We start from the raw sequence: 288358 nt of genomic DNA on the forward strand, positions 1-288358 counted from the left end.
CTGTTCTTATCTCCTTGTACAAAGCTCAAGTCCAAGTGGATCAAAGACCTCCACATAAAACCAGATACACTCAAACTAATAGAAGACAAAGTGGGGAAGAGTCTCAAACACATGGGCACTGGGCACATGTTTTCCTGAACAAAATGCCAATGCTTATGCTGTAAGATCAACAATCAACAAATCAGACCTCATAAAATTGTAAAGATTCTGTAAGGCAAAGGACACTGTCAATAGGACAAAATGGTAACCAACAGATTAGGAAAAGGTCTTTACCAATCCTATATGCAATAGAGGGCTAACATGCAATATATACAAAGAACTTAAGAAGTTGGACTCTACTCCAGATAACCAAATATCTCTATTAAAAATAGGGTATAGAGCTAAACAGAGAATTCTCAACTGAGGCATCTCGAATGGGTAAGAAGCACTTAAAGAAATGTTCAGGGGTTGGGGATTTAGCTCAGTGGTAGAGCGCTTGCCTAGGAAGCGCAAGGCCCTGGGTTCGGTCCCCAGCTCCGAAAAAAAGAACCAAAAAAAAAAAAAAAAAAAAGAAATGTTCAACATCCTTAGTGATCAGGGAAATGCAAATCAAAACAATCCTGAGATGCCACCTACACCAATCAGAATGGCTAAGATCAAAAACACAGGTGACAGCAGATGTTGGAAAGGGTGTGGAGACAAAGGAACACTCCTCCATTGCTGGCAATATGCAAGCCTTGCAAATCAATCTGGAGGTTCCTGAGAAAATTGGAAATATTTCTACCTGAAGACCCAGCTATACCATACCCAATAGATTCTCCAACATTTAACAAGGACACATGCTCCACTATGTTTACAGCAGCCTTATTTATAATAGCCAGAAATTGGAATCAATCAAGATGTCCTTTAACAAAAGAATGGATACAGAAAACGTGGTACATTTACACAATGGAGTACCACTCAGCTATTAAAAAGCAATTACTTCATGAAATTCTTAGCCAAATATCATCCTGAGTGAGGTAACCCAGACCCAAAAGAACACGTGGTGTGTATTCACTTTTAAGTGGCTATTAACTCCAAAGTTCAGAATGCCCGTGATACAATCAATGCGCAGACTATATGGAGCTTAGGAGGAAGGATGCTTCAGTCCTGCATTAAGAAGGTAACAGGATGATCATGGGAGGTGGAGAAAGGGGGACCTGGGAGGGAGAAAGAAGGGGCAAAAATAAGGGGGCATATCAGACACTGGAGGGAACAGAAGAGAGGTACAGAGAATCAGGAAATCGAATAAAAGTATGTAGCTGTGGGGGATGAGGAACTGGGGATGGCCACTGGAGGGTCCCAGATGCCAGGGAATCAAGAGGTTCCCAGGACCCAATGGGGATGATTTTAGCCAAAATGCACATCAAAGGGGAGGTAGAACCTGTAGAGACCACCTGTAGAGATAGGTATGGAGCCTGGTTGAGAGATGGGGCCACTCACCCATCTCAAAGATTTGAACCCAGAAATGTTCCTGCCCAAAGAAAAGACAGGGACCAAAAATGGTGCAGAGCCTCAAGGAAGGGTCATCTGGTGACTGCCCCACATGGAACCATGACACTGTTGCTGTTGCCAAGAGACACTTGCTGACAGGAACCTGATCTGGCTGCTCCTTGGGAGCAATTGACCAATGTAGATATGGATGGTTAGAGCTAACTATCAGTCTAAACTTGGGAACCCTGGTCAGGGGAGCTGGTGGAAGGACTAGAGGGGAATTTCAAACCAATTGGAAGAACAATGTTGCTGGCAAGACTACCCAGTGCTTCAAGGGCTAGTCCACCAGAGTGTACGGGGAGGAACCCATGGCTCTAGATACATATGTAGCAGAGGATAGCCTTGTCTGACATTAATGGGAGTGTGGGGTCCTTGGTTCTGTGAAGGTTTGATGCCCTAGTGTAGGAGGATGCTGGAGCAGTGGGGCAGGAGAGGGTGGGTGAGTAAGGGAGCACCCTCATAGAGGGAAAGGGGAAGGGAGAGATGGCACATGTGGGATGGGGACTTTGTGCAGGGGTAACTAGGAAATGGGATATCATTTGATATGTAAATGAATGTAATAATTAATTGAAAATAAGTAAATCACATGGATACATAGCAAATAATACATTTAAGAGAAATAAAAAAGATTTCAGTAATCTGTAATTCTTTATCAAGTTAACACAGTCCCATCTCCAATTCAATTTAAATATTTTAGTGATATAAATGTATATTATGTGCATGGTATTACTAATGACGTAACACTAAGGTATTATATAAACTAGATAAGATCTAGACAGGAATCAAAGAATCTTCAAAATGAAAGAACAGATTCCAAGCAGCCCTCTGGATCATGTTATCCCGGCCCTTGGCCCATGCCAGTTCTTCGTCTTCTCTCTGCACATTGTTCTTCTTCATTGAAGGTTTCTCCCTCCCTCTTTCCCCAAGCCTACAAACCTCAACCCTACCTATATCTCTTCTTCCCAGCTATTGGCTGCCAGAACCTTTATTCACCAATCAGAATTATCTTGGGAAAAGGTCCCAGGGGCTACATGTGGACTACTGATCTTGGGGGCCACCACTTAGCATTATATTAGACAGTAAAAGATAAAACTTCAACAGAGATTGAAACAGAAATAAAAAGCATTTCTGCAAAAGAGTCTTTCCATTGCTGCTTTTGGGCAACACAGCCAAGATCCTAGCTGGCTCACCAAGTCCTTGTCATTGGGAAAGGGGAGCAAGGGAGAAAAAAACCCATAAAATACAAACAAAAGAACACACTGGCAGACTATAGAATTCTACAATGTAGGAAATCCCAAAAAATATAAAATCCCTAATGCTAGTAAAGGAGTTTGGAAAAGCCACAAAGCAAAAGGTTATAATATGTGTTGCTTTTTCTCTGATTAACAACACATTGAATTAGAAATGAAAGGAAAGTTTTAAAATAAAAGTTTAGATATAAATCTAAGAAAAGAGAGAATATGTTGAAAACTAAAAAAAAAAAAAAAAACCACTATTTTCAGAATTTAAAGATGACTTCAAGATGATGGCAAACCTCAGTGTTAAGATTAAATTCTTCTCAGTTTGGTATATAGACTTAACATAATCCCTACCAAAGTTCTAGAGAATTTTTGTAGGCATCAACCAATTGGTTGCAAATTTTCTTGAGGGTGATAAAGAAACTAATAGAGGTGACCAAGCCAGCTCAGTCAGTCAACAGGGTCTCAAGGGAGGGAGGGAGAATGAAAGAAAAAAGACAATTAGACGACACTATAACATGACTCCAGCAAGACAACACTATAGCATGACTCCAGCAAGCACTGAAGCAAGTTCATTTTTCCCAAGCTGCTTTTATACCATTCTAAGTACATGCAAAGAATAGGGTCCGTTCATGGTCAAGGAATAAACAAGGCATAAAAGTCCAGTGATCCCTGTATCCAGGGACTTATCAAGACGATCAAGACATAAGGAATACATGTCTTTATGTGTATTTTTCTTGAACCTATTTCCTTGTCCCAGCCCATTGTCAAATATTCTTGCCAATTTCCTAGAAGTGACACAAAAAGCTCTCTATATCTCCCCCTTTTTTATTTCATAAACAAGACTATGTTTTCAGTTGTTCTGACAAGCATGCCTTACTTACACGTCATTGAAAATGCATTATCCAAAGCAATGCATTTACATCTTACCATGTACAGAATCTTACCAGTCATTGACTGCCAGCCTGTTAAATTAATGGCTTTCTCTGGGGATCCATTTTAAGTTTCAAGACATGTATTTTGGTTGCCAACACGTTGATATTGTTAAAGGTAAGTTTTATCAAAATGGGCAGGAATAAAGTATTCCCCAGACAAGAAGGGTCAACATGATCAAATGACAAAAGCCATTTTTGAAGCTTGACCAAGATGAAAATACTGACCTTAAGCCATGAATAATTTTATTAGCAGTATCCGCTGGGAAACTAACACAGGCACATAAATTGGAAGAGAACAAAGCTAAGAAGATCATATATTTGGTTTTCTGCATGGTCAATAGAACCATATAATGGGTTCCACACCTGCGGATTTAGAAATATACCTGGAATAAATATTTATAGACCTTGTGTCATTATTTCCTGAATAATATAGCATGATGATTTACATAGCATTTAATTGCATGTGGTATTATAAGTAGTTTAAAGGAGATTTACAATATATGGGAAAGTGTGGACATGTTATCTAAAACAGGTACTTTGAATACTTTATAACAGGTACCTGAACATTGTGTTTTGATATTTGTCAGGGTCTAGATCCAAATCCCTCATGAATACTAGGAACACCCTTATTTCAAAATCAACTTTGCTCCACACAAGCAGTGTAGTTTGGGCAGAGATGGACACAATCAGTGATCCAAAAGAAAGAATAATAAAACAGAGCATGCGGCTGTGTTCAACTGACATTTTAAGGTGCAAAGAAATTCAATAGAGAAGAAACATCTTTCCAGTAATAAAACAATCAAATATCATATGCAAACAACAACCAAAAGACTTCGCAATGACACTGTTTCTTATTCATTCAAAATTATTAGGCAGCTTATGTACATCACCCTTGCACCTTCCTTTTTAATACCTTTATTAATTGCTTTTCTTTGAATTTAGGGAGGGGTTACATACAGAACAGAGTGTGCATGTGGATCAGCAGATAATTTGCTGGAGTCAGTTCTCACCTTCCATTAAGTGGGGCCTTGGGATTGAACTCAAGTCATCAGGCTTAGCAGGAGGCATCTTGACTTGCTGAGCCATTTCATAAAAGCCCTGTTTCTTCCTTTAAATGACTATGTGTCAATCTACTGAGACTAAGGAAGTACTTCAGTCTTAGAAATGTAAACCAGCTGTAGCAATGTTGCTATAACCATAATTTTAATTGTAATAACAAAATGAAAACCTCCCTGACCACAAACTTCACTGGTGGAACTGGGGGACAACGCCCTTGTAAGGACCACTATGTCCTCATGTCCTCATGTCTAACTATACCCAAAGTTGATACTCAACAAAAAAATCAAGATAGCCTGAATGACTGAGGCACCGACAGATGAGTTTGCCATTCTTATTCTTCCACTGTTTCAATTTCTTTGTCCAAAGAATACAACTCAATATGAAGAAAGTGTTGCAGGAAGCTTTGCTGCCGTTTTTGTGACTGCAAAATGATGCCAGATCAGTATCTGTGGAAGAAAGCAGATGGCTTTTCCTGACCTACAAAATAAAAGAATATGTAGTCAAATCATTCTCTTGTGAAATTATTGGTAGTAAAAGCATTTAAAACTCACCAGGCCATCCACTCACTTTCAGGGACATTCCATGACTCCATGTACCAGGCATTGTACTTAGGGTTGGTTAGATGGCTCAGCACCTTGGCTATAAAGCCCAATGATTAGCGTACAATTCTCAGGGCCCATGTGGTTAAGGAAAGGACTGGCTTGTCCTCTGACTTCCCTATGAAAACACCATTTCCCACACACACGGTGACAGGGGGGCAGGAGGATAAACAATTTTTACAAACTTTTAAAAGTAGTAAAATTCCTGTATTCCAACAGCTTGAGTCTACTTAAGGAGACACAAAATACACAGCAACTACAAATGCTTCCTAAGGGAAGGAAATGGTGTCTTAGAAGAGATAAGTTTGCTAGGTTGACGAGACAAAAGGGAGGGGATAAGCTGCCTTCAAGCAGTTTCTGCTCTCTGGCCTGCATTCTGGGAGTAGAGCTAGAGAAGGCTTGTGGGTGAGTTGAAACCATCAGCAGTTTGAGCTTCATCCTGTTCAGTGAAGGAATGTTAGCTGGGTAAGTGGAACTCTTAGGTGGTGTTAAGTGGAGACTGAGGTGACCAGATTTACTCTTTAAAAAGATCTCTAAAGTAACTATAAAAGGATACATCAAAAGAACAGGTAGGAACCAGTTTCAGTCTTGCAGTGAGAGACTGTGGTTGCATAAGAAGACCTATGGTTTCCATGAATAAAATGACCTTGATTTATGAATGAAGTCAATAGTTTAAAAATTAGTTGAAAATTAGGAGGGAGATCAGAAAAATAAAGTGTGTCCAGTCTCTTCAAAGACAAAGTCAGAAGCAGAGTATGGCAGTGCTTATTTGAAGCTATCATTCAGAAGGTTTAAACAGGAGAATTATCTTGAGTTCAAGGCCAATCTAGACTATATTAACAAGACTCTCAAAAAGAAAAAAACCCAACAGACAAAAATACCCACCCCAAACTACAAAATTAGATGTTGAATGTGATGATTTTTTAATTAACGAGAAACTGAGTCTCTGATAAATTTATTTTTAATATTGAATTTTTTAAAATCCATTTCTCTGACTTTGCAATTGTTTCACTTAAACTCTTACTTGCCAGGTGATGAACACAAGAGTGTGAAAGGCACCAAATATATTCAATTTAGCTCTCTGACTACTACCTAATAGGAAAGCTTGAGAACCTGAATTTTCTAATCTCAGCAAAGCCTGAGGGTTTTCTGTGGAGTACATCATCTGTTCCACAGAAAAATCTTGGTGATTGGAAGAGAAATCGCAGTCTTATGAATGTCTTAACAGCTGTGGCTTGATACGCAGGCATTCTCCCCAGTTTTGGAGGCCTCCGTCATCACAAGAATTAGAATAGCGTTTCTGTCCAGACATCTGCTAAGTGAGTGAGAACTCTCAGCCTTGACTAGGTTTATTAGGGATCTGGTGCCCTCAGCCATAAGGAAGAGCTTTAATTGCCTCGTGTGAGGTTCCAACCGTTTGGTCCTGTACCGTGAAACTCAAGTGAAATTGAATACAAGGACATTCTTCCTATAGAAGGTTTTTCATGAAGTGTAAACAACTTTAAGGCAAAACTGAGAAATATGACACCTTTTATTCTCATTCTCCCCTCTCTCCCTCTCCCTTCATTCCTCCCTCTCCTCAGTCTTCATTTACCTGTCAACAAGGTATCATTAATCTATGCTGAAGAGACACAAAACTAGAGAGTAGCTTCTGTGTGGTTTATTCTCTACCTGATCATCATGAAAGAAACCAAGTGGATGAATTCTTTTGACAAGAACAAGCTGATTTTCACATTCTTGTGCTCATTAGCAAAAATTTGTTAGTTTCACATTGTTCAGGTGTTATTTGGACCTCTGGTCCTCTGACAACTGAAAACATCTGATCTTGGATTCGTCTCACTTCCTGGAGGGTGCGCCTAGTAATCAAGACAAAGCGAGCACAAGTGAGTCTCCTCAGCAGCAGCAACTACGTTTCCCAGCGTACTCTGCTGGGAGCATAATGAGCTTGGCGTCATCCGGATCACGTGGTCTCGTGTTTCAGGGAGCGCAGAGGGATTCCGGCCAGGGTCCCTCCCCAAGCGGAGGGCCCTGGTGGGCCGGGAAAACTACACTTCCCGGCATGCCTCACCTCGGGTGCGCCTGCGTACCGGAGCAATCCCGCTGGCGAGCGGGTTAGTTTAAAGAGCTGTTTTAAGTTCCATGGAAACAAACTTGCTGGCCGCAGGACGGAGCTACGGACTGGTGGATGGATTAGGGGTGAGGCTGATGGGCCCAGACTGGAAGCTGAAGTGGGTGGCCTGGGGGAGAGACCACGCCTCAGAATAAGGCTCCTTTTTCTCCCAGCCCAAGTCCAGTCCCCGCCCTTCACACCTCTAGAGCCTAGGTTTACCTTGCTTCAGTATTCTGCCTGGCTGTGAAAACGGCCTCAAGTTAAGTTGGCTTTGGTTAGACCACAGTTGCAGAAGGGTGGGCAGTCGCTGAGACCTCTACTTTAGCTGTCTTTCCCCATTTAGGTACACAGTTAGTGGAAGGTTCCTGGGGAAAGCTTTTCAACATTAAGGCTTGGTTTTCTGCCGCTGATTATCCTCTCTGGCTCGCTTCCTAGACGCGAGGCATTTTCATTTGTACATTGTTTTCTTGCTTGTGCTGGGATAGATCTTTGTTAAATATTGTCATGTTTGTTTGGCACTCACAACAGCCAAGGTATTAGGCTAGGCTCAACAACAACAAAAAAGTTTTGTAACCCTACTTGAAGATGTAGCAATCAAAATGGAACACAGACAGATTCTTGGGTTTTTTTGTTTGTTTGTTTTGGTTTGGTTTTTTGGTTTTTTGTCAACTTACCCGGTGATAGGGAATTATAGGGATAAATAGAGGGCCATTTCAAACCAGCTGCCTCCAGGCACCATTAGGGACATAACACATACTTGTTTCCTTCCTCTGATAGAAATTGCATGCTTTGTGACAGTAAGATCCATTCTGATGCTGACAGCAGTTATCTGGAAACCCTTTAGAGACATGAATACAAGTGTGTCAGTCTATGCTACAACTGCCATGGTATGGTTAATGCCAATAATTCCTTTTGCAAATGACTTGCTCCATGGTTTCACAAAGACAGCAGTAACTTCATCTACATGGGCCAGGTTGAGACAGTGCCTAGGACTAAATTCTGTTTTGCAACCCGAAGAGAAAAAAACTGAAGCCAGAAGGCAGAAAGAAACATGAAGGCCTAAGATGGGAGAAACCTGGGGTATAGCAGTCAGGTGTTTGCCAAGCCCATTTTGTGGCGTGTGTGTGTGTGTGTGTGTGTGTGTGTGTGTGTGTGTGTGTGTGCGCGCGCGCGCCTATAATTCGAGCATTGGGAGGCGGAAACCTGACAGAAGTTCAAAGCCATCCTCACGGCGAGTTTGAGGGAAGCTTAGGCTACATAAGACTCTACCTCAAGCCTAAAATAAGTAAATAAGCCGTGATGAGATGTATTTATGTATTCCTTCATTAGCAGACCCTTCCCGATCAGCTTGTGTGTTTCTGAGGTTTCAGAAAGGCAGCTTTTTTCCTTTGCCGCCTTCCTTCTCCCTTTTTCTGATACTGACACCAGCCAAAAAATCTGCCCTCAACACTGGTTATTCTCATAGTCTCTGAAGAGACCCTACTCCTGTGACCTGTGACCTAATTCCTCGTGCACTCCTAGTGATTAGCTTGCCTTCTGCCTTTATTTACTTTTTGACTCAGAAGCATAGATTTCTCTGTCTCCCTCTTTCTCCCCTGCCCTCCCCACCCTATTTTTCCCTTCCCCTTCCTTTCCCTTTTCTTCCTTCCCCTTTGTGTGTGTGTGTGTGTGTGTGTGTGTGTGTGTGTGTGTGTGTGTGTATTTGCGTGTATTTGCTTGTTTCTACGTTCGAGTCTTTCCCAACCACTCCTTACCTTATTTAGAGATAGGACCTCTCCCTGAGCCTGGAGCTTACCAATTTGGCCTGCATAAGCCAGGGTATAGTGAAACCACCAAACTGAGGGAATGAACGGCCAGATAAAGTTGGCTGCTTCCCTTCTGTCATTGCTCATATCTAACCCACCAGCAAAACAGAAACATGTCTGGATCTGATCGTGTGGTACTGATTGTATTCCAGCTATTACCTGCTTCCAGGCAGCTGCACAGGCTTCTGTATAGCTTATCAAACTGGTCTTTCTACTTTTACCCCGTACTTGTATCATCTGGGATAGGGTGGCCAGCCCGACCAAGTTAAAGTTAAATGCCACAGCAATCTCTGATGCTGTGAGCGGTCACTTGGGAAAACCAGAACTGTTACAGTGGTGGTCACGTGCTGTTCACAGCCTGCAGAATTTGCTCCCATTTTCATTCCATGCTTGCTTTTTTCCCCAAGAACAAACTGACTTTTACTTATGCCTTTGTTCAGCTGACATATCTGTTCCCTGTGTCTCCCTCGTGCTTATAGCAGATCTCATTGGCAGTGAACCTTCAGGAAACACTTGGTAGATATGTGAGGCATTATGTGTTTTTAGCAGAACCACTTTTTGTTGGTTATAACACCAGATGATATTTCATTTAAACTGGTAGGAAATGGGTAGAGCTATTATTCAGTGTGGGAATGGAGTCTCTGTCCACAGAAGTAAGAGTTTCCCTTTCAAAGGCATTTAGCTTCTGCTAATACATTGCTTATGATATGGGCTCTGTGTGTGTGTGTGTGTGTGTGTGTGTGTGTGTGTGTGTGTGTGTCTGTTTTCTGGGAGTTGCCTGCCTAGAATGTCTTTCAAAATATTTCCCCTAAACAGAACTATACTTATTTGATAATTGTGAAGTAATTTTTACTTCCATTCATTTTATTGTCACAATTTTTAAACCTGTTGTCCTAGTTAGGATTACTACCATTGTGTCAAAACACCATGACCAGAAGCAATGTGAGGAAGAAAAAGTTCATTTCTGTTCACACTTTTATGCAACAGTCATATTGAAAGCCGTGAGAGCAGGAACTTAAGCATCATAGGACCTGGAGGCAGGAGCCGATGCAGAGGCCATGGAAGGGTGCTATTTGCTGGCTTGTATCTCATGGCTTGCTCATCTTGGTTATAGAGCCCAGGATGGCTAAGCAAGACATACCACCATGGGCTCGGCCCTTCCACATAAATCATGAATTAAGAAAATGTTGTACAGGCTTGCCTAAGACCTGATTTTACGGAGTCATTTTCTCAATTGAGTTCCCTCCTCTCAGATGACTATAGTGTCAAGTAGACAAAAACAATGAATACAAACACAAAAATGTAGCACACACACACACACACACACACACACACACACACACAATTTAAATGACTACCACAGGTGTAGGCATCTCAAGAAGTAGAATATTGACTGGGTATCAAACAAATGGCTCAGCAGTTAAGTGCACTGGCTGCTCCTCTGGAGAGCCTGTATCTGGTTTCCAACATTGACAGTGATAGGTCCAGGTCTAACTTCATGCTTGCACTGTTTGTTGAAGATGCTTGCTTTTCACCAGCATATGCTTTTAGCATCTTTGTAGAATATTAAGTGCCTGAAACACTGTGTACTCTTGTTTGGTTCTTCTATGTCAGTTTTTATACCAGTACCACATTGTTTTCATTACTACAGCTGTGTAATATCTTAACATCTGGAACTGTAGTCCCTCAAGCAATGTCCTTTTTTGCTTGTGGTTGTTTTGGTTCTCTGGGATCATTTGTAGTTCCATATGAGTTTTAGGATAGTTTTTTTTTTTTTCTAATTCTGTGAAGAATGAGATGGGAAATTTTGGTTGGGATTTCATTGAATCTGTAAATAGCTTTCTGGAAAATGGTCGTTTTCACAATGTGAATGTTACTGACCCATGAACATGGGTTGTCTTACCTTTGTGTGTGTGTGTGTGTGTGTGTGTGTGTGTGTTCATCCCTTTCTTCACAGGCTTGAAGTTTTCATTATATAGCTCCTTCACTTCTGTTTTCGTTAGAGTTTTACTCCTGTGGAGACACCATGACCAGGACAGTGCTTATAAAGGAAAACATTTCATTGGGACTGGCTTACAGTTTCATGATTCCCATTATCACGGTAGGAAGCATGGCAGCATCCAGGCAGACATGGTACTGGGAGATGGAGCTGAGAGTTCTACATCTTGATCTGCAGGCAGCAGGAGGAGACTGCATGCCACACTTGGAATAGCTTGAGCAGAGGAGACCTCAGAGCCTGCCCCCACAGTGACACACTTCCTCCCACAAGACCACACCTACTTCAACAAGGCCACACCTCTCTGTAGTGCCACTTCCTATATCCAAGCATTCAAACACATGAGTCTATGGGGTCATACCTATTCAAGCCACTACAACTTCCTTGGTTAGATTTATTCCTACATTCATTATTTTCTTTGAGTTCATTGTGAATGAGAATGTATCCATGATTTTCTCTGTATGTTAGTGTTATATAAAAAAGTGATTTGTGGAAGTTGATTCTGTATTCTGCCATGTTGCTGAATTTCTTTATGGTTTCTACAGGTTTTCTGGTAGAATTTTTGAGATCCCTAATATATAGTACCATGTCTGCAGACAGGGATAGTTTGAGCACATTGTCCCTGTTTATTTCCCTTTCATTGCCTGTCTTGTCTTGTTGCTCCAGCTAGTCCTTTGACCACAGTGTAGGGATGGTGGACATCCCTGTTTCATTCCTGACTTCAGGGTGATTTCAAGATTTTCTTCATTTAGGATCATATTGGCTATATGTTTCTTGTATGTAGCTTGTGTGTGTGTGTGTGCGCATGTTGAGATATGTTCTCTCCAGCCCTATATTCTTTAGAACTTTTTTCATGATAGCATTTTGGATTTTGTCAAAGTTTTTTTCTTCATCTGTCAAGATCACATGATTTTTGTCTTTAAGACCAGGTATGTGGTTTATTGCATTTATTGACTTGTATATGTTGAAACAACCCACCCCTGAATTTCAGGGATAAAGCCAACTTGGTCATGATATGCAATCTCTTTGATGTATTATGTCTATATTCTGCTTAAAGTATTTTATTGTGTAATTTAGAGTCAATGTTCATCAAGGATATTGACCTTTAGTTTCCTTCTTTATCCTCCTCTTATTCTTTGTCCTCCATTATTCTGTCTTTACCTTTATCTGTTTAGTTATTAGAACAATACTGGCTTTGTGGGAGTTCTTCCTTCCTTTCTTTCCTTTCTTTTTTTTTTTTTTTTTTTTTGAGGAGTTTAAGAAGGACCAGCTGCATATATGCCCTAAGAGTGTCTGCTAGAATTCTGGGAATTCTTCTGGCTTTCGACTTTTTTTAAAACTGCAAGTCTTTATTATTTAAATTTCATTTGTTATAGGTCTGTTTGGGTTCTTGATTTCTTCTTCGATTAATTTTGGTGGTTTCACTGAATCTAGAAACACATCCTCTTCCCCAAGCTCAATGGAGTACAGATTGTTTCCCTATTCGTTTCTGATTCGTTCATTTGGATCCTGTCTTTCTTTTGGTTAGTTGGGCCAAGGGTCTGACGATCTTGTTTACCCTTACAAAAGCACCTGCTCTTAGATCAGTCCAGTCTTTGTATTTTTGTTTTTGTTGCTTCTATTTCCTTGATTTTCGCTATGATTTTTATTTCTTGCCATTGGCTAGATGTGTTTGGATTTGGTTAGATCTTGTTTTTCCAACTTTTTGAATTGCATCATTAGTCATTTACTTGTGTACTTTCTGTTTTTTTTTTTTTCTTAGATGTAGGCACTTAAGGGTATATTTCTCTTTTAGACCTTTTTCCTGGTATCCCAGGGATTTCATTGTCCTGTGTTTTTATTTTCATTTAGTTCCAGGAAGGGTCTCTTTCTTGATTTCTTTGACCATTTAATCGTTCTTTAATGAGTTATTTCATCCCTATGAGTTTGTATATTTACTAGAAATTTATTTTTTGCTTGTTAATTTTAAGTTTTATTGCATTACAGTCAAATAAGATACAGAGTGATTTCTTTTCTTTTTTTCTTTTTTTATTTTTTTAATTTTTTTAAATTTTTTTTATTTTTTATTCATTTTTTTTTTTTTTTTTTTTTTTTGTAAATTGAAAGGAGCAGAGTCCCCACAGGGCATGCCAAGACCAGTTCTCAGCACAAAGGAGATTTATTTGCTTCAGAGTTGGGAAGGGCGAAGGATAAGAGACAAACAAAAGAGACAGAGAAAGGAGAGGGAAGAGAACCAGAGAGAAGGGGTGAGGGAATGTGAGCTTTGGAGGGACCACGGGCTGAATTGGTTTGTTTTGGTTGGACATGTTAATTAGCTAAGTCAGATAGGGGCTTTTGATTGCTGGGGTTCCTCAATCTTGGTAGTCAGCCTCAGGAGGAGTAAGTAGCCAAATAGAGGAATAGACCTTGGTGACTGGCTTTAGGAGTATAATGTAATGTGATGTGATGTAATGTAATGGTTTTTAGCATGGGGAAGAGGGACAGGCAAAAGGCAAAACCTGCAGGTGTGGTGCTGGCCATGCTGGTCGTGCTGGCCATGCTGCCCATGCTCCCTGTGCTTGCTGTGTTCACTGTGCTCCCGGCTGCTGGAGCTCTTCATAAAGATTTATTGATGCATCCCAAGATGTTGTCTATTTTAGAAAAGCTCCTATGTGTTACTGAGTAGAATGTGTATTCTTTGGGGTTTGACTAGAATATACTGTTAGATATTAAGTCCATTCAATATATGATCAATTAATTCTGATGCTTTTCTGTTTATTTTTTTTTGTCAGATGAATTGTCTATTGGAGAAATTGGGGCACTGAAATTACCTACTATTAATCATGTTAATCTGTGTCTTTAAATCCAGAAGTAGATTTTTTTCTTTTTAACAAGTTTAGGAATTTGGTGCATGTATGGTCAGGATAGTAATATCTTCTTGGTTGATTCTTCCCTGGATTAGACTGAAGTGTCTCTTTTTAATCTCTTCTGATTAGTTTCAGTTTGAAGTCTGTTTTGTCAGATGTTAGGACAGCAACGCTTGCTTAAGTTCTTTCCCCTTAATTTCATCGAGCTGTTTGTATTTTACTTAAATTCCTTGAATTACCTGATAAAGTTGAAATTACGATTATTCTTCTAAGTTCTGTGTCCTGGAGTTTATCTAGGTGGTGCTCTTTGGGTTGGTGGGATTTTTAGAGAAGATGCTGGCTTGATCCTTCACTTGGTCCTTGAGTGTCTGTATTCTTGTGAGGCAATGTGGGCATATGTATTACTGAGTTTGTTGTGGACAGGGCAGGTTGGGGAAGCAGTGTAGGTATGGGGAAATATTGGGTCTAGAGGTTGGAAATGACTTGGGGTGGAAGGAAGTCTGGTAGAAAGAGGGGATTGGATGGTATACACACGCAAAAGGGTTGGATATGTGTGAGAAGTCCTATTGTTTGGGGACCCTGGGCCAAGCAGAGAGTTGCTTTGCAATGAAGGCTGGACTATGCTGGTGCTCGGGTTGTGGGACACAGGCTAAATGTGGTGAAAAGGAGGTGGGACCCAGGGTATACCCTGGAGAAGTATGTGGGAGATCCAAAGGAGGTGGAACCCAGGGTATACCCTGGAGAAGTATGTGGGAGATCTAGACACTGAGTCTAGTTCTATCATGGATATATACATAAATGTGACTAAATAGTATAGTTTTAATTTTTCCTAGTTTTCAGGTTTGTAACATAAATTCCTGAGTATATTCTCTCTATATAATATATCTTTTCTACCCCCTTCACTCAATATTCTCGATTTGGATATGATTGTAGTAGATTTTTACTGTTGTATGGTATCCTTTTATATACTCCTGAATGGATACTTGAGTAGTTATAGTTTAGAACTATTATAAACAGTTTCTATCAACATGCTTTTACAAATATATGGTATACATATGAAGAGTGAATGAGTTCTTTGTTTTTTTTTTCTTTTCTTTTCTTTTTTTCGGAGCTGGGGACAGAACCCAGGGCCTTGCACTTGCTAGGCAAGCGCTCTGCCACTGAGCCAAATCCCCAACCCCGTGCCCGTTTTTTATTACTGCTACTGTCAAGCATCAAATTTAAGATTAAATCAGTGTTCATTCTATGCTCCTTTTCACAATGAGGCATAGATATGCCAAAGGTACTTTCTTTTTTTGCTGGAATATTAGTAATTAAGATTCTTTGCCTGTAAGATTCCCTTTCTTTGCCTGAGCTACAGAGCTGTGACTCAGAGGATATGCCACAGGGCATGGACTGTAGGAGTGTGGTAGCATTTTGCTGTTCCTGTTTCAGGCTTATCAGATCTGGGGGACAGGAATGAGTGAGAAATCGACTTTAAAGCTCCACTTCAGCAGACACATTTGCTGCATCCCGAGTCCTCATCTTAGACTTCCTGTCTGTAATAGCCAGTGAGTTACTGAGGACTCTCTGTGGTGACTACGGAGGCTGTCCTTTCACTGCTCCACCATGCCTATACTGTGGTTGCTTCCAAGGGCTCTCCTAAGACATTTTTTGTTTCCCCATGGTGGGATAAGGCACGTGGCACAGGGAAAGGGGAGATGGGGGTCAAGAGAGTTTTCAGATAGCCTTTTGACCTCTTAATAATAAATTCCTAAAAATAGATTGGCTTGTTGAATTTGAGCTTGTACCCTATACATTGGTCATTGTCCACCGTCACTTCTTCTGTTTCACTTTATAATAAACTCTACCTCTCTTCCCTGTGTTCTGTATTTTTTCTCTGAACTGATAGAGATCACAAGGACAAGGATCACAAGAGTTGAGGGTAGGCCTGAGGAGGATTCTGGTCACGCAACTTGTGGGTTTGTTTACCTCTTCTTTCCATAACCACAGTACCAGAATTGGTGTTTCCCATCCCCAGGAATGGCAGTGAGTGGGAGCAGGAATTTAGTATCTGAGCTGTTCTTTACTCAGAGTCAGCAATTCTCCAAGTCGACTTTTTGCTTCTCATCTGCAGCTATAACCCTTTATAGGAATTGAAAAAGAAGAGAGCCAATAGCTCCAAAGTTGAGTCTTTTCTGAGTGGCAAGTGGTGATCCTCGTGTCTAAGATAAGTGCTTATTACTTCCTTACAGTCTCCTTCCCATTTACCTCACTGTTGCCCCTGTGCAACCAACCCGGGTTTACATACATCAAGGCCACCGAGTCTCACCTTCCTGAGGCACTCCTAACCATTGAAAGTACACGAGTTTTCTCTCTACAAATGTTCCCTGATAGAGAATACAAGTATCACTATCCCTCCTTGCTGTCCTTTTTGTTTTTCTACTAGCTATTGCCGGAGACATAGTAACCTGACTGTAAGTGACGTCCAGGAGAGACGCCTGTGTGTGTGAAGGTAGCAGAGCAAGCAGACTGGGGCTACCCAAGCCTTTTGGAACCCAGTTGATTATATTATAAACCCACAACTTGAGGCATAGGAGTGTAAAATTAGGTGTTCCTCTTGGTGGCTTTTGGCTTAGGCCTGAAGTAATTGGTTTTCTTTTTTGCTACACCCTAGTTTTTCCTATTTCAGAATAGGAATATTTATTCTGTGCCATTCGATGGTGGAAGTGTGCAAATTGTTTTGATGTTAAAGGAACTCACAGTTAAGATAGGAGACCTTGGACTTTTAAAGTTAGACCGAATGAATTTTATACTTTAAAATGGTCATGAGCATTATGAGGTCAGAGTTAGAAGGCTATGACTTCAAAGTGATGCTTTGGTGTCAAGTGGAGGAGGATGGAATTATGATGGTTAGGGTTACTAACTTGACAGAATCCAGAAGATGGTCCTGTGTGCCTGCTCATTGGTCATTCTCTAAAGAAAGATTGGGTGGTGGCACCCTTCCATGACAGGAAATTCAGACTCTATAAAATGGAGAAAGTAAACTTAGCAAAATAGTTGGGTTTCTTATTCTCTGTGATAATGGATACAGTATTACCAGCTATTTTAAGCTGCTCCTGTGGTGACTTCCTTGCCGTAGTGAATTGTACCTTGAACTGTGGAAGAAAGGAAATAAATACTTTCCCCACTAAGTTGTCTGTGCCACAGTATTTTCCTCATAGCAACAGGATCAGAAACTAAGATGTTGGTGAGCCACGTCTCTGCTTGTATGTAAGTACTTCATGGTGAGCTACTTCTCTGCTTGTATGTAAGTTCTTCATAGTGAGCCACGTCTCTGCTTGTATGTAAGTTCTTCATGGTGAGCCACGTCTCTGCTTGTATGTAAGTACTGCATGGTGAGCCACGTCTCTGCTTGTATGTAAGTACTGCATGGGTGAGCCACGTCTCTGCTTGTGTGTAAGTTCTTCATGGTGAGCCACGTCTCTGCTTATGTGTAAGTTCTTCATGGTGAGCCACGTCTCTGCTTGTGTGTAAGTTCTTCATGGTGAGCCACGTCTCTGCTTGTGTGTAAGTTCTTCATGGTGAGCCACGTCTCTGCTTGTATGTAAGTACTGCATGGGTGAGCCACGTCTCTGCTTGTGTGTAAGTTCTTCATGGTGAGCCACGTCTCTGCTTGTGTGTAAGTTCTTCATGGTGAGCCACGTCTCTGCTTGTATGTAAGTACTACATGGTGAGCCACGTCTCTGCTTGTATGTAAGTTCTTCATGGTGAGCCACGTCTCTGCTTGTATGTAAGTACAGCATGGTGAGCCACGTCTCTGCTTGTATGTAAGTACAGCATGGTGAGCCACGTCTCTGCTTGTATGTAGGTACAGCATGGTGAGCCACGTCTCTGCTTGTATGTAAGTACTTCATGGTGAGCCATGTCTCTGCTTGTATGTAAGTACTGCATGGTGAGCCATGTCTCTGCTTGTGTGTAAGTTCTTCATGGTGAGCCATGTCTCTGCTTGTATGTAAGTACTGCATGGTGAGCCACGTCTCTGCTTGTATGTAAGTACTTCATGGTGAGCCACGTCTCTACTTGTATGTAAGTACTGCATGGTGAGCCATGTCTCTGCTTGTATGTAAGTACTTCATGGTGAGCCATGTCTCTGCTTGTGTGTAAGTACTTCATGGTGAGCCACGTCTCTGCTTGTGTGTAAGTTCTTCATGGTGAGCCACGTCTCTGCTTGTATGTAAGTACTACATGGTGAGCCACGTCTCTGCTTGTATGTAAGTACTACATGGTGAGCCACGTCTCTGCTTGTATGTAAGTATTGCATGGTGAGCCACGTCTCTGCTTGTATGTAAGTTCTTCATGGTGAGCCACGTCTCTGCTTGTATGTAAGTACAGCATGGTGAGCCACGTCTCTGCTTGTATGTAAGTACAGCATGGTGAGCCACGTCTCTGCTTGTATGTAGGTACTGCATGGTGAGCCACGTCTCTGCTTGTATGTAAGTACTGCATGGTGAGCCATGTCTCTGCTTGTATGTAAGTACTTCATGGTGAGCCATGTCTCTGCTTGTGTGTAAGTTCTTCATGGTGAGCCATGTCTCTGCTTGTATGTAAGTACTACATGGTGAGCCACGTCTCTGCTTGTATGTAAGTACTGCATGGTGAGCCATGTCTCTGCTTGTATGTAAGTACTACATGGTGAGCCACGTCTCTGCTTGTATGTAAGTACTGCATGGTGAGCCATGTCTCTGCTTGTATGTAAGTACTGCATGGAGAGCCACGTCTCTGCTTGTGTGTAAGTTCTTCATGGTGAGCCACGTCTCTGCTTGTATGTAAGTACTGCATGGAGAGCCACGTCTCTGCTTGTATGTAAGTACTGCATGGTGAGCCACATCTCTGCTTGTGTGTAAGTTCTTCATGGTGAGCCATGTCTCTGCTTGTGTGTAAGTACTTCATGGTGAGCCATGTCTCTGCTTGTGTGTAAGTACAGCATGGAGAGCCACGTCTCTGCTTGTATGTAAGTACTGCATGGTGAGCCACGTCTCTGCTTGTATGTAAGTACAGCATGGTGAGCCACGTCTCTGCTTGTATGTAGGTACAGCATGGTGAGCCACGTCTCTGCTTGTATGTAAGTACTGCATGGTGAGCCATGTCTCTGCTTGTATGTAAGTACTTCATGGTGAGCCATGTCTCTGCTTGTGTGTAAGTTCTTCATGGTGAGCCATGTCTCTGCTTGTATGTAAGTACTGCATGGTGAGCCATGTCTCTGCTTGTATGTAAGTACTTCATGGTGAGCCACATCTCTGCTTGTATGTAAGTACAGCATGGTGAGCCATGTCTCTGCTTGTGTGTAAGTACTTCATGGTGAGCCATGTCTCTGCTTGTGTGTAAGTACTTCATGGTGAGCCACGTCTCTGCTTGTGTGTAAGTTCTTCATGGTGAGCCACGTCTCTGCTTGTATGTAAGTACTACATGGTGAGCCACGTCTCTGCTTGTATGTAAGTACAGCATGGTGAGCCACGTCTCTGCTTGTATGTAAGTATTGCATGGTGAGCCACGTCTCTGCTTGTATGTAAGTTCTTCATGGTGAGCCACGTCTCTGCTTGTATGTAAGTACAGCATGGTGAGCCACGTCTCTGCTTGTATGTAAGTACAGCATGGTGAGCCACGTCTCTGCTTGTATGTAGGTACAGCATGGTGAGCCACGTCTCTGCTTGTATGTAAGTACTGCATGGTGAGCCATGTCTCTGCTTGTATGTAAGTACTTCATGGTGAGCCATGTCTCTGCTTGTGTGTAAGTTCTTCATGGTGAGCCATGTCTCTGCTTGTATGTAAGTACTACATGGTGAGCCACGTCTCTGCTTGTATGTAAGTACTGCATGGTGAGCCATGTCTCTGCTTGTATGTAAGTACTACATGGTGAGCCACGTCTCTGCTTGTATGTAAGTACTGCATGGTGAGCCATGTCTCTGCTTGTATGTAAGTACTGCATGGAGAGCCACGTCTCTGCTTGTGTGTAAGTTCTTCATGGTGAGCCACGTCTCTGCTTGTATGTAAGTACTGCATGGAGAGCCACGTCTCTGCTTGTATGTAAGTACTGCATGGTGAGCCACATCTCTGCTTGTGTGTAAGTTCTTCATGGTGAGCCATGTCTCTGCTTGTGTGTAAGTACTTCATGGTGAGCCATGTCTCTGCTTGTGTGTAAGTACAGCATGGAGAGCCACGTCTCTGCTTGTATGTAAGTACTGCATGGTGAGCCACATCTCTGCTTGTGTGTAAGTTCTTCATGGTGAGCCATGTCTCTGCTTGTGTGTAAGTACTTCATGGTGAGCCATGTCTCTGCTTGTGTGTAAGTACAGCATGGAGAGCCACGTCTCTGCTTGTATGTAAGTACTGCATGGTGAGCCACATCTCTGCTTGTGTGTAAGTTCTTCATGGTGAGCCATGTCTCTGCTTGTGTGTAAGTTCTTCATGGTGAGCCACGTCTCTGCTTGTGTGTAAGTACTGCATGGTGAGCCATGTCTCTGCTTGTATGTAAGTACTGCATGGAGAGCCACGTCTCTGCTTGTGTGTAAGTTCTTCATGGTGAGCCACGTCTCTGCTTGTATGTAAGTACTGCATGGAGAGCCACGTCTCTGCTTGTATGTAAGTACTGCATGGTGAGCCACATCTCTGCTTGTGTGTAAGTTCTTCATGTTGAGCCATGTCTCTGCTTGTGTGTAAGTACTTCATGGTGAGCCATGTCTCTGCTTGTGTGTAAGTACAGCATGGAGAGCCACGTCTCTGCTTGTGTGTAAGTACAGCATGGTGAGCCATGTCTCTGCTTGTATGTATGTATGTCCTATGTGTATGACTGTCTTAGTTACTTTACAACTGTGACAAAATACCACCACCAGCAACTTTAGGAAGAAAATTTTGAACCTGGGTATTAGAGATCATGACCCTTATATTGGGGAACATGATAGGCAGGCAAGCACGATGCTGGGGCAGCGTCTCGGAACTCACATCTCCATCCACAAGCAGGAGACAGAATCTATCTTGGAAAGATTTTTGAAACCTCAAAGCCCACCGCAGTGACGTCTAACAAAGCTGTGCCTCCTAACATTTCCTAAATAGTTCCACCAGCTGGAGCCCAAGCTTTCAGACCTATGAGCCTATGGGGCCATTCTCATTTAATACTCTACAATGGCTGACTGCAGGAGAGCCTTGAAAACTTGGCCTTACATGGGAGAAGGATATGATGGTAGCTATTTCTGTTTTTAATCAGAAAACAAAAAGTCTTCCAAGACTCTCCTTTTTTATTTCTGCCTGGTGCCCTGTTGGCTAGTATGCATCTCCTAGATACGCTCACTGCAGAGGATGCTGGACATGTGGTCCTTTCTCTCCATGTCTTTTGGAGAGAAGACAAAAGAATCAGTGGTGTGTGCACAAGCCTCATTAAACACTTTTTCTCTACTTTTTCTTCTCCCCTACCTCCAACCTTGCACACAAGATTAGCAGTCGACACAAATAGAATGGCAGTAACTGTTATTTTTCCACTACACTGTTCCATTTTCTCTCCATGTAGCTTGGTCTGCTCGAGACCTGTATTTTGGCAGCAGGACCAGTTCTGTAGTTTGAGGGCTGTCCTTGCTACACAAGAAATACCATACTGAGTAATATAGTAGCACAGCCAAGAATCTCCTTATTCTGTTTTTGTTGTTGTTGTTGTTGTTTTGGTTTTTTTCCTTTCAGAAATGCATGTTGTGGTGGATGGACTGAGAATGGTTCTCATAGGCCCATATATTTGAATGCTTGCTTCTCAGTTGGTGGAAATGCTTGAGAAGGATTACGAGGTATGGCCTTATTCGAGGAGGTATGTCATGAGGGCAGGCTTTGAGATTTCAAAAGCTTACACCATCCCTAGTTAGCGTGCTCTCTCTGCCTCATGGTTGTTCTCTCATGTAAATTCTTAGCTATTGCTCATATGCTCTGCCTGCCTGCCTGCCTGCCTGATGCCACACTTCCTACAATGACAGTTGTGGATTCTAACCTTCTGAAACTGAGCCCCAGTAAACTCTTCTATACGTTACCATGGTCATGCTGATTTTCATAGCAATAGAAAAGTAAGACATATGCCCAGATATTCCACTAACATCTGCCCATGTCTTTCTTTTCAAATTGAAGGCATGAAAAAGAATTAGTAGATATGAGCTTCTTTACTTTGTACCTATTGTCTGGAGATACTGGACAGTAGACAGTGATTAAGTCTGCTCCTTCTAAGGTCATGGTGTTCTCTGTACTATGCAGTGACTGCCACATCTCCACTCATTGTCTCCCTCAAACATTTCAGTGGGTTTTGGTTGTTATTGCTGTGTGTTTGCTGTAACAGGGTCTCGTGTAAGACAGGCTGGCCTTAGATGTATTCTGTAGCCAAGTATGACCTTGAACTTCTGATCCCCCTGCCTTTACCTTCCAAGTTCTGGCATGGCATGCACTGCCAAGGCAAGTTTACATAGGCCTGGTGACTGACCAGGGCGACATATAAACACTACCAACTAAACTATATCTCTACCCTAAATCATTCTAGTAGTCCACCAGCTCTTTACGTGCATTTTGAGAACTTGGAGTTAGGTCAAGGGAGGAAAATAGAAAGCCTGCTAGTGCAGACGTTCTCTTTCTCCACTGACTGACCACTGTGCTATGAGCTGCTCTGCTCTGCTCTGTATCCCCCTTCTCATGATGCTGGACTGAATGAAGCCTCTTACTTTGTGAGCCAGGGTACCACCTTTTAAGTTTTTCTCAGTTTGTTGTAGCAACAAAAAGTCTAATAGAAGCACTTAGGGTTGACGGATTTATTGAATCTCATGCTTTCATAGTTTTGGGTCTACGGTTATGTGGGCCAGCCACTGTTGTCCCATTGCAAGACAGAGCATCATGGCAGCATATCAGAGTACCACTACTGGCTGGTAAACAGTGGGAGTATGGGAAAGCAGTGCCCTTCACAGACATGCACACAGTCTTCTACTACTACCTCTAATGAGGTTTTACCCCCCAACTAGCTCATTCAGGGTAAATTCATCCAAGATTAGTCCTGTGATGAAGTTAGTGTAGCCAAAATCAACCACTTCTTAACAATTGGACCTACCATGCTGGGTACCAAGATTTCAGCATCAGCCTTTGGAGTATGATATTACTATGATATTGTAATGGGAATAGGTGGTACAAATACTCCCTCAGAAGTCTGAGTTCCTTATAATGTGACTACAAATAGCAAATAGGATAGTCTAAATTATAACGTGATAACAAAGTACTCAGTAATCCTCAACAAGTTACCATTTTACATACTGTTTACCCAACTATATGTCATAGATGTTACACGTCATTGTCATTCTGGGACACCAACCTGTGGAACAAATCTATCTGAAATGTTGCTTATCTCATGGAAGAGGTAAGGGGAAGACAGTGAATGAGAAGTTGGCTTTTAAAGCTTCCACCCATGTTTGAGCAAAACAGGACCTACATCCATTCCCTAGTAAATAAGACAGGATGTGTAATCCTCTCAAAGGAAGGGCCAGTGACTGTTCTGAACAATGAGAAGTCCTATGCTAATATCGTAACCTTCTGATCTTAGGTGCATATGGAAACCACAGTGTGCAGACCAGTCCTGTCTCCAACCCACATCAATGCGACAGCTTCAGAAACGTTCACAGTCCTTCAGCAGAAGATGAGAATAGTTGAGGAACAAACCAGCTCTCTGAGAGATGACCTAATAATGCTAGGATATGGTGACAGACGGTAACAAAGAAAACTTAACTAGAATGTTGCAGTTTGCAGAGTTTTAATTTAATGCTAGTAAAAAGCAGATGAAATAGATACTTTTGGGATATGTTTCCATATGCACTTTGACACAAGTGTATTTTTATAGTTGTGGTTCTGTGATAGAGTATGTGGCTTAATTACTTTTCTGTTGTTTTGATAAACCAAGGCAACTTATAAGGGCTTATTTGGGGTTTACTGTTCTAAGGGATATGATGTTCATGATGGTGGAGTGGACACAGAAGGAAGCAGGCAGCTGAAGCTTCAGTTGGGAGCTCACATCTTGATCAGTAGCCAGGAAACAGAGACAATAATAGGAGTGGCAGGAGTCTCTTGAAATCTCAAAGCCCACCCTCAGTGACACACTTCCTCCAAGTCCACACCTTCTAACCCTCCCCAAACAGGGCTATCAACTGGGGATAATGTACTCAAATGCCTAAGACTTTTGGAGACATCTCATTCAAACCACTTCTGTATGTTAGTCAGATCTTTGTTGCTATTACAAAAATACCCTTGAAGGACATCTTTTTTTTTTTTTTTCTTTTTTTCGGAGCTGGGGACCGAACCCAGGGCCTTGTGCTTACTAGGCAAGCGCTCTTCCACTGAGCCAAATCCCCAACCCTTGAAGGACATCTTAAGGAAGGAAGGATTTACATTTGGTTCTCCATTTTAGAAGTTGGGTTCTTGGTCATTTGGCCTGCCACTGTGGACCTGAGGTGAAGCAGAACATCATGGCAGAGAAGACTTAGTGGAGCACATCTGCTTCCTCATGGCAGCCATAAAGAGCAGGGTTAGGAGAGTTGGGGGAAGCCACTTTCAATATCTGAGCCTTTGAGGAGCATTTTATATACAAACCATAGCATATATCCATGGACACTATTTTAGATCTTATTTGGAAATCAGTTAAAGGAAAAATCGAAATGATTCAGGCCATTAATTTGGTCTTGGTTTTTTTCCTATCATATTTATTATAAATTAAGAGGCAGTTTTGAAATCCTTAACTATGTTACAATTTAGAATCAGAATCTAAAACAGAACTTTTTTCCCACCTGTATCATGAATTTTTTGTTGTTTTAAAGTTTGTTGGCTTGTTAATGGCAAAGGAAATACATGCAACCAATATGGAATTTATTGGTGTGGCTTGTTTTAGAAAGGTTTTCTGAGTGTCTCACATGAAAACATTATAGTAGTATAGTTGTTATTGTAGGACCCATAAATTACATTTAAGCATTTAAAGATTAAATTTGGTATAAATGATGAGTGTTTTGATATAATAATGATTATTTTAATTATTTTGCTAAAAATTTCTTAAAATATGAATATATTGCTTCTATGCTAGCTTTAATTCCTACATTGCTATTTAAAATTAATATTTACCGTATTCTATATATGATGTTTTGTGTTGATAGACATAAAAGGTTTTTCTTTTTTATTCAGATTATAGAAACAACTACAGGGATGGGGAAATGGCTCAGTATAAACTGCTTACCAGCTCTGAGGGCTGAGTTCAGATCCCAAGGAGCAACACCCACATACACACTCTGGAACCCCTACAAAGCTGACAACCTTAGCACTGGGGAGGACTACTGGCCAATTAGTCTAGCCTAATTGATGAGATAAAATTTCAGTGAGAGGCCTTGTCTCAGAAGCTAAGGTAAAGCTTGAAGTCAGCCAGTGTCAACCCCTAGCCTGTGCACACATGCACAGCCAGTGCCTCCCCACCCCACTGGGGTGACAGATGCCTGCTGCTGCGTTCTGTGGGGTGCTGCGATCTGAATCCAGCACCTGAGCCCTTCTGCTTCCATGGCAGCACTTGGCTGCCTGAGCCGCCTCCCTAGGCCTTTCTTTGCTGTCTTCTATACATATGTATCTTTAGCAAAACTGGACAGTTAAATTTCTCTTCTAATGTCAATGCCTTTTATTTTTGGTGTTTCCCAGAGACTAGGAAGGACTTCTACAGCTCTCTGTTCAATGCTCCTTATGAAATTAGACATCTTAGTTTTTATTTCATACCTCAGAGGAAAGTCTTCAGCTTTTTGCAGTTATGATAGTAACTTTGGTCCTGTTGTGTGTGTCCTTTACTGTGTTGAGGAACATTCCTCCTATATGTAGTTTGTTGGAAGCTTTTAATGAAAGGTTGTTGGATTGCCATTTTTTTTTCTGTATTTATTGGAACAGTCATGTGACTTTTCCTTTTCAGTCCTTTGTAGTGGATAAAGGACAGGCCATCTAGATGCATCTGGAAAGGTTGGGATGTTCCTTTTCCAGTTCCTCTGCCCTCAGGGCAAAGCTGAGAGCAGCCTATTGTCTGCACTAACTGGCAAGAGGATCTCTGTCTAACCTGCCTGCTCTCATTTATGCCACACCTCTGACCCTGTAAAATGCGGTTGGAGGTGGGCTCATATGGCTACCTCTTCATTATTGGTTGTTTAGGGGCATTCAGAAATGCAGAGCCCCATCAAGCCCAGAGCTAAGTGGTGAAAGAGGCAGTCCTTTGTGTAGAATTTATAGAAGACAGGGCACTCAGCTTTAGAATCATTTCAGAAAGAATCTGTAGACTTGGAGTTGTCACCACAGTGAGGCTGGGAAACACTCAGAAAGTGCTATGATTCCTCCAGGCGTTGGCGTTCTATTGTGATCTACAAAGTCTCCCAAGCTTCCCTTCCTTTTCACCGAGAGAGCTACGAGGATTTGAATGCAGTCCTTTATCAGTTTAGTTTAGTCATTCGGTACTTGTAGGAGAAGCTGGAGAGAAGGCTTGGGAAGTGAGTGCTGAGCTCCTTTTTATAGCTGCTAGAACCCTGTGTGCTGGTCTGCATAACTTGTCAGCAGCAGTAGGAGACGACACTGGCAAACCCCTTTTAGGGAGAAACTGAGAGCTTTTGGATTTAAGCCTTGTTATCTTCCTTCTTCCTGGGAATCAAGTCTTTGGAAGTGTTCATGTATTTGTACAACTGTCATTTTGTTCTGTGGTCTAGAGGCCTGTATATTCCTACTCCCTTTTGTTCATATGACCATGTGATCAAGAGCCCAAACCTTTGGTTTAAGTTAAGGTGATGTACTTCACCTGCTTCTATCCTTAGGGAAAATTTGGAAGTTGGCGATTTTGTCCTAGTTGTCTAGTGCATGCCCTGGGTGGAGATTGAATCTGACTGTGCCTCAGTTTTGTCTATGAATTGAGCATGGATACTTTTAATTGCACAGCAGACAAGTCTCACCTTGCTCTGCATTTCTGAATGCCCCTAAGCAACCAATAATAAAGAGGTGGCCATATGAGCCCACCTCCAGGCGCACTTTACGGGGTCAGAGGTGTAGTGTAATCTAGAGCAGGCACTTTAGACAGGGATCCTCTCTTAGAAAGAACTGATCTGTGTTCTGGGGCTTATTTGGTGTGTTCCTGTCTAGAAGAGTCAGGAGCCTCATGTCCCACCATGTTGTCGCTGTCACTGTTATTCTAATTAGAAAGGTGACATTGGCTCAAAGGCTGGATTTGCCACAGTAGAAATTCCATTATGTAATATTGGCTTTGGGTGCTTTTCCAGATGTCAATTACAAACTTCAGACTATTTAGAAGACCCTGTCAGCCAGAAAGTCACTAGTCCTATTCCAAATGAAGTAGTTTGTCCAGAAAGCAGAGGTATTTTGTGGAAGAACTATGAATTCCTGGCAAATCGAATGTGCTATTTGGAGAACCTCATCCAGCCCTTGAAGATGAACATCTTTCACCTACAAACTGAAAAGGACCTGAATCCACAGAAAGCAGGTGTGCATGGAGGGGCTCAAGGAGGAACTGCTTCTGTGTGGGTGCTTGGTGGGTCCGTGAACCTGTGCTTCATTCACATTCCCACTGCTGTCCACTGTGCTCTCCACAGCGTTTCTGAAGGATCAGCTGAACACAATACAGGGGGAGCACTTCAAGGACCTGAAGCTGTTGCAACTTGAAGTGATGAATTTGCGCCAGCAACTGAAAGTTGTTAAGGAGGAAGAAGACAGGGCACAAGATGAAGTGCAGAGGTTGACTGCTACTCTGGAAATTGCCACAGAGACAAAGGTTCGTGGCCAGTTTTCTGTAGTACATTGTCCCTGATCTGGAAGAGACAACAGCCCAATAAAACCAAGTCACAGATGTTGATGTTAGATCCTTGACATTTGAAACTTGTCTGCACTGAGAACCTCCACTAGTGTGCATTGTCAGTGGTAGTTCCCAGACCCCTTGCTGTGTATAAAAGATAGTGAGCGTCTAGACTCTGCCCTCTTTAAGAGCTACACAGCAGTCGGGAGGTCAAGGCATAACATAAGTTAAAGAGGAGAAAGCAGAGAACGGTAGTGGGCATTACACAGGAAGAGTGTTCAGGCACCCTGGAGAAGAGAAGACTCCCCAGCCACTACAGACCTGAAGGAGAAGTGCCTGAGGGCATCTCAGGGAGCTCACTCACAGGCAGCAAAGGCGCCATATTGCTTACAAAGGAAACCAGCAGCATTGTTCTGTTGCCATGGACCAGGCAAGGTAAGAGATTATTTTGAAGTCCTTAAGAAGTAGCATAATATTAAAACAGTCTATTTTAATAAGAGTAGTGGAGTTGAGAGGTCTCTGTCCAAGATCATCCCAAGCTTGTCCTGGAACTCAGAATTTTCTGTGAGGTAGCATTGGGGTAAAATGTGTAAAACTCCAGCTTTATTGGAGTGAGAGTTGATTTTGGGGAAATAAGCTGAGTATTAACTAATTTCACATTACAAAGCATCTAAAACTCAAGACTGATCAATACTTCACTCAGTGGGGAATGATAAAGAATTTTAACACAGAATGACAAGAGGGAAAACTATGTTATTGTATATTAACTATGGGGAAGAGGAGATTGGAAACAAAAAAGCCAATTAGGGATCTTTGTGCTGAATTATGGTCGTGCATGGGTCAGAACTAGAATTGTGGCATTTTGAATCTGGTACAGGATATAAACTGAAGGTAGGAGGCACCACAACTTGAGTCTTTATAGCTAGGACTGCAGTGTCATTAACAATAAGTAAAAAGAGTATACAATGAAAGCCACGTTTTTCATTCCGATTTCCTGAGCTTGGATAGTGTTTGAACCTGGCGGTGGTGGTATATGCCTTCTCAGTGCATTCCAGCACTTAAGAAGCAGCCGTATGTCTCAGTGCCGGGTTGACATAGTGGGTTCCAGGCCAGCCAGGGCTACTGGTGCTTTTGCAGAGGACACAGGTTTGATTCCCAGCATCCACATGGCAGCTCACAACTGTCCGTAACTCCAGTTGTCGGGGATCTGACTCCTTCTCCAGGCCTCTGTGGACACCAGACATGTACACAGTACACATACATGCATGCAGGCCAAACACTCATACGCATAAAAATAAATCTTAAAAGTTAAGAGTATGGGCTGTGCAAGTGCGAGGACTAGAGTTTGAATCCCTGAGACCCACGTGAATTCTAAGCAAGCTAGGCCTCCCCAGCCTTCAGGACATAATCCCCAGAGCAAGCTGACTCACTAGGCTCGCAGGTTAAAGGCTGCCTAAGCTCAGGTGAGAGACCCTAATGTATAATGGAGAGAGTGATGCAGGTCTTTCCTCCTTCTCTCTTCAGAAGAACGCGGCTGTCATTGAGGAGGAGCTAAAGACCACAAAGCGTAAAATGAACCTTAAAATTCAAGAGGTAAGAAAAGGTAGGAGATGTCGAAGGAGGTGTTGGAATTGCAGAGGGAAGTCGAGAAAGTAAAGAATGAAAGAATCCTTTGAATAGGAGATCGTGTCATCGTATGAACACTTAAACCATGCCACTTGTAAATAAAGCAAGAGTGCAGCCCGGTTGTCAAAGGTGTTCTTATGTGTCAAAACTGCCACAGCAACAAACCACAGCAAAACAAATCCTGCTGCGCCAGGAACAGTTAACCCATACACGGCCCACCGGCTGTGGCTAAGGGAGCACCTTCTCCTTTGTGTGACGTTTTATTACAGTGTTAAAACGGAAAACTGTAGAAGTTCTTATTTTATCTTGAGACCTTCGTCTCAAGTGTTTGGAGTTCTGGAAGGAAAGGCTACTAAAAGCTGTCAAATTAGTTACAGGCCTCTGTGTTAACCATCATCTACTCCAGAAATAAGCTTCTCTGATGAAGTTTTAGAGATGCACTAGTCTCTATAAGGACAAGTCATCAACACTCAGTTTAATACTCTGTCCCTTTATCTCCAGGTTAGAGTAGTTCGTCATTATGACCTGACTAACCTCAAGTTCTTGGTCCCCGTTATGGTGCCCTCTTGTGTAGTGGCCTTTAACACAATCAGAAAGTGATTGGTTATTCCTGCAACATTCATGCCTCTTTTTCACTGGTGAGTGTGTCTCGCCAAGCAGATCATTATTGTAGCCCACAGGTTTTACAGCTGGCTGAGATTGATCTCCTCCAGTAGACTTTATGGTACCTTCTAGCACTATGACAACTAGCGTGAAGGGAGGAAGCCTCAACGCCAGTCCCAGTTTGATTTCCTCATGTTCTATGACTCAGGCATGGTGTGTCCTCAGCAACAGGGTCTAGAGAGTCACCAAGAGCAATGGTAGGAGCTTATAGTATTTGATGTGGGAGGTGTATCTGTAGGACATCATTGGCCAACAAGTCCAATAGCAGTAACCCATGCCGGGCACTGGACTTTTCGTTAGTTTATGGTGTCTAGTATATCAGTGTTACCCTGTTATAGGATAACTCTATTCAAGTGCCTTTGATCTAAGTGCATGTTTATATTTTAAGAGATTTCTGCAGTAGTAGTTTTTCATATGATTTTTTCAGAAAGTCTTTAGTATGGTAGATGGTATTTAACACAGAGACTTGCAACTAACCAAGGTACAGAGAACAGGAAATACTGTTATCTACTGCCTCTCTCAGGATTGTTCCAGCCCCTTTTCTATGATGAACCCTGAGGTTTTGGAGGCAGGCGTGTGAGGAAGATGTCCCATTTAGGGATGAGTACTTTGCTATGTATTCAACATCCAAGGATCAAACACAATAGCTTCATTGCCCTACAAATACCTTGTACTCTACACTCAGATCATTTCTCCTAGCCCCTTGGTGAGCACTGATCTTCGCGTTGTGTCTGTGGTTTAGGTTATAGTTGAGATAATCCTTTTGGACTGGCTTCCTTCGGTTGACACACATTTAAAGCGTTAGCATGTCTTCCCCGGGCTGACAGTTTGTGTCTTTTAATCGCGGAACAGGGACTGTTTCTTCATGCATTCACCCACCAGAACATCTTGCTGTCATGCATACAGGCTTATGTGGACAAAAGATTTCCACTCATTTGGGCAAATAACCTCAGAGTACGATTGCTGGGTTGTAGTGCAAACCACATTTAGCTTTATTAGCAACTACCAACCCATCTTACGACCGAGTAAGACCAATTGTGCATCTCTACCACTGAAGAGTAAGAATCTTTGTTGTTGCACATTCTCTCCAGCACTCGGTGTTAGCATCTTGAATTTCTGCCTTTCTAATGGCTTTGTACAAAGTTTACCTTGTTCTACTTTGGCTGCCCTAATGATACATAATGTGAGCATCTTTCCTTATACTTATTTTCTCATATATATCTTCTTTGGTTAGGTATAGTTTAGATTATTTTCTAGTAGTTGGGTCTTTTTAGTTTTGAGTTTATTTGTATATTTTGGGTATGATTTGAAGGTATCATATAAAGATTCATGTACTAACAGCTAGATCCCCAGTGGTCTTGGAAGGTGGTCAGAACTTTTAAGAGGTAGGAGGCCGGGCTGGGGATTTAGCTCAGTGGTAGAGCGCTTACCTAGGAAGCGCAAGGCCCTGGGTTCGGTCCCCAGCTCCGAAAAAAAGAACCAAAAAAAAAAAAAAAAGAGGTAGGAGGCCTAATGGAAGATGTTGATTCATTGAGGATAATCAAGAGCAACACTGCAGCTAGGGAGACCAGATCCCTTTGGGAGGGATTGATGTGGCTCACCTGGAACCCCAGTTAGTTCCTGTAAAAATGGAATTGTTACAAAAAGGAGTAAGTCTGACCCATAAATGTGTGGCTTCTCGTTTTACCTATGTGATATTGCCACCATAATGCGTCCATCATGAGACCTTCGTGAGAGCTGAACATGTGTGGTTAGCCAGACTGTTTTTCCTAAAACCATGAGGTAAATAAACCTTCATTCCTTGTACATTTTCCAGCCCCAAATATTCTGTAACAGTGACAGATGACAGACTAAGAGAGTCTAAGACTAAGATCAGTCTTCTATCAGCGTGACTTACTCAAACATTTTCTGCCAGTCTATGGTTTTGCCCTTTCATTTTATTAGCAGTGTCTTTCAGAGAGCACAAACTCTTACATAAATGAGGTCCAATTAAAAATTTTGTTTCAGAGATAGTAACTTTGGTTTTGTATCTAAAAAGTCATCAACAAAACCTGAGTCCCTTCAGAATTTTCATGCTGCTTGCTTGTCCTTGAGACTTGCTGTCCACTAAGTCATCTCTATGCTGTTTGTTTTCTACAAGATGTTTGTAAGTTACTAGAGGGTCTTGACCTCCAGTTTGGAAAACAGATTCCAAAACAAAAAGTGAGGGTAACAAGCTTGACTTCACTTTTAGGGAGGAACAAGCATGTTTGGAAGTGATGAGTGAAGGTGTGCGAGTGGACTGGCATACCTGGTAAACTGCCGTGCTGATTTCACCTTTGTTAAACTGCAATGGCGTCCACTGGTCCCCCTAACTGCAGTGTTGCTCTTTAGCTCAGGCGACAACTGGCTCAGGAGGAGCATGTCAGGGCGTCTCTTGAGAAGTCTGCATCATCCATGCTCCTCAAAGTACATGAGATGGAGTCAGCGGTGGAGGCCGAACGGCAGCAGGTAGATTTGCCGACATTGTGTCTGTGAACTCGCCATTTCGTTCACTTCCTCTAGCTTTGTTAGGGCTCCTTTCCTTAGTAGCCTGTTAGCATCCTCACTACAGTCTTTAAAATATAGTGCAAAACAGAAAAGGCTCTGCTATGCAACCTGACATTCTTAATTTATGAATGTGAGCGCCGAGGCCCCGAGAAGTGAGTCTTTCTCAGGTTTTATAGAGGCAAATTCTGTTGGTACAGGATCCTCCTGTACATGAAGTCTCTTCTGTAAGCATTGATTCTGGAAGTCACTGTCTCAGCTAAGGCTATATGTGTGTCATCTGGATAGAAAATAAATGGAACTAATCCTTGAAACATAAGTAAAATAACCAGGAACATATTTACATTGCTGCCTTCAGTTATCATAGTCATAGTAATATGATATGTTTGCCTTTGTTATACTAATTATTTGAAGTACCTTTATGTGTTTAGGATACTTTAAATTCATATTTTAGTATTTATTACTTGAGTGCATAATCTATCATTTTCTCAATTACTATATGTCATTATAGTCAACTGACTTATAAAAACTGAATTATAAAAAGGAGTGTATTCTACTTAAGGAGTTTATGAAAGACCCTATTTAAGTCAAAGTCCGTTAAGTGTAAATAACACTAAAGGTGCAGTTCTTCATTTGCTCTGACTACCCTCCACGTGCTCAGTGTCCTCTTGTGCTACTGACTATTGTGTTAAAGTGTACATGAAATGCTGTATTGGACAGCACTTCAAGTAAGAAACTGTAGTCCGCTGAGATTTCAGCTGTGACATACAGACATGTCACTTCCCTTTCAGTGACAATAAGATTGAAAATTCTAACTTCTGTGTGTTCTGTCGAGTCATGCATTATCATCCAGAAATTGAGTTTTTCTTACATAATTCCAGGTGCACACTTTGCAGCAGAAGTGCATCGATCTACACAGCTCTATGCAAACAACCCAAGAACTGCTGGCCCAGGAGCAGCAGAAGAGTAACGGCTTGGAGATGACGGCCTCGCAGCTCAAGTCTGATCTAAGTATGCAAACCCCCCTAAGAGCCAGAATTCTTTAGCTGGCAAGGGTTGGTGGGACTTCCTACAACCCAGAGTGAAAACATTGCTGGCCACCTTTCTATGTATGATACTTAAACCAAGATAAATATTGGTAATAAATTTTACCTTCATTTTTTTGTGGTACAGATCTGGTAGGGCCTTACTCATACTAGGCAAATTGAGCTCTCTCTCTTTGGGGTTGATTTGTTTGTGTGTGTTTGTTGAGATAGGTTTCACTAAGTTGGCCAGGTTAAACTTGTGGCCTTCTTGTCTGAGCCTTAAATATGTCTAAGATGCCACTAGGTCTGCCTGAGCCTCTTATTTACAAGTCATTCTCTAAGTTTTTCTCCTTCTTGATCACTTCAGTGTGGACCGGTGGGAAGACTGGTGACGGACTACTAATAAGGAATTGAGGCTGTTCTTTCTAGGTTACTGCAGCTAGGCTCACCATTCTTCCAGTTGCCAATTTGTTTGGATTATCCTATATTCCTAGAGGTGGGTGACTATAACACACCTAGAAGAAGAGTGTAGAGTGACCCTCACTTTACAGATGAGTTCTCAAAGGAAGCCTAGTGAATGGCAGAGTCTTGACCCCAAGTCTAAGTGCATGGTCATGAACCCGTTGGCTCCTGCTGTTGTCAGTGTGCCCTCTAAAGCAGTGTTACACAATCTCCATTGCAGACACCTTGAATGGTCTCTTCACATGCGTAAGGCTCCATGCGTCACATAGAGCTTTTACATAGATTATATCACTGAAATGCTCAAAGCTATCTAAGGCAATTCAGAGTTCTAAAAGTATAAAAGAAAAACTTAATCCTGTGCCTTCTCATTGTAAGCTAAGTGTTTCCTCCTGTGTGCCATATGCAGTGATACAGAAAGTACCAACAAGAAAATAGCATGACAAGAAGTGTAGAAAGAGAGAAAGTCTGTGTTAGACTGGTTTCACAAGGTCCACTGTCCCACCATGAAACTCCTTTGCTTAGATTTGTGAGTCACTCTGTTGAGCTCTCACTGCTAGGGCCCAGAGACAACCTTCTTCTTCTGAGTGCCATTCTTTATGTTTCTTCCTCATGGTCTCATTTTCACTTTGTGACAACTTTGTCAGAAAAGTAGGAAAATATACCCATTACACACAGTCAGAAGATCTGGAGAGACTGTGCTCAAGGACCGACCACACCACACCACAGAAGAGAGTGAGGTGCAGATCCTCCTGCTGGAGCACTTACTTAGACCAATGATTTGTCTTGGGAAGCATGTGTGGAGGATCACTAGATGAAGAGCAAACAGCAGTAATTCATCTTGCATGAGGGGAGAAGCCTGTCTGACACCAACTGAATGCTCGAGCAATGGTGTCCACTCCTTGTACAGTTTTATTGATTTAAAGTACAAATAGTAATCTAGCTAGGTTGAGGAGAAAAAATCCCTTTAAATATTTTCTTCAATGCGTTAAATACCTAAAAGCATATTAACAATAAACAACATGTAACCAAAGTGGTTAAATTTTTCTCTGAGGATAGGCATCTGGTGACACTCTGCGTGTAACTTCAGAACAGATCACAGCATTCTCCATTTTTCACGTTAGACTTTAGTGAGTCTGGACTCACATCTTTTAGAAAACAGTTTTTATAAGATATATCCTATGCAAAATAGAGTTGCTAACATGTTTTTCAATTGTCTTTCTTTAAAGTTTAAGTATACCAGCACTAATAATAGCTCTGAATTTCTCCATAAAGTCAAAACATTAGTTTTAAATATGTCTTTCGGCTACTACTAATATCCAGGGCCAACTCCACAGTAGGCAGGCACATCCAAACATAAGGAGAGTGTCAGTGTCCACTCACTCTTTGTTCTGCTTCCCCAGTCTGCTCCTTGCCTTGTAATTCTTCTGGGGTGGGAGTCCAGCATCCACACTGCTGCCTTGTCTGCACTTAGTGTGCTTACCCGTGTCCCAACAGCCCTCTTTCCTTTTAGTCAGTGTGAAAAACAGATCTTACTGTTTTATGTGCATGCCCCTGAACAAAAATATGTTCATTGTATCCCTCCCAGAGTCATCTGTGCGTCAGGTAAAATGTGACCTTATTTACCATTACAAATGACTGTAGATCAGGTTCTTTTCAGATTTATTTATTGTGTGATTCGTTTTAGCTTTTTAAAGACAAGTTTGCAATGTAGCCCAGACTGGCTGTGAATTCATGATTTCCCTGCCTCAGTCCCTCAAATGCTGAAATTACAGACATGCTGTGTTGATAATTGTGTATCTTAGCATCTAACCTATATTATTATTTCCACAAAATTTTATTTCCTAAAATAACATTTGTAGGAAAAAGTACTGTGTGGAACAGTCTAGTAAGTTATCATCGACATGATATGGACTTTCTGTTTTTAGTTTCCAGAGATAACCTGATTTACAAGTTGGTTGAAGAAAATAAGGTATGTGTTCATATGGCAGGATACAAGGGTGCGCTCTCTCTCTCTCTCTCTCTCTCTCTCTCTCTCTCTCTCTCTCTCTCTCCCTCCCTGTCTCTCTCATATTAAGTCTTGGCCATTCATCATGCTGACACATGACTTCTGATCCTTCTACAATGCTTTAGGACAAACATGTAAATAAGCTGTATATTCAGACTACTGCATATTAGGAACTAAGCGATCTCCTATGCAGGTTATCATGGTTCGTAAAGGTAAACTGGCAAAACTGAGAATTTTGTGGATTTGTCAAGTGTACAATAATTTCTAAACATATATGAGATATATATATATATATATATCATGGTTGGTGGCTTCACAGTAATGTAAGTGCATTGACTACAAACTATGCTCTTAACATGGGGCAGAACTGTGAACTTCATTTACATGGATTTTGAAAACTATTTTTACATCTTGTTACGCAATGGGGAGCACTCATTTGGAATAGTGTCCCTGTTGCTGTCTCAGTCTGTGTTTCATGATGCTTATCTTCCTGCTTCTGGGAAATCTGGGAAGTAGTTTTCTCAGGAGAGGAAGAAGCTACACTCTGTTCTTCTACTGAGGAGCTTTTAAGGACACTTAAACCAAACTTTCTATCTCTCTCCTCTCCCAGTCTCAGAGGGAAGTAGTCTGTCTGTCTGTCAGAGCGCAGGTGCTTGCCTTCACCATTCTGAGGACCTCAGGATGAAACATCTTGTAACTTTTAAAGGTGTTTGAATGTGTTCCTTTGAAGTCACAAACTCATACTGGTAATAAAAATGTGTATGTGATATAAGAATTTATTCTTGGAGAGCACTTACCTGATATAATAGTGTAAGTGAGTACTTATGGAATGGTTTTAGGTCAGTGTTTTTCTAACCAATTCTAATATGAAATTCTATATATCTTTAAATGTTTATTACATTTATTTCTTTATTCACTTTATATCTCATTATCAGCTTCCCTCTCCTCCAAGAACTTCTTCATGCAGATCCTCCCCCGATTCCTCTCTCTTCTTCTCCTTTGAGAAGGGGGATCACTCTCCCACTCCCCCATCCCCAGCACATCAAGTCACTACAGGGCCAGGTGCATCCTCCCCCACTTAGGCCAGACAAGGCAGCCCACTTAGGGGAACAGGATTCACGGGCAGGCAACAGAGTCAGGGACAGCCCCTGCTCCTGTTGTTGAATGACCCACATGAAGACCAAGCTGCTCATCTGCTACACATGTGCAGGGGCCTAGGTCCAGCCCATGCTCACTCTTTGGTTGGTGGTGCAATCTCTGGGAGCCCCTAAGAGTCCAGGTTAGTTAATCTTTTGGTCTTCCTGTAGAGTTTCTATCCTCTTCAGATCCTCAATCCTTCTTCAAACTCTTTGATAAGACTCCCTGGGTTCCATCTAATGTTTGGCTGTGGGTCTCTTCATCTCTTGCCGTTGGCTGCTGGGTGGAACTTCTCTAAGGACAGTTATGCTAGGCTCTTGTCTGTACTCAAAACAGAGTATCATTACTAGGGTGAGGGGATTGGTTCCTGCCCATGGGATGGGTCTCATTTGGGGCAGTCATTGGCTAGCCATCCCCTCTTTCACTCTTCTATCTGGAAACTCTATTTAGTAAAGTCTTGTTAAAAATTGGTTTATTTATTTACATTTCATGCTGCCAGTTCCACCTCCAAGAGTTCTTCACCCCATTCCCCTTCCCCCTTGCCTCGGAGAGGGTACTCCCCCACCCGACCCCCTCACCTACCCACCCCTATCTCACTTACCCACATCCCCCTTCCCTGGAGCATCAAGTCTCTACAAGATTATGTGCATCCTCTCCCACTGAGGCCAGACAAGGCAGTTGCTACATATGTGCTGGGGACCATGGACCATCCTGTGTATGCTCTCTGGTTAGTGGTTAGTCTCTGAGAGTTCCCTGGGGTCCAGGTTAGTTGACACTGTTGGTCTGCCTATGGGGTTGCCACCTCCTTCAACTCCTTCAGCTTTCCATAGGGGTCCCTGACCTCAGTCCAATGCTTGGCTGTAAGTATCTGCATTGGTCTCAGTCAGACGCTAGTAGTGCCTCTCAGAGGACAGCCATGCTAGGCTTCTGTCTGCAAGCACAACATGACATCAGCAATAGTGTCAGGGTTTGGTGCCCACCTATGGGATGGATCCCGAGTTGGGTCTGTCACTGGTCAGCCATTTCTTCAGTCTCTGCTCCATTTTTTTCCTCCACTTTTTGTTTTAAAGGAAATCATAACCTTTAGAGCAGTTTTAGATTTACTGCAACATGAAACATGAAGTCTGGAGACTTTTAGGTAGCTCCAGTCTCTACATGCCCTGCCTCTCTGCACATATGTAGCCTCCCTGCCTGTCAGGATCTCTCATCGGAATAGTAGGATTACTCTAGATGAGTCTGCATTAATGTATCGTTTTAGTCAAGTTGTTAGCATACATTAGGGTTTATTCTTGGATACTTGTTCATTCTTTGGGTTTAGATAAATGTGTGTTCTTATACAGGGAGTTTATATATACATATATATGTATATATAGAGTTCATTTATATACATGGAGTGATATATATATATATATATATATATTCACTTCCCTGTCCCTAAAACTCTTTTCCTATTCATTCCTTTCTTTCCCTTGGTAGCCATTGCTCTATAGATCTACCTTTCCCAGAATGTCATATGGCTAAAAGCATAAATGTAAACTTTTAGATTGGTTTCTTCAGTTTAATAAATATTTAAATTTCCTTTGTATGTTTTTATGGCTTAATAACTTACTTCTAGTGTTAAATAATATTAAATTACCTAAATGTACTATAGTTTCCTAACATAACAGACATTTTTAAAACAAAAGGATATATCTATATAAACATACATATGTATGTAACAATAATTAATAAAAAGAGCATAATTTGAAAAAGAGAAGGAGGTGTATATGGATGGTTTAGGAGGAAAGAAAGTGGAAGGGGAAATGATGTAATTATAATCTCAAAAAAAGAGAAATTGCTCTTAAAGGATTTTTCTCTAATAGAGTAATTTTTCTTCTCATGAGTTTTCCGATGAGTTATGTATTTCATGAGCAGTCCGTGTGAGCAAGTGTACGCCCTCAGACTCTGCTACAGGGACTAGAGAGCAGCAGCCAGTGAGGGCTCATGGAATCGTGCAAATGCCTCAGCCAGGAGACTGCAGGAGGCTGAGCTGAGAGGGCTTCTGGAGGACAGTCTGGGCTGCTTTCCAGTTCAGAAAGTAAGAGTGAGGCTCCGCGCACATGTGAGCCTTCCACTCCCCGACGGAGACCCTGGAAGCGAGGTTGCTCAATTACAGAACAGTTTTAATTTGTAAGAATTTGCCCAGTTATCTGACAAAGTGCTCCACCATTTTTCATCCCCACCAGCAGCGAATGAGAGTGCTCTGCATTCATATAGGCTTAGCAAGCCCTGTGAGAAGTAACAGGGTGTCTGGAAGTCAAAGATAACAAGACACCACACACACACACACACACACACACACACACACACACACACACACACACACACGTACACGTATACCTTAACCTGATAGTGGTTAGAAGACAAACAGACATTTTAATAGACATGCGCACAATACCTAGCACATGTGAAAAAGAAAACAACTCTTTTTTTCTTCCAATAGAGTACACAAATGTCTCTCAAGAAGGAACATGAAGAAAATACTTATTTGAAATCTGAAGTACTGTCCCTTCAAGATATATCAGGAAAAGCACAGGTGAATTTTTGCTCTCTTTGTCTTAAGAAGTTAATATTTGTTTCATTAAAGAATGAAGATTAATAGCCTGATTATATAAATTCATATTTCTTTCATCTAGCTTTTTATCTGCAAGGTGGGTTTCATCTATGAACCACTCCTATGTGGAACATAAGGCATATGGCTAAATGAATCACAAGTACTTTACTCTCTAACTTAGTCATTACATTAGGCCTTTTCTATGATAGAATTCCTGACAGAGGCAATGTAGGGAGGGACTCAGTGCAGCTCACAGTGTAAGGCAAGCAAGTCATGGCCACCGGAGCTCAAGTTCACACCACACTTACAGTGGGGAGGAGGGTGTGAAATGCTGTTCTCAGCTCACTTCTCCCTCTTACCCAGTTTGGGACTTCAGCAATGGGATGCTGTCACCCACATTGAATGTGGGTCTCAGTTAACCTTGTCCTGAAAACTTCTCATGGGTGTGCCTAGAGGCTTGGTTCCACGATAATCCTAAAGCCCATCACGTTGATGACAAGATTACCGTTGGTGGGATTTTCCTTCCCTCTCAGCTCATTTCTGAGGCGCTCCACTGCAAGGGCTATGCTGGGAAGCAGTTGTTGTTGAATGATCTGAATCAGCTATCACAGGAGGAACATAATGTTTGTTACATATGTAAAGAATATTGATCACAACCATTTACCACGACCTCACACCTTTTCCGCTTGTGCCCCACACCATCTCCCTCCCAATGTAATACACTCTTTTTGACAGTTCTTATTACCACACATCCAATTAGTGCTATCCATATGCGTATTAGTGTGTGGCTAGCCACTGGACAGGGAAACCTACCAGCAGCCACGGTTCCCAAAGAAAGTGACTGCTTCTCCTTCAGTAGCCATCAACTTCCAGTAGCTCTTGACTGGCTTTATCCTGTGCAGGTTCTGAGCAGATAAACACAATTCTGGGAGTCGTGCGACAGCCATGCCATCCCGAAGTGAGCATCTCACACCTTTCCTTCACATCTGCCACTGCCACATCTTCCCTCTGCTAAGTTCTGTGAGCTGCGGGTGGTGGGAAGTTGGTACAGATGATCTGTCTACAGCAGAGCACTCGGTTATTTGTATTAGTACTTGGATAAGTTACAGTTCTCTGCGTTACCCACTATTGGACCAAGACTGATGGAAGCACAGGTCTGTGGGTATAAAGGTAAATATTTAGAATGAAATTTGACTGCATGAGCACTTAGCAAAACAACAGCACTAGGTTTCCTCTTAGGCCCACCATTGCCTCAGTCAGGAGCTTTTAACCAGGCCTACCATTCAGGCATGAAACCCATCCTGTAGAGACATAGCCAATCAGAAAGCGGTTGGTTGCTTGAGTAACAATAAGCCCCTGCTGCACCCCTGGGCATAAAGCAGGTCTTAATAGCAGGTCATTATTGTAGCCCCCAGGACCCAGTGCTGGGAAGACCACTGATACCTTTTCTCTCCTAGCTGGCTGGCTGTTCAGCACCGTCTGGACCTGTGAAAGCCAGCTAGCAGTGAGAGAGCTTCCTGTTCAGTTCAGGATTGATTTCGTGGTTTTACATCCAAAGTGAGCGCTGTCCTCAGCAACAGGGTCTTACCATCTGGTTACAGCAGCCAACCAAGAACAGAGGCGATAGTGTACGTTGTTTGGGTTACCTCTGGAACCTTCCTGATCAATAACTCATAGGGAAGTTTAGAAAGTAGTTTAAATTAATGGAATATTAATTGATAGTATGTTAGCTAAATTAGGTTTACATATAATGGGTTACTGTGAAATCATTAAAAATAATATTTAAGTAATTATTAGAAAGACTTGTGACTTGCTAAATATTTTGTCTTAGGTTTTGAATGACCAACTTTCCAAAAAGTGTTCAGAGCTTACCAGCATGCTTAAGGCTGTTAAACTGGAAAATTCCAGAATTATTGCTGAACATCATGCTACTTTGAAGGTATTCTTTTGACACTCAAACTTCATTTATTTACGTCCTTCCTTCCTTCCTTCCTTCCTTTTTTTTTTCATTCAAAATAGTTTCATTTATCCCATGCTGAACTCGGATTCATTATGGAACTAAGAATGACTTAGACTTCTGATTTTACTACCTCCCCCCTCTGCTCCTCCACCTCTGTCTGACTTATGTACCCCAGCAGGCTTGTCTGAAATTCACAATCCTGCCTCAGCCTATAAAATGGTGGGGTTACAGACTGTTATTATAACCCAGCTGTTATTTTTTTCCACCCACACCCCCAGCTATTATTTTTTGATTAGTAGTTTCCTCCTTTTGTGCAAAGGGGTGATTTGGCTTCACAATTCAATGGATTTTAATACTTTCTACACAAATATCACTTTAGGAATAATAATGACCTATTCTAGTTTTATGTAATAATGATATATACTTTAAACTTATTTTACGTATATGAGTGTTTTGCTTGTATGTATGTATGTACGTATGTGTGTATGTATGTATGTATGTATGTGTGTATGATGTATATATGTGTGTATGATGTATATGTGTGCACCACATGCCTTCCTGGTGCCAGAGGCCATCAGAAGGCATTTGAGGCCCTCAGACTGGAGTTATGGATGGCCGTACTCTACAAGTACTGTAGAGGAGCTGGGAACCAATCCCAGGTCCTCTGCATGAGCAGCGAGTGTTCTTGATCACTGAGCCATCTCTGTAGCCCTTAGTAATGGTGCATACTTAGAATTGAGTCACAATACTTAGTTTTCCCCAAAACATCTTCGACTTGCCATTTTCCTTACATTATGCTACAAATACTCCTTACTTTGACTCTAGCTATTTGAAATTTTGCTCCTTTGTTAACGGACTTTCACCACAAAACACAAGTCATCCTAATAAAAACGTAATTTTTCAAATTCTGGTCCTTGGACACTACAAAGAAGTAGCTTGTACGTGAGAGACTGTGTGTGTTGTTGTTGTTTGCTTGCTTTCTTTGCATATACTAATATGATATTAAAGATTTTACATATCTTACAGCCTCTAATTGTTATAGCTGCTACACGTTATACTTATTTTTCCAATAAGAAGTCAAATAAAATATAATTATATAATTATGCGAGGCTTGAAAAACTGTTATGGATTATAGGTAAAAGTGTTGCTAATTAGAAAATGGTGAGCCAGAGAGACGGTGAAAACAATGAATACTCCCCTTTGAGGGCCGTGCAGGAGACCCTCAAAGGCGTCCATACAAACTGCTGGAAATGCTTCTCCCCACACACAGTTTGGAGAGAAAGAGAAAAGAGAGATGAAAGGTCTTCTCATGTGATGTTTGAATGGGTTTCTATTGTTTCATATTTTAAAATAAAATCATATTGAGCTTTTAAGATACTGAAATATTTTAGTGTAAATTTTATTTTTGAAAATATGTTGAGCTGGAGAGATGGTTTAACAGTTAAGAGCACTGACTGCTCTTCCAGAGGTCCTGAGTTCAAATCCCAGCAACCACATGGTGGCTCACAACCATCTATAATGGGATCTGATGCCCTCTTCTGGTGTGTCTGAAGACAGATACAGTGTACTTATATATAATAAATAAATCTTAAAAAAATTAATTGGTCCAAATGCCTTTTTTTAAAAAAATGTTATCTTTTAAAGTTTCACAAAATATGTTCAAGGCTGGTAAATAATACTTCCTCATCTTGTCTAGTAGAAATATAAAATGACAGAACTGTAGCCAAAGAGAAGGCTGGGTACTCAAACTATTTTATAAAGGCTTATGAAAATGAAACAAGTTTTGAGCCTAGTGTCTTTGAATATCAACCAATCAACTTGCAATTCAGCATTTCCTATTATTCTCTCAGGTAGAGCAGAAAATGATAACAGAGACATTTCAAGAGCAAAATTTACTGTTAGACACAGCCCATGCCAGCATCACAGGCGAGCTCCAAACTGTGCAGAATGATAAAGCGCAACTCCAGATGCATCTGTAAGTAAGCGGTGTCCCACGTGTGCACCTGTAACTAAGCAGTGTCCCTCGTGTGCACCTGTAACTAAGCAGTGTCCCACGTGTGCACCTGTAAGTAAGCGGTGTCCCACGTGTGCACCTGTAAGTAAGCTGTGTCCCACGTGTGCACCTGTAAGTAAGCGGTGTCCCACGTGTGCACCTGTAAGTAAGCTGTGTCCCACGTGTGCAACTGTAAGTAAGCTGTGTCCCACGTGTGCACCTGTAAGTAAGCGGTGTCCCACGTGTGCAACTGTAAGTAAGCTGTGTCCCACGTGTGCACCTGTAAGTAAGCTGTGTCCCACGTGTGCACCTGTAAGTAAGCTGTGTCCCACGTGTGCACCTGTAAGTAAGCGGTGTCCCACGTGTGCACCTGTAAGTAAGCTGTGTCCCACGTGTGCACCTGTAAGTAAGCTGTGTCCCACGTGTGCAACTGTAAGTAAGCTGTGTCCCACGTGTGCACCTGTAAGTAAGCGGTGTCCCACGTGTGCACCTGTAAGTAAGCTGTGTCCCACGTGTGCAACTGTAAGTAAGCGGTGTCCCACGTGTGCACCTGTAACTAAGCTGTGTCCCACGTGTGCACCTGTAAGTAAGCTGTGTCCCACGTGTGCACCTGTAAGTAAGCTGTGTCCCACGTGTGCACCTGTAAGTAAGCTGTGTCCCACGTGTGCACCTGTAAGTAAGCTGTGTCCCACGTGTGCACCTGTAAGTAAGCTGTGTCCCACGTGTGCACCTGTAAGTAAGCTGTGTCCCACGTGTGCACCTGTAAGTAAGCTGTGTCCCACGTGTGCACCTGTAAGTAAGCTGTGTCCCACGTGTGCAACTGTAAGTAAGCTGTGCCCCACGTGTGCACCTGTAAGTAAGCTGTGTCCCACGTGTGCACCTGTAAGTAAGCTGTGCCCCACGTGTGCACCTGTAAGTAAGCTGTGTCCCACGTGTGCACCTGTAAGTAAGCTGTGCCCCACGTGTGCACCTGTAAGTAAGCTGTGCCCCACGTGTGCACCTGTAAGTAAGCTGTGCCCCACGTGTGCACCTGTAAGTAAGCTGTGCCCCACGTGTGCACCTGTAAGTAAGCTGTGCCCCACGTGTGCACCTGTAAGTAAGCTGTGTCCCACGTGTGCACCTGTAAGTAAGCTGTGTCCCACGTGTGCACCTGTAAGTAAGCTGTGCCCCACGTGTGCACCTGTAAGTAAGCTGTGTCCCACGTGTGCACCTGTAAGTAAGCTGTGCCCCACGTGTGCACCTGTAAGCTGTGTCCCACGTGTGCACCTGTAAGCTGTGTCCCACGTGTGCACCTGTAAGTAAGCTGTGCCCCACGTGTGCACCTGTAAGTAAGCTGTGCCCCACGTGTGCACCTGTAAGTAAGCTGTGTCCCACGTGTGCACCTGTAAGTAAGCTGTGCCCCACGTGTGCACCTGTAAGTAAGCTGTGTCCCACGTGTGCACCTGTAAGTAAGCTGTGCCCCACGTGTGCACCTGTAAGTAAGCTGTGTCCCACGTGTGCACCTGTAAGTAAGCTGTGCCCCACGTGTGCACCTGTAAGTAAGCTGTGTCCCACGTGTGCACCTGTAAGTAAGCTGTGTCCCACGTGTGCACCTATAAGTAAGCTGTGTTCCACGTGTGCACCTGTAAGTAAGCTGTGTCCCACGTGTGCACCTTTGTTCACTCATGGTAGTTCTCACATTTGTGAGTCTACTGTGGGGATAAAGAAATTTTCTCTTGAGGAACAAGTTTGCTAGAACATTCTGGTAACTGTTGTCAGATGGAGTGTCATGTACTGTAGGACGTGACTAATTTGATGACTCTTTATTCTTGTCCTCCAGAGACCATTTAATTCTTGAGCACAATCAGTGTCTCCAGAAAGCACAGGAGGCTGAGAAGAGGACAATGGCACAAAAAGAACTTCTAGAATCAACTATTGCAAGACTACGAGGTGAACTGGAAGCATCAATGCAGGAGAAGAAGTCTCTGCTGGAGAAGAATGAATGGTTTCAGAGGGAGGTAGGAAACAGCAGGTCTCCCTTCTAGTTGAGATACCGAATGATGTTTCAAGGTTGTGCTGTAGTGCAAAAGATGAGAGCAGAAGCAAAACTGCAGTTTAGAAGTTTGTCAGAGTTACCACTACAGAAGTGTGGATTCTCCAGCGTGTAAAGTCGTCTAGGCCAAATAGGAACAGTATGCTGCTTTCCCCCATCACTGGTGTCAATGGATAATTTACACATCTGCCTGTTAGTTACAGGGTCAGAATTTAAAAACCCATTTGTCCTAAAGGAGCGGGAGAACGAGCGTTATCAGGACATAGCCCTGTCTTGGAAGTTAGAGGGAAGCTGCGGATCTGATTCCCTGTTGACCCCTTTTCTGAGAGGATGTACTGTCTCTGCAGTGTGGGGGTTAACTGGCATGTAGGATGTTGTCACCTGCTGTATCCTCTGAAAGTTGATCCATTTCTTTTTTCTACCTCAGCAGGTTAATAAATCAGAAAAGGGAGTAGCCAAAGAAAAATGCAATTTGGAAAAAGAATTAGCTGAAAGCAAGGTATTCACATGTCCTTTTGTTGTCAATCTGTGTTGCTGCCTACTGTGTCTGCTTATTTTAATGAGTAGGGCATTTACCCATGATCAAGATGGGACACAAAGCTGGTGTCCCTTAGGCATTCTAGGGCTTTTGGGAGAAGTTGCTCATTGAGCCATATGGGGATTGCCTGCATAAGCCATCGCTGCCTCTGGCCCTAGAGTTCCCTGAGTACTTCAGCCACACATCCCCTGAGACGGGACTAATGGGCCTAGAAGAGGCTGACTCTGCCTATTTTAGATCTCGCAGCGAGCTGGGTTTTATGTCATAAGTGCCTGCGAATGCCTGCAACTTCAACTTACAGTTTTTCTTTAGTTAGTCTCATTATTTTTGTCCGTCCTGATGGAGTAGCTTATAAGTAATTTGATGTGTGCATGGAATGCATAACAAACACGGGTAGTGAGCACGTCCACATCCTCATGTTAGTGATTTCTGTAGGTTGTAGATTCCATACTCTAGACAGTTGGAAGAGTCCCACATATTGTACTAAGCAGTGGTTGCCTGACTATGGAGAAAACTAGGATTAGCCCCTCCCTCTCCACACACATTTTGATAACTCTTGTTTACTTCCATGCCATTTCTGTTTCTTATTTCTCTTTAGTCGTTAATGATCACTAGTCCATTCAGCTCTTCTGTAAGAGTGACTCTAGTTTTTATAAATGAGTACAGACTAGTAACCTGTCAATTAACATTAAGATTTGCATTGATCTTCTTGCCTAGCATCCTGATAATGAGTCTTAATAACAAAAGTTTGTTTGGACATTAAGATTCATGAGTCTAATTATTAAATGGTTTTGGTTTTTTGAGTCTGCATTTTCCTATGAGCTTTTAGGATCAACAACATTTCCAGTTTTGTGAGAAAGGACAACTGCAATTTTGATAGACTGTGCATTAACTTGGGCACATTGCAGTTTTAATACAACATTCCTTCCTTTGTCTTGTGTAAGTTGACTAGAACTTGTGCTGCAGTGTTGAGGTGAGGACAGGCAGCTTGTGCTGTGGAGTTCTGGTGAGCTCCCTCATGAAAAGGTGAAAATGCCCTTCTACATTTAGTTTTGGGGAAATTTTTGTTGTGAAACTATTTTGAATTTTATCTGGAAATATTGAGATGATCTTAAGGATCATGTCCTTTATTTATTTATTTATTTATTTATTTATTTATTTATTTATTCATTCATTTATTTATTCATTTATTTTGGCAGTTCTGTAACTTTATTTGACATTCAGCAGTTAGTTCTCATCCACTTTGACCGTCTGTAGATTTTTGAATGTGGTAACAGGCACGTAAGTTACCCGTGTGTAGAGCTTGTTTGGTGAATGCTCATCCTCATTACGCTTTCTGGACAAGCATACTCGGATGCGGTACGGAACATTCCTTATTCCTTTGGCCCAGACGGCTTTATTGAGCCTGGTGTCTATGCGCACATCTGGAGTCCCCATCTCCTTCATGGCAGATTTCCGAATTTCTTTGAGTGCCCGAGGGGCACGCTTCTTGAAGCCCACTCCATGGATGTGCTTGTGAATGTTGATGGTGTATTCTCGGGTCACCACCTCGTTGATGGCAGAATGGCCCTTCTTCTTCTCGCCACCCTTCTTTGCGGGAGCCATTCTGCCGGGCCCAAGTTGGAAAGGAAGGCCATATCCTTTATTTTACATTATGTAGTACATTCTTTGATTTCAAATGCTTTCTTTCAAAAGTTGGCTTATGTCCCTTAGATACGTTTCACTTGATTATGTGATATACCCTCTTTGTATGTTGCAGGTTGGTTCGTTGAGTTTTTAAATATGTACTCATAAGATAATACTGTTCTGTAGTTTTATTTTTTTGCATGTGTTAACTTTGGTTTTGGTGTCAAGATAATATTGGCCTCTGAAAATGATTTGGTAAATCATATTTTTGGCTAGGATTTTTTGAGGGGTTTGTATCAGTTCTTCGTTAAGTGTTCTTAAGTTATTTACTAGAGAAGCCACCTTGGCAGTCTTTGCTTTGTGGGAAGATTTTCTTGTTGTTGTTTTTCTGCTTTGTATTACCACTGATCCAACCTTCTGTTGAAGCGCTCTCTCTCTCTCTCTCTCTCTCTCTCTCTCTCTCTCTCTCTCTCTCTCTCTCTGTTTTCTGTTTGAATTCGTTTCTACAGATCGTTCTTTCTGGGAATGTGCCCATTTCATCTAGAGTGCCTCGCTTGTTGGCATACAGTTGTTCTGAGCTCATATGTGTTTACTTCATAAGATCAGCAAGAATGTTTTCTACTTTATGACTATTTAGGAATTTGTATCTCCTCTATTTTTCCTTAGTTAGCCCAGCTACCTGCTTTTGCTTTGTATTTAATTTGCTCATTGATTTCTAGTTTAACTTTTAGTTTTAATAATTTTAATGTTATATTGTAGTTGAGAAAATGCATGTCCCTTTCTAATTTATTGATAGCTGCTTTATGACCTAACGTATCATAGAGATTGCTCCATGTATACTTGAGAAAAATCTGTAGTCTGCTTTGTGGAGGAATTATTCTCTTCAGTCTCTTAGTTAAAATAGTATTCCTCAAGTCTTCTGTTTGCTTATATCTCTTGTCTAATTGTCCTGTTGAGTATTATGAGTGGGAAATTTGAAATCCCTGTCTACTGTTTATTTCCCTATTTAATTTGTTCTTTTTGGCTTCATATATATTTTTGTTATATGGATATATAATATGGTTAATATTTTTCATAGGTGTGTCCTTTATCTCAACAATGTTTATCTTTTTGTCTAATACTAATGTAGCCAGCTAAGCTCTTTTCAGACTGTTTGTATGGTAGAAATTTTTCCATCCTCTAACTTGCCTTTTTTAATATGAATCTAAAGTCCATCCTTCAATTGTTGAATTTCTAAAAATTTTTCCATTCTGCCTATCTGCTTCTTAAAGAAATATTTATTTTTATGTGTATGTATTTTGCATGCATGTACTACATAGAATGCTGTAGAGGCCAGAAACAGGACATCAGATCTTCTGGAACTGGAGTTACAGATGCTTGTGAACCAGTGCTGGGAATCTAACTAGGGTCCTCTAGAAAAATAGTCAGTGAAGCTCTTAACCATTGACACTTCTCTTCAGCCAAATATTTCTGCTGTGTAAATGAGATGGTTTAATTCACTTATAGTTAAGATAATTACCATTAAGGAATAATTTACATTGGGGGTTTTGGGTTTTTTGTTTGTTTTTACGTTTTACTTTTGTGTTTTGTCACTGTTTCTCAATTGTTGCCTTCTTTTATTTTAAGTAGGCATTTCTGTTGCATCATTTAAACTTCCTTATTCTTCTACTGTACTTTTTGGCTTGTAGGTAAGATTAGGATACAAGAAAGAGAGAGAGAGAGAGAGAGAGAGAGAGAGAGAGAGAGAGAGAGAGAGACACCCACAAAAACCAAAAAAAAAAACCCACAAAAAACAAAACAAAATGTGAGCTTAGAGACATGGCTCAGCCAATAAGAGCTGGAACCAAGTTTAGTTCCTAGCACCCATATGGTGCCTCCAAACCATCTGTAAGTCCAGCTCCAGGGGATCTAAAGCTTTCTTCTGGCCTGTGTGGGCACCAAACATGCATGTGATACACACTGTCCTTAACTTCTTGTGGGAATTTTAGTTCATATCCACTTTCCACTTGTTTCAACCTGAAGAACTCCCTTACTTTTCCTTGTAGAGTGTGTTTTCCAGCCCCCAAATCTGCACACATACCAGGGCTGGGGACCTTGGTAAATTACTTTACATATTTTAATGTGATTTGAATGTACCACAGCTGCACGGTTGTTTTGAAACCAGAAAAGCCCTTTGTATGAATCATTACAACTTTTCATTATCTGGGAATACTTTAATTTCTTTATTATTTTTGAGGGCCAGTTTTGCTGGATTTAGAATTCTTCTTTTTTTTTTTTGATATTGTATTTATTTACATTTCAAAAGTTATTCCTGTTCCTGGTTTCCCCTTTATCCCATCTTCCCTCCTCTTGCTTCTATGAGGGTGCTCCCCCACCCACTCCCGCCTCCCCCCCCTGGCATTCCCCTACACTGGGGCATCCACCCTTGACAGAACCAAGGACATCTCCTCCCACTGATGTCCAACAAGGCCATCCTCTGCTACTTATGTGGCTGGAGCCCTGGGTCCCTCCATGTCAACTCTTTAGTTAGTGGTTTAGTCTGTGGTAGCTCTGGGGCGTCTGGTTGGTTGATATTGTTCTTCCTGTGGGGTTGCAAACTCCTTCAGCTCCTTCAGTCCTTTCTCTAATCCCTTCATTGGGGACCACGTTCTCAGTCCACTGATTGGCTATGAGCATCTGCCTCTGTATTTGTCAGGTTCTGGCAGAGCCTCTCAGGTGACAGCTAAATCAGCAAGAACTTCTTGGCATCCACAATAGTGCTGGGTTTGGTATCTCTATATGGGATGGGTCCATAGGTGGGATGGCCTTTCCCTCAGTCTCTGCTCTAAACTTTGTCCCTGTATTTCCTCCCTTGAGTATTTTGTTCCCCCTTCTAAGAAGGACTGAGGCATCCAGTCTTTAGTCTTCCTTCTTCTTGAGCTTCATGTGGTCTGTGATTTGTATCCTGGGTATTCTGAGTTTTGGGCTATTATCCACTTAACAGTGAGGGCATATCATGTGTGTTCTTTTGTTACTGGGTTACCTCAGACAGGATGATATTTTCTAATTCCATACTTTTGCCTAAACTTTCATGAAATCATTTTTTTAAATAGCTGAGCAGTACTCCATTGTGTAAATGTACCACATTATCTGTATCCATTCCTCTGTTGAGGGACATCTGGGTTGTTTCCAGCTTCTGGCTATTATAAATAAGGCTGCTGTGAATATAGTGGAGTATGTGTCTTTGTTATGTTGGAGCATCTTTTGGGTGTATGCCCAAGAGAGGTATAGCTCGATCCTCAGTTAGTACTATATATCCAATTTTCTGAGAAATAGCCAGACTAATTTCCAGAGTGGTTATACCAGCTTGTAATCCCACCAACAATGGAGGAGTGTTCCTTTTTTCTCCACATCCTTAACAGCATCTACTGTCAACTGATCTTAGCCATTCTGACTGGTGTGAGGTCGAATCTCAGGGTTGTTATGATTTGCATTTCCCTGATGACTAATGATGTTTAACATTTCTTTGGGAGCTTCTTAGTCATTTGAGATGCCTCATTGAGAATTCTTTGTTTACCTCTGTACCCCATTTTTTAATAGCGGTATTTGGTTCTCTGGAGTCTAACTTTTTGAGCTCTTCGTCTATATTAAATATTAGCCCTCTATAGGATGTAGGATTGATAAAGACCTTTTCCCAATCTGTTGGTTGCCATTTTGTCCTATTGACAGTGTCCTTTGCCTTACAGAAGCTTTGCAATTTTATGAGGTCCCATTTGTCAATTGTTGATTGTAGAGCATAAGCGTTGGTCTCCTCAGGAAATTTTCCCCTGTACCCATGTAATTCAAGATCCTTCCCCACTTTGTCTTCTATTAGTTTCAGTGTATGTAGTTTTATCAGAGGTCCTTGATCAACTTGGATTTGAGCTTTATACAAGGAGATAAGAACGGATCGATCTGCATTCCTCTTCATGCTGACATCCAGTTGAAGCAGCACCATTTGTCGAAAGTGCTGTCTTTTTTCCACTGGATGGTTTTCACTCCTTTGTCAAAGATCAAGTGACCATAGGTGTGTGGGTTCATTTCTGGGTCTTCGATTCTATTCCATTGATCTACCTGCCTGCCTCTGTACCAATAAAATGCAGTTTTTATCACTATTGCTCTGTAATACAGCTTGAGGTCAGGGATGGTGATTCCCCAGAAGTTCTTTTATTGTTGAGGATAGTTTTTGCTATCCAGTTATTTTTTTGTTTGTTTGTTTGTTATTCCAAATGAAATGGAGAATTGCTCTTTCTAACTCTGTGAAGAATTGAGTTGGAATTTTGATGGGGATTGTATTGAATCTATAGATTGCTTTCAGCAACATAGCCATTTTTACAATATTAATCTTGCCAATACATGAGCATGGGAGAGTTTCCATCTTCTGAGATCTTCTTCAATTTCTTTCTTCATAGACTTGAAGTTCTTGTCCTAAACTTCTTTTTCACTTGCTTGGTTAGAGTGACACCAAGATATTTTATATTATTTGTGACTATTTTGAAGGGTGTCATTTCCCTAATTTCTTCTCAGCCTGTTTATCCTTTTAGTAGAGGAAGGCTACTGATTTGAGCTAATTTTATACCCAGCCACTTTGTTGGAGTTGTTTATCAGTCATAGGAGTTTTCCTGTGGAATTTTTGGGGTCACTTAAGTATACTATCATATCGTCGGCAAATAGTGATATTGTGACTTCTTTCTTTCCAATTTGTATCCCTTTGACCTCTTTTTGTTGTCTATCAAGAAGGGGTCTTGAATTTGGTAAGTGCTTTCTAAGCCTCTAATGAAACGATCATGCTTTTTTTTTTCATTTTGTTTATATATTGGATTTCGTTGATGGATTTCCATATATTGAACCATCCCTACATCCCTGGGATAAAGCCTACTTGATCATGATGGATGATCGTTTTGATATGTTCTTGAATTCACTTTGTGAGAATTTTATTGAGTATTTTGACAATGATATTCATAAGGGAAATTGGTCTGAAGTTTTCTTTCTTTGTCGTATCTTTGTATGGTTTAGGTATGAGCATAATTGTGGTAATTCACAGAACAAATGGGATTATTTCTATCTTGTATCTGTTGAGGCTTGTTTTGTGACCAATTCTATAATCAATTTTGGAGAAGGTACCATGGGTTGTTGAGAAGAAGGTATATCCTTTTGTTTTAGGATGAAATGTTCTATGGATATCTGTTAAATCCAGTTGGTTCATAACTTCTGCTAATTTCACTGTGTCTCTGTTTAGTTTCTGTTTCCATGATCTGTCCATTGATGAGAGTAGGGTGTTGAAGTCTCCCACGATTATTGTGTGAGGTGCAATGTGTGCTTTGAGCTTTAATAAGGTTTCTTTTATGAATGTAGGCACCCTTGCATTTGGAGCATAGGTAATCAGAATTGAGAGTTCGTCTTGGTAGATTTTTCCTTTGATGAGTATGAAGTGCCTTTCCTTATCTTTTTTGATAACTTTTGGTTGAATTTCGATTTTATTTGATATTAGAATGGCTACTCCAGTTTGTTTCTTGGGACCATTTGCTTAGAAAAGTTTTGTCCAACCTTTTACTCTGAGGTAGTGTCTGTCTTTGTCACTGAGGGTTTTTTCCTGTATGCAGCAAAATGCTGGGTTCTGTTAACTTATCCAGTTGTTTAGTCTATGTCTATTTATTGGGGAATTGAGTCCATTGATGTTGAGGGAGATTAGGTACCAGTGATTGTTGTTTCCTTTTATTTTTGTTGTTAGAGGTGAAATTATGTTGTGTGGCTCTCTTCTTTGGGGTTTGTTACAAAAAGATTACTTCCTTGCTTTTTCTAGGGTGGTTTCCCTCCTTGTGTTAGAGTTTTCCATCTATTATCCTTTGCAGGGCTGAATTTGTGTGAAGATACTGGGTAAATTTGGTTTTGTCTTAGAATATCTTGGTTTCTCCATCTATGTTAATTGTGAATTTTGCTGGACATAGTAGCCTGGGCTGGCATTTGTGTTTTCTTAGGGTCTGTATGACATCTGTCCAGTATCTTCTGGCTTTCATAGTCTCTGGTGAGAAGTATGGTGTAATTCTGATAGGTCTGCCTTTATATGTTACTTGGCCTTTTTCCCTTACTGCTTTTTATATTCTTTCTTTGTTATGTTCATTTAGTGTTTTGACTATTATGTGACAGGAGAAAATTCTTTTCTGGTCCAATCTATTTGGAGTCCTGTGGGCTTCGTGTATGTTTATGGGCATCTCTTTCTTTAGGTAATCTCCTGTAATTTTGTTGAAGATATTTACTTGCCCATTATATTGGGAATCTTCACTCTCTTTTATATCTATTTTTAGATTTGACCTTCTCCTTGTATACTGGATTTCCTGAATGTTACAATCTTTTTGTGTTTTGCATTTTCTTTGATGGTTGTGTCAATGTTTTCTATGGTGTCTTCTGCACCTGAGATTCTCTCTTCTATCTCTTGTATTTCTGTTGGTAATGATTGCATCTATGACTCCTGATCTTTTTCCTAGGTTTTCTATCTCCAGGGTTGTCTTCCTTTGTGATTTCTTTATTGTTTCTAGTTCCATTTTTAGATCTTGGATGGTTTTGTTCAATTCCTTCACCTATTTGGTTGTCTTTTCCTGTAATTCTTTAAGGGTTTTTTGTGTTTCCTCTTTGCGGGCTTCTACCTGTTTACTTGTATTGTCCTGTATTTCTTTAAAGGAGTTATGTCCTTCTTAAAGTCCCCTATCATCATCATGAGATGTAATTTTAAGTCAGAATCTTGCTTTTCTGGTGTGTTGGGGCATCGAGGACTTGCTGTTGTGGGAGAACTAGGTTCTGGTGATGCCAAGAAGCCTTGGTTTCTTAGTCTTCTCTTTTTTTTTTTTTTTTTCTCAGAGCTGGGGACCGAACCCAGGGCCTTGCGCTTCCTAGGCAAGCGCTCTACCACTGAGCTAAATCCCCAACCCCGAAGCCTTGGTTTCTGTTGCTTAGGTTCTTGTGGTTGCCTCTCGTCATCTGGTTTATCTTTGGTGTTAGTTGGTCTTGCGTCTCTGACTGGAGCCTCTCCCTCCTGGGAGCCTGCGAACCTGTGAACCTGTGATCTTAGGTGTTTCAGCACTCCTGGGAGACCAGCTCTCTCCAGGTTGGATTTGGGTACAGAGAGGTATAGTTAAATCTGGGGTGTAGATAGAGACCAGAAGGATGCTGTCCCCAGTTGCTCCAAAGCTCCTGAGCCTTGTGGTCTCCTGGAAGGTCCCCCTTTGGCAAGTTATTGGAACAAAAATGTTCCTGTCATCTTTGGACTTAGGTGTACAGCATTCCTGGTAGACCCGCTCTCCCTGGGCGAGATTTGGGTCTGGAGAGCTGTGCCACAGGGTTAACTCTCGGGCACAGATCAACAGCAGGTACTCTTATCTTTTCCCTTAGCTTGGGGGGAAAATGCTTAATCTTTCAGCATTACAATTCCGATTACCTTTAGGATATTTTAATTATTTTTCCTATTTTTGAAGTTAAAATACAATCAACCAGTTTCTCCCATACTTTCCTTCAACACTTCCATTAAATTTCTCCTGTTCTCTCAAATCCATGGCCTTTTTAATTGTTATATATACGTGTAACAACTACTTATATAACTATATGAATACTACCTGCTCAGTTCATCTAATGTCACTTGTATATATATGTATATAATTTCAAGGCTGAGTACTTGGTATTGGGTAAAACACTGGGGATGTGGGGTTTTTTTCCATGGAAGACTATTTCTCCCAGTCTTGACTTAGTTATTTACAGTAGCTATCATGACAGCAGAAGGGGACATGTAAGCTTCGAAGGGAAGGAAGCAATCATAGTTCTACCTAGCTGTAATACCAATGAACTATAACAGCAATATGTATGTCACAATAACCCTAAGTGTACGACAGAGGCATACATATTCTGGTAGTAACCAACAGCTCTCTTACTGAACTTAAGGCCCACTCAACACAATGGAAATCATATCTCAGTGGAAACTTAGCCAACTCTGGGAGTTTTTGTAGATACGATTGTATCAGGTAAAAGTGATTGTTTTTCATAATTTTTAGTTGAATTTTCCTAAAGTCATAGATCAATGTTGAGTTTTTTAAATGTATATTCTTATTGACATGGTCCTGTGGCTTATCTAATACAGTGTATTGATGTGCTGAATTATATTGGTAATGAATTATATATATCATCAGAATAAACTTCACTTACCTCCTATCTCCACTTTATATATTCCTAGATTAATTTTGACAGTATTTTGTGGAATATTTTTGTATCTATTACACACAAGCTCGAATTGATAAATACTAAATACTAAATAGCGTGACTGCTAGTAAAGATGACTTATTTGCTTCTTCCAATAACCACTAGGAAAGAAATAGAGATCGTAAGAAGCAGTGGTAAAATCTCACAGTGACTGTGGCAGTACATACAGGCCTACACTAGTTCAAGCCAGATGGCCCCAGCACTAGGAAGGGCAAGTGGACTCTGCCCCACACACCGCTAACCAAGAAGCTCTCTGAAATTGGAATCTTCTGGCAAAATCAAAATTAGTTTTCCCCAAAGGAGTTTCATTGAGTATATTAGCCACACTCTGGGAAAGGGTCTCATGCGCAGGAGTAGTTGACCAACAAAAAAGGAATTTGTATTTTTGTAGCCTTTTTGTCTTGTGATGTTTTGTTTTGGCATTTATTGTCTTACTGGTCTTCTGCTTGTATATTTGGGCTTGTGTTTTTGTGGAGGGTTTTTGTGTGCATGTGTGTGTTTATTATTTTTTGTAAAGAGAGAAGGGCATGGAGTTTGGTAGGTAGGGAGGTGGGGAAGATCTGGGAGAAGTTGGGGAAAGGGAAAAGCTTGATCATAATACAATGCATGAGAATTTTTTTCAATAAAGTAAAAGTTGAAAGAAAATAAAAATAATTTGTTTTGAACATTCTAAAGCTATTAAACAAGACTCATCAAAACCCCACTCTTTGAGACGGGAAACATGACCATAGGGTCCCTTCCAGTTTTCAATTCAACTGTTACTTTAAAATAAGAGTTTTTTGTTTAAAATAATTTCTTTCTACTTTTGTTTTCAAAGGAAGACACTAATGTGTTGAATCAAAACCTGCAGATTCTAGTTGAAGAAAATAAGCATCTGACAGATAAGATGGCTTCCCTTGAACATCACAAAGCCACTTCTGATTACCAAGGGGTGGGTATAAAAAGGTCAGTCTAGAGGAGGAAATTCAGATAGCTCTAAGTGATGGTCACCAGGGAACAATAATAATGACAAGCACAGGGGTTGGGGATTTAGCTCAGTGTTAGAGCGCTTGCCTAGGAAGCGCAAGGCCCTGGGTTCGGTCCCCAGCTCCGAAAAAAAAGAACCAAAAAAAAAAAAAAATAATGACAAGCACAAATGGACTTGATATTTTCAAATACTTCCTTTTACATAAATTATGAGGAAAAACCATATTTTTATCTATTTCCCCATCAAACAATTAGTAATAAGTGTAATTTTTAAAAGCTGTTTGATAAGGTTAGCGTGCATTACAAATATATAGTATTCATTCTTACAGCACCTCCAAGTGAAGAGGACTTAGAGGTGATCATTCTAAGAAGCTAATGCTTTCCCCTATGTGTTTGAATTTCTGAAGAATGGTTAATACTGTTTTAGAACATACAAGGGATTTTTTAGACCTCACAGAATACCCTAAGGCCTTTTTAAATCTAAGATTAGTTTTTACTAAACCCTGACATAAACTGCTTATTACTTCAACTCTGAAGAATTACATGGTCTAAATCTTTTTATGTTTTCATGGCTTTTCAGACAGACTTTTTGCCTATGAGAAAGATGACATTTAATCTCTTAGAGCTTGAGTTTGTTAACCTATCAAAATGACGATAATATTATTGCTATAAAAGTGTTTGAGGATTAAGTTAATACATGTAGAGCATATAGCAGATAATTTTAAATTCTTAGTTTCTGGGTTGTCATGGGCAGTGGGAAGTCTAGCAGTGCCTATTAGGATAACAGGACCCATTAATTGGGATTCCTGGTATGCTCTTGCTCAATGATTAAATATTCAGCCATGGCCTTTGCTTATTGTCCAGGCCTCTGCTTCATTGTCTAGCTGTCTGTAAGGCCACATGTGCCTGCCTAATTTCCTGAACTTACTGCCACTGCCAAGTCTACGGTTTCTTTCTCCTAGTGATCTTGATACATTTCATCAGTTATCTAGTTAGTATTAATGCTCTCCTGTTCTTCCTCCTCTGTGCTTTTTATTGTCTCATAGTGATAACTTATACCGCAGTTATGGCTTGAGTTTTGTCTCTACCTAGAAACTTTTCTGTCAGACCATCACAGAGTGTTTCAGAGTCTGAGCTATGAAGCTGGGCTCTCAGGATTTATTTTTAGCAGTTTTTCACTTCCATTAAAATTAATGCTGGCAATGCATTTTTGTTAGTTGGGACTTAAAACTTAAATTTTTTTCTTTAGAGGTAACACTTTTGGAGTATCACAGCACAGACTTGAAATTAGAGCCTGATCTTGCCAGGTTCTTGGGATTGCAGGACTCGGTGTCAAGTGCCCATCACAAAGCTTAGTGTGCAATGTGCATGAATAAATATTACTATTATTTCCCCCCACATTGCCTAGTTTTAGGTTGCTCTGGTTTGCTTTTCTCTTGCTGTGACAAGACAATATAACCAAAAGCAACTTGAGGAAGAAAGGAGTTTATTTCATCTTAACATTTTATGGTTCACCATAAAAGAAGGGCAGGGTAAGAACCTGGCAGTGGGGACTGAAGCAGAGACCAAGGAGTGCTGCCTACTGGCTTGCTCGGTTTGCTTCCTCATGCAGCCCAGGACCATCTCCTCGGGTGGCACTGCCCTTAGGGGCCTGAACCTTCAGTAGTCATCAGTTGTTACAGTTCTTTGTCTAGGGGTGAGACTGTGAGATTTCCCCCTGCTGAGTCAAGACCTCTATTGGGAGTGTCATTGTTCAGATCTCTCTATTAGGCAACCATATTTTTTGAGGTATAATAGGTATTGCTTCCCTGTTTCTCTGAGATATAATCTCACAACAGACTTCCATGTTCTCTGGTTCTACAACCTTTCTACCCCTCCTCTGATGTTTTCTGAGCCTTCAGGTGTAGGAACTGTGTTGGATAGATGTGTCTGGGGAGTGTTCCTTGTATCTGGGATCCTCTAAATCCATTTGTCTCTACTGAGAGCCAATTGTAGGGGGTTTTGTAATAGTCTCCATCTGCTATAAGAAGAAACATCTTTGATGGAGTGAGAATTGCACCTATTTGTGGGTTTGGAGATAAGTTTTAGAATGTGGTTAGAAACTATGCTGATCCAATAAAGTGAGAGGAATGCCTTCAAAATCCAGGACCTCGCTAGATCTGGAAGTTGGCTAGGTTTTGAGCAGCAGGCAAGATTTTCCTCCCATTCATTGGGCCATGAGTCCAATTAAACAGTTGTTGGTCCAGTCTGAGATGGGCACCATGATAGCACTTTTCATGATATCTTGCCGCACTTGCTTTAGTTCGTAGGAATCACAACAGGACATGACTGTTACATTGCTTCTCTTTCTTGGCAGCTTACACAGTACCTTTTGTTACTATGAAAGTTGAACCACAGAAAAAGAGACATTCATGTTCAGATCCAGCTCAGATTTTTTTAGTCATGTGTCTTAAAGTACATGGTGTGTTCAAGATAGATACTTACCTTCAATTTCCAAGAAGTGATTTTTTTTTAAGCTGCGATAACTAAAGGGTCTTCAACCAGAGGTTATTGTCATTGTTCCTAAAAAACTGTATGGTCCTCTTCAAGCAGCTTACAGACACTATTACAACTATACCACATCTAGGGGAACACATCTACAAAAGACTAACAAATGAGAAACAAAGAAAAGAAGAATGCAGGTACAAATGACAGCACACTCTGTCGCCATGGCTTCTTATCTTCATTAACAATCTCTGTACATGTTTCCTGTCAGCAAAATTATTTATTGTTAGAGGAGGGTCTTATAGGCTGCAGTCCATTGCAAGTAAACTTTGCTATTATTTCTGTAGAAATAGCAACATATTAATACCTGTTTTAAAAGGGAGGTGATAATGTATGTAAATGGTAATGATATATGTGTTTATCAGTTTGCTCAGCAGAAAGTGGAGAAGGCCTTGGAAAAAATTACTGAGAGTAAAAATAAGCTTGCCTATGAAAAGGGGAAACTCCAGGTATGAGACTTATCTTCCTATTTTTGTCTGATGTTTAAAATAGTAATTGTTCAATTAAATATATAGACTTTTAGAAAATCTCTGCCATTCAGTAACTCTGTAGCCTCTGATCCTCCTTAACTTCATTTCTTCATTATCAACCAAGTGACATCTCATAGACCAATAGTGTAACAATGAAATTACAACCCATTCTCTGTTTGAAGCTTTGTAACAGTCATCATATATATGGCCATGCTGTAAGAGCATAGGAAAAAACCCTGACATATTTGAGTCTGTAGAACTGAGTACTGTGGGATGTGAGTAATGTGACAGTACTGAGCTCTGGTTGCCTACCAGTTTTCTCCCCTGGTACCCACATTGCAGGAAGCTTGCCACTGATGTGGCTGAGCCTGACTTAGACCAACCCTAATGGAAACACTAATCTCTAATACCTCTAATTTGTGAGTTCTAAGTCTCAGGCACACATTAGAATCAGGTGGGATTTAAAAAAAAAATGTCCCAGTAGTAGAAAATGTTTATTTACCATTTCTTTAAAACACATCCAATTAGGAAAGGAAGACTGGAGGACCCATAGGAAATAATATGTAATAAGTTAAAAAAATGTCAATGGTAGAATGTAGGGTATCGGACATCTCCATATTTATAGACAGGCCTTTCAAGTTTTCTAATGCTTAAAAATGTCCATAATACATAAGAAATGTCAACTTAATGTAATGTCAACAAAAGCAATGAAATCAGAATTTAAGGCCTATACTTATCACTCTGTAAAGCTCCCCTGTTGAAGCCAGACATGATGAAATACACCTATAATCCAAGAACTCAAAGGGAAGTGGTAGGAGAACAATGAGGCCAGCCTGAGCTATATAGTGATGTCATCTCTCAAGAATAGTGAAAGATGCTCCCCAGATGACTCACGTGTAGCCACAGATGAGGACAGCTGGACTAAACAGTAGGAAATGGAGCCCACTTAGGCTCCAGACTGGCCAGATGAGTACTCTCACTATAGACTTACCAAATATGTCAGCATTCATGCCTCCCTCATATTAGAGTTAACAGGCAAACGAGGCTCAGAACTGGAAGGCACACTGAAAGTTAGTTAGTTGATAGGAGTTTGCCAATCTTCATTGACCAAGCAGATCTGACTGTGAGACTTCAAGGGCCTTAGAGAGTGAGGTGAATTACAGTCTAACACTACAAACAACTTACTTCAGTGTATTTTTATACACAAATGTGACAAAGAAAGCAATGATCCAAGGAGGGTTGTTTTGAGTTCAGAACACATGATCAGAAAAACATATAAATAAAGGTAGATAAGCAAATACTAAATATTGACAGAACAGCCCTTTCCCAGAACTGAAGTGGAAATTTCTGGTCATATCTAATGATGTAGACTCACACGATGATTTGCAGAAGCAGACTCACATACTGTTTTGCTGAGGCAAGACACATGAGAGGACCCATGATAATTTGGAGAGAATATAAATGGGACCAGTGACAGGGGGCTTGCATTGCTACCTATGCAGCTCTTCATTGGTCTCACACCTTCGTTGATCTTCATTCCATTGAGAGAGGTACTACAGAAAACTCCTGGCATTCTGGGTGGTCCTGGTTGCGCCCACTGACTGATGCAGAGAGGCCTGGTGGTTTCTGCTGGATCCTGCCAGCTGACACTGTTAAACTGGACTGCTGGTAGCCTGACAGTGAAGATTAAAATCTCCCCAAAATCTACTTCTAAATAAGTCCACATCCCCTTATCCTATTTACCATTTTCTTCCTACCTTTGGATGGTGGGATAAAAGGTGGAGTCAAAGCATTTAAAAACCTTTATTAACATAGGTTTTAAAAAATTTAAGCCTACAGGTGGCACCAAGCATACCTTACAGAACATTCTCAGGACAGACCAATTTTACACACAATTGCCTGACACATACTATAGGTTACATCTGGAAAGGTACAAAAGCAAAGCAGAAGGCCATGTTCAGATCCAGGGAACACTGAAGATAGAACTCAGCACATCCTTTCATTAAATTGGGTCTATAGCTATATTCTCACATCCAACAAGAATAAACATGGCTTCTCTCACAGTTACCCCAAGGCATTGTTCACTATGCATCATTCTTTTTACCATATTCCAACGTTTATGAAACAGTGACAATGTTAATAGCCAAATTAAAAAAATTTTGTTAGTTAATTAGTACAATTTAGTTAATATCTCCTAGAGATTTGTTGCTTGTCTATATGTGTAATTATCTATATCTGTATAATATCAGACATACTGCTTATCTTTATGTCAGTCAAGCCTTGGGCCAGCACATTTTAAAGCACTGATTCCTCTGTCTTGCAGAGTAATATGAAGGATGAGCTATCTACCAAATATGGCCAAGATTCTAGGCTGCTATGTATTCTTAAACTTGGCTGTATTGGGTTAGAAATGTTACATAGGAAGTATGTGTCAAAGTTGAGCATGGTGGCACATTCCTATGGTCTCACTTGAAGAGCTAAGTATTATGCCTTGATTTATTGAGTGCGGTGATGAGTTGTGAGTGTATGTGAATGTACTAAGTTGTTGCCTGTGGCTTTTTTCCCTGTGAGAACAAAATTTGCCACTGATGTAATCAGGATTGACTTATACCAACCTCATGAGGATGCTGGTATCTACTAAATAAGTGGTTCTAAGACATAGCTACATATTAGAACATGGCTTGATGGGTTTTTAAAAAAATGAGATAAAGATAACTATATAATCAGTACTCATACCAGGAAATAGAATATTCACAGCACCAGGACCTCCTTTCAGGGACTTCTGACACCTCTGGTTAGTTGCCTGGACTTTGATTCTGGGTAAGCATACGCTATGTGTTTTCTCCTTATCTCCTTTCTCTTCTCAGTAGTGTAAATGCAAACTTTGCTGTACTGCTTGTGGTGGGTCTGTGGTGTAAACTGATGGGTGGTACATTGTAATCATTAGGCAGGGGCCACAGAAATAAAAATGACCAGGCTGTATTGAACTTGCCATAGCTGCAGGAATGTGTTTCTTATTTGTAGTCAAATGTATTTGGAGTTGAGGCTCAGGTCAGTGGTAGAATACTTGCCTAGCATAGCTAACAGCTAACAGCTGGGCTAAACAATGTGAAATGAAGCCCACTTAGGCTCAGGACCGGACAGATGAAATGTTGAGTACTCTCATAATACGCTTGCCAAACATGTCAACATTCGTTCTTCCCTCACAGTAAAGTGAGCAGACAAACGAGGTTCAGAGCTGGAAGGCAAAATGAAAGGCAGTTGATATGAGTTATGTTTATTGAATGGTCCTGGCTTTACTCTCAGCACCAATACTCAGCACAAACTGGAATTTTAAAAATTGGCTACTTGGGTTATTTCTAACTCTAAATCTCATTTCAGCTTACAAATGGACTACCATTATAGATATGTCCTACTTTATTTCAATTTTGCAATGTATACTAAAAATATCTGGTTAATGTAATGACTCAATATTTATATTACAGTGCAAACAGGTTAAAAGGGGCTCTTTTAATGTTTTGGCTGTCAAATAATTCATGTAGCTATAGGTACCAATACATATTGCTATCTATATGGATATATAATGTATGCTGTGAGTGTGTGTGTGTGTGCATGTGTGTGTGTGCGTGTGTGTGTGTATGCGTGTGTGTGTGCGTGTGTGTGTATGCGTGTGTGTGTGCGCGCGCGTGTGTGCGCGCGTGTGTGTATGTGTGTGTATGCGTGTGTGTGTGTGCATGCGTGTGTGTGCACGTGTGTGCATGCACACATACATATATTCAGACCAGTGGGACAGTTTGAGCATCCTTGGCTTAGGTTAGTCGTGCTCCCAGACTTCCGGATAAGCTGCTCAGAGTGGATTTTAATCCTGACCAAATCACCACAGTCGAGGGAGCAGGGTTCTTTTGCTTCTGATAGTGCCTCTGTGTTCCTTCCCATTTTAAATATCCCAGTAAGAATTCCTACCAAATAATAAAGATAAAGTACCTTAGCTGATGGTGTACTGTACTTCACTGTTCCTCAGTGGCTACAACATGGGTGTCCTAAGGGTGAAGTAAAACATTATTCCATAAAAAAGTAATCGTACTTAAATCTCACAGTAATCCTCCTGCCTCTGCTTCCTAAGGACTAAGCTAACAGGTATGTACCACCATGCCTTTTGGGGATAGTTTTAAAATACTATGCAATATATAAGCGCTCTATCTATTTTACTTTCCTAGTTTTCTTTGAGCAAAACACAAGTCAGTCTGTCTGTCTGTCTGTCTCTCTCTCTCTCTCTCTCTCTCTCTCTCTCTCTCTCTCTCTCTCTCCTTCTAATTACCTACATTCAGAAGATATTCTGAATACTGGTATCATAGTTTACTTGCCATAGTGTCCATTTGGACTTTCCTTAGGCCACAGAAAGCAGATGCGTGGTCTTAGCTCATTTACACAGCTGTAGCCTGCTTGTAGCAACGAGTTAAGACAGAATTGTTTGCAACATTAGAAAAATGTAGGATTTGCTTTTCAAGTTTCAAGTTTCCTCTAATTTTTTAAACAAAACGCATGACGTCTTCCTCCACTCGTTCTCTCTTTTCCTTGTAGATAAAAGTCAAACAGCTAGAAGAACAGCTGCACACTTTTACTGAAACCAGGCTGCACAACGACCACCTACAAAGACAGAATAAGGCTTTAGAGGTCAAGCATGCTCAGGTATGACTACACTGCAGAAAGATTGCTTTGAGGTAAAGTTAGGGTGGTGCGGGGTTAAGGCATGCTCGGTGCCTCTCCCCTCCCCACACAATCCTACAAAGGTGAGTATCTTGACTCAGCTTAGACCTCTGCCATCTGTGGATAAGATTCTGCTGACACAGAGGGAGTTATAAGATGCTCTCACCAGAATATGACTCTGATAAACATGCTTCGTCTTTATAAATGTAGCATTCATGAAAGCTTGTTGAATAAGAAGCTCCGCCCTTCAGAAAAAAAAACAAAAACCATGCTGCTTTCATGACCACTCCCGAGGAGCACTGTTATAAAATATTTGTATGGGTTTCATAAGCTCAAAGTTTCTGAGTTTGAGCCTTAACTTTTTTTGGCAAATGTGAGGAACAAGTGTCTTCTTTTTAACTGTAGGCAACCTCGGAGCGGAGTGCCAGCCAGGCATCTCAGCAGCAGACAGAGGCTCACCTGAGAGAGGAGTTAGTAGAGAAGCGGCTCCCTTAGTGCAGTGGCTGGAGAGGCTGACACTCTTATAGGCCACACAGCAGTGCAGTGAGTGAGTCGTTAAGCAAGCAAAGTACAGAAAGTGCTTAGTAAGGAATTAAACCCATAAATATTTTACTGAAAGAAAGCAATTCAGCCCAGTGATTACAAATTTAGTATATTTGTAACTATGGTGCAAATAAGTAGCATATTTTACAATGATTGTAAAAACTAACTCATTGAGGCTGAAACCTCTGTCTGTGACCTTGTGTTCAGATCCCACCATCACCACGGTACTAGAATAGGTCTTCAAATGGAATGCCCAGGGGCTTCTAACCAACTGACTCGGCTGATGAGTGGTGAGGTCACAAAGCTCTGAGAGGCTGTCATTAGCGATCCTGTCCTGGGGAAGCTCAGGTTGTGGCCTGCTTCTTCACTAGGTCATAGATAGCGGTGTGCTCTTTTCAATTTTGAAGCCAAGGAATATAGTTTCTTGCTTCTTCCCGAACTTTCTGCTATTCTTCCTACTAAAGTGGGTATTCCTTAAAAACCAAGCCTTAGATTACGTGATTCTGCAACTTGTAGCTAGTAATGCCTCCAAGAAGAAGGAAATCTCCAGAGAGGCCCACATCTTCTAAATCCCTCGAAGGCTCTCGGTTTTATGTCAGTAATGTAAAGGAAAGGGCAACAGCCGTCACCCTGCCCAGCGTCGTCCCAAGTATGACACGCCGCGTGAGCTTTGCACCTACCCTGCCTTCTGTGCGCGTGTCTCAGGGGATAGGAGACTCCAGAATCTCCCTAAAGACTCTCTTAAATGCTATTAAAACCATGGAGGGAAGGCTAGAGGGCAAAATAGACACTCTCGCCTCAAGACCCTTGCTAAGTGAGGAATCATCAAATTTTCTTAAACAGGATTCGGTAAGTGAGGATCACACATTAAATCTTTTTTTTTTAAACATTGGTTATTTTATTTATTTACATTTCAAATGTCCCCCTTCTCAGTTTCCCCTCCACAAAACCCCCATCCCATCCCCCTTCCCCTTTGCCTCTATGAGGTGCTCCTTCTCCCACTCACCCACTCCCACCTCACTGCTCTAGCATCCCCCTACCCTGGGTCTTCAAGCCTCCACAGGACCAAGGGCCTCCCCTCCCATTGATGCCAGATAAGGCTGTCATCTGTTGCATATGCAGCTGGAGCCATGGGTCCTTCCATGGGTACTCTTTGGTTGGTGGTTTAGTCCTGGGAGCTCTTGGCAGTCCAGTTAGTTGATATTGTTTTCCCTGTGAGGTTGCAATCCCCTTGAGTCCTTCCCCAGTTCTTCCGTTGGGGTCCCCAGGCTCAGACGGATGGCTGGCTGTGAGTATCTGCATCTGCATTAGTCAGGTGCTGGCAGAACCTCTCGGGGGTCAGCCTACCAGGTTTCATGGCATCAGCAATAGTGCCTGGGTTTGGTGTCTGCATATGGGATGGATCCCTAGGTGGGGCGGTCTCTGGACGGCCTTTCCTTCAGTCTCTGCTCCATTGTTTTGTTCCTGCATTTCCTTTCAATAGAAACAAATCTGGGTTAAAATTTTTGAGATGAAGGGCTGGAAAGATGGCTCAGTGATTAGGAGCACTGATTGTTCTTCCAGAGGTCCTGAGTTCAATTCCCAGCAACCACATGGTGGCTCACAACCATCTGTAATGAGACCCAGTCCCCTCTTCTGGCATGTCTGAAGACAGCTACAATGTACTTATCTAAATAAAATAAATAAATCTTTAAAAAAATCTTTTTGAGATGAGTCCCTCAAATGGGGGTCATGACTATCTACTGGAGGTGGTCTATAGAGCCTCTATAGAGGCTCCCTTTTGTTGGGTATTTCTGCTAATGTCATCCCGTTAGGTCCTGGGAGCCTCTAGCTTCCCTGGCCTGTGGGAATTTCCAGTGGCTACCCCCAGTTCCCCATCCCCCACTGCTACATATTTCTATTCAATTTCCTGACCCTCTGTACTTCAATCCTATTCGTTCCTATACCTGACCCTGCCCCCCTTTTCTTCCCTCCCCCTCCTGTCTCCCTCCCAGGTACTTCCCTCCCTCTACCTCCTGTGATTATAGGGAAATTTCATTCTTATTTATTAATTTAGAATGTAGTAGCAATCTAGAAACATGTTTAACTAGATGAGTAACAAGGATTTCGCCAATAATAAAAACTAATTATATAAATTAAAACAATCAGTTTTGCTGACACATAATTTCATTTGGATCACAGAAAAGTTGGTTTAATAACAACTGACTTTTCCAAAGTAAGCTTTGATATTTTAAAATTCAAAATTTATACATAATCATAATTTGAATTGAAATAATAATTAGCTAAAGATTGCTTGTTAAACCAGAAATATATTGATCTAAGAAGTCCAAATGTATTAAACATTTAGAAATATTTTGGAGTAAGCTTGTTAAAGTATCAACCTTCATATTTATTACTTCAATTTATAAATAGTAACCACCATAGCTTATTTTCCAAAAAGGATGTGTTTATATATTCTCAGTATTTTTGCTGGTGGAAATACATATAAAAATAATTAGGGAAATACAAATAAAACCAGAGGGAAATACTACCAAACATCTATTGGAAATTTTCACTCTTTGTATTGGTTTAAGGGTTTATGCAAATGTCAGAAGCTGCCAGCTTATACACCTTATGTATATGCAGTTTTCTCTATGTCAGTTACACTTCAGTAAAGCACTGTGGAAAGCACTTTATGAATGTATTAAAAAGATTGACCTATTAAGATGGTCACCATTTTTTAAAATTTTTTATTATACATTTCTTTACTTACATTTCAAAGGTTATTCCCCTTCCTGGTTTTCTCTCCCTATTCCCTTCCCTCTCCCTCCCCCATACTGGTATTCCCCCTATACTCCCCCCTTATTGCCCTGCACTGGGGGTTCAACCTTGGTAAGACCAAGGGCTTTCCCTTGCACTGGTGCCCCAACAAGGCTATTCTCTGCTATGCATGCAGTTGGAGCCCTGGGTCAATCCATGTATAGTCTTTCAGAAGTGGTTTAGTCCCTGGAAGCTCTGGTTGGTTGGCATTGTTGTTTTTATGGGGTTGCAAGCTCCTTTAACTCTTTCAATACTTCCTCTAATTCCCCCCAAGGGGGTCCTATTCTCAGTTCGGTGATTTCCTGCTAGCACTGACCTCTGTATTGGACATGCTGTGGATGTGTCTCTCAGGAGAGCTCCATATCCAGTCCCTTTCCGCATGCATTTTTTAGCTTCATCAATCTTATCTAGTTTTGGTGACTGTATATATATGGGCCACATGTATGTCAGGCTCTGAATGGCTATTCCTTGAGTCGCTGCTCTAAACTTTGCTTCCATATCCCCTCCTATGCATATTTTCCCCTTTTAAGAAGGAGTGGGAGCATCTGCATTTTGGTCATCCTTCTTCTTGAGCTTCCTGTGGTCTGTGGATTCCATCTTGGGTAATTAGAACTTTTTGGCTAATATCCATTTATCCATGAGTGCATACCAAGTGTGTTTTTCTGTGATTGAGTTACCTCACTCAGGATGGTATTTTCTAGTTCATTCCATTTGCCTATGAATTTCATGAAGTCATTGTTTTTGATAGTTGAGTAGTACTCCATTGTGTAGATGTACCACATTTTTTTAATCCTTTCCTCTGTTGAAGGGCATCTGGGTTCTTTCTACCTTCTGGCTATTATAAATAAGGCTGCTATGAACATAGTGGAGCATGTGTCTTTGTTGTATGTTGGAGCATCTTTTGGGTATATGCCCAAGAGAAGTATAGCTGGGTCCTCAGGTAGTGTAATGTCCAATTGTCTGAGGAACCTCCAGACTGATTTCCAGAGGGGTTGTACCAGTTTGCAATCCAGCCAACAATGGAGGAGTGTTCCTCTTTCTCCACATCCTCGCCAGCATCTGCTGTCACTTGAGTTTTTTATCTTAGCCATACTGACTGGTGTGAGGTGGAATCTCGGGGTTGTTTTAATTTGCATTTCCCTCATGACTAAGGATGTTGAACATTTCCTTAGGTGCCTCTCGGTCATTCGATAATCCTCAACTGAGAATGTTCTGTTTAGCTCTGTACCCCATTTTTTTTAATATTTATTCATTTATTATATATAAGTACACTGTAGCTGTCTTCAGACACACCAGAAGAGGGCATCGGATCTCTTTACAGATGGTTGTGAGCCACCATGTGGTTGCTGGGATTTGAACTCAGGACCTCTGGAAGAGCAGTCGGTGCTCTTAACCGCTGAGCCATCTCTCCAGCCCTGTACCCCATTTTTTAATAGGGTTATTTGTCTCCCTGCGGTCTAACTTCTTGAGTTCTTTGTATATTTTGGATATTAGCCCTCTATCAGATGTAGGATTGGTAAAGATTTTTAACCAATCTGTTGGTTGCCGTTTTGTCCTAATGACAGTGTCTTTTGCTTTACAAAAGCTTTGCAGTTTTATGACTTCCCATTTGTCAATTCTTGATCTTAGCCATTGGTGTTTTATTCAGGAAATTTTCCCCAATGCCCATGTGTTCGAGACTCTTCCCCACTTTTTCTTCTATTAGTTTGAATGTATCTGGTTTGATGTGGAGGTCCTTGATCCACTTGGACTTAAGCTTTGTACATGGTGATAAGAATGGATCAATTTGCATTCTTCTACATGCTGACCTCCAGTTGAAACAGCACCATGCTTTTAAAAATGCTACCTTTCTTCCATTGGATGATTTTAGCTCCTTTGTCAAAGATCAAGTGACTATAGGTGTGTGGGTTCATTTCTAGGTCTTCAATTCTATTCCACTGATCTACCTGCCTGTCTCTGTACCATTACCATACAATTTTTATTACTATTGTTCTGTAATCCTACTTGAAGTCAGGGATGGTGATTCCCCCAGAAGTTCTTTTATTGTTGAGTATAGTTTTCACTATCCTGGGTTTTTTGTTACTCAAAATGAATTTGCAAATTGCTCTTTCTTACTCTATAAAGAATTGAGTAGGAATTTTGATGGGGATTACATTGAATCTGCAGATTGCTTTTGGCAAAATAGCCATCTTTACTATATTAATCCTGCCAATCCATGAGCATGAAACATCTTTCCATCTTCTGAGATCTTCCTCAATTTCTTTCTTCAGAGATTTGAAGTTCTTCTCATACAGATCTTTCACTTGCTTGGTTAAAGTCACACCAAGGTATTTTATGTTATTTGGGACTATTGTGAAGGGTGTTATTTCCTTAATTTCGTTCTCAGTCTGTTTATGCTTTGAGTAGAGGAGGCTACTTATTTGTTTGAGTTAATTTTATACCCTGACACTTTGCTGAAGTTGTTTATCAGGTTAAGTAGTTCTCTGGTGGAACTTTTGGGGTCACTTAAGTACACTATCATCTGCAAATAGTGATATTTTGATTTCTTCCCTTCCAATTTATATCCCTTTGACCCCCTTTCGCTGTCTGATTGTTCTGGCTAGACTTCGAGTATTATATTGAATAAGTAGGGAGAGAGTGAGCAGCCTTGTCTTTCCCTGATTTTAGTGGGATTGCTTCAAGTTTCTCTCCATTTAGTGTGATGTTAGCTACTGGTTTGCTGTATATTGCTTTTACTATGTTTAGATATGGGCCTTGAATTCCTGATCTTTCCAGGACTTTTATCATGAAGGGGTGTTAAATTTTGTCAAATGCTTTCTCAGTATCTAATGAAATGACCATGTGGTTCTTATCTTTAAGTTTGTTTATATAGTGGATTACATTGATGGATTTTCATATATTAAACCATCCCTGCATCCCTGGGATGAAGCCTACTTGATAATGATGGATGATCATTGTGATATGTTCTTGGATTCAGTTTGCAAGAATTTTATTGGGTGTTTTTGCATCAGTATTCATAAGGGAAATTGGTCTGAAGTTCTCTCTTTGTTGGGTCTTTGTATGGTTTAGGTATAAGAGTAATTGTGGCTTCATAGAAGGAATTCGGTAGTGCTCCATCTGTTTCAATTTTGTGGAATAGTTTGGATAATATTGGTATGAGGTCTTCTATGAAGGTCTGATAGAATTCTGCACTAAACCCGTCTGGACCTGGGCTCTTTTTGGTTGGGAGACCTTTAATGACTGCTTCTATTTCCTTAGGAGTTATGGGGTTGTTTAACTGGTTTATCTGTTCCTGATTTAACTTTGGTATCTGGTATCTGTCTAGAAAATTGTCCATTTCCTGCAGATTTTCCAGTTTTGTTGAATATAGGCTTTTGTAGTAGAATCTGATGATTTTTTTAATTTCTTCAGTTTCTGTTGTTATGTCTCCCTTTTCATTTCTGATTTTATTAATTTGGATACACTCTCTGTGACCTCTGGTTAGTCTGGCTAAGGATTTATCTATCTTGTTGGTTTTTCTTAAAGAACCACCTCCTGCTTTTGTTGATTCTTTGTATAGTCCTTTTCATTTCTACTTGGTTGATTTCAGCTCTGAGTTTGATTATTTCCTGTTCCTCTTGGGTTTATTTATTTCTTTTTGTTCTAGAGCTTTTAGGTGTGCTGTCAAGCTGCTGACATATGCTCTCTCCTGTTTCTTTCTGCAGGCACTCAGAGCTATGAGTTTTCCTCTTAGCACAGTTTTCATTGTGTCCCATAAGTTTGGGTATGTTGTACCATCGCTTTCATTAAATTCTAAGAAGTCTTTAATTTCTTTCTTTATTTCTTCCTTGACAAGGTTATCATTGAGTAGAGCATTGTTCAACTTCCATATATATGTGGACTTTCTGTCATTATTGTTGTTATTGAAGACCAGTCTTAGTGCGTGGTGATCTGATAGCATGCATGGGATTATTTCTATCTTCCTGTATCTGTTGAGGCCTGTTTTGTGACCGATTATATGGTCAATTTTGGAGAAGGTTCCATGAGGTGCTGAGAAGAAGGTATATCCTTTTGTTTTAGGATGGAATGTTCTGTAAATATCTGTTAAATCCACTTGGTTCATAACTTCAGTTAGTTTCTCTACGTCTCTGTTTAACTTCTGTTTCCATGATCTGTCCAGTGATGAGAGTGGGGTGTTGAAATCTCCTACTGTTATCATGTGAGGTGCAATGTATGCTTTGAGCTTTAGTAAGGTTTCTTTTATGAATGTAGGTGCCCTTGTATTTGAAGCATAGATATTTATGATTAAGAGTTCATCTCTGTGGATTTTTCCTTTGATGAATATGAAGTGTCCTTCCTTATCTTTTTTAATGACTTTTGTTTGAAAGTCAATTATTTTGATATTAGAATGGCTACTCCAGCTTGTTTCTTCGGGCCATTTATTTGGAAAATTGTTTTCCAGCCATTTACTCTGAGGTAGTGTCTGTCTTTGTCTCTGAGGTATATATCCTGCATACAGCAAAATGCTGGGTCCTCTTTATGTATTCAGTCTGTTAAAGTCTATTTCTTTTTATTGGGGAATTGAGTCCGTTGATGTTGAAAGATATTAAGGAATAGTGATTGTCGCTTCCTGTTATTTTCATTGTTAGAGGTAGAATTATGTTTATTTGTCTCTCTTTTGGTTTCATTGCAAGGAAATTATATTCTTGCTTTCTGTGTGGTGTAGTTTCTCTCCTTGTATTGGAGTTTCCCATCTATTATCCTTTGTAGGGCTGGATTTGTAGAACGATATTATGTAAATTTGGTTTTGTCATGGAATATCTTGGTTTCTCCATCTATGTTCATTGAGAGTTTTGATGGATACAGTAACCTGGGCTGGCATTTGTGTTCTCTTAGGGTCTGTATGACATCTGTCCAGGATCTTCTGGCTTTCATAGTCTCTGGTGAGAAGTCTGGTGTAATTCTGATAGGTCTGCCTTTATATATGTTACTTGACCTTTTTCCCTTACTGCTTTTAATATTCTTTCTTTGTTTTGTGCATTTTGGTGTTTTAACTATTATGTGACAGGAGGAATTTCTCTTCTTGTCCACTATTTGGAGTTCTGTGGGCTTCTTTTATGTTTATTGGCATCTCTTTCTTTAGGTTAGGGAAGTTTTCTTCTATAATTTTGTTGACTGTATTTACTGGCCCCTTAAGTTGGGAGTCTTCACTTTCTTCTATACCTATTATCCTTAGGTTTGATCTTCTCATTGTGTCCTGGATGTCCTGTATGTTTTGGACCAGTAGCTTTTTCCGTTTTACATTATCTTTGACAGTTGTGTCTATGTTTTCTATGTTATCTTCTGCCCCTGAGATTCCCTCTTCTATCTCTTGTATTTTGTTGGTGATGCTTGTGTCTATGGCTCCTTGTCTCTTCTTTTGGTTTTCTATATCCAGGGTTGTCTCCCTTTGTGCTTTCTTTATTGTTTCTAATTCCATTTTCAATTCCTCCACCTGTTTGGTTGTGTTTTCCTGTAATTCTTTCAGTGACTTTTGTGTTTCCTCTGTAAGGGCTTCTACTTGTTTACTTGTGCTTTCCTGCATTTCTCTAAGGGAGTTCTTTATGTCTTTCTTAAAGTCCTCCATCATTATCAAAAAATGTGATTTCAAATCTAAATTTTGCTTTTCTGGTGTGTTTTGATATCCAATACTTTCTTTGGTGGGAGTACTGGGCTCTGATGATGTCATGTAGTCTTGGTTTCTGTTGATTAGGTTCCTGAGCTTGCCTCTAGCCATTGGCTTGTCTCTGGTGTTTTCTTGTCTTGCTGTTTCTGGGAGTGACTTGGCCCTGCTGTAGGCATCTGTGTCAGCACTCCTGTAGAACTGTTTTTCTGTTTTCTTTCAGCCTTTCCTGAAAACAGGTACTCCGCTCTCAGCTGTGGAGGCACTCCTGGAAGACTGTCTTCCAGCTCTAGGCATGGGCAGGAATCAAAGGTCCTGCCCCTGATTGCTCGTGTAGGTCCTTGCACCCAGCGGGCACAGTTGGCACTATGCAATTCCCTCTTGGGTCTGGACTATGGTCAGAGAGTATTCTCCTCTGACTTCTCAGGAGTATCCATATTTCTGATGGTCCAGCTCTCTCCCCACGGGATTTGGGTGCAGGGAGCTGTTTGCTGGATCAATTCTGTCCTGGGTGCAGACCGTGGGTATCGGCGGCTGTCTGTTCTTATATCCCTCTGTCCAGAGCCAGTGTGCAGTTTCCCCTTGGACCAGGGATGTGGACCAAGGTGTGCAGAGGTGGCAGTCTGTCCTGCAGCCTCGGGATGTCCGCACTTCTGGGTGGTCCTCTTTCTTCCCCACAGGATTTGGGTACAGGGAACTTATGGGATGGTATCAGTTCACTTCCAGATAGAGTCAGGAAGAGAAGTGCCCTGACCCAGAGGACCTCTGCTTCTGTGTATCCTGAATCCACTGAAAGAGCAGATGAATGTATGTCAGGGAATGGCTGCGATTGGAGAGAGCAAATATAAAAAAGTGTAAATCCTGATGGAGAAGCTCTGCAGCCTGCTCATCCAGGGCACTCAGATACTCATGTGGGATCAGACTACGCTGAACTCTGTGTGTGTGCACACAAACACATACTCACACACACTCTCTCACATAAATAGAAGTTGAGAAGAAACCAATTGAGTTCTGTAACCTGGGTGGTAGTAAGATGACAGTTCACTGTGCTCACAACATTCTTTGTAGTGTTTTATAACTTTCTGAGACCCTACAGTTATTCTGAGATAGTTTTAGGAAGAGTAGCATATAAAGTCGTATGCTAATCTGGAATTATTGTACAGATTATGAAAACTGTCTTATACTTAGAAAGTTCTAGGTTCAGGCCGTCTGTATTTTATTATATCAGTTATCCATTTACATTTGATTTTCCTTTTCTACCTTAGCCTCTTTTCTTCCACCTCCCCACCTTTTCAGGCCCCTTCCTTCTGTATACTACTATTTAAACTTTTATATACATTTAAGTTTAAAGTTCACATCTCATAGAAAGTGTAACATTTTCCTTTCTCTGTGGCATATTTCACTTAATATGATATCTGCTCCTATCAATTTACTGCAAGTAGCACAATTTCATTATTCTTTATGGTTGACTAGAATATACTATGAATATATATACCACATTTTCTTTAGCCATTCACCTTTACAGGAATGTGGCCTGGTTCCTTATCTTAACTACTGTGAATAATTCTTCAGTATTATGGATGTGCTGGTATCTCTGGTTTGCTTAGACTCCTTTATGTCTATACTTAGTGGTAAAGCGGATTGCGGTTCCTTCAGACACGCAGTGCCACTTTCCGTAATGGGTGCACAGCTTCATATCCCCATTAGCAGCAAGGAGAAGGGCTTTCCTTTTGTTGTATCCTCACGAGTGCTTGGTGATAGCCATTCCGAGTGGGGTGAGATAGACTCTTCAGGACACTTCCCCTTGCCTTTCTCTGGAACTGAGGGTGTTGAGTAATTTTTCACGTTTATTGCCACATTCATTTCTTCCTTTGAGAAGTGCGTGTTCAATGCATTTGCCCATATATTGATCAAATGACTTGGGGTTTTTTGTTTAACTCTTTGAATCCTTTATAAACATTTGAAGTGTTAACCCCTATCAGCACTGAGGCTGGCATGGCTCTTCTCTCATTTTGTATGCTGATGCTTCCCTCCAGTGGTTGGTTCCTTTGTTGTGCATTTTAATTTCTTTTTTTTTTAATTTTTTATTAGATATAGTTCTTTACTTACATTTCAAATGTTATTCCCCTTCCCAGTTTCCTGTCCATAAGTCCCCACCCTCTCCCCTCCCCCTCCCCCTCCCCCATACAGGTATTTCCCCTAAACATCCCCCTTACTGCCCCCCATATTCCCCTGCTCTGGGGGTCCGACCTTGGCAAGACCAAGGGTTTCCCCTTCCACTGGTGCCCCAACAAGGCTATTCTCTGCTACGCATGCATTGGAACCCTGGGTCAGTCCATGTATAGTCTTTTGGTAGTGGTTCAGTCCCTGGAAACTCTGGTTGGTTGGCGTTGTTGTTCTTATGGTGTTGCATTTTAATTTCTTACAGTCCCATTTGTCAGCTCCTGGGGTTAATCCTGAGCTATCAAAGTGAGTTCTTTTCATATTGTCATAATAGACATGTGACAGTCAGATGACAAATTGCAGGGGTGAGTTCTCTTCTACCATGTAGGCCCGAGGCTCTAACTCAGGTCATAAGGCTTGTCAGCACCACAGATCTTTCGCCGACCCACCTGAAGTGTAAATAATGGAGACTTCTATTATAGTTTAAAGCGTTTGCTAGGGCAGTCGCCCAGCTACTTTTCTTTCTTTCTTTCTTTCTTTCTTTCTTTCTTTCTTTCTTTCTTCCTTCCTTCCTTCCTTCCTTCCTTCCTTCCTTCCTTCCTTTCCTTTCTTTCTTTCTTCCTTCCTTCCTTTCTTCCTTCTTTTTCCTTTTCTTTCTTTCTTTCTGTCTGTCTGTCTGTCTGTCTGTCTGTCTTTCTTTCTTCCTTTCTTTTTAGAGAAAGGAGCTTTATTTTGTTTCAGTTTCACTGGGTTATAGTTCATCAAGGAGGAAGTGAAAGGTAACAGGAGCATGTGGTAGTGGGTCTCATGTGGTGAGGACCAACGAACTAGAACAAAATTAGGAGCTACTGTGAGGCTCACGGCTTAATCTTAGTAGCTAATATATTATAAATATCTGTCAGGTTCTGTGTCTTAAATGTTCACCTCTAAATGAACCTCATCACACACAGATCAAGTGTTTCCATATGAGTGTATAGCAAGCATTTCCCTTTCAAATCTTTAAAGAAAAAAATGAAAATAGATTCTTCTTTCATACAATACATCCTAGCCACAGTTTCCTCTCCCTCCACTCCTTTCAGCTACCTGGACCCTTTCTCTCTATCCAGTCCCCCTCTATTTCCTCTTCAGAAAAGAGCAGGCCTCTAAAAGGCTACAAACAGGACAACGCAAGATGCAACAAAACAAGGCAAACCTCTTATATCGAGGCCAGAGAAGACAACTCAGTGGGAGGAAAGAATATGTGGAACAGTGAAGCAGAGTCAGAGTTGTACCACTCCCACTCTTATAAGTCCCACAGAAAACGTAAAGCTAAGGGGAGATCAAAGAAGGTCACTCTCCTGACGAAGCACGATTGGGGGTACATGATCACAGGTTGGCATACAAAGCAACAAAATATGTAAATAAAGACATTGGGAGGCAGTCGTGTGCATCTCTGAGAGTCTAATGCAGTAGTACAGCAATGACTCCTTCGCACACAGAAATGTTACAGTGAAAATCAGTCATTTGTAAAATTATGCATTGATAATTATAGTTGAAAGTAAAACCACAATTCATCAAATATTAGGAAAAAATTTCCCCTTAACATATTATTCATTTGACTTTACTGAGGGAAGGACTCCAGAGCCTTGCATCAGAACCACTCAACTGGTGATGGAAGCCATAAATACTGTTTAAATAGCTCGGTTATTTTAGCCTACAGTCCACCACATGAGTAGTTCTCTGCTACAGTCCCTGCTGCCCCTTTCATGACTGCTGTCAGTTTTCCATCGGCTTTCTTCTCTCTGCATCCCTCCTCTGCCCACATGTTAGGAAGTAATTTCACCCGCTGAGCCAGCACGACGTCCCTATCCCATGTTTTCAGTGGTTGTGTATGCATGTTGCATGCATGTGTTAAGTCTGTATTTTTTGTTGGTAATTTATACTGAGTATCAGTTACATCATTTCTACTCCTCCCTCTCCTTTTCCACTTCTGTGCCTCCACTACCACTTTCAGAATTCATGACCTCTTCATTACTTAGCATCATGTGTACATAAACAGCCTGCTGAGTCCACCTGGGGTGGCTTGTATGTACCGCATGTTGAGGGCTGACCGCTTGGGATTACATAACTTTTCAGAGGGTTCTTCTCTTGAGAAGACTGAGTCTCCCTTCTTAACAGCCATTAATTCCCTCTAGCTCTTCATCTGAGAGTTGAGTCCCATCAGACTCCCCATCCATGTTGGCATGTCAACTGATATCGTCATTGTGCAGTTCTCTTTTAGGTGACCACATTGTTCAGGTTCAGTGTTACAAGACACTGTCCCCATAGCAGATGCCAAGGCTCTTCGACTCTTTCTGCCTCTTGGGTGATGGTTCCTGAGTCTTGGGCATAGGAGTTATGCTGTAGGTGTGTCGATTGGCACTGGCCACCCCACGGTCAGTTGTTATCTGTGCTTTGACCAGATATGGGTTTCTATAGTGGTCTCTGTCTAATGTAAAGAAAGACTCCTTGATGAGTGCTTAGGTCTGCACTTAGGTGTGGTATAACTCTGGGACAAGTATTAGAATATAATTGGAAACTATCCCGGTCGATGGTAGCAGTGGTAGTTTCTCCTCAAGGGTCCATGACCTCATCAGTCATGGTGTGCTTTCCTCATGCTTTCCTCTAGCAGTTTCAAAGTTTCCATCTTAAACTAAAGCCATTTGATTGGTTGTCAAATGGAGAGATTTGGATCTTCTTTCATTCTTCAACATATGTGTATCCTGCTCTCCTGGAGTCATTGGTTAATTGCCTTGAGTTTTTGTCAGTATATATTTGTCACCTTTGTTGAGAATCCGGTGGTCATCTGTGTCAGTTTCTTGGTCCTTTGTTTTATTTGATTGATCTATACCTCTGTATGTGACAGCAGCATGCTATTTACATCACTGTAGCTGTAGAATAACTCAAAACGGGTATGGTGATATCTCTAGTGGGTTTCTTTTTCCAGGACTGCTTTGCTACTTGGGATCTTATGGGTTTACATATGAATTCTTGTATTTTCTAGTTCTGCAGAAAATACTGCTAGAATTTTTGTGAGAATCTGCATATTGCCTCTGGTTAGATAGCTGCTTTTATAATATTACTGCTCTGTGAACCTAGGCAATTTTTCTATCTTCTAATGTTTACTTCTAATTATTTTTTTAAAGTCAATCTGTTTTTATTTGATTGATTGATTGACTGACTGACTGACTGACTTTTTAACAGGTTTTCAGTGTGTAGAATTATCTATATGTTCCAGACTAGTCTTGAACTCACAAAAATCTGCTTTCCTCTGCTTCAGTGTGCTGGGATTGCAGGCAATATACACCGTTACAGCCAGCTCAGTTTCTTTCCTGAGTTTCTTAAAGTTTTCATTGTAAGAGTTTTTCCCTTCCTTATTAAATTTATTCCTAGGTATTATTTCTAAACTATTCTAAGTAGGAATTCTTTTCCTAATTTTTTTCTCAGGATGCACTTATTACTGACACATAGAAAAGTCACTGGTTTTTATAGGTTGATTCTACATCCAGGTATGTCAGATGTGTTGTTTTGTTTTTGTTGTTTTTTGGGGTTTTTTTTTTTTCAGATCTGAGACTTCTCAGACAGGATTTTTAGGGTCTTTAGGGTAGAGGATCTTATTGCTGTGAAAAGAGCAATGTCTAAATGAAGGTTTGGTTTGGATGCATAGGTTCAGGTTATAGTCGATCCTGGCAGGAAAGGCATGGCAGAGTTCCTCACAACAGGAGGATACGACTAGGGCTCCTAGGAGACCAGGAAGCAGAGAGTAGATGATCCTGGTTCCCATTCTCCTTTTCCATGAATCTTGTCCCCCAGTGCTTAGGATGGTGCTGACCACGTTCAGGGTGGGTCTTCCCTCAGCCAAACTTCTCTCCGAACACCTTCACAGACATGCCCTGGGTTATGTCTAATATGTGTGTGTGCGTGTGTGTGTGTGTGTGTGTGTGTGTGTGTGTGTGTGTGTGTGCATGTACATGTAGAGACCAGAGATTGATATCTAGTATCTTCCTCAATCTTTATCCATCATAGTTTTTGAGACAGAATTTTATAGAACTAGAGCACATGGATAGGCAAGTTAGCCAGCCAAGCCCATAGGCTTCCCTAGTCCCTGCCTACCCAGCCTTAGGATTTACAGGTACATGCCACTGCACCTTGATTTCATGTGGGTGCTTGTGTGGCAGACACTTGCTAACTATATTATCTCCCCAACCCCACGAGTCTAAATTCAGCCAAGTTAAAAGTGAAGGTTAATTATGTCATAGGATTGATCATATTTCTATAAACAGGAATTATTTGACTGCTTCCTTACGTATTTTTTTAAATTTCCTTCTCTCCTATTACTCTAGCTAAAACTTCAACCATTATCTTAAAAAATAATAGAATATGGTCACCTATAAAGGCTTCAAGAAATCCGTTTTAATTTTTCCTCATTTAATGTAATATAAATATATATACTTATTATATTTAGTCTTAATTATGTTAATGTATATTCTTTCTCAGTATATTCTTACCCAGTTCTTCAGTTTTGATCATGAAGGAATAGTGAACTTTGTCCAAAGCCTTTATTCCATCTATCCGACTGATCTTATAATGTTTATCTCTGAGTCTATGTGCTATGTTACATTTATTAATTATGTATATTTAGCCATCCTGTATCTCTGGAGTCAGAAACTATCTTGATTATTTTGTACAGTGTTTTTTATGTGTTACTGAATTTGATTAGCAAATGTTTTATGAAGAACTTCTGTTTTTGTGTTATTACCAAAATTGGTCTCGTTATTGTTGTTGTTGTTATGTTTGGCTTTTTTGTTGATATTTGCTACAATCTGTCGTTATGTAGACTAGGCTGGCCTCAATTCACAGAAATCAGCCTGTCTCTGCCTCCCAAGTGCTGAGATTAAAGGTAGGGACCACCATGCCCAGCTTTTGTGTGTTACCTACTTTTATATTAGGGTAATAACTGGCATGGTAGAGTGATTTTCAATGTTCTTTCCATCTCTGTTCTATGTAATAACTTGAGGAACATTGATATTATTTCTTCTTTAAAGCTGAGGTAGAATTTGGCGGTAATCCTTCCCTTCTGTGTTTCTCTTACTGTGAGTCTTTTTTTAAATAACTTTTTATTGGTTCTTTGTGAATTTCATATCATGCACCGCAAACCCACTCATCTCCCCTTCCTTTCATACATGCCCTTCACCCTTCCTTCTCCACAACTCTCATTGTGGAAGCTAAAGTGGGTCACGGTGTATCCCACTGTATACCCTTTTGTGTACACTTCTTTGCTTGCAAATGTTTGTTGCAATGAGTCACTGGTTTGGTATGAGGCCTGTAGCTTCTGCTATACTATCAATACTGGATCCTCACTGGGACACCTCTTGGATATCCTCTTGTTGCCCTGTGTCATCCAGTAGCTTTGGATCTGAAAGACTGACTCTTTCATGAGACTCCAGGAGTTTATCTATGGGGTAGATGTAGGGGTAAGTCAATTCCAAGCCCTGGAACCAGGCCTGAGAGGTATCTGAGCTAGGCAGCCCACTAACGCTCTCTCACTTCCTTTCATGCTTGATGCTGCCTAGCTGGGGTCACACCATCAGGGCCAGCTTTGCTGTGCTGCTCTCCACCCTTTTCCTGTGCACATGCACACACACACCCCTAGCTAGGGCAGGCACACACACACACACACACACACACACACACACACACACACACACACACACACACACCCCTAGCCAGGGCAAGCTGTCCAAGCAAGGCACAGGGCCCACCTACTCTTCCAAGTATTTCAGATGGTGAGGGACAGACCTGTTCTCCCTTTCTCATGGCCCCAGGGCCATCTCTCCTGCCTGCCTTAGGTAGTGAGGGATGAAAGAAGGGAGGAAGGGCACAAGAGTGAGGATCGGCTCTCCCACACCCAGGCCAGCCTCCCACACCCAGGCCAGCCTCCCACACCCAGGCCAGCTCCACGCAATTCCATGTCCAGGGCCAGCTCTACTGTGCTGCCCAGGCAAGGTGCAGGGTCTGCTCTGGCTGGGAGAGTCTATTACTGCTTCAGTTCCATTGTTCATTAGAGATCTATTTGTTTTGTTTTATCTTGAATTAATTTATACAGTTTTAGACATTTATCCACTTGCTTATCGCTGATTTCTTTATACAGCTTTTTAAAAGGTAAATTTCCCAAATGTTTCCTAACGATCCTTAGGATTGTATTGGTATTTGTTTTAAACTCTCCCTTTTAACTCCTTATTTTATTAATTTGACTATTTTCTCTTTCTTTTGATTAAGAGATTATGCATTTTATCTTTTGCCAAGAACCAACTCTGTTTCATTGATTATTTGCATTGTTCTTTTAGTTTAGTGTCCTATTTCATTAATTTATTATTTCTTTCCATCTGTTGCTTCTGGACTGGACTCAGTTTGTTTTATAAGACTTTGAGTGCATCCCTAGTGAGAGCACCCTGATTTCTTACTGTGAGCGCTCATGATGTAAGTGTGTGTGAAAGCTTCTTTAACTGTATCACAAAGCCGCAGATAGGTTGTCTTTTTATTTCATTTGACTCTAGGGTTTAAAATTTTTTCCTTCCTGATTTTTTTAATGACCCATTGATTATTCAAGAGTAGCTGTTCAATCTCAATATATTTAACGTTTCTGTAGCTTCTCCAGCTATTGATTTCTAGTTTTATTCTAATATGATCTGCTAAGATACAAAAATTATTTTTATAATTTTGTTTCTGTTAAGACTTGCTTTAACACCTAAAATGTTACTGCCTTTTGGAGAGGGCTGTGTGGGACTCTGTTATAGTAAGGTTTTCCTTGGCATATAGCAAGGCATGACTATCCCTTCCCAATTCTGGAACAAAGATACCTTTTCCTGGTAGCCATAGCAATGAGATGAGCAGAAAATACCAATAGCTGACTCTGTGGAAATAATCACAGTGGGGCTATTAGTATTCTCCAGTAAAAGAGGCAGGGAGAATCAAAGACCCGTATCTATAACACAGCCACCACTCCTTTCTACTTCCCAACTGCATGTGACCTTGGAAAGGTCCTACACTAGAGTCCATGAGAGGTAGAAGAGTAACTGAAGACACTCTGGTGGTGCTTCAGTGGGGTCGTTACATGAAGTTTGGACTTACCAAAAACACAGATGTTTCTGAGTCATCCACAAACCTAAAAGTAACCCCTCACCTGTGTTTCTGTAAAGTCCTAAACTCAGTGAATCCAAGAATATAAAAAATAAAATTCTGTCTTTTATCCCCACTAGATCTGGCACCACAGTGCCCCAAGATATCTGCTAGATATCTCAAGTCTCAGTCAGCAAAGCCTCTCACCCGCTTTGCTCCATCCCGTATCACACTGCCGAAGGCTCTCTCTGAGCCTGGCAGCCATCTCTCTCCCTATCTAGTTCTCAAGGCAGGTTTCCATGTCAGAAACACACATCCCAATCACACAGCGGCCCAGTGTCTCTAGCCACCGCACACCTTCTTACACTTAAATTGCTACATGAAAGAACACACAACACAATAACCTCTGATCCAATTGATAAGATATAATTGCCCACCTAAACATACAAAGCCCCATACACATCCATCCCTTAAGAACATTTGTAACAACCTGTAAAGGAACAGTGTGGAATCTAAACATCAGCTTCCATGTTGTCTCCACCACTTCTCTGCCGTCTCCTCCCTCTTCTGTTCCCATCTCCTCCTCTTCCCTCAAACTTTTCTCCCGCCCATCCTTCCTTCTCGTCCAATGACAGGCCTCATTCTATCTTGTGCCTGCCTCACCTGTGACATCATCCCACAGGACCCTATTAGGTAAAATAATCACCTTGGTTTTCTATTGGCTTCGAAAAATAGTTATTTGTACATAACTCCCCAGTAAAAGTCTTGTAACAGCCGCTGAGATGAATGTTTATTATACTTCTGATAAATGGAATATTCTGCATATGTCTGTTTAGTGTGTTAGATGTCTGGTTCACTTTAACGGTTTTTTTCAGGCCACATGATCTATATATTGAAGTCTGGACCTGTCTGTCCCTTCATGTTCAGTAGTGTTTGGTTTATGAAATTGATTGCTTCAATATATATATAATATATATGTAATATAATTTTCATATATATGTATATATAATATATAATTGTTATATCTTCCTGATGAATTAGTTCCTGTATTGATATCTCATGACCTTTCTTCTTCTGTTTTGACTTGCAGTCTACTTTCTATATGAATAGCTATAGATGTTTACTTTGGCTTTGACTTCTTGCTGTGTTGATTTCCATTGTTCTACTTTTGCTCTGTGTGTGTCCCTTGGTAGATATGATTCTTATTTACAAAGAGTACTCATATCACATGTTTATGATTCTTATTAACAAAGAGTACTCATATCACATGTTTATTCAATCAACTGGACCACAAATTTTAGTTGTAGAGTGAACATGACTCACATTAATGTTTTCCTTTGAAAGGCTTACTGACTACTGTGATTTTGTTGGTTGTTTTCCTCGTTGGTTGGTTATTGTGGGCTCTCCCTTTATTCCCTTCTTCTTAGGGTGTTGCTGGCTTATTGACATGACTGATTCTTTCTACTTCATCTTTGTTTCTTGCTCTTATGGAATTTATTCTTCCCTTTGCTATCATGATTGAGATCTTCAGATCCTTTATGTTTAGGATTCCTTCAGATACTGTTGGTGTTGCTGGCTTGGTAGCCATGTTTTATTTTGGTCTTGTCTTGAAATATCTTTATTTCCTCCATCAATTTTAAAATATACTTTTATTGGATATAGTGATCTTGGTTGGCAGTTACATACTTTGAAGGCCTCAAATATATCATTTTCCTGCTTTCCCCGCAGGGTTTGGGATTTCTATTGAGGTCTGATGTTATCTGATGTGCTTACCTTTGTAGATAAGCTGGCGATTTGTGTTACAACTTTTAATATGCTTTGTTTTGTGATTTTGCCATATTAACTGAAATGTGTCAGATGAAGGTTGTTCCCTGGCTATGTCTATTTGTGTTGAATAGTCATTCCTTCCAGGATTTGAAATATTTCAGCTCTCATTACATTTATTTTTAATTTGGAGAAATGTCTCAATACATTTTAATTAAAATTTTATTTCATACAATATATTTTAATAATATTTTTACTCTCCTCCAACTTCTCCCAGAACTACTTCCACAACCTATTCAACTTTATATTCTTTCTCTCTCTCTCTCTCTCTCTTTCTCTCTCTCTCTCTCTCTCTTTCTCTCTAAAACTCATAAAAAATTAAAAATCTGTAAGACAACATCAGAACAAAACTAAATGAAAGAAAAACCAACAAAAAAACCTTAGAGTTAATCTTGTATTGACCAAGTAACTCCTGGACATTGGCCTGCCCTACCATGTAGTTGATATACCCATGACACTGTATTGAGTCAGCTGTAGTTGTTAAATAGGCTTTTCTCTGCCGTTAGTTTTATCCCAGCTCCTTCTTTAACGCATTAGGTTCTCACATTTGATCTGGAAGGCTGCAGGATGCTGATTTGTTGTTCCTGCTGGTGTCTGAGTGCAGTGTTTCAGTCTTCCATCACTAGTAGTCTTTCTTCACTGTTGTTTGTTGTGTTCTACTTTTCATATGTGATCTATGTTTTATATGTATATGTGTACATGTGTGGGGATGTATGCATGCCCTTGTATGCACATGCAGAAGCCAGAGAAGGGCATCAAGCATCTTCCTCTATTATTCTCTTCTTTCTTCCGGTGAGGCAAGCTCTCTGAACCTGAGGCTCTTCCTTTCACCTGTGCTGTTTGGCCAGGATCTGCTTGTTTCTGCCTGCCAGTGCTGGAGTTACAGGCATAACTAGCTAGCTGTGTCTGACTTTTAAGTGGGTAATGGGAATTGAAACTCTCTGGTCCTGATGTTTATGTAACAAGTTTTTCTTACCACTGAGCTATGTCTCCAGCCCACTGATATTCTTTTGACTGCTCGATCAAATCTATTGCTTATGCTTCCTTCTCTGCTTCATTTCTAACATTCTGTTCTCTTTTCTCCTCATCAAATATCAGGTTTCTTGTTCTATTACTCAGCATGTGGCTGGCTTGCTGAACTTTTTATCTATGCTGTAAATGAATTCCCACACTACTTTCATATGCTTATTTTTGATGTCATTATCATTTTTATAAAGTAGACTTTTGGATTTTTGGTTTAGTACTTGAACCATGTCAATCTCTTTGGATGTGGTAGTTGATGAGCCATGGTCTTTGGAGGGATCTTGCTCTTTTCTCATGGATCTTGTATTTCTGTTACAGTTTCTATATCTGAGGATGGAATGTCTGCTTCTGTTTCACTTGTGACTCTTAGGGAGCAGTCTCCTCTCAGTCTCCATACCACTGAGGAACATTGACTGTAACACAACTTCAAACCGAACAGGATGCAGAAATACAATAAAAATTGCTAAGATAGCAGTAACCATGGAAGTGACAAAAGTAATATTCATGGTAAAAGTAGAAATGATAAAGAAGATGGCTCAACAGTAAGGGCACTGGCCGCACAAGCCTGACTGATGATCTGAGTTTGATCCCTGGAACCCTGGGTAAGGTGGAAGGAGCTCATTGTCTCAGCAAAGTTGTCCTCTTAACCTGTACATGTGTTCGTGGCACACAGAGCCATAAATCACACATTGCATATAAGAACACACAACAATAATACTTATGATACAAAGACAATTTTAATTGCACTAGCACCACTTCTTTTGCATAGAGAACACACATAGCAGAAAAAGGGTGATGTACAGGAACAGCTTCTTTCTGAGTCCCATAAAGTTGTCCGCCAAGTAGAAAGAGGCGGTTAGTTAGTCTGTCCTTCCTACCATGTGGACAGTGATGAACCAGGGCAGTCAGATGGAATTTCCTCCCTGCGTACCAGAGGCTATGCTGACCACCATTAGCTTTGAATCTTGGTCCAGCAGATTTCCCTGCACTCCTGAGACTCCTGAGTTTCTTGGGTGTCTAGTGCTGTGCTCAAAGGCCACCCCGGACTGTATTACCAGTTGTAGCAAGCAAGTAAAGCACTGAGCCCTGTATACAAGGTCCACTCTGCGTTCTCAAGCCTTTAACCACTAGCCAGAGGGACAAGGCTGAAATGCAGCATCCCACCTGTCTACAAAGTAACCAGTGCTACCAACAGTGAGCCCTACCTCAGACAAATGCCTTCAGAAGACAAATTCATCTGTTCACCTCAAGCTCAAGGCTGTGAGACTCTTCATCTATCCTCAGGTGATGGGCTAAGGTCCCAGGAACCAAGGGCAGTACTCCCATTCTCTGTACCCTTAACTGCCCAAGGAGCCTTCTGGTACTTCAACTCCTCTCCAGGTTCCTTGACTTCTGACCAGTCATTTTATTAGGCTCTGAGGGTAACAAAGTCTTGAACAATAGCTCCTTCTCTAGATGACACCTAGCCACTGCACTCTGAGGTTTGGGACATTGTTTACAGCTCTAGTTGGTGGTGTTAACCTGGAGCTTAAATGTGAGGTGGACTATAGTCTCGTGAGATAGCCAGCTTTGTTCAGAGTATTCAAGAATGTATACTCTGAGATTAAGAAGAATCACATGAGTAAATCGTTCAATTGCAAGAATAAGCCACACAGGGCAACAAACAAAAACAAACAAACAAAAAACCCATGTTTTACCAGATAGGCCACGGATAACACCAGCTGCAGTAAACTCACTCCCGTCTGCTACACCTAGGAGGAGTATGAAAGTCCATCCCAAGAACAGTTTTGTGCTTTTGGAGAAACTACGGTCACAAGACCTTCTCTTGTTTTCTTGGAGTCTTTTCACAAGCATTCAGAATTCCTCTTGAATGACTGCATTCTTGCAATGTGTTCTGACAGGGAGTAGCAGAGTAGAGACAGTAACTACCTGACCAGATGTCTCAAATAAGCTGCAGGCTTGTCCTGTGGTTAGGGTATCAGTTTGTTTCAACTGACCCTGCTGGCGAGCCTTTTAGACAAAGCGTCTGACTCCCCTACCTTCACCAGGGAGCCAACTAAAGGCCTTGCTGCTTGCTCCTTCCCAGGTGTCAGTGGTCCATTTCCTGCACTTTCCCCCTACCCCCCATGCTTCACTCCCTTCTGATTCCCCTCCTCTTGCCATCTTTATCTCTTTGGACTAGAGCTGTGCTCACTTTTCTCCTTTGCCCAGACTCATTGAGGCAGCTTCTTATTTCTAATTGTTTGTATTTTCAAAGGTTGTAAGCTTTTAGTTCCATATTCCTTCTTCTCTTGTGTCTGTGTTTTCACTGAATTGAGTTACATATTAAGTTTGCCCATATGACAGAAGCCATTTATGAAAGGCTAAAAGCATACCAGTAACCTGGAGATGACACATCGTACTGCATGGTCTGCAATAGATAATTCTGAATTGCAAGGTTTTCAGAAATCTCATCTGAAAATTGCTTCTTGCAGCTGATATGTCTTTCCTGTTATTAAATTAATGATTTTATTATCAATTAATTATTTTATTAATAAATAGATATTAAAGTATTAATTTAATATTAAGTATTAAAAATAATACCACCTGGACATTAGTCTACCTATTGGGCAAATTTTCTGCAGATCAATGAAGATGTACTCTTTGTAGCAATTCTATGTAGACAAATTGATGATTTCATAATTCCTAATGATGATTGTATAGAATTCCTAAATTTATACAAGTAATTTTGAGCCCTCTATAATATAATATAAAATACTGTAATTAGGGTTCTATAAACCTTCATGTGTTATGGGCTAATAGCACTAAGATGGAAAGCAGGTTTGAAACAGATTTATAATCAATGAAAATATTCTTTCTGGGCTGGCTATGAAACCATTATCTGATAACTAAAGGCCATAAAACTGGGTATGGACAATTTACTGTAGGTGCAAGGACAAAAAATAAAATATTATCTGGACTTAGTTTTACAAAACTTCAGTACTAATGAAACACAAGGCAGATAATTTCCCTCTAGATAAAACCATGCTAACTTAGACACAAGAATTATTGTTTTAAATTCTTAATGACCTGTATGTAGAACTAGTGGCAGAAAATGAATGTTTAATTAGATAACTAGTCTTAATGGAAACACATGTAAACATTTCTGTTTTAACTCCTTATTCAATTTATGATTTGAATTTATGTTTGAACTTATTGTGAACTTAAAAAAATTCTTAGAATACCATGTGATCATGTATCCCGAAAAAGTACAAGAACTAGGAGTGATGACAATAGAAGCAGAAGCAGAAGAGAAGCAGGATAGAGGCATAGCAGAAGGAGAGCAGAGAGAGCAGGCAAGCGGCTTCTTACCATGAGATAGGTTTTTGCCTAACAGCAAGTTTCTTCTTACTGACAAGGACAGGGCTTTTCTGTCACTAAAAAGGTAAAAGCTTTTTCTTTCTCTTAGAAATAAAGGTTGGAGCTGCATATGTAGCAGAGGATGGCCTTGTTCAGCACCAATGGGAGGAGAAGCCCTTGGTCCTACCAAGGCTGGGCCCCCCAATGTAGGGGAATGGTAGGGTGGAAAGGCAGGACGAGGTAGATGATTGGGGAGGGGGAATACCCTTAGAGAAGAAGGAGGAGGGGGGATAGGATGGGAGGCTTATAGATAAGAAACCAGGAAAGGGGGTTACATTTGAAATGTAAATAAAAATATCCAATTTAAAAAAAAAGAAAGAAATAAAGGTTGGAGCTTTCTTTTCATCCAGAATGCATGAGTTCTTTCTGCACTGACGCTTGCTCAATGAAACCTGTTCATGGGGGCTTTTGCTCCATCCACCATGTGTATGTGTGTGTGTGTGTATATATATATAATATATATGTATGTATTTATAAGTATAGGTGTGTGTGTGTGTGTGTGTGTGTGTGTGTGTGTGTGTGTGTGTGTGTGTAAGTTGATGAGACAGATGGTTGGACCCAACAAAAAGGTGAATGAATGTGTGTATATGAATGTGTGTATAAATATATGTATGCATATTTGCTTGAGTAAGTTTTTCTTTCTGTGAGAATGACTTTCTTTTCCTGGTTCAGTAAAAGTTAACTGCTCCAAGCCTCCCTCTCACCTGGCCATTGAAAGGTGAGGCTTCAGGCAAGAGAGAAAGGAGCCTTAGCAATAAATCCTCTACTGAATTCCACATGCCATACAGCATATGTTAATTGCCAGAGAATTGTAAAGTAAGTTTATAAAGTGTTGAGTTTTCCAGTGCTTACTGAAGCCCAGAGAATTATAAAGTACATAATAAGAGAGGTAAAGAGTTGGTTCCCCAGCATTTAGGGAAGCACAGAACAGTGTGAAAAGGTAAAGTGTTTAGCACGGAACAGTTAGAGAGTTAAAATGCGAGAGAGAGATCCTCAGTCTTTTGGCATCCAATGCTGTGTCCCACTTCAACCCATTCCAGCCAGGGCAGGCCCCTGGCACCTCTGTTATTCACTGATTTGGATGTTAAAAATCTGTAGTTTTTTGTAAAGGATAAACAGGTAATGGAAGTGGGTTTGTTTATTCAAGCGGATAAGCATATTTAATTATTCATGTTTGTCTTATAAATGTCTGTGTTTTAGTACGGTCACTGGTTTGTTGTGCTTTAGAAAGTTATGCATTCTTTCTTTTTTCCTTCCAAGATAAAATCTCTTCTTGGGAAAAATGAGGAAGAGCTGGCTGAAGCAGTGAAGTGTCGGGATGCTGCCCTGAAAGAAAGCCAGAAGTTGAAAGGGGACCTGGAGGCATTGGAGGACAGGGAGAACAAGAAGGCAAGGCACCGTCTGTGAAAGTCTGTGTCTGGCAGGGGCATATGAAATCTGACAAGCCACATTCCCTAACTTCCTTTCCCATTCATGGAAAGAGGAGATGAGATCAGTGAAAGGTTAAAATAGCTGTATATGTCACACTGTGACTACCAGGAGGGTCGTATTGTTTTCTGTTGAAGCCAGTCAGATGGATGGATAGATGGTGTAACCACCTCTGAGGGTCCTCTACTTACCTGTTTCTTTGAACTTCTCTTGGTTTTTTGGAAACGGTATGACCATGTATCCCAGGCTGGTCTGAGAGTGTCTGTCCTTAGTCCCTGGCCATCCCCTGGTCCTGGGGCTGGGATTATGGTTTTACATCCTGCCCAGCCTCCTCTTTGCATCTAAGTAGTGTCATAGGGCCTTGCTGTGAGGCTTCACCTTAACAATACTCCTGTGTTTAGATTTTTCATTAACACATCGTAATCGTGTACATTATATGACATTTTCATACATCTATAAACACAACAGCCATACCATACTCAGCATAGCTGTCAGCTCAAGCATTCATCCTTTATGTAGAGAACATTTGATATGTATGTGACTAGCTGCTTATACTGTTTATATGTGAAACATTCAACTAATTCTTGGCAGAAATGTGATCTTATTGTCATTGAAAAACCATTAGAGTGGCACCACTGACTGGATAACCATCCCATGGTCCTTCCTCTACCACCTTTCCAAGGCTCTAACAATCACTCTTTTCTACTTTGTTGAGATCAGGTTTTTAGCTTCCACACTTAACTGAGCATATACATTATATATCTTTCTGTGCCTGAGTTATTTCAGTTAATCTAATGTCTGCCACTTCCACCCATGTTGCTACAAATAACAGAATTCTGTTATGTCTGAATAATATCCAATTATGTATGTGTGCCATGTTTTTATCCCTTCCCCTATCCATACCTCAAACTTCTCTGTGTATATATGTGTATATATACATATATGTATATGTACATACATACACACATACATACATATACATACATGTACATATACATACACACATATAATCTGTTGTATATGGATGCATGTGGATGCATTGTGGAGGTCAGAGGAAATTTTGCAGGAGTCAGTTTTCTCCTTCCATCATATGGATCCCAGAGAGGGAACTCAGGTCATCATGCTTAGTGGGCTGTGCTGTACACTCTGAACCCTCTTGCCAGCCCATCTCAAGCTTCTTGACAGCCAGTGGTAAGCATTACTGCGTCTTCCCAGAGGGAGACCTATGGACACGATTCTTTAGCAGCTTCTCTTTCTCTCCCCAGCCTTTTATTCTAGATAATTTCAGACATGCTCTCTTTTTCTGAGCCCATGAGAAGACAGCTGAGCATACTTCTCCATGATCACCTCTGAACCACAGAAGTTGTTGGCCCATTATGTTCACTTAATTGTGTGCTGTGCTGTGGCAGTAGTCAGGAAATTGCCACATTTCCATGGAGAACTTTTCTTCTTCTCAAAACACAATAACTTTTTTTTATCAGATATTTTTTTATTTACATGTCAAATGTTATTCCCTTTCCCGATTTCCTGCCCATAAGCCCCCTATTCCCTTCCTCTCCCCTTCTTCTTTAAGGGTGTTCCTCTCCCCATCCAGCCCCCCTTTCTGCCCTCCCCCCCCCACATTCCCCCACACTGGAAGTACAATCTTGGCAGGACCAAGGGCTTCGCCTTTCATTGGTGCAAAACAAGGCTATCCTCTGCTACATATGCATTTGAAGCCATGGGTCAGTCCATGTATAGTCTTTGGGTTTAGTTTAGTCCCTAGGAGCTATGGAAGGTTGGCATTGTTGTTCTTATGGGGTTGAAGGCCCCTTCAGCCCTTTCAATCCTTTCTCTAATTCCTCTAATAGGGGTCCCATTCTCAGTTCAATGGTTTACTGCTAGTATTCACCTCTATATTTATCATGCTCTGGCTGTGTCTCTCAGGAGACATCTACATCAGGCTCCTGTCAGTGTGCACTTCTTAGCTTCATCAATCTCATCTAGTTTGGTGGCTGTATATATGTGGGCCACATGTGGGGCAGGCTGTGAATGGCCGTTCCTTCAGTCTCTGCTCCAAACTTTGCCTCCATATCCCCTCCTATGAATATTTTTGTTCCCCCTTTTAAGAAGGACTGAAGCATCTGCACTTTGGTCATCCTTCTTCTTCTTGAGCTTCATGTGGTCTGTGCTTCTGTATTGAGCTTCTGTATTTTTGGGTAATTCGAGCTTTTGGGCTAATATCCACTTATCAGTGAGTGCATACCATGTGTGTTTTTCTGTGATTGGGTTACCTCAGGATGATATTTTCTAGTTCCATCCATTTGCCTATGAATTTCATAAAGTCATTGTTTTTGATAGCTGAGTAATACTCCATTGTGTAGCTGTACCACATTTCTGTATCCATTCCTCTATTGAAAGGCACCTGGGTTCTTCCCAGCTTCTGGCTATTATAAATAAGGCTGTGATGAACATAGTGGAGCATGTGTCTTTGATATATGTTGGAGCATCTTTTGGGTGTATGCCCAGGAGAGGTATAGCTGGGTCCTCAGGATACAATAACTTAAGAAACAAAAATGAACCACACCTTACCCTTTTCTTACCTTGTTTCATTTTCCTTTAGGTGGGTAACTTTCAGAAACAATTAGCAGAGGCTAAAGAAGACAACTGCAAAGTCACAATCATGCTGGAAAATGTGCTGGCTTCCCACAGTAAGATGCAGGGTGCCCTGGAGAAAGTCCAGATAGAGCTCGGGAGGAGAGATTCAGAGATCGCAGGCCTCAAGAAGGAAAGGTACTGATATATGTTTTCAGCCCTTTTGAGGAAGAGCATGAAGTCTCTTTGAGTATCATTTACTTTGGAAAAACTATTAAAGTGGTGTTTGAAGAACTAGCAGGTTAGGGGCTAATCCTGCAGTTAGAAAGCTTTGCAAAGGTCCAAGTTGCCCCTGGTAGAGTGACAGGAAGGAAACTGTGTCCTTGAAGCATGTGGACTTCTAACCATTACTACTTTCTGCACCATTCAAGCCTAATTGCAAGGTTAATAACTTTCTTAGGTTAATCAGTCTGAGAATTACTTCTAGCTGTGTTTAATTACTGGATTTCATTGAATATTTCAAAATTACATAAAATGTCAAACAATTTAAAAATAAAGAAAAATTACATTTAATATTTCTTTTGTGCTAAGAAAAAAATGGCCCGAGGCTGATCGTGCCTCTGGGATACATTATGTATGTTCCAGTTCATACTGCTTCTGTGTATGAGGTGACAAGGGAATTGTATTTTTCCCACTGTATTTATCTTTATTTTGTGTATTATAAATGTGTTCTCTAGTACATTAATTTTTTAAAATGCAAGATAATAAAATATAAAATATTGTTTGCTTGTCACAGTACATCTCAGAGTAGCTGTTATATTTAGAAGCAAAAATCTTAGCTGCAGGCCAAACCTTACCAAGCTGGTAAATCAGTACACTAAATGGCCATGCCAGAAACCGGTCAAAAACATGGATTCATAGCCTAATGAGTAAGTGTGATTGAGTCACATGCGAGACAATGGTTTAATTCCTTAGGAGCCTTCCTTTCTTGCCCTGAAGATGAAGTTATATTATATGCTCTCTGATATTTTGAGCATGTATAACTGCTGATAATGCAGTCTGAGCTCCGAAAACCAAGGCGTCCTGGACCTTACACATGGTGCCATCATTCCTGTGCCCTCCTTTACAGTCACCTCTTGTGCTTTCCTTCCATTGTTAGGTCTCTAAATCAGCAGCGAGTACAGAAGCTTGAAGCGGAGGTGGACCAGTGGCAGGCCAGGATGCTGATTGTGGAGGCCCAGCACAGCAATGAGGTAGAAGCCTGGTGTGGAGCTGCCAACACCCATCTGTTCAGTTCTGTTGTGACCGTAGGTTTCAGAAAAATGAAACACAGAAGGTCCCTTTTCATTAGTAATTCTGGACAGTGACATATAGAAAATTGGTAATTGCATAATTTTGACTGATTTTTTTGTCTTGTGTTATCTATATTCTCCTCATTTATAAATGCACAGGTTATTTCAGGAGTTAAATGTTTTTAGAAAATAATGTCTAATCTCAGAGGTAGCTGGCGACCCTGTTAGTGAGAAGACATGTGTATGCATGTGTGCCCACTAAGTATATATCCACACATACATATTTATAGAAAGCATGAATACGCCTTTAAATGTTTGTTTATTTGGAGGCTAGAGTACTCATGTACTCTGTGTGGAGCACATGTGTGTGGAAGTTACATGGCAAATTGTGAGACTCCATTTTCTCCTAATGAATCCAAATGACTGAACTGAAGGCAGCAAAATGGGTGGCAGGAGACTTCTTCTACTGAGACTTCTCGTTGGCCCTTAAATCAGCCTGGTTTGGGAAAAGTAAACAAGGAATAGTTGCCAGTTTTTAATCTCCTAGAGAATGAGACCAGAAGATAGAATCAGTAAGAGAATAACTAATGAAACTCTTAAAAATCAAGGTAATGTAAGCTAGCTCTATTCTCCCATACTCTCTGATCTCCGATAGAACTGCCTTCTGAGAGTGGTGTTGGTGATGATGACGATGATGTGTGTGTGTGTGTGTGTGTGTGTGAGAGAGAGAGAGAGAGACAGACAGACAGACAGACAGACAGACAGAGACAGAGAGAGAGAGACAGAGAGAGAGAGACAGAGAGAGAAAGACAGAGAGAGAGACAGAGATGGTGTACCTACAGTGTTTGTTTCTAGCTCTGACAGGTCATTTCTGTGGCACTTACAGCCAGAGTATAAGGAGTAAAGACTGGTCTCCTGACTACCCTGGACTCACGGGCACTCCTCTTCCTTTCAGATGGAGCCACTACAGAAGTCTCTAGATGTAACTAGAGAAGATAACAGGAAACTGGCCATGAGCCTAGAGCAGGCTCTCCAGACAAATGGCCATCTGCAGTCTAAGCTTGATCACCTCCAAGAAAAACTGGAGAGCAAAGAGCGTGAGCGGCAGAATCTGGAAGCCTTCAAGTAAGGACAGTAGATTCACAGTGGGATGGGGCAGCGCCTCTGGAGAGCGAGGGGCTGGTTTGGAGAAGCTAGTAAAGCCCTTCCTCTTGCCTGAGCTAGTGCATCCTGGTCAGTCACTGTAAGCTCCCAGGCATAGCTGAAAGCAACCGGTAACCGGTAACCGCTGGCTGGAGCAAGCTGGTGTGTTTCTCCTTTTCAGGTCTCTGCCCGTTATTGAGCTGATTCTTTATGTGACATTAACCAAAACTTAGACTACTGCAAGGGACACTCGTGTTTCTCCCAAGCTTAAGCCCTCCTTCTAAAGCATTACCTGAGCCAGGAATGGAGGCGCACACTGGCAGTTTCAGTACTTAGAAGGCCGAGGCAGGAAGATCATGAGCTTGAAGTCAGCCTGGGTTACATAGTAAGATCCTACCTCAAGAAAGCCAAAGTAAGAGCTAAGAGACATGGCTTAGTGGGCAGAGGCTTATGTGGTCAGGTGACCTGATTCAATTCCAGTCCTACAAGGCAGCAAGAGAACTAGCTCCCAAGAGTTGTCCCCTGACGTGGACACATGGCACACACACAAACACATGCACACATATGTAAATAAAAATTAAGGAAACCAAAATAAATCTTAGATTTGGACAAAGAATCCCAGGAGTCTGAGTGAGTCTAACTCATGAGGATGGAGCAGCTACATCTAAGCAATGATGGCCATGGATCACTTTTTGTTTTCGCCTGAACTTGGCTCTATGCAACCATGAAAGTTTTATTACAAACAACATGGCAGTAAATATGGTTTAGACACTAACATTACTCTATGGAAACTTATGCTCAGGGAAGCACGTGTAGAACCTGTTTCTTGTCACTAACTGTAACATGTCCGTGCAGGGTCAGGGCAGAAGCTAAGGTAAAGAAGCAAGGTCCTTTCCACATACGCAGTCTATGTACGTTCCACCTCACGTTTTACAGACTGTGCTGCACAAGGCTGTGCAGTATTGGCTAATACGGTGTTTGTATAGTGGCTGCCAGAATCATCTTAAAACCCATGGAAGTCACTCACATACACTGTGAGTCGTTCTTCACCCTGAATACTCTGGAAGTCTGCAAGTCCTCTTTGTTTTTTCTGTTCATTTGTTTGTTTTTCCCTATACAGGTATGTTGGGTTTTATTTTAGCTTTTTACAACTTTTTTCTTTTTTTAATGACTTCATTTTCTAATAAGAGAGTGCATCAAAGTGGACTGATATGGGAAGAATTGAGGGAGGGGAGGCATAATCAGAATATATTGTATGAAAAGTATTTTCAGTCTTAAAAACATAAAGCATAACCCCTCCCACTATAGCTAAACTAATTATTGCAAGGGTCAGTGACAAGGAAGGAGTAGGGTGAGACTCACTTGCTTCAAATGTGTACCACGCATAGCTTATGTTTTCATCAAAGAGCAATCCTACCTCACTTGAAGCTTGCCAGCCTCTCGACATTGTGCACAGTTGTACCAATCTGGGTACTCACTCAGGAAGAAAGATAACGCCCAGGAGATTGTTTTAGACTCATCAGATTTGAGGAGGAATTATGAGGTGTAGAAAGATCGGTCTGGTTCTGAAAAGAGGCCACAGTTTGGGTTCCTCTTTACAAATATGAGAGCTGATGTGCCGAAGTGTACTGTCTTCATGGGAAAACATAGGCAGAACCGAGGTCAGGGCATGGCGCTATTCAGGGAGAAGGAAGAGGCCAGAGAAGGAGCCATTGGACTTGCGGCTGCTGTCTACTGAGCATCTGCAGATGGTTCATCTCTGTAGCTCTAGAAGATTACACAGAATAAGAATCATCAGGACCTAGAAAACCCCTGACTGTATAGCAGCAAAATTTGGCTGCTGATGAAAGGCAGGCAGGCAGTGAGAAGATGAGGGGCCCGGGGCTCTGTGAAGGAGAATACTTCTGCTGCTTTCCTTCCTGGGTCTATGGTGAGAGCCAGACTCTATTCTGAGGGTACAGAGAAGGACCCCACTTGGAGAAAATCGAGAGAAGAGTTGTCACTGAGCTTGAGATTTTGTGAGTATAGCTCACTGAACCAGAAAACTGTTTCAGGAACTAACAATGGACAGTCTCCTCAGGAGAAAGCAAGAGCAGGATAAGTAAGTGTTAAAGGCCTTTCTTCCAGGAGGGCCATAATTAACAACAGGATACTATGCATGCAAAACTCTGTTTGAATAGATGTCACACTGAGTGTTCCTTCTACAATAAAAGGAAAAACTGAAGCTCATATCTACACAAGTGGCAGCAGAAATGGAAGCCTGAAGGAAGGAATAAATTAAAAGTTAACTTAAGGGCTGGTGAGATGGCTCAACAGGTAAAGAAAGGCTCTTGCTGTCAAGCTCGACAACCTAAGTGTAGCCCTTGGGACACAAATGGTAGAATAGAATAGAATAGAATAGAATAGAATAGAATAGAATAGAATAGAATAGAATAGAATAGAATAGAATAGAATAGAATAGAATAGAATAGAATAGAATACTTCAAGTTATACTCTGGCCTCCACACTACACACGCACATACATGCACACACACACACATGCACATGCATATACATACTTATTTATTAAATATTTTAAAATTTAAATTGCTTTAAAGTTAATTTAAGCATAAATTAAATTTGAAATCAATTTTATGTTGGGATTTGAATTTTACACTTAAATAATAATGATAATGGCTGACACAGAGGCTGACGTTTACTATTTGCTTATCTTATATTGGGCATTATTCTAAACACTTCCTTTTTACAAAATTAGCATTTTTATTAAATCAAGTTAAAAATGTTCATTGTAGAAAAGTCAACAAGGGTATTAAGAAAATCAAAATATACCCTTTTTACAATATATGTTGTATATAGTAGCAGCAAACTACTTGAGAGATTTTCTTTTGTGTTTAGTTATTTTAAAGAAAGCATAACAGTGTTATGTTAGCACAGAGTGTGACAGCTCCCTCTTCATCCTTTACTCTGTGACTTGGCCTTCTCTACAATATTTTATACCAAAGATTAAGAACAAACTTGGTCTTGACTAAAACGTAGTGAAGCGGCTGGTAAAATCTCTCACCATACGTCAGCTATGAGTCATTTTCAAAAATAACGAATGAGCACCGTTTACCACATTATTCAAGTGTAATTACTATCTGAAATAGGTGGTTACGATTACAGTGATCCAATAAGGTTGTCTGGTAAAACCAACAACTCCAGAGCTCCAGGGACTAAACCACCATCCAGAGAGTACACATGGACAGACCCACGGCCCCAGCTGCATGTGTAGCAGAGGATGGCCTTGTTGGGCACCAGTGGGAGGGGAAGCCCTTGGTCCCCAGGAGGGGAGGTAGGAATGAGGGGTGGCTGGGGAGGGGGGACACCCTTTTAGAAGAAGGGAAGGGGGATGGGATAGGGGGCTTATGGCTCAGAAACTGGGAAAGGGAATAACTTTTGAAATGTAAATAAAAGGTACCCAATTAAAAAAATACATATTAACAGAAAAGAAAAAAGGCTGTCTGGTGAAATTTGACTCTTGACCTAAGAGACACTTGAAGATGGGATGCCAAGAAGACCTTGTATCCTCTTGATAAGTGTCTGTATTATCAGATGCAGATGTATGTGGATATGTACAATAAACTTTTGCATATATACATATATATACATGTGTGTATACACACACACATACATATATGCACACATATATATCTTTGCCTAGAGTTTGTCAGGTTATGTATAGAATTTCTATTAAACAGTTTTAATAATGGACAAGTAATATAGGATTAAAGTATTTTTCTCATTTATGTAAAATTTTGTATGTTACCAAGTTTTTAAAACAGCAAGCCCAATACCGCGTGGTATAGTCGACTGTCATTACAGCTGAACAATGTGTTAAATGGTGCTCATTTGTTAATTTTGAAAATCTAGCAATAACTGCTCCTTACTGAATCTTGAGAAATCTTAAAGTTTAGAATGACAGAAGAAACTCCATATTCATCCCGATACTTCTTACAAGATTAGTAATGATGCCTCATGAGATAGAATTTAATCCTTTATGAACAGCATCTATATCTACCAGAAACCCTTCTCATGATATTTTCAAGGTGTACGGCATTCCGGAATTCTCTTTCTCTTCTAGTCACACTTCTGTGACATAGGGGACAATGTATTCCACTTTCATTGCTGTCAGGAAACATTATCTACAGAAAATGTGCTGACAGGCCGCAGTTCGCACTGGTATCTTGAGCACCTCCTCACAGACAGGGCAGTAGAAATCATCTTCCTGGTATGATGTGTCAGCCAGAAGTTCCTCAGACATGGTGAGGGGTGGTGGGAGAGGCGACAGCGCTGGCTGGAGAGGGCCAGTAAACAATTCCTTAAAACCAACTCGGATCATATGATGGTGGACACTGTTGTTCATACCATTTGTAGATAAGGAAATGGGGCAGGAAGATGGCATCCCTACCCAAGATCAGATATCATGTTGTTGGAGCTCGACTTTGAATTCAGTCAGAGGCAGCAGACTGGAACTGATTATCTCAACCTCATAACAAACAAAATAGAAAATCAAAATCTAATATGAACTATATAAGTAATAGTTTCTTCCACGTGTGTGTGTATATATACATATACATATATATTATGATGAGTATGGTGTGGAGGGTGTCTGGGATGTAATAATGAAGCATCACTATTTCACCAGTGACTTCAGAGTGCCCATCCCTTTATGGGAATTATTAGCAGGGCAGTAAGATGGCTCACCAGGTAGAAGGTTTGCCATGGAGGCTGATGATTTGAGAATCAATTCCTGCAGGTTGTCCTCTGACACTGCATGTGCATATGCATGCACATACACATACAAATACATACATAAGTACGATTTTTTTGAAAGAAAAGATATCAGCATGTTATTCAGATGCTATAGCAAAATTCTCTGTTAGGATCCACAGAGATGAGAGTGGAGTTACAGTTACCAGTTGCAGTAAATATTAAAAAAGAATTCACCGTCCCACGCCATTGCTGGCACTGGTGGGCCATATGGCGTCTGCAGGGTATTTCTACCTTAATCAACAAAATGTCTCAAATTGACTCACTCTTTCCAATTTCCATCCCACGCTGTCACCAGTTACTATCTGGGCCCTGCGGCGATCTTGCCGCCATGGCTAGCCTCTACTCTCTGGCCCCAGCAGCAGCTGCCATCTTGTGACTCTCTGCTATGAACTCTGTCCACAGTCCCAGCATCTACCCTCTGTGGTTATAGTCCCAACTCCCAGTAACCTGGTAAAGTCAAAACTCTAGAAGCTTGTAATTTATCAGATTTGCATCATGAAATTCTCACTCCACAAAACGTCCACACAATAAATTCTGAACCAATTAATATTGACATAAACTGCCTACCTAGATAAAGACAAATTGTCCTATAAAAATGCATCCCTTATGAAATATTCATAACTACCCGTGGCCCTTTAAGGCCACACAGATCTAGGTCATCCTTCTCTGACTCCATCTTGTTTCTTCTTCCCTTCTCCTCTCTCTCTCCTCTCTCCAAAACTCTGTGCCCACCTGACTTTTTCACTGCCCGGTCACAGGCTTGTGCCTGCCCTCACCTGCACGTACACATCAGTCAGCAGTTGCCACCTTCAGCTCTCCTCAGCATGCCAGCCAGGTGGACAAACAATCCATCAGCAGAGGCTTTTCTAGAAACATGTAGGGAACATGGAAACATCATCTGAACACACAGAAGAGATGCTGAGAGAGAAAGGATTGCACGCAAGGGCAGCCAGGAACTGCTATTGGTCACTCAGCAGAGCCACTCCCTGAGTCACCCCCACCTGATCAGTCTTAAGGCAGGAAGGAGTCACCGATTAAGTCCATTGGTGTCAAACTTTTCGTTTGTCCTTGAAAGAGTAAAGAGCTATAAATGACACACACACCCTGCTTATCATTTCAAGGAATTCCAGCATTTTCAGAAGCCTAATCATGGATCATGACCAAAGAACCCAAACCAAGACTGCTGATCAGGGTTAGGGTTAGGGTTAGGGTTAGGGTTAGGGTTAGGGTTAGGGTTAGGGAAGGGCTCTCACTTCAAGAAAAGGAAATGATACAGTTTAAGCCTAGAGAGTTAAGTAGCTGATGGCAAAGGACAGAAGAAAGCAGTAATCTCTTACGTGTGGTTGTCCACTCCGCTGTTTTTCTGAATGCTTTTCCTCTGTTGGTTGAATCCTTTAGACAGAGTTGGGGTTGGGTTTTACAGTGCCGGGAACCTACCCCTTTTTCCCTGGTTCTGAGCTCTACCCATGAGGCTGAGCTGATAATGGTGTGCCACTCACTTGTGAGTCACAGGTTGTTTAGAGGGCTGACATTCTCTTGAAAATCCTTCTTAACTCTTAAGATGACCTTTAAAGTGAATTTATTGTTTCCTTCAAAACAGAGAGCGGGTTGCTGAGGAATCCAAAGTAGAAGCAGAATTACATGCAGAACGCATTGAAGCTCTGAGGAAGCAGTTTCAAACCGAGAGAGAGACTGCAAAGAAAGTATCACATAGGGAAGTTTCTGAGGTATGGGGCCACTCGAGAGAGGGGCGCACCTCCTAAGAGGGTCCAGCAGAGCGTGCACAGTGCACTTGTCTTAGCTGTTCTGGTCCCTCTGCTCAGCCAGCCACACGGCTGCAGCCATCTCGCCTTGTACAGCAACACTGACAAGGAAGCATTGTTTGTGATACACACAGTTCCCTGGCAGCCAGAGGGGTGCCTTAAGGAGAACTTTGCTATCAGAGGTATGAGACGGTTGCCTGCCTTCTGACCAATCTAGTCAGCCTGTCAGTCCCCCCATCTGTGTAGCCTCCATCTCCAGAGAGACACACGCAGCTGCTGTGGGAAGGCCGGGGATATAGCTTACTTGGTAGCGTGCTTGCCCAGCTGCCCAGAGCTATGGCTTCCATCTCTAGCAGCACACAATCCCAGCATTGTGGTCAGAAGTCCAAGGTCATCCTCAGCTACATATTGAGTTCAAGGCCAGCCTAGGCTTTGTGAGACCTTATGTTAAACAAAAGAACAAGCAAAAACAAAGCCCAGAGAGCTGTAAAAGATGTGACTGGTGTTATGTGCATGAGCCAAATAGCCATTGTGTAGTTGTGATTGCCACTCTGGACATGAGAAAAAATGCAAGACATCAGAGAGTTTTTCTTGGATAACTAGAGGCAGTGTGCAGCTTTGAAGGAATTCAAAGTAAGAAAAAGCTATTTTAGACTGGTTGAGGGCTAGAAGGAAGGAAACAATGAAAGCATAGCTTTGAGTCTCACAGAGATGCAGGGCTAGGCCTTCTTATGCAGCCTGGTCAAAGCTGAGCTACAAAATGGAATATCAGGGAAAGACAAGTTACCTCAGAGGGACCTGCCCGATCTCATGGCCTTGCCTACTAGATCACTGGAAGTGAACTGTTAGGAAAAACGTGAGCACTCTAGGTTCTGAAATGATGATGATACAGAACTTAACTGTGATTACAGTAGAGTAGGGGAGAAAAAGGAGAAACTAGATGGGGGTATAAGGAACCATAACATCTTTTGGTAATTGAAAATCAGGGCCAGGTAAAACGGTTCTGTTGAGAGGGGACAATTAAGTCAAAAGGCTACTTTAAAGGAGGAATAAGCATATTAATTGTTGCATCATGAACACTGAAGAGGAAGGTAATGATTTTTGTGCGCTTTTATTTGATTACAGTTTTGGAAGTTATGGTTTTATTTTGTTTTCTTGGTTTTGAAGGGTGTTGGGTTTTGTTGTATATTGAATTTTTATTTGTTTACAGAGAAAAAATTTAAAGTTGGGTGGATAGGAACAGAGAGAAGATCTGGAAGGACTTGAGGGAGGAGAAGAATATAAAAATGTTTAAATTTAAAATTGTTTTAAAATAATAAAAATTATCCTAAAAATAGTAAACACACACACATATGACTTGAGATGGATTATGTCTAAGTTTATTACATGTATGTAGTAATTGTTATTGACACATAACAGCTTACAAGTTAACTTCAACTAATAATACTTACAAAAGTTTTGTGAACTCAAAACCACTGTATAAATATGTTACAAAGAGCAAGTTCTGTAGGACACAAACGAGTGTCCTGAATATAAAAATAAACCATTACTTAGAGCTCATTGCTCAGAACACATAGAAAGTTGAAACCTGAGGCTAGAGAGATGGCGTGGATGTTGAGGGCAGTTGTCGATCTTACAGACCTAGGCTCCTGGTACACACGTGTTGGCTCACAGCCTCCCTGTAATTCCAATTTCAGGAGATTCAGTGTCCTCTCTGATCTTATTGGGAATGAGGCACACGGATGGTATGCATACTTAGACAAAATACGCATACTCATAAATAAATCTAACTTTAAGAAGCTGAAGCTGTAAAGGGAACATCTGTGATAATGTGAGGCAAGTGTGAGGAAACCTGGCCACAGAGTGTGCCGGTGGTGAGAAGCATGGACATGAGCTGAGCACTGCTGAGCTGAGGCTTGTACTAGCCCTGCTTGTGTTAGCCACGGGTGCATTGTCTCTAAGTGGCTTGACTTCGGGATCTGTTTCCTCTGTCATAAAATCAAGATCATCATAACTACTTTTCAGGTTTGTTTAAAGAATTAAATTGTAATAAGCATCTGGCCAAACATGCCTCGACGTTAGTGTTGGCCTGCATTGAGGTAGCAGTGGAGAATCTCATGACCCTTAGGGGTGCAGCAGAAGAATGTGGGGACCGTTGTAGTCTAAGGAAAGGACTCCTGTGTGAGAGGCAGGACAAAAAGCCTGTATAGCACGTCCCTTCCCTCTTCTTGTCTCCCTCCTCAGCCACCTCTGTGTAACGAGCTCTGTGAATTAGCACAGAAGTGAACATTGCACTTCATAGTTAAGAAACCTCAAAACATAAATTTTGGCAAATCCCTTAAGCCTCAGCTCTTAAAAATAAATTCTATTCCCAGTTCTGCAGCAAATGACACAGAAAGGAAAACACTATGCTGGGGTGGGGGCCAGGACAGTTTAGAATCATTCCTTGTGCTACTGCGTTTGCATGAGACAAAAGTATTAAAATGCTTTCACAGCAAAAGCAATGCCATAAAATGCATGCAATGCTAATGGGCACAGCCAAGTGTATGTAACCAAGTTCGTTTCCATTTTGTGAGCCATGGGGCTGTGACAGCAAGGAATAAGTACAGTATGGCACTGACCACTGAGCCTCCACGCCGACAGACATTCCCCTACACTGGGTGTCCAGCCTTGGCAGGACCAAGAGCTTCTCCTCCCATTGGTGCCCAATAAGGCCATCCTCTGCTACATATGCAGTTGGAGCCATGGGTCTGTCCATGTGTACTCTTTGGGTAGTGGTTTAGTCCCTGGGAGCTCTGGTTGGTTGGTATTGTTGTTCTTACGGGGTTGCAAACTCCTCCAATGGGGACCCCGTTCTCAGTTCATTGGTTGGCTGCTAGCATTCGCCTCTGTATTTGTCATGTTCTGGCAGAGCCTCTCAGGAAACAGCTATATCAGGCTTCTGTCAGCATGTGCTTCTTAGCATCAGCAATATTGTCTGGGTTTGATGGCTGGATGTATATGGGCTGGATCCCCAGGTGGGGCAGGCTCTGAATGGCCATTCCTTTAGTGTCTGCTCCAAACTTTGTCTCCATATTTCTTCCTGTGAATATATTTGATGCTTCTAAGAAGGACTGAAGCATCTATACTCTAGTCATCCTTCTTCTTGAGCTTCATGTGGTCTGTGGATTGTATCTTGGGTATTCCAATCTTTTGGGCTAATATCCACTTATCAGTGAGTGCATACCATGTGTGGTTTGTTTTTTTGTTTGTTTGTTTGTTTGTTTTGTGATTGGGTTACCTCACTCAGGATGATATTTTCTAGTTCCATCCATTTGCCTATGAATTTCATGATGTCATTGTTTTTGATAGCTGAGTAGTACTTCATTGTGTAGATATACCACATTTTCTGTATCCATTCCTCTGTTGAAGAACATCTAGGTTCTTTCCAGCTTCTGGCTACTATAAATAATAGCTGCTATGAGCATAGTGGAGTATGTGTCCTTGTTATATGTTGGAGCATCTTTTGGGTATATGCCCAAGAGAGGTATAGCTGGGTCCTCAGGTAGTACTATGTTCAATTTTCTACCTCACACCAGTCAGAATGGCTAAGATCAAAAACAACAGATGCTGGCAAGGATGTGGAGAAAGAGGAACACTCCTCCATTGTTAGTAGGATTACGAGCTGGTACAACCAGTCTGGAAATCAGTCTGGAGGTTCCTCAGAAAATTGGAAAAGTTCACATTCTTTATCTAAAGTCTTACTTTCTCTTAGGGGTTGGGGATTTAGCTCAGTGGTAGAGCGCTTGCCTAGGAAGCACAAGGCCCTGGGTTCAGTCCCCAGCTCCGAAAAAAAAAAAAAAAAAAAAAGAACCTAAAGTCTTACTTTCTCTCAGATGTTAAAAGCTATGACATAGATTGATCTGTTGCTTTATAAGTGCATAATGAGAAGTCATGCATTGTATAATTTTCTTATTTTTCATGTGTTTTAAATTTTTGCATCTGTGTAGGTCTGTGTTCCATGTGCATACCTAGTACTCTCAGAGGTCAGAAGGCATCAGATACTCTGAAACTGGGGTTTCAAATGGTCGTGAGCTGTATATAGGTGCTGGAAACTGAATCCAGGACCTCTGTAAGAACAGCTGGCACTCTAAACTGATGAGCCACCTCCCCAGGCCTCACTTTGAAGATAGGAACAAACCGAAATGTGTCTTCCTGAATGGTCGGTAAAAGTTGTTCCTTCTCTCTTGTTCCTTTATCTTCTAAGCTGAAGAAAGCTCTTGACGAAGCCAACTTCAGATCTGTAGAAGTGTCCCGGACAAACCGAGAGCTACGACACAAAGCTACAGAGCTAGAAAAAGTGGTGAACAGTAACAAGGAAAAGCTCAAGAACCAACGGGCCCAGATAAGGATGCACTTGTCAGCCAAAGCAAACAGTGCACAGAACATGGAGAGGATGAAGGTTGTATGAGAAGCCTAACCCTCTCCTCACCCTTCAGCGTACTGCGAGAGTCTGGGCTGCCGTGCTCTCTGGGAAGTGAGCGGGTTACTTCTGCAGTGTCGTCTCTGCATTGGTGGAGACAATGCTGTTACCCTTGGCTCTTTCTGGGTCAGCGGGCTAGATAGGAAGTAGAATCCAACAGACTGAAAAGTTTACCCTCACTCAGCCCCCATTCCTCTACTGATCATTTCTTTATGTTATTTCTGCATTTTCTCTCAGCAAATAGAAATGGAATTGAGGCAAATGGAGATAATTAAGGATCAATATCAGAAAAAGAACTATGAACAGGTAAAATATGATTCCCACAAACTCTGTTTACCATTAATGTAAAATTGTAACGTATGTTCACCATATTCCCCTCCTTTTGCTATCAGTCATTGAGTATCCAGAGATTTGTATCTGAAATGAATGCTCTGCAGAAGGAGATGGAGATGTTAGCTAAGAGCCAGTATGAGACCTCAGCGAGAAATAAACAGCAAGAGTTGAGACTAGTGGCTGAGCGAAAAATAAGGCAGGAGCTAGAAAGCCGATGCAAGGTATGGAGATTTTAAGATTCGTCTCAACAGTTATTAGCAAGTTTATGTGCCTAAATCCAATGAGAAGGCACTTAAATTTTCCTAGACTTTATAGAAAAAATACATCCATAAATGATACTTTAGTTACTTTCCTCATTGCAGTGACAAAAGTACCTGATACAAAGAAGGGTTTATATCAGGTCATGGCCCCTAGATTTCAGCCCCCAGTTCCTGGCTCTATTGATTCTGGACCCCAGGTGAGGTAGGACATCATGAGAGTAGTGACAGGTTTAGGAGGAAAGTGTCCCAGAAGAGGGGCCTGGGACTAGGTATATCCTTCAAATACCCCCAGTAACCAACTAGCCCTCATTTACTAAGGTTTTCCAAAGTAAAACTCCCAACTAAAGATTAAGCACCCAGCATTTGAACCTTTTGAAGGACATTTCATACTGAAATCATGATAGTTTGAGATACGGAAAATAATCTTCATTCTCAGTTTAATAAAAATGATGTTTGCTTTTCCAAAGCAGCTAGAGCTTACATGCACCCTGGACTCCTTAGTCTTGTAGATTTGCAGCTCTCAATTGTTCTCTGTAGAAAGAATGTATTCGTCCGTACCACAGGAGTCTTAGTTATTCCTAACCAGCAAAGATTCCTAACTAACCGAAAACAAACTTCAGGAGGTCGTTGAGCTCCTCCTACCTTCTAATAGTCACGAGGGGCTCTCTTTGAGAGAGAGACAGAGACAGAGAGAGATATTAATTTCTCTCAGCAGAATCTATAATCCAAAACAAAACTTTTTATGTAGACTATAGATTATATGGTATGATAATATGAAATAGAATTTCAAAAGTGTCCTATCTTATTTTCATGATTTTATCACCATATTAGAAATTTGAAGCATTTCGGTTCTCTATGGTGTATTGGAAGTTTATTAAAACCTGTCACATTTTCAGGACCTGGAAGACACCATCAGACACCTGAGGAAATGTAAAGAAGCAACAGAGAATAAACTGAAAGAAGCCAGTGTGGAATCTGAACAGGTGAGCCAGGTCAGCACTGAGAGAGAGCGGTCAGCAGCCCTGGGCGTAGTGCTGTGAGGTCTGTCACTGATGCTGCTGTCCAGAGCACAGCAGGCGAGGCCAGCAGCTTACTAAGCGTCCACCTTTACTCAAGAAGTTTAGTTAGGATTCTGTATCCTGACGACAGAGAATGAATGCTAGATTACTAATGAACTCCAAAGTTCAAATACATACTTCTAAACGGAAGGGAAAGCAGCAAGGCATGGACCTCATGAATACTGCTTGACGCCCTGAGTTTCCTGGCCACCAGCTCTTGGCTAGATTTACAGTACCAGACATGAGGTGCCCTTCTGGAGAACAGGCCTCACCTCTAATCACAGTGGGTGGTTATCACCGTGACGGTCACGCCACTGCTCTTACCCATGTAGACCTGGGAGCTGCAGTAATGACCGCCTTCACACATATGTTCATGGATGGTGTAGTGGCATGCAAAGGAGAGTCTTAAAGTAGCATAGTAACATTACTGTCAATATGTCATGTGTTCCTGTCATGGCCATTAAGTTACATAATAATATAACCTGCCAACTAGTACATTAAAAAGAAAAGGACTCCGAATCCCAAGTTTAGTGCCAACTATGGACACTTTCTGTATGCCCTTAGTAAAGTTACATTTATTCTCATTTTTGAGTGCATATGTACATGTGTGTATGTTCATGTATGGGAATACATGTGCACGAGTGTGAGCATGCATGTAGAGTGGTACCATCTGCCCCCCCCCCTTCTTTTTTTTTTTTTTAAGACAGGGTCTCTTATTGGACTGGAACTCACCAACTAGACTAGGCCGGCTATCCAGCAAGTCCCAGGGATCTGCTTGTCTCCTCCTCCCTGGCTCTTGGATTACAAGTACATGCCACAACACCCAGATTATTTTTAATGGGGGTTCTGGGGATCAAAACGAAGTCCTCGTTCTTACACTGCAAGTGCTTTACCCAGTGATCTGCCTCCTGGGCCTGGGCTCGCTTTTTGTGAGCTGTCGTCTACAAATTAAGTCAATTAGTTAATGCCCACTATGCTCTTATTCTAAAAGATCTTTTCAGTAAGTCTCAATGATGCCGGTTCTCTCTCATTTGCCATATAATAGCTATTTCAGCATCTTTCCCTGTACTTCTGTTTCAAAAAAAAAAAAAAAGGTTGGGTTCGCTAGGTTGGATTGGGTTTAGAGAGCGAAGTCGTTATCAGGTTGTACCAACATACCTGAAAAATAGTTTTTATAGTTACTAAAAGTTAGATTACATTCTATCAAGGGAGTCCAACCACCTTATCTTATTGGAGTATGCCCACTGCCTACATGCTGGCCTTGCTAATACTAGAAAGGAACTTGACAGCACACATTTGCTGAGACCTACTCTGGCAATGCCTCACTAGGCATAGGCTAGCCAGGGAGCTCTGACAAGGTACATGGCTAGCAGGAGCCTGCATTTGTCCTTTACAGCCTCACCCAGAGAGTACTCCCCCAAACTGATGGCTGTTCAGTGCACTGTGCAAACACATTGCAAGGAGCCCATGTGAGAATTTGAGTCTTCTGATGTCTAGGTACAAATCTCTCAGACCCGAACACAAAAGAACTTGTGACTGTTTCTGTGTTCAGATAACAGCTAATCTGGAAGAAGCTCACCGCTGGTTTAAATGCAGGTTCGATGGATTACAACTTGAGCTGACAAAAAACCGGTTGCAGAGGCTTCCCCGGGAAGACAGGTGGCTGGAAGAGGTAAGGCTGATATGGTCATAAAGCAGTTTGAGATTTTCCTTCCCTGTGTCAAACTACAGAAGCCCTCTAACCACCTACCTTGTCTTTACTCAACTACTGCTAGGAAGCCAACTGACTTTTCACTGCGTTTTCACCTTTCCCAAACCATCTAGATGAGAACTTCCTGTCTGAATACAGAGGTAGCATTAAGGAGGGCAACAGGCTCTAAAGACTGGGCTCGCAGCAGACTAGAACTGGGTATTATTGTTCTCTACAGAATCAAGACATGAGGCATAATATTGCAACCAGCCAATCTGTTCTACATCGATGGGAAACTAAACAGAACCTTGGGCTTATGCCCAAGAAGTACCACTCTGACACAGAGAGGAAGAAGTGACCTGGACAGGAGTCTCCTCCAGAGAAGCCATTCCTCTGTGATTCTGCGGGCCAGCAAGTGAGGCTGGCCTGTTCTACATTATAAGAACATGATGTATGCTGAAGATTTTGGATTTTATCCTTTATGGACTCTTTTACATTACTGCAGAACCAACCCATCTCTTTGTCCCTTTCCCTATTTTGTTCCAAATAAATTTAAACTAGTTTGTTTTATGATACTAGATGCTGTCCCATGATGTTTGCTATGTTCAGAAAGAATTTAGTGTTGAGTGAAATGGCCACAATAATATGTTCTAGATGCATCCTATAAGATGTTCTCTGGAAATTAAATTATTTGTAAATACAGTAGACACCCTTCTATACCTTCTAAACACACACACACACACACACACGTACATGCACATGTGCGCACACACACACACAAATTTCTGAGATGCCACATGTAGACTATACTTACAGCCACTTTGGTCACTAAAGGGTTGTTTACTGAATAAAGGAGTTGCACTATTCTAGGAACCTGACTGGTAAGTATGGTTCCCTTTCACAGAAGGAAGGAGCAACTTGAACTTTGTTTATTTCAATATTAAATGGTGGGTTTTATAATCTACACTTAACATATATAATGGACTGGCAGAATATCTTGCTTCTTATGCTGGTCCTACCAAGCCCTAATGTAAGTGTACAATTATGATAATGCAGAGAGTAATGACTACAACACAGCCCAGGGTTGCAGTGGCAATTTCTGATGTGAAATGGTAAAACTCAATTTCTCACTATATTTGAAAGGAGGACTAACTACTCCTGAGCACATTGCTGGCCTTTTATTGAGGTCGAAGGGACAGGGAATTCAAGCATTAGAGGACTACCTGATTTTGGAGGCGTTCATGGGTTAATATATGTATTAGAATTATATGGGCGAGACTGTTCATTGACATTCAAACCAACTCCTATTTTTCTGGCTTTCAGAAGTAGGTAACTCTCACTGCTTGGTGGACTTTTGAGAAAGTGTCCACTAAAGAAAGAAAGCTACAATGTGTTGCTTGAAGACTTCTGAGAAGTGTTTGTTATCAAGACCGCACAATAATCCATTCTTAGGAGGATGGTATTTTATTCTGTGTGCACCCTTTGTTCTTTGTTTCATATTAGAACAGTGACTATATTCACATTTAAGATTGAACAGAAAATACTAAATAACTATCTTTCTGCTTAGGAGAGATTAACTTTTATGCTCATAACTACTTTTGTGTTATATTTCAAAGTCTCCTCCAAAATTTTATTTTGAAACTTAATACCATTATAGTAGTTTTTAAGGATTGGAGTCTTCAAAGTTGTAGATTGTATCATAATAGCCTTTAATAATGGATTCATGTCTTTAAAGGGGGCTGGCGGCAACTGCCTTCAGCTCTGCTGACCCTTTGCCATTACCATGAGACGATAAGGCACCTAGCATCCCAGAAGACACCAGCAATAAGGTGCCCCTGGATGTGGAGAGCAGAGTCCCATCACACACTAACCCTGTCAGCAACTCCATCTTGGATTTCCTGGCTTCCAGAACTGTGAGAAATCATTTCTGCTCTTTATAAACTTTCTACCCAAAGTTATTTTGTTTCAAAAAGCAAACACAAACTGAGACATTTGGTTAAGGAATTTACTTGGACACTATTGTTATTGGATGCTATTATTCATAGATGTCTTTCCTCAGAAAGATAATTGTGCATTAGGTGTGTGTATGTATATGTGTGAGTCTGTGCTTGTGTATGTGTGTGTTTGACAAATATATATATATATATACAAATATATATGTAAAAGATGAATGAAATGAATGAAAGTATTAGAGCTTTTAGTCTTGACTCAGCCAGGAGTCCTATAGATAATTAACCTTGGTCCTGAGCCAACACTAAAGACCTGAATTCATATAAGAAGTTCACAATCACTACACATGGGCTATGATCATCTTTGGTGGATAGACATCTGCTGCCCTAATTACCTATGACAATCACAAGTACATGCCAGAATATTCATGTCCTGATCTAGAACAAGAACAATTTTCTTCATTTAGGTATCATCATCAAAAGGTATTGTTATTAACATGTTCATTTAGATTACCTATTTGAGTTTGGGAAAGCGAATTATAGTTAGATTGGTGACCATTTCTAGTAAGACTGTAGTAGTAATTAGTAAGGGAGATGTGATAACTAAATTAAAACTAGACTACCAAATAATGTGACCAGAGAATGACCCAAAGAATACATGGCCTGTGATGAAAGTATGCAAATCAGTAAGGCAGAAAAATCTTGTTCTGATGATCTTAGGTACCTCTTGTGCTGAAGCTCTTTTAGATTATGCTGGGAAGCTTTCTGATGAAGTTGGGCCTCTAGTGTGTATAATCCAATTCTGTAAGGCCTTTCTGGTTTTCTAGAAACTCAAAAGTTATATGAGCAATTACACTAAATGACAGTTTACTCAAATTATGAGAAATACTGCTACCTTCATGGTCCTTGCTCGTTAGATGAAATGTCTTTGTAGTTTAAAAAAAAAATGTATCCCTGGATTACCTAGAACTATATGGACCAGGGTCCCCTCAATCTCGCAAAAATCTACCTCCCTTTGCCTCTTGACTACTGGAGCCAAAAGTAAGCACCAACATTCCTGACATTTTTAGATTTCGTAACTTAATGGATTTTAAAGTATTCTCTTTTCAGACTGGGCCAGCTCATAGGATGTGTGACGAGAGTTTGGGAGAATGCAAGCAAGCAGGTTCAGGAAATTTACCAGACTAGACCTGGACATGGTTCTGAGACCCAAAATAGACCTAAAAATTGGATATGGCACAGTAGGCTAGGTCCAGGCATTCTTATTACGCTCTACTAGCATACAAGATGTGTGATTGGGCCAAGCCTCAAGGCTTGGAGTAGTTCAGACAAGACTGTTCAGACTGTATACTTTGATTTATTTTTGAGAGTACTAATTGTTCTGAAGCAAGGGGATAATGCCTGATTTATTGGATCAAGAGATAGGCAATGGTTCTTCTAAGTTATCTATTGTTGACACCCTTAGAGCATGGCCTAACCTTTTCATATTTGTAAAACTCTCAAGAGAAATCTATACTTGCTCCCAGATTTAATGTGCCTGTGAAAGTGTTTAGCCTTAATAGATCCTGAAATTATGGCAATTGTAGAATGGATAAAGAAATGTTTATGACTCAGGTATTAAAAACAGTGACATGAAGTTTTCAGGTAAATGGATGGAAGTAGAAAAGATTGTCCTGGATGAGCTAATGCAAACCCAGAAAGACAACATGGTATTTACTCACTTTTAAGATATGGACATTAGCCATAAAGTACAGGAAAACCATGCTATGATCCATATAACGGGGGGCGTGGGGGGCCAAGGAGGATGCTTGAACCTCATGAAGAAAAGTAGACATCATGGGGTAGATAGAAGGAGAAAAAGTGTGGGGAAGGGGGTGGGAGGGAACAAGAAGGTTCAAGTCTGGAGAAGACAGAGACAACTGGGAGAGAGAACTGGAATTGGGGTGTGTGTGTGTGTGTGTGTGTGAGAGAGAGAGAGAGAGAGAGAGAGAGAGAGAGAGAGAGAGAGAGAGAGAGAGAGAGAGAGAGAGAAAGTAAGTTTGCCTGATCTTGATTTAGCTTTGGTAAGTAATATCTATCAAGAAAATCATTCATTTCCTTTAGATTTTGCAGTTTTGTGGGGTACAGGCTTTTGAAATGAGACCTAATGATTTTTTTTTATTTCCTCAGTGTCAGTTGTTATATCTCCCTTTTCATTACTGATTTTATTTTGATACTGTCTGCTTTTTAGTTTGACAAAGGGTTATCTATCTTGTTGGTTTTCTCAAAGAACCAACTCTTCATTTGATTCTTTGCATTGTTCTCTTAGTTTCTAACTGATTTTATTCCGAGTTTGATCATTTCCAGCCCTCTGCTCCTCTTGGGTGTGTTTGCTTCTCTTAGTTGTAGAGCTTTCAGGTGAGCTGTAATGCTAGTATGCGATCTCTCCGATCTCTTTATGAAGGCACTTAGTACTACGAACTTTCCTCCTACCACTGCTTTCATTATAGCCCATAAGTTTGGGCATATTGTGCCTTCATTTTTGTTGAGGTCTAGAAAGTCTTTAATTTCTTTATGTCTTCCCTGACATAAAGAGTTCCCTGAGTAGGGAGTTGTCAAGTTTCTATGCGTTTGTAGGCTTCCTGTTGTTTCCGTTATTGTTGAAGTCCAGCTTTAATCCCTGGTGGTCTGGTAAGATACAGGGGTTTATACAGGGGTTTACTGTAATTTTCTTGTATATGTTAAGACTTGCAGGGGTTGGAGCGATAGCTCAGTGGTTAAGAGCACTGATTGCTCTTCCAGAGGTCCTGAGTTCAATTCCCAGCAACCACATGGTGGCTCACAACCATCTGTAATGGGATCTGATGTCCTCTTCTGGTGCGTCTGAAGACAGCTACAGCATACTCACATACATACAATAAGTGAATGTTTAAAAAACTTTCCTTCCAGTTTCCGACTGTGCCCACAGCTGACCCTGTGCCACAGCTCTCTGTACCTAAATCCTGCTGGGAGAGAGCTGGTCTCCCAGAAGTGCTGACACAGCTGAGAGGACAGATGAGACCACCACTTCTGTTCAAATACGTGGCCCAAATGGAACCTGCCCAGAGCTCTCAGGACACAGGAACCAAGGAGCAGTCTGGCATCCAAATAGCACCTGGGTTTGGTGGGTGTATATGGGCTGGATCCCCAGGTAGGACAGTCTCTGGATGGACTTTCCTTCAGTCTTTGCTCCACACTTTGTCTCTATATTTCCCCCTGAGTATTTTTGTTCCCCCTTCTAAGAAGGTCTGAAGTAACCACTCTTTCTTTGGTCTTCCTTCTTTTTGAGCTTCATGTGATCTATGAATTGTATCTTGGGTATTCTGAGCTTTGGGCTAATATCCACTTATCAATGAGTGCATAGCATGTGTGTTCTTTTGTTACTGGGTTACCTCATTCAGGATATTTTCTAATTCCATCCATTTGCCTAAAAATTTCATTAAATCATTGTTTTTAATAGCTGAGCAGTATTCCATTGTGTAAATGTGCCACATTTTTTTGTATCCATTCCTCTGTTGAAGAAGGGTTGTTTCCAGCTTCTGATTATTATAAATAAGGCTACTATGAACATAGTGGAGCATGTGTCCTTGTTATATGTTAGAGCATCTTTTGGGTATATGCCTAGGAGTGGTATAGTTGGGTCCTCAGGTAGTACTATGTCCAATTTTCTGAGGAAACTCCAGACTGATTACCAGTGGTTGTACCAGCTTGTAATCCAACCAACAAAATGGAGGAGGGTTCCTCTTTCTCTACATCCTCTCCAGCATCTGTCACCTGAGTTTTTGATCTTAGCCATTCTGACTGGTGTGAGGTGGAATCTCGGGGTTTTGATTTGCATTTCCCTGATGACTAAGGATGTTGAACATTTCTTTAGGTGCCTCTTGCCATTTGGTATTCCTCAGCTGTGAATTCTTTGTTTAGCTCTGTAGCCCATTTTTCAAAAGGGTTATTTGATTCTCTGGAGTCTAACTTCTTGAGTTCTTGTATGTAACATGTTGGATATTAGATGCAGGATTGGTAAAGATCTTTTCCCAACCTGTTGGTTGCCATTTTATCCTATTGACAGTGTCCTTTGCCTTACAGAAGCTTTGCTGTTTTATGAAGTCCCATTTGTCAATTCTTGATCTTAGAGCATAAGCCATTGGTGTTCTATACAGGAAATTTTCCCCAATCCCATGTTTTCAAGGCTCTTAACCACTTTGTCTTCTATTAGTTTCAGCATATCTGGTTTTATGTGGAGGTCCTTGATCCACTTGGACTTGAGCTTTGTTCAGGGACATAAGAATGGATCAATTTGCATTCTTCTTCTACATGCTGATCTCCAGTTGAACCAGCACCATTTGTTGAAAATGCTTTTTTACACTGGATGGTTTTAGCTCCTTTGTCAAAGATCAAGTGACCATTAAGTGTGTGGGTTCATTTCTGGGTCTTCAATTCTATACTACTGTTCTGTCTCCTGTCTCTGTACCAATACCATGCAGTTTTTATCACTATTGCTCTGTAATACAGCTTGAGGTCAGGGATGGTGATTCCCCCAGAAGTTCTTTTATTGTTGAGAATAGTTTTCGCTATCCTGGATTTTTTGTTATTCCAAATGAAGTTGCAAATTGCTCTTTCTGTCTCTATGAAGAACTGAGTTAGAATTTTGTTGGGGATTGCATTGAATCTGTAGATTGTTTTTGGCAAAATGGCCATTTTTACTATATTAATCCTGCAAATCCATGAGCATGGAAGGTCTTTCTATCGTCTGAGATCTTCTTCAATTTCTTTCTTCAGAGACTTGAAGTTCTTGTCATACAGATCTTTCACTTGCTTGGTTAGAGTCACACCAAGGTATTTCATATCATTTGTGACTATTGTAAAGGGAGTTGTTTCCCTAATTTCTTTCTCAGCCTGTTTATCATTTGAGCAGAGGAAGGCTACTGGTTTGAGTTAAATTTTATATCCAGCCACTTTGCTGAAGTTATTAATCAACTGTAGAAATTCTCTGGTGGAATTTTTGGAGTAATTTATGTATATTATTGTATCATCTGCAAATAGTGAATATTCTGACTTCTTTTCCAATTTGTATCACTTTGATCTCTTTTTGTTGTCTCATTGCTCTGGTTAGGGCTTCAAGTACTATATTGAATAGGTAGGGAGAGAGTAGGGAAGTCTTGTCTAGTCCCTGAGTTAACTTTACTCTTCAACAAAGCTTGTGTAGTCATAATCTTAAACTGATAGAAATCTTCATCACTGATATAAAACTGAAGTTATAATTTCTTACATTGGTACAGAATTTATATATTGACATAGATTTAAGGTTTTCATTGTTATAAATCCTTGTATATTGATACAAAATTTAAAATTAATAGTTACTCTTAGATAAGCATTGTGCCTATGCAACTCATTTAAGAATACAAGGCTTTGACTCAGTCCTTCTAATAGCTGCTATCACAAACTGCTTAGGATGATCAAGTAAAGCAAGTTACGGGCCAGATAGCAAACTCGTGGTTATGTTAGGTTCTGATTTAACTATAATAAAGTATTTTCAATATTATTCAAATAGAAATAGCTAAGGGTAGTTAAGGTTTAACAGTTTGGATATACTTTAGTCTTCAAAACATCAGAAATCAACAGAATATGACATTTAATGTTATTTCATTATTAAAGATCATTTGACTATGGGACATGTCTGCTCCTGACAGCACCTCCTCTACAGTTCAAAGAAGGCGTTGAGCATCATTATCTCCAGAGTTGCTTTATGGTACCAAATGTAGGCCACTGGCAGGAATGGCCCTAATTCATCTGCAGATAAAGAATACTGTCCAGGAAAGGATACACATGTAGGATAGTCGACAGCTTAGCTCTGCCAAGACAGGGTGAACTAGTCCTTCATAATTCTGCTTCACATAAGGTCTGCCAGATGGATCTGGGCCAGAAGGCTGAAGACAGATGTTCCAGTGTTGTAAGAAATTAGGGGACTGTCCATGTAGTCAGCAATCTCTGCAAATTGGTTACGTTTTGGAGGCTATGTTTCTGTACTTCCTGTGTATCCAGGTAATATTTAACTCATGTTTGGATCTCTGACAAGGTTGAAGACTAGCTATCATCTCAAAATCAAACTTAAGTTCTTTAGCATTGAGGAAGATGTGGATTTGAAAGGATGGTTTTCAGATGGTAATGCAAGTTAAAATCAAAACATAAGGTAAGAACTGTAGACTCTTTCAGTTAGGATAGATGATAGAATATGCACCTAAATTGACATAATTGATAGACTGGACGCTGTTAGTGTGTATCATACCTCATAGTTTGCATAACTGTTCTAATTATGTTCAGCATATATCCGAAAAGGCTTTTTTAGTGGACAAAAAGGGGGGAAATGTAGCAGCTTGTATTCTTATGCTAATTATAATTGGGAAATAAAGTTGTCAGCAGCCAATAGCAGGTAGACAAAAGCAGGACTTTTAGGATTCCTAGGCAAGAAACGCAAGAGAAGGAGAAGAAAGGATTCACCCATGACAAGGATGTAGGACAGACCACGCTGGGAAGGTGCAGGACGGTGAATGGCTGAATTGTAGGTGCAAGAGCAAAGCAGCTCCAAGAAGGGCTGTCTAGAAAGATCCATGGGTAGCAAAGATAAAATATAGATTTAGTAAGTATTAACTCAGGAATATCAGAGGAGAGTGTGTTAGCCACGCAGAGGTTCAGGAGTGGCCCAAGCATTAAGCTAGCTTAGAACATATTAAAAGTAAGATGGTGTGGGGTTGGGGATATAGCTCACTGGTAGAGCGCTTGCCTAGCAAGCGCAAGGCCCTGGGATCAGTCCCCAGCTCCGAAAAAAAAAAAAAAGATGGTGTATGTGTCTTTCATTCATGAATCCAGAGATCTTGTGTGGGTGCAGAGGAGGTATGCACACACACTGAGAGCATAGAGCAGATCTTTAATAATTTACTGCTACAAGACAGCTGTCAAATGTGGACGTGATGCTCCGAACACTTTTCCCTATTCAATTAAAAAGTTCACTTTTAAAAAATATTAAAAGTTGATGTATTAAAACATTGAAACAGGGGCTGGAGAGATGGCTCAGTGGTTAAGAGCACTGACTGCTCTTCCTGAGGTCCTGAGTTCAAATCCCAGCAACCACATGGTGGCTCACAACCATCTGTAATGAGATTCAATGCCCTCTTCTGGTGTGTCTGAAGACAGCTACAGTGTACTCATATACAATAAATAAATCTTTAAAAAAAAAAAAAAAAACATTGAAACAGTTAAGTATTACTCTAAATAGGTTGAAATGTACTGCCATTTAATGCACATAAGAAAATATAAGAGTATGTTTCTCCTGTAATTATTTATGAAATATAAATTATTAATGAAATATAAGAAATAGTAATTATCATAATGTCATAAGACATGACATTTTACAATGTTAAGTTCTCTGACAACTGTTCAGTTCTTTTTCTAGTTTGTCTTCTTGAATTGCTTTTTCTATTTCCTCATTTAAATGTCTAACCCTGTAAGCCTTCTTTTCTGAATTCCTTCTTGTGGTACCCGTTTTGTGGTGTACTTATAGTACTTTTGCATCCAGAGACATGTTGCCTTTATAGGCGCCCCAGCCAATGACTGAGTAAGAGACCTCACCATGCCAGCCAGGGAGCTGGAGGTCTCCTGTCCCAAGCCACCACCCTTTTCTACAAATGCTACTCACCAGTCCACCTTTGTGGAGCCCAGTTGAGTTTATGTAACAATATACTAGAAAGTGGAGTTTTAGAGAATAAAATTGCTTCATGAAAACCGGATGTATCTCAGTAAGAGAACACTTTCCTGACATGCCAAGCTAGTGTGCTGGTTCAGTGAGACCCTGTACACATGTGCACACATGCACATACAAACACACTCATGCACACACAACAAACAGAGATACTCTTTATTCTGACCACTCAATCAGACATCTCCTAATGCTGTTGCTAATGAAATGGGTGACCTCATCATCTGAAATTCCTTTCAAGTTGAGAATAAGCCATTAACATGCATTCTTTGGGCCTGATCATTCTATACAGATGAAGCCACTTTTTTTTTTTCCAATTCAACCTTTATATCACAACAGGTTTTCTCAAACACTCTACCTACCAATATTTTGGGCTTCAGGGTGCCCTGAGCACTAGCCTACTGCCCATTTTAAGGCAGGAGTTAATCTTCTAAGGGGGACCTCATCTCCATTGGTTGGAATTATGTTGGGACCTGTACTCAAGTAGCTTACAGAACCCATCTTTTACCCACTTCAAAATGTCAGCTCACCGATTTTTTTTTTCCTCTCTACTACCTCAAAATTCTAATTACTACGTAATTCACAGTTTCATAATAAAATAACCTGTCTGGGAACTATGGACCTGCAGGTGGTATCATTTTCTAGTTATTCCTTACCGTGTCTTCACTTATCATGGCATTCACTCCTTTGCATTCAAGGTTTGCTACCCTGTTTAAGTATCATGCTTAAACATTGTATTTTGTCACCTTTGGGTCTAGGTAACAAGGGGTCAAAACCCCCAGAACTGTGCGTCCAAATAAACCACTTCTCATTTTAAGTGGCTTGCCTCAGGCATTTGTCTCAGTAATGGAAAGCTAACACAGGGCCTTGCAATATTCTACTGCCATAGGCAGAGCTGAGCAAGCCTCGCTGCTGACCGGTGATACATTCTTAAACGTCTCTGGCTGTTACACATGTCTCTTTGTGAAAATATAACAATGTTAAGTGAAATGGTAGAGTTCAGTTACATTTTGGCATAACCTAAAGAAAAGTGTGAGACACAGTAAGCATTAACAGAGAAGCGATAGAGCCAGTGACACCATGGGAATGACTCAGGACTGTGGCTGGCCTAAGGAAGAACAACTGTGCCATGTAGGCTATGTAACTCAGCCTTCCTTACATTCTCTTGGTATGTAACTCTCTCCTTTCTCGACAGAACGGCTGGCTGGCCACTAACCATGCAGTTTCAGCTCACACCCAAGGAAGAAGGAAAAAGGAAATTCTTGTTTGGCCCAGGTAGGAGCAAGACTCCATGGAGTAGAATCTTAGCAGTAGCAAATATATTCAAGAAAGCAGAGAGCTGGGATGGAAAGGGAAGGGAGGAAGGAAGTAGAACAATGGAAGAAGAGAGGCTAAATTCCTAATCTGCTGCTCTAAATGGGAACATATGTTCCTCTGAAGGAATCTCTGGACAGGAGTAACAAAGCTTGGCCAGAGTTTTAAACCTCTGTGGAGAAGGTAAAAATAACAACTAATAATGCCTGTCCTCCACAAAAGCAGAAGCCACATAACTCTCTCAAGAGAACTTAATGTAGAGTAAAACAGTAACATTCAAAAAATGGTAGCTTGTTTAAAATTATGTTCTAATGTGACAGTTCTGTCTATTCACAGGCATACATATGCCATGGCACACATGGAGGTCAAAGGACAACTCTGGGGGATTTCTCATCTTCCACCTTGTCGAAGCAGGGTCTTTCTGGTTGATCTCTGGCCCACAAGCTCCCACCTCTCACCTCTCATCGTTGCCTTCTTCACTGCCATAAGATGGCCAGCACATCAGGTTTACATGGGTAAGTGATTACGGCAAGCACTTTCACGGAGCCATCTCCCTGGCCCTAGCTGTGATTTTCAATGTTAAATAAACACACAATACAGATTTTCCCCCTTAGAGAATTGTTAAGACTTGTTTCTACCAATATTGTTTAGCAGATATGAGAAACAAGGCCTGTCTATGTCTATAGCTAAAGAAACAGACTCGTGAACAGTAAAAGATTACACTACGTGTTCCTACCAGTAACTGATTTTTTTTTTTTTTTTTTTTTTTTGAGGCAGGGTCTGATGTAATTAAGCTGGCTCTAAATTTCCTGTGCTGTAGCCAAGCATGACCCTGAAGTTCTCCTCTGCCTCCAAGTGTGTCCACATCTGGTTTTGACTCCATGCACACTAGGAAGACTCTGTCAACTGAGGTGCAGTCCAAGCTCACCCAATATCATTTTGTTAGTTGCTGACCACAATAACCACTGACACAGACACCCCATCTGTCTTTCCTCCACTTTACTACTCAGAGAACTTACTCCACAGGAAAAATGCTCACACAGGATTCCAAGACCTAAACTTATCAATCATAATTAGTTAGCTTTATCACAATAGCTTAAGGGCATGAAATCAAAAATTTTAAAAGGTGAAATCTCAATTATAAAAATAGGATTTATTTACATATAGAAACATACAGAATACAAGATACATTTACTAACTACTTACAATTCTGCTTTTCAACTGGGGAGTTGCGTACACAGTGTAAAGAGTGGGAGGAGCTCCTAAAGTCTCCATTGTATTTTGCGTTGTAGTTGTGTATACAGTGTAAAGAGTGGGAAGAGCTCCTAAAGTCTCCATTGCATTTTGATCCCAGTCTCACATGGTTTCCCTTTACTGGATCAGTCATAAAAGATTAGAGCATTTATTGTCCAAGAAACAGTCTATCTAGCAAATTTTTTTTCAATCTGAGATTCAAGAACATGTAATGAAGTATCTTTAAACTTTGTCAACACTTTATTCCATACATCCAACTTCCCAGCCCTTTAGTGCTGTGACACATAACTGAACATGATCATCCCTTTTCTCCACTGGGAAGCCACATGTACTGGTTGTTTTGCCTTGGAGCACTGAGCTTTGAACTAAGCCTGATTCCAAGGCTTATACTCTGAAATTAACATGCCCACAGATAAATGCCAAATTCACCAATTATTTGTCTTCCCACCGTAAAATCATCTTAAATAATTTTGTTAGGTGCTGACTGTAAGTAATAGCTATGAGAAATGGTGCCGTATATAAATGGAACAAATATTTCAGAGAAATACATGTTCACACTTTATATTTAAGAACGGTGCAACTGGGTGGTGGTGGCACACACCTTCAATCTTAGTACTTGGGAGGCAGAAGCAGGCCTGAGGTCAAGGCCGGCCTGGTCTACAGACTAAGTACCAGGATAGTCAAGACTACAAAGAGAAACCCTGTCTCAACAAACAAAACAAAACTGCAGGCTGAGGATGTAGCTCAGTGGTATATCACTTGCTTAGCATAGCAGTACAAGGCGCTGGTTTCAATATACAGCACAAGAAAATAAATACATAAATAACTGTCCTCAGTGGTGGCTATCTCAGTAGTGTACTCTGTAATGCCTGAAGGACAAACCACACTGTCTGTCTCCCATATACCAGCACCATCAAAACACCTGGGACTCAGGAGGTCAGTAGATATTAAGTAGAAAATAGTATGTTCAGTTCCAGCTGACTCAAGCCAATATTGTCCATTTAGGTGTTAGGAAAGATTTTATTGTAGAATGCTAACAGAAAAGAATAATATGTACATTCTCATAGGAATAATAGCTTTGCATATATTCCAGAGACAAAAGCAGTGTTTCGATTTTCAAAGGCTTGAATCCGGAGCCTTGTACATATGATGCAAGCAGGCAGTCTACAGCTGAGCTACAACCCCTGCAGTAGGTACAGTGATGACAGTACCATTTTATCATCAAGAACAATAAGGTCTCAACAGAAGGTATGGTCCACACATCATCCTATACGTTACACTGCTTATATGACACAGTAGGTATACAAAAGCTTTTGTGCCATTGCAGTGTTCCCACTGCTCTGATAGATGAGAGACATATTGTAGGCAATATCTCTTCGTAAATCTAACTGGTCAACTTCTATACCCTAGAAGAAAAAAAGATTATTTCCATTTGTCAACTATGTCAATATTGTAACAAACTTCTATAATTTTCCAAAATGATTTCAATTCATGTACTAAAAACATACCTTGGACCTAATTATCATAATCAGAATTTCACCAAATGTTTAAACATCAGGTTATAGAAGTCTCATCAGCCAGAGCAGAACAGACTTAATTCTGTCTCACTGTGCAGCACTGGAAAGAAGTTGGTGACCTCCAGTGAGAGCTTGACGTGACTCCTGTTCCTTAGGGAGACTCTGAACTCTCGGGAAATTCCCTTGTTGTGATACTCACTTTCACAGATGGGGCCAAAAATAGATGCTGCTACTCAGAGTTGGCTTGAGAAATTAAGAGTACCAATTAAACTTAAGAAACTACATTAATATTGTTCTGTCTACATAAGGAGGCTGAGAAGATGGCTGAATGTATATAATACTTGCTGGACAAGCATTAGGATGAGTTCATATCTCCAGGACTCAAGTAAAAGCTGGATACAACAGCACATCACATTGTAACCCCAGTGATCCTACAGTGAGATGGGATGTGCGAGGTGAGCCCCAGTAGCTCATGGGTCAGCAGCAGTGATCAAGAAAGCCTGTCTCAAACAAGATGAAAGGCAAGGACCAACACTGAAGTTGTCCTAGGAACTCTACACATGTGCATAGTTCAAATGGTTTTACTACAAAAGAAATACTTTTGAGACAAGATCTTTTGGTAGCTTGGGATCCTCCTCGGAGTCCCATGAGATTACTGGCATGTATCTCTACTCCAGGTCCAGACAAATTTTACTTTAAAAGCTATGATTTACATCACTGTCTAGACCATAATACATAGCAGACCATACTTGTCTACAGATAAAAAGGAGATGACATCTAAGTTTATAAACTTACCTCTACCACAATCGGAGGAAGTGCCAGAGCCTTCTGGTAATAGTGGATCGCAAGGTGTGTCAGCCCCAGCTGATGAAGGCCGCGGCCCAGATTGTAGAAAGATTCCTGGCAAGGCCCACGGATGCTGAGGTATCGATTAAGGAAGGAAAATCCCTGTCAAGGAGAAAAGAATGGCTGAGTATGCTCAACTGACTCTGAGATGCTACCCAACCACCAAGGACAGCACACTGGAAAAGAAGGCCACACGTTATAACTCTGGCTACATCAAACAGTAAATCATGAATGTGTTGAATGCAGTCATACTGACAAGATTTTATAATCTGGTTTAGACCTCTTAAGAATTCACTATATAGCCCAATCTGGCCTTGGGCATCTCTTACCACCCTGAGTAGTACACATCTGGCCGAGTTTATATTCATATTAGAACAAACTATTTTTTAAAACATAGTTTTGCACTATTATATGAACTAACAGAAAATTTCTCCCCTGCTTGCTTTCTCACACTCTCTCTGGCAGAGATATATTCATGGAACTAATACTCTTGCAAAAAACTAACTCTAAATGAATCAAAGACCTAGACCTGAAACACTGAAACTTCTAGCAGAAAAACATAGGCAGTACCCCATACAACATAGGTGAAGGAAAGGTCAAAAATCGACATGTGAGTCTTAATAAAACTAAAAAATTAACAGAGTGAGTGAATCTTTGCCAACTATCCAACTGACAGAGGATTAACATCCAGACGATACAAAGAATTCAATAGACATCACCCATTTGAAAAAAAAAAAAATGGGTCTGGGACTTAAACAAGAGCATTCTAAAAAAATATCTCAAAAAATGTTTACCACCATTAGAAATTATGGAAATGCAACACTGCATGCAAAACATTGAGATTTTCATCTTACTCCATGAAACAACTGACTAAAAGTTAGGGGATGTAGGAAAATAGAGAACCCTCATTCACTACTGGTGGTATGGTGGGACTGCTAACTGGTCCAGCGACTACAGCAATCAATGCTCACTGATGCTCTGATACAACAGGTAGGAAACAGAAACAACCTACATGTCCTACACCTGACAAATGGAGAATGAAAATGTGCTTTGCCCTCACACAGCGCTATTCAATGTTTGGAGCTAGACAAGATTATGACCCAAAGACAGACATCGCATGTTCTCCCTCACTAGAGGCTCCTGGCTCCGTCTCTTCAGATTCGAGTACAATAGCCTGTAGTAACTACAGAAATCCAGAAAATAAAATGAGACCACTTCCAGAATAAGGGATGGTGGTGAGCCACGAAGAAGGGAATAAACAGGAGGGGGAAGGGGAAACAGCAAGATACAAGTCACCTGAGAAGGGAATTGGGAAGGGGGCACTCTACAGAGCTGAAAGGGAGCTAGGTACAGAAAAAAGATGGAGGAAGAAAAATAACAAGACTGTCTGAAAAAGCCACAAGAAACATACTATTAAAATATTTTAAAAAATAACATATATGTATATTTATACAGAGAATTATATAATTTTAATAAACTTTTCTCATCTGGTATTCCCTCCAAGAGCCAAACACCAAGATTACCAATAGCAGAGTTGAGAAGCCCTTTCTTTTGAATTGTTGGCCTGGACTGCCCAAGAGACTCCCAAAACATACAGCCTACTACTGTTGCCCTTGGTTGTCCCCCATAAGTGGAAGGTAAGTCCCTACAATTGAAAACACCATGTACTTCAGAAACCTAAGTTTCAGAGCTGGAACTGACCTGAATGCCCACTTTGAGGACTAGCTTTCATGGTACCAAAAGGAGGGAGGTAACCAATATTCCTACCCAGCTACGACACGTATGAACCACCAAATCAACAACCAGCATGGCTCAGTAACCTTAAGGGTGCAGAAGTGGCATGCATACCTTGGCAGTAACCAACAGCTCTCTATTTGAACTCAAGGCCCACGCAACAGGAGGAAAACCACACCAGGTACTAGAAACCCAGCTAGCTTCTCAGTGCTACTGAAGTCGTAAAGTCATGGTTATTGGAAGAGAATGTACAAGCACTTTATTAAAAGCAATATAATTCCTAACAAAACCTATTAAACATTTGTCTTTATACCCACAGATAAGTGTAGTCTTTACCCCTCATCAAGGAACCTTTTCTTTACAACAGAGACCACTACCAAAAGAAATAAAAATGGAAATGCAGAGTTGAGGAGCTAAGTCCCAACAGATACATCTATAAAACACTCCCAAGGTCTCAGTTATTAAGGAAAGTTGGTAGCTGGTTTAGTACACCCAGAACACCAGTGGGCTGTCCAGTGCCAAACAGTCAGCCCTGGACACATGCAACTAACATTCTATGAACTGAACAGTCTCAACAGGTTGTATTTAGGAACATACACATACATGTTTGCATGTTAACAACAATGAAGAAGTGTGGGGAGGGGTATTTTAGGTGGTTTGGATAGAATAAAGGATAAAAACATTATAATCATATAATTTTAAGTTTAAAAAGAGCTAAGGGGGGGGGCTAGAGAGATGGCTCAGTGGTTAAGAGCACTGACTGCTCTTCCAGAGGTCCTGAGTTCAAATCCCAACAACTACCTGGTGGCTCACAACCATCTTTAACAAGATCTGATGCCCTCTTCTGATGTGTCTGAAGACGCTACAGTATACTTATATTTAATAAATAAATAAATCTTAAAAATAAAGAACTAAGAATTCTTCCTTTTTTGGAAACTAGACAGATATTGAACCAATAATCCTACATATGATAGGCAAGTATTCTAACATGGAACAATACTTCTGGGCTAATTTTATCAACTTGACATATAATCTACAATCACCTGAGAAGTCTCAATGAGGGACTATCCAACTTAGACTGGCCTATGAGCATGTATGTATGGGATTACCTTGGTTACTTTGAGGTGAAAAGACCAAACCCACTGTGGGGGGCACCATACCTTAATCAGGGGATTTTGAACTATGGAAGAGTGGAGAAAGCAAACTGAGGTCAAGCATGCATGCCTTCATTGTTCCTTGCTCTAACTGGGGCTATAATATGACCAACTCCTTAAAGTTCTTCCCACTCTGACTATGACTGTCAACAACTTGGGACTGTGAGCTAAAGCTAAAATAAACACTTTCTCCCCCTAAGTTGTTTTGTCAAGGTGTTTTATCATAGCAACAGAAAATGAAACTAGAATATCTCCTAATCTTAAAAGAAAAAACACATACACAAATTTAGTGATGATATAACACTCTATTTAAATGTTAGATATTTTAACCAATTTGTATTACTTTTAGGGGGGTGTGTGTGTTTGGTTGGGGTGGGATATGGGTACATGCATGCAAGTGCCAATGAAGGCCTAAGGCATTTGATCCTCTGGAAGCTGGAGTTATAGATGGTTGTGAACTACCTGACATTGTTACTGTTAAGCCCCTTAGAACGGACTTTAAATCAGTTAATTTAGGGGCTGAGGAGATGACTCAGCAGGTAAGGCACTTGTTGCACAAGCCCAAGGACTGGAGCTCTAATCACTAGCACACCTAACTGCCTTGTGGTCACGGCAGTTTGCCTGTAATCCCAGTGCTAAGAACGTGGAGACCAAATTCTTGGAGCAATGTGGCTAGTTAGACTAGCTGAATCAGAGTTCTGGATTCAAGTAAGAGACCCTGCCTTAAGGTGCAAAACAATTCAGAAAGATTCTGAGTCCGTTTCTGGCCTCTACAGATGCAGGTCAATGTGTGTAGATGCACTTATACAGAAGTGTAACTATGTACACACGAAACTAATTAAATGAATCTGTAGACCTAAGACAGTTGGAGCCCCCAGAGAGTATAAAAGGACCTAATTCAAAATCCTGTAGAACCTACCTATGTCTTTACCTGCTATGATCTGACTCTATATGTTCATGAACTGCTATAAATCAGCCTCAAATCTTCAGTATAACAATATGCTGTATCCTAGGAGTCTGGGACACAGGAGTAAGTACTGAATATTCTCAACATGTTTTTCAAGCAGGCACTGCTTTTGAAACCAGGTTTTTAAAAAGACATTACGTATATTCACTCACTTCCACGAACACGAGGAAATTGGGAGAACCGAATGCATTACCTGCACAGTCAGCGCATGCCTCTTCAGCACATACTTCTGAGATGCCATGTGAATAAAGGTGAGGCCTATGCAGAGATTGTAAAGAGGCTCACTGGGATAGGCACGGAAGGCTTGGACATACTGTCCTGGAAGGTAAGCAAGGCCAGATGATGTGGTAAGAATACCGTTCCTGCTTTCCTCATCACTCAAATATGTTCTAAAACCAAACATCATTGGTTTTAATATAGAAAGACCCTAGTATCAGAACTGGGGAGATGGCTCTGGTTAAAAACACTGACTACTCTTCTGGAGGTCCTGGGTTCATGTCCTAGCAACCACATGGTGGCTCATAATCATCTGTACTGGGATCTGATGCCCTCTTCTGGTGTGTCTGAAGACAGCGACAGTGTACTCACATATATAAAATAAATCTTAAATTTAAAAAAAGACCCTAGTATCTTAAATATCAATCACACACATATTCATTTAAACTTTACAGCAATGTACAACACTATTAGAAGTATCCTCATTAAGTGTATCCTGATGATAAAGAGTAACGTCAGTAGAGATAAACATTTCTATATAGAACACTCTAAAGTAATTCAGCAGAACAATCATAATTTATTTTATGACCTTAAGTCTATTTTCATAGTGAAGGGAGAATGTCTGTGTTATGTGTGATGGTGTCCATGTGTCTGTCCATGCAGTTGCCATGTGAGGACTTCTAATCAGGAATAACTGCTGACTTAAACCACAAACAAACAAACATTCTTCTTCTCATTATTACTATACTTAGAACACTTACGTAGCAGGCTCTGTTTTTAATACTTCTTCAGACCAACTCATTTAATGTTCAAAATAGTCTCTACTCTAGGCAGCTGTGTCCGGAGCAGAAGCCAGCCCCTGACCACTACAACAGTCAGGCGCCAGCACACTTACCAAGTGCATGTTTGAAACTGCCAGATACAAATGCATTGTGTCCATTCAAAACGCACAGAGCATGATTATCTGGATTCTTCAGCATCAGACGGAGACAGAAGCGATGATGTCTTACATCTTGGGAGTGCATGGTAACTTGATTGAAAATATTCCACAGCTGGGGCTTATTGACATTTTCCATTACCATTACCCTAAAACAGCAGAAGGTGTGTGAAGGGAAACAATGGCTGTCTGCCCCGCCTCTCAGCTTACTATAGCTACAGAACCATAAACAAGGAAAAACTTAGTGTGCCCGCACTGTTGAAAGGCTTCATATATGATAACGTACAAAAGTATGATGTTCTTTCACAAATGGGATACGGGAAAAAAGAGGTTAAGTAACTAAGCCTGATGTCATGTAACCAGGCAGTGTCAGTGGGGACCTGAACCTGAGAAATGCCCCCCTCGAGTTTACCCCATGAAAGAACACCTAAGAATTACCAGTGAACCAATGAGCCACAAGGGCGTTAGAAACAACACGGTTTAGTAACTCTTGACGGTGAGCGTCTTAAGTCAGTAAGCACACACATGCTACCAAAGTATGTAGTTAAAGTATGACAAAAGAGGGCTAGAGCACCCTTTGCAGATCCAGTTCCCAGCACCCACATGTTGGCTTACAGCCATGTGCAAGTCCAGTTCCAGAGGATCTGATGCCTTCCTGTGACCTCCATGGGCTCCTGTACAGTGTACACATACATACGCTCGGGCACAGATACAGACATAAATATTTCTAAAGTATGATTTCTGATTGGAAAGTCACCTGATATAGTCATAGGCCTTTCTGAAATTTTTGTCCAGAATTGCAGCAGAGAGACCAAAGTATTCTAGTTCTTTGCGTTTCTGTCTGTCATCATAAAATGAATAATATTCCAGGGAAGAATCTACGAGCAATTCAGCTTCTTGGAACCGGGACAGATCACTCAGGGTATATATGGCCTTTAGGAGAAGGTTCCACCAGTCATCTTTTGGCAAGACACTTGTGAGTACAGCAAATATTGCTAAAATGAGACAAATGAAAGCCAGTGAGGACAGTGTGGGTTCCAGACACAGCAATGGTGGAAAAGACAAATGCACATGCTGTACATCCACAAGTGCAGGCAGCCGTCACAGCCTCTGCCCTAAGCTCCTGTTGATAACCTGACAAAAGGAAGAATCAAGTAGTTGCTTATGCAGACTCCCTCAATCCTATGTCTTTCAACAACCTGGCATTCCAATTAGCTCGCACTACAAAGCCAAACAGATCCCACCGGCCTCTGCCGGTCTGGGCTCAGACACATGCTGCTCTAACAAATGTCCTCTCATGGGTGATCACATGGACTTCTGCATGCATGCTTGCAACCTTCTGAGGTTTGGAAAGTGACTTGACTTCCACACTTAACAGATTTGGGTTTGTTTAGTCTTTTTCTAATCTCATTTTTCTTTTCTCTGCCTTAAAATTTCACTTTTCCTTTAACATCCTTTTCATTTCTCCAGAAGGCTCCTTTTAAAAACTACATTAAAAATAGCAGGTCAGACATGGAAGTGAGCATTGATAAACTTCAGTACTCAGGATAATGACGTGGGAATGTGCTGGCTAAGGCCAGTCTGGGCTACACGGCAAGGTCAAGACAAGCCAGAGCAATTTAGAGGAAAAGGGAGGGAGGAGGAACAAGAAGGAAGGAGGGGAGGTAGACAGGAAAAGGGGTGGGGGAAAGAGGAGGGAAGGAAGAATAAGGGAAGAAAAGTGGGGAGAGGAGGGAAGAAGAGAGGGATAAAAACTTGGGTTGGTGATTGGAGCTCAGTAGCAGAGTGTTTGCCTAGTATGTGTTAAGTCCCTCAGTTCAGTCCTAACACCGAAAGAGAAAAATGGAGGGAGATAAAATGGAAGATAAGGAGAGGAGAAAAGGAAGGCAAAAAGATTTGTATTGTCTGAGCCGCCAATTATTCTTTTGATAATCTACTTTAAACCATCAGAACATGGATAGCGCTATAATATGAACTACACTTACTTACAATGCTTACCCTACATTACTATCGCACACCGAAATATAAAGAAATAATAAATTATATATTACTAGCCAATGAAATATACATTCTTCAAATATAGCTGCAAACAGAGAGACATAAAATGTTACGTGAAACTATCATGGTACAGAGTTGCATGTGGAGAGAGATCTGCCTCCAGGTGGAGCACCCATTTGTTTGCATGTGCAAGGCCCTAAGGTTGAACCCAGCCCTACAGTTGCACATGACATAAAGAAGCTCAGCTCATGCATCCAGCCTGACTCCACGTCCAGTAAGATGAAGTCAATAACTTTACCAACCTAAGAAAAACCATACACCTAGAATGAGGAAGAAGGTAGGTTTTATGTGGAGAAAAATAATTTAATAATGGTGCAAACTGCATGGCATAGAGGAGAAGCTACTGGAATAAGCCCAGAATCCATGGAGAGACATCGGGCTCCGATCCGAAGGCACCTACAGCAGATCACATGGGCAGCTGAACTTTGCTGACTCAGGCTTTCTTGGGCTCCAGTGCCTAGCCTAGCTAGCAGTTTAAGAAGTGCTGTCACATGAGCGACAGTGAAGTCATCTTGCCAAACTGATATCTCTAGTCTCATTTCCAAAGTCCTTCTCTGAGTAACAACCTCACTCTATCCCCAGTGCCTTCTTACCCCAAACTAGATGACTTCTAAAGTCCTAGGATTTTAGACTGGGTCACAGCAATTTATTTTCAGAGAGTTTCTATGACTGCTATATTTGTAAAAAAAAAACAAAACAAAACAGAACAGAATCCATGTAATTGAAGTTAACTGCACATACAGTCTGTAGTGTCATCTAATCTTCACAAATTAATTTTCTTCTTAAAAAGTCAAAGTTCGGGCTGGAGAGATGGCTCAACGGTTAAGAGCACTTGACTGCTCTCCCAGAGGTCCTGAGTTCAAATCCTGGCAACCACATGGTGGCTCACAACCATCTGTAATGAGATCTGATGCCCTCTTCTGGTGTGTCTGAAGGCAGCTACAGTGTACTTATATATAATAAATAAATAAATCTTTAAAAAAAAAAAGTCAAAGTTCTTTTACTTTATATTTTTCAGAAAAAGATCCAATGGGTATTTCCCTTTTAAGTTTTAAAAGAATTTACAGTTAAGCCTTTTAGCATTAAATGAGTCAGTTATACCTGACAGATTTTCATTTAACTTAGATTATTACCAGGTATTACTACAGAATCCTTGTCAATTCAATTCATAAAGTAAATGAAGCAATTACCTTTTGCATCATAATTTGATGTTTCTTGCTCATTGTTGTCTGATATTTTATCTCTTGACACTTTAATAAGGTAGAGATGTCTTTCTCCAGATTTGGAACTGGATATCAAACAAACTTGGGCTCTATTCATCGCAACCTGAATAAAAGATGGTCAGAAGCTCTAGTCCATGATGTTCACAGTGTGACCCATTGAGTAGCACGAGCCAGACTGAAGACTCCTCAGCAGATCTCTCTACATTCTAAATGCCTGAAGGTACGATGATTGATTTATTCTCCTTATCAAAGGAGTGGCAGTCACTATAGTCATTATGAGGGATGTCATCAGTGCAGTAGCTATGACGTGCAGCGCTGCACAGTGGGTGAATCCTCGACACTTCCTGCAAAACGGACTAGAAATGGATGCAGACCTCTTTTTGCTCAACATTTTTGCAAAATGAACCATTTTAATATACACGACTGTTATAAGGCTAATAACTGGTAATACTATTCTCATATTTCAAAATAAGTAAACTTAAGGCTTTATTTCACGTTTTCTATGATCAAACTTACATTATCGTGTAGCATGTCCAATCTTAGGGCTGGGATACAATTCAACAGCAGAGCCTAACGCATGTGAGGCACCGGAGTTGATCCTCGAGTGTTATAAAAGCAGTTCCAGTCATGTATTACTAATTTCTAAATCTTCTGTATTTATCTGCCTTTCACTTTAAAATGTTTGAGTTTAATACAGAGGAGCAATTACAATCACAAAGCTATAATCTACTTAAATCAAAATTTAAACATTATAAAAAGAAGCAAGGCTACGAGAACATCACCACCCACCTTTAAAAGCATAGCAAGCATGGTTAGCAGGGTATCCAGATAGCCGTACATTTTGCCTTGTGAAAACAATAGAGTAGAACGATGGAGCAGTAACTTCAGTTCCTGAATAGACAAGCACATGACAGAGAGTAATAAAATGTCTTTGCGATAATGGTTTTATTTGTAGAAATAATTTTTTTTAGAAACCAGACTCTATGAACATTTGCTTTAAAAAAATTAGCACGTTATAATAATAATTAAAATCTAACACTTTAAAAGCTAAAATTTGTATCTAATAAAAAGTGATTAAGCTTAAGACTTTTCAATGGCTTTTCAAAGCCATTCCACTTGGAGGCTAGGAAACGATCCACCATGCAAGCGTAAAGACCTGAGTCTAGACTCCTAGAACCCAGATAAAGGCCAGGCCAGTGGGCTTATCCCAGTACAGAAGGGCCCTCAAGCTCACTGGCCAGCCAAATAGATGAGCTTCAAGTTCAGTGAGAGACTGTCTCAGTAAAGAAATGTATGTGGAAAGAAATCTAGGAAAGATACCCATGTGTGCTTCTGACATACAAACATGCACACACACACTCACACTACCTAGTACATACAACACATCAAAACAAACAAAACGCCACTAACTTGAACACTCAGTGGAACAGCTTTGGCTGTAGCTGTGTAAACTTGAGGCAAACACTCAAACAGCAGCAGATGAGGAGAACTCCACAGACTCTGCCCAGAGAAGCGCCCGTGCGGTGTGGCCTACCTGCTGTGCAGCATTCGCGTCCTGGGCTAAGGTGTCTGGGTCATACATGGGTTCTAGAGCTTCCAGAGCTTTCTCAGGGCGCCCCAGCTGCTGCTGAAGGATGGAAAGCGAGATCCTTGCATCCAAATGGAGTGGAGCCAGGTCAACCACTTTGCTGTAGCTTTCAGCAGCGCGCTCCATGTAGCCCAAGGCCTTTAAACACTCTAAGACGTCAAAGATGTTCAAGTCTCAAGTGGAAACTGGCCAGAACGATTCCGTTCCTAATTTAATTAGTAACTTATTTTATTTGACTTCACACCACAGTCTCACTGATTTGCGAGCCTCCTGCACCAGCCTCCCAAGCCTGGGTCACCAGTTTATACTGCTTCACCTGGCAGTGTTTTTCCCATTTTAAGGAAATAACAGAGTGACATAAGACAATTATAACAACAAAGGAATGACTAATATTGTTAGCACTTTAAAGCAACTATCTTATTTTCTAATCCAATGATCAATCTACTGATCTTTTTCCCTATCATGCTAGAGATCAAACTCAGAGCCTTATGCATTCAAGGCAAGCATTCTATGGATAAGCTAGATTTCCACCCCCACCCATCAGAATTAACCTGCTACAAGGCTATAAATAAGTGTCTATATTCAATTTGGTGTGTCTTTATTCACTTAGTACTATGCTTTAGGCATTCCCCGTGTCTTCACTGGCATTTTTTAATGTTACATAATAATCAAAATAATTACTTACCCATACTAACACAGGGCCTGTTTCCAAAAGATTATGACTGGGAGGCCCAACTTAATCCACAGACGTGTTTACTATGGCACAGTGATTATTCAAAGTATTAACTGTCTACGTATTTTAAAATTAGTATTTTATAAAAGCTAGGGTACTGGCTTCTTCTAATTTGGCGACAGGGAGCTAGCTTCTTCCTCCCATCATGAGCCCACAAAGATGCGACTCTCCAGTTCTGGCCTCTCACTATCACATATCCACTTCACTCACATTGTTACTGGGCTTCCCAGTTTTGTAACTCCCCAATATCAAGTCACTCCCATGATCCCACTCCATGCCTCAAAACAAGTCCTCAGAGAAATTCCTCCAGTCCTCCATCAACCACTGGTTTTTTCTTTGCATTCTAGCAACCCCAACACCAATCTAGGCCCTTTTCACTGCAATGACTTCCTAAATACTTTGCCTCAGATTGTTTCCTCAACTGTCTCCTTGCATGTGTGGCTCAAACAGCAGTGAAAAGCACATGAACTACTTTCTCCCAAAATAACATTAAAATGCATTCATAAAAACGCTTTAAAAGATCTCGTCTGATCTCGGAAGCTAAGCAGGGTCGGGCCTGGTTAGTACTTGGATGGGAAAAACGCTTTAAAAATAATGTTGTCCTATCTGATAATATAGTTCTATACTGTATGGTATGACACATGAAGGATGGGTATTTAAGGGGCACGTACATTATCACCCTAGTTGTTTGCAGCAAGGTCAACATCATTAGGTAAACGTTTTGTCCTCTAGAGAGCACTGTGGCTTTGATCTTTTTAATGTCACTTACGTCAGAAGATCCTGGCATTCCTTAAGTTAAGGGATTGAAGTATTTTGACACGTAAGGGCAAGCACTCAGTAGTCTGGCAAGACAACTTAAATACTAGTCTTACACCAAACCCAGAAATGCTTGTGCCAATATTCTACCATGTTATAATGGCTACCGTGTTGGGAACATAAACTCTTGCTTGGCTATATGATTAAAACTGTTTCTCTTAAAAAAAAAAAAAAAAAAAAAAAAAAGTTTCCCTTCCACCACAAACATATTACCTGCATGCCGAAGCCACACTACTGCAAGGTTGTATCTTTCAGAGCACACCAGGGCACTGAGCAGGGGAAGGGCAGAGTTATATTCACCAACATCCAGAAAAGCTTCAGCAACATCAAGGTAGAGGTCGCCCATATCTTCAGGATTCTGTTCCACCAGTGTTGTCAAGAGAGGCTAAACTCCAAATAAAACCAGAGGCCAAACATTACAAAAACCACACCTGTTTATCAGCTACATGACATGAGCCAAGAAGCAGCGCAGACTAGCAAAAGCAGCTTATTTTCTGCTCATTTCTGTACTTGTTAAAAAGCCTGACACTTGCATCATGTGCATCACACACGTGCACTCATCCCTTCATCTGTCTTAATGCATGTGTGGGACTAGAAGGTCAGCAGCACTCTGAGAGCCTTCCCTAACAGCCAGCCTAAAGTCTGGCTCCATGGTTGGCTGATGTTCTGAACAGCTAGTCCCTCATTTCTCACCCAATGTCACCCCTCAGGTGACTACCCTACTAAAAACTTAGCACTTTCCTCATTCCTACATTTTGTATATTCCTTGTTTTTCTTCAGAACACTTTTCACCAACTGATAGCTTGCATGTTTTATGAACATGCAAAGATCCATGAAGGGAAGGATTTGATTCCCAATGTATCTTTTTATTCGATGAAATACTTGCTCCAAAGTCAGAAAAAAGAGAGTAGTTATAAGAATTTTCATAGACTGCCTGAGGGCAAATCACAGCTTCTCATGTTTGGATGGTTCTCATTCTAAAGTAAAATCCAAGCCCAATTCCAAACCGCTTTGTTTTTATGAGCTATTCCTATGAAAATAATCTGATGCTTTACTGTGCCCTCCCCATTACTAAGAAATGTTAGTCTAAGGCCTGGTTATAATTTCTAGAAGGAGAAGTATGCCCTAATGGGAGGGTTTTAGCACTCTCCCACAGGGCAGCTCTCCGCCTACTTACATTGAGAGGCTCGAGGATGTTGAGATGGACCAGGCAGACCATCAGCTTCACTGTGATATCTATTGGCACGCTGTCAGGTATAGAACAGGTAACGGTCTCAGCAGCTGGGGAAACATCAGACAAGGTATTCCTACGTGTGAGCTCGGGATGGAAAGCCAGCTAAGGCAACTCCAGCCTGACCACAAGATCCCAGTCAGTGCTCACTTTGGTCAAAGTCTATTAGCAGCTTCTTATCCCTTCAGTCTGTCTTCTGTTTGTACTTATCCTGCCTCTCTTCCTGAGATCAACTCACATACAACTTTCTACACAGCGTTTAAATGATAAAACTGACCAGATATATAAAGCTCTGTTTAAATTCTTGTATTCCAAAGCTTCATTTTAGAATTTACTGTCGAGACACTTCTAAAGGGGTTAAATACTTTTCTGCTTTCTAAAATTTCATTACAGCAACATGACTTAAAATTCTGGGAAATTTAAGGAATTCTAACCTACAAATAATTCTTATTTTGCAAATTAAATTACAAATCAGTTTGTTTCCATTTCATAAAACTGTATAGGATATTAGTGATGTGCCTTTGGCAGTAGAATCAAATTTAAAGTTACTTAAAATAATATTTCAAATATCATTATATAATAACATGTTTTACAGAATTTGCCATTGACAGTCTAAGTTTACCAAGCCATAGGAATATGGCTTAATTAGGAGACTGTTAACAGTGAACTCCATGTGAACTCTACACAATTTTCCTACCATGAAATTTTGCTCACTTAAGACCTAAGCTCCCTGAAGACACATCCACCAAGTCTACCTGACTCAAGACAGTGGCATCTACAGTTACTCACCTACAAAGGACTAACCAACATGGTCATTGTAATGAGCTCTGTGACATCTAAACTGGGATTCTACTTAGACGTGAGTTCTATATTACAAATACTAGCATTTTGGTCTATTGTTTAACATGGTCTGAATGTTAATATTCATGTCCTTAGAAAGAGGCCTAAGGGAGCTTGGTGTCCTCACAGCAAGATGGTACCACATCAAATCTCTCATGTCTTGATCTTAGACTTCCAAGCCTCTAAAATATTCTCTATTTGTAGACCATGAACTCTAAAGTATTTTGATATAGCAGCCCAAATAACTATTTAACAAAATACACTTACCGAAGATATATTTGGTATAGATTTATAAAGTAACAACCTTGGTTTCTACATCTAATTGAAAGTAAATGTCAATTTTCTGTTGACTGTAAACTGTCTGTCTCAAATCAAGACACTCTAGACACTTGCAAATCATAGGTCTGCAAAGCCACAATCTCAATAGTAGATAAGGCAGAATTTGGATCAGGTATACTAAATGGTGAGCAGGGACTCAGGAAACCACAGGAACAATCAAACAACTGCAGCCTGGGCAAAGCATTCAAACAGGCCAACAACGTCAGTAATGAGGAAGGGGCTTTAGTCATGAGAGAGAGCATGCAGTCAGTCCCTACAGCACATGCAGTACATTACTAGATAACACCTAATTTCACATTACTTATCTTTGAAAGGGCTTGTCTTGCCAAATACGGAGCATGTCCATATAGTCCTGGCACTTCAGCAGTAGAGGCAAAAGCAGTAGGATTTCTAATTCTAGTGCAGTTTGGGCTACCAACAAGCTTACCTTTTAAAATCAAAACAAAAGAACCTTGGTATGGTAGCACATGCCTGTAATTTCAGCACTTGGGAGTTAGAGGCAAGAAGGATCAGGAATCCACACTCATACTCAGCTATCCTGAATGTCTGAGGCCAGCCTAGGTAGACTACAAGAGACTGTACTTCAAAGGAAAACCACAAACACACTCGACAAAAGGCTGAGGATGTAAGTCGGATGGCAGAGTGCTTACCTAGCATGCAGAGATCCCCAGCACCAAATAAAACTAGAAGTAGTGAAAATCCAGTAAAGTCAGGGACAAGAGACTCAGAAGTTAAAGGTTACCCCTAGACACACTAGGGCCACAAAAATGACAAATTTTGCTACAACTCAAAGGAAGTCACACATGTTAACATTTTCACAGAATAGGTTGATGCGTGTGGTGCAAAGATCATACAAGAGCTAGAAGATACCCCACGAAGGCACAAAACTCCTCAGCTCTATGACTTTGCATAGTGAGCTTTTAAACAGGGCAGGACAATCATAGCAGTTTCTCCCTTTGAAAACTACTAAGTTTACAGTAGAATTTTCAGTAGTGGATCACTTAAAGCCCCTTAGGAACACCTAAGGTTCTGATCTATTCAGTAGCTCTCTCTCTTCTAAGAATAAATAAGGAGCTGAGGATAGAGATGCACACCTATAATCCCAGCATTTGAAGGCTAAGGCAGGAGGATTGCCCTGAGTTTGAGGCCAGCCTGGGTTACACATAAGTTCCAGGTTAAGCTACAGAGTGAGATCTGGTCCCAAAAAGAAACAAACAAAACAGAATAAAACAAGTATAAGTAGAAGAACAGGGACCAGAGAGAAACGGGCCAGTTCAGATGAGCATATCAAAGCTAATCCCTCAAACCACTTTTTAAGATTGCTTATTTATCTCAGTGTCGAGTGTTTGACCAAGCACAAGGCTCTGACTTTCAGCCCTAACAACACAAAAACAAAAGAAGAAAAATTACGTAAAAGACGATATAAAAAGACTAGAATTCCACTGCAGACAATGCTCTGGGAACTTTACCAACTCCAGACCCCACAATATCTAACAAAAGAGAGTTATGCACATGTTCCTGCATGAAGTTAACTACAACCTTTATTCTCTTCTGAGGTGCCTTCTTCCAAAGTTTCCTTTTCCAGGATAATTCCAGAAAAATCTGTAATTACCTTAAAAAAAAAAGGGGGGGGGGGATATAGAGAAATAAAAGTTATATATAAAAAACTTTTATGAATATTTATTTCAAAAAGTTTTTACAACATAAAATACTATTAAAAAATATAGTCCTTTGGAAATAAGGAATTCTAACTGTGAAACTTTAACATTATTATATCATGTTGACTAAAAACCAAAGATTATCAGTCTGAACACAAACCAACCTACTTTCTCCAATAAGAATAGCTCTACTGAGCCCTGCTGCCTTTGGGCGCTACCGTGGCAATACCACTCCTATTTCACCCAGAATCTAGCAATCTATTACTTCCTCCTAGTCTGGATATAATTTAGTTTATAATTTAAATGATAATGCTAATTTCTAAGCATTGCTGGAAGACAAGCACGCTTTAACCCTAAGACACATGAGCATCCCTACCTCCAAGGCTTTGTCATACTGCTTGTTGGAGATATATAATTCAGCCGCTATGTTAACGTCTTCCATGGAGACTAAACCTTGATGTTTTGAGAAAGCTTCTTCAATTATGTTAATAGCTGAAGTGCTGTCATTGGCTTCATAGTAACTCCTAAGAAGGGGAGTGGAAAGTGAATGCATAGTTAATGCTGATTATAAAACTCAGTGTCTTGGTTAGGCCCTCTAACAATTCTAAATTCTCTGAATTCTAAAACATACAACATACTATACTTATAGTTTTCAAACTTGTTTGTGACAGCTGGCACCAGCTGCTAGCAAGAGAAAGAGGGAGGGTTGATGCCAGAGGAGGAATGACGGTTCCTACAGTAAATGTGGCAACAGTAACGCTGTCACTCCATCTGAGTTCAATGTACAATAATACTAATCCTTAAATCCAGAAATATACTTCCTATAACCCTGACCCTGCAGCTCCAGTAGAAAGAAGTGAAAGGTCTTCACGACGACCTGATCCATCTGCCTATCACTTCATCATCTCTAGGACTAAGCCTCAGTGTTGCTAAAGAAAAAACTACGAACTATGAATGGTCCCTGGCTATGGAGGATGAGTTCTCATTCTTTGCAGCAGGAAAGATGTACAGTGGTACAGACAATTAAACTGACTGAAAGGTGCCTGGCATGCGACAGCCCAGTCTTCCACATTTATCAAAGTTTAAAAAGACTTGGAAACCAGACTGTTCCTCAGTATTCACAATAACATTTATGAACAAGGAAACCAGTCAACTAGGGGTTATGAGTGGCTTAAGCCCAGGTCCTCCCTGCACACATATGCTTTCTGTGTCCAACTGGATACATGTGCAGTAAGGCAAGTGTCCCTGAGGACATTTTAGAGAGAGTCCCCAATTTCCCATCTTAGCCTTATATGTAATTGGGGGTGCACATGATTAAAATCAGATACATTATGGGAAGGGATTATGCATTATGCACAGTAAGAAAGTGAACATAGAACCTAATCTACCAGTCAAAATAGAGCACTGCCCATACTATGGCCTTTAGCAACCAAACTCCTTCCCTTGACTCCCAAAAGGAATAACAGGGGCACTTGAGTACTTTCTCACCTGTGTGGCCTGCAGTTTCTTTCTGATCTGTATCATCATTTATCGTTATTACTTTTTCACTTTTAATAAAGTCTTCTTGCTACTGTGTAGACCCTTATTTTCAATTCTTTGGTTAGGGACTAAGAAGCCCCTCCTTGCTCACCACTGCTAACATTACCATTTAGCCAAAGAAGATCTCCAGGCAGCTAACCTCACCGAGGCTCAGCTTTTGTGCCATGGGAGCAGGCTGCAATGCTCACACAGATGACTATCCTGCCTCACTGAAGAGCTTTCTTCAGGCGTCTAGAATACTATGCTCTTCATTTCACCCTTGCACCAGACATTTCCATCTCTTGGCTATCTCCTCTCTTTCCCCTGGTGTCTGAATGCTGGAGCCAGCCCTTCCTACAGCTTCTTTCACCATCTTTTCCTCCTTTCCTCCCACATATTTGAGCACGTACACAGTCCTCACGTCAGCACATTCATCTTTAGATGAACTTTTAAGCTACACTGAGAATATGATTACTTTTTACTACCTCCTATTTTTATCCCGATCCAACTATGATTTTCCCTCCCGACTATCATCTCAGTAATTTTCTAACTAGTCTTCCTATCTCTGCCCTTTTCACTGTTCAATTTTTGTTCAAAAGAGCAACCAAAATTGAGGCACTTAAATTTTAAGTTAAATCATGTCACTTTTCTACTCAAAGCCTTCAGTGGCTTCCAAACTATTCAGAGTAAAAGCCCAAGTCCTTACCATACCCCACAAAGGCCATCGCTATGCTCCTCTGAAAGCTCTCTGCTGTGTTTACCTTAATGCACCTGCTTCCACCTTGTTCCCTGAACACACTTGGCTCCTCTTTCCTAAGAGCCAGCTCCCTTCAGCCAGGACCACCAGGAGACAGGGAATCCAGTCCTTCACTAAACTTGTTTTTAAAATAACACACTCCATACTTAGTACGACTATCCCTTTTCTTTTCCCTATTTAATTTGTTCCCATCACTTATCAATGTAATCTATAAAGTATCTGGCTGTTTCTGCTTGCGACCTATTCCCTTCATAGGGCTACAACCTCCACGAGAGAAGAAAACTTTTAACAGGTGCTTGGTTCTGGGCATCCTGGTTCCTTGTACAATGCTTCTGTGTAAGATACACTGAATGAATACTTCTGGCGGGCAAGGGCCAAAGCAAAGCCCAATCAGTCAGCTGGCCACTGCCACTCCTCACATAATATACAAGGTGTGTGTGATCTTCAGGGCATGCCCTGATTCCTCAGCTCTACTAGACAGACCCCTGCAGTCACTACAGATGAACTGCAGATAATAATAGAGTTGATAATCTGGGCAGACCCTCAGTGCTCGTCAGCCAGCAACTTATTAGAGTTGCTTCTCTCACTTGTAAAAATATAACTACTGCTCCTATATGACTTCCCTGTGGGGGAAGGGACAGTTCACAGTCGAAAGGCATCAGAATACAAGTCAGGAGATTAATGGGATAATCCTAATATGCCAAAATCACGACAGTTAACCAGAATAAAAAGGCTGCACTGTGCTCTTCAAACAGAAAGAACAGCAGAAAGGATCTCTTAGCCAAACACTTCCTGCTTTGTTCTGCAGCACAACAGAGAAGTAAATGCTGTATAGAATACTCTAAAGAAAGCCTGTGACAGTGACAAGTCACTTAACATACTGTTCTAGACTGACTCAAAATGATTATAGAATATTCTAGATTACAAACATTTCATTGACACATCTGCAATAAAAAGAAAAACCATTTTAAAAAATCACAAATCTATACAACTTCCCTAAGTTAAAGACGTCTGAGACCTCACGTCTCAGCTTCTGAGCATTGGAAGTACAAGCTTATGGACAGAACTTTCTAAAAAACCATGCAGTTGACACACAGGAAACCAAAAAACACTAAAACAAAACAACAAAAACCCGCTATAATTGGATAAATATAAAACACAGACGACAAGAATTTTCTTTGGACCTTAATGCAAAGTACACTCTATTCAAATAGCCTTGATTTGCAAAATGCCTAGGAAGGGCACATATGCACATATGTACACTTCAATGCCTAGGAAGGGCACATATGCACATGTCTCACTTCAATGCCTAGGAAGGGCACATATGCACATATGCTTCACTTCAATGCCTAGGAAGGGCACACATGCACATGTGTTTCACTTCAATGCCTAGGAAGGGCACATATGCACATGCTTCACTTCAATGCCTAGGAAGGCACATATGTACATGCTTCACCTCAAACGTACTTGGCCATATCTCTAGCCAACTGCATGAAGCGTTCCCCATCAGATGGAGACAGAAGATTTAAAATGCGCCTATAGCCATCCATGGCCATTTTATGATCACCCATCTGTTCGTAAAGGCTTGATCTCTCCCACAGGTAACGGACATTAGTAGGTTCGTATTTAAGAGCTAGAAAGAAAAAAGAAGAGATAGCAAATTACATATTTATCAAAAGAGGTGTAACTTACCTCAAAAGTGTAATAAACATTTTCCCAATAAAAACAAAAAAATATTCTGGAATAAATCTATCTTTACAAAAATTCTTGACTGGGCTTGACCTAGTTAAGACCTAAAACCAGACTTTACTTTCTGCACTAATTCTTCTTGGTCACTCAAGTCACAAAACATCAACAGCCTGACAGCAACACTGAGCTCAGTAGGAAATCTAAGCTTTGTCCAGCCACCTAGTTTTACAAGTAAGTCAAAAACAAACATGAGAGCAAAGGTTTCCAGATACATGCATACAAACTATAAGAAACAAGTACGGGGTTGGGGATTTAGCTCAGTGGTAGAGCGCTTGCCTAGGAAGCGCAAGGCCCTGGGTTCGGTCCCCAGCTCCGAAAAAAAGAACCAAAAAAAAAAAAAAAAAAAAAACAAGTACATTTGGACTAGCAGAATAACTCAACAAATGCAAGAAACAACCTATTATGTACCTAATAGTTCTGCAACACTCCTCTATACCTCAGGGGAAAGCATAAAAGACGATGTGGAAAGACTATAGAGCTAGAGGGCCTGGATGCCTGCTGTGTATACCCTAGACAGGCCATGGAAGATGCAACCTTTCATAATATGGTTGCCTAAGCAAGACCAGAATAGTGACAATACTAGTTGATAAGCCAAAATGGAAAGGGAAATTCTGCATGCTTCCACCCCTAGATGTACAGGTGATCAATGGATACAGAGAAAAGGAAAATCAGCCTTCTCCAGGGAAGAAGGAGGTACTGTCTATCCCAAGTGGTCACTCCTGGACACGTATACAGGTAAGTCGAGCTAAAGGGAGTTACAGGTTCCATGTACACACGAATGCACATTAATAAGCAAGTGAGCATGAATTGAGACGGTGGCATGAGAGGACTAAGAAGCTGGAGAGGGAGAAGAAGGCAAAAGTGATAGAGGAACAGTTCTCCAAAAAAAGAGTTTAATTTAAAAAAAAAAGAGAAATAAATACACTTGGAGTAACAACATAACCCAAAAGAATATGTACTAATGACCCATTGTGTAACACCTAATAAAACAAAACAAGAAAAATATTTCTTCCCATTTACACAAGAAAAATGTCATTACCTTTTGTATAGCAAAAAATAGCCTGCTTAATATTATCTTGTTCCAGAGACATTTCCGCCAGCCTAACCCATTCTTCTGTGTCACTGGGATTTAAATGTGCAGCAATCAACTCAAACTGCAACGATTTCTCCATGTCACCTTGATCCTCGTAAATCATGGCAAGCGTAGAGAATGGCTCATAAGCCAAAGGAGCTATAATAATAAAAATAACATAAAACAAATCTCACTGGAGAAAAGAATAGGCTTACGCTGGTATTGATACTACAGTTCAAGCTATAGATTCATTTTCTACTAACTAAATTCTAAATCATTCCAACAGTTATAAAAACAATTCAACATATCTTTAAATAATACAAAACACTTGTATTTGCTTTATTTTCAAACATTCTTAGCCGTTTATTATTTACTTATTTTTGGGATGGACTCTTGCTACCTAGCTCAGGCTGACCTCAAACTTATTTGTAAACCAGGTTGGTCACAAACTTGAGATCTCCCCTAGCTCCCTAGTCATTTAAAGCATTATTTTCCTTTAACAAAATACAACTTCATAAAAACCCTACTTTCAACCACACCTTCTATATGATATTCTCATTAGTAAAACCAAATATGGCTCTAAAACTTGGTGATTTCACCCCAGGAAACATCGGTCACAGCGGTGGGGTTGAATTTTCACTATTTCAAGCTTCTGCAAACAGAGGCTGGAAACACACAAAGCACCCAAACAGCACCTCAGTCACGGATGTCAAATGTAATGGTTAATCTATATTTCTTTAAAAAAAAAAAAAAACTGCCTGAGACTTTTCAAAGACTATTTCTCAAATAAACAATTAGAAGCTGAAATAAATAATACTGGAAAAGAAGAAACAAAATAGATCACAAAGCAATGCTTGGTTAATCTTATTTCTGATGGGATGAGAAACATGTAGGGGCCACAAGATGAATAATCCTGGAAGTTACAGTTGAACTTTTAAAAGGGTCAAATCTAACAAAGGAGAATGTCACACTACTGAAATAATACATTAGCTGTATAACAAGACCCAAGGCACTGTGTGGGGCAACTGACAGCAACCGGAAAAGTAGTGTAGTAGAAGCAATTAGTCACAATCAGGACTGAAGGTGTCCTTCAACATATCTAAAATGTGCCATCTAACGAAGAGATAAAATGACAGAATTAGATGTGTGTTTAGCAAAAGATAGATTAAAATAATTTAGCACTGCCTATTCTAAAAAATGGAAAAAAAACAAAAAAAAGTCAAAAAACCTGAAATTTATCAGAATGTTCTTCAATATGATTTTAACATAATACAGTCACCATTAAAGAAAACAAAAACAAAATGAGCAGGGCCCAAGACATAACCCAGCTGGCAGAGCCCTTGCTCAGAGTGGAGAAAGGTGTAGTTCAATCCACAACACAACTGAGATAGATGGATGGATGGATGAGCTGGCTGACTTAAGGAGATTAATGCTAGAAATGTCTAAAACTCCTAAACTGAGAAGTTGAACGGGCAGAGATGGGCCAGGAAGAATTCAAAGGGTAGTACTGATTTTCACTGAATCACACCCTGTGGTTTTTCATCCTCTATCCACGTGTACAGTGGCAGGTTACTAGTACCATAGTCACCTCTAACTTCTGAATGTATTTTATAAATAGAACAATCAAATGTGTCCCCATATTAAATGTCAACCATTTAATATCATTAGCATCAATAAAGTCCCCCTTGGAACACACCTTGTCTTATGATTTCCATGCACATCAATATGGCTTCTTCATGTTCTCCTCGAGCAAAGCGAATATTGGCTTCACCCATGAGACCTCTCAGGGCTCTGGGGAGTTTACTCCGAGGCCTCTTCTCCTGTCCAGAAGGAAAACAATATGAAGAATAAGACAGAATAAAGCTCAGATTTCAACTCCAAAACCACTCATATACAATATAACAGAGACTTCTCGCTAAACCTTCTTAATCTTCTAAACTCAGAACTAGGTACTCTCAGTAGTTATAATTCAAATGCTTTAATAGTTAAGTCTAATTACACAAAGCAAGCTAAAATTCAAATGCAGGAAATGTTCTCCAAGAAGGAACACCAAAGAAAGTAAAGTGAAAACAAGCTGGGCATGGTGGTGCACACCTTTAATCCCAGCACTCAGGAGGCAGAGGCAAGTAGGTAGATCTCAGTGAGCTCAAGGACAGCTTGGTCTACAGAGTCCAGGATCAGGATAGCCAGGGTTGTTACACAGAAAATCCGTATAGATAGATAGATAGATAGATAGATAGAAAGAAAGAAAGAGTGAGAGAGAAAGAAAGAGAGAGAGAGAGAGAAAGAAAGAAAGAGAGAAAGAAAGAAAGAGAAAGAAAGAAAGAAAGAAAGAAAGAAAGAAAGAAAGAGAGAGAGAAAGAAAGAGAGAGAAAGAAAGAAAGAAAGAGAAAGAAAGAAAGAAAGAAAGAAAAAGAAAGAAAAGAAAGAAAGAAAAAGAAAGAAAAGAAAAAGAAAGAAAGAAAGAAGAAAGAAAGAAAGAAGAAAGAAAGAAAGAGAAAGAAAGAAAAAAGAAAGAAAGGAAAGAAAGAAAGAAAGAAGAAAGAAAAAGAAAGAAAGAAAGAAAAGAAAGAAAAGAAAGAAAGGAAGAAAAAGAAAGAAAGAAGAAGGAAAAGGAGGAGGAGAAGGAAAAGGAAGGAGAAGGAGAAAAGGAAAAGGAGGAGGAAGAGAGGGAAGGAAGGAAGGAAGGAAGGAAGGAAGGAAGGAAGGAAAGAAGGAAGGAAAACCAACCTTCCTCCAATTGTTTAAAGTTCAAAGTATAATTAAATACACACTGTCAAATGGTCAAGAATTAGTAAACAGGTAATCAGCACAACCGTGTTACGCAACAAGATGGACTACATTACATTACATACCAGGACACTTACTAGAAAGTTCTTCTTTGAAATTCATCAGAATAAACTTGGTTAAAAAAACAACAACAACAACGAACCCTCTTGAGTTACACAAAGGATTTTTTAATGGCAAAGCTACAGAACATTTTGACACATGAACAATTAAGTCTTACATAAAATTTTCCAAAAGGAAGAATAAGAAATGAATGACAATTCACAACAGCCTCAAAGAAAAGAAAATTTCTAGAAATACACCTAAGGTAGTAAAAGACCTCTTCAATAAAGCTTTAAATCTCCGAAGAAACTCAGGAAGACTCATGGATTGACAGAGCGTTGTAAAAATATGACCACTCTACCAAAGGCACTTTACAGATTTAATGCAACTGCAATCAAAATAGCCAAAACAGCCTTCACTGAAATAGAAAAAAGAAAAGCATTATAAAACCCACAAAATACTGCAGATAGCCAGAGCAAAAAGAACAATGCTACAGGGCTTACCATTCTAGATTTCAAGAGGTATTGCAGAGTTATAATAATAAAGACAGCAAGACACTGACACAAAACAGACACGTGGACCAACGAAACAAAACAGATGGCCCAAACATGAGTAAAGAGAACCATAGCTACTGATACTTAACAAAGATGCCAAAAACATACACTGAAGAAAAAAAAAATCTTTAACAAAAGATGCTGAGAAAACTATCTTTTCATCATATAGAAGAAAAAATTAAATCTACTACCCATCCAAAAGTTAACTCCAAATGGATCGAAGGCCTCAATGTGAAACAACCTAACACTGAAAATCCTAGAAAACACAGGCAGTGCCTACAAAGTGCAGGAAAGGACTTCCTGCACGGGGCTCCATTTTCCAAGGAATTAAGGCCAACAATTAATAAGTGAGACCTCAAAAACTGAAAAGCTTTTGTATAGGAAACAATCAGTCAAATGAAAAGGATCCAACAGAGTGGAAGAGACTCTGACACTATGCATCGGACAAAGGATTAATGTCCAGAATATATAAAGCTCAAAAAGCAGTCAAGAAAACAAATGACTCAGTTTAAAAAATGGGTTTAAAATCTGAAAAGAGAGTTCTCAAAATAAATGAGTGGCTAAGAAATATCAAGAAGTGTTCATCATCCTTACCAATTAGAGAAGTGCAAATTAAGATAACTTTGAGATTTCAGCTTATCTAATCAAAGTGGTAAAGATCAACAAAACAACAGGTAACAAATGTTGACAAGGAGAGGGGAGGAGTGGAGGCAAGGGCTTTCACTGTTGGTAGGACTGCAAACTGGTCCAATCACTCTGGAAATCAGTGTGGAGAATCCTCAAAAAGCTAAAAACAAACCTAGCACATAGCTCAGCTATGTCACTCCTTAGCATATGCCCAAAGAGCATTCCACTCCACAGAGAACCCCTCAGCCATGCTAACTGTTCAATCACAGTAGGCAGAGAGCAATATAAATATCCTTGAATGGATGAATTAATAATCAAAAGGTGGCATATATGTACTATAGAATACTATTCAACTGTAAACAAAAAGGAAATTGTGACATATGCAGGCAAATGAATAAAACTAGAAAATATTGTATTGAGGTAACCCAGACCCCAAAAGACAAACATCACATGTTCCTTCCTATTTATCCAAATCTTTAGACTATAGAATCTGGTGTAACTGCAAGGACAGAAGGGTCACCTGGCAGGAGAAGAGGGGTGACATATAGAGACAGGAATAACAGGACAAGGTGCTATGAAAGGGGAACAAAAAAAGGACTTCCATGGGCAAGGACAGGCAGTGAAAAGATGTTTGCAGAAACCATGGGAATCACAGTAGTTTGTTTTCTCAAAACATACAGATGAGTGTATGAGAGAGAGAGAGAGAGAGAGAGAGAGAGAGAGAGAGAGAGAGAGAGAGTGTGTGTGTGTGTGTGTGTGTGTGTGTGTGTGTGTGTGTGTGTTTAATGATGTTATATCTCTAGGGGTGATGTTTCCCCCCACAACTGATAGTCTAACAAAAACTCCAATGTCAGGCATAGGAAGCATCCTTTCAAGTTGTTGGTCAATGGAATAAAAAAGACTCCCAGCCCCCACGAAACAATATAGGCTATTGCCATGACCCCTGGCTGCCTACTAGAAGTTAAAGGTGAGACTCTCTTGCTGAAGACAAAACACTTCAGACAGAGGGTGGAGAAAAAGAGATAGCACTGCCCTGGAAGACTCCTCCATCATTATGAGAGGACCCTCATAATATGAGAGAACTAGCTCTCATAATATCCAAAGTTTTCTCCTTTATCAAAGGAGAAAAGCAGTCAACACTCTTACTCAGCTGTAAAGCCTAGAAACCACAAACATGACCAAAACAGCAAGACACCTAAAAATGCAATAATGGCACCTATATATACTGGGTGCAAGCAACAGCCACTCTGACTTACTGCACTCACCAAGAGGGAATGCATGCCTGGTGCTGTAAACGTGGTCAACTTCTCATAGCTGGTGAAACCCTAGAACCTAGAGAAGCAGCACTGTAACATCTGTGCTCTAATACTCGTCCTCATGCCCACAGCTAAGCACAGCTCTCACCCCTCGGCTTCTTCTTGCAGCAGAGGACAATTACACAAAGTCGCAATGCAGAGGACAGCGGACAGCTGACAATACAACTCCAATATTTAAGGCTCAGAGAACACTGCAGACATGGGTTGGAGACTGAGAACCAGAACCTCTGCTGAGACAGTGTCTTCCTTATATGAAAGTGAAAATGTACCATGAAATCTCAACAGTATAGTTGCCTAAGTAATACCTAAACATGCCAGTGTGGGTGGGGAACTCTCACAGGGCCCAGCCCAGCCCTAGATGAAGATGTACAGCAATCAATGTTGGTGAAAGAGAATCAGATTAGAAACCCTAATAGGTTACCAATCCCAAGCAACCAGCCCTAAAACCATACATATGAACAGCATTAAATGAACTCAGCTCGTTGTATTTATTTATTTACTCTCCCTCCTCCTCTATCTCACATGCACACATATAATAATAATAATAATTAAGAGACTATTATTGGGGTTGGGGATTTAGCTCAGTGGTAGAGCGCTTCCCTAGGAAGCGCAAGGCCCTGGGTTCGGTCCCCAGCTCCGAAAAAAAGAACCAAAAAAAAAAAAAAGAGAGAGTATTATTTTAGAGTGGAGCACAGAGATGATCGAGAGGGGTTGAAAGGAGAAGACAGGGTAGGAAATGATGTAAATACGGTACTCATGTACGTTATGTTTTATAAAAGATAAGGGAGAAAGAATATGTCTAGTGGATGTGTAGTCAGGTGTGGGGAAAAGGGGTGCCTCGGCAGGCCCATGCTGAGGCATCCCTTCTCTCTGAGGAACCAGCCACATGATGGTATAGTACAGAATAGAGTTTATTCAGGGCATGGGGAGGGGAGTTGAGGAAGTAGAGACAGAGAAAGAAAGAGAGGGAGGGTAGAGGAGTAGAGGCCAGCCATGAGCATGTGGGGGGCGGGGGGACAGGGAGAGAGGGGAAACAGAAGTAAGGGGACAGAGCAGAAGCAAGAGAGCAAGAGAGAGGGGAGGGGGCAAACAGCCCCTTTTATAGTGAGTCATGCTTACCTGGCTGTTGCCAGGTAACTGTGAGGTGGAGCCTAGACTAAATGCCAACTACGTATGAAGTAAAACTTTAATTTAAAAAGAAGAAATGAATGACACCAGTTGCCTCTTAGTTTTTGTCTTTACTGTTGAACTATTTCCCAAGTATATCTGAAAGCTTCCTTTTCAATGACTGTATCAGTTTCTTACATTTTTATAAGTAGTAAAATAATTAACAGCTTACTTTCATCATTTTCTTGGTTTCACGGTTGAGAACCATCTCCAATACAAATACATCGCCTGCGGTGGGCTGCTCTGGTGTGTCCTCCTCCTCCTCCTCCTCCTCTTCCTCCTCCTCCTCCTCTTCGGTCTCTCCGAGCATGGAAGCAAAGACTTTGTGAACTGACTTACTCACCCCATCTGACGTTTCTCCTAAGGAAACATACAGTGAGGTTTGGGGGAAAATCAGTAAAACAACTTAAAAAGAAAATGCTAGTAAATGGAGTACAAATTCCTTACCACAGCAACAGACTTGAAAGTAAATTGCAAATGTCCACTCAAAATAACAAAGAGAAAAGAAGGCAGCTGTAAAGCCATGTGCTTATTCTGCAGGAATGGCTAATTCACCCTCAGCACCACATCTAAGATATACAGGCAAAATGAGAGAAATCAAAAGCAGATACAGCAATGGGTAAAAGCAAAAAGGGAAAACTTTTTTTTTTTTCTAGTTAGTGGTATGGTGACCTCTAACTGAAACCTAAGAGATATGAAGGCTTAAAGACAGGAGGATCCTGGGAACTTGCTGATATAGCCAGTTGGTGAGTTCCAGGATCAGTGAATATGATGGTTTAAATAAGAAAAGCCTCCGTAGGCTCAAATATTTGCCACCAGGAAGTGGAACTACTTGAGAAGGATTAAGAAGTGTCACCAGGCGTGGGCTTTGAGGTTTCAAAACCCCACCCAGGCTCAGGCTCAGTGTCTGTCTTCCCCCTATCTCTTCTCCCCTCCCTCCCCCTCTCTCTCTCTCTCTCTCTCTCTCTCTCTCTCTGTTTCTCTCTGTCTCTGTCTGTCTGTCTCTGTCTGTTTCTCTCTCTCTCTGGATGAGGATGAGGATGTAGCTCTTAGCTACTTCCCCAGCACCACGCCTAAGCTCTAAAACTGTAAAAAACAAAAGCCCCTAATTAAATGTTTTCCTCTATACAAGTTTCTTTGGTCATGGTATCTCTCCACAACAATAGAACAATAACTAAGACAGTAAGAAACCCTGTCTCAAAAAACAAGCTAGAGTGTGATAAAGGAAAATATTCAATGTCCATTTCTATACACACACACGCGCGCGCGCGCACACACACACACACACACACACACACACACACACACAGGAAATAAAATTATCATTAGTCATAGAAGACATTATCATGCCTTACCTATATTATTATCATTATATATAATCCAAAAAATTCTACATAAAAATTATCAGAATACATAGTTATCTGGCAAAGTAATTTGCTACAGGCTTTAAAATATTATATAAGTTGTAAGAAATTAAACTTAGGGCCCTGGACACACGATACTAGATAAGTACTCTACACTAAGTTATATCCTCAGCTCCCCTTTTCTTTTTGAGACAGAGTCTCACTAATTTCAAGCTGGCCTTGAACTCATTTTGTAACCCAGAATGGTCTTGAACCTGGGATCCATCTGTCACAGCCTCCCTAGTATCTGGGATCACAGAACTTTTATGTATCAGCAATAATGAACTGCAAATGACATTTAAAAAAGCTCAGCCTGTGTGGTAAGCAGAAAACGACTTTAAGAATTGGTATTTAGGGGTTGGGGATTTAGCTCAGTGGTAGAGCACTTGCCTAGCAAGCACAAGGCCCTGGGTTCAGTCCCCAGCTCCGAAGGGGGAAAAAAAAAAGAAAAAAGAATTGGTATTTAGAAACATCAAAAAAGAAAAATTCTAGAGATTTCATCTTTCCAATTTTGTAGATTTTGCCAGACATTGTTCAAAACTGACTTTTCTTCTACTCAGAGTACATGTGCTTAGACTACCAAGACGTTCTGAAGAGTTCCAGGGCAATCCTTCCTAAAAACAAGGAACATCGGACCTCTAAAGGACTGATGGGTAAGGAACAGGAACATCTCACCTCTAAAGGACTGATGGGATAATTTCAGCTAAGGCAGACAGTTCTCATGCACCAGAAATGAACTCAACCTACCCTATTTTTACCTATGAAAGGCCTACTGGGCTTAAACGTGCAGTCACCAGTGGTACTGCTGTAATAACTGAACCCCAGAGACTGTTCATTGAAAAGTTCACTTTTCCCTAGGGAAATAAGCGAAGACCTTAGAAGTCAGAACTTCTTCAGCCCCTTCCCTACCACTAAGACACTTAGCTCAGTCCTGTCTCCTTGCCTCTTCTTCCTACATGGTCTACAAACTCAGGAACAAAAGTAGAGTTCAGTTTAGCTCTCTAGCCAGGCCTCCAGACATGAAACTATATTCTAACTGACACCAGCATCTCAAGAAATATGACATGGGCAAATAGATATGTTAAGGATGAGCATTCTGATTAGAAAAGTACATAATCACTGGAAACTCATTGACATATTTATTTAGGCTGGAATTAGTTGGAATGTACCAACCAAGTATAATATCTGGATATGAAAAGCTAAGAGCTGTGTTCTGGTTTTATTTGTGTTGGTTTGCTGTGATAAAACAGTAACCAAAACCAAACTACGAAACAAAAGGCAAATTTGGGTTAAAGGTTACAGTCCATCAGTCAGGAAAGCCAGGAAAGCCAGGGCAGGAGCTCAAGGCAGGAGCTGGAGGTGGGAACTGGAGCAGAGACTAAGGAGGAACAGTGCTCACTGGCTTGGCTTCCAAAGCTTGCTAAGACTGCTTTCTTAGACAACCAAGGTCCACCTGACCAGGAGTGGCCACACCCACAGTAGGTTGGACTGCTGAACCTATCCACAGCAATCAATCAAGAAAATGCCCCACAGACATGCCTACTGGCCAAGTGGTCCCTCTTCCGAGGTGCCTCTAGTGTGTCAACTCAACTAAAAGCATCAGTCTGTCTGCTAGAGTAAGGCAGTGCACCAAGAGACCTGTGACATGTGTGAAGTCCCACCCACCCAGCTAAGCTTGTACAGTAGTAAACTTGGTACTGCTTGGAAAAGTATCCCATTGAGAAGGCCAATTTAGAGACTGAAAATAAAGAGGCCCTAAACAAATGTGGGCTTCAATATAAAACATCACCATACTAGAGCTAGACCAAAACAACCATCATGCTGTGCAATGATTTTTTAAGATATAACTATTAAGCTACTATGTAGCAAACGCTGATAAACCAGGTAATAAGAATAGAATATCATTACAATAAAACACAAGCAATAAAACATAAACACAATAAAAATAAAAAGCAAAGTGTTTTTATCAAATCATTTTACTTAAGTGCTCTTAACGTTTAAAGCCAGCACATACCCTCATTGGCGTCTCTGTCCTGGGATTTGGCGGAGTCAATTCCTGATGATGATGGGACTTCGGCATCACCTGGGTTTTCTTTGGGTGACGATTTCCCTTTTTCCTGAACACTCTGTGAATGGAAATTAGTTAAACACTTCCCAAAACTGTTGGACTTAATCCTCTCAACCTTGGATAGGGCATTTGCCTTATCTTTATAAAAGTTGAACCTCCCTTCATGATATGTGGAATCTAAATTGGAATAGTTTCCAAGTGTTTTGAAGTACTTAAGTCTTTAGTTATGTAAGTCATTTGCAAATATGTATACAATAATTTTAAATATTTTAATGTCATTAAACTTTAAATAAACCAGAGGGTGCATAAAAGTCCATGAGACAAGTAAGAAACCACTAGCTAATATCAAAAGGGTCAACAGATCTTTACGTTCCCTTGGCCTTCAAACAAGTAAGAAACAATTTAAAGTTCAGAACTTTATTAAAATTTGAAAACAAAAGAAAAAGATGCCCTCGTTATGAGGCAGTTAAGTTCACTTTTATGTTAAGAAAAACATTTCACCCTGAGACTCCTCAAAAAACAGGTGCACCAGAGGTATTTGTGGTTTAGTGATGAGGCGCTTTGTTCAACAAGCTGGAGGCCCTGAGTTTTGATCCCCAAGACCACTGTACAGACGACAAAAACAAAAGGCCTGGTTCCTACAGCGTGATGCCCCACCACTGTCACAACCTAGTTTCAACAAGTTTAGAACTAGCCAGACACCCTGGGTGGCTGCAGCTTTCCTGGAGAGCATTTGGCTATCATCAACTTAAAACGTAGGAGGTCGGGGGAGGTTAGCGCCCACGGAGGCCAGCTTTCGGGTGATGAGATGTCTTTAGAGGAGCTGAGTACCGGGGTGGGAGTGAAAATCAGAGTTTCTGGGAGAGGTAGAAACTGCCGGGATTCCCGGCCCACCCTGGGCAACCCACGCCACGCCACTGTTTCGGGGGGGGGGGGGGAGATCGAGGAGCACCAGGGCCCAGCGGCTCACTTTTTTCTCCCGAGTTTTTCTCTCTTCTCTCCGCCTTTCGAACTCTTCAAAGGAGATTTTCCCTTCTAGGTAGTCGATAAGTTCCGGGCTGAACCCCGACATGTCTGCGGGGCCAACACAGCGCAGCCGGCGGGTAAAGGTGCAGCACTCTCCGGCTCTACAGGGCGCTTTGGAGATAAGGGACCGGCGTCCGCCCTAGAAACCTCCCCGGCCCGCGCTGCAGCCGCGCACTCGAGTTCCGCTGGCCGCTCTAGGCCCGGGGCCTCTTTCGGCAGGCAAGGGGAGTGTCCAAAAGCATCTTTCAGACGCTAGCCTCCCTTGGGCTACCAAAAGGAGACTTTTGATCTGGGCATGCAGCACAGTGGCAGAGCGTTTGCCTGGGTTTCTATCTCTAATGCCAATCAACTTTTATGCCCCGAACATTCAAACTCTTAAAGGAAATCAGACTCTTTACTGTATATCCACTACATACATCTTTCAAAATAATCCTTAGGAACCTATGAGAAGAAAAAGGGAGAGGTGTGGGGAGGGTAATAAACATTTGAGATAGGAAAATGGGCAACACCTGAGGTGTAAAGACTTGAGGAAGGGGTGGAAGAGAGGGGGTCAAACTAGAGGGTGGGGGAGATTTTCAACTCCTAGGAGCTACTGTGATTTGCATCTTATCTTTTATTATAACTATCTCTTTGCCCTATTCTAGAGACACTACCTATAAACATCGTAGACCTATGCTTATGTGCCATTATAAACCTGACTAACCTAATAACGCACATTCAAAACACATTTGTGAATAAAGTTGAGTGAAACTACAAGAGCTTTTGGAACTTTGGGCAAAAGAGGTGAGCTCAGCATAGTTCTGGCTTCAAAGACCGGAGCCTATCTTTGACCATTCTTTATGATAATTCAGGCAGAGCAGATCTGTAGCAGGGTTTGCAGAATCAGAGGTCAGGACCTGCAAGAGCAGGACTACCAGATGGCAGAAACCTATCTCAGATGAGAGTCACCTGAGAAAGGAGCATACACAGGCATGAAAACACAAGCAGATGGAGTGTGTTGATGTAATCCCCCAGAAACATCTATGAGGATTACTCCCCTGAAGTCTTCGGGGTGTTGGGGAACTGTGTCTAAGACTCTAGGGCTGTTTTCAGACTACTCAAAGCGGGGGTTACTACCTGGAAAGGAAAACACTCTCCTGAGACCCAAATGCTTAGGCTGGTTTCTGTTATTCTTGGCTGCTGGGAAAATGAGAGTAACACGTCAACAGTTGCAGATGCATATTAAAAGAGAAAGGGGCTTGTGAACAGGGGTGGGAGAAGGTACGTTCTGCTAAGGATCATCTCCCAGATATGGAAGGAGCTTTTGGGGGTTGGGGGGGTTGGTTTTTGGTTTCTTTCTTTCTTTTTTGTCAGAATACAGCAGAATGCCTTAAAGTTTAAGTGATTCTTCATGTTCTACTTCCTCGCAGTGATTTGTCTGTTGGTGAGTCAGACAGCCATATTACCTTGAGATGAAGCCAAATTGAAACAGCAATAATGAAAATACTAAGAAGAAACATTTTGGTCTTTCAGACTGATTTTTGAGACTCAAAATGGAAAGTCTAAGGAAGCAGAACATTGAACTTATGCCATGACAACTGAATTAAAAGAGTACAGAGAGGTGACTCCGTTCTTTCTCTTGTTAGAGAAATACACTGGAAGAGTTGTGATGCTCCTGGAGTGACCATTTTTCCATGGGCCTCTCACTCTTCTAGAAAAGCTTGTGAGTCTTTTCTCTTGAACTTCATCTTTAAACAATAAAAATCATGAAGGTAGAAGTCTCATTATAGGACAAGGAAGCATGATTTTTTTTCTTTTTTGCGATAGGCTCTCTGTCTCTCTCTGTCTCTGTCCCTCTCCCTCTCTCTCTATCACTGTCCTGGAACTTACTATGTAGACCAGGCTGGTCTTGAACTCTCAGACAATCACCTGCCTCTTCCTCTTGAGTGAAGGGTTTAATAGGTGGGCACCTGGCCTAGATTTGTTTTCTAATCACTATAATAAAGATACTATTTCCCTCGAAGGTGAAAGTTGGACTTGTTTCCCCTGGCAATTTCATAATAAGGAGAGAGTGTCCTACACCTGTGGGCCCATGTTCTCGAGTCTCCTTCAGTAAATGAAGATTGAGAACCTAACGGGACTGTGAGTCATGTTCCCTGCCACACCTGAGTCAGTGGAAAGTTGTCTCTGATCTGGGATCTCATCACCTGCTAGGACTGATGAAAATTGAGAAGGGTAGTATTTTGCAACTAGGATAAAATTCTCAATGCTCACAGAAACCCTTGGCCACACTAGATCCGGAACATAGGACAATAGGCCACATCTTGGAAATAGAATCCTCACCAAAGAGGTTCAAAGTCAGGGTGGAAAGGCTGCCAAAAACCTGTATATAGAGATGCACCAGGGGCTCTTGACAGTCTATGGCTCTTGAAGTACATTTGCTTCCATTAGAGGAAACACTTCAATTCTGGACCTCCTTCATACTTGTTCTCTTCCCTGTGGGCTTTAGAAATGTGTGTGGAGAGGTTCTGCTTAGCAAAATGATGGAGTGGAGTTGAATGAGTTTCTAACTGCAGTGTCTGAGGAACAAGTGTGCAAACAGTCACATGTTGTGAAAACAGCTTTCCCCAACTGCCAGTACCATACATTTATGAAACTAGACCAATATGAGACACACGGGGAGGAATTCTTAAGCCAAAGGGTAAATACCTCTGCCCTGTGACTTACAAGCTTGTAGCTAAAAGTATTCTGTGGGTTCACATCAGTTTCAAGGACTCTGAAATTAATGAGCACTCACCTAGATTAGAAATAATGCTGAGAAAGGAAAATCAAGCCTCTAGTTCCACTTAGGATCTCCATGGTAGTAAGGAACCTCTCACCCAGCCATTTACCTGTATAAGCTGTTATATACTTCAATTAGGAGTAACTTGTTAATAATTGCTAATATTTTTGAATGCTGGATAATAATCCTGTTAACTAAAGTCTTTTGCTTTAGTTTTTTTTTTTTTTTTAGCACTGTGTGAAGGATGGAAGATGCCCTTGAATTTAACAAGTTCTCAGTTGAACACTTGCTACGTGACAGACACTGTGTTAGGGCCTGGAGAACATCAAATGAGTCACCAAACACCAAACAGCTGTCCAGAGACAGGTACCTATGTGTCTGACGGCAAAGAAGCACACTAAGCCAGATGCAGACCTTCTCACATGAACATTTTAGTCTTCACATTCAGCATCAACCCGAGTCCATAAAAAGCTACAGCAAGCCGCTTTGACTGACAATACCGCATCAACGCTGTGCACGTTCTAGTACAATGTTTCTTGTTTGAATCACGCAGAAAATGTTGCCAAATATTCCTTATAATATAAATAGGGAAAGTAGCTATGTCAAATGAAAATATGGGAATTAGAAGGGCTCAGTCTGAGCTATGACAAAGAGAGTAGCTTTGTTGGAAGAGTTGGGGGACTCACCCTTTGCTACTGTTCCTTGTTGGGTGACTTGTATTTAAGGTAAAGTTGGTGTAAAGCTGAGACATTCAACATGGGACAGTTTTTATTATTATTATTTTTTTTTTTTACCTTTGAACAAAGCATAAAAGCATCTCCCAGATACCTTGCAGCAACCAGAATCTCTTTGTTTTCTATCTCAGCTCTACTTGGAGATCCACTGCCCTCATTCAGTACAAGCCTCGCAGGGGCGGGGTGGATTTTATGCACATGCTAAACATGGGGCTGCATCATCCTTTTAGGAAGAAAAAAGAAAAACAAATCCTGAGCCTGAATCCCTATTACATGTGATACACTGTTCAGTGAACAGGTCTGAATCCCTATTGTCACATACAATATACTATAGTAACAAGGAAACGTATCATTTTAAAATAAAAATGTTGCTTGATAATAGGCAATAAATATAAAGGACAGTCTTCAATAAAATATCTAATTAGGAAAATTATCATTTCATTTCATTTCACGGGGTATTTTTGTAACTCCTTCAAATACAACCTCCCACTCCATAGTTAAAGTCATAAAAGAGGAAAATACTGAAATATGCATGTCGGTATCATATGTTCCAAAGGCCCAGCTGTTTACATGTAAGATCCGGAGATGAAGACCGAATACGTATAAACTGACTAATGTGGAAGGAAAAGCACACGCAAGGCTTCAGCAGTAGTCGAATTTTCTATTGGAAAGCTCTTCTGCTGCTTTAACATGGTCTCCTGGAAAAAAAAAAAAAAAAAAAAAAAACCAAGAGAGAGTTGTAGTGCGGGACAATAAAGAGCATTTGAGAACACAAAGACACACCCCCCCCCCCAGGAAAAAAACAAAAACACCAGAAGAGCTGAAGAGCTCTACCTCTACCCTCTCCACTGTTTACATTGCAAAGTTGAGTACTTCCTGAATGCGTTGTCTCCTGCCCTTAGACTATTCCTTGTGCAAGTATTTATCTTGTTTCTCTGAGGTTTCCTTTGAGCCACAAACCGGGAGTGAAACTGTGATGCAGCTGCATCCCACTGAGCATGCGTAACAGCGCTCTTTGTCTTGAGTCGGACCCCTGAACCTCTGCATGAAAAACAGTCAGGGGAAGCTCCCGGTGTCCCTGTTCTATTTTATTTTCTCACTTTAGAGCAGCATTCAAGCGCATATTCCCCATGATACATTCCGCCTTTTTAGAACAATCATCGTTTTCTGCCATCACATTTAAGAAAACGAATAATGGAAAGCTGTTCACAAATGCAGTACAGAACAATGGACGCTAGCTACCTCACAAGAAATCCATGTGTCCTTGAAAGAATAGGAAGCGAACGATTATGATTATGATCCCATTGCCTTTATTGTTCAGCTAAACAAGACAGAAACAAGATGTTTTGAATATAACCTGCCTGCTGCTTCTAAAACCATACCTATTTATTTCATAAAAATGCAAAAAAATGAAATTTAAATCTTAACTATAAATGCATTTTAAGTGTTTCCCTATAAGGAAAATGCCATCTTTGCTAATATTGTAACTTGTTTCTCTAGGTGAGAAAGTTCAAGATGAAAAACATGCACAACCCCTTTCCCCCCAAAACAGCTAGAAGTCATTTAATTTTCCCATTTATTTTAAATTTCTTTACATATAATTTTCCATATAACTTACCTATATGACCAGGTCTGGAAAAATATATAAATAAGAGTATGTGGTATTTCATTAATTAAAAAAAAAATCCCCCTAAGAGTGACAATTTTATGATTTTAATGTACTTCTCTCTAGAAAGTAATTCTTCAATACCATTACTATCATTTTTTTAAAGCCAGACTATGAAATGCCTGAGCCAAATCTAAATTTTTAACAGTAACAAGTATAATCAAAACTGAGGACTTAATTCTAAGAAATCTTTTCAAAATCTCTATTGCATGAGCTGCGTGCTTGGCCAGATTCTGGGACTGAAGGAACAGCATTCACCTGGGCTTTCAGCCTTTGCGGGAATTGGGGAGGGAGTTTTTCTGCTCTTCGTAGTCTGCAAATGCAGAAGCGATATGTTCTGACTCGAAAGAGAGAGGTCTGGGGTCCTCATTCACGAAGAAGGTATTTGGAAGGTTCCCAAGATCAAGTCCTCTGCGCTTAAAGTAGGCCTGGAGGCTTCTGAAAAACTAGAGACAATGAAACTGCTCAACGCCTTATGTAAACGAAGAATTCAAATGCTTGGAGCCAGTCTGCATTTCCCTTCCTTTCCTCTTCCTGTGACTTAAAGGCTAAACCGAGGAGCAGAAAGTTGACACTCTAGACTGGCCCATTTCTTCCCGACTCTGCCTGCTTTCTGACATTTTGGTTCTCACCAGACAATTCAGCCCTTTGGGTGGCAACCCAGGGGAAGTATGAATTATTAAGTCGCACTTCAGGCAGAGACCCACAGTCAACCATGCCCGAGCGCCACGGTGAGAGATGAAACAAACTCCAGAGCAATCAGCTCCATTTCCCCTCTGTTCTGCCTCAGTTTCCACAGCCTTCAGCAAATGAGCAGGTGGAAGCTGTGCAGAGTGCCAACCACTTGATTGCTTTAAGCCTGCATTGGTCTAGCCCACATTACTTTCTTTAGAAAAGTACATTTGAATAGGCATGTCAACATTTTTGTTTTAAAAGAGCATTTTACTTATCTGTCGACATCTCTTTGCTTAAAACTGGTAACTGTGCAAGGTTAACTCCAGCTTCTGCAAATAAATAGTGCAAATGCTGTCATGGGATAATCTGTTTAACAGATGCTTACAAAGGGTGGCTCCCTCCTTACCCTCAGCCCTTTCCCTTCTCTCCATCTCTTCCTCTCCTCCTCCTCTTTTTTCTGGAGGTCCAAACCCAGGTCCCTCTGCATGTTAGGCAAGCTCTATAATCCAGCTAAGTCCCAATATCATTTTCATGTTGTATGTGTATTGAAAACCAATGCTCTAACCTTACAAATGCAATCTGATATACATACATACATATATATATATATATTCACTTCTAAAATAAGCATGTTTCTCCACATAGTCACAGATGTAAGCTGGCTAGAGAAATATTAGTGCCAGCTCCCAGGAGAGCAAACCTAGCCCTGTCCTGTAAGAAGCTCCCCAACCCGTGGTTGCCTCCGTACAGTTCTTGAGCGGCACCAGCTGCGCCCCTCAGCCAGTGCTCCCCGGCGTGTTCTTACCAGTTCTCGGTTCCTGGGGTTGCTCAGTGGCTTCCATGTGTCCTCGCTTCCCAGTGTGGCTCCATGAACATGGCTGGTCAGTACAAGGGTGGCCAGGAGCAGCAGGAGGTGTGCTTTGGACATAATTGGTGCTGTATAAAAGGGGGAACAATGACCACCAAGACAGTCTGAGAGAAGAGAAAGAAACATGGATCCAGGAAGATAATAAAATAGAAATAGTATATTGGTTCACCTAAATTTTATAACCATTTTTTTTAGGTTTGTGTGCGAATGAGGCTCTCTGAATCTAATGGATTAGTTTAAAGCATTAGTTTAAAGGATGGCAACCCTAAACTATGCCGAGCAAAACAACTGTGATGATGCCTAGAGAGTCATTTGCATCTTTGAAAAAAGATACACTTCGTAGTCTCCAAAATAATGCAAGCTTTAAAATAAAAACAAAATCTTAAATAACTCGTGTCTCAAGTCAGCAGGCTTTATATATATATATATATATATATATATATATATATATATATATATATGAATGAAATGGCAGAGAAATGCATCAGCTGGGATTATACCTCTGTGGTAGGGTGGCTGTTTGGCATTCACAAAGCCCTGGCTTCAATCCCTGGTACTACAGAAAGGGAGAAAGAAAGGCAGATACAGAAAGAAGGGAAGAGAAGAAAGAGGGGAAGAAGGAAAGGAGAAAGAAAGAAGGGAGAGAGAAGAGGAGGAGGAAGAGAAGTAGGAAGAGGGGGGAAAAAGAAGAGGAGAAAGAGGGGGAAAAAGAAGAGGAGAAAGAGGGGGGAAAAGAAGAGGAGAAAGAAAAGAAGAGGAGGAAGACTAAGAATTTAAAACAGAAAGAATACTTAAGAGTCCCTTAAACTGAGAAGTGTTCCCAACACACACAGATACATATCTCAGACAGACAGACACATCCCACAACAGAGTAACTAGAGATTATTTTCCAACTCCAGTTGTGACACGGAAACTGAAACACAGAAAAAGTAATAAAGCTTACCAGGAGTTTGCCTGGCCCTGCCTACGCTCTGCCAAGGACTCTCGGGTTCTTATAGCCAGTGGACGAGCTGCTAGAGGGAGTCACTGACGTGAGCAGAGGCAGTTCAGAAATAATGATTCCGTTTTCATCCATGGCACAAAGACCCTTGAGAAGCAGATCTCGCCGCATCTTCAAGGATAGCCTATTTATCTTTTAAGTGCGCCGGCTGCTTTGTGAACCACTGGCCATATTATGTGAGTTTTAAAAACACAAGAGCCACTTCCATACAGAAAAGTGGCTTCTCTGTTTCTCATGTTTAGGCTGGGAACATGATGATGATGATCTCACCTACCAAGATGTACTTCGAAAAATATTAGTTTTAAAATTAACAGCATTTCTTGAACAAGAATCTCTATTGCAAAAGATAAAATTGCTCCTTATGACCTACACATGGTATCTCTTCTTAGAAATAGCGGCATGGTTTACCACAATAGCCCATTCGAAAATGAAGCAAACCAGATAGCACAGACTTCACAGGAAAATGAAAAATGACTATACCTGCAGCATCCCCTTGCTAAGTAAGTGCCACCAGGAGAAAATGGTAAGGTGGAGAAACTCGGCTCGATGGCTCGTGAATTTGCTTTGGTTCTAATGATTCAGAATGAAATTCAAGATTAGCTCATGGTTGCGAGGCCGGTGACCTGAACTGTAAAGTAGAACCAGTGGTTGTCATGGCAGTGCACACCTGTAACCTCAGTACTCAGGAGGTAGAGAGAGCACGGCCGGCCACTGAGGGACAGCCTAGGCTACAGTTTGAATTTGAGACCAGCCTTGGAAACATGAGACCCTATCTTAAACAAGCAAAAACCTGGCTTTTACTTTGTCACCTTGACCATGGACGACTAAAAATGACTTCTTTTGTTCAATCAGCAAATGTCTTTTTATCTTTTCTCTTTCTTTTTATCTTCCTAAAAACAGAATCCCACTATGTAACCCAGGCTAGCCTTAAACTTTCTGCTTCAGTCTGGTGGGGTCAGTAACTACAGTGCACCCCCACAGCTGGGTCAATCTTCCTGAGTTCTGACTAGGTGTGAGGCAGTGCACTAAACTTCGAGGGTAAAATGGTAAAGCCCCTGCCCCCAAAGACCAAAGATGGACAGAAGACAGCATTTATCCCACTGTTATTCTGTACGCTGTTTAGTGGTGACTGACAGTTGAATCCAGGACCTATACCATAGCAGGCAAACACCCTACCACTGAGCTACATGTCCAGTCCCTGATATTTTTGAGACAAAGCCAAGCTGTCCTTGAACTGGGGATCCTTTTGCCTCAGCCTCTGGAGGTCTGGGATTGCAGATTTATAGCACAACACCCAGGCGATGATGAGAATTTCCACAGAGAGAAAGTGTAGAATTGGGGATGTGATTCATTCTCAGGGGTCAGGGAAGGCTTGTATGAAGGTGACCTTATATCAGTCAATTGATTATGGGTTACCTAGGCAACTTCGGGGAAGGCAGAGGAAGCAGCTGTCAAGAAAGCTGAGGCTCTGTGCTGAGGGGAAGGTAACAGGCAGCTGAAAATAACTTAGCAGGCCAGAGAGAGAGGAAATGGGTACCTGGATAGGGATGGGGTGGGAGAGGCAGTCTGAGCATACAGTTACTACTTCAAGAAATGTTAAGTGACTGAGAGTTTTAGACATCCAAATAACTTAATTAGACTTGACTTTTTTTTTTTTTTAAAAAAGGCATCTAGCTGCAGAGGGAAGAGAGGTTTGTGACGTCAGCTAAGTGTCTACAGTAGTTTACACAGAAAACGGTGTGTAGAAGTAGCATGAACGGACTCAGGGATGGTGGATCTGAGTGGTGTTTGAGAGGTGACAGTGTGAGAGAACAAGGCTAATGGAAAGGGGGGTCCCAAACCAATCCTGGGATGTGTGGATTGGGCAGCTGTGTGCTTATGGTGCCATTTCCGGAGACACCAGTAACTTGCATGAAGGAGTGAAGTCAGGAGTCCCAAGTTGAGTTGAGGAGATCTCGAGATCTAACCACAAGTAACAGCAGGTGAATGGATGTGCAGATCTGGAGCCCAGAGCGTGTGATGAGTCACAAAAGGAAATGAAAGTGACGTCTAGTGTAGAAATTGATCAGACTGCCACAGAAGTTCAGGAAAGGAGACGACTAAGGGGCCTAGAACATGAGTTTGAGAGTATGTGACATTACCTCATACAGGGTTTTCAGAGACCTCGGAGAGCAGGAAGCGGGGAAGCAGGAGCGGGGAAGCAGGAGCGGGGAAGCAGGAGCGGGGCGTCTCAGAAAGGGACTTGCTGGGGAAAGAGCACTGAAAAGGTCTGTGGATATCAGAGTTGCACTGGTAGGTGAGGTGGGAGACTAGAAGGGAATGGGTCTGGGAGAAGAAAATGCATCAAGGACATACGCTCTTGGGCTAAGAGAAAGGAGTAAATATGGGGAAAGTGGAGACCAGGGGAGGTGCTGACTGACAGTTCGGTTTGCACAGATTCACTGCGTATCCCAGGTTGGATTTGAACTCCAAATCCTCCTACCTCTCAAGAGATGAGATTATCATTCTTAGTTTTAATATGAGATTTTAGTAGAGAATGTTTAAGTGTCAGTGGTTTGGGGAGTAAATGAATATCCCAACATGTTTTCATGTTGGAATTGCAGGATTTGAACTAAAGCTCCTAGTGACACAGAAGACCCAGATTGTTCATGAATTTATAGATTATTTAAAGCATTAAAAAAAATCGGAGATTAACATTCTCCGGTTTTACAAGGGCACAGTTTCCATTACTTGAACGTCTCAAAATCTGAATAAATTTATTAAATGTCATAATTCTGTTAAATTTCTCTATCATTAATTAAGGCAAAGCAAGAACAATAAAAAGAACAGTTCCATGAAATTGGGCAGAGATTTCCCCTGCAAACAGTAAAGTAAAATTAGCTAGAGATAGCCCAAACTAGAGAGCTCCATCAGGTCACTCCTCTCAGAGCTCAGGAAATCCCACAGAAGAGGGGAAAGAATTGTAGGAGACAGAGGGTGGAAGACAGCAAGAAAACATGACCTACTTCTTCCTCACACCCTCTGGCCCTTTAAAGTTTCTAATCCTTGTTTTGGTTTCTGGTCCTGCTCTGTAGCTCAGGTTCTAAGACCGTATTCTGCTTCAGCCTCCAGAAGAGCTGGAGTGACAGGTTACCACACCTGGTGTCTCTCTTAACTTTTTAAGTACCATTGATGATGACATTTTTTCTGAATATATGACTACTGGACATTTTAAAATTATTTAGATGATGGAGAGGGAGAGAGATTGAGAGAGAGAGAGAGAGAGAGAGAGAGAGAGAGAGAGAGAGAGAGAGATTTCAACATTGCTTCTAGTTTAAATGATTCCACTTGTCTTATCATTAAAAAGAGTGTTTGTAAAAGTAGCATTTGGGACACTATGGGCAAAAGGCACTTTTCCACTCAGATGTATGTGAATGCAATTCTTTGATGATATTTCTTAAATATTGAAAAAATAGTGTACTCAACCCAGCTGCACAAACTCAAAAGAAATCCAATAACTGTTGGTTTGAATTTTGAACATAATTATTTGATAAATTTGAACATGACAAGGTAAGAGTGAAGGAAAGAATGCTAAGGACAACATTAAAGAAGACAGACAGGAATTCTGAAATGATCTATGTTAGACATGAAGGTTGACATTGACTCTCAATTCTACACTGGAGAAATATACCTCTGAGTATGTTTGTGTGGAATTATTCAGATCAGGCTGAGGTAGGATGACTGACCCACCAGAAATGTGGACAATACCAGGCCCATGGACTGGGATTTCAAGCTGAAGCAAAAGGAGGAGGCTGACTGGGTACCGACAATTGTCACCATCTGCCTCCTGACTGTGGTTGCAATGTAAACAGCGTTTTCACGTTCCCATTGCCATGACTTCCTTGACACAATAGTTACCCTCAAACTGTGAGTCAGGTTAAGCCCTTTCACACTCCAGTTGCTTTTGTATTTCATCTCATATGTGCGTGATATAAAAATATATACACATAATTTTTAAGGCAGCGTATCCCAGAATAGCCTCAAACTCCTCATTTCATTGAGAGGAACCTTGAACTCCTGATCCTCTTGCCTCTACCTGACATGCACTAAGATTGTTGATATAAGCCACCCGCCCAGTTTATGTAGTACTAGAGATTGAACCTAAAACCTGGAATACTCTGGACAAATGTTCTACCAGCTGAGGTAAAAAAAACAAAAAACAAAAAACCTGCTCATCTATATAATTATTTTTAGTTCTACCTTGTCTCTGTCAGAAGTGGAAAAGGTGCTGACCCAGCAATTTAATTGTCATGAACAGGGACACAGAGTTGAATCTCTGGTTTGAGTAAGGGAAAGAAAAACTGTTGACTTCAGTGCTTCCTTGGTGAGGGTGAAGACTTTGAAAATAAGAGTAAGTTTGTTCATGGCTAATCAAGTAAGCAAACCGTCTTCCACTCATGGTGATAGCTGGTTCTCATGTGGTAGTGGGGGAGATTTCACTGAGGACGGAATAAAGATAAGAAAGAAAAAGAGAGATATGATGCCTACAATGCACAGAACAGGAAGCGGGCAACTGTAACCGAGATGCATGGGGAAAGAGAAAGGAGATGTTTGCCTCTTCTAGTCAGGACCACAATCAATTTACAGAAGAAAGAGTTTATTTAGGCTTACGGTTTCAGAGGGCGAGTCCATGACCATCAGAGTGGGGAACATGACAGCAGGCAGGCAGGCATTGGAGCAAATGCTGAGAGCTCAGATCTAAGCATGAGTGTGAGCAAAAGAGGTACTGGAATTTTTTGTTTTAAACCTCAAAGCCCACCCCTCATGACACACCCCTTCCCAGGCCATACCTCTTAATCCTTCCCAAACAGTGCCACCAACTGGTGGCCAAGTGTTCTAGCATATGAGTGTATTAGCACATTCTCATTCACGCCATTCCCTGAGGGATGACTCTCAATACCGAGCTGAGTGATGACCTACGAACCACTGAAATTGGATTATCTCACTGGTGTTGAAGTATACAGTCAAAGATGGGTAAGAAAGCCCATTGGGTAAAGCGCTTGATGTACAAGCATAAGGACCCAAGTTCAGATCCCCAGAACCCACATAAAAAGTTGGTTATGGTCTCATGTGTCTGTAATCACAACAGTGGAGAGAGAAATGAGAATTCCGGTGCTCTCTGGCTACCCAGTCAGTATGCTCCAGGTTCAGTGAGAGACCCTGATGCTGGAGTATGTTTTAGTACTGCCAAGTATTTGCCAAGACAAGATATTCCTGCTTCACAGAAAGTCTGTTAGATGTTCTGGCCAGAAGGCCAAAGATGATGCTCCAGTGTGTTGGGAATTTGATTTGTGCATACGGAATTCACACATCTGCTGTGGGTCCCTGCCAATAGTTGTTTTTTTGACTGGTCAATAAAGAGCTGGGCAGGGAGACAGAGGTAGGACTTCGAGAATTCCTGGAGAGAAAACCCAAGAGAGGGAGAAGGAAGTCCACCATGAGAGGGGCATAGGACACACCGTTCTGTGAAGGTGCAGGAGGGTGAGAAGGCTGAAATATAGGTGCAAAGGGAAGTCAGCTCCATGGGTGGGGCTGCCCAGAATTAAACAGGGCAGCAAAGATAAAATATAGATTTAGAAAGTATTAACTCAGGAATACCGGAGGGGAGTGTGTGCTAGTCAAGGGAGGATTGGAAGTAGACACAACCCACACTTAGAGTAGGCCTTCCAACTTAGCCTGGCCTAGAAATGCCCACACAGATATGCCAAGACTTTTATTCCCATAGTGGCTCTATATCCTGACAAACTGACAACGATGGCCATCACAGTCCATTCCTTGTCAGCTTTACTTTCAAACACCACACTGTGTCCAGCATGGCTTAGTTCTAGAAACCTGAGTGGGCCAACGAGGGAATGAAGTGCAGGCACTCAGACACAGCCAGAAAAGCTGGGATCTAGTAGGCTGTGCTGACTCTGATGGAGGCCACCAACTGCAGCCCAAACCTCAGCGTGTTTATTTAGATGCCTGAATTGAGGGGGCATTTTATTGTGTAGTTGAGTAAGAAGGTGGGCTTATAGTGTATGGCCTAACAAGGAGGTAGGTTTAACTAATCCCTATACTTCTCTGGAAGGGTATAGTCTCAGACTCACCTGAGTGAGAGTGTAGACTCATCCCAGAGGAGAGTCTGAGGTTAATAGCTACCACATACACTATCAACATTGCTATGTGGACCAGAGGGAAGCTTTTCTAGCCTTTTGAGCCTCACCTGAGGAAGGCTTTCCTGTTTCCATGGGTTTGACACACAGAAGTCCTTGACCTGTGAACTATGCCAATAACACATATGCATTCAGAATTCACGAACTCCTTACACACTCACTCCGGACTTCCTCTGCTTGCTACAGAAACGAATAATTTTTAAGCCACAACCTTCCACCTGTTGTCCCCATAGGACCATGGCCAATTCACAGTGTGGAATGCACGCAGTTCAGAAGTCACTGCCATTTAGCAGTTGCAGAGAGGGCTGTCTGCCATGACACAGGAGGGGTATAAAATACACCAGCCACCTGATTGTAACACGGGCCCACCAAAGTCTGTTAAGTGACATTGGAGCTGCCCAGGACAGCCATTCTTGGCACAGCTTGCTCCCCACCCCATTTCAGGTGCAAAGTTGTTCTTTGTGTCTTTCCCCAGCATTTGGAAGCTGTTGCTATAGAAAGCATCACACCATAAAATGCCCCCAGGCCTAGGCAATCAAGAATTTTCTCTGGCCTTTTGTGAGGACTGTGGAGAGCAGCTTGAAACTGTTCCTCTATGGGCCTTTTAAACTAATTTCTGGTTTCTCACTGAAGTAAAAGGATCCCTTGTCCTTCCGATGTAAACTAAGGAGCATGGTGTCTATTGAGCATACACTCTCCTAAGCCATCTACTGCGTGGCCAGGTCACATAGCATTGTTAATTTATTCACTGTGGTGGTTTGGATATGCTTGGCCTAGGGAATGGCACTATTAGGAGGTGGGGCTTTATTGGAGTAGGTGTGGCTTTGTTGGAGGAAGTGTGTCATTGCGGGCTGGGGCTTTAAGACCCTCATCCTAGCTCCCTGGAAGCCAGTTTTCTCCTGTTTGCCTTCTAAACAAGCTATAGAACTCTCAGCACCTCCTGCACCATGCCTGCCTGGACACTGCCATTCTCCTATCTGATGATACTGGACTGAACCTCTGAGCCTGTAAGCCAGACCCAATTAAATGTTGTCTTTCTAAGAGTTGCCTTGGTCATGGTGTCTGTTCACAGAAGTAAAACCCTAACTAAAACATTTACCAACCAAGTGTAACGACCATGTTCTTTTATTTTAATCTCCACATTCAGAGTGGAGACTAAAAGAGAGGTTAAGTTTTGAGACTGGCTTCCTCACCTGTCACTTGGTGTAAGTCCAACAGTGCTTCTTTAGGCCTAGAAGAGGGTGAACCACAGATTTCAAAGGGATGAGAATACCTGAGGGATAGTTCCATGAAGGATTCTGAGATGATTCAGAACGTCAGGGGACCTGGAAGAACAGACTCAAACCTTAGATCCTGGTAATCTGGTGTAATATTTATCCTTTTAAATGTAACAAATATTATTTCAGTAAAGACACAGGAGGCATAAACTGAGGTGAAAACCTGCTAGCTCAGTGAGGTAACTTTATTTTCTTAACTATATGTAAAATACCTATTTACAAGCCCGAGTTTACAACTAATCTGCCAGCTCTTTAGACATCTTTCTGCGTCACTCTACTGAGGTAGTCTCCTTTTTCTCTTCAGCTACTCCAAATCCAAGATGGCTCCTTAAATCTCTTTCCTAGAATACCGATTTACCTATTCTGTCAGCTGCTTCTCTGTTGTTCCTGCAAACACAGAGAAATCCCTATCTCTTATCTGGTGCTCCTTCCATAAAGGCTCTTCCAAGCCAAAATAGAGAGCTCTGGAAGGCCCAATTGCTATAAAAGAAGTCTCTGGCTCCTCCCCTATACCCTTGGCAGGCTGAACAATGTCAAAGTCATGGTTGGGCAAGCTGGGTCTCCAAGCCGAGTAAGTAGGGGCCCAAACTATTTCACCTTTAGGATGGGTAGCTCAAGACCACCCAGCTGACAGAGCAAAGACCACAAGATCTTTCCCAAGCAACTTGTCTTAAACTAGGCAGGGTCTTTCCATTCTTTGGCGCTCTTAACTATGGAGGCTTCTAGAGACGTACCCAAACGACATCTCTATAGGACACACCTAATGGTATCTAAAGAACATAGCTATCTAAGCTTGTATATTTTGATAACAATTAGGTTTTCTATGTACAATAGCCAAATATCCTGCAATAATTTGGGCTTCCTACATTCTGTATTTCAAAGTATTCTGAGGTACTGGGAGGTGGGAGAGACTAAAAGAATTCCAGACATCAAACACTAATGCTTCAAATGCTACTTTCTTTATGAACAATACCTTTGTAGAGATGAGTTAATTAAGACCTAAGGAGATTACATGAGTTATATAGATGCACCATCGGTGTAATTATTTGTCCTTACAAAAGACAGAAACAGAAAGATTCCAGTCACACGGTGGAAAAAGTGATAGGAACTCAGACATTCAAAAGATTTAATGTTGGCCTTGAAGACTTGAGCGACACAGCCTACAAGCCCCAGAATGCAAGCAGCCAATGAGAAGCTCTAAAGAGCAAAGGGCAGTTATTTCTGGTCTCCAACAGAACTGTGGTTCTGTCCAGATCTCCACTTGGGCTTGCTGATAGAGAGCTCAGACTTCTCCCCTCTAGAAAGGAGAAAATAGGGCTGGAGAGATGGCTCAGCGGTTAAGAGCACCCGACTGCTCTTCCAGAGGTCCTGAGTTCAATTCCCAGCACACATGGTGGCTCACAACTATCTGTAATGAGATCTGATGCCCTCTTCTGGTGTGTCTGAAGACAGCTACAGTGTATTTATATATAATAAATGAATAAATCTTTAAAAAAAAGAAAGAAAGGAGGAAATATATATCTGTTGTTTCGAGTCATTTGGGTTTTTGTTAATGTTTGACAGCAACTGCAGGGCAAGAACACAGGGAGTGCAGAGATGGCAGGGAAGGAGGAAGACTTCGGACTCAACACTGCCCACAGCTCTACAGAGATTGAGACCCCTCAGTCCCCTTTTGGGACAAGCTGAGCTGCTTCTGTTACTCAACTTACAGTGCAAGATGGCTTTGGCTGAAAAGTCCGTCGTGAGCCTGGGCTCACGTGGGCCTGGGCAAACCTGTACTTTCTAAAGAGATATTTTTAAATTACCAAAAGATGAGGGAAGGGTCCACATCAGGCTACTAAATTGCATCAGACCTCATCCGTGAGTCAGAATTCTGTAATGGGCCATATATTTTAATCCACTTGTAGAGATATTTAAGTATTTGAAAAAAAATACCATCTTAAAATTAGAACCCCAAATTTCCAAGTACATATTTTATAAAGAGAGTCATTTCAGAGAAGAAAAAAATGAGGACAAGTTCAGACAGTATTTCTTTGGATATTCTGGGGGAACAATTGGGCAAATGAGTCTCTTTGAACTACTCCCTAATCCTGAGTGCTGACAGAATGTAAGCTTTTGTCCCAAGAGGAAAAGACAACAAAACTAAAGCCAGACCTTCCCAAGTGACACTGAATGCAGAACATCCTGGGGGTGTTGAAACGAAGGAGAACAAGGAGCCAACCTGTGTGCTCATCTTCTGAAAGTCTCTCCAGTCTCCTTGTGGGGAAGTCCACAAGAGATCTCACTCACGGATGATGTCATCCTGATCTCACTTTGATATGTGCCTAGATGTTTCCAGGGACACTCTAATAGTGCCTGCTGAGTTCTGCTCTTAAATTCCACACCTGTTTAACCTAAAAGAGACGTCTAATTTGTTATTAAGGTTTTTGAAATATTTAAAGTATTTTAATTAGCATGGCAATTGTCTGTATTTTGTAGAAACACTCTGGGATATGTCAATACTGTTTGGTTTCTGACCTCAGGATGAGGGACTGAGGTGCATATTTTACATATCAAAGGAGACCTGGCCTCCAGGTTCCCCCAGCATCCCTCAGTCTGTACCTGGTTTACTCTGTCCCAACCCTGAACTATCCAACCCAGGGGCTGGGCAGCCCCTCCCCCAGAGAATCTCCTCTATATAATCCGTCTGCTCTCCCCGTGCCCCTCCCTGCTAGAGCTCTTTCTTTCTCTCTGGCCCCCTCCTCTCCCCTCTCCCTACCATGGTGGCTTCCCTTACCTTCTCTGGGGCCAGCAACTCACCTGTCAGGGAGCAGATTCCTATAAACCTGCATTTAATATCATCTAATCTGGTTTGAACCAGCTCATTTCACTGGTGGAGATATAATTTATCAAATACGTGTACACAATGTAGTGATCAGATCAGGGTGACTGGCATATGCCTCACCTCATTTGATTGATTCCTCCCTCCCTTCCCCCTTTCTTCCCTCTTCTAGCTTTTCTTTTTAGTTTCTTTCCTCTTCCTCCTCCTCCTCCTCCTCCTCCTCCTCCTCCTCCTCCTCTTCTTCTTCTTCCTCCTCCTTCTGTTTGTTTTTGGAGTGCGTTTTCTCTGTGTAGCCCAGGTTGTCCTGGAACCTTCTGTAGATCAGGCTGATGAATTCAAGGGTTCTGCTTTCCTCTGTCTCCCAGTGCTGGGATTAAAGGCCTGTGCCATTACCACTATGCTAAATTTCATTTATTTGTTATTTTTCCATTTTTTTTTACTACACAAGTGCTCTGTCTGCATATATACCTGCATGCCAGAGAGGACATTAGATCCCTTTCCAGGTGACTGTGAGAATTGAACTCAGGCCCTCTAGAATACCTTAACCACTGAGCCCTCTCACCAGCCTTCATTCCCTCCTCCCCACCTCTAGTTTTTCAAAGCTACTGGTTCATTAATTGTCCTCAGACTAGTGGGAATGCCACTTCCTTAAATCCTCAGGCTGCAGACATAGCCCATGGAGAGGAAGAGGGAGGAAGGGACACAGTTACAAATGGGGAGTCCTGAGCAGAGGTACTCTCTAGGTCCATTGCACCTCCCTGGGGTGGTGTGGCTTCAGGGACTGTGAAGGCTTATGTGGAGGAATGGGTAATCTGAGGACTGAGGTGACTGCTGCTGTCCCTCACACACTGCCCCTGGAAAGCCTATCCCAGCAGAACCTGATTCTTTTTCTAAGAGAGCTCCCTTCCCCTTCACCCCCTACACACACACACACACACACACACACACACACACACACACAACACACACACACATACCCCTACACACACACACACCTACACACACACACCTACACACACACCTACACACACACACACACACACACACACACACACACACACACACACACTCTGCTACCAGATGGGACTTCCCTCTTTATGTAAGAGGCTACAAGTGGTACTAAATTCTAACTGGCAGCAGACATAGGCAAATTTCACCGCACCGCACCGCACCGCACCGCACCACACCGCACCGCACCACACACCACACACCACACACCACACCACATACCACACCATACCAAACCACACACCACACCACACCACATACCACACCATACCAAATCACACACCACACCACACCACACACTATACCACACCACACCATACCACACCACACCACACTACATACCACACCACACCACACCACACCACATACCACACCACACCACACCACACACCATACCACACTACACCACATACCACACCACACACCATACCACACTACACCACATACCACACCACACACCACACCACACCATACCACACCACACACCACACCACACCACACCACATACCACACCACACCACACCACATACCACATACCACACCACATACCACACCACACCACACCACATACCACACACCACACCACATACCACATACCACACCACATACCACACCACATACCACACCACACCACATACCACACACCACACACACCATACCACATACCACACACCACACCACATACCACACCACATACCACACCACATACCACACACCACATCACATACCACACCACACCACACCACACACCACACCACATACCACACCACACCACATACCACATACCACACACCATACCACACCACACCACACAGCATACCACCACACCACACCACACCACACACCACACCACCATTTGTGTTACAAGCATCCAAATGCCTTTCTTTTGAATTGTACAATTACTTCTCGTCAGTCATAATCACCCCACGTTACACAGAGCATTATAACACTGTTCCCATCAGTTTTTGCCTCTGTTCCCACTAACATACCTCTCCCCCTCCTCCTTCTTTCCCCATCTTTCCTTCTTCCCAACTCTGGAAGCACTATTCTTCTCTATGCAGTCAGCACTACATGTTAGTGAGCCAGTAAGCGCTCTGTGGTTTCACTTCAACACGATGCCCTCTTTCATCCAGGATGCAGCAAGAGACAGGAATTCTTTTTTGTGACTAGTATTTTATATGAGGTACACATACATGTGGGTGTACATATATATGAGGGTACACACACACACACACACACACACACACACACACAAAGTTTCTTTTCCCATTCATTGTTGGGATTCTTCTGTCTCTAGTTTGAAAACAACATATGCCACTTCTCCTTTCTCCAATCCTTGCTACATTTTAACACAAGCCTGTTTTGGGGTGTGGCTGAAATGTGCCCTGAAGCCTCTTGTGCTGTGGGCCTGGTTCCCAGTGCAGTGACATCTGGAGGTGGAGTTTGGGGGAGGCGAGGCTGGAGGTAGGATACATGGCCAGGATCTGAACAGTTTAATCCAGTCCCTAGTTCACAGGCAGCTGGGGGGAACGTGGGGTGGGAGGGGTCAAGGTAAAGCAGGTGGGTTTCTAGAATACACTTTGGAGATTAAAACTTACCCAGGTCTCCTGTCTCTGATCACTGGACATCACAAGATGAGCCATTGTGACTGGAGCATGGTGCTGTCTCACTCAGTGTGTACGCTCCTAGTGACGTAGACCATTCTCCTCACACACGCACTCATTTATCCTGATGTCTATTCAGAGCATTTACTCACTTAACTGAAGTATTTGTTGCTTTTTGCTGTTTAATTCCTTATATATTCTGGATGTGAAGCCCCCACTGGAGGAGTAGTGGGTAGACAGTCCTTTCATTCTGAAGACTATTTTAATTTTGATTTTCCTTTGTTGTGTTGCTTTTTGGTATGAATAAGTAAAAGTCCTACTTTTTGAAAAAATGAAATATTTTATGTTTCATTATAAGTTGCAGACTTTGCAGGTTCTGAAAAGAAACTTTCTTCAGAAGCATTTCCTGAAAATATATGCCATTCCCTTGTTCTTTCAATAAGCAGAGATCTTCAATCTAAGTGGAGCACATTCTCCTCTTAAATATCATTTTATCTTTGTTGTAAGACTTTGTGTACCAACATATTGGTTTATGAGGATATATTTGATGTTAGCCTCAAGCTCACTATTTAGTCAACGATGCCCGTGCCTGTGTAATAGTGATCTATTTTTACAAATGTAAACCTATGTGGCATTTGTGAAATAAATCTCACTTGATCATGATATAGTACCCACTCTGTGTGATGCTGGACTTCACTTGCTAGTTCGTGATAAATATAACACACATATAGTAACAGAGGTATTTGCTAATGATTCTTGTGACTTGTGTCGTGTTGTGACCACATACCTGAGGCACAGTCCAGGCCTGCACATGTGCAGCGGAACGAGACCAACTTAGCCATTTCCCAGCCTCCAAACGCCATCTTCTGAGGAAGCTTTAATTTTAAATTTATCAACTTTCTTGTGATCTCGGCTTCAGGGCTAATTTAATATTTAAAATTTTCTCTTTGAAAAGTGCCCATTAGCATTTTAGTTAGCTTCTTTGTATTAGTATTTTATGGTTTGTGTTGAGGATAATAATCTATAATTTCATACAAATGGACAATTACAAGTAGTAATCCTTTGGAATATGCTAAGGTTAACGATTCTTCATTACGTGAAACTCAAACATATAAAAAAGTAACAGTAAAACGTAAGGCCCCGTACTTACAACTCAGCTCAATATTGAACGGCATAGCCCACTTTTGTTAAAGCATAACTGGGTTTTTAAGAGTCAAGATTTGGAGTATTTTGAGTCATTATTATGATGTTTTATGAAGAATACTTGACAATTAATTAAGCAGCAGAGCACTGGCTCAGTGGTAAGGCTCTTGCACAAGCCTAGTGACTTGAGTTAGATCCTGAATCCCCTGGTGAGGGTGGATTGAGAGAACTCCTCAAAGCTGTCTTCTACATGTGCACCATGACACATGTGATGCACGTACGCACGCACACACGCACGCACGCACGCACACACACACAGAAAAAAGATATTTAACAAACATCTCTTAAAATACACAGTATTAAGAGTGGGAATGCATAGTAGTTATATGAATGGGTGAGGTTCTTCTGCCGGGGCAATGTATTTACAGAAGCTACGCGATGTGGTGGAAAGTTCTAGAACTAAAGTTGTCTAGATTTAAAACTGGGCTGTCATGCAGTACTGTTTCTGAGAGTGGAGGGGTGGAGGGGGAAAAGAGCTCCAATTTAGAGCCTCTATTGTATCAGATGCATGTAGCGAGATAAGTGGAATCATCACACCACGACTGTGAGGAGATATTTCTAGCCATCGTCTACAGACGTGGACAGGCTGAGAGGCTGAATGAGCTACACTGACTCAGCTTTTTATTCGGTGAGCAAGCCTGCCTGGCCTGGTGAATCATCTACCAGGAACATAATATTAAAGCCACAGAGTTAGACGTTATCTCTAAAAAAAAAAAAAAAAAAAAAAAAATTATAGAAAGAGCAAATGGAAATCTTGCGGTAGAACATTGGAAACACTTTTGTCCCCGCAAGGCAAAAGAGATAATGAGCATGATCAGAAAGAATTTCATCAGAGAATGTGAAATCAACTAATGTTATTACTGCTGCAAGCTGGCAGCTGAGGACGTTTCCCCGGTCCTAGCTGAGGACCTAGTTTGGGCCCTGCTACAAGCAAATTACTTAATTTCTCTGTGCCTACTTCCTTTCTTGTAAGCCACCCCCACCCCCTTAGCGTTCTTTCTTCTTTAAAATGAGAAGCCAAATGATTCTGGCATGAATTCTGGTACAAAGGGAGCTCAAAATGACTATTCCAGAGAAAGGTACAGGAGAAACAAGTCTGTATAGATCTCACAGTAGTCTAGAAGGTCTTATTAAATTAGCTCACACTTTTTGGTTTTCTTATGATTTACTTTCCTTTCCTCAAGATTGAAGCATGGATAAAGGCTATCAGCTAGTAGTATTTGGTACCAAAAGACCTTACTGCATTACAGAGTCTCTGAGAATTAATCTTTCTCTTCTTTTCCTTCCTCCTTCCCCTTTTTGGCAACAGGCTCTCCCTGGGCAGCCCAGGGGCCTTACAATCCTGCTGTTTCCTCTCCGCCCCTGGGATTTCAGGTGCGGGCCGCCATGTTCCACTGTTGACTTTTTAAGCTGTAAAGTACAGCAGCAGGTGAAGAGACTCCAATCCCTTTCCTGTATGTAAGGCCTTGGGGGTCTAGGAAATGAGACGGGGCATTTTCCAGCTACACTAACAGACATGCTAACCCTGTTGGGATCTCTCCACTCACAGCACTGGTTCTAGGGCAGACCTAACCCTGACTGGCTTTTTGCAGAGGCTTCTCGAACTTCAGCATCACAAGCCAGCCCCAAAGGCAGCCCAGTCGTTTCATTTCTGCCTCCCTCAACCAGCAGATGGCACCCGAGGTCCCGGCAGTGTGGGCCTACTCAGTGAAGATGCCAATCATCTGGGCCTTAGACACCACTAACAACATGCAGGATGCAGAAAGTCAGCACCTCTCTCTACCTTGTTGTAAAAAGGATTCTGGAATGGGATCAAGTTTCCATATTGTGTGGCTTCTTGAGCAGAAGAAACCGATGCGTTTAAAGACAGTGTCACACAGCTCTTTTAAGGCTCCTCTCCAGAACCATGTTGTGAAAATGATCCCCAGAGCCATCCGCTTACATTCTAAAGGACTGTAACACAGAACACCGGTTCCTGAGGCAGTGGAGGCCGGAGCATCGCTTATTCAAACGGCCGGATCCATGACTGTCAGTTCTTGTGTAGAACGAACAGAAATTTCTCTTTGCATATTCCGGGTCCATCTTGGGTCTCCTCACGGTGCCCTCAGCAGAGAAGCCTTCGGGGGAATCTCACATCCATGTTGTTTGTCAGTAGTAAGAGTTTCTGATCTAGAAACCTCACTTTTGTCTTTACTAGACCCCTATCTTTCATCCCACATAAAATTCAAAATAGAGCAAAGACCTTAATTTAAGACCTGAAACACCAAAACTGCTAGAGAGAAATCCTCTCAGTCAGAGAAACCATTTCAAGATAGTTACTAGTAAAACCTTTCTGAGCAGAAATCCAATAGCTCAGACCACAGTCCCAGGGACTAGCCAGTGGGACTACATGAAATTATAAAGTTTCTCCCTGGCATAGCAACTATGAGCAGTGTAAACAGACCATGCTAGAATGGGAGGAAATCTCTGGCAGCTGTGCTTGAAACAGGGAGCTAATATCTAGAATGCTCAAAGAACTGAAAAAAAGTAAACACCAAAGTTCAAAACGTAGTATCAGTACCAGGCCAATGTCCTGAACAGAGTCCTCAAAAGAAGAAATATGGGATTGGAGAGATGGCTCAGCGGTTAAGAGCACTAATTCCTCCTCCAGAGGTCCTGAGTTCAATTCTCAGCAACCACATGGTGGCTCACAACCATCTGTAATGGGATCTGATGCCCTCTTCTGGTTCGTCTGAAGACCGTGACAGTGTAATCATATACATAACATAAATATTTTTTAAAACCTCTTATAGAAATAGGAATAGCCAATAAATACTTTTAAAATTGTTCAACATCCTTGGCCAGCAGGAAAAGGCAAACCGAAAATACTTTGTGATTCTGTCTCATCCTCTTCAAAATGGTTATCAAGAAGACAAACATATAACAAATGCTGGGAAAGAGATCTAAAAAGGAGTCCCCTTACTCACTGTTGATGGAGTAATGGTGTAAAAGTCTACACACACACACACACACACACACACACACACACACACACACCATGTACAGATGTACTAAATTTGAGAGATGATTTGGCTTGTGTAATCACTTCAGAGTGAGTATATGTATCAACCATGTACATGTCACTTTTTAAGCCTATGCTTGTAGTCTGGGTCTTTCAACCTATGTAGGCAAGGGTCCCAGCGCTGAGCCAGATCAATAAACCCTAAAATTATACCTCAAAAAAGGAGGGGTATGGTGGCATAAGTGAGAACGGCCCCCACAGACTCATGTTGGAATGCTTGGTGTCTAGGTAGTGAAACTGCTTGGGAAAAGTTAGGCAGGGTGGCCTTGTTAGAGCAGGTGTGGTCCTGTTAGAGGTAGTGTATAACTGAAGTGGGCTATGAAGTTTCAAAAGCCCACACCAGGCTCAGTCTCTCTTTGTCTGCTGCCCCCCAAGAAATATCCTATCTCATTTGATTCCTTCTGTCCAATTCTGTAACAGTGTTTGGATTTGTTAAAATCTCAAATTACTGTCACTTGGAAACCTGGAATTATAAGTCTCTCCAGTTGCCTCTAGATGTCCTAAGAAGTTTGTTGACTAACGCAATGTCTACCAAACTTCGTAAAACCTGTTAACTAGAACCCAAGGCTTCCACTGTACAATTGCATACAATGCCTAAGTCCTCCCCACTCTTACCTTGGAGAACCTGAGAACCTAGGATTATATCCAGTTAGTGCATGGATAAGGGGCTTTCTTTCCCAAGACACCATTGCAGAGTATGAAAACCAGTAAAACAATCTTTGTACCAAATGTGCTTATTCACCAAATTTATTTTTGAACATAAAGAACACCAGATTATGACAAATTAAAAACAAAGCACCAAAAGTCGCTACACGTTAGTACCTGAGCGGAGACTGAAGGCAAATATTCACATAATAAAGCCACATCATAATGCTGAAACACAGGTAAAAACATTCACAATACTCCACGAAGTAGAATAAGTAGCACTTTCCCCCAAATCACAACCAGTTAAATGTAACAGTGTTAATTACACGATACCAAAAATACACAGGAAACTACACGCACGTGTGTTCAGTGCCCTGCACGTGGTACACCGCACTGGGGAACAGCATGCAGGCTAAGAGAGGGAGAGCCGTGCTGAGGCTGTTCTCAGCGGTCACTTCAGGACAGGCTCCCTGCACGGCGCATTGGTACCACACGACACTTTCTGGATGGGAACTTAACCAGTGTACAAATAAATGATCGCTGTACACAGTCTCCCTCAGCAGCCACGAGGAGTGTGTGCTCTACACGCTTAACCGCAAGGTAGAAACTGATCTCATTATTCACCTACTGCCTCCACAACTTCTTGTCAATCTGGCCGGGCCTTTAAAAGAGACATACTGTCATTTCTACATGTTTCTAAGAAGACTTATTTAAATATAAAATTGTAATAGTCATGGAGGTGAACCTGGAGGAAATACATTGAGTGTATGCCCAAAAGGAACATGTAAAAATAAACAACAGACCGAGTTCCCAGAAATGTGGGCATCTTTGGGCAAAGACTGTGATTATGCTTAAAATTGATTAATTTGGACTTTAATGGAAGTTATACTCATTGTTTTAAATAAACACATAAAAGTGTGAGAATTTAAATTAAACTAAAAAGAGGAGCTAATTCTCCCTTGATACCATAAAAATAACAAGGCAGGAAAAGGAACAAGAAAAATGAAATAGTAATGCTGGGGAAAAAAAAAAAACTACCTTCATTTGAGCTGAGTCACTGGGAAATGACCCTCATTTGGAAATATAAACATGTCTCAGTCTGCCTCAACGCTCAGCACACGTCTCGGAAGGAGCTCTGGTAAGATCATTATCAGCAGAGCAAAGAGACATTTCAGTCATTAATTTTTCTGTATTCAGTGAGTTTAGAAACAGAAGTGTTGTGACTATCCCTAAAATATTTTCCCCCAGAAACTTTAACCAAACCTAATTTCTCGCACACATCCAGACTAAGCCAATCTTAAATTAAAATAAAAACAAACAAACAACAACAAAAAACTCTGGAAAGTAAGGGTGGCCTCAGGAGCAGCAGCCATGTGAGCTCTAAGTAAGTGTGGGCCGATGGGTACTGAGAACTTTTGTTCCAACAACTTAAAAGAAGGGACTCCAGGCAACCCGGAGAAGTAGAACACAGCTACAGGTTGCAGGGCTTTGCTTTGTCGTTTTAAGGCACAGTCTGTTTTATCCCAAATAAATTCAAGGTCACAGTGATGGGGTTTACTCGGTTTTGGTTTGTCTTGGGCACGTTGCTACATTTATAGCTAGTCTAAGTTTAAGAAACCACAGGATCGTTTCTAAATGATATACGTCAGTGCCTGTTTTCAAAAAATATAAGTATGCAGCACAACATCCTAATATGTAAAAATGAAGATTTCGCTCCGGGCCACACAGCAGGGGGTGGGGAGGAGATCTGTTCAAGAACTCTTACAAACCTCTGCCTCGGTGCCCAGAGCCTGGTCTGTTAGGGACAGGCATCTCCCACTTAGGCTAAGCCCATTGCCAAACGGAAGACAAAGCTTCCAGAGGACACAGCATCCTGAAGCCAGTTCTCATAAACTACCTTTCCACTAATTTATCCAAAGTCCCCAACGGTTACCTAGACAACCATCACTCGATCCAGACCAAATATTTCAGTATCTGGCATGTTCTGTCTCTTCACTTGCGAGGTTAACTTATGAAAAATGTGCCAGCATTACAGTAGGCAGGGCAGAGAGGCCATGGGAAACGCTAGGCGAGACTGAATGAAACACTGCAATTTCCACAACATCCCTCTGGGGGAAAACTTGAGTTCCCGGGGCCCACAATGGCTTCTGCACCTGCTACATTTCTAGTTTTGTCTAATGCCCTATCAATGCCAGTGTGTTTCATCAACAACTGTATTTCGTAGTATTTGGCCCAAGATGTGCATGCTAAGTGGCTTGCCTCATCATACTCTATTAGGTTCTACTGGATAAACACTAGGGACTGAACAGAGACATACAGAAAGCAACAGAAACCCCACAGGACAAGCTTTCAACTGTATAAACCAAGACACCTACACCAAAAATGGATTCTGTAAAACAATTGACTATTTACACCACAAAACAAGCCAAAGTCAGATTACTTCAAACGATTACCTCAATTAACTGCTCAAAGATTACTACTGAGTGGACTCATCGTTTACCCAGCAATGTCAGGAAACCAGACGCAACAGAACACAGAATGCACTGTCCTAAAGCTTTGAGCATTTTCAAAGAAAAACAGAGTATGGAACATGTTTTCAAGATATCCACATTTATTGTAAGTCCTAGATGAAAAATACTGAAAAGATTACTTTTGTTTTATCCCCAGATTACTAAGAAAGTTCATTGGCACAAATATCCAGAGGTATCTTACAGTTTCATTTAGCTTTGGTGATAAAGTATATTTGCTAACTGTGAGGATACTTAGCTTCCAATACAGATTACCCTAAAAAATTTTTAAATGTATCCTTTTTTTTCCTAAAAAAGGGATGTAAAAAGTCCAATATGAAACAGAAAAAGTACACATGAAATACAAAATACACTGTCTATTAGGCTCTAGAGCAGTTAATGGTGCTACATGGTGTCTACAAACTTTTGTCACAGTAACATCACTACCTTACAAATACTAAAAGTAAAAACCATTTAAAATAGCACATGAACTTTACAAAATGGATCCCCATAGACTTCTTAGACCGAGATTAGGATTCAGATAGGAAAGTTTGCTCTAACTAAACACCAATAGATCTAGTTTTCCACTGATGTTCAAATCAACAACGTACAGAATGATTACAGGTTGATTCTGACTCAGATAACCATTCTACACCGTCATCAGAAGTTAAGTGGTTTCTTAGCATACAGATGGGTTTTGGCAGCATAACATGCCATGCCCTTATAAAAAACTGCTCTTGATTTTAAGATTATTATTCCCACACTTTAATCAAGTTGTAGCTTAGATACTGCCAGCTTTGAAACACATGGTTGCCCTCGTTGCACGGCTATGTTTGCAGCATTAACAGAGTAACAGATGTCTTAAATTATCACCACTTCCGATTCTTGCTCTGTTCTCAAAACCAAGCTACCAACATAGGAAATTCTGTTTTCATTTATTCACGATGTTTTACAGATGCACAAGTTTAAGCATTTGTAGCACACACTTGGACTGCTGATCTGATTTCCATTTCCCATAATCCTATGGAGAGCTAGGAATTCGAGGAGCCCAGAGCTTTCTTATTCCCTCACGCATCAGCAAGCCTTATGCTGAGAAAGTAGATACTCACAGAATTATAAATGTGTCCTGTTCAAAAAGTCTGCAGTAAGATCCCATCTCTCATTCTTAGAGTTTGTAGAGTGAGTCCTGTATTTATTTTCTGTGGTAGGGAAGCTTTCCTGGAAGGAACTAATGTCGTAAACTCTCATGGTGCCCTTTATTCTGGCAAGTGTCATACTCCCCAAATGGACTGTGACCCTCGACAAACTTCATAGTCTGTTTCCTATGATATACAAATTCACAAATCTTCCACACAGTTGAAAAACAACCAACAAAATCCTCGGATCCAATGAATCAACATACTTCTAGATTTTCCCCATCTGTTCAATTACAGCTTTCTAAAAGTTTGTATCCAAACCAAATACTGCAAGGCAATGCATGACTAATTCAGACCTGTCTAAGGAGACATATGAGGCACCTGGCTTATCCTACGATTACGGAATCAACTGCTCATGATATTTGTGGATCCCCACCTCTTGAGTATTTTTGTGTGCACATGTTCATGTATGTGCACCTGTGTATACATACAGGTGCAGGGACGGATCAGAGGGTAGGGCAGAGGTCAAGGCTGGATGTCTCCCTCAAACACTTTCTACCTCATCTTATGCCACAGGATCTTTCACTGAACCTGAAACTTGCCAAGATGGCTGGCCGGCCAACAAGCCCCAAAAGTCTGTCTCCACCCTCCCAGTGCTGGGATTATAAGCAGGCACTAGTCAGCCAGTTTCTCCCGTGGATTCTGTCAGTCTCTACTGGGGTCCTCGTGCTCGCACTGCAGGCACGTGACCATCTGAAGCATCTCTCCAGGCCTACTTCCCATGAGCCTCTGCAGCTTCGAAGAACTACTAAAAACCGAGTTCTGCTTCCCTGTTTCACCATCCTCCATAGGAGGGTGCATGGTGAATGAACACCTTCTCTGTGTGTGGGATTAGGAGGGTGCATGGTGAATGAACACCTTATGCTATGAGTGAAAAGAGTAAAAGGCTAAAAGAAAGTACAGGGACTTGGTAATGAATAAGACAATCAGCCTTGTATGAATTCGTGAGCACTGTGAAAACGTGTCATGTTGACATGTGTGATAATTATATAGATACTATTATAGACTACTCAATAAAAAGTATCCCGTCACAGACAGCTGAAATTACATAACTAAAATATAAAAAGATTTAAAAGACTAATCAATACATGATCAATATAGATATAGGGCAGCTTCAAAAATCAGTGTTAACCCAGCATAAATGGTTTCTTTAGAAGTTTTTGTTATAGTGATACCCAAGAGTAAAATTTACTTAATTTTGGTATGAAGTGAATCCAGGCGAGCTGTGTGTTACTCAACAGTAGAGAACGTAATTAAGATACTGGGGCTCTGGATTCAATTCCTGGTGTGCTCATTCACATAGACACACGACTGCAATAGCAACTTCTATCTAATTATCAGTCCAGGAGCTGGAGAGCAGGCTTAGTCAAGAGCCCATGCTGTTCTGCAGGGTTCCTAGCATTGACATCCAGCAACACCCACCTGTAACTCAGGCTCTAGGTGATCTACCGCCCTCTGCTGGCCACAGTGAGCACCCGCAAAATGAGTCTTCAAAAAATATATCAGGTCTAAATTATAGTAGCAATAATCTACGAGGGCATTTCAAAAATACTAAGCACTCAATAATCAGACAGATTAACTGTCTGACATATACCCAATCTATTTACAAGCAAGAACCTAGTTGTTAAATAAGTACATTTATCCAAAAATTTAATTTCTTTAAGAAAAAAAATGACAACAGCAGAACTCAAAAATTTGCTGTATTAATATCTAACATAACTAATATTTGTGTAAACATGATAAAGTATGTGATGTTTATATAAAATAGTTTCCTTTTAAGGGATAGCACTTTTCCTAATCAGATAGTCTACCCGGCTTTCTGTGTCTAAATGCCTGGTGAAGACTTATCAAAGTACGCGCTTCCGTGTCTACATGTGAGCGTGTATGTCTGCGTGGCAGACGGCCGAGGACACAGACCACTTTTATTTGAAATATTTTGCTGGCATAAATAAGACTTTAAAGGCTTAGGGAATTAGTACTTTCAGACAAAAATATTGTGAGAATTAGTGTTCTTTAATAACCAATAACCTACCCATGAGTAAGAAATCAAACCTGATACATCTTATTCATGAGCAGGAAGACTTTAGATCTCATAAATAAATAACCATGGCTGTCAAAAAGTCTAACACCAAATTCTGGAAAGTTCTTTCTGTGTTTAGATGTATGTTCAAATTCAGAAAGTTAAAGCAGTGACATTGAGCTATGTCTATAACACCACTGACAGAATGAAGACAGCATGTGTAGAGGCCTTACTTCTCCAGCAAAATCAGAGCAGCTACATCCCTGTTTAGATTCACAAGTGCTGTGCCACGAGAGAGCTGTAATTACCTAATGGACTCACTCTCAGGTACTCAATAAACACTGTGGTATAGTTTATTCCTTTTGATACTCTTCTAAAACAAGAGACTAAAAGGTCTGCCATGTCTAGTAGAACAGCCTTCCTTTAAAAGTCTTAATAAGTAAAAATGTGAATACTTAACAAGCACGATGCCAGTGGAGACAGCAACGGAACCATACAAACTAGCTACCTTCCATGGTAATAACCCTCTGACTAATGCTGAAGGAGGAAAGACCCAGGGAAGAGCCCCTGGGGAAATGAGGCAAGTTACTAATGTGGCTGATGTGAGAGTAGTCCTCTGGTTGGCAGTAGGAGCTGAGAGGCTGCGACACCGGGTGTGATAGCAGAACAGACGAGGGCAACTGTGAATTCTCACTAACACTGGAGGACTTCACGGGGAAGGCTTATGGGCATTTACAGAACACACGTTCCTCTAAGTGAAGGGCTCTGTGACACAGGTCTGATTCAGCTTGAGTTTATTCTAAGGGAAGGCAAAGAGCAACTATGTTCTTCCAGCTCCCGACCTTCCTATTTACCTGTAGCTAAGAATGAACTATATAATTGGAAATGAATTAAAATGTTACCCCCAGTGGCAACACTGTATCCTAGTAGACACCTCTACAAACCGAGACTCTGTTCGTAATGAGTGACGCAGGAGTGAGATCTATTCAGGCAGTGTTCACATCTTCATTTCTAAAGCAGCAATGGCTGCCCGCTGCTCCTCTCTTAGTTTCTAGTTCTGTACCTCAAGTGCAATGCTGTCTTTCTGCTCAGACCCCGCCTCAAATGATGCAAGCCCAGAGCTGTTCCAGCCTCTGGAGCTACCCCTTAATAACCGATCATTGCTACAGGTACTTCAGGCAACCACAGGGGCAGAGACGGACTGTGCCAATGTGAAATCTGCAAGAACATTCTTTTGATAACAGATCTTTCGATAGATCTCTTCCATGCTTCTAATATTCAACAAGTGTACAAAGTGAGATTCATATTTGAAAACTCAAGAAAATATCATTGTTTTGAATCTGAATTGTAGCAGTCAACAACAACAAAAAAAAAGCCTCTCCTTAATTTGAGGCTCTTTTTCACAGATGTAAGAAGACGGATCAAAGTTTGTCTCCCATGGCTGCCAAAAATTGACCAGACTCCTTCACGAGTATTTTACTTCTGAGAAAACAACTGTCATTTTTTAACAATCTCTTAAGACTTATTTTGTATATGTAAATCATAACAAATATAAAACTCACTTTCTAAAGAAAGTCTTATGAAACTAGCGGGAGTTTCACTTAGACTGCAAGCAACACTGCATCTATAGGTCTTTAGAAGGTCTCTGGGATGGCTGATGGTTGGTATATACAGGAGTCCTTAAGACAGACGCCACGACGTCCCTTCAAATTTTTCAGATACGACAAGTATAGAGATGCTACACCACGAACTGGAACCATGCTCCGACTACCTCCCTCACGCCTTACGTACAAAACTAATTTCCTATCTTCAATACTGCAAAAATAGACTTGTCTTCTCCAGAGGACCTCCCTGTTCCTGGCTGGGGCTGTGTGTTCACTGTGTCACTGGTCCTAAAGGCATGAGCCGCTTCTCCGTCTTTGCGCGTCCTACATGAAGTTGCATAATGAGTGGAACACAAGAGGAATGATCACAAAACACGGGACCCTGTATAAGTGGGAGGAGCCAAAAGCGATCACGCCGACAGCCAGAGGAAGTGGGAATTGGGAGGCGGTCTTCAGCAATTTACTGTAAAGAGACAGAGATGTGCATTATTAGACAAATCACATTGTGAGCCAAAATGAAGTACGTAAACCTTTAAGATAGTTCTGGAAAGCTAACATTGTACGTGATATTTGCTGGCATTTATTTAAATTTTATTTATTTATTTTTAGTTTCCTGATCATCCTTTGGTGTTTTGTTTGAGACAGCCTTAGCTGAACTGAAACTCGCTTACAGACCAGGCTGGCCCCAAACTCACAGAGATCTGCCTGGCCCTGCCTCCTAAATGCTGGCATTAAAGTTGTATGCCACCATGCCCAACTCTTAGTTTTGGTTTCCTGAGATAAGGTTTCGTGATATATGATTAAAATGCAAGCTGGCTTTGAACTCATGACCTGCCCTGTCTTCTGAATGCTGGGATGACAGGAGTGTGCCAAGCCATCTGGTTCTAAGTGATTTTAAATGATGTGATTTTTTTTTTAATGTAAAAAAAAAAAAACAACTTGTGCACAGTTTTATAAAGCTCAATAAAAACATGTTTTAAACAGAAAAAGGAGATACATTTCTATCCAGAGACCAGCCACATGCTTAGTCTTTCCTTAACCCGACAGAAAATACCAGTTGGCATTTCTGCAGTTCTACCTCTAAAAACTGACCCGGATAGTGTTCTTGAAGACACAGCTACAAAAATGATAGCTTAATCATACTTAAGCCAGCAAAATTAAATTTTAAAAAAGGAAGAAAAGAGAACAAAACAAACAGCACAACAGAGAAAGCATTATTTCCCTAGGAAAAGGAACATCAGGGAAACCTTTGATTTCACTCGGAAAGTGGAGGGACTGAGGCGAAGGCAGAGTAAGTCTATGCCCAGAGCATTCCGTGGCCCAGTCAGGATCTGCTCTTCTTTATCTACATAATTTATTTATCTGAGACCTGGGCCAATGTAGCCCAGGCTGGCTACCACCTCTGAGGATAACCTTGGCTGCAGGTTTTTACCTCCCATGTGCTCAGACCACAGGCATGCAGGAGAGTGTCTCTGCTTCCGCCTTAGCTGACCCTAGAACAACTGCCAGAGCAAAGGCTGGGCCATAAAAACTCAGGTGCCGTCATGAAGCACATCAAACACAAACACAAGCATAAAAGCACACACTAAGCCCTCCAGCACACGCTAAGCCCTCAAGCAGACACTAAGCCCTCAAGCAGACACTAAGCCCTCAAGCAGACACTAAGCCCTCCAGCACACACTAAGCCCTCAAGCACACACTAAGCCCTCAAGCACACACTAAGCCCTCAAGCACACACTAAGCCCTCAAGCACACACTAAGCCCTCCAGCACACACTAAGCCCTCCAGCACACACTAAGCCCTCAAGCAGACACTAAGCCCTCAAGCAGACACTAAGCCCTCAAGCAGACACTAAGCCCTCCAGCACACACTAAGCCCTCCAGCACACACTAAGCCCTCCAGCACACACTAAGCCCTCCAGCACACACTAAGCCCTCCAGCACACACTAAGCCCTCAAGCAGACACTAAGCCCTCAAGCACACACTAAGCCTTCACGCACACACTAAGCACCTATTACTCGGCTGTATGCAAAAGGTTAGTCTTAGCTATATAGCTCGATCTACTTAACATTACTCCTGTCTTTTGGAAAGTTAAATATTAGATATCATGTCATTTAAGAGTTAAGTTTTTAAAGAAAAAAAAACAATTATTTTTCCTAAAACTCCTACAGTGTAGAAAAAAAGCATAATATGTTTACAGTATGAACTACGTTTGCATATAAACGATAGTCACTTTATAGCTTTACTTTTAGTAACAGTCAAATTAAATATAAAGAGTATGTTTCAAGAAATAAAGTGATAACATCCAGTGATGCATGGAAGAAACACGTTAACCATTATACCTTGACTTTATTGAAACTGTGTGAGTGTTTCCAAGAACCGCTATTGCTGGAATAAGCAGGAACGCCAGGGGTTTGCATGGGTCAGGATTAAGTTTAAAGTAATATCTAGGATAAAAAGAGAACATGAATCAACAAAACAGTATTAATGGTGTTAAATCATCGGAATCAAATTAATTAATTTTCAAAATGTTCCAGTAACAATACAGTCCTGAGACCCTAGACTGCTCATGAAGCCGCTAGTAACAGTTCCCACTCCAGATCGTCCTTGGACTTGGGATTTCCCACTGGGCATTACACTCACAAGTCCCTGAGGAAATAAAGACACTCAGTGTGGAAAGTACTCAAAACTGACTAAACGGCTCACAGAGCTCTGGAAAACAAAGGACTTAAAGTACATTAAGATGTCCTCTTACCAAACCAGAGACTATGGAGGCTCAAGTAAAGTAACTTCTCATTAGTTTTAAAATTTCATAATCATCGCTTGCAGAGTCATTGACAGTAAGACTCCCATAGCCTTTGACAATTTTTTTTCTCAATTCTGACTAAATTTGAACAAAATTCTGGACTTTGACTAAAATATGAACAAAAGAATCTCAATGTCTGGTAACTTTTGATTTAGTTCCCCAAGTTTTGAGTCCACCACTTTTCAGTCTGGTATGACAGGGACCAAAGTTCCAGCCACACGTGAGCCAGCCTTGCAAGCTTTGGCTGCAGTAGTGTTGATGTCCTTAATCGAGGACAAATTGTGTAGAATCAGTTGAAAATGAAACATCACTTATCAGAAGCTTTGGAATAAAGAGAGTTTTAACAAGGAAGTTATAGCTATAAGGACCTAGATGTAAAAAAAGAAAAACGGATCCCACATAACCTAATGATGTACTCAAAGATCTTTGAAAACTGCAACAAATTAAACTCTGAGTTAGTAGACAGACAAACACCAGGACAGAAATTAATGGAGAATTCTTCTGAGGAAGAATAAAGGGAGCGATGAAATAAACTGTAGCTCTCTGAAATGGTAAACAACATTGCCCAACCCTTAGCCACCCTAGAGAGAAGACATAAATAAACAAAATTACAAATAAAAAGAGCAAATAGCCTTTAAGGAGTCAGTAAAACATCTAGGAATAAACCTATCCACCACTCAAGAGATTTGAGGAAAGTCCTAGAGAGTTCGAAGACTCTGCATTCATGTATCAGCAGAATGCAGAGTAAAAATGGTTGTCCTGCACAAAGCAACCTGTGGATTCACATTAACACTGTGAAAACGTCAATGGATGCCAAAGCCTCCTGGTGCTTCAATATCTTTTTAAAAAGTTCACACATTGGAGAAAACAAGCCACACCCGTTTTTCTAAGTCCAGCTTATTTCATGTAACAGGAGCTCCAAGTTCATCCATTTTCCTCTAAGACCCACCATTTTGTTCTTCATGGCTCAATACTCCACTGTGTACACTATATTCTCTTTATTCATTCACGTTCCGAGCCTCTAAGCTCAGTCATAACTGGCAGGTGTTGGTCTGCTGTGGCAGTCACGTGCAGGCACAGCTGTTACATGCGGTGCTCTTTGTGTACAGCATTGCTTTGGCTGTGCGGAATCCATCGTGCTTCCAAATAAACGGTAGCTCTGCTTCCTTCAGCCTCCTGTTAGGGCTACTCCTCGGCACTGTACTGACGTTTTAAAAGGCTATTTATGTATGGTATGGTTGTTAAGAGGAGGGGGACCAATGGAGAAGAGAAGCACGGACAAGACAAGATGACCTCAACATCGGAAAAGACACAAAATGTCACAGTGCGATCCATTATTTTCTACACCACATATAATAAAATATATATCACTTTTTTTGTAAAATAAAAATTCACTCTCTCTGTCTAATTTTTGGAGAATATTATAATCTGAAAACTTGTATCATCACAGCTGATGTGCGAATGGAAATGTACTGAAAACTAACACCAGGCAACACATGCATCCTGCTGACAGTTTTCATGGAGAACCAGGAGTACAGCCGAGCTCCATTACGAGAGGCTTACACACACAAACGATCCTGACGCACTAACACACCTAAGGTTCTTTGACCAGTAGATCAGGGACGGCATGCTGAGCAGCACGACCCACGTCAGCAAGTTAATCACGGTGCTGTGCATGCGAAGGCTGTCTTCAGCATCATTAGCAGATAAGCGGGGATTCTGTATGGCAGAATCTTTATGGTGGTTGGACTTTTTCTCACTTCTTCTGGAGTGTTTGGGATTCTAGAAGGCAATAAAATTAGAATGTCAAGATATGAATAAGCAAAAAATAAGTTTAAGATATTGCTCAGAATCAACCACTAGACTACTGAATTAACTCATCTTTTCATTTCCAAACGTAAATACTGAAACTACTTTGTTAAAAGTACTTTAACACTGCCACCATCATAAGAACTGGGTTTGTTTGTTTGACTTGAGATGTGGTCTTGCTATGTGGCCCTGGCTTGCCTCGATCTCTTGGGCTCAAGCCATCTCTCTGCTTCAGCTCCCTGAGGGCTTGAAACGCCAGCATGTGTGACCACGTCCAGCTACATTCTTTTGACTTATTTTTATTGTTAGTAATAACGCAAAATAAAATTTATAACAGCTTATTTCTTAACAACGACGGAAGTGCTTAATGTAACAAGTTAAACTGAGAACGAGTCGGGTCTGCTTTACTATTCCTTGGCTTTAGGTTACTAAATGCATAATTCCCTTTAAACACTGTAAAATCCTAACCCCCTGTGTTTTAACTAGAGTTTCCACTGCTGGGAGGAGATACCTTAAAAATTACTTTTATAACTCTTATAAACTCTTATAAAAGACAACATTTAATTGGGGCTGGCTCACAGGTTCAGAGGTTCAGTGCATTATCAAGGGAGGAGCATGGCAGTGTCCAGGCAGGCCTGGTGTTGGAGTAGCTGAGAGTTCTACCTCTTCACCCAAAGGAAGCCAGGAGCACACTGTCTTCCAGGAGACTAGGAAGAGGTCACAAAGCCACCCACACAGTACCACACTTCCTCCGACAAGGCCACACCTACTCCAATAAGCCAATAACTCCTAACAGTGCCACTCTCTGAGACAACATATTCAAACTGCCACATTCCACTGCCTGGGCCCCATAGGCTTGTTCAATCACATGAGTCTATGGTGACCATACCTAGCCATAGCATAATGCAATATACATTTAGTTCAACTCCCAAAGTCCCCATAGTTTCTAGTAGTCTCGACATTGATAAAAGTCCAAAGCTCAAAGTCTCTTCTGAGATTCATACACTCACTTTACTGCAATCTCCTATAAAGTGAAAATCAAAATGCAGATCACAGACCTCAAACATCACAGGATATACATTACCATGACAAGACTTTATAGAGAAGTATGGAATCAGACAAGACCAAAAGCCATCTGGGCAAACTCGACACTCTGCATCTCCATGTCTGAGGTCAAAGTGCTCATCAGATCCCCACCTCCTTTCATCTTTAGCTACTGCAACACACTCTGTCTCCTTGTCTGGTCACTCCTGTTAGCAGCTTTTCTCGGCAGGTATCCCATGGCATCTCTAACATCTTGGGGGACCCAAGTAAACTTCAACTTCACAGCTTCTTGTTCCAGTGTTTGGGATCCACGCATGATCTTCTGGGCTCCTCCAAAGGTCACGTCTCTGGCTCTGCCCTCGGTAGCACTCTAAGCTCAGGTTGCTCCACTCCACCGCTGCTACGGTTCTTTGGTGGTCCTGCCATGATACTCCATCATGCTGGGGTCTTCAACTGTAACTAGGCTTCACCAAGAGTCTCTCAGAGGCTCCCTACGATGTCAAGCACAAACTTCGTTCCATGACCCCTTCAGTCTTGTGCAATCAACTGCAACTGAGGCTGCACCTTCACCAATGGCTTCCCTGGCCTCTCACAGTGCAAAGCCTCAGGTGAACTCCATGACCCCTTCACGCCTTCAAAACCAGTACCACCTGGGTGACTCTTACACATTACCAAGTACAGCTGCAGCATGAGGTACAACCTTGGCTATCTCTGGAACACAGCTTCTTTGTGCTTTCAGAAAACACTTCCCAGAAGATATCACCTCAATGATGCTGGTCTCTTCTTAATCTCTGCTAATTTCTTAGCTCCAGCTGACCAGCATCAATTGTCCCAGTCGTCCCTTCTATTCCTGACCCTAAAGCCAAAACCACATGGCCGAAGCTGTGTTGCTTGCCAGAGCTGGAACATGACCCCTTGTTCTATTACATTATCACAAGCTTTCGGTTTTCCAACTCCTTCACTGCATAAGCTTGGCTGTCCTGGAACTTCCTCTGTAGGTTGACCTTGAACTCATGAGATCTGAATGGTTGTGTCTCCTGAATGCTGGGATTAAAGATGTGTACCACTATGCCTGGGCCAAAGCTTTTCTTCTCTAGAACTTGCTCTGTCTCAGGCTGGCCTTGAGCTTAAAGAGATCTGCTCACCTTAGCCTCCTGGGATTAAAGTTGTGTAAAATCATACCTGGGCCAAAGCTTTTCATGGTCACTATTCCTCAAGATCCATATCAAAAGCCTGTGTCTTCCAGCTTCAAAATCAGGACCACAAGTATGCCCTCCATTTCTAGGTTGTAGTTCATTCCAGATTAAAAATCCACATGAAAACAACAACCAGGTAATAACACCTAACATGACATCACTATTCCTTGTTCAACTGCAAAGATAAGCAATAAGCGTAGCTGGGTGGGATCCTGCCCTGAGTTCACCACTCACATAATCTGTTTCTCTCCTTAAATAGGAGGTTCAGCGCCATTTCATTTCCTGGTGCTCCTTTATTACTTAAACTAGACATTTTGTATTTTTCCTTTCTAAGTTTGCTATGCTTGATGAAAATGTTCTTCATGAAAATAAGCCAGAGGACAATGTCTATGCTGGGCTTTGCTGAGATTTTCTTTGTCAGTGCAATTAATCTGATTATTTTTATCTGAAGAGTCTACCTTGGCCTCAGGCAGACTCTTGAGACAAGGGCAAAAAGAATCCACATTTGTCACCAAAATATCACAGAAACAGTCTCTAGGCCGCACTGAATATTCTTCTCTGAAACGTCTTGAGCCAGGACCCCAGAGTTCACATCAGCCTCTGCACCAATGTCTTTTATATTTCTACTAGGATGGTCCATTAAGCACCACTTAAAGCACTCTGCTGCTTCCCAAACCCAAAGTCCCCAAGTCCACATTCCTGCAAACAAAAACATGGTCAGGCCTATCACAGCAATACCCCAGTCCCTGGTACCAACTTCTGTCTTAGGGTTTCCACTGCTGTGAACAGACACCATGACCAAGGATGACATTGAATTGGGGCTGGCTTAGAGGTTCTGAGGGGTTCAGAGGTTCAGTCCATTATCATCATGGCAGGAAGCATGGCGGTGTCCAGGCAGGCCTGGCACCAGAGGAGCTGGGTTCTACATCTTCATCCAAAGGAAGCCAGGAGCACACTGTCCTCCTGGAGGCTGGGAAGAGGTCTCAAAGCCCACACCCACAGTGCCACACTTCCTCCAACAAGGGCACACCTACTCCAACAAGGCCAATGCCTCCTAATAATGCTATTCCCTGAGCCAAGCACATTCAAACCATCACACTCCCCAAACTTAAAACCTCAACAAAAAAATCAAATGTATACTTTCTCAAGTATTTTCCTATTATATAAGTTTAGAAACTTACCACTGGCTGATTATTTTTAAATGTTGTTAGGCTGGCTTGCAGATGAACAACCTAGGGGGAAAAATTTTTATTTGTATTTGGAACAGAACAGCCTTTTTTAAAAAAGCTAAAACTGAGAAGCATTATAACCTGGAAATTAAAAAAAAATATATATATATGAGCATGGAGCTGGAGACAGTTCAGTGATGAAGAGCACTAACTGCCCTTGCATAGGACCTGGGTTTGGTTCCAAGCTTCCTCATAGCTCACAAGCATCCATAACTCTTCTAGGGGTTCTTAATGCCATCTTCTGACCCCCATGGGCACTGACAGATATGTAGACAATACACTCACACATAAAACACAAATAAGCAATACTGAAAACATTTTAAAAAGCAAGCAAGCAGGCTTCCTTGAAACATCTTAAAACAGTATTTTATAAAAGATAAATCATAATGGATGCTAACTCTTATGAATTTAAAAAGAAAAACACAATAGAAACAACACAAACTTCCGGAATATGCAGAGACTGTTTAAAGCCTGTGAGCTTACGTGTAAATAGTGCCTTGCTATAGTAATTTTACATCTTGTAGGTCAAAAGTTTGATTATATTTAATATTATATGAAAATGTTCAATTATATGTGGTGGTAAATTACCTACAAGCTATTTAAGAAAAGAATTGTAAATTTATTGTTTCCCACAAATATCTGATGGGAGTTTTGTCTTTGAGTCAGTTTTTAAAAAATATATCTAATTAAAAAACAGAAGCTAACCATGTAATTTATAAACAAAAGTAGCTCTAGACAGCTTTTCAGATGCACAAAACGTCCTTTTAGAAAACCGAATCTACAGTGTGCAAGTCTTAGTGTTTAAAAAGCCAGTAAAAGCCGTTATCTAGTGTGGTGTTAACAGTGTACCACATGATCAATGCACCATGCACGCAGCCGGTAGCCTGCTGGATCCCCTGCAACACTAACGCCTGTGAGGCGTTCTCCAGGTGCCTGACACAAAGCCTAGGCTTTACCAGTCCACACACCTTAAACACATAGTACAGGTAAGACAGAAGTATGGCAAGTGCCCCGCAAGTCGTCCAGCTGATTATGAGGAAGACAACTGTCAAAACGGGCAGGTCTGGTGACATCACTTTGACATCCTTAGGAAGTTCAGCAGGTCTGGAATAAAAGGAACAAAGTTTTAAAAACTACAGTAACATATATTCACGCAGTCCAAAAACAAACCAACGTATAGGCTGAGGATCCCTCATGTCACGCACAAGAGGACATTCCAGTCCACGAGCTCACTGGTAGGCCACAGCCAAAATGCAGGGGCATTAAGGAAATTATAAAATAACCCTCAGGTTATAAAGTAATAAGAAACAAATGCACTCTGCATCTGGAGGTTGGTCCCATCCTCAAGATTTCTCACTATGTATGTGTAACTATTCCAAAATCTCCAACGGTCTGAGGCTGGAAACATTTAACAGCCTGAGCGGTTCAAACGGAAAGCAAGAAGCCTTGACATGCTCTACCAGGCCCTCTGCTGGCTGTTAATATTATTAATATGTGAGGAACACAAAGTTAACGCTAAGGTATTTCTCCATAAAGGTATGACGTCATATACAGTTCTCCAACACACCGCAACAATTGTGTCAATCAGTCATTATGACTGTTGCTAAGGAAGAAAACATGGCAATTATTGATAGGTCCTGGGTCACCAAGCGGACAGAAGAACACGTTTCCATCTGTGAAGCCTGAGGTCTGACTGACCGAAAGCTGAGAACCACCTCAGAACACTGAGGGAAGCAGCAGCACGTGTAACATGCTGTGTGACAGGAAACCACAGCACAGCCATCCAGGACGGAGGACTGAAAAGGAAACTAGACTCGGGTTTTATCAGGAAAGCCTCGAGTAACTTTAAATTCAAACTGCCTTTGGGCCTGTGCTACATACAACCTCGGGCTCTGTTTTCAGAGTCTATCCGTTCATCCAATCCGGTGGTAAAGACCAGGATCGGAGTCTCCTGCCTTTAAGTGTGATAACAGAAGTCGGCATCTTTAGTCACAAAGTAAGTACGGCTGAGAAGTTTAAGATCCTATGGGTATGTGTGTGGATAAGCATGTGATTCTATACGTCCCCTCCCTTCTGCTCGTCTTCTTTGCCGTGCTGAGGTGCTAGGGATCAAACCTAGGAGGACTTCATGAGGTCCTAGCACATGCTAGGCACATGCTTTCCCTCTAGTCTACACCCTACCCCTCATATTTTCTTCGCCGAGAGCAGGAAGAAGACTTTTGCATGACCGTACCTTTTCAGAGCCAGCCACAATGAGGAAAGAAGCTGTACGGATGCGGAAGAGAGCAGACCACTCCAGTACGCAGTACACGTTCCGAACAGGAAGAGGATCAGGGACACCAGAGGGAAACACATACTCTGACTAGTCAAAACGATGGCATCTAATTCCGGTAATAACACTGCATCCCATAATTCCTTAAACCATTTATACCTGTAAAGCAGACGAATGAAACCGTGAAGTAGAAGCAAAACCAAGGCAAACTGCAACAGCTGATGCCTGGCTGTCTTGTCATGAGAGGGGTGTAGCCACCCACTAGAATCCCTGACGTGCTAACGTAGTTTATGAAATACTGAAAACAAAGCTTAGCTCTCTTCGGCCTGTTTTTCACATAACTGCTCACGTAGCTCAGGCTGGCTTTGAAGTGTAGATCTTCCTGCCTCCACTTTCTGAGTGCTGGGTTACAAGTGTGAGCAACCATGTGTGGTTTGTGGTTTTTACTCCATGCCTCTGTGTGTGTGTGTGTGTGTGTGTGTGTGTGTGTGTGTGTGTGTGTGTGTGTGTGTGTCTGTCTGTCTGTCTGTCTGTCTGTGTGGTGTGCTGCGCACAGACTGAGCACCTTCCTCTACAGCTCTGTGCCTTATTCCCTTGAGATAGGGTCTGTCACTGAACTGGAAGTTTGTCACTGCAGCCAGCGAGCTCTCAGGTTCCAGCTGTCCTTTCCTACTCAATGCTGGGTTTTAGGGCAAACAGCCACAACTGGTTTTGGTGTCAGCACTAGGGATTCAAACTCATGCTTTCACAGTAAGCACTTTTACCAAGTGAACTTCTCAGCCCTTGGTTCCTAATCCTAATGAATAAAACGAGTAACTTACCTTCCGAGAGAGTCTACTAAGCATTGAGTATCTCACTACTTCCTTACTCCCATCAACCCTTACATCAACTAATACAGTGTTCAGCAGCTTAAATCAGGAAGTCAACAGCCATTTGGAATGATGGAATGAAACAGGTCTAAGAAATGATTTTTAATTAAGAAAAATTACCAAATGGGAGTAACCAAACTAGATATTAACTAGGTTAACATTTAAACTGTTAGATTTTTAGACATATATAATAGGTAATTATTTATACAAAAAATCTGTAATTACTTTTGAAGTGATTTCACTACTGAAAATAAACATATTGGGACTTTTCCTAAAAGAAAATTCAAATTTAATAAACTATATCACTTGCCAAATATATATAAAAGTTCATAGTATATTATGAAATCAAAACCTAATTATTATCACAGATAAAAAACTTACCCCAACAAAAACTTAATCATAATTACGAATGGGTCAACTTTGTATGGTTTGGCTTCTTTATCCAACATGGTACCATATTCTAAGCAAAAACCTGGTGATTAAAGAAAATCATTTGTGTGTAACAAAAATTCACAGTAATTAAACAAAGATACTTTATCTTACAATGCCAACAGTAACATGTAACAAAAGAATAACATTGTACCCATAGTTTTACCACTGACAGTACTCTTGGAAGGTTCACTACAATCCATACATCTAGTCATTTGTCAAGCAAATCTAGGGGGTCATAGCTAGGGCTTCACAGTGTGTATTTTTATAAACATCAGTAAGTGATTTTAATAGTTTATTGAGATATAATTCTTACGTTATACAGTCCATCCATTTGAAGTCCATAAATTCAATGGCTTTAGTATATTTGATATACATCCATCACTACAGTCAGTCTCAGAACACTTTCATGACCCATACTTTTTCCATTGTTTGGTAATCACTAATCTCTCTATTATCATTATAGACATTCCTATTCCGAACATATAAATGCAGTCATATGATGTGATCCTTGTGATTAGCTTCTGTCATTCAATACTTATCAAGACTCAACCTTTAACATATATAGAATTTATTGTGAGGTGCTAGGGATCAAACCTAGGAGGACTTCATGCGCGCCAGGCAAACGCTCTACCACAGAGCGATACCATCAGCTCTTCATATCTCCCCAGCAACTGCTTTGCTTATGAATTGTACTACTGTGAACATCTGTGTACTTGTCTATGTGGAGGAAAGCTTTCAGTTCTCTTTGGTGTGTTCCTAAGAACAGAGAGGCTGAATTATACAGTAACTGTCCAACCATTTGAGGAACTGTCAGGCTGTTTCCTACAGTTGCATATGAACGTTCCAATTTCTCTGCTCTATTATTATCCTATAACTATCATTTTGCTATACTCACTCTAGTGGGTGTAATCTACAGGTGACATGATTTCCATACTTGCTGCATGACTACCTCTTCATTTGTTTGGGATGAACTCATACATCTCGATCCCCTAGAACAGCTAGTCTTAAATATCCCTAGTGTCTGCACAGACAATCCAGCAGATTCTCTGTGATCGAGAATCAATTGTCAGTCTGTCAGAACAAGCAGTATGAAGTGTCTCCTTTCAAAGTGGAACAAACATACTAAAGCCTGGTTGATGTCATATTGCCAGAAGAGCCCCACAATGAAGGCTAGGTTTGAAACTCAAAAGAAAACTCTTCCATGTTCTCTCCATATGCTGAACTTAGTTTGCAGTGCGTATATGTATGCATGTAAGTGGGTGCAGACCAGAGTCCGTTCTAATAGAAAGGCGATGAAGAAAGAGTGAAAAGGTGCTGAGGAGAGACAGAGGAGACTACACAGGGACACAGGACACAATCGGGAGAGCACAAAGGGTGGAAGGGGAGCTTAGTGGGGAAGACTAATTATAACACACTGTATTTGAAAAAGCTACCATGGCAATTAACAGATTAAACATTAACAGTAAATACAGGAAAAGCCATTAAAGGGCACTGAAGTTTTATGAAGGTCATTTAAAAGACTGAGTAGTTAGAAAACGATTTGGTCCATAGAAACGGTGAGGATTCCTGAGGTTGGCCTCACTCTTTCCCCCTCTCCTACTCCTCTGACTACTCTCCAAGCTGAGCCGAAGCCTGGCCGACTGGAAAACCATATTCTGTATCTGCTCTTCACTCTGCTGACTCGGGGAAGCTGGCTTCTGTGGACTCTTCTGTCTTTAGTCACATTAAGATTTTTAAGAAGAAGTAATGAAGCAGTGGCTCAAAAATTAGGAGGAAAAGGAAGGCTGGGGAACGGGAGAGGAGAAAAACAGGCGAGATGAGGGAGAAAAGGGATGGAAGGAAGAGGATAGATGAAAGAGAGGACGAGGAGGAAGGAACGGAATAAACTAGGAAGGCAAGTGGATTAGCAAGTGCATGCACACTGCAAATTTATCAACACAAACATCTCGGCTGCTGCGCTAGCAACAAGAGGGAAGGGTGTGGACGGGAAGAGACTCTCAGTCCACAGCTCGAATCACCAACACGTGTTAGAAAACAGAAAACAGGAGAACATGTCTATCATGGTGACATGATCAACAAAATCTAAGCTCTGAGGAACACATAAGAATACAGTGTTTCCACTAAATTACAAGGGGGAGTGGTGGGACGGTGGGAAACGGTAGCTACAGAACTTAACGATGAAACCTGAGGACAGGCTGCAGTGTGTGGACTTTACCTGAAAAGCACAAAACCCGAGATCCCGTGATACTGGCAGGCTACTACTCAGCCTCTCTTCTGTCCTGTGGCTCCATTCCTCCTGGTTCTGTCCTTCCTACCTCCCTTGCTTTCTCCTCTTCCTCATTTTTTATGGGTCATTTTTAATGTATATGGTAACCTTTGCTCCTTTTATAAGACAAAAGTACTGAAAAATTAAAAAAGTACTAAAAAACATGAAGAAGACTGGCCTCAAAATCACATCCTTTTCTGGCGTTTCCAAGGTGGTAGTTAATTCTGAGAGCTTCCTTATTATGCCTTCTAATTTATCAAACCCTAAGTAAACATGGCCACACAGGGCACAAGCTTTCCCCTCTAGAACTGACCAAACAAAAATGCAATCAGCAGGGGAAAGCAACATGAAAGTAACGGGCTCTACTTAAATATTTAAAACAGCGCTAACTTCTAAGGCGTGAGCGCTTTTACCTGTTGAGAGGAGAGAGTATAACTGTCCTCCGTAGGCCAGAAGGATGCTAGAGACGACGTAGGCAGGAAGAGCTCCACCATGAAATCGAACTACCTAGAAGACAGGCAAGTCAGACGTCAGTACATATGGGAGTAAACCGAAAAAACTACAAAGGAAACCAAAGATGGGCCACAAACAGCTGCGAGGAGCAGGGAGGGGACAAGAGAGGGAACGTGGGACATGAAACCATGTAGGAGACACAAGGTCCCTGTGCTCACCGGTGAGCACATGGGAACCAGGAATGTTCAACACTCAGGGCTGCCTCTTCGAGGGGAGAGACATACGGCCTGCTTCTGCCCAGAAGGCAGGAACAATGTGAGTCATAGCTAGTGGTGTCCACTCTATCTGTATGGCCAGGCCATGCCGCCTCCCTCAGACTCATGTTTATCTCTGTCAGTCGGCAGTCTGTCCTCCCTGCCACCGTCATGGGGACCACTTTTACCCTGAGCCTGCTTCCTCAGTTAATCCAGGGAACCTGTCTGTGGGGAAGATGTTGCTTGTACTCTACGAGAGTCTCCATATGGCCATCTCTTAGGCTTTGTACACACAGGACTGATTAATCACCACCAGAAACTATTCTGACATTGTGCTGTGCTTAAGTATGCCTAAAATAAACCACCCAGTGTCAAACTCCAGAAGTTTGAACAAAAACTGTCCACTGAGTCTTGCTGAGTCAGACTTCCTTTCACCTCACTCCACTGGTCAGGGTGTTTGCAGAGACAGCTCACACAACAATAGAGAGTAGAGCGGAGGAGAGCTAAGAAAGGAGGGCAAGGGAATCTAGTGGGGAGGGAGATCTACTAAAACACAAAATGACAGCAAATAATGCTCTGTGTGCTAATTTAAAGAGTCTAAAATATACATATATCAATTGAGTTATATATGTTATAAACCTGAGTTCATTCTCCAAGGATCTACAAGGAGTTAGACACTTTATACGCTTGAGTTTATTCCCTTAGGACCTACAATGAGGTAGACATGCTGTTGTTATACACTTGATTTCATTTGCCCAGGCTCTACAATGACTTAGACAGGTTAGACGTGTGAGTCCATCCCGCTAGGATCCACAATGACTTAAGTACATTATACACCTGAGTCCATCCCGCTAGGATCTACAAGCTAAGTAAAGGTGGAGAAAATATGCTTTTTCATTTTTTGTAATTTTAGACTAATTAATCCAAGTTCTTCGACATCTTAAAAGGTACAGACCTTTGATCCAGTGGCACTAATAAAATCTTACTTTTTAGAAGACTTCTATATCCGAAGATACATATTACCTTTTTCTATAATTGTCTTTGATCAGTGGTAGCTTGAACTGTCTCATCACTGATCTGAAATCTGGACCATGGGGATATGGATCAGAGGTGTGCACCTTCACTCTAAGGTATGCAAGTGATGAGACCTTTGCTTATTTTAAAAGCCCAAGAGCAGGAATTGTTTTGTATTACAAAAATCAGTATTTAATTGGTTCCTTAACTCTATAAATTTTTAAGTATTTATGATGCTATTTTATAACTCAAACTAAAACTTGTTTCTTCATGATTTGTACAAAACACACATTAACTGAATTTTATTATGTTCACAAATTTTACAATAATTAAATCTAATTCTCTGCCAGACATGGTAGTGCACACCTCTAATCCCAGCACTTGGGAGGGTAGAGGCAGGAGGATCTCTGTAAGTTCGAGCCCAGCCTCATCTAAAAGTGAGTCTAGACAGCCAGGGTTACACTGAGGAACCCTGTTTCGAAAAACAAGACAAAACAAAACAAAATAAACTCTAGATATCTAGTTCTCACAGGCTGTTCCAAAGATCAAATGAGACAATGCATACAAAACGTTTCATTGTAACAGATGAATTACAATCACGGCCAAATACAAAATTGTCAGTATTAATTTACCATATCATGATTCAAGAGAGTAGTATGTCTGAGTCATAAAATATAAAGATCAAAAACTCAAAGCAGCAATAAAAATTTCTGTTGTATTAATTCCTGTCTTAACATGACACAATTCTACAGATTCTAATAATGATGACTAATTCTGTAGTTCTACTTAAGAAACTGCTAATTTACTGAAAAAGACTGCAATCCCTTCCAAGTCACAAAGCAGTAAATAATCAACCAACCTTCACTGAGTCTATCTTACCTGTCCCAGTATTTGTGGAAAGGAAGTCTTGATCGTCACCTAGTATAAAATAATAGTTAAAAAGAGAGGTTATTTTTCTTAGTCTCGTTTTATATCTTATTAAGTTGAGTGCTTCTGTATACTTTTTAACAATTAAACGAGATCTTCAAGAATGTGTTCACCCATCATCTCCATTGTCTAAAGTCCCGTTTGCCATTCTACATATTCTCCAGTACACTCCTTCCTCCTCAACAACTGGATGGATGCTATGTATGTTTACCACTCACTACCCACACCATGTCATGAAGAGATCGTGTTGGTTAAAATAATGCGAATCATAGTACTATTTATAAAGCTCATCTTTAATATATATTAGATATTAAGAAAGCTGGAAAAAGAACTTTCTTAAGAAAGTTGTAACAATTATATACAGCATGGCTTTGTCTTGATAAAATACAGACTTCTTGAAAATATGTGATATTGACTTTCAAAAAACATGGACATTTGGTGAGCATGTAGTATTTAAAGGCAAACAGAAAAAAAAATTTTTAAGATAGGCTCTCACGGTATAGCTCTGGTTGGTCTAGAACTCTAAACAGACCTGGGTGGCCTCAAATACACAGAAATCCTCTGCCTCCCAAGACAATACAATTCTTATCATTTTAAAATTGGAAATACAAACTTTCAAACTGAAAAACACAGTAGGCCTGCAATACCCATCCCTGTTAGAAACAGACTGCACACTACCATCCATGAATTCCATGACACACAAACTAATTCATTATACAGGCACACCTGAGACCAGGTCACGGGAACAGACTCCATTAATCTGGTATCTCCTAGTCCTATTACAGAATCCAAATACTTAGGGCTGCTAACCAGGAATAAGATATTCCACTATACCAGAGTATAATTATGTCACCACTAAAAAGCACACAAATCTTTAAAAAGCAATAAGGTGAGATCCTTAAACTAACCCAGTACTGGTACAAACTAGTAAACTAACCCAGTACTGGTACAAACTAGTAAACTAACCCAGTACTGGTACAAACTAGTAAACTAACCAAGTACTGGTACAAACTAGTAAACTAACCCAGTACTGGTACAAACTAGTAAACTAACCCAGTACTGGTACAAACTAGTAAACTAACCCAGTACTGGTACAAACTAATAAGCACTGTGTCAACTGCTGTAGTAGAGCCTTGGCAGCTAATTAAATGAAGCTCTTCAATTTATGAAAGATTCTTGATTCTGGGCTTTAAAATTTAGACTAAGTTGTGGGACCAACTTATTTTATAAGATGCTCACATGCTCGGTCTATCTACAGAAACATTGAATGGTCAAGACGGGAAGTGGGAAATATTTAACATTTTAATTTCTCATACTTATGGGCTTCCACGTCATGATCTGTCTTCAGCTAATAAAGAAGAGCTCTACTTGACTATAATTAAATCACACGATTATGCAAACATGTCTTACCTCATACTGACAGTCTGAGGATGTGTACATCTTTAACAGTGCCACATGGCTGTCATTTTCTGGCTGAGCAACATGAAGCTTCAGAGAAATGTCTACGGAAGATGGAACCCTGAAGAGATTATTAAAATGTCAGTCCTCAGATATAAAGTGCCAGCCAGCCAGCAGCCATGGCTAAGGCGATTCGTAACACAATAGAATACGACAATGTAGAGGAAGGTGAGTGACAGATGCATTGCCCCAAGTGGACCCTTGTAAGCACACGGGGAGTGGTGGAGGTAAAGGGAGGACGGTCAGTTTTCAAAGAGGATTTACGTGTTATATTATTTAAATAGAATGCTATACATCTTAAATAATGGGCATGATACTAAAGGGTGCACACATTTTACTAACGGGAACTTTAATAATGCATACGACTTAAATAAATGTAAGTACAGACTATTTTAGAGCACCAATTTTTAAAGCAAATTCCTTTATATGCTTACTGTGCAATGGTTAGAGAATCTTCATAAGACCAGGGAATATGAAGTTTATAGATACTAGTTATTTCTTCTGTTAAGACACAAAGAAGAGAAGCATTATTCTGCATGTTATCTTAACTCACACACAAGCTATACGACTACTACACGCAAACTACCCAGTGTACTGATCAGTGTGGGTCACAGCACATTGATAAAAGATTACTGAATGTTACGCTCCCAAAAGACATTAAGGTATTTGAGTAGTACTAAGAAGCTAAGACAAAATTAAACAGCTAAACGTGAATTGATACTGTAACATAAAGATCTACAGTTTAATGTTATTATTTATGATTAATATTACGTTTCTGCAGGATGACTGTATCTGAGTACATGTGGTCGGGTGAAGGTCAGAGATACTTTATGGAGCCGTTTACTTCCTCCACCTTTATGTGGGTTCTGGGGACTGAAATCAGGCCTTTATCTCCTGAGCCAGCTCACCCACCTCAAAATATATAGTGCTTTAAACATTTAAATATGGTTTACTATTAAGAAAGAGTCTATGCTAAATCTCCTGAAAATAGAAATATTCCCCATAATTAAATATTTAGTTGTACTCCATATAAAGTGTATGAAGGAAAAGACACAAAACGAGCCTTGCGGAAACCGCGGAGCAAAGGTCCTGCTCTTCAGGGGGTGGCACTGTGCCCTTACCTTTGCCTCCAGTGCACTTGCTGACCACGTTGACTTTAAAAGCTTGGTATATCTGATAAAGGTTGACAAATACAAAACAAAAATAACAAAAACAAAACCAAAGTTTCTTTGTTTAGTGAAATAGCGAATGCAGAGGAAGTTTTCCTGTTCTGCCCATGAGGATTACCTGTCCCAAGTTCAGCAGCTCTATGTTGTAGTACCGGCCGCTCGTGTTTATTATGGCCTTCCTGGAAGACAATCCTGTGAATTAAAAGCACTGTTATTTATAATACCAGAGAATTTCCAAAAAATGTGCTGGCTGCTTAAACAACATTTGAAAATACCAGCAGAATTGTCAAATTAAGGTAAAAACGTTTTAAAACTTTGATGTGGCAGTGTATGTGCAGGGGTGAAAAGCTTAAGGCACGCGCAGGCTGAGTTTAGAGCCATCGGAGCTCCAAGGGAGACAGATGGTCTAAAACACAAGCTGACATGCTTTTACTGCTGGCCTCTAGGCAGTAACTGCTAAATATGACAGTATTTATAGTGACCTCCAGTTAAACGGAAGGCGATTTTAAAAACTCAAGTACTGATTTCCAATTTTAGGAGGATCTGGCTCCTAAAGCATGTTAGTTTTAGATGATACAGGTGACTCAGAGTTGCTACTTTGCTACTTTCCTGAGCATTTTGTACCCTGAAATATTGACCTGGAGTAGGGTAAGGAGCAAAAACCTTAAAGGAGTTTCCTATTACAAGCAACACTGATGCTTTTGATAAAAAGGATACATGTGTGTGTGTATGCATGCGCGTGTGTGTCAGTGTGTGTATGTGTGTCTGTGTGTGTCTGTGCGTGTGTGTGTCTGTGTGTCTGTGTGTATATGTCAGTGTCTGTGTGTGTCTGTGTGTCTGTGTATGTGTCTGTGCATATATGTGTGTGTATGTGTGTGTGTGTCTGTGCGTGTGTGTGTGTCAGTGTGTGTCTATGTGTGTGTGTGTCTGTGCGTGTGTGTGTCAGTGTGTGTCTGTGTGTGTCTGTGTATGTGTCTGTGCGTGTGTGTGTATGTGTGTGTGTCTGTGCGTGTGTGTCTGTCTGTGTGTGTGTGTGTCTGTGCATGCGTGTGTGCGTGCATACGCACGTCTGTGTGTCTGTGCATGTGTGTGTCTGTGTGTGTATGTGTATGTGTGTCTGTGCGTGTGTGTGTGTCAGTGTGTGTCTATGTGTGTCTGTGTGTGTCTGTGCGTGTGTGTGTCAGTGTGTGTCTGTGTGTGTCTGTGTATGTGTCTGTGCGTGTGTGTGTATGTGTGTGTGTCTGTGCGTGTGTGTCTGTCTGTCTGTGTGTGTGTCTGTGCATGCGTGTGTGCGTGCATACGCACGTCTGTGTGTCTGTGCATGTGTGTGTCTGTGTGTGTATGTGTATGTGTGTATGTGTGTCTGTGTGTGTGTCTGTACATGTGTGTGTATCAGTGTGTGTCTGTGCGTATGTATGTGTGTATGTGTCTGTGCATGTGTGTGTGTCAGTGTATATGTGTGTGTCTGTGTGTGTCTGTCCGTGTGTGTGTCTGTGTGTGTGTGTGTGTCTGTGTGTGTGTGTGTGTGTACTATACTGAAAGATACTGGGATCAAGCCAAGTGAGTCCCTAAAACCCAAAGTTAAAACTGCTTAAGCAAGAAAGTATGTAACACTTGTATTATAACACCATGAATAAAATATCCATACTAAGCAATCACTCCACTATATATATATATATATATTTTCTCACTTGTCCATATGGCCTTGGAAAATAAATGAATAAATAAGACGGATGAGGCAACTCTACCTCAGACATGATTTCAACAATGGAGACTGCAATAGTAACTACTTGCTAAAGAATAGGTGACCCATTGTATGCTAAAATTAATAAGGTGTACATTTTTTCTAACTATTTCCTACAAGAATGTTAAAAAATAAAGTCTATTTATGAGAATTCATAGGCAAATGGAGGGAACTGGAAAATATCATCCTGAGTGAGGTAACCCAATCACAGAAAAACACACACGGTATGCATTCATTGATAAGTGGCTATTAGCCCAAAGGCTTGAATTGCCCTAGATGCACAGAACACATGAAACTCAAGAGGGATAACCAAAATTCGAATGCTTCACTCCATCTTTAAAAGGGGAACAAGAATACCCTTTGGCAGGGAATAGGGAGGCAAAGTTTAAAACAGAGGCAGAAGGAACACCCATTCAGAGCCTGCCCCACATGTGGCCCATACATATACAGCCACACAATTAGATAAGATGAAGCAAAGAAGTGCAGGCCGACAGGAACCGGATGTAGATCTCTCCTGAGAGACACAGTCAGAATGCAGCAAATACATAGGCAAATGCCAGCAGCAAACCACTGAACTGAGAACGGGACCCCCGTTGAAGGAATCAGAGAAAGGACTGGAAGAGCTTGAAGGGGCTCGAGACCCCATATGAACAACAATGCCAAGCAACCAGAGCTTCCAGGGACTAAGCCACTACCCAAAGACTATACATGGACTGACCCTGGGCTCCAACCTCATAGGTAGCAATGAATAGCCTAGTAAGAGCACCAGAGGAAGGGGAAGCCCTTGGTCCTGCCAAGACTGAACCCCCAGTGAACGTGATTGTTGGGGGGTGGACGGTAATGGGGGGAGGGTGGGGAGGGGAACACCCATGTAGAGGGGGAGGGGGAGGGAGAGGGGGAAGGGGAGGGGTTAGGGTGATGTTGGCCTGGAAACCGGGAAAGGGAATGACAATTGAAATGTAAATAAGAAATTCTCAAGTTAATAAAGATAAAAATAATGAAGTCTAGTAATTACGTAGTAGAGAAATCTTCAATGTACCACTCTAATTAACGAAAGATCAAAGTTAACACCATGAGTCATTAGATTTATTAGCATCATACTTCCTGATACATGAGGAAGACACATGATCTCTGGGTCTTCTTGGCAAAAATACATAAGCTCAATATGAAAATGTGACAGCAGTAAACAAATCCAAACTAAGGGATTTTCTGCAAGTAGCTGAGGACCCTTGGGATGTTTCAAACTGATAATGGCCACGGAAACTGATAAAGGAAAACAGCTAAACCCAAGGAGGAGCTGAAGTGAGTCACGGGAGACACGACAGTCAAACCCACTGAGGCACCTGGAGGAGGAGCAGAGGCAAGACTGACAATAAGCAAAGCTTGCTTAGGTTATTAAAAATTTTACCTGTACTAATTCAGATTCAAAACTGCATTACGGAGCTGGAAGGATCGCTCAGTAGTTAAGGACATGCACAGTATTTGCTGAGGACCTGAGGTTAATTCCCAGCACCCATATCATGTGGTTCACAGCTAATTTCACTTCCTGGGGGAATCCAACACCGTTAGCCTCAGCAGGCACTTACATTCATGTACACATGCCCAGACATAGGCACGCATGCATACAGGTAACTGGGTGAGCCAAACACGGCAGAGCAGGCTCTATAACCCCAGCCCTCAGGAGGCAGAAGTAGGAGTCGTAAGGTTTAAGGTCAGCCTTCCTGAGCTACATAGCACATCACTGTTAAAAACAAAGAAAAACAAACAACAACAGAAAACAGAAAATAAAGTGCTAAATTTATGTAAGATGTCAGCATCCAGGAAAGACTGGTAAAAGCTATAAAAGAAGTCTGTATTCTTTTGTAACACTTCTGTAAGTCTAAAGTTCTTTCACATAAAGCTTATAAGAACATTTGATTGGGGGATGGAGAGATGGCTCAGTGGTGAAGAGTACTGACTGCTCTTCCAGAAGACCTGAGCTCAATCAATTCCCAGAAACCCTGGTTCTCACCATCTCTAAGTCCAGTTCCAGGGGGACCTGTTGCCCTCTTCTGGCCTCTGCAGGTACTGCACACACATGGTACACAAAAACACATGTAGGCAAAACTCCCATCCACATAAATAATCTATTAACATAGAGTTGAGAAACCTTCATAAGACAGACAACAATTTAGATATGCTGTGTGTCCACGACAGAAGCAAGTGGGATGCCTTATTGATGAACAGAAAATCACCACGACGGTGTTGAAGGCACGAGCAGAGAATCTGAATGAGAAGTGAGGTTTATTTAAGTAATAAAATTCAAAGTTTGTCCTGTGAAAAAACTATAAAATGGACCAGTATTGCATAAGGAAATACGTATGCAGAAGCACTTGGTTCCTGCATTTGATATAAACATGGGAAAATACTGAGGTGGTTTGTAATGAGAATGGCCCCCATAGGCTCATGTGCTTGAATGATTTGCCCCTAGAAGAAGGAAGAGCTTGGGAAGGACTAGGAGGTGTGGCCTTGCTGTGCTTCCCAGTCCTTCTCTGCCTCCTACTTTGTGATCACATGTGGATCTCAGTTTTCCAGCCTCCATGCCTCTGCGCGGACACTATGTACTCTAGTTAGTCTTTCTTCATAAGTTGTCTTGGTCGCAGTGTCTTATCACAGCAAGAAAGAATGAACTTAGACAAGGACCATCCAACCTTCATCCACAATTAAACCACTGAACCCGACCACGTAACTTCCTAAGCACTCTGCTTGGAACATGCTAATTCTTATTCTATGACTGGGGCACTGCTAAAAGCTGGGCTTAAGCTTAAAAAACCAAAATACTTACCAAAAGAAAATAGGTGGGTTACGGGAAGCTGTATGGATCTTGCTTCTTTCTTAAAGAATTCACAGTCTACAACAAACTGAGACATAAGACGTTGACTTATTAGAAAATGTAGAATTTAATTTAGTGAAAATCCTGAGGTTTGTGTGGAAAATAAACCTCAGCTTTGGCAAGGTTTGTGAAACTGATTATCTGCAACTCTGGCAAGAATTTCTCAAGCAGATGCTATGCCAAGAAGACCTCATAAGAAATTTCTTAATCAAAATATTATCTAAAGGTCATTTTAATAACATATTCATTGCAAAGTTTAATTACAACATCAGGTGTTTTCAGAGGAAGGGTATTAAAGGCCAGATCAAAGCACTGAGATACAAAGACAATTTAAGATTAATTAAGGGTTTAGACTACATGTCTCTGAGTACTTTTCTAGTCAAAAGGGAATTATAACTTTGTTGCTTTCTAAATTAAACCCTGTATCTTTTAAGTATCTGTAGTCCAAGCAGGCTATAAAAGCATTTGTAGCTGCTCCTCCCACTCACGCATAGCTAATGCTACCTGTAGGAGGTTACTGCAAACCAGCCAGTTATTACAGAAAAAAGAAAAATGGAGCTCTTATCCAATAAACAGTGAGGTTTTCCAAAAGGAAATCTGGAACGTAGCATACCATTACCTTCTTTTATTTTGACAACATTTTCCTTTTAATAACATTTCTAGGCATGTGTACGAAACTTGTTTTCGGCTGTTTGCAAAAAGAACAGTTTCTGGAAAGGCAAAAAAAATTTAAATAATCACAACACCACCGAATTATTATGGCCAGTAGGAGGATATGAAAAAAATGAATATAATCCTCACAATAGAGGAAGATTTTGCTCTTCCTGGGGTATCTCAGCTGTGTCATTCCTTTGCCCTCCGATGGACTCTCAGTTGTTTTTTAAACTGAAGTCCAGGTGAATGAGCTGCTGTTAGACTTGTGCTGTGTGGTGCACAGAAAAGAGCATCACCAGGCTGGGTGCTTTGCTCTCAATCCTCCCCTCAAGGCAAAGAAGCACTTCCATTATAGAAAATACTGCTCAGGGACTACTGCGGTGGTATGAATGTGCTTGGCCCAGGGAGTGGCCCTGTTTGGAGGTGTGGCCCTGTTGGAAGAAGTGTGTCACTGTGGGAGAGAGCTTTAAGAACCCGTCCTAGTTGCCTGCAAGCCAGTCTCCTAGCTGCCTTCAGAACAAGAGGTGGAACTCTCAGCTCCTTCAGCCCCACATCTGCTTGAACACTGCCCTACTCCCACCTTGATAATGGATTGAACTTCTGAACCTGTAAGCCAGCCCTAAGTAAATGTTGGCCTTTATAAGAGTTGCTTTGGTCATGGTGTCTGTTCACAGCAATAAAACCCTAACTAAGACAATTAGAAACCACTTAGTGAACAGGATTATTCATATTTTTTCAAAGTGCTTTTTGGGTGAATCATAAGATAGTGAAGCAGTTTCACAAATGCAACTTCAATGATTTTCATAAAGATATTTAAATACTAGATTTTTTTTTATTTAGACTGTACTGATAGGTTGGCATAATGAAACAAATATCTAACCAAGAAAGGCAGAATACAAAAGTCTCTCTTTAAATAACCAAAGCTGGCCAGTTTCTGTGCTTGTAGTTTGTGTTTGATCATGGAAAAGGTGAAGCTAATTCCATACATCAGTTTTTAAATCATAAAGCTCTCAGCTGATTCCACTCTTCGTGCACAACTTACTGATGACGGGCTATGTGTAGATGTGCAGAAATCAAAGACTACAGTGAGAGAGAAGTGAGCCCCAGCACAGACAGCCACATCATTTTCTGAAGAGGATTAAGATGCATTGTGTATTTATTACTCTGCTACAATTATCTATTTGAAGGAAGCCTTGTCGATTTCTTGGTATAAACAGAAAAGGCCTTTTCAAGTTTTGGGAAGATGTTAGATTCATTCAAAACCAACTTACCTGACTGAAAACCCTTAAAAAAGAGAGCTTTTATTATTGAAGGTGCTGAATTGCCTCTCACTTGAGCTAAGCAAACACAGCAAGGAATCCATTAAGGGTACTCAAGAGACTCAGTCTCCAAGATAACTGGCGACAACATCCACTCTCCTTTCCCTGATTTCTTCTAAATTTTCCTAATTATTTTGGTCACAAATCTCATTAACTTTCTCACTCAAAACTTTTGGTTTTGTTTGTTTATTTAATGTGGCATTTACTGCAGATTGGATATAAATTGGGAAAAAAGTATCTGCTTGTCAATCTCAGAGTTCACAGTATGTTGATAATAATAAAGATATTAGCAAATAATTAAAAATGTACTGTGATATGAATATTCCTCAAAGAGTCATCAAAAGCACCATGTGATGGAGCAGAAGTCTGCTGGAGGAGCATGGGAAGGAAGGCCCCGTGTCTGGTAAGTGGGCTGAGCGTAATGGGGAAAGGAGGAGGGCCAAGGCTTCTCCCCTCTGTGTACTTTCTTCCCTGGGACTCTCTCAAAATCCCCACCCTTATTCCTACTCCCACCTCACTAAAATTGCCCCTCAACCCCCCTGAAGTGGTGCTGACTCCTCCTGTGGCAGGCCCACCCCCACCGCAGAAAGATGATGCAGTCCTGCTTTCAGTGGAAGATCGCCCAGCTTGTACGATGTTACAAGGACAGTTTCCCTACACTTCTGCCCACCATTATTCCACATCTGGGGGCCACCCTTTCAAAATTACTTACTTATTCACTGTTTTCCACAGTGTGCTTTCTCAGCCACTGTTTTGTTTTGATTTGTATTAAATTACAATTTTTGTAGCCATGTTACCACTGAGTTTCTAAAATGTATGTAGTATAAAGGAACTGGAACTTGAATTTTGTTTTATTTTAATTAATAATAATAATTAATAATAAATAGCCATGCATGGTAGTAATTTGGAGCTCGATGGTACTGATCCTTCCTACCTTCCTAAGAAGTCCTATTCCTCAAGGCTATTTGTCATCCCCACACTGTACGGCCACGCTCAGTCCCTCCATACGTGATATTAGCGTTTGGTCTCTTCATGTACTTGCTGCATTCTGACCTGTATTCTATGCATTCAAAATTCTGCCTTTTCTCATTACTCTTTTTTTCTCCTTACAAAACAGGATGACAATTGACAGAGTCCTTTCTGTATCTGCTAGTAAGCTCTGATATCTTGTTCATGAAATGGCGCCTAGCAAGTGGTAGATCTGGAAAGACTGGCAAACTGTAGCCAGCTCTCACCAGGAACAAAAGGAACTGTGTTTATTCTGCTTACGATGAGTGGACATCAGGTGGGATCACCACACTGGCCAGGATGTTAGACAAGCCTGCACCCATGCAGAAATCATCAAAAAAATAAATAAACATTCACAGGAGTACCCACCAAACATTCCAATAAAGCCCTTAACACACCAGTTACCTTGCTTCCGTGGACAGACGGTACGTAGACAACAATATGCGACAAGGATGGATAGTCTTGAAGTCTTAGCGTCAGAGACTGAAAGTAACGGTAAAGACACAAAGCCACTTTTGTTTCTGATGCGCGTTTAAAAAAACTTACAAAATCCTTATTTCTCAATGGGTTATTTTAGAAATCAGCTCTTAAAGCACCCACTTAATATGCATGAGGCCCCAGATTGAACTTCAGCATATACCCTCACTCCCACAAAAACCACACACAAATTTTTATACACATTTATATTTCCGGGTCAATAATTTTACAAAAAGATAAATTCACAGTAATTACTGTTAAATATAAATCACTAAAATACTGCTTGAACAAAGGATGCTTAACATTAAAGTCAAAATTTTATGTAATTTTTTCCAAATGTGGTGATTCTTTTTGTAATTTGGCTATCCATTATGGAGAACATTTTATTTTTCCTATATTTATAATAGTAAATTTCAAAGAACATTCAAAAGTTGCTAAATGTGATGGAGAGTTACACTTGATCGCTAAGGATTCTGGCTCAGCTGAAGTAGCAAAGACTGCTGGCTAACATAGGAAATATACCACCCCTTAAAATACTTAGTCCTGACAATGAGACACGCTAATGATGACTTTCACCAAATGAGCACTACGGGTTCCATAAAAATGAATACCAGATTTTACAGTTTATATCTGATGAATGGACAGTAGGACACTAGCCTTTTCCAGTCACTCCCAAGATTCCAGAAACAGTTTTCAATCCAGTTTTACTTCCGGAAGCAGACGTAGGATGGGAATGAGTATGTTAAGAGTACTGAATGGATATTAACGTTTCCACCGACACTTGTTTTCTTCACGTTCCCTCAGAAACATTAGTGTTTCTCACAAGTAGGACAGAGATGCAGAAGCTAAAACACCGAGAAAGTGGCTCACAGACCAGCCAGGAGCAAACTCCTAGGTCTTAGAGACTAAGGATGTTAGAGGTGCTACTTAAACCACAGCTACAGGCAGTCGAGGCCATCAAAAGGCAGAGTGCATGAAAGACAACTCCCGGTTAGGAAAAACGGATGCTCTGTGAGGCAATGGGCCCAGCAGCCACTGACTGTGCTCTCAGTAACGACAGGTGAGCATCTGTAGTGCTTTCCCAGAATGCCCCGCCTACTTATTAAGATACAGTCAGAGCCTCACAGTGATGCCTTCCTGCCATAACCTTGGTTTAGACGGCACCGGTATGCAAAACACGACAAAATATTCTCACTTTATCATCTCATTCTGTTTCTTTATCTGTAAAAATATGGTGTGGAGAAAGGGCTACTTTGAAGTTGATGCCTAATCTGAATACGTTACATTGTCCTAATTAAGGAAATGAAAGTTACATTTGGCGGCGATCCCTATGAACACAATGATGGCCACAAATGGGGTAACTCAACAAAAGGTGTCAGCCTAAGGCCTTCAGAATATTTTTATTCAGGATCAAAACTTGGAGGTGGCTTTAGTCTGTTTAAATATTTAAGATCTTTGTTAAGTCTCAGGCAACAATGTTTTTTCTCTTAGCGAGTACTTTGTACTTGCCTTGACAATGACCTATGCTAGTTACTTATGTATTATTAAGTTTTGGAAACGGGGTTCCAAGAGGTATTCTAGGCTGGCCTTGAACTCTCCATGTAGCACGTATAGGTGAGCCACATGTTTTGCTTTATTACTTCCTTCATATACTTTAAAAGAAAACTGTGCTACCTGAGAATCACTAACATGTTACATAAAAATGTTAAGTATAATGGGAAATGTTGTTTGTATTTAATATTATCTTAAACTTAAAAAAACCCTAAGATTGCACACTACTGCAATCCTCTCTTCTGGAAATCACCATTAGAAAGCTGGAAAAGCTTGCTTTCCTGCTCTGCACACATTTGATTCCTAAATTAACAACAAACGGGAACCTACAATTTGGTAAACACATTTTTCAGTCTCTGTAGATTTATGGAAACAGTATCTACTTAAGAAATTTCTTTGGTGTTTTGAGAAAAGTTCTCGAGATACAGAGCCAAGTCCTCACTGTACAGCCTGGCTGGCCTCAAATGCTCCGTTATCTTCCTTACCTCTGCTTCCTAAGCTCTGGATTACAGCTGTGCGCTACACCCAGCTAAGACATACACTTAAAATGCAGAGCAGAGAAGGTTTTATAAGGTCTTTAATCATTATTTCTCCTGGAATTATAAGGTGGATAGAAGTTCCAAGTTGGAAATGTAAGGGAATGTTCACTGTATCTGAGAGAACGAGGCACAGCCCAGCAGTTAGGATCCATCCTAACATTCCTGTTCTGCTTTTGCCTGAAGATTAGCAAAGATCCAAGCACAGATTTTCAAAATGCCATTCAATAAAATTGCTTCTTTATACATTTGTTTTAAAAATCAGTAATATTTGTTTCCAAAGGAACATGCACAAATTAAGAACAAACAAGACAAGACAAACAAGGCAAGACATCCAAAGTTGTAGACGTGACCGGTGACACCATTCTCCTTTTCTTTGCTGTCTGCTAGTACAACTTACATAGAGTGAATTTTAATGTAAATTAACACCCCAGCTATTCAGGAGACTGAGGCAGGAGGATTGCATGTTCAAAGTCCACTTGTGCTACAAAGGGAATTCAAGGGCTGCATTCATACATTGTGAGGTCACCCTCCCAACTCAAAGATAAAAATCAAAGGCTAAGTAGATGACTAGGTGATATAGAGGACATGAACTTGACCCACAGTGCTGCCCCTCAATAAAGTAATTACTATTATGAGAAAAAAATATGGTGTCAGCTGGAGAGGACTGAGAATAGCCAGACATCTTCCATTTCAAGTCTAAGTTCATTGGACAATATATTTAATTTTAAAGTACTGATTTAAAGACTAAAACCGCCAAGCCCAGATGAAGATTGTAAATTATAATATACACAATTTGGAAATCAGAACACATATTTCATCAAATTATAGACATATTTTGTGTTTTCCACAATAGATTGTGAGAATATACAAATTAGTCTTTTTTAAAAAAGACTTGCACCCTGGGCTCCAACCTCATACGTAGCAATGAATAGCCTAGTAAGAGCACCAGTGGAAGGGGAAGCCCTTGGTCCTGCCAAGACTGAACCCCCAGTGAACGTGATTGTTGGGGGAAGGGCGGTAATGGGGGGAGGATGGGGAGGGGAACATCCATATAGAGGGGGAGGGGGAGGGACTAGGGGGGATGTAGGCCCGGAAACCAGGAAAGGGAATAACATTCGAAATGTAAATAAGAAATACTCAAGTTAATAAAGAAAAATAATGAAAAATAATGAATAATAATGAAAAAAAAAAGACTTGCAGGGCTGGAGAGATGGCTCTACGGTTAAGAGCACCGACTGCTCTTCCAGAGGTCCTGAGTTCAATTCCCAGCAACCACATGGTGGCTCGCAACCATCTGTAATGGGATCTGATGCCCTCTTCTGGTGTGTCTGAAGAAAGTGACAGTGTACTCACATACATAAAATAAATACATAAATCTTAAAAACAAAAAAAACCCCCCACAAAACAAAAAACAAAAAACTTGCTAACTTAGGGGAGTTAATTAAGGAAATCTCTAACAATTATTAACTAAAACTGTGTTAGGATTTGCTACTCCGCAGAACTAGCTGCAAGAATTACCCAATTGCTTAACCACAGGCGATGTAACCTAGAAAGTTACACTGTGTCTCACTGAAATACTCACCCTACTGCAGAGTCCTTCCTCCCAAATGAATTCTCAACAGAACACAGTACTAGTTTTCAGTTTGGGACATACAGTTATGCCTATTTTCAAAGTGCATTTTAAAAAGTCTATCTGGCTCTCTCAGCATGATGCTGTAACAGATTCAGTTCTTAAATCTCTGAAAGCAAACCAAACACGGCTGTTTGCTATTCCTTATCAAATACATTTCCAAAGGAAATACTCCCAAAATTTATTTCTAAAACCATATTTTTAAGGCTTTTTGAAAGAGCACAGTCCAAAGTGTCTGTCAGCTGATTTTTTTTTTACCTAAATCTATAATTCTAAAGCTATTGTTTACCTTGATTGTTGGCAACAGTTCAGCTTTCCAGGACAAATCAACCCCTTGCCGGCTTTGAAATAAATATGAAGACATAATTAGAGGACAAACGGTCAAGCATTATAATTTGCAAACAAACTTCAGAATAAAAAGACTACATCTGTAGCCCTGTAGATGAAAGACTGCAGTTACAATGAATATGAAGTCTGATGTCTAAGTCCACAAAGTTCCCTTGGTAAAAATATATTCATATATATTGTTTTTTATTGATTTTTCTTAACAAGCAATTAGTTATGTAAAAAATTACTAGTGTATACATTTCCTTGTGCTTTCATTTAAGAAGCAAAGCCGGGGGGTTGGGGATTTAGCTCAGTGGTAGAGCGCTTGCCTAGGAAGCACAAGGCCCTGGGTTCGGTCCCCAGCTCCGGAAAAAAGAACCAAAAAAAAAAAAGAAAAGAAAAAAGAAAAAAAAAGAAAACAAAAAAGAAGCTAAGCCGGAACCAGTAAGACGAGTCAGTTGGAAAAAGCACTTGCAGCACAGGCTTGACAACCTGAACCCGGAATACTACAAGAGGGCCAACTCCCAACAGCTGCCCTTTAAACTTCACACGTATGCCAAGTGTACTCGTGCACACTCACATACATACATGCAGATGCACACACACACACACACAATCACGGAGCACATGCATGCATGCACTCATACACACGTGAACAGCACAAATGCACATACATGTGCACCCACACATGCATGCTCATATATGTACAATACATACACATACAATAATTAAAATTTTAAATATAGAAATTATAATCTGAAATGATAGCATAATAAATGTATGAGCATCTAAAGTTTTCTGGCTATTTGTTGTGGTTCATGTATGTAATTTCAGTACTGGGGAGGCTGATGCAGAATAGCAGTGTGAGTCCCAGGCTAGCCAGAGCTACACAGTAAGTTCTAGAACAGCCTGGGCTACAGAATGGGACCTAATCTCAAAAAATAAAACAGAAAAAAAAACCCCAAACTATTTTGTGTGTGTGTACACTCATGTGAGCACACATGTATGAGTGTGTGCATATATGTGTATACATATGCATATAGCTACTCTGAAAGCTTAATTTCTAAACATGTTTTGTGTTAAGGAAAATGAACAATTGGTTCAAAAAAACTTACCACATGGAAGTGCTGTTTATGCAGCCAAAAATCCAGCTATTTGTGTCCTGTTGGTTAGGAACAGAAAACAATGCCATAAAACAAGCATTTCCATACTTTCCTGTTACATATGATAACATCCAGAGAAAAATACATGGGAACATTGATGGTTAGGACCAAGAAAAACACAGTAGCAGTCTGTGACTAAGAAGCTGTACTAAGACCCATGTTCTTAAAAGATACCCGGGGAAAGGACAGGCCGAAAGTCCTTAATTTGTCCTAAATAAAAGTCAGGGCACTGGTAGAGCCTATGTCCTAAGTATTTCTAACCCTCGCTCCAAACTTTCAGTTTCATAATGTCCATACTTTAGTTACACATAGTAACCTGCATTTTAACAAAAGTAAATACGGACTAGAGATAGACCTTTCTAGAAACAAACGGCTATAGTCAGGAAGGTAAAAACAATGAAAAAGGAATGCCTTAAACTTAAAAGTCAGCCTATACCCAGCTCTTTACTTCACTGTGTGCATTCTCACTTAACTACCAGGACATGACTTCTGTATCCACAGGAACGTGTTCAGTCTGAAACCCAATCACAAGGGCTGGAGACTGAAGGCAGCCACAACTTCATCAGCACAAAATTAGATGCAGCAGAAAGAACAACTCTTGTTTTTTTCCTAAACAAAGCACCTTACATTTAGCTCTGGTTATTTAAAAAGCACCAACACCTAAGACGTTTATTCCAATTTCTATAGAAGCAAAAGTGATATCCAAGATCTGATGTCACTGAAATCCCCAGAGTTAGAATGATGTGGAGTCCATCAAGACAGCTAGGTTAAGTTGCCTTGGAATCACAGATATAACAATGAAGACATCAGTCCTTTCATCCAACCAGTGTTTATAAAGTCTATTCTAAAGAAAAACAACTTTCTTAGAGAAAATGATGCATCAGGCAGTCTGTCTGATTTCATGGAGCTTAAATCAAAGACGACATTTTTTTAAGAATATAGAAAATTAACAATTAAGTCTTTCTTTCTTTTCACTGTAGGCATCTCAGTTGTGTGATTCCGGTTTCTCGGAACAATAATGAGAAGTTATGACTGAGGAGGACAGTACTCCCACAGCATTGGAAGTAAGGGATAAATGACATAAGAATGGCAGAATGCTGGTAACTGTTTAAAACTATGTTAATTACAAATTAATCCATTATCATATTTCTCCCTACTTTTATATCGGCTTAAAAGGATTACGATAATGGGATGGGGAGCAGTCGAGGGCAGACCGGGAGGGGGATGAAGACCGGACTGTAAAAAAGGATTAAAGAATTTAAAAAAGTATTACGATAGAAAATTGTGATAGAAAAATTTTAAATTCATGTATTATTTTATGGTAATTAATACTCACTGACTCATTATCTACTACTGCTGTGACGAAAGTGACCGAGGCAACTTATAGAAGGAAGCATTTAATTTGGGTTCACGGTGACCCTCACAGCAACAGGCAGGCAGGCATGATGCTGGAGCAGTGCTTGAGGGCTCACATCTCCATCCGCAAGCCCAGCAGAAAGCGTAACTGGGAGTGGTGTGGGCTTCTGAAACCTTGAAGTCCACCCATGGCATATGTCCCCTAACAAAGCCATCCCTAGGAGTCCTCCCCAAACAGGTCTACCAGCTTGGAACTAAGTACTGGAATATGTGAGTCTACAAGGCCATTCTAGTTTAAACCAACGCGTCCAACGACATCACAGAAAACACTCTCCTACCGCTCACATGCACGATCTGCACTTTGACGAGCCTCTTCCTCGATGTGACCTTGACCTCCTGGCGGGATGAAGTGTGGCCATCCCCCACATGCTTACGTTTGGACACTTGTTTTCCAGCTAGCCGTGCCGTTTGAGAGGAAGTGAAATCTTTAGGAGGTGAGGCCTAGCTGGAACAAGTGGGATGGTGTGGGGAAGCCACTGGGGTTCACTGTCCCCGTTCTGATCCCAGCTGTGTGGAGATTCAAAGAGTCCCACAGGCTACATTGTCTGTGCCATGAATTGCAAGTAATTACACTAAGATGCTTTTTTTTTTTTTTTTTTTTTTTTTTTTTTTTTTTTTTAAGATCATGACCGCAGTGGCTACCTGTCACCTTTTCTTTAAACCTGTTCTCTATGTTGTTTCAGATGTTAAGGTCTACTGGCAAAGTCACACACTGGGTCTGAGTTCTGCATACGTGTAATCTCAGCTACTCAGAGCCTGGGCAGGATGCCGAAAGGCCTACCTACTGGCGGCAAGAATCGGCCTCACACAAGTAATACAAATAATAAAACCTTAACAGGTAAAGAATTAAATTATGAAAGATGAAATATAATATAAAGAATCCTGAATACTATCCTTGCACAAGTACTATGCCATGCTAGTCTAGCCTATGAAGGACCACATTGCTGCGTGTACTTAGCAGGAGTTTATTAAAAAGAAACAGCTACTGCTTTGACGGTGTTTGCCTGTACTCTCGTCACTCCACTGTCCTACAGAGCATCTGGCATAAAAAGCACCTGCACTCTACTATGTGATCACAAAACAGGGTTCATTTCCTAAAACTCCACTAGCACAGCTTTACCATCTCTACTTATCCTTTAAAAACTAACAAAGGTTTAGGATTCAACTCCTCACCCAGAGGACAGTAAATCTAAGGTAGAAGGAAAGGGCGGAAGACTCGAGTAGACGAGAACATTACCAGGTATACATAAACTTAATAGTTTATCTATATATGCTTAACAGATCTCAATCAAAACACCATTCAAAATAAATGTTTCCTCTTACTCAACTTAATGACAGTTAGAGCGAATCCTATGAGACCGGCTGGAAACTAAGGGAATGGACAACAGCTTTCAAACTTAAATAAGACGCGCTGATCTTACCAGCATGGTGCTCTGACAGTAGGCGTGAGTGTAGACCTTTCTATGATTTGCAAGAGGAAATGCAAAGTAAATCTTATCAGATTCCTAAAAAGGAGAGAAAAGAATTTAAGGACAATGAGTGAATAATTTCACCGTTCAAAACTCACAGCAACAAGAATAATGATCACATCATTGCTGTTGCTAGGAGCCAGTTGGCGGGGAATGGAAGGGAAAGAGTACGGAGACAAGAGAGATGAAGACTCCAGAAGGCCGTCCTGGATGCCTCGGCATCTGCGCATCTGTAGATGGTTTACCTTCTAGTCACCTCTTTTGTTTTGTTTTGGTTTTTGAGCCAGGGTTTCATTTTATAACAATGCCTGGTCTAGAACTTGCCACATAGACCAGGCTGGCCTCGAACTTTCAGCAATCCTCCTGCCTCTACCTCCCAAGTGCTGGGATTAAATGTGTGGTGTGCATCACCATGCATGGCTGTGGTAATTAACTTCTGATCACTCTGGCTACTGAAAAGGTCATAGAACCAACAGCCTAGTAGCCATGGCCAGATTCTGGTTTGTAGGTCCAGTTTCCTAAATGAAGCAATTCCTTAAATAAATACCAAACTCAAACACTGGAGGAAATGCTGAAACACGTGTCACTCACAGTGTGAAACTCTTCTGGAGAATGGGCACACTAACAGACACAACTAAGTAGATAAACTGAGAAGATTAAGGAGACAAACTTGGGATGGCTTCAGCTTGCCAGGCAAAGATTCAATGAACTCGCCGAGTGCAAGCATTCATACTCCCGAGTTGACAACAGACACCGGGAAAGGAGAACAGGCCAACCCACTACTCCAACAGCCGGCACACACGGTGCTCTGCAGATGTATCATCCTTTCCTGCCGCGCCTGCCTTACTTTTACAAACTTAGCAGATAAGGGGACATTTTCCAGTGAAGTATTCTAATCAATAAGTGAAAGAGAAATAGGATGCAATCATTTTTTTGTGTCCTAAATTAATTCATTCAGACACTCCCTGCCAACTGTTTATATCTCAAGAAGAGATTCTAGGAAAAGGAAAAAAAAAAGAAAATTAATAAAAGATAGAATCCAGCAGGCATTGGGATCCAATTACTAAATCACAGGAAGAGGTGGTAAGGAAAACGCTGAATGACCACGGAGATGCAATCAGCAAAATGGACCAGCGGGAAATCCCATCACAGAAAGCCACTGGCGTTCTGTCAATAATTTTCAAAGAAAATTAGAGTGGGAAATGTAATGAAGAGGAATACAGACACATCAGCCAACGGGGATATGTGCGCTTCATTTGGAACCTTAATTAAACAAATTGAACCAAAAAAAAAAGGGTCCAAATTTATGATCAAACAAGTAAATTGAACTCAATATTTATTATTAAGGTATTCTTACCAAGTCATGGAAAAATAGATGTGATTCGCTCTTAAACGCTCTTAACTTTTAAAGATAAATAAGAGATTAAGTTTGGACAGAAACACACTGATAGAATACTTACATTATAAGCCACATAGGACCATCTGGACACTTTTACTGGAACCCACATAGATGTCCCTTAATGTGAAGGAAATTAATTTATTTGCCTCATTTTGTTTCCATATTACAAATTTTCTTTCTTTTTTGAATTCTGACAAATACTTACTAACAATAACAAACAAATGGGTCCTTAAACACAAATGCACCCTTTGGTGCTTGGCATCAACCAGTGTGATGAGTTATGAACGCTCTCAGTATCTTTAGCTTAACGGAGCTCTCAACAGAAGGAATGAGCACTACTCCTCCCACACAAAACATTTAAATGGCTAACAAAGCAGATGCTTAGGAGCAGATTTATCAATGAAATGATGTGCCAGTAACTCAACAGAGGGCCGAAGGGTAAATGACTCTGAGAAATAAAGATGCTATAAATAATATGGCTCTCTCTTTGGATGACTATCAAGAAAAACAAGGTTTTTTTTTATTTAAATAAAATTTTTTATTTAACTCCAAACCTTTCTATTTATCAAGCTATTTCCAGCACAAAACGTTTATCTGCATCTACAATTTTCTTTTCTACTTTACCCTTTCAAACCAAGAACTTGTTAGCACCCTGACAGGGAAATCAGTAAATAATAGAACCATAATACTTGAAGTATTCCAACTGCCACCAATACCAAATACTAACAACTGTGCACTAATAACAGATTTATCAAAAATAGTAATGAAAAGTTCTATTTTAAAGGTTACTACCACAAACCTGTTAGGTCAGAAATTATGGACGGATTTTCCTCAAACTGTTTAGCTGGGTGTCTTATAAAATGGTGATTCAGAACAGACAATTTCTTCTTAGACTTCTGAGTTATCTAGAGAGAACATTGATATAGTCTAGATCATTGACGTCATGACAACTTGATGAAGCATTACTTTGAGTAACAGAGTCAACATTTACTCTCTCTGAGTCAGGCACTGTTCTAAAACAATACACTATTAGTCTAATCCTCACAATACTCTAAAAGGTATTATATACCTGCATTTCATGAAAAAAACTAAGGCACAGAGAAATAATGTTTAAAGTCACTCAACTATTAAGATTTGGGGCTACAATGATCTATTGTAATAAAAACAGACTATCTCAAACACTAGTGCCTTCCCAAGAGGAAGAAGCCAGAGCCATAGCTCTTAAGATCATCCCCATAAAACAGAGATACACTGCAAGAAGGCCTGAGGGAAGGCAGTTTAAGATGAGTAATATCAGCTTGTTCCTAACTCACAGAAGGCCCTGAAGCTAGTGAACACAAGCCTGTTAACTGTGCTGAAATGACCCCTACCACAACCCACCCAGCAAAGTAGTAACATGACGCTAGTATCTGTACAGGGCATGGTAGTTCCTCACAGTGAGATCTCATTACAGAAATGACTCAACCTGGACAGTGCACAGTTAATCTCTGGTGAGCGTGAGTTACTGAATGACTGCATACATTTCGCTCTTATCAATATTCTACAGCAAACTCTACAACATGATTCAAGAGAACCTAGTAAGAAAGAGTATGATGTTCAAAATACACTACTAAGAAAAATTATTAATTAGTCTGTAATAAATATTTCTCTTAAATTAAAAAATAAAAGCCAGAGAAATGTGTATCAAACACTGAACTGCTCAAACAACTGAAGGCAGGGTTAAAGGACCCTCTGCTCTTATGGCTAATACAGCACACCAGAAGAAAAAGATAATTCCATTTCAGGACTAATTTAAATCGATACAGGGTCCGGATTTCTCTTAGTATCCATGTTGAAATGAATCAAATCTATTAGTGCTAACAAAGCTTTCGCTTTGCTAAAATGAGCTTTCCATTTGAAAACGCATACTTGTTTGGTATCGGCATCAATAAGATCAAAGAACGCTCGAATTGTCGTCAGCTGCAGCTGTTTACACCTAAAAAGGTAAACAAAAGGTGTAAAAAGGGAGCACATACGATTTCTTAAACCACGTCCTTAATGTTTTTAATTTGATATTGTTACTAGTGTGGCATTTGTTTATTAAGAATAATAAAACATTTGTTTATTGAATATATGTAAGAAATGATCATACTTCCTCTCTTATTCTTTGAAAATTTCATATCCTAGCCATATCTAGCCCTTGCTTCCTCCCCGATTCTTCCCACATCTCCCACATCACACCTCCTTTCCAACTTCATGTCCTCCTCTTGAATTTAATCCATTTTTTAACTCACTAAATCCAGCTAGTCCCACCCACGTGGGCATGAGTGTGGGGTACTGACCAAACCATACCTCTCTCCACAAAGTGACTCTCCCTCTCCCACGAGCTGGCAACTGCCAGTTTTGATTCAGATGTGCACAATGGAGAATACTGTGTGTCTTTAATGCTGCACACCAAAAACGTTTCCAACAGATCATTCTTACTCAGTGTATATACCAAGGTTGAAAGATATAAAAGCAAAGCAAATGAAATCTTTCTGGGTATCTGACAGCAGAACAGCCTTCCTGTTGCCCATGCGACTTCCAGGCATACACTGTATCTGCCTCCCCTTACACGCCTGCACTGGGTGGATCTGAAGACACTGTGGCTTGTGCAGGCAGAGGAAGGAAGGACACAAGAATTTTTTTTCTCTTCTTTTTTTTTTTTTCAGAGCTGGGGACTGAACCCAGGGCCTTGCGCTTGCTAGGCAAGCGCTCTACCACTGAGCTAAATCCCCAACCCCTTTTTTTAAGATTTATTTATTTTATGTATGTGAGTCCACTGGAGCTGTCGTCAGACACACCAGACGAGGGTGTCAGAGCTCGTTACAGATGGCTGTGATCCACCATGTGGTTGCTGGGATTTGAACTCAGGACCTCTGGAAGAGCAGCCAGTGCTCTCAACCACTGAGCCACCTCTCCAGCCCAGATAAAGGGATCTTAAAGCCAGAGCTGAAGGAGCAAGACACTGCTTTTCTCCATCCGTATGTAATCTCTGACGTTTCTCTATGTTAGGCATAGATCTAGTTTCTAATCGGTTCCCACTGCCGCTCCCTAGCAGCCATCGCCACATTAGCTACATCTGGGCGCTGTGATTGGCCAGGAGCTCAGAGGGTTCTCTGCAGGCACATCTGACTGCCCAGTATGACAAACCCTAAATTTAGTATTTGATGCCGGCGTCCATCAGAGTGATCTAACTTCCAGAAGATGTTACAGGTTGTCAAGGAAACTGTGGTCAAACAAACAAGAACCAAGTTCTGCATTCTCAACCCTGTTCATCCTTCACTACTGTACTTATTTATGGGTCAAATTCTATGAAAGTCAGCAAACCAATGATTGCATCAGTGAGGAAGACAAATCACCAATGTCTATAAACAACTTACCACACGATGGAGAGGTGATCTGTTGAGACCCATGTCTTAGGCACTGCTGAGGTCTACAAGGAAAGGGAAAAGAGTTAAACTCAAGCACATTTCCTTTTACTGGATTTTTCAGACTAACACCTAGAAACACATAATGTTAACTTTACTATTGTTTAATTCTTTGAATAAAATGATTAATTTTTACAAAAGATGATCCAAGTATATTATCTCCTACATAATGTAAGTGATGTCATTTCTGGTTCCCAAGCTTCTATCACTCTTTAAAAATGAACATAAACATAGATCCTGTGCTAAAGTTTAACATCTAACATTTTAAAAACACGATTAAAAAGTTGGCCTTAACATTCCTTTAATAAGGAATTTTATTAGATAGAAAATCTTATTAAATACGAGAGCTTTCTTACATGAAGTTTTTTTTTACTTTTACATAAATGCAAAAGGGACTGAGGGGACGTAAATACATAAATGTTTTAAAAGTTCCAATAGATATTTCAGAACTTTACAGTTTTGGGTAAACTACTATTGGGTGCATTCCAAGATATGTTTTTGTAAGCGGGAGTGTGCCTAAGAAATATTTATTAGCATATATTTACCATACAAAGTAAGAACCTTTTTTTTTTCTTTTTTTTGGAGCTGGGGACCGAACCCAGGGCCTTGTGGTTGCTAGGCAAGCGCTCTACCACTGAGCTAAATCCCCAACCCCTACAAAGTAAGGACTTTGATTATGACATTTCCATATATTACTGATCATTTCCACTTTCTATAACTCTTATCCTTCCCCACCCCTTTATTTATAAATTTATGGGAACTACTGCTGATTAATTACTAAAGCTCCTGAAAATCAGAGTTCTCTATGGTCTTAAGATTTTATTAGCTACCAAGCAGGGTAACAGCTCAGCTGCTGGCAGGCAGCATTGACCATTATCAAGAACATAAAAGTGCTTTATTTTCTTTGATTTTATAAAGGCAACACACAAGCGCTACCCCTCCCCCTTCCTCTACAGCTCAAAGAACACTGCACAGGAAGGGCAGAAAGAACTGGGAGAGCATCTGTGAAAAGCCATCTCCTAAGGACAAGTCACTGTAAGCATGAGCCTACATCAGCCGGTGTTACTGATACAGGGTCGTACAAGAGCAGCCCTGTCAATAGTCATGGATGGATGGAGGAGTCCCTCATGAGGCCCTGTTGAATTACTGGCTGCTGACAGATGCTGAGCAATTGTGTGCCTACAGGTAAGATCATCAGGCTCCAAAGGATAGATCTGAACTCATGGTCACACAGATAGCTTGTGTTAAACACAGTGGGTCACAAATCAAAACAGATGTGACTATGCAATAGACATTTGTAGGGAAGGAGGAGCTTGGCCAGGTGGGAAGGACGAAAGGAGAGTTGGGGAATAATCAGAATATATTATATTTTATGACCTTGTCAAAGAAAAAATATAATTAATAAAAATAAATATATTTTATGAGTGGCTGCTCATGGAACCATTAACTGTCCACTAAAAGTCATTCATTCTTTATGACAGATAGCTTTAGGAAGTAGCCAGTGTACGAGCAGAAGTAATGGGTGCCTTTTCAACTCTTGTGCTCCACCCGATTCTGATTTTTTGTCAGCTGAACGAGTGATCTTAGAAGTAAATGGGGTTGGGGATTTAGCTCAGTGATAGAGCACTTGCCTAGCAAGTGCAAGGCCCTGGGTCCGGTCCCCAGCTCCAAAAAAAAAAAAAAAAAAAAAAAAAAGTAAAGTATCCCAGGTGGTGTCTGGCATCAGCCTAGGCCCTGGATCAGAAATCACCCACTGACCTACCCAATAAAACTCCATTTATATTTAAGATACTATTACCTATACAGAAATATATTACAGCAATTTAACCTATGCTACAAACATAATTATGGTCTTAAACTCATCAATTTTCTAGGCCCAATGAACATAAATCTAATTTAACTGCTGAAGATAAACACTGAAAAACTGTTAATTCTTAATTGACTTTAATAGCACACATGTAAACATGAAAAATTATAAACTATTTGAGAGTTAAAAGAGTCAAATTTTACTATAGACAGTTGTGGAAAATTCTGTAAGTAAAATATTTTCATCAGAAATATAGAAATATAGACAGCAACACATTACCAAATGGATTAGAGAAGACAAGGAAACACACACACACACATACACACACACACACACACACACACACACACACACACACGAGGCCTGCTCTACCAACAGCACTCATTTACAAGTAGGTATATACTATTTCCCCTTTGATGTTCCATTTGTCTACTGTACTTCTGTATGCAATCTTTAAAATAATTACCACAACAGATAAGGCACTGGTATGATGGCTTAATGTCGGTAAAAAAGTCAGTCCCGAACGAACTTGGTAATCCCGGAAGCCTCCAGCTACAGAAAGTGTGGTCAAATTTATGTGCCGAGCATTTAAAATCCAATAGTTGTTTACAGTCATATAAAACTCTGGAAGGAAATAAAAAAGAAACTCTGAAAAACAAGCCATTTTATGCAACAGTTCTTATAATACTAATATTTACCCGTACTTTTACTTATGCTGTTTGGTCTATAAATGATGCTATTCATATTTCCCTGTTTTGATAAATTTGCATATATTCCCATGTTTGCAATCAGAATACAAACACCGAGACTTACTAAAGGCATCAATGGAGAAAAAGGCCGAATGGTACCTTTCATTAAGTTCACGTGCAAACACATCTCTGTACCACACCATAATGATGCTCCACAAACCATGGCAAAGAAACCCTTACATTTTTCCAAAGACCACATATACTTTGCTTAGGAGTTGTACACATTAGTGTGTTAGTTTCATGATGCTATATTCAATCCCATATTGTATATATTAAATATGTGCATTTTGTGTATATAAAGTACCCACAGTAAAGTGGTCTCCAAAAAAGAGACATATACTTCCCCTTGTCACAAAAGTGTTCCAGGTTTTGAAGGCTGAGCAACCCTGCTTTGAATAATCATTACCACACATTATTAATTAAGTTCCTACAATGACCAGAACTGTGCCATAATAATTGTAGGATTACACTTCAGATGAAAATCTCATGCTTAGGAATTTACCTGTTAAATCTAGCAGTAAATTTAAAGTGGTAAGTTTCCAGGCAGCCTTTCACTTCATGTATGAAAAGTAAGAAAAATTTAAGGTTGATTACTAAACTGAGACCAGAACAAAGGAAACTCATTTCTTTTTGGCATCAAAACTTAATGCTTTGTGTAGCTCCACCAGATCCCATTCATGGCTTTAAACACGTGCTGTGCAAGGTTCTCAAGATCTCAGCAGTATGCACTTGAGACATTACCAAGTACACCGAGATCTGACACACCACGGACCTGGGACAAACATCAATGGAGCTAAAAAGTATTAAAGTAAAATCAGCTACAAAACTACTAAATTAAATATTTTCTCTTCTTTTCTTGACAAACTATTGAGATAACTTAGTAAGCAGAGTTAAAGTTAAGAATTCCTAGGGACTTCAAAGCTACACACTAGATTATGAAAACACAGAACAGACCTCTGGTCTACTGCTGTATCTCCGCTCTCCTCCCAATCTAATCTTATCCTACATCTCAAGAACCCTGTATAAACATCTAAGTTCCACTGCACACCCACACCTTGGCCACAGTTCAATTTATATCTGTGCATACCTGCTTTAGAACAAAGATGTGCAAGATGCCCACACAGGCCCTGGGCAGAGCTTGGGGCATGTGAATAAGAAAAACTGAGCTGGGCATGGTACTGCAAACTTGTAAACCCAGCAATGGGGAGGCAAGAGGATGAGGATGAGTTCAAGGTCAGCTTCGGCTATAGTAAGTTTAGTTATTATGTGGGTCATACGAACACGCTCCAAAAAGAAAGTAACTGAGCAATCTCAAGGTTTAGTTTTCTAAATCGTGATCTGAGCATATGAGGATGAGCTACAGGGAGGAAAGCTGCTTACTGTTTGCATCCCTCTTACCCTGAGAGGAAGGCTACGGTCAGAGATGACCTTCTAAGGGCTGGCCGAGTGCAAGACCAAGGAATCTGTTCTAAAAGTCATATGTATACCTCTCGAATGCTTAAAACCCATGACGACTTAAACATTTTTTTCCACTCTAATTCTGATCTAATGAACTAAGAAATCAGAAAGTAGGAAGAAAACAGGTTTCCTGTAACTCGGGAAAAGGAGCCTAAGTTTAAGACTCACCCAGACTGGCAGTGTTGGAGGTGAATTGCTGCTGTTCTTTAGGACAATTAAAACCTGACAGTATTGAGAATACCTTCTTCAGGGATGAATGTAGCTGAAGGGTGTAATACCTGCCTAACAAACACAAGGGTCCAGCTGACAGTGAGCTCCCACTGCTGAAGAGGTCACGTGACTGAGTTATACAAGATGGTGAAATCAAACAGACACAGACCTGGAAGCTTCATCCCTAGCGGCTATCTCTAATGGTGCTCAGAGATGCTATGCAACCCACCAAGGGAGAAAAGCAATTATGAATCATACCCAGCTGTGAACCCTGACAGTTAGGCCCGGAAAGACATGCCCACCTGCTGCAACAGTGGCAGGAACATCATGGGTGTAACCAATAACTGTCTGATCAAAATGAAGTCTGGCTCCACAAGATGAACACATACCTTGTACCGTTATTGGGCTAGAAACCTATGGCTAGAAATGTCACAGACCCTACACCATGCTGCTAAACGGGCACAGGGTTAAACTGACTCTCTGTGACTTATGATTACATCTGCAGATCCAGGCACCTCGTATCCCTCACCCTGAGAAGCTTCTGTCTGCAACAGACGGTGATTAACCCAGAGATCCATAACTGGCCAAGGGGAAGAGAAGAACAGATTACGGAGTTTCAGCCCTAGTGGGAAGATATATACCGCACCCTGCCTTCCAAGGCTCAGGGACCGTTGTAGAAGAGGGGGGAGAAAGAGTGTAATCGCTGGAGAGAGAGGATAACTGAAAGGAAGCATCTGCTTGACACAGCAGAGCAGCTGCACTTGTGAATGTACAGCGGTTTCAACAGCAGCTTACAAATCCTGTGCAAGCCCAAGCCAGACCAAATCCCAGCAAAGAGGGGGAATTAGACACACAACCTACTCCAGGCCATTAAGCTACTGGCAATCATTAGATGCGGGGAGGAGAAACCATTGTTCTCTAAAAGTGTAGCCTCAGGTTAACTCTCCAATGCAAGGCCATGCATCCAAGAATATTTGGGCAGCACAAATTGGTCTTGCAGGAGTCAAAATGGTGGGTAGGTAAGAAGTGAGGGAATGATCCAAGAAGTGTTGAGGGAGGAGAGTGAATATAATCAGAACTCTAAAAAAAATACTAAGAAAAAATAAATAATAAAAATAAGTTTAAAACAAAAGAATAAAAAAGGTTCAATCTTGAAAGATTCATTTTAAGTGTACTTAAAATTATTTTTAACTTAATGACATGGCTCATCTATATGTACTGTACAAAATGTAATAGAAAGGGTGCTAACGTGATTTTCAGATTTTTATTCTTTCCCTAAACATACACTCATTCATGATTATTAGAAGCTGTACAAAGGATTTGAACAATTTTAACAACAAAATTTCTTAATTTTATTGTGGTACGGTTCTGACATGCCAACTTTCAAATAAGTAACTCTTAAAGGCAAAGAATGATTTCCAAGAAAAACAAAGTTGAAATTCTAGCACCTAAAATTAATTAAACACATGTCACCCACGTTTAATGGCTGGAAAGGAAAACCAATGGTATTTTCTATGGTAAGCCTAGACTGAAAGAGATTGGAGACACTGAGAACTGGAGGTGCTGATCTGCAGCTAGACTGCTTCACATGCAGACCCAGTTAAGCCACACATTCTCAGCATACAGACCAGACCAAAGTGATGCCAGCTAGCTTTCTTGTGACTTAACCATTTTTCCAATATCCTTTTGGGCCCCACCCCCAAAAAAAGGAATTCTCCAACTCAATTCATCAATAAACATAAGAGTACCATGGTCCCATTCCCTTAAGTTGGGTCAGATGGTTTGGTCACTTTATAAGTAATAAATATGTCGTCATTTTAGGGGATGATTACAAATAATTATGGTCATGAACAGGGGAAAGAACAGGGAATTTAGACTCAGGGATTTCTTTCCTTCCCTCCCTCACCCCCCTTTAGGTAAGAGAAGGTGGTTGAAAGGAAAAAGGGGGAATATAGTAATATTATAATAGACAATTAGGGGTGGATTATTGAATCTACTCTTAAACCAAAACTAAAAATCTATAGCCATACTCTTACACTGGTACTGAATTTTATATATTGATACAAAACTAAGGTTTTATTTTTGTTACACTGGCATAGAATTTTGCATATTGCTATAGGTTTAAGGTTTTCATTAGTATAAATCTTTATATATTGATACAAAATTTAAGTTTAATTTTGTTACAACAAAATATATGTATGCTTGAACACTTAAGACCAGTATTGTACCTATGCAACTCATTTAAAAATACAAGGTTTGGTGCCAGTCTGTCTAATAGCTGCTATTACAAACTGTCTAGGATAAATAAGTAATGCAAGTTAACAGTCCATCAAACTCAGGGTCATGTTAAATTCTGGTCTGGATTATCACAGAAACGCACACCGTGGGTTGTACAGATAATAGGTAGCTGGAGATAGCAATGTTTGCTTGTTCAGATATTTTATGACTAGATAGATGGTCTTCAAAAATTTCAGAGTATGGATTTAAAGATTTTTTTTATTAATTTAAGGTCTTTCTGACATTGAGGCTTGTCAGCTCCTGGCAGCACCACTTCGACTTGGAAGAAGATGATGAATATCAAAAGCCCTCCACATGTAATTGCTTCAACTGGGGCAAGCTAGTCACGGGGAAAAGAAAATGCCCTAACTTTATCTGTAGACAGAGTGCTGACTAGAAAGGATAAACAGATGCAGGGAAGTCAACTGTCAAGCTCTGCCAAGACAGGGTAAGTCCTTCATAATTCCTCCTTCACACAAGGTCTGTCAGATAGTCTGGACCAGAAGGCTTAAAGATAGATGCTCCAACGTTATAGAGAATGTTGGGGACTATCTAAGAGGTCAGCTGTCTCTGTCATTTCTTTTTTTTGGAAGCTGCATTCTGTGCTTCCTATATACTCAGGTAATATTATTCCTTCTTCTTTAAACCCGTCTCTGATGGGTTTAAATATTAGAAAGTCAGTCTTACTGTAAGCTAAAGTTGTTTAGAATTTAAGATGATGTTCTAGGTCTATAAAGGTATTTAAAACAAGTTAGGATAAAAATTGATTTGCATACAGAACTCTGAAGTTACCAGGATACAACAGATAATAGAATACTTCATCCTGCGTTGCCAAATACAGACTAGAACTTTTCAAAGTTACTCTTACCTTCAAATTCTTATAATAATTTCATTATTGTTCCTACATGTGTTTATTATTTTATTAAGATGTATATTTTTTATGTATGTAAATACATTGTCACTCTCTTTAGATACAACCTAAGAGGGCATCTGATCCTATTACAGATGGTTGTGAGCCACCATGTGGTTGCTGGGAATTGAACTCAGGACCTCTGGAAGACCAGTCAGTGCTCCTAATCTCTGAACCATCTCTCCAGCCCCATTGTTTATTGTTATAAGAGAAAGAACATTTTTATTTAGACAAAAATGGAAATTGTTGAGGTTTGGTCTGTTGCTATGTATTACAATGCTAAATTCTGAACCAGAAGGTCTAGGCCTACAGTGAATCCCTGAATTCTCACGTTACAAGCTTTTGTTGTGCAAACCTTGTTCCTCAATTTAAAACTATTAGTTATATAAAATTAGCTACAGGCAATTACTGGAGGGATTAGAGGTAGATGGGTTTTGAGTCCTGTTTGGGGATGGAGAAGAGAGAGGAGAAAAAGGAGGAAGAAAAAGAGACAAGGAGGAAGCCACCAAGAGGGGAGACAGACCATGAGCATGTGGCCTGGACAAATAGCAAGTATCTGGGGTATTCACTGGGGAGGTTGACAGGACAGCAGTCAGAAGAGTAGTTAGGGGTTATTCTCCAGTAACTGCCAAAGGCAAACAAAACAAAACAAGACAAACAAACAAACAAACAAACAAACAAAAACTAAGAAAATAGCTAAAAGACTTGCTGGCTTTGCCCTGACCCGAGCAGGTTGCCTTGCACGTCAGAGCACTTACCCGTAATGAAACGATCTAACGGCATCACAGGGGCCACATGAGGAGTAGCTTGTGTAACAAGAAGATTGATCAGATCTTGTTTAAAATTTTTCAGTGTAAGCAACGCTCTGGCAACAAGACCACCCATAGAGTGACCAATTATTGCCACACTTGTGGGAGGAAATTCTTGACCCTGTTTTTAAACGGAGAAAAAGAACATAAAATCACCATGATAGAATCCTTAATATCCTACCAAAAAAATACTTAGTACTTCTGTTTGCATATGAGCAATTCAATAGCAAAAATAAACCACAGGAGCACCCCTCAAAAGATAGAAAAATCCATTTCACAAATTTCTAAACAATATGTTAATACTCTTCTGTGTTGTCACTTTTAACAAGTTTTGGTTATGGTTTTTAAAACTAAAATTGGAATCATTGAGTTAATGAGTCATGCTTGTATTCATATGTTAGGTTGCTTACCACCTGAGGTATTATTTGTTAAATGTATATTAGAATATTAAAGACTCAAGTGACAACGCATGCTGGCAAGGATGTTGAGAAAGGGGAACACTCTTCCATTGATGGTGGGACTGCAAACATGTAAAACGACTCTGGAAATCAATCTGGTGGCTTCTCAGAAAATTGGAAATAGTTCTACCTAAAGACCCAGCTATACCACTCTTGGGCATACACCCAAAAGATGCTCCACCAAACCACAAGGAAACGTGCTCTACTATGATCACAGCAGCTTTATTCGTAATAGCCAGAAACTGGAAACAACCCAGATGTCCCTCAACTGAAGAATGAATACAGAAAATGTGGTTCACTACACAATGGAATACTATGCAGCTACTAAAAACAAGGACATCAAGAATTTTGCAGGCAAATGGATGGAACTTGAGGATATCATCCTGAGTGAGGTAACCTAGACCCAAAAGGAAATACATGGTATGTTCTCACTGATAAGTGGATATTAGCCATAAAGCACAGAATACCCATGACACACCTCACAGACCCAAAGAGTTTAAACAAGAAGGAAGGCCAAGCAAGGATACCGAAATCACATTTAGAAGGGGGATCGAAATAGTCATAGGAGGCAGAGGAAGGAAGGGAAGTAGTTTGGAGAGGGGAGGGTGAGAAGAATGGGGGACAGGTATGAAAAAAGACAGGAGAGAGACCCAGAAAACATGGAGAATGAATGGAAATCTCTGACAGTGAGAGGTGGCTGATGGGGAGGGGGGATCTTTAAGAAGTCCCAGAGACCTGAGATGGGGTTGACTCCCAGGAGTCAATGTACGTGACCTTAACCAAGATGCCTAACAGTGGGGACATGGAACCTGGAGAGGCTACCTCCTGTAGCCGGGCAGGACCCCTGGTAGAGGGATAAGGACACCAACTCACCACAAAACTCTCAATCCAATATGTGTCCTGTCTAAGAGGAATGCAGGGACAAAGTGGAGCAGAGACTGGAGGAATGGCTAACTTGAAACCCATCCCATGGGCAAACACCATTCCCTGACATTATTAACAACACTGTCATGCTTGCAGACAGGAGCCTAGCATAACTGCCCTCTGAGAGGTTCTATCCAGCAGCTGACTAAAATGCAGATACCCACAGCCAATGGAGGCTGGGGACTCTTATGGAGGAGTTGGGGGAAGGATTGAAGACCCTGAAGGGGATGGGAACCACACAGGAGGACCAACAGATTCAACTAACCTGCACTTCTGAGTGATCTCAGAGACTGAACCACCAAACAAAGGACACACACAGGCTGGACTAAGGCCCTGGGCACACATGCAGGAGATGTGCAGCTCAATCTCCATGTGGGTCCCCCAACCACTGGAGCAGAGGCTCTCCCTAAAGCTGTAGCCTGACTGTGGTATCTGTTCCCCAGTCTTGTCCAGCTGCAGTAGGAGAAGATGCACCTAATCTGTCAGAGACTTGATGCACCAGGGTTGGGGGATACCCAGTAGAGTACCACCCTCTCAGAGGAGAAGGGGGAGCGGGACAGGAGAAGGGTCTCAGTTGGTGGTGGGTAGGGAGACTTTGAAGGGAGGCAGTGCTTTGGATGTAAATAAATAAATAAGAATACTAAATGTTATAATATAAGAAGATTTGGCACTGAAAATAGTATTAAAGGATGTGATACATTCCAGTTTCTGCCTGTTCCCAGAGCTGACCGAGTCCCACACCTCTCTGTACCCAAATCCCCTGGGGGAAAGGGCTGACCCTCAGAAGTGCAGACAACCCTGAGAGCTCGGGGAGACCACTACTTCTGCTCATATTGCTGGCCCAAGAGGAACCAGCCTAAAGCTCACTGGACACAGGAGCCTCGGAACAGTCAGAGAGGATCCTTCTGGTCTCTTCCTGTGCCCAGAGCTGAAAGCCAGATGTAAGGAGTGCTGACACACCTGAGAGCAGAGGAAAGACCAACTCTTCTGCTCCCACCCAACCACCTGGAACCTTCAGGACACACAAACCCAGGAGCAGTGTGGGACAGGACACTTCCAATTACTGCCTGCACCCAGAGCTGACCCGGTCCCACAGTTCTCTGTACCAAGATCCTGCTGGGAGACAACAGGTCTACAGGACTGCTGACAAGCAGGCTAACAGGAGGGTCAAACCACTGTCAGAGACAGCAAGACCACCTAACACCAGAGACAACCTGATGGCAAGAGGAAAACACAGGAACCCGAGCAGTAGAAACCAATACCACTTGGCATCATCAGAGTCCAGTTCTCCCTCCAAAGCAAATACTGGATATCCAAACACACTGGAAAAGCAAGATTTGGATTTAAAATCACATCTCATGAGGATGATAGAGGATTTTAAGAAGGACATAAATAACTCCCTTAAAGAAATACAGGAAATCACAGGTAAACAAGTAGAAGCCCTTAAAGAGGGTTTCTAAACACAAAAATCCCTTAAAGAATTATAGGAAAACACAACCAAATAGGTAAAGGAATTGAACGAAACCATCCAGGATCTAAAAATGGAAATAGAAACAATAAAGAAAGCACAAAGGGAGACAACCCTGGAGATAGAAATCCTAGGAAAGAGATCAGGAATCACAGACGCAAGCATCACCAACAGAAAAAGAGATAGAAGAGAGAATCTCAGGAGCAAAAGATACCACAGAAAACATTGACACAACCATCCAAGAAAATGTAAAGTGCAAAATGCTACTAACCCAAAATATCCAGGAAATCCAGGACACAGGAGAAGACCAAATCTAAGGATAATTGGTATAGAAGAGAGTGAAGACTCCCAACTTAAAGGGCCAGTAAATATCTTCAAAAAAAATATAAAAGAAAACTTCCCTAACCCAATGAAAGGGATGCCCATAAACATACAAGAAGCCTACAGAACTCCAAATAGATTGGACCAGAAAAGAAATTCCTCCTGTCACATAATAGTCAAAACAACAAATGTACTAAACAAAGAAAAGAATATTAAAAGCAGTAAGGAAAAAAAGTCAAGTAACATATGTAGGCAGACCTATCAGAATTACACCACTACTTTAGAAATTCAACACTATTGGAGGAGTTAGAGAAAGGATTGAAGGAGCTGAAGGGGTTTGCAACCCCATAAGAACAACAATACCAACCAACCAGAGCTCCAGGGACTAAACCACTAACCAAAGACTACACATGGACTGACCCAGGGCTCCAGCTGCATCTGTAGCAGAGGTTGGCCTTTTTGGGCACCAATGGGAGGAGAAGTCCTTGGTCCTTCCAAGGCTGGACCCCCCAGTGTAGGGGAATGTCAAGGGTGGGGAGGCAGGAAGGAGTGGGTGCCTGAGGAGAGGGAATACCCTCATAGAAGAAGCATAGAAGGGGAGGATGGGATGGGGGTTTATGGACGGGAAACCAGGAAAGGGGATAACATTTGAAATGTAATTTAAAAAATATCCAATAAAAAAAAAAGGATGCAACAATTTTATCTGTTGTGGCAATGGACTATCGTATGGTATCTCTTACTTCAAATCTTAAACATGTATCACTGGTTATGTTATTCTTTAAATAAGTACTACTTAAAAATAATATTTTTGGGACTGGAGAGAGGGCTCAGACGTTAAACTCACTGACTCTTCTAGAAGATTGGGTTTAACACCACCACCTGCATGGCAGATGGAGACAGCAGTGTGCAAATCTAGTCCCAGGAGATCCACTGCCCACTTCTGGTCGCCAAAGGTACTGGCACCCCCAGAGTGCACAGACATCCAAGCAGACATTAATTTCCATATATGTGAAATTAATTAATCTTTTAAAACAATAATAATCTTCGTTTATCAGGGGTGGTGTTACAAACCTTTAATCCCAGCACTGGGGAGGCAGCGAAGCTGGGTATCTGTGAGTTCAAGGCTAGCCAGTGATCTATGTACTGAGTTCTAGGCCAGTCAGGAGACTACATGTCAAAAACACACAAACAAAAGGGTTTGTGTTCACTGTTCTCCTTAGTGTTTCCACAAAACCTGGGCTTGTTTTTCCCGGCACTGGGCCTTCATATGTTCCTTTCTCCAGTTCCTGTGCAACAAAGAGCTGCCACTCAAGGCTAAGTCTGCTACCCTCAGAACGAACAACAGAGCAGCAAGGTTGCTGTTGAGTCTCGTCTGGGTCCTCCTAGTTTAGAGGCTTCTTGACACTGTGCAGATCAGCGGTTCTCAGCCTGTGGGTTGTGACTCCTTTGGGGACTGAACAACCTTTTCATAGGAGCTGCATATGAGATATCCTGCATATCAGATATTTACATTATGATTCATTACAGCAGCAAAATTAAGAAAGCAATTTTATGGTTGGAGTCGCCAAAACATGAGAAAGTGTATTACAGGTCACAGCATTATGAGGGTTGAGAACTACTGTTTTGGATAGTTTATAGTGTCCACAATGCAAATAGTATGGTTTATGATTAATATCTGTTTGTCCTCTAGGCTCAAATTCTTGTATAAGCTAGGCAGAAAGTATAAGAATTAGTATCTAATGAAACCTTGGAACACTGAGCCTGTAATGAGTGCCTGTCGTAGGCAATGTTTCTCTCATCACAAACTGCTGATGGAGCAGAAGGAAGTACGAATGTTGGCCCACCCCGTGAGACTGCTGGAAGCTTGCACCTGCTTTTTTCAGACTCGGTCCCGTGTGCTTTTCCTTCTACTCATTTTGCTTCGTGTCCTTTCACTATATGATGGCCATGTGTTACAGACTGAATCCAGTGAATCCCAGTAGCAAGCCAGCCAGCCTGGGGAAGGCCTTGGGCGTCCCAGAGCAAGTTCACTGTGGTAAGAGACAACCTCTGCACCCCTACTTCTTGTTCTTAGTCATGGGTGTTCCCTTTCACTCCTAGTCTCTAGTGCGATTCTCCTGCATTTCCTTCAGCTCTTAAATGAATGGCCTGGGCCTCGGGTGTTTGACTTTAGTATCTAATGAAAACTTGGGACACTGAGCCTGTAATGAGTGCCTGTCTTAGGCACAAAGACACAGTCACACATGGGTACACACAGACAGACACACAGACAGACAGACACACACACACACACACTCTGATGTTGGTCACACTAGTAAACTCACCAACTCCCCTGGCTTTAAGTAACATGTATTCAGTGTTAACTCCCAACTAATCTCAACCAGTTATTGTTTTTTCCCTTGAGCTCTAGGGTCAGTTGCGCAACTCTTGTACAATCACTATTCTGAGAAGACCTCATGCATCTTAAGATCAACCTATCTAAACTAGACTTAATGCTTCCAAATATGTTTTACCTAGTCCTATCAAAGGCAGTTCAATCCCTTCAGTTGTCTAAACAGAATATCTTAAGTTGTTCTTAACTCTTGTTTTTCTTTCATACAAAATTTCAACTTGCAATCTCCCAGCAAAGCTTTCTGCCTCAGCCTAGATCTAATCCTAACACCAATTTGTTCATTTCTCACCACTTCAGTTACTGTCAACTTAATTTAAAGCACTATCAGCTCTGGCCAGAGAGACTTCAATAGCCTCCTACCTAGTTTCCCTGCCTCATCCTATGTCCTTTCAGTTTATCCTCCTATATAGCAGGAATGATACTATTAAAATTTAAATAAGAGCATCACTTCTCTTCAAAAACCTGTCCAACAGTTTCCCATACCACCCTACATAAAAGGGGAAAAACATTAAATTTGTCTATACATCGGTCCAATCTAATTGACCCACGCTGGCTGCCTTTTGGTGTTGAATTCTGCTGTATTTACTTGGAGTTATATGATGAATAAGGTTTTCTCTACCCAGAATGTTCTTTCCCATATCTGTATCTTACACACTCAGTGAGATCTAACTGTCCTCTAATTCCTACTGTAATTGCTTGTAATAGAAATCTTTGTCAGTATCTCATCTTAAAAATACTTATTTGCATTATAAATTTAGTGTGTTCATTAGAAAAGTCCAAAACAAAAATAGAAAAAACACCTACCTACTATGTAGGATTAAGTTTGTTTACTGTGGATGACATGAATCTAGCTTACCTGATAAATAACCTTGCCAGTTATTACCTAAAGCGGGTAATTTTCTCCCCGTAACACTCTGATTACTTACCAAGAGATCATTAATGTTTATTCCTCCGACACTGAATTTATTATCCTTCTTCTATACATTAAGCCATGGACTGGTGCTAGTGTGGTCAAATGGCTTTCAGCTGCAGAGGTGATTCTATGATGGAGTATATACTGACTCATGTTTAGATATTAAACTAGTTTAGGTTGTTTTTTGCAATAAATTCTATTTGGTCATGATATACTATACTTCTTTTAAAGATTTTATTTATTTATGTACATGAGTACACTGTCACTATCTTCAGTCACACCAGAAGACAGCATCAGATTCCATTATAGATGGCTGTGAGCCACCATGTGGTTGCTGGGAATTGAACTCAGGACCTCGGGAAGAGCAGTCACTTCACTGCTCTTAACCGCTGAGCCATCTCTCCGATATACTATACTTCTTTAATGCTGAGTCTGGTAGTCTGGTGTAGGGTGTCATACAGGTGAAGACAGGTACAGGACAGAATGAGGTCTGTGATTGGATGAGAAGGAAGGATGGGCGGGAGAAACGTTTGAGGGAAGAGGAGGACACTGGAACAGAAGGAGATAGGAGACTGGAGGAGACTGCAGGAGAAGCCACGGAGAGAACATGGAGGCTGATGTTAAGATTCCACTCTGTGTATTTACAGGTTGTTATGAATATTCTTAAGGGATGGATGTGTATAGGACTTTGTATGTTTAGGTGGGCAATTATATCTTATCAATGGATCAGAGGTTATTGTGTTGTGTGTTCTTTCTTGTGGAGAACTGAGTTTAGGAGAGTGTGTGGCAGCAGAGACACTGGGCTGCCACAGAGTTGGGATGTGTGTTTCTGGCAAGATATCTAGCAGATATCTGGGGGGCACTGCAGAATTGGATCTAGTGGGGGTAAAAGAAAACAATTTTTTAAAATAATTTTACAACAACAGATGGAGAGCCAAGAGCTAGGCGAGAATCCACTAGTAATCCTAAGAGTTGAAAGTTTTAATTTCTAATTAAGAGGAGGCCAGCGCCATGTTGTGATGTCTCAAGCGCCAGGATTTAAACAAAGAAACAGAAACAGCCTGGCCTGGCAGGCTGTAGGTCCCCTGCTATGTGATAAGTAGTTACAGCTCACGGAGTTAGAGATAAAAGCTGCTCTTTAAAGAAAGTCTTTCAGGATACTCCTTCTAACGTGGGCTCCAAGGGAATTTTGGGTTGAAATCCTAGTTAGACAATCTACTTCTTAATGACGGGTATTATTAAAGGGTGATTTAAGTTTGTTTTTAAGAAGAAACTACAGAGATTACCAGAATCACGTGGGGATTTCCACCCATGGTTCAGAACTTAGATAGGGAGAATTAGTCACTGACTCCAAGTAGAGAATTGTGATATTTACAAGTTATTAAGGTTAAATAAAAATCTGTAGCTCTAGGTAGAGAGCTTAACAGATGGACATATTTTGGGCTAAAGTCCTGGTTTGATAAGTTGCTTATTGGTATTAGAATTGATAGAAGGTGTTTAGTTTGTTTTATGAATTACCCTGCTAAATGTCATATGGCTCGTTCATGGCAGCTAACGAGGGTTTGTGGTTATTTTTGATATTTACCACAACAGGAATCTCAGATTCTCTTAACAGGGGCTCCACGGGAATTTTGGGTTAATTTCCTGATATGACAGATTACAAAAGCCTAACAGGCTCATACACTATTGTTTAGATTACTTCCTTCTTTAAAATTGTTTAATCTTCATAATGGGTGTGACTTTGAGCTTCATGGTTATATTATTCCTCTGGGAGAGAGTGCAAGATACAAGTTTTTCTGGTTACAGACTAAGGATCACAGTATTTTGGGAGAAAGATTTTGTCTTTGTGCTTTTAAAAAATGTGTTAGGCTCTGGAAACCTCACACAGTCATACTGATCAGATTTGATAGAAGTAGACCGCCTGAAAAACTAGATTCAAGAGAATCAAACAAAAAGATATCTCGATTCTAAACTTTTGTCTTGAGAGTTTTATTTTGCAGAATGTACCTACTTGGATTCCTGGTCTCAAGGACTTTCAGCTGGGTCCAGTCAGGACACATCCGACTACAGCATTTGCTTCATTCTTCCTTCCCTCTACCCCCAAGGATATCTCAATGCCCATGTACAGCTTGAAGAAGTCATAGAAGTCGCCTCAATTCCCTGGACTTTTGGGGAGCTGAAGTAGTTATTCTAAAGTTGTTTTTATGAGAAATTTAGAAATGGTTGTAATTTAACAGGGAGGAATTAGCTAGATTGAGTTGTACAGTCACAATCTCATTCAGTAACTAAGCTAAAATCATATCTTTGCTTTGGTACAGAATTTACTTGTTAAAAAAAGTTTAAAAGTACAAGGTTTACAGCCAGTCCTTCTATTGATGCCATTACAAACTTCTGAGTTGATTACACCTGTGAGTTAAGGGCCAAATAGCAAATTCATGGCTCTGAGTTTGTTAGAATACTTTCAAGATAATAGATAGTTAACGGACAATAGTCCAGATTACCTTATATAGATAGATGGTTTTCAAAAACGTTCAGAAATCCACAAAATATGAGATATAAAGTTATTTATCTTTGGTTGAGACATATCTGCTCCTAACAGTTTCCCTTTGGTGGATTTAATGAAGAAATTGAGCATCTTTACCTCCAGGTGAGGCAATACTTTGTGGCTAGGCAGCCACTGGACAAAACTGCCTGTTTCATCTGTAGGCTAATACTGACTAAAAGGGACACCTTATGCAGAATAGTTGTTGACTGATAATCTCTACCGAGCCAGAATTATCAGCCCTTTGAGGTTTCTGCATATCAAGAGTCTGTCAGTTGATTGTGGGCCAGAAGCTGAAGACTTGAGCTCACATGTTGCTTACAGAGGACTGTGCTAGTGGAGATTTGTCTCTACAACCTCTCAGTTCTGGAAGCCGTGTTAGGCTTCCTATGTTTATAGATATTTGGCCATTCTCAGATTTCTGACAGGGTTGAAGACTGATTATAGTCTTATAGCCTATCAGGCTGTTTAACTCTAAAAATACTTATTTTACTAGATAGTTATCAGATAGTATACAAGCTAGACAGGTTATGACATAAATCTGAAGCCTTTCCTTAGCTGGAATGGATAACTACATGTTCTGTGTAACTGATACAGTGTTGGACTGGGTGTTAGATATACTTTATGCTTTAATTACAAAATAAATACAAATTAGTTGTGCTCAGCTTATATTTGAGAGAAAAGTTTTTTTTTTTAATTAGACAAAAAAGGGTGAGATGTAGGATTGTCATACAGGTGAAGGCAGGTACAGGACCTCGGTCTGTGATTGGATGAGAAGGAAGGATGGGCAGGAGAAACGTCTGAGGGAAGAGGAGGACACTGGAACAGGAGACGGGAGACTGGAGGAGACTGCAGGAGAAGCCACGGAGAGAACATGGAGGCTGATGTTAAGATTCCACTCTGTGTATTTACAGGTTGTTATGCATATTCTTAAGGAATGGATATGTATAGGACTTTGCATGTCTAGGTGGGAAATTACATCTTATCAATTGGATCAGAGGTTATTGTGTTGTGTGTTCTTTCCTGTGGAGAACTGAGTCTGTGATGGCAGAGACACTGGGCTGCCACAGAGTTGGGATGTGTGTTTCTGGTAAGATATCTACCAGATATCTGGGGGAATGCGGTGCCGGATCTAGTGGGAGATAAAAGATAGCCTTTTATTTTATAAAATTTTACAACAACAGTCTGGTATTTGGTTGAGAATTTTATATTTATGATCCTGAGGAATATTAACCCTTTAGTTTCTTTTTAATAACTGTTGTGTTCTCTACTTTTTTCTAAAACGGAATTTTATCTCCTTGTTCTTTAAAAGTCCTTGTCTAGTTTTGCTGTTGGACTGAAAACTGAGTCTTTTTCTTCCTCTGTTCTTTTTAAAATTGTTTTTGTGGCTGTTGCTGTTTTAAGATCAGTATTTGTTCTTCAATGTGGACTATAATTTCACATGACCGAAAGTCATTGAGTCCTAAGGTTTTTCTTGGTGGTAAGATTTTAAATTACAAAAATCAAAAGAAATGCTGACAGATACCAAGAAACCCAATTTTCTGTTTCTGTGTCAGTTTTATAATTTATACTTCAAAACCTTTATATGATTGAGTTACTAAGTTTACAGGCATGAAAGTGTGCATACTATTCCTGTATCGCCCTCTCCAAATGTAGAAATATGTCCTCATTAGTTCCTGACATTGTTACTTTGTTTCTCATTTTTCATATCAGCCTAGCCATAATTTACAAGTTGTTGATCTTTTTTTAATGAATCAACTGTTGGCAGAAGTTAGTTTTTCTTTTGTTTTATATTTCTTTAATTTCTAGTTTCACCTTGTCTTCTTACTTACCTTTATTAACCTTCTTTTCTTCCTGGTATATAAAGGCTGTAAACTAATTCATTGATTTGAAAGCTTACTCGTTTCTAATAAAAGTATTCAAAACAGTATATTTTTTAACCATTATCTAATCCTCTAAATTTCTTTTTATATTAGTTGAAAATTTTGTACATGTATAAAATACAAATTCTGATAGGCATTTTCATTTTAATTCAGCTCAAAGTATCTTCAAATTTCCTTTTTTTTAAAAACATTGGGTAATCTAGCACTAACAATTTAAAACATTTTTTACTTTTAACCTTGATATTTTTAGGAAATTACATGGTTTTGGTATTTTAAAGAGTATTAATATCCGCAACCCAGCATACGGCCTAGCATAGAACGCAGCTTAGTAGATGTTCATTGTGGTCTGAGAAAGAGTACTTCTGTAGCTGTCAAGTAGAGTGTTTTCAAGTTACCATTGAACACAGAGCAGAACCTGGTGAGCAGTGCTCCGATCCACAGTTTAGTGATCTTCTTATCAGTAATTAGGACAGGACTGAAATCACTGGTGCTACGTGTGGTAGTGCTAACTCCGTTTCTCGGTTCTGCTGGATACGGCTTTGTGAATCTGGAAGGTTTAGATGCATATAGATGATTCGAGGGTCAGGGGTTTTTTGTTTTGCTTTTTTGGTTTTGGTTTTTAAATAAATTTGTTGGGCTATGTGTCTGTCTTGCTCCTGAGGTGCCAAAGCACTGCTGGCAAACCACTGAGGAGAGGCAGAACACGGTCTGTGATTGGGCTCCAAGCCCATGTTCTTCTAAGTGAGAAACAGTGAGATCTGGAATTGATGCTATGATTCTCAATCTCCTGTGTACCAGAGGCCGCTGGGGTCTACCAGGAGTTGATAACAGGGCCACGAGGCCATGCTTCCCCTATGCGCCAGGCAGAAGGGGACTGAGCTTCAGTGGAGATCGAATCCAGTTCAGTTCCAATGAGGGCCAAGTAGGGAGGTGCTGGAGGAGAGAAGGCCTTAGGCAGCTCCGGGGGAATTAGGTGCAGCTCTTTACTACAAAGGCCTCCCCCAACAGCAATCCTGGATGAAGGAGACAGTCCTTGCTTGTTCAAACTGCTTTATTTGATGGCAGATGTCAATGCACACATCTTACTCAGGGTGAACCAGGGATTAAATACCTTCTGCAGGAAGGGATGCCTAGGAAGGAGAGCGCACACTAAACACTGGGGTGGCCTATCTAGACACCTCGTTAGCATGGAGAACTCCTGGTTTTTAGTCTCTGTGACCAGTTGTCATGGTCCTCTCAATGGGGTGTCATGGCTATATGCTGCATATGTTTACGAATGTAAACAACTATTCTCCCTGTGATGAACATCGATGGTACCAGTAAGAACCTGAGGCTACAGCCCCGTTGGTAAAGTGTCTGCCGTTCAAATATGGAGACCCTGAGCTCAGATCCCCAATCCACGTAAAAAGACAGATAGAGCTTGGCAGGGAGCTGGTTCCACAGCTACCGTTCTCAATTCTGAGATTCCCTGGGGTTTTGAACCTTAGCAATTCTTCTGTCTGGTGGCATGGCCTACTTGCCCCACGTAAATTGAATTTCTTTCTTTGTGGGACAGGGGCAGAGGATGAAACCCAGTCTTTAAAATGTCCACTTCATCCACAATGAAATGCCTTTCCTATGATGTATTAAACAGACAGTAATTTGGTCATTCTGGTTTTTGACTTGTTACGTTTGGCATGTATGCACATGTGAGTATCAGGGGACAAGTCGGGGAGAGGGGCAGGGACTGAACTCAGGTCACCAGGCTGGGCAGCAGGCCCCTTTATCCACTGAGTCCTCTCACTGGCCCTCCAACTATCTTTTGAGACAGGATCTCTCAATGAACTAGGAAGTTGCAGTTCAACCTAGATCTTTAAACTAGCACGGAACTGAAAGATATTACATTACTTTTTTAAAAAGGTACTGCCCCTTTGGTATTTTTGTTCCAACTTCAACACAAATGTATTATTTACAATCACATGTGTCCCTAAAGAAGACACTGACACTACTGATCTACTTATGTATCTCATACCTTGTAGAGTTTGAGAATTGCTTTAATGCATTCGTGTACAAACTTGGTCTGCTTCTGAAGGCTTCCACCATATAATGCCACCAGTTCTTCATTGAAGTTGACACTGAAGAAGTCGAAGTGGTACTTGAAATCGATGTCCTCTGCTTTCCTAAGCGCAATAGAGCCGATAGAACGAACTGCAGAGTGAGAGAGAAGAGGGCGCGCTATACAAAACATCCTGGAAAAGCACCCAACGTCGTCTTGACGTTTTTAATAAACAACCCCATCATGGACATAAACAACTTACCTCAGTGTGATGAGCATCAACGCACCAAACAATAAGCTGAGGCTACAGCTCATTGGTCAAGTGTCTGCCGCTCAGATACAAAGACCTTGAGCTCAGAAGCCATGTAAAAAGCCAGGCCTATACTACCAGTACTGAGGAGGCAAAGACAGACGGATCCTAGAGGCTTGCTAGACAGATTTCTAGGCAAATCTGAGGGTTCAGAGAGATCAGTAAAAAATAAAAAATAAAAAAAGACAGACAGATGAAGGAAAGAAGAAAAGGTATCGTGATTTAAAAAAAGAAAGAAACACCCAATGGTGGTCTCTAGCTCCTACCCATACATGTCCATACACCATCCCTAATCCCCCAACTCACTCGCCCACACACACACACACCAATTAAAACACAGATATAATTCACATTTAATCTCACAATGCCAGTGTTGTCAAACAGGTAATACAAAGGAAAGCATAATATGCTAATTATAGGAATATAATCACTGTAATAAGTAAAGATGAGAGGATATGTAAAACCTGTATGGGGAGTTAATACTATTAGGATAAATCTACAAGGACAGAAACTTATGTGCTCTGAGATGTGTATAGAAAGACATTATATCTGCCAATACAAAATAATACAAAAATTACACAAACTATCTTCTATAAGAGTAATGCAAAAGAACAATATAGTGTTAAATAAATGAAGAGTTTACAGTTCATACAGTAACTTAGAGGACAAAACAGACTGGAAGAAACCAAGCACAAAGAATACATACTTGATGGTTATGCATTATAAAAGTTAAAAGCATCCCCAAAGCAATGAAGTATACCAGAGTTGCACACTTAGGCATTAAGACTACAAAGAAAGTTATAAAAATGACCACCTTAAAGTTAGAATTGTAGAAGTGTGCATGCGTGTGTGTGTGTGTGTGTGTGTGTGTGTGTGTGTGTAAGGGAAGAAAGCTTTAATCATGAAGGAACTCATGGGGATACCAGGATGCTGGCAATCTTTTAGTTCTTCACTGAAACTTTAGTTCTCTGTAAGTTTACCTTGCACCAACTGTAAGTGTGTATCATTTCAAACTACCAAGACAGTTAACAAAAAAATCAGATTATTTAACTTCTTACTCAAATCATGTTTCACATCCCTCTCAAGTAAGGATTCAGCAGCCTTTCCCAGAGTCTGTCTGTCTATCTGTGTGTGTGTGTGTGTGTGTGTGTGTGTGTGTGTGTGTGTGTGTACACATGCACATATAAATATCTCCATTCTAACCTCATTTTTCTCTAGTCATGGTGTCCTGAGCGCAAAGCGCAAACATATTTTTGTATCAGGGACGTCCCTAAACTATGTCCCTAAAGCTCTCCTCAAAGCCCATCTCCTCGCCATGGCCTTTCCTGCCACCTCATCTAAACACATCCCTACTACTCACCTTCTGCCTCCCTCGGTGCTTCACTTATTTACTTCTTATAGCTTTTAATATTACTGGAACGTCTACTGACAGCTGTCTCCCAACAAGAACATGCATTGATGAATAAGGAACTTCCTGTCCTGTTCTACTCTGAATATTTAATACCTAGAATACTCCCTGTTATAGTAGGTATTTTATAGGTGAACAATGAGCACATATGAGTACCATACAGAACACATCTGGGCTCGTTAGACACCAATTCCTCCCAACGTTCACAAGAAACAAAATCACTCACAGATTGGGTTATCTGGCTGCTATGCCAGAAACTCTGACATTCTCCCCACCATTCTATAACCCCCCACACTGCTACATTCCTCTGCCCAAGGAGAGAAACTGATCTTCTCGTGTTCAGCATAATTTAAGATCTCATCTCCCCTCTGAAGCATCAGATCCCATTCTCAGTAACTTCATTTCCAACATAAACCCTTCTACTTCTGAATACCTGTGTAATCTATTTGCCCTACCCTACACCATTTGATTTTTCTCACTCTTTTCTCCTTCTACTTCTAATGTCTGCTTTCTCTTGAAGGACGTGGCATGGACATGGGTCTCCCGGTGGGTCTGATAGTACTTGACAGAGTAAGCTTCTCATTTACCGCACTCGATTCCAGCAGCACATACATGACTCAAAGTCTGGAGCTGAATTTCACTGCTTTAGCGTCTTTCTTCCACTACCTACCTTGCTTATAGCTTCCAGCATTCCCAGGAAGAAAGAGAACAGGAATTCCTGTCAAAGGGAGAATTTTGTGTTCTTCAGCGTATGATCCTTCTCCATAAAGATATAACTCATAGGCTGGATAACGCTTTGTCAGTTTCTTTGGAAGTTCTATTTTCTACAGAAAATAAACGAATGAATAGGCCCATTTTAATCACTTTTATTAATACAACTCAGACTCCATGCAAACGTAAGTTAAAGAACTTTAAAATGGTACAGTATAAAAATACCATGAATGCTATAAAGCACAATCAACACACAAAACAAGTTCTACTTATCGTTTTTCATACAAGGGATTATTCTTAAATTATATGGATTGTGAATAAAAGCTATATATATATATGTATATATAAAATAAAAGCATATATATATAATTCTCTGAAGATAGAAAATAGGCAAAAACAACATATTTGACATATTTAATAATATGCTATTTTATGGGCAATTTCATCGTAAAATATTTATATCACTTAAAAATTAACACTATATACATATTCTAGGGGAGATGGAGAGTCAAGGAGGTGAGGGGAAAGGAGAGGAAAGGAGAAAACAAGATCGGTGAGAAATGCAGGCAAGTGGCAAACTACATCTCCAGGCAGAACACAAGGTTTAGCAGGTGCCAGGAAGACAACAGGAGAGGCAAATGTGGGCACACAAAAAGGGATGCTGTGCTGAGAAAAAAGAAGCACAAAGAAACACAGCTGTGGGGCTCCAACATAAATTACTTCATATGGACAATTTAAAATAAGCAGACTCTCACCCACAAAGGACCTTTAGTGACGATCAATGGCCTTTACATTAAATATTACTTCCATGAGGTGACCCTGCAGTCTGTACTGCCTTGACTAAACCTCAGAACAGACTGTTCTCATTGCCGACATATACCCCTCCCAAAAGACAAGCATTCTAACAAACCCTCACCTGCTAGAGAACACTGACTTAAAAAGCAAAGGTCTTATTTTGTGATGTGGGTATATATGTGTGTATCTAATGTATATCTTTCACTTATAAATGAAAACTATAAATGTTTGATATTTATGGTTTAAACAGAAAAAAAGAAAATTATCAAAATAAATGCAAATATTTTAAAGTTCTTAGTAGGAGCTCTGGGTTCTTGACTGAGGCTACTCCCAAGAGTAGATCCAAGGACTACTGCTTGATTAAAACAGGAAAAAAAAAAAACCCGCCTAGACATAATTTAACCTTTCAGACAGGTCTTTCTTCTTGTCATAAATCCTCTGTTACAATTCAGTTCATGCTGTTACCAAAACGTCTAGCTAAACATATACTTCATGTATTTCCATACTGTACGCATAAGTAATAAAGACTTTAGAGAGGGAAGCTTTCAAAATTTGATTCCAAAATCTACCTTACTCTTATAATTTACACATACCATGTTTTAAATTTTGTGTTTGATGTACTTAAGTTTTTTCAACTTCAAAAGGACAGATGTTGAAAGAAATGTCTCTTACCCATGGTCCTGTAGATGGTCAGTTGACAACCAATGTTAATCAACTTACATGTGCTGCTAAATATAATCTGGATATCTACAAGCAAATCTGTTTATAGATTATTTTCTCTCCTTTACATCAATAGTAATATGTTATAAATGCTGACCAGACAGAATGTCCTGGTGCCGTCCTTCCTTCCTTCCCTCATGCATGCTAGCCAATGGCTTAAATGTCCAAATTCAACTCTCCTGCTCCCTTTACTTCAGCTCTTTTTTATTTTTGTGTGTTTTGCCTGCAGTGGTACCATGGAGCCAGAACAGGGTGTCTGGTTGGAACTAGAGTTGGGTGTGGTTGTAAACCACCAGGAAGGTGCTGGGGACTGAACCCAGACTCCATGCAAGAGCAGCAAGTGCTCCACACTGCTGAGCCATCTCTTTAGCCCCTCGATCTACGGCTTTTCCAAAGGCCTTTGAAAACCCAGTACAAACAAGCATATTCTTTCTTCTCTGAAGAGCCTTGTACACAGTCTCTTGCTACATTATAACTGATTTTTGTATTCTTGTCTCTCTTATAAAAATATACATTAAAGGCACAGGGGCTTTTTATCATTAATTCCTTCTCCTGCCAAATATACCTAGTCATTCAATAAATGACTGTCTAAATAAACATCAACACGTTTTATGATTAAGTGTGGTTTATATTTACAGCATCAACATTTCCTTTCAAGAGCAATCTTTTATTATTTTTTATTTATTATTTTATTTATATGAGCACACTATAACTGTCTTCAGACATGCCAGAACAGGGTATTGGATCCCTGTTGCAGTTGGTTGTGAGCCACCATGTGGTTGCTGGGAATTGAACTCAGGACCTCTAGAAGGGCAGTCAGTGCTCTTAACCCCTGAGCCATCTCTGCAGCCCTCAGAGAGCAATCCTTAAGTCACACTCATGAACAAAGCAAAATAAACATATGAGAGAAAATAACTCAGGTGTTCCTGCTCAAATTCTACAGTTTGCCTAAAATCCTGAGCTGCTGAACAACCTTTTGGCCCTATTGGCATCACGGAGCAAGAATAAGTGAGGTGGAGACTGAAGACCTAATATAAAATGTAGTCAACTACAAGTAAGAGCACCCAGGAAACTACAGGCAAAGGATGAGTACAGGTCAGAATTTTAAGTTCAAAAGTTCATTTTTGCAAAGAGTTTCAAACTCTTCTGTCACTTAAAAAAGGGCGGGGGGAGCTGTTTATCATTTTCTGCTAAGGTACAAATCAGCAACCTTTTAAAAAGGAAAAGAAAAAGGCCTCAAGAAGGATGAGATGCCATGAGGAGGCCATGCTACCTGCTGGACACCAACCAGCAAACAATTAGAAAGCTTCAGAAATGCTAATCTAAAAGGCAACAGATAAACCGTCTTTAGAACAGCTTTATTCATGTGAAAGCCATTAGGCTCTTAATTTGATGTCTCAATTATCTTAAAAATCTCAGTATTTATTCAAAGGGGCTCATCTCTGTAGGTAGGCCTTAATTCTGTTTGTAAAATAACATAATTTATTCAAAGTCTGCTAGAAAATGTGTACTAAAAGTTCCACCACTGTGATTACTACTGTACACACAAATTAGTAAGTGTCAAACTCCAAAAGAGCAGTTTGAACCAAAATAACTAAATACCCACTACTCGACAGCGGCTCTTTTGTCTCAGTGACACTAATTTTCTCTTTCTAGTCAATTTCATGAGGCAGAAGACACATCTGTGAGATCCACACGCTTTGTTCTCAACATGAAGAAAGGCAATTTCTACTACTGCAAATATTAAAATAGATCCAATAATTGGGGGAAATCTATAAATAAATGGAAACGATTGTTCCAAAATGATCTTATTGTAACCATTTAGTACAGTACCACACTAAAACAACCTACTTCAATCTTACTGAGCTTTCAGATTATTAGACCATAGGCAACGAAAGGGAATTATAACAAACTCTATTTTCAGTTTAAAAAAAAAAACCTAAAGTTCATATATTTAATTATTAACACTCTAATGCACATAAAACATCGCATCCGTTTATTAGCTTAGGAATTAACACTACCTTGTTAAAAATCTCCAAGAGCATGTGAAGTGTTCCCTTCCCTCATAACCACTGATGCAAAATCAAGGTAGGAACTCTTCTACTAGAAAATATCCTCGGGAGAGGATGGTCTTCCGCAATTTAAGCTTCAGTTTTTAAAAAATAAGAGGGGCACCAAACAGGCTCCCTCTATAAGGACCTGTACACAGATGCAGTCTTGATTTTCATTCTTTATTTTCCAGAAAAATCCTAAAAGCATACTAAAGAATGCACTTTATTAAAATGTATTATCTATATTTTATAGGAGCTACAATAGATATTCCAAAATTAAAGAGATTCATTTAGAAATCTTAAGAAAAATACCACCGGAGGGAATTTTCTCCTGACAGCTGTGTAATTTATCATTTTTTCCTACTGCTGGTCATGAATGAAATCCTAGATGCTACTACGCAGAACAAATGAAGCAATTAATGAAAGCATTCAAATTTGAACAGAGGAGGTGGGGGCGGTGAGAGAGGGGGCAGTTCCTGTTAAACCCAGTGAGAAAACAAAATATCACCAGTATGTGCATGCAACTGATTATAATAGATATCGTAATAGACTACACCGGTCACTGACTGTTGAGAGGCAAGCGAAAACACAGGTACCCACACCCACGGACTCAGAACCTACAGAACAGGTGGATCCGCAAAATTATCCACAGAAGGGAAACTAGATAGTTTTCTATTTAATTATTCATCAGGCCAGTCTTTCACTTCACCCAGAGGTAAAACCTCAGAGCCTCTTTTTAAATCAGCTTTGGCAACTCTGCAAGACGCTGTGTTTCTTTCCAGAAAAGCGAAATCTGATGTGCCCATCTCTGGGCGCGAAGAGAAATCATATGCTTTGCAAGCAAAGGAGGGTCCGGGAAAGACAGTGATTGGGGAGAGGGACCCGGGCTGGCTCTCCGGGGGTCAGAAGTCGGGCTCCGGGGTCTGGGTGGGGGACGAGGGCTCGCGGAGGCTAGGACGCACTGCCCAGCAGGAGGCAGGAGACTGGCTTCAGTTGCCAGGAGGGCTCGGACTTGCCGGCTGAGCCTGAAAGGAGCCCGGGAGGTGCGGGCGCGCAGGTGAGGGAGGGCCATACCTGGTACTCGGGGTACTCGAACATGTAGCTCATGCTGCACTTGTTCTCCTCGAAGCCGAAGAAGACATCCCACAGCCCCAGGGTCGCCAGAAACACCATGAAGACATAGAACGCCAGGTTCCAGAGGTTGACTGAGTGGAGAAACATGGTGCAGCCAAGCGCCTCTACGCCCGCCCCGAGAAGCTCCGCAGCCCAGACAGAGCGAGGGAAAGACGCCCGTGCTAAGCCGTGCCCAGCAGAGCAGCGCGCGCCTGCGCGGAGCCTGCCAGCACCCCTTCTCCGGCCGCTCAGCGCGCCTGCGCAACTGCGCACAGCCAGCCCGCAGCACCGCCCACGGAGGCGGGGGCTGGGGGCATTTGCAGCGGGAGCTGGATTGTGCGCCTAAAAGATGGAGAAAGCGGAGTGGGCTAGGCTGGAGGGCCTAGAGAGAAACGGGAGGGGGCGAAAAGGGGAGGGGAGGCAGGGAAGTGGAAGAAAGAAGGGAGACGGTGGATGGGAGAGCGGGATCCCATAGGCAGGAGAGGGAAGGGCCGGGTGAGTACCACCGGAATTGACCAGGGTTCAGGATAACGCCCACGACTCCAGAGACTGTTAATGATCCAGAGCTGACTAGCCAAGGGAGGCATCAAAAGCTTGTCAGGTGGCTGTCACAGACACCTCTCCTGCAACAGTGTCAAACCCCATCCTGTTAAATTTTGAACCGCCTCGAGCCTCCGCAATTTTGCTTCAACTAGCTTGATCCCTGAGGAGACAAATAAACGGCTTCACCCTCCCTCTTAGACCACCGACTTGGGCCCTGTAGGTAACAACACTTGAAAGCACTGGCTCACTAAAACAAAACACACACAGTCAAAGGAAATCCTGTTCATGGTGGAAGCCTAAATCACACGAACTCTAAAAATCAATATGAAAATACCCACCAACATGGATGTCCCTAGTTGGTATCTACAGGATCAGGTGGACACTGACTTGAGGTGCTCCCCCATATCTCTGGGGATTGGTTCCACAGTGACATTAGAAGAAAATTTTGCTCAAGCACTCTCTCTCATGACAATTCATTTTGAAGAATTTTCATTTATCTTTACACAAAGGAGGGTTGTTTTTTTTTTAAATAAAGCTAATTAAACCCACTGGTAATACTTGTAACAGCTTCAAAACGCTGAGATGGTATGAGGTGTCAGTCCTTAAAGCTGACAGCAGCTGAGTAGTGTGTGTGTGTGTGTGTGTGTGTGTGTGTGTGTGTGTGTATGTTGCTAACTTCAGAATTTTACTTAGAATGATCTTTGGCACTAGCTCAATTTTATTTTCTTAGACTAATTTTCTAGTATATATTTTGAGGAAAGCTGGCCCTGATACATGAAATCAAAGAATTTCATGACTGAAAAAGAAGCTTATTGTTTATCTTATACAAAACCCTGCTATGCACATCAAGAAGCTACGATCCAAAGGTAAATGGATAACATTTTTTTGGCCCTACACAGAAACACTTGCATATCTAGGCAAACACACCTAGCTACAAGAAATGAACTATTTGTAAAGAAAGAGAGGGATGGGAAATGGACTGGACGCTGCTTTGAGGTATGGAGGCAGGTTTGGAAGGGCCAGGACAACATGTGAGGAGAGTCTGGGTGATACTTGGAGCAGCGCCTTTAAGGCATGCCATGTGTGTTTAAGATGTGGTGTGCTCCCTGGGCTTAGGAGGCATTTGCCCTGTGCTGTGGTGATTCCCTGGCACAAACAACTTAAGGAAGGGTTTGTTTTAGTTCATAGTTCCAGCTGATAGTCCGTTGTGGCAGGGGATTTTCGGCAGCAGAACCCGAGGCCGCAGATCAGTTTGCATCTGTAGACAGGAAGCAAAGAGAGATGGAGGCCTGGGCTTAGCTCCTTCTCCTCATTTTTATCTGGTTTAGGAGTTAGGGTGAGGTTTTTTTTTTCATTTTTAGCTCACTTAATCTAGAAAATTACTCCCAGACATGTCTAAAGATTTGTCTCCAAGGTCTTTGTAAATTCCATCCAGTTGACCAAATCAACCTTCCTCACAACTGTACCCCTTGCCAACTTGACAGTGTTACTGTTAAACAATCACCTTCCACCTTCAAGGATCACAGCCATCTCATGATGCAGATGCATTTAGTACAACTTCACAAGTCCCCATAATCTTTGACAGCCCCAGTGCTAGTGAAAAGTGTCTTTTCCGAGACTAAGGCAATCGCTTAACTGTGAGTCCCTATAACAACAGAAAATTCAGTACACAGTTCCAAAATATGATGGCACCAAGAGAACATTCTCATTTCAAAAGGAAGAAATACGGGAAGATGAGACCAAATCCTAGCAAAGCAAGCATAACATTCTGCAACTCCATGTAAGGCATCAAGAGCTCACTCCTGCCCCCTCCTTCTCTGCTGTCTGAAGGACACAAAGCCCCTGTTTAAATGAAATTTTTTCTTAATTTTGTATATGAATTTTTCGCCTGCATATATGTAAGTGTCATATGTATATATGTATATTATGCATGTAGGGCCCACAGATACTAGAAGACATTGGATCCCCCTGGAAGTGGAGTTCCACTGGAACAGTTTTGAACTGTCACAGAGACGCTGGGAACCAAACTCGGATCCTCTGTTAAGAGAAGCAACTGCTGTAAAGCAAGCCACCTCTCCAGCCTCACAGCTTCTCTCTTGAATTAACTCCACACCTCGCATGCACCCTCAGCAGACATCTCATAGTTCTGGCATCTCCAACATCCGGGGTCTCCACTGAAACTTGGGTTTTGCTTTCATAACTTCATATAGTAGCCTCTCAGGGACTCCAGTCCGGCCATACCGCCTAGGCTCAGTTGTTCTCTGAAATTGTGGTACAAGGACGGCCCCATGACCTCCTGAATCTCGCATCTTACTTGCCTACCCAACTAGTACCATACAGACGACACTTCTAAGCTCTACTGCCAGCTCAAGATGGAGACTTGTCTCCTTGGACCTGCTACAGCAGCCTACGCTTGCTAACCATGGGGAAACACTTCCTTAGGCAGGGACTTTCCAGAAACAAGGAACTCCTCCAGCAGCGTTCTCAGCTTACTCTGTCTGCTTTCAGATGAAATCATATTTTCAAAAGCCGGAGCCAGCCTTTGATGGGTGAGGTCTTGCCCTCGTAGCATTTTTTCTGTTGTTCCAGTGAAGAGCAGATTATTTCTCTTGAACAACTAAACTTGCTTTTAATGTGTGCATTGACTGTTATTTAAAATTACCCAGTCTCTTTTTCCTGACAAACTATAAATTTTAAAAAAGAAAAATTCTGCCCACCTGTTGTTCTTTAATGGTAGACCTAGATAAATGTGGTGAACAAAAATAGTGCCCCAGGCTGAATGCTAGACTGACTTGAAATTTCCTCTGCTAAACACATCAGTCAATTATTTTGTTTGTTTGTTTTGCTCTGCTTTGTTGTTAGTGGTGGTGGCTTCACTGTTACTGTTTTGAGACCAGATCTCACTGGGAAGCCCTGACTTGCGAGAACTCTGTGTAGATCAGGTTAGCCTTGAACCCATAGAGCGTTATCTGCCTTTGTCTTCCAGGTGCTAGGATTGAAGGTGTGTATTACCATGCCTGACTAGTTAATTATTTTTATATGCAGCTTCACTTGTCCTTGGAACATATGCAAAATGCAGCTAGATTCTTTGCCTAAATATAACATGAATGTTTTTTTATCTTTGTTTCCAACAGAGTTCTTGTCTTCCTCTGAAGCCTCAGAAATCAGATCTCCACTATCCACATCTTTCTTGCCTATGGAATCCCTAACTCTCATCAAAAGAGGCCATTGAGCTCTTTCACACCATCAAAGAGCTTTTCTAACCCACAGTCTCAGGCTCTTACATTTTTCTCCCACGACTCCATTCCAAAAGCCTAAGAACCACATGGTCAGGTTTATGACAGTGATGACCCCACTCCTGGTACCAATTTTCTGTATTAGCCATTTGTTGCTATGACAGAATTACCCCAACAAAGGCAGCTTTTAGAAGGGAAGAGTTTATTTTGCCTCACAATCCAGAGTTCAGTCTATTATGTTTTGGAAGTCTCAGCAACAGCAGCTTGAAGCAGCTAGTCATGTCGTATTCACAGTCAGGAAGCAAAGATGCCAGCGATTGGCTCCCTTTCTTCTTTTTATTTGAGTTGTATGTTATGATGGTCTTCTCATTACAGCTGGGTCTAGAAAAATCTGTCCCAGAAATACTTAGCGATTTGACTGAAGGTAATTCTAAATCTCACCAAGTTAACAAGATTAACCATTAACTTGGGAAATTCTTTTAAGTTCTGTATAAGAATAGAATATGCTAAACTTTCAGAATTATACCAACAGGATGATATTACAGAAACAATCTGTTTTACATAAGTATAATACACACACACACACACACACACACACACACACATATACGTATGGAATATACTATTGACCTTTGATCCCACAAAATGAGGACACTTGAGGTATGGCATGAAATATGAACCATTTAGGAAAGAATTCAAGCTCTAGATTAAAATGAGAGAAATGCATTGAGTATGCATGCTTAAGAATATCAAAGACTGAACATCTGACTTTTATTTCTCCTAGCATATTACAGGCAATATTATGATAAATAAGCCATGGGTGATCCCATACTCCCTCATCAATTTACTCAGTGTTTCTTTTTAAAAAGGATTTTTTTTTAAATTTTAGATGTATGAATGCCTACATGTATTTATGTTCTTGCCTTGTACCCATAGAGGTCAGAGGAAGGGGATTGGATTCCCTAGAACCAGAGTTTGAGCTGGTATATAAGCTGACACATGGGTTCTGGGAGCCAAACCTAGGTCCTCTGTAAGAGCAGCAAGTGCTCTAACTTCTAAACTACCTCTGCAGTCCCTAGTCAGTATTGCTTAAACTCAATGGGCATGTGAAACATTTGAATCTTTTATTTAAAAGTCGTCTTTTTACACTTGAGTTATAACTAGGTTTCTTGCAACCAAGAGAACTCTGACCATAGTCCAGTCCCTAAAGAACTACTGATTAAGAAAAACAAACCTTAATATTCTTGTTTTGGATTTATTTAGTGTGTGTGGCTGGTGCCGTGGAGGTGAGGTTGGTGCAGGATCTCCTGGAACTGAAATTGTAGATGGCTGTCAGCTACCATGTGGGTGCTGAGGAGAGAACCCAGGTCCTCTGCAAGAGCAACAAGTGCTCTTGACCTCTGAGCCAACTCTCCAGCCCCCCAAATTATTAACTTTGTAATTTTCAGTCTTTTGAAGCCTTGTGTTTATAGGCTGGGATGACCCTGTGTTCTTCGTTTAGCTCACTGAGCTTCCAGTGCTGAGGTGAGCACTCCTGGCCTCGCTTGAATGATGGCTGAGAGGTAAAATCATTTAGGGGATGAGGGAAAAAGGGAATTACCTGGTAAAGAGGAGGGTCCAGACCAGCACCCACACAATCAGGCCTGAAGCAGCGGGGCCCAGACTCAAGACCACTCCCTGCACATTCTGAATTGCAGTGTCTTTACTCTCCATACAAGATTTTGTGTCCTTACAGAAACATGATGGTTTAATTATGAAAAACACTTCTAATACTTTCCCACCATCATTCTTCATCATAAAAGCAGAAAATTGATAAATCTTTGGTTGTATTATATTAGAATCTTTGGTTTTTAAAATTGCTACTTAAATTTTGACTTGAGTTTGGTGAGAACTAATTAAATATGTTTTGGCTTTGGACTAGAAGAATTTCCCACAATTTCTGTAAGGGCCCTTCTACCCTTTTATAAGACATTTATATGAAGTGGCCTTCACAACATTGGTGGTTATAAAATTAAAATATCTAACAACTCTGAAAAAACTGAAGAAACGCTGTTGTACAGTTTAAAATAACCAAGATTTAATTTTTATGTAAAAGTAAGCAAGCATATCCATCTTGTGTATGTCAATTTGCTTTTGTCTTTATAAATAACAAAATTATACATATATACACATATATAGTTTTAAAATAAATATATTGTTTATTATCAGTAAACACTTACTTTGAATACCTACTTATATTTACCTGTCTACCTGGGGTGGTGTGAAATTTTCTTGTGCATAAAGAGGTTTGGAATGAAAATAAAGTATAAGAAGCCTTATAACACAGGGTATGCACAGCATCCTCATGGTCATTATTCCCATTTTAGTAAAACCCATCATTTAGCCAGTGACCACTAATCACAAATTAAAACTCTTCTCTTTTTTTTATTTTTTTAAAGATTTATTCATTTATTATATATAAATACACTGTAGCTATCTTCAGATACACCAGAAGAAGGCATCGGATCTCTTTACAGATGGTTGTGAGCCACCATGTGGTTGCTGGGAATTGAACTCAGGACCTCTGGAAGAGTAGTCGGGTGCTCTTAACCGCTGAGCCATCTCTCCAGCCCCAAAACTCTTCTCTTGTCAAGCTACTTCAGATTTGTGCTTTGAGAAGAAATTGGACCAAAGTGTATTAAACTCTGGACACTGTGACATGACATTGTCATCTACAAAGTTCCCTTTCGAAAACTGTTGCTAAGTGTATGATTTTGTGTTGAGACACATTCATATATTCATGGCTATCCTCATGTGTGGCCCATGGGCCATGAGTTATTCAGTTTTATCCAGTAGATTGTGGAACCATTCAGAATTGACAATCTTATTTCAGTGTCTATCTGGACTGGACAGCATGGGATCTCCAATATAGACCAGCCAGAAGGTGTAAACTTAGTCCAAATAGAAGGGATGGAGAAGAAGGAGGGTTCTGAAAAAAAATTTTTTTTTTTTGGTTCTTTTTTTCGGAGCTGGGGACCGAACCCAGGGCCTTGCGCTTCCTAGGTAAGTGCTCTACCACTGAGCTAAATCCCCAGCCCCCTGAAAAAATTTTTAATTGCATTTGTTTCTTTGACAGGAGGAGCAAGCATGTGACACAGATGTATGTGGAAGTCTAAGGTCAACTTACACTAGTCGGTCCTCTCTTTTACTATGTGACTTCCTAGGGATCAAACTTAGGTTGCCAGTCTTGGTAACAAACAACTTTGTCCACTGAGCCATCTGGGCGATCTAGAAAGAAAAGATTTTATTGCTCTGTAGTGAAGACCAGCAATACCTAGATAAATACTGAGAAATAGTTTGGTTAAATAATAAAGAAAGATTCCCAAGATATATTGTTAATAGAAGAACAAGGTATAAAACTACATATATAAAAATATTCTATGTTTGGTCATATTCCGGGTAACAAAGAAACACAGGATAACTAAAATGCTAGATGCTGGAGGCATGAGCAGAAATAATAGTTCTTACAGGCTATTTTAACTTTTTACTTTGAACCCCCCAAATACGGCAACCTGTCAAAAGCAAAATAATTTTTGAAATTTCTACACTTATTTTTTTATTATTTCCTCTGGATGATTGCTTGCCTGCATGCATGCATGTGCACCACAGGCATGCCTGGTGCCCACAGATTTCAGAAGAAGGGACAAGATCGTCTGTAACTAGAGTTAGAGAAAGCTGTGAGCCACATGAATGCTAGGAACCAAATCGGGGTCCTCTGATAGACTTGCAAATACTTTCAACCATAAAGCTACCTCTCCAGCCACAAGAACAAAATAATTTAAAAGCAATTACACAAATAAAAGTTAGTTGAGACAATTAATGAAACTCCATAAAACTTATAGCTAAAGTGTATCTCTTCCCCCAAAATATATTTAACTGGAATAATTTCAGACACAGGACTATGTATCATCAGTACATGAGTGAGAAATAGGCTAAACACAAAAGGGAAAAATTAATTTCAAGGTTTATTGTACATGGTAATACACATTATTATTTGGGGGTTATTCTCTTTATACTATAGGATAAAACTAATTCAATCAACTGCTACTGAAAATTAATACTTTTAATTAATTAGAAAAGATTGATAAACAACAAAAATGCAAAGGAATTAAAAAAAGGTGATGTAGTCCATACCTGACATGTACAAAACTGACTACCAACCCAAGAATAGCACAAAAGAACATATTAAACAATTTATATTTTAAATGTGTCTGCTTTTATATAATTACCACTTTTATTTGATCCAAAATTGATATTTTTATAATAATTTTAAAAATAGCTCAATATATTTTACTTTCAGAAAAGATAACAATAACCCATGCAAAGAATATATTGAAAACATTTTTTAAGACAGGACAAAGCCGAAGAAATTTGGAGAGCTATTGACTCAGTATATCACTGTGACACCAGGGGAAAGGAATTAGAGATGACTCCATGGATAAGCCATGAAGAGCTGCAGGGTCACATATGGAAATAGGAAAACCAGAGGGAGGGTTGGTTCATGGGGAAGGTGTATCTTGTTTTGTGAGTGATTATAATTGGACATATCTAGGGGCAATGAGTCTCACAGGATCAAAGAGTCCTAGGAATCATGGCAAAGTTTCAGTGGAGCTTTTCTGTGGAAATTGAAGCTTCCCAGACCAGCTAATATAGCGAGAGTTTAGACAAAGAACATGGTAGAAGGGTGACAGAGAGGTAAGAGGAGCAGGAGAGTACTGGTTCATGAAACTGGGAAATCATAGCTAGCCATCAGTGTTGGAGACCACAAAGAATGAGGAACTGAGACACGCCACACAGATTTAGTGGTACAAAAGACAATAGTCTGGTAATCTCTCCCTGGGGAGGAATCCAAAAGATTCATCAAACCTCAGTGCTATGATATAGAAAATATTTCAAGATCTCACGATAGGTGCACACTACATTTATACTGTGAAAATACTATGCAGCTGTTGAAAGGATGTTTTTAGTATTCAATAAAGGACAATGCTCTAAGAAACAAAATTATAAGTATAGCATGTTTTTAACTCTAAAAAAATTCATAAAAATCTTCAAAGAATATAAGAAAAGGATAACATTATTCACTTCTTGGTAGTGGCAGAAGTGGGGGATGAATATTTGTTTCAGGTTTAATTTTATTTTTCCCTACTTTGTAGAATTATGAATTTATTTAAATAAAAACCATTTTACGACTAGGAATGTGGCCTCGTTGAAGAGCACTTGCCCAGCATATTTAGGTCTCTCGGTTTGATTCTCAAGAAAAAATAAAAGCAAAAATCTCTTGATCATCATTATCAACATAACCAATTCATATTGTCAAATACATTAAAATTAATTTATATGTACTTATTGACATGTTCTCTGTAATGCATGTGTTATATTAGAAGTTTGTAAATCTTAAATGTGCTGGCACTTCCTGAAACACTCTGACATTTGAGAGGTGAATTTCCTGATTCATAGGGAAACTGGCTGGTTACTAGTGTCTTTGGTCATCGTCTTGATTTCATTTTGTTACTCTGGTCACAAAACAAAACAAAAAACCAGTTTAGGAGAGTGAGATTACTTTAATTCACAATTCTAGATCCATCTATAGCTGCTTGCATTCTAACGCTAATTGGGTCCTCCAAAACAGTTTGCATAGCAGGCTCTAACTTCTGGGAACCTGCCCCCACTTAATTCTGATTGGTAACTAAAGATTGCCAGCAGCCAATAGCTGGAGAGAAGAGAGATAGGCGGGGTTTTAGGTTTCCTGGGCTTTGGGGGAGACACCATGCTTTAAGAGTGTGCAGAACTGGGGTTGCCCGCATACCTTAGGTCTGTGTGCAGGAGAGGAGAGAAAGAGTGGCCGTGCAAGGGCAAAGAATGTGCAGGAGAGGAAATCAGAACCTCCATGTAAAGGCGACAAGAGAACGCAACCCAGAGGCTGCTAATTGAGTTAAGAGCAGCCAAGATGGAACATAGAAATTAGTAAGTAGTACCTTGGAACTGTGGGTGTGAGGTAGACGCTAACAGCATGGAGAGTGGGCAATTGCCCAGCTAATGTGCTGCTTAAGGCATATTAAGTATAAAGGCAGAGTGTCTGTGTCTTTCTTTCAGGAACATACAGGGTCTAAGATGGGGAGTAACCCTATGCCGGGATTTACTAAAATATTATTACTACATCAGTCCATCATTATGGCAAAGTCAAGTGGTAAGAACCGGTGGAGCAGCCGGTTACATCCCCAGTCAAGAGCAGCGAGAATGGGGATAGATGGATGGATCCGCAGTAAAGAGCACTGGCTGCCCTTCCAAAGGACCTGGGTATGGTGCCCAACACTCAGGGAGTGGTGCCACCTTCTCTGAGGGTAGGTCCTCCCACCGCAGTTAACCCCACGGAGAAACTCACTCAGGCAGGAAACATCAGCCAGCCTCATCTAGACTTCCTCTTGGAGACTCTCTTCCCGGGTGATTCTAGCCTGCTTTAAGTAGACAGTTCAAAGGAGGGACAAGGCAGAAAGCCACAAATGCATTTGGTGCAGTATTAGCACCACAAATGCCACCCACCGTGTACCCTCCAAGTGGAGATCATTTTCATTTATGCTAAATTGAATCCTGTGGTTGTTCTTTCAAAAAGGTATTCTGGGTAAAGCATCCTAGAATATGGATGTCCGGCATTTGGGTTGAAGAGATGGCTCAGCTGAGAAAGGGCTGTCCATGCAAAGGTGAAGAACTGAGTTTGATCCTAGCACCCATCTAAGAAGGCAGACACAGATGTGCACTGATTATCTCTAGGAAGGCAGAGATAGGTGGACCCCGATCCTCATTGGCCTGCTAGAGTAGCTAATTTGGGACCTCTGGGATCCATGAGAAACCTCGTCTCAAAAAAGAGAACGGAGAATAATAGAGAAATAAATCCAACATCAGGCTTCGGCCTCATTGATCAGTCGTATACACGCACGCATGCGCGTGCCTGCGTGCACCTTTATTTTGCCTATGGTTGACAATACTGTAGTTGACAGTAGAATTCTATGTAAATGGTTCATTACCCTCAAAGCTCTGAGGATAGCTCTCTATTGTTTTTTGGCATCTGCTGCTGCTGACTGAGAAGCACCTTTGCAGTCACCTCGCAGTTTCTGTAGGGGAAAACGCCTTTTATCTCTTGTCATTTAAGAGATTTTTCTCCTTTCTTGGCATTCTATAATTTTCAGTATAATGTCTAAAGGCATGGCTCCACTTTGTTCTCCTTGGGATTTAACATGTTTTTCAAATGAACAGATTCGCCTTTCTTCCTCCTAATTCTGGAAACGTATTGACCATTATCCCTTCGAATACTCTCTTATTCAAACATTCTCATGATTCTTTAATGCTGTTAGACTTATGTTAGAGCATCTCCTTCTATCCTCCAGATCCGTAAGCCTCTTAGGTCTTCTTATTTCTCGATATCATGCTTTCAATGAGATGCTTAAATCTATCTTCCAATTTGTGCTCTTAATGGTGTTTACTATGTATTCTGTCCAGTGAAAAAGGGTTTTTTTTATTTTTATGTTTAGAATGCCTATTTCTTAAAACCCACATGTCGTTTCTTTTATTGTTAATTCTGGTATTTTCATACAATATATTTTTAACATAGTCATCCCTCTTTCTCCAACTCCTCCCAGATTCACTCACCCTTCCCTACCCACTTAACCTTGTCGTCTTTTTTTAATCCACAAGTCCAATATGTACTACCCATATACTCCTGGGTGTGCGGACATCCACGGGTGCATAGTGTACCAGAGGCTGCACCCTTAAAGAAAACGGACTCTCCTTGTCCCAGAAGTTGTCAGTTGCCAAGAGCTCCCAGCTATGGTGGGGCATTGTGAACATGTCCATCCTCTTTTTTTTTTAATTTGACTGGCTTGAGCTTGTGCAGTTCTTATGCATGCTATTATAACTTTTATGAATTCATATGTGCCACTGCCCTGCTGTGTCCATAAGACATTGTTTCCTTGCAGTCTTCCATCACCTATGGGCTCTTAAAATCTTCCCACACCCTCTTCTCCAATAAACCCTGAGGCTTGGAAGGAGGGGTGTGACATAGATGTCCCAGTCGGGAATGAACATTCCAAGGTCTCATGCTCTTAGCATCTTGACTTATTGTGGGGCTCCTAGTTAATCATTGTCTACTGCAGAGAGAAGTTTCTCTGAGGAAGGTTGAGAGATGCACTAATCTATGGGTGTAACAATAAGCCATTTAGCATGATGGCAATTTAGCCGAATAATAGTAGTGGGTTCTCTCCTACAGCCTATGACCTATCTAGCCACAAGTTCTGGTCCCTGCGATAGTTCCAGGTATAGGTTTCATTTTGTAGAGTGGACCTTAGATCCGATCTGAAAGTGTTTGGTTACTACTATGGCTTTTGTGTCATGGGCCAATGGGTATATCTTGCCAGGTTGATCGTTATTGTAGCTTGCAGGATTGACATCTGGGTAATACCGATGGCTACTTTTCTCCTTTGGTATTATGCGTAATACTTTTCAGCACTGTGAAAGATAACAGTGAGGATGAAGCTTCCAGGTTAGTATCAGCTAGATTTCTCCATGTTCTATGACTTGGGTATATGGTATGTTCCACAGAAGGTCTTATGCATCAAGGTCTAAAGGGTGACTAAGAGCATTTTCTGGGGTTGGGGATTTAGCTCAGTGGTAGAGTGCTTGCCTAGCAAGTGCAAGGCCCTGGGTTCGGTCCCCAGCTCCGAAAAAAAGAAAAGAAAAAAAAAGAGCATTTTCAGTAGTATATAATGTTTCAACGATCTATAGGACCTCACTGTGCGAACTCCAAAGAGTAACCCATTCCTAGTTCCATAAAGCAGAGGCTTTGTTGTCCCACTAAAGGGTAGTTCCATTTAAATTCTTTGTTATATGTGTGTATGTATGCATTTCAGGGAACTTTATAGAGTTAGGTTTCCACGTTTTCCAAAGGTTGTTAGTGTTAGTTATCTCTCCCAGGATTCCATCTTCTACCCTGCCCTCCCATCCCATACCCTGTTTAGTTTTTCCTGATCCATTATTCCATTTTACCCCGTTCTGCCATATTCTATGTTCATCACCTCTTAAAAGCACACTCAAGACCTCTTAGTGATTTCAAGGTGTCTATGTATATCCCAAGTGAAGAATATTTATCTGAAGATTCAAGCTAACATCTGCTGGGGAGAGAAAATAGGGGCCATTTGTCTTTCTAGGTGTGGGTTACCTTACTCAGCATCAGCATGATCATTTCCAGCTCCATCCATTGACCTGTGAATTTCATTTTTCCTTGACATCTGAATAATATTCCACTCTGTAACAGTAACACGTTCATTATCCACTCGTCAGTTGATGGACATTTTGGCTGCTTTATTTCTTGGCTATTGTGAATAGAGCAGCAATGAACACGCATGAGTACCTCTGTGGTGGATGCCTACAGAATGAGGAGAAATCTCTATTGGTTATACATCTGACAGAAGATCAGTCCCTAGAATAGACAAAGAACTAAAAAATTAAATATCAGGGAAATAAAAACCAGTTTTAACAAATGAGGCATATAGCTAAACAGTTTTCTAAGATGAAATATTAAGTGGCTAAGCTAAGATAAATATATATATTTAAATACATTTAAATGTTTTTCATTATTACTTATCAGGGGAACCCAAATTAAAACTACTTTGGTATTTTATCTTAGCCCAATCAGAATGGCTAAGATCAAACCCAAACCAGGCAGATGAGGATTGCTGCTGGTGGGGCAGAGGGATGGAAACACTTGTTCACTGTGGGTGGAGCACCAGGGGGAATAATTATGGAGGGCCTTCAAGAAGCTAGAAGTAGATCTACCACTGACAGGTAGTCCAGGACGGCCTTGAACTCCATCTTCATGTATCAGTCTCTCAAGCATTTCGGTTACATGAATGAGCCACCCTGCCTGAATTCATCTGCCCTTTTCTTAAAAAAAATATAATGTCTTACCTGACCTTCTGTACTTTTAAAATGTCTTCAGTTAGTTGAGACATCTTTCCAGAGCTTGGGAATAGCTCGGTTGTTAGAGTGCTTGCCTAGTGTGAATGAAACCCACAGTGCATAAGCTCTGAATGTGGTGCTTGTCTGCAACACTAGCTCTTGGAAGACAAAGGAAGTAATCCTTGGCTAAAAAGTGGGTTCTGGAACCAGCCTGTATTAGAGGCCCTGCCTGGAAGCAAGCAAACAAAACAAAAACAGTAAAAAGACACTTTCCCAAAGACTACTTTATTTCTATATTACCCAGAATTACTCACTTCTTCCATATAATTTCATATAAAATGTTTCTTGCATAACGTCAGATTTTCTTAAATGCTCTGTAATTTTGGTTTACGAGCTCACCTTTAGTAAGAATTATATACCCTAGGATCCTACGTTTCCCTTGTAAAGGCTGCGAATGTGGCTAGACCCATTTATGGTAATTTATTGACTCTGGGTTTTATTACATTTAAAATTTACATTTATTTATGGAGGAGAGCCTGCCATGGCATTGGGTGGAGGTCATGGAGTCAGTTTGCATACACTGTGGAGTCCATTCCCTTCTTTCACTGTATGGGTTGTAGAGATAAAACTCCTGCACTCAAGCTTGGACAGCAAGCACTTTCTCTTACCCACCATGCAATCCCAAAGGCCTTGGAGTTTTCTAATATGGAAATGGTCTGAAAAATCGGGGTTGCCCCCACGTAATTGTTTTTTGAGATGATGATTCTTGTGTTTGAGTCTGTGCATCATCACTGTGGACTACTGAGATTCAACCCTTCTCAGCTGTTCAGTTGGACTTAAGCATACCCTGTTTTTATAGCGAGAAGGAGCATGTATATAAAAGAAAAAAATTCAAATTTTATGTGAGTGGAATAAGAAATAAAACTGAAGTAGAAGAACGGGTTTAATTTAAGCTAGTTGTTTGGAGATATTAACTATAGCACTACATACAACTTTTTAACCTAAAACAGAAATCCTTCAGAGATCATTACTTAATGAGTAGCGAGGGGAGGAGGCTGAGTAAGGTGTTTCATGGAATGTTAAGGCTTTAAATGCAAACTCTAAATACGCACCACCCTACTCCTCACCCATGAGTCTGCTAATCAGCTCTCTGTTTGTATAAAAGTAGTGTGCTCAACACCTTTATAGAAGGACCATAAAATACATGTGAAAGGACAGCTATGGAGCAGTAGGGCATACTATCAGACAAGGAAGAGAAGGAGTAGAAAAGCCTTTCTCCGGAATACAAAACAGGGAAGAAAATAAAGCCAGAGTTGGAGAAGATTAAATGAATGCACTCTGGCTGGCTGGTCTTAGTGTCTGAGGGGGAACTCCAAAGCTAGGAAGAAGAGCTGATATACTTGGTACTCAGATCGTGACTGTTGGGATTGCTGCTGGAGAAATGAACTGTAATCAATAGAGATCCGATCAATAGTGAAGACCTCATCAGCAGTGTTCTGCTCTATTGCTCCCCAATATCCCTGGCCTCCTCAGCTAATATGGATTTTTCTTGTTATGCAGAATGTCTTTCATCAAGGCAAATACAAAAATAGAGTTTATGTGGTCACAAAACACTTAATTGGCCATTCGTGCCAACCTTCCTAATGGAGACTGAGATGAGGGATAAATGAGACAGTCGTTATTATGAAGCAGCTAAACCCCCAGAGAGGCTCTGTTGGTAAAATGCCTGCTACACAAACAAGAGTATCCAAGTTCGGAGCCCCAGCACCCATGTTATGGTGTGGGGTGAGGTAGAGTGGTGTGCTTACCTGTAATCCCTGCACTAAGGAGGCAGAGACAGAAGGATTCCTGGGGCCTGGGGAGAAGCAGCAGTTCTAGCTGCTTCTGAAGCTCCAGGATCAATGAAAAACTTGTCTCAAGAGTAAGGTGCCGAGCAACGGAGGAAGACACCTGATGTCTCCTCTGACCTCCACATGCGCACACATACACACACTCATACACACCATAACCGCATTGCCACCTGACAAGTATTAGTGACATGAACATGGTGTGAAGTGTATAACTGATACAGGAAAGTGGGTCCCGAAGGATACATTCCGGACACAATGTTACTGTCAGGGCTGAAGCAGTGCACACTGAATCCTTGACTGAATGAGTTCCTGGACAGACAGATGGCTGTGGTTAGTAGAATCCCACAATTCAAAATATCAAGAGGCTTCGGGAGCATTTTCAGAAGACACTTAGTTCTGACAGTGTTCTGAAAAGCGAGATTGGTGGTTTCTTCCCAGTTTCCTTGAATGTGACCATCAGAGCCCCCTTGCTTAGAATGAATGCCCTTCTAGTGTTTGCTTCTTTCAGCCTGCAGCCTGGGTTGTTGCAACCGACGAGCTTGTCAGAGTTCTGTAAGGCTGAAGTTTCATCACCTGGTAGATTAGTGGACACATAAGGGGCATGGGATTAGAGATTTGAGTCCTAGAACTTCCGGTTCCGGTGTCTGTGTTCTCTCTTCCTCTGGGTAAAATGTATTTGATCAATTATTTCTGAAAGCCTATGGCATGTTTTAAATATATTCAAATCAGGTTTTTTTAAAATCTTGTTTTGTTTCATTTTGAGGTAGGATCTCGTGTGTATCTTAGGCTAACCTTGAGCTTTGAGGCTGACTTTGAACTCATGAGACTTTCACATCTGAGTACTGGGGTCGGTAGGCTGTCAACCTCATGTTTAAAAGGTCCAATTGCCAGAATACAGGGACTCCTCAGTAGGGGCGCCCTTAGCCCCTGTGTAAGCCTTTCTGTGTCAATTAATGTGACTTTCATAAGAGATTGTGTAACCATTTAACCACCACCCCTCAAATAAAATACTCATTAGATTTATTGCTCTACCAAGCTCCCAGGAAAACCTCTTAGGTTTTTAAAGCTCCTTTTACTTTCATTTTATTTGCTGAAGCAAAATCTGTCTTCTCAATGCAAAGGAGGACTCATGACACCCTGACTTAATGCTTAGGAAGAGAACCCTGCCTGGTGTGGAAATCAGGCTGTTTCTCAGAATTTGTCTTAGTAAAATATGCTAGATTTAATGCTTTCTTATAGGTTTAAAAATAGGCTTTATTTCTCAATTTCTTTTAAAAAATACACTGTCAATAGGTTTTAGAAACTAATGTAGTTTACTCGCCTGCTTAAAGCATTCTCATAGCCACGGCTCACACCCTCTATGAAGCAGGTAATAAAAAAATATTTGTTTAAAATTTATTGGAAAATAAGTGAGATTGTACAGTTACAATCATAAAACCTCACCTTTTCTTTGATGCTTTAAAGCTTAAAAAAAAAAAAACAAGAAAATGCAATTCTGGCAACTGTGTGGCTGCCCGCTTGGTTTCCATGGCAACAGAGAGGAGATCATCAAAAAACAAAATAAGGATTTTCAAGCTGATTACCCTTCTCCACCGCTTCTGCCTCTGCTGCACACTAAAAGGCAGCAGAACCCAGCCTTGGGAACCAACGTTTACTTCTGTTTGTTTTGTCTCTCGCAACTAAAACGAAGCTCTTTTGGACTGTGGGTTGGTTTGCTTGTAGAGAGCTATACTCCACCAGAGTGAGCGTACCCTGTGGGTATACAGCACGGTGTAGCTTCCTGAGTGTCCTGATGTGCTTCAGTCTCTGTCTGGTGCATATATCATTCAGTCTCAAAATTCATATTTCTTGGGAATACTGTAAGAAAGCAATATGAATTTATAATAAAAGGATAAAAACTTCTGACATGAAATGATTTACATAAAGAGATGAGACAGCATATAGAATGGGGGGAAAAAGGAGAGGCGTTGAAGGGAAAACAATCTGATTTCCATTAAAAAGGAAAGCATACTATCGTAACACCCTCCCTTGTTCCACAGATTTATACCTACTATGGATGACAATTATGATGCCAAAAAGAGTAGCCATAGATATTTGGTTCTATAGTTTTCAAAAGCTTGGTTTACCACTGTTCTTTTTTTTTTCTTTCCAGGATTGCTATTTATTTTATAAAGGCAGTACTCCTCTATTAAAAAAAATGTTAAACCAGAGAATCTGGCAGGGAGGTAACATGCTTAATAAAAATATGCTTTAATGAAAATATCACTTAGGTTTTAGTATCGAATGAAAATAATGGAATTCAGACGCTATCCCTAGTGGGAAGGAATGGAGAACACAGCCATCCCTGGTTGTCTTCTGTGTATCTATATTCTGCTCATGTCTTACCCCTGCAAACACTTCAGGCTTGGCAAAAGCCTGTGCTGTATGAGATTCCTGGTCATTTTCTATACCCAAGCTCCAATAAAGGAAGTAATTGGACATGCTACACAAGTATATTGAATTAATCTCCTAATCTATTTAGGTAACACTCTGTAGTTTAATTAAAGGTTTTCCCTAGGTTTTGAAGCCTCTTGCCATGAAATGTAAAATTTGTGATATTTAAAAATATCCCAATAGGCAGGGTAAACGATATATTATAAACAAGCCTCAATATTAACAGCTTTGAAAGGGCTTTGAGAACAGAATATGAGTTGAGAAAATTTGCTCAATTAACATCAAAGGCCCTATGCTAAAAAAAAAGTACCAGTAACATATGGTTATGTTAAAAGGGGATTCCGACAGTATGCGGTGCAAACATGTGCTCACTTGAGATGGGGAAGGCACACGACGATGGGTTCGGGGTGAAGCGTATGTCCGTGCACCAGCAAAGCACAGAACTCGAGGTCCACGGGAGAACTGATGAAGCCTCAGCCGTGTGCACTCATCTCTATGCTGACAAAGTTGGACTAAGTCAAGGATCAACAGTGTCTCTGCACAAGGGCAGATAATAAATAGCTCTGGCCATGTAGGTCATAAAGCTAGTACCGGCTAAACTGCCCTGCCAGTGTCGCATAAAAGCCATACAGGTGAGACAAGTGAAGAAGGTAGCTGTGAGCCAACAGAACTCTGTTTACAGAAATATGCATGGGCCAGATTTGGCCTGTTGGTCATGATTACTAATCCCTGAATTAGGAGCTAACTAACTCAGCGTTCCATAGTCAATGCTTTTTTTTTTAAATAAATGTTAATATTAGCCAACGTGAATTTATATCAATCAAGAAACCTGGCTAGCCAGGAGATTTGCAAAGAACTTTTAGTCTTATAATTCAAACTTTGGCTAAATGTGGTTTAACCCAAGTCCTATATATCACTGCATATATAAAATAATGTGACACTGTTTGATTTGTATTATAACTAACTTTATTAATGGAGCCACTATAATGTGCTTTATGAACATAGTCCAAACACCTGTGGATATAGAAACTATGGAAATTTAAGGCAATATAAATGCTTTAAATTTATTTTCAATCTTGCTACCTCTTTAAGGGCCAATGTTGAGGAGTTGGTCGAATGCTTATATTATGTTAATTGGGTCCCCAGAATTGCACAAGAATCTGCACGTAAGACGCTGAGGGTTCCTGCCCCCAATTAGTTTTGATTGGTAAATAAAGTTGCCAGCAGCTAATGGCTGGGCAGGAAGACAGAGGCGAGACTTTAAGATTCCCAGACAAGGGACTGAGGGAGAAGGAAGAAGAGAGTTCTCCATACTGAAGGAGTAAACACCAGACCTGGGAGGTACGGAAGAGAGAGTACAGCCATCATGTAAGAGTCTGGGATGGTGGCCCAGGAGGGCTGCACACCTGGGCCTGGGGCAGCCAAGATAGAATATAGGTTTAGTGATGAGCTGGGATTATCAGGAAGTATATCAGCCACGAGGAGGTCTGGAAGTGGCCCAGCCATTGAACTGTTTAAGGCATAAAGCTGTGTGTGTACACGTGTGTGCGTGCGTGCGTGCGTGCGTGCGTGCATGCATGCGTGTGTTTCATTAGGGAACCCAGAACATGGGGGCAGGTAGCAAGGAGCACCTGCTGCCACCACCAGGGCAATTTGAGTAATGATAATCCTGGTTACAGCCACAGGCCAGGACCATAGTAATAGTCACTCAAATATCAGGGCAGTTTACACAAGAAACTCAGTGTGCAAATATTATAAAGAAAAATGTTTGCCTATCTAGGAAGACTAGTGCTTGTCTCTATAATGAGAAACCATTTTCCTGGTACCAGAGGAGAAAGGACAAACCAAGAAGTTCACTGACACAAAGGCTGTCATCTTTCTGTCAAAGTCTGGTTATTGCATAAAACTGACAATCATAAATTTTAGTTTAATGAAAGAGGATGCGAGGTCTACCAGGAGATATAAGCATTGTTTATGTGTCATCAAAGGCATCAGACAGCTGGTGAGATTATTTCTCGAGGCCAGTAGAGAAGGAAGGGCATTTTGGCGAAGCCCACACTTTCTATTGGTAATTGATTTTGAACTCAAACAGAAGGTATTGAGCATTTCAGTTTGGTGACTGTTTGTACAGCTGTGTGATCAGTTTTTCTTTCTGCTACAGAAAGGCCTGCGTCAGAACTCACAGCTGCCATTGTGTGTCTGAAAACGTCATGGCTCAATCCCTGCTGGCTGCCAAAGTTCTGCTTTACAGCCTCTGAGAAATAAAATTCCTAGAGATTCATATTGTAGAGCATTGAAAAGGGCAACGCCAAAAGAAGGTGGGCACACAGGTCTCTGGCTTTGCTCTCAGGATCCTGAAGTCAATGAGTCACACACACACACACACACACACACACACACACACACACACACACACACACACACACACACACACAAAATAAGCTTTAAGAACTCCCCTCTGGAGGTTGCGTATGACTAATAACCATTTGTCCCCAGAGAAGAGGAGCCAGCAAGGAGACTGTCTAGGCGGAGTTAGCCTGATATTTTAATCTGTTATTTCTTTTTCTGCATCTTGTGGGTGGATCACATGGTAGAGACTTTAGGCAGGCAGGTATGTACAGGTATGTACAGGTATGTACAGCCCATTTCTGGTAGCTCTATTCAGGATTTCCAACAGCTGTGCTTATTCCGATGACTAGCTAGAAGAAAGGAAATGGATCCTTCCCCCGTTTTCTCACAAAATTCGTGCTGAGATGAATCCCTTTTAACAGTTAAGAGAATACAAAAGTAAGGGCACAATGAGCGTCATGTACTGAAGAGGTATCAATTTGTCAAGTTGAGGTAGGAGAAGCTATAAGAGGAGCAGATCTCATCAGTCGGAGACATCACGTCTGAATGGAAGAAGAGAGAAGCTGAACCTAAAAAACCAAGTGAAAAAATAACTGCAAGAGTCTCAGGACCTGGGGGGCTGGCCCTGTGCTGATAGGGAAGTGGACTGTTACAGACCTCCAAGGTTCCCCGTGCCAGCTTGTTACTCTTCCTCACCACTCTCTCCCTTCCTGACCTAGGTTCCCCAAGTTGACTGTAAAAGTAGATGTCAGCCTTCACAAACGTATTTTATATCACAACAGCATAGTGACAGAGTGGCCCAAGTGAGCAGGCTGTGTTTCCATGGTAATTTGTTCTGAGTGGGGTGAATGCCCAGGAGAAGCACGCACCTGAACACTCACACAGGAAGGGAATTCTGACACATTCTACTGCTTAAACCCTAATGAGATGCCAAGTGGAAAAAAGAAAACAACTAGATAGGACAAACACTTTACACAGGGCGGTTGTATTTATGAGACAAAAAAGCATTGTGTCCAAGCCAGGAATGGGAAGAGCTGTAAGATTAACATATGAAAGAAGCCAGTTGCTAAGAAAGACTGGAGACCCTTCCCCACCTGGGCACGGCTGCAGCAGCTGCTGCCTGCTGTCGTTCTTGCTGCTGCTGCTGCTGCTGCTGCTGCTGCTGCTGTTGTTGTTCTTTCTTTCTTTCTTCTTCTTCTTCTTCTTCTTCTTCTTCTTCTTCTTCTTCTTCTTCTTCTTCTTCTTCTTCTTCTTCTTCTTCTTCTTCTTCTTCTTCTCCCTTTTATCGATTCCCTGGGAACCCACATATCATACACTCCAATCACATTCATCTCCTTATCCCTTTGTATCTGCCCTCCACCCCTGCAACCTCACCCCACTGAAAGAGAGAGAGAGAGAGAGAGAGAGAGAGAGAGAGATATCACTGTGGAAGCTGTAGTCTGTCACAGTATGTCACACAATACACCCTTTTGTCCACACATCTTTACTTTCTAATGTTCATTGCAGTGAGTCACTGGGTTTCTTAACAGAAGCAGAACAAAGCAGTGAAAAACCCCAGTGAGACACAGATGTAGGAGGTGGGTACTATGTAAATGACTATGTAAAAGTTTCCTGAGCCTCCTATGTGAATGCCTTTCTTACACCTCACTACCTTACCATTCTAGAGAGTGTCTTTCTCTATAGCTCATTCCTATTTCCTTAGGAAATGTTATGTAAGACATTTTCCTATTTCCATTACTGTGTACTTGGTACAGTCCTTGGAAGCTGGAAAACTTGAGCAGGTAGGTGCTCTTGGGGACTCAGCTCTAATCCTATAGCAGTAGATTGTGATTCTGGTGTGTGTGGGTGTGGGTGTGGGTGTGGTGTTGGGGTAGAAATCTCGGCCTGAGTCCAGACAAACCACACCAAATCAACACGGATCCACGTGGAGAGGTTTAATATGAGAGAAGAGTAGAAGAGGGGGGAAGTAAAGGCCAGCCATGAGCACGTGGAGGGAAGTGGGGAGGGGAATGGGCAGAGAAGGGAAAAAAGGGAAGAGGGCAAGAGAGAAGAGAAGAGAGAAAACAGTGAGGAGGGAGCAAACAGCCCCTTTTATAAACAGGCAGACCTGGCTGTGGTCGGGCAACTGTGGGGCAGAGCAGACCTGGCTGTGGCCAGGCAACTGTGGGGCAGAGCAGACCTGGCTGTTGCCGGGCAACTGTGGGGCAGAGCAGACCTGGCTGTGGCCGGGTAACTGTGGGGTGGAGCTTAGACTGGTATTGAATAGGAGGGTGGGGTGGGGGAGAGGGAATAGAGTTATTGCTTAATGGGGTCAGAGTTTCAGTTCTAGAAAGTGAGCAGAGACACAGATGGAAGGCTATACCAGTTGCACAACCGGGTATATATTAGATGCCACTGATCTGTACGCTAAAAATACGATGGAATTTTTGGTATAAGTATTTTACCACAAGATTGTAAACATGAGTGATGGCCTTAGGAACATCATTTCTTAAACCGGTTACACATACATTATATGTGACCCCATCCTCTAGGCATTTCCACTGAAAAATTTAATGATTCTTTTTTTTTCTTTTCTTTTCTTTTTTTCGGAGCTGGAGACCGAACCCAGGGCCTTGCGCTTGCTAGGCAAGCGCTCTACCACTGAGCTAAATCCCCAACCCCAAATTCAATGATTCTTGAAGGCATTTTTTAATTTTTAGGAATTGCTTTTCATGACAGTATCTTCCTCTTCATACTGCCAAGATGCTAATCCTTTTTTTTTTTTTCACAAAATGACATTTTCCTGAGGAGTAATTAATCCCACTATGAGAGTGAGCAGGAAAGAAAAACCATTATGACAATGTGTCATGCAGAGCACAGCATGCTCAGGGGAAAAATCCAGAAAAAGAAAGAGGAAAAAAACAAGGGACAAAAAAAAAAAAAAAGAAACCATATAAAACTGGAGGCAGAAAAGAAATGGTCACAATAACTGTCTGCTGCAGAAACCCTTGAGTCTTCAACAACAAGGACCCTAAAACTCAATAGAAATCTGCTGACAGAGGAGCTCTAGAGAAGCAGAACAAGGCTAAGAGGGGACTGCGGCATAAGCCATAGCCATCCCTGACCTGAGGGTTGCAATAGCTGGAGAAGAACTGAACTACAACCAGATGCTCTCTTGTCAACATATTCAACCCATGGCCCATTCGCTTCATGTGGCCAAGTGTGGCCAAACACAAAATCATAAACTCACCTAAAACATCATGAGAGTTTTGGGTGGGATTTTGTGTAACTTAGTGGTGCAGTTCTCCAGTATGAACTTTGTAGATGACAGTGTTGTGTGACAAAGTCAAGGCGGTTAAGCATGCCTGGTAGAGTATACTACGAACAGAACCACCTGAAAAGCTTTAGGACGGAGATACTGTGGCCATTCGCAGAGTCTGATTCGAAGATAACACTATGAGAGCCATGACTCTAGCATTAGGGAGGAGTAAGATATTAATGATTGGTTCTGTATCTTTCAATCTTTTCAAGTATGTACAAAAAGAAGGTCCAAGTTAAAAACTACAGAAGGGACTTGAAAAATAAATTCAGGTGGACATTACCTATTATACTTACCTTAAAGTAGTGGTGGAGCCTCAGACCAAATCTGGCAACATTACTTTCTAATAATGTTGGGGTCTTCTGGCCAAATTATTTTTCTAGAACCTGTTTCCTTCATCTGTGAAACTAGGGTATGTTGTCGTAATTATTTAAATTATTAAATATTAAACCTTCTACATTGCCTTAGACCAATTAAGTTCCCAGATGAAAGACACACACAGCCTTAAACAACACAAGACCTGAGCAGGTACTACTCTCTGGGCTGTAAGAATCTACTTTTCCATCAATAACCCTGAGTTATCACTTACTTTGTTTCATCTGGACTGCTCTTAACTCTAATTGGCCAGCCCTCAGGGCCACGTTCTGTTGACTCCTAACCCATGGCGGCTTCACCTTCCTCCTCCTGTACTTTTCTTCTTCCTCTTTGTCTTCCTCCTCTAAACCCAAGTTTACAAAACCTAAACCCCACCTTTGTCTCTTCTTCCCAGCTATTGGCTGTTGGCATCTTTATTTACCAATCAGAAATAATTTGGGGGCAGGGTCGCCTAGCTTCTTACTTGAGGACTCTCTCTTCTAGGACAACCAGTCTTTGGTGGTCCCAAATTAGCATTAGAATACTAACAGCATGAGGCCAACCCACTACTGGGGTAACATTGTATCAATCCACAGAGGTTGTTGGAGGATTAGACACTTACAGAGGATTTAGCACAGTACCAAGCATGTTGGAAGTAGAAGTGGCATTTCTTTTGGCAGCCCAGCCATCTTTCTGCTATGTTTGGGTAAGCTCCATTTACCTATCCACTTTTGTCTATCATCTTTTGAAAATTGAATCTTGGGACTGAAGCCAAGGCAACATTCCTGCCATTTTCATCCTCCCTGTTTACATGGAAACCACTTCATCCCAGGGCAGATGATTTATAGACAAAAGAACAAGAATATACATTGCCTTTATAGAAATATTTAATCCCAGAGTATTACCTCCAGTGGATATCGGAGAGGGAGAAAGATAGCTTCAGAGGTTCCCAAAGTGAATTAATTACTTTGCAATTGCTATATTATGCAGTCTCTTGCATTTATAGCACTGTGCAAAAAGTGTTTCAAGGGAAGTAAGGCTTCTGCCCTTTAATTTGATGAAAAGCTGGAATGAGCTGATAGAATGGAATGCAATATTTTACTATCTAAAAACTCAATAAAGATAATTAATTTGGGAGGAGACTAATTTTTCAATAAATCTGAAATAAATGACCATGTTCAGTTCTCTTCCATTAGAGAATGTGCTTAAAGTTGAGAAATGACTTGGTTAATAATTTCCCTTGACTATATCATGAGAGAACACTGTGGACTATGCATTTAGGATGAATTTATATGCTATCACTTCTTAAGGGGGATGCAAATTCTTGCCCTTGGTAACATCAGAACCCATCACTTTAGAAGACAAGCTCTTACATGATTCCATTACTTAAGTCCCAAAAAACCTCAGAACATGCAATGAGCTATTCATTCTTAGGTCTGGGGTGTTTGGTTTTGTTTGTTTGGTTTTTAAAAAAAATTTTTGATAGTTTTTTGAATGGCTTACATACTGCAAATGTCTCATCCTTTTCTTCTTTCTCTATGAACTGAACCTTCTCTTTCATAAAATGGTTACTTCTGGGTAGGGTCAGTCCCAGCTCCAGCTTGTGAAATGAGTCCTGTGACTGACATTTCGTAGTTTGAATGACATAGTATGAGGGCAAGGAACACAAGTCTAGCTGACTGAAATAAGATGACATCTTATCTATTGGAACATGCATAAACTCTTTCCTTGGTCTTGAGAGCACACAGAAGTAAGTGGCATCTTTTGCTGTTGGCTAGCTTTATATCTGTGTGTAAAGTGGGATGGAGAGTAGCCTCCATATACAACTAGAAGAGTACCTAACCTCAAAGATGTAAGGACAGCGGGGTATGACAGCACTCAGACCTTGAAAGTGTCTTGGAGGGATTGAATTCAGTGGCTGTGAAGTTAAGTGAGTTGCAAAATTGTTCTATTATCTGACATATTTCAAGTCTGAGTTTTCCGTTACTATTAGATAACGTTATCTTAACAATCATCTACATGAGCAAATCCTTTGTGAATGAAGTACTGGGCAAAGATGATAAAGAGAAATATGATGGCAATGAGTCCCTTTGTTATCTTGATTGTGCCGATGGTACCATAAGTATTGTATCTGCTAACAATTACAAACTGTATTTCAGTATGTGTATGTATGTATGTGTGTGTATTACTATTCAATAATAATATCTTCAGAATTACTTTCTCTGAGTATAAGTTAGAAATTAATGATAAAACCTAGAAAATTTTATTTAGATATTTAAAAAAATTTTTAGAAATTTATGAATCAAGAAAATGTGAAGATATAGTTTAGAAATTCCTTAAACATCAAAAGTGGAAAAACAGCCTGAGGACTATAGCTCAGTGCTCACACGAGAAAATGAACATAGGACATCATATTACTGGAAAATCAGAATTAATAATGAAAAATGAAAAATAAAAAATTAATAAAACCAAAAATATATAGTAGGAAAGATCATCAAATATTGGTTTCTTGAGATGATTGATCAAACAATCAAATAAGATCAGAACAGTTAACATTCATTTAAAGATAAAGATGGACAGAAAACCAATTTGCAAGATACTGGACATCAGAATGAAGGACAATGATTCTTAAGAGGAGAAAAGGCCATGGGTACCCCAAGCTACTGTCATCTTTGGTGTTTCCAGCTGATGGCTGAGGGATAAGGACAAGGCAGAGCCCAGCAAGTTCTTTACCTTGCTAAGAAGTTGTTTTTCCTTGAGAATACAGAGCTGAGGTTCCACGGAGACCAGTGGACTGGAGTTTGTAGGACAGAGCATAGGATCCAGAGAGTAGCACAGAGCACCTAGAATATTGTGTAAAGAAACTACCCAAGGGCAGAAAAGGGACCAAGAGTCAGCAATGGCCCAGAACATAAGGGTAGAACTAGTGATCTCATTAGCCAGTACAGAACACCACAGTTCTCTAGAGTATTCTTAGGTGGCCCAAAAGAGAACATAAGAAAACCACTAGAGATAATGTGTGTATATTAGCTGCCATCACTGGGGTGATACTGGGGTGATTGTTTTATAGGTATATGCATATGTCAAAATTTAAACACTTTAAAGCTCTGCAGTTTGTCATCTGTCAATATATCAATAAAGCTGTTTAAAATGCACTTTATGAGGCCAGCAAATTGGTTCAGTAAATAGAGGTTCTTACCACCAAACCTGGTGGTATGAGTTCAACCCCTGGGGCACACATGGTGGAAGGAGAGAACTGATTCCTCATATATTATTCTCTGTCTCTCATAGGGAAATCCAGGACACAAAGAGAAGACCAAACCTAAAGATAACAGGTATAGAAGAGAGCAAAGATTCACAACTTAAAAGGCCAGTAAATACGTTCAACAAAATTATAGAAGAAAACTTCCCTAACCTAAAGAAAGAGAGGCCCATAAACATATAAGAAGCCTACAGAACTCCAATTAGATTGGACCAGAAAAAAAAGTCCTCCCATCACATAACAGTCAAAACACCAAATGGACAAAACAAAGAAAGAATATTAAAAGCAGTAAGGGAAAAAGGTCAAGTAACATTTAAAGGCAGATCTATCAGAATTACACCAAACTGCTCACTAGAGACTATGAAAGCCAGAAGATCCTGGGCAGATGTCATACAGACCCCAAGAGAACACAAATGCCAGCCAGGTTACTTTATTCAGCAAAACTCTCAGTTAACATAGATGGAAAAACTAAGATATTCCATGACAAAACCAAATTTACACAATATCTTTCAACAAATCCAGCCCTACAAAGGATGATAGATGGAAAACTTCAACACAAGGAGGGAAACTACACCCTAGAAGAAGCAAGAAAGTAATCTTCTTGCAATAAACCCAAAAGAAGAGAGCCATACAAACATAATTTCACTTCTAACAAAAATAAATAACAGGACAACAATAACTATTCCTTAATATCTCTTAACATCAATGAACTCAATTCCCCAATAAAAAGATATAGACTAACAGACTGGATACAGAAAGAGGACACAGCATTTTGCTGTATACCTCAGTGACAAAGTGACTACCTGAGAGTAAGAGGCTGGAAAACAATTTTCCAAGCAAAAGGTTCCAAGAAACAAGCTGGTGTAGCCATTTTAATATCAAATAAAATTGACTTTCAACCAAAAGTTATCAAAATAGGTAAGGAAGGACATTTCATATTTATGAAAGGAAAAAAATCAATCAAGATCAACTCTCAATCCTGAATATCTATGTTCCAAATGCATTCATAAAAGAAACCTTACTAAGGCTCAAAGCACATATTGTACCTCACACAATAATTACGGGAGACTACAACACCCACTCTCATCAATGAACAGATCATGGAAACCGAAACTAAACAGAGACACAGTGAAATTGACAGAAGTTATGAATCAAATGGATTTAACAGATATCTATAGAACATGTCATCCTAAAACGAAAGAACATACCTTCTTCTCAGCACCTCATGATACTTTCTCCAAAATTGACCATATAGTAAATCACAAAACAGGCCTCAACAGATACAAAAAGATTGAAATAATCCCATGCATCCTATTAGATCACCACAGACTAAGGCTGGTCTTCAATAACAACAAAAAGGACAGAAAGCCCAAATACACATGGAAGTTGAATGATGCTCTACTCAATGATAACTTGGTCAAGGAAGAAATAAAGAAAGAAATTAAAGACTTTTTAGAATTTAATGAAAATGAATTCACAACATACCCACACTTATGGGACACATTGAAAGCAGTGCTTAAGAGGAAAACTCAGAGCTCTGAGTGCCTCTAAAAAGAAATTGGAGAGCATACACCAGCAGCTTGACAGCACACCTGAAAACTCTAGAAGAAAAAGAAGCAAATAGACCCAGGAGGAATAGACTCAGGGCTGAAATCAACCTAGTAGGAACAAAATGAACTATACAAAGAATTAACAAAACCAGGAGCTGGTTCTTTGAGAAAATCAGCAAGAAAGATAAACCATTAGCCAGATTAATCAGAGGGCACAGAGAGAGTATCCAAATTAACAAAATCAGAAATGAAAAGGGAGACATAACAACAGAATCTGAGGAAATTCAAAAATCATCAGATCCTACTATAAAAGCCTATATTCAACAAAACTGGAAAATCTGGATGAAATGGACAATTTTCTAGACAGATACCAGGTACCAAAGTTAAATCAGGATCATATAAGCAATCTAAACTGTCCCATAACTTCTAAAGAAATAGAAGCAGTTATTAAAAGTCTCCCAACCAAAAAAAAAAAAAAAGCCCAAGTCCAGTTGGGTTCAGTGCAGAATTCTATCAGACCTTCATGGAAGACCTCATACCAATACTGTCCGAACTATTCCCCAAAATAGAAACAGATGGAGTGCTACCGAATTCCTTCTATAAAGCCACAATTACTCTTATACCTAAACCACACAAAGACCCAACAAGAAAAGAGAACTTCAGACCAATTTCCCTTATGAATATTAATGCCAAAATACTCAATAAAATTCTCACAAACTGAATCCAAGAACACATCAAAATGATCATCCATCATGATCAAGTAGGCTTCATCTCAGGGATACAGGGATGTTTCAATATACAGAAATCCATCAACATAATCCAATATAAAAACACACTCAAAGAAAAATACCACATGATCATCTCATTAAATGCCGAGAAAGCATTTGATAAAATTCAACACCCCTTCATGTTAAAAGTCTTGGAAAGCTCAGGAATTCAATGCCCATACCTAAACATAGTAAAAGCAATATACAGAAAACCAGTACCCAAAATTAAACTGAATGGAGAGAAATTTGAAGCAATCTCACTAAGATCAGGGACTAAACAAGGCTGCCCATTCTCTACCTACCTTTTCAATATAGTACTCAATGTCCTAGCCAGAGCAATCAAACGACAAAAGGAGGTCAAAGGGATACAAATTGGAACGGAAGAAGTCAAAATATCACTATTTGCAGATGATATGATAGTATGCTTAAGTGACACAAAAAGTTCCACCAGAGAACTACTAAGCCCAATAAATAACTTCAGCAAAGTGGCTGGATATATAATTAACTCAAACAAATCAGTTGCCTTCCTCTACTCAAAGGTTAAACAGGGTGAGAAAGAAATTAGGAAAATGACACCCTTCACAATAGTCACAAATAACATAAAATACCTCAGTGTGACTCTAACCAAGCAAGTGAAAGATCTGTATGACAAGAACTTCAAGTCTTTAAAGAAAGAAATTGAATAAGATCTTAGAAGATGGAAAGATCTCCCTTGCTCCTGCATTGGCAGGATTAATATTGTAAAAATGTTCA

The 288358-nt window shown here is 40.9% G+C and overlaps 5 protein-coding genes and 1 long non-coding RNA gene across 40 annotated transcripts; 1 reads left to right on the top strand and 5 right to left on the bottom strand.

Annotated features, from left to right (window-relative positions):
* The first annotated feature begins 7293 nt into the window (after positions 1-7293).
* On the top strand, positions 7294-122976 carry Ccdc150 (coiled-coil domain containing 150). Of its 30 annotated transcripts, XR_010054600.1 has the most exons (29): positions 7321-7539; positions 23690-23853; positions 27417-27637; positions 27747-27925; positions 29471-29539; positions 32609-32725; positions 33643-33772; positions 36174-36217; positions 39873-39965; positions 41815-41922; positions 43794-43918; positions 45756-45933; positions 46396-46467; positions 57212-57325; positions 60270-60353; positions 64956-65063; positions 90871-90999; positions 93641-93810; positions 94772-94865; positions 95860-96029; positions 102460-102586; positions 106869-107063; positions 107322-107390; positions 107477-107638; positions 108574-108669; positions 110288-110407; positions 112161-112338; positions 121338-121417; positions 121793-122976. XR_010054600.1 is itself a non-coding variant. In XM_039083603.2 (27 exons), the coding sequence occupies exons 1-27, from the start codon at positions 7483-7485 to the stop codon at positions 110781-110783; spliced, it is 3315 nt and encodes a 1104-aa protein (XP_038939531.1). In that variant the 5' UTR covers positions 7294-7482; the 3' UTR covers positions 110784-111003. The 30 variants fall into 30 exon arrangements, 16 of the variants coding, with proteins under 16 accessions (XP_038939531.1, XP_038939535.1, XP_063123244.1 ...); XR_010054598.1 differs by having other exon boundaries at positions 112161-121417; XR_010054599.1 differs by having other exon boundaries at positions 121338-122976.
* On the bottom strand, positions 47706-48134 carry Rpl31l12 (ribosomal protein L31 like 12). Its single transcript, XM_039084574.2, has one exon. The coding sequence runs from the start codon at positions 48109-48111 to the stop codon at positions 47734-47736; it is 378 nt and encodes a 125-aa protein (XP_038940502.1). The 5' UTR covers positions 48112-48134; the 3' UTR covers positions 47706-47733.
* Positions 63340-65859, bottom strand: LOC134480576 (uncharacterized). Its single transcript, XR_010054983.1, has 3 exons — positions 65541-65859; positions 64359-65021; positions 63340-63612 (listed from the first exon to the last, which is right to left on the bottom strand). It is a non-coding gene; the product is annotated as an uncharacterized LOC134480576 (long non-coding RNA).
* On the bottom strand, positions 95192-156807 carry Gtf3c3 (general transcription factor IIIC subunit 3). 4 transcript variants are annotated; one of them, XM_063267350.1, is made up of 18 exons: positions 156598-156807; positions 155574-155685; positions 152329-152516; positions 147360-147483; positions 145631-145822; positions 144310-144475; positions 140944-141091; positions 140449-140521; positions 137677-137780; positions 136713-136884; positions 134897-135099; positions 134152-134253; positions 133330-133465; positions 130839-131076; positions 130040-130230; positions 129122-129246; positions 125023-125175; positions 95192-95447 (listed from the first exon to the last, which is right to left on the bottom strand). In XM_063267350.1, the coding sequence occupies exons 1-18, from the start codon at positions 156697-156699 to the stop codon at positions 95391-95393; spliced, it is 2586 nt and encodes an 861-aa protein (XP_063123420.1). In that variant the 5' UTR covers positions 156700-156807; the 3' UTR covers positions 95192-95390.
* Positions 156808-159825: 3018 nt separating this feature from the next.
* On the bottom strand, positions 159826-163542 carry C9h2orf66 (similar to human chromosome 2 open reading frame 66). 3 transcript variants are annotated; one of them, XM_063268122.1, is made up of 3 exons: positions 163295-163542; positions 162073-162260; positions 159826-160846 (listed from the first exon to the last, which is right to left on the bottom strand). In XM_063268122.1, the coding sequence occupies exons 1-2, from the start codon at positions 163481-163483 to the stop codon at positions 162081-162083; spliced, it is 369 nt and encodes a 122-aa protein (XP_063124192.1). In that variant the 5' UTR covers positions 163484-163542; the 3' UTR covers positions 159826-160846; positions 162073-162080. The 3 variants fall into 3 exon arrangements, 1 of the variants encoding a protein (XP_063124192.1); XR_010054984.1 differs by lacking the exons at positions 162073-162260; positions 163295-163542 and adding an exon at positions 160983-161131; XR_005489144.2 differs by lacking the exons at positions 162073-162260; positions 163295-163542 and adding an exon at positions 161005-161127.
* A 25812-nt stretch (positions 163543-189354) lies between these two features.
* Pgap1 (post-GPI attachment to proteins inositol deacylase 1) lies at positions 189355-258104 on the bottom strand. The gene is given in 27 exon segments (NM_201990.1): positions 189355-189960; positions 191840-191944; positions 193898-194085; positions 197534-197584; positions 198550-198685; positions 199815-200012; positions 201104-201194; positions 203834-203927; positions 206021-206059; positions 207479-207587; positions 207961-208027; positions 208648-208699; positions 208814-208887; positions 213264-213339; positions 216698-216775; positions 220779-220830; positions 221932-221978; positions 224817-224900; positions 226325-226380; positions 227063-227168; positions 228172-228238; positions 229665-229717; positions 231986-232143; positions 237882-238053; positions 250845-251020; positions 253257-253410; positions 257938-258104. Coding segments are annotated over 27 exon segments (2769 nt in total). The 5' UTR covers positions 258085-258104; the 3' UTR covers positions 189355-189821.
* Between the last annotated feature and the right edge of the window lie 30254 nt (positions 258105-288358).

The sequence above is a fragment of the Rattus norvegicus genome, chromosome 9, assembly GCF_036323735.1.
Source record: "Rattus norvegicus strain BN/NHsdMcwi chromosome 9, GRCr8, whole genome shotgun sequence".
Taxonomy (NCBI): domain Eukaryota; kingdom Metazoa; phylum Chordata; class Mammalia; order Rodentia; family Muridae; genus Rattus; species Rattus norvegicus.

What these genes read in the sequence shown, in the direction of transcription:
- C9h2orf66 (XM_063268122.1), bottom strand. Translation starts at nt 163,483, where the DNA reads ATGTTTCTTTCTCTTCTCTCAGACTGTCTTGGTGGTCATTGTTCCCCC. An exon ending in ACCCCAGGAACCGAGAACTG is followed by an intron (nt 162,261 to 163,294) that starts GTAAGAACACGC and finishes CATTGTCTCTAG; the next exon opens with TTTTTCAGAAGCCTCCAGGC.
- Gtf3c3 (XM_063267350.1), bottom strand. Translation starts at nt 156,699, where the DNA reads ATGTCGGGGTTCAGCCCGGAACTTATCGACTACCTAGAAGGGAAAATC. An exon ending in AAACCAAGAAAATGATGAAA is followed by an intron (nt 147,484 to 152,328) that starts GTAAGCTGTTAA and finishes CCTTCTGGACAG; the next exon opens with GAGAAGAGGCCTCGGAGTAA. An exon ending in AGTATGACAAAGCCTTGGAG is followed by an intron (nt 140,522 to 140,943) that starts GTAGGGATGCTC and finishes TTTTTTTTTAAG; the next exon opens with GTAATTACAGATTTTTCTGG.
- Rpl31l12 (XM_039084574.2), bottom strand. Translation starts at nt 48,111, where the DNA reads ATGGCTCCCGCAAAGAAGGGTGGCGAGAAGAAGAAGGGCCATTCTGCC.
- Ccdc150 (XM_039083603.2), top strand. Translation starts at nt 7,483, where the DNA reads ATGGAAACAAACTTGCTGGCCGCAGGACGGAGCTACGGACTGGTGGAT. An exon ending in CCTGAATCCACAGAAAGCAG is followed by an intron (nt 27,638 to 27,746) that starts GTGTGCATGGAG and finishes TGCTCTCCACAG; the next exon opens with CGTTTCTGAAGGATCAGCTG. An exon ending in GCGCAACTCCAGATGCATCT is followed by an intron (nt 43,919 to 45,755) that starts GTAAGTAAGCGG and finishes CTTGTCCTCCAG; the next exon opens with AGACCATTTAATTCTTGAGC.